The sequence below is a fragment of the Schistocerca serialis genome, chromosome 3, assembly GCF_023864345.2.
Source record: "Schistocerca serialis cubense isolate TAMUIC-IGC-003099 chromosome 3, iqSchSeri2.2, whole genome shotgun sequence".
In the NCBI taxonomy this organism is placed as follows: Eukaryota; Metazoa; Arthropoda; class Insecta; order Orthoptera; family Acrididae; genus Schistocerca; species Schistocerca serialis.
Genome location: NC_064640.1, coordinates 454,915,743 through 455,204,100, shown reverse-complemented (window position 1 = coordinate 455,204,100; position 288,358 = coordinate 454,915,743).

The window sequence follows — 288,358 nt, the reverse complement described above, 5'->3', positions numbered from 1 at the left end:
GTGATTGTTTTGTGTATTTTGCTAGTTTCTGCTCGTTCTATAAAGAATTTTCTTAAATTGTCTACCTGTCCATAATGTATGTTTTTTATGTCGATAAATCCCCTTCCTCCTTCCTTTCTGCTTAATGTGAATCTTTCAGTTGCTGAATGTATGTGATGTATTCTATATTTGTGGCATTGTATCGTGTAAGTGTATTGAGTGCTTCTAGGTCTGTGTTACTCCATTTCACTACTCCAAATGAGTAGGTCAATATTGGTATAGCATAAGTATTTATAGCTTTTGTCTTGTTTCTTGCTGTCAATTCTGTTTTCAGTATTTTTGTTAGTCTTTGTCTATATTTTTCTTTTAGTTCTTTAATATTTGTATTACCTATTCCTATTTTTTGTCTGTATCCTAGATATTTATAGGCATCTGTTTTTTCCATCGCTTCTATGCAGTCGCTGTGGTTATCCAATATGTAATCTTCTTGTTTAGTGTGTTTTCCCTTGACTATGCTATTTTTCTTACATTTGTCTGTTCCAAAAGCCATATTTATATCATTGCTGAATACTTCTGTTATCTTTAGTAATTGGTTGAGTTGTTGATTTGTTGCTGCCAGTAGTTTTAGATCATCCATGCATAGCAGATGTGTGATTTTGTGTTGGTATGTTCCAGTAATATTGTATCCATAATTTGTATTATTTAGCATGTTGGATAGTGGGTTCAGAGCGAGGCAGAACCAGAAAGGACTTAATGGGTCTCCTTGGTATATTCCACGCTTAATCTATATTGGCTGTGATGTGATATTTGAATTTGTTTGGATATTAAGTGTGGTTTTCCATTTTTCATTACTATGTTTAGGAACTGTATCAATTTAGGATCTACTTTGTATATTTCCAATATTTGTAGTAACCATGAGTGGGGTACGCTATCAAAAGCTTTTTGGTAATCAATGTATGCATAGTGTAGCGACCTTTGTTTAGTTTTAGCTTGATATGTCACCTCTGCATCTATTATCAGTTGCTCTTTACATCATCGTGCTCCTTTGCAACAGCCTTTTTGTTCTTCATTTATAATTTTGTTCTGTGTTGTATGTGTCATGAATTTCTGTGTAATGACTGAAGTTAATATTTTGTATATTGTTGGTAGGCATGTTATGGGGCGATATTTAGCTGGGTTTGCTGTGTCTGCTTGATCTTTAGGTTTCAGATAAGTTATTCCATGTGTAAGTGTATCAGGGAATGTGTATGGGTCTGCAATGTAACTGTTAAATAATTTAGTTAGATGTGAATGTGTTTAGGTGAATTTCTTTAGCCAGAAATTTGCTATTTTATCTTTTCCAGGGGCTTTCAATTGTGAGTAGAATTAATTGCTTGGGTGAATTCATGTTGCAAAATTATCACTTCAGACATTTGTGGTATCATCTTGTATATATTTTAATGTGTGTGTTATCTATTGTCTGGTAAAATTTCTTTTGGTTTGTGTTGAATGTTTGGTTTTGTTTCCTTCTATTTTCACTCTTTTTGTATCTCCTAAGTCGTTTGGCCAATGCTTGTAATTTCTGCTTCTTTTCATCTAATTGCTCTATCACTTCTTGTTGTGAGATTTTACCTAACCTTTTTCGTTTTTTTCTGACATTTCATTTCTTATAAATTGTGTTAGCTGTCCGATGTCTTTTCTCAGTTTTTCTATTCTGATCTGTAGCCTGTGTTGCCATGCTGGTTTTGTGGGTTTCTTCTGTGTGTTGGTTGGTTCTGTTCTCTGACTAGCGTGTATATTTAGTGTAGTGCGTGCTCCTATATAAACCAGTAGTTGTAACTCTTCCATAGTTGTGTTTTCATTTATTTTGTTGTGTATGATTGTGTCGATAGTTTTTATTGTTGTTTCGACTTGTGGCTTATTTGGCGGTCTATCCAAGAATGGTCTAATGTCTGTATTTGTGTCTTTGTATTATATATATATATATATATATATATATATATATATATATATATATATATATATACTTTACTGTTATTATTATTATTATATTGTTACTCTGTGTAGACTTTTCCCCCTTAAATAGCAAAATCCTTAGTTATTGCTAAACATTTGAAATTATGATAAAATAGTATGAGATTTATTCATACCAATTCATCTGAAACATTCTGTCTGTTCTTTTATATAGATAAGACTAAAAGAATTTAGCAAATAAATTAATAAACAAAATATTCTGCAAATGGTTTTTTCAACAATCATATCGAACATCTCCTGCGAGAAAGGGTTACATGGGTTACGATGGTGCACTCTGTTCGTGTACGTTTTCCATGATTATTGAGTTGGAGAAAATGGGTTGTAACATGGAAACAAAGCGTTTCCAGAATCATGTTCATACAAAATAATTTCTTCATCTACGTGTGACAAATGTGTCCTGCAATTTGTTCCTTACATTTTAGTTACGTCCTGTATTCCTTTAGTGAGCTTATTATGTGGCAGTAAGCCTGATGAGATGCAGTGGGGTTCTAACTTACAGAGACCATCGTTCACAGCGCTAAGAGTGACGAACAGGTAAGTGGTATGTAACTCAGCACTATTTCCACGCCGGCCGCTGTGGCCGAGCGGTTCTAGGCCCTTCAGTCCGGAACCGGGCTGCTGCTACGGTCGCAGGTTCGAATCCTGCCTCGGGCATGGTTGTGTGTGATGTCCTTAAGTTTAAGTAGTTCTAAGTCTAGGGGACTGATGAGCTCATATGCTAAGTCCCATAGTGCTCAGAGCCATTTGCACTATTTCCACTTGTGGCGAGCGCTGTAGCTCATGACATGCCACTGTATCGACATCAAAGAGTCTTCTAATAATTTCCGGGTATGCAGCCGGATCCCGTCGACATTCTGCCACGATATTTCGGCCCAGAGACGTCCGGCCATCATCAGGTGAGTACACAACTACTGAAGAGCCCAGGTGCAGTCGCGGTATTTATGCCGAATCTCGCGCATGTGAAATGTACTGGCATCCTACAGCGCATGCGTCAGGTGTTGACATGCGCAGCATAGCCCAGTTGTACGTGCTGCCCTCGGTGGTGGAAATAAAGGTTCATCTAGTCATTGAGTATCGAATGACACTGTCGATTCCGCTGTGATTGTATAATTTTAATAACAGGATTCCAATTTTTATCCAGCTGAAAGCCGTTGTCTCGATTTATAAGATTATTGGCAAGACGTATTTCCACTGATTCCTTGATTACGAAATCCCAAAAACCGGAAACCGGGGATAAAATTTTTGTTACATTGTATTCCATTGAATGTCCCAAAGAAATACAGTGCTCTGCTACTGCCGATTTTGACGGTTGCCGCAGACGGGTGTATCTTTCATATTCTATACATCGTTCATGGACAGTCCTTGTCGTCTGGCCAATATATGCAGCGCCACATTCACAGGGAATTTTGTAGACGCCTGCCTTCTTCAGTTGTAAATCGGCTTTAACGGATCCAACCAGGGCCCGGTTCTTTGCTGGTGGACGGAAGATAACCTTGATTTTATTTTTCTTCAGTAATCGGCCTATTTTCGACGACACATTCCCGGCGTATGGAAGGAACGCAGTTGATTTAAAGTCATCATCTGCGTCCTCAGTGCGTTGCTTCTTGTTATGATAGTTGCGCATGGCCTTCCTTATTTGGCGAGAAGTGTAGCCATTCTCTTTGAAAACCTTCTCCAAGTGTTCTAATTCTGCGTGGAGGTTTTCATCATCCGATATTATATGCGCTCGATGTATTAAGGTACTGAGAACACCGGCTGTTTGTGCTGGGTGATGGCAGCTTGACGCCTGGAGATACAGATCTGTGTGAGTCGCTTTCCTGTACACAGAATGTCCTAATGACCCATCATTTTTACGGCGTACTAGCACGTCTAGAAATGGTAAAGTGCCCTCTTTTTCAATCTCCATCGTAAATTTGATGTTCTCATGTAATGAGTTTAAGTGATGAAGGAATTTCTCCAGTTCCTGTCTGCCATGAGGCCATACAGCAAAAGTATCATCTACGTACCGCCAGAAGACCGTGGGCTTTAAAACAGCAAACTCAAGTGCTTTCTCCTCAAAGTCCTCCATAAAGAGATTAGCTACCACAGGCGACAAAGGGCTCCCCATGGCGACGCCGTCTGTTTGTTCAAAGAATTCGTCATTGAATAAAAAGTACGTTGAGGAGAGTATATGTTCAAACAAGGCCGTCATTTCTGCACTGAATAAGTTACCAATAAGATGTAATGATTCCATTAAAGGCACTTTGGTAAAAAGTGAGACCACATCAAAGCTGACTAATAAATCCGAGCTGCTAAGCTTAACTTCCTTCAAGCGACTGACAAAATCCTCGGAATTACGTATATGGTGGCAACACTTACACACATACGGCTCTAGTAATGAGGCCAGATATTTTGCTGTAGAATAGGTCGCAGCACCAATATTACTCACTATTAATCGTAGTGGGGCACCATCCTTGTGTATCTTCGGAAGACCGTAGAGTCTTGGTGGTACTGCATTGTGAGGTCTCAATCTCTTGATAACTTCTTCAGGTAGAGAACAGTCGTTCAAAAGGGTAGTAGTTTTCCTTGATATTCGGCTTGTTGGGTCCTTTTCAATTCTACGGTACGTAGAATCATTTAGCTGACAATATATCTTCTCGTTGTAGGCTTCTCTTGTCAGAAGAACTGTGGCGTTACCCTAATCCGCAGGCAGTACGACTGTGCTAGTATCTTTTCTCAGGCTGCGGAGAGCAACTCTTTCAGCTGGCGAGATGTTACTCCGTTGTGGCGTAGATTTCAACAACGTTCGGCAAGATTCACGTCGAATTTCGTCTGCAGAATCCACTGGGAGACGTCTAATGGATTCCTCAATGGAAATGATGAAATCCGTTAAAGGCAGTGAGGCAGGTGTAGGAGCGAAGTTTAAACCTTGCGCAAGCACTGACATCGTCGCATCGTCAAAAGATTTCTCCGTGAGGTTCACCACGGATCGTCCAGAGATAGCTTCTTGCGGTTTTCGTGTTACGAGTTGGCTAAACTTCGCACTTTGTCTGTTCGTACTGTCCCTGTGAGCCCAGTCTGCCTTGGCCCAGGATACGCCGTCAATCCAGTCCCAACTAAGGGAAGAACATCTTGCTGAAATCTTCAGATGTAAATAATATAAATTCCTGGCGACAGCGTCTAACTCACGACGCGTAAAACGGATTCGTTCTCTTACTAAAGCCAGACTCGCCTTGCGTTTTATATTGTTGGCGGCCACACTATTAATAAAATGAACAACTCTGGCGAAAGTTGGAATCAAGTTATTGTCTCTACATTTCAGTAAAAAATTTAGTGAACACAGCAACCTGGCTCTTTTCTCACGTAATTTATCGAATACATGGATATCCTGAACCATCTCCTCCCCGTAAAGGTATTTGATGTGACTTCTGAAATTTTCCCGTCGTATTTCTTCTTCTAATAATTTCCGGGTATGCAGCCGGATCCCGTCGACATTCTGCCACGATATTTCGGCCCAGAGACGTCCGGCCATCATCAGGTGAGTACACAACTACTGAAGAGCCCAGGTGCAGTCGCGGTATTTATGCCGAATCTCGCGCATGTGAAATGTACTGGCATCCTACAGCGCATGCGTCAGGTGTTGACATGCGCAGCATAGCCCAGTTGTACGTGCTGCCCTCGGTGGTGGAAATAAAGGTTCATCTAGTCATTGAGTATCGAATGACACTGTCGATTCCGCTGTGATTGTATAATTTTAATAACAGGATTCCAATTTTTATCCAGCTGAAAGCCGTTGTCTCGATTTATAAGATTATTGGCAAGACGTATTTCCACTGATTCCTTGATTACGGAATCCCAAAAACCGGAAACCGGGGATAATATTTTTGTTACATTGTATTCCATTGATCCGTGGTGAACCTCACGGAGAAATCTTTTGACGATGCGACGATGTCAGTGCTTGCGAAAGGTTTAAACTTCGCTCCTACACCTGCCTCACTGCCTTTAACGGATTTCATCAGTTCCATTGAGGAAGCCATTAGACGTCTCCCAGTGGATTCTGCAGACGAAATTCGACGTGAATCTTGCCGAACGTTGTTGAAATGTACGCCACAACGGAGTAACATCTCGCCAGCTGAAAGAGCTGCTCTCCGCAGCCTGAGAAAAGATACTAGCACAGTCGTACTGCCTGCGGATTAGGGTAACGCCACAGTTCTTCTGACAAGAGAAGCCTACAACGAGAAGATATATTGTCAGCTAAATGATTCTACGTACCATAGAATTGAAAAGGACCCAACAAGCCGAATATCAAGGAAAACTACTACCCTTTTGAACGACTGTTCTCTACCTGAAGAAGTTATCAAGAGATTGAGACCTCACAATGCAGTACCACCAAGACTCTACGGTCTTCCGAAGATACACAAGGATGGTGCCCCACTACGATTAATAGTGAGTAATATTGGTGCTGCGACCTATTCTACAGCAAAATATCTGGCCTCATTACTAGAGCCGTATGTGTGTAAGTGTTGCCACCATATACGTAATTCCGAGGATTTTGTCAGTCGCTTGAAGGAAGTTAAGCTTAGCAGCTCGGATTTATTAGTCAGCTTTGATGTGGTCTCACTTTTTACCAAAGTGCCTTTAATGGAATCATTACATCTTATTGGTAACTTATTCAGTGCAGAAATGACGGCCTTGTTTGAACATATACTCTCCTCAACGTACTTTTTATTCAATGACGAATTCTTTGAACAAACAGACGGCGTCACCATGGGGAGCCCTTTGTCGCCTGTGGTAGCTAATCTCTTTATGGAGGACTTTGAGGAGAAAGCACTTGAGTTTGCTGTTTTAAAGCCCACGGTCTTCTGGCGGTACGTAGATGATACTTTTGCTGTATGGCCTCATGGCAGACAGGAACTGGAGAAATTCCTTCATCACTTAAACTCATTACATGAGAACATCAAATTTACGATGGAGATTGAAAAAGAGGGCACTTTACCATTTCTAGACGTGCTAGTACGCCGTAAAAATGATGGGTCATTAGGACATTCTGTGTACAGGAAAGCGACTCACACAGATCTGTATCTCCAGGCGTCAAGCTGCCATCACCCAGCACAAACAGCCGGTGTTCTCAGTACCTTAATACATCGAGCGCATATAATATCGGATGATGAAAACCTCCACGCAGAATTAGAACACTTGGAGAAGGTTTTCAAAGAGAATGGCTACACTTCTCGCCAAATAAGGAAGGCCATGCGCAACTATCATAACAAGAAGCAACGCACTGAGGACGCAGATGATGACTTTAAATCAACTGCGTTCCTTCCATACGCCGGGAATGTGTCGTCGAAAATAGGCCGATTACTGAAGAAAAATAAAATCAAGGTTATCTTCCGTCCACCAGCAAAGAACCGGGCCCTGGTTGGATCCGTTAAAGCCGATTTACAACTGAAGAAGGCAGGCGTCTTCAAAATTCCCTGTGAATGTGGCGCTGCATATATTGGCCAGACGACAAGAACTGTCCATGAACGATGTATAGAACATGAAAGATACACCCGTCTGCGGCAACCATCAAAATCGGCAGTAGCAGAGCACTGTATTTCTTTGGGACATTCAATGGAATACAATGTAACAAAAATTTTATCCCCGGTTTCCGGTTTTTGGGATTCCGTAATCAAGGAATCAGTGGAAATACGTCTTGCCAATAATCTTATAAATCGAGACAACGGCTTTCAGCTGGATAAAAATTGGAATCCTGTTATTAAAATTATACAATCACAGCGGAATCGACAGTGTCATTCGATACTCAATGACTAGATGAACCTTTATTTCCACCACCGAGGGCAGCACGTACAACTGGGCTATGCTGCGCATGTCAACACCTGACGCATGCGCTGTAGGATGCCAGTACATTTCACATGCGCGAGATTCGGTATAAATACCGCGACTGCACCTGGGCTCTTCAGTAGTTGTGTACTCACCTGATGATGGCCGGACGTCTCTGGGCCGAAATATCGTGGCAGAATGTCGACGGGATCCGGCTGCATACCCGGAAATTATTAGAAGAAGAAATACGCCGGGAAAATTTCAGAAGTCACATCAAAGAGTCTATTTCCATTTAATTAATCTGAAGAAGGGTACGGTTCTCGACTATATAAGAGTTGCCTGTAGAATCGGTGAACTGAGTTGCTCATCACCTAGTCTGTTCAGACCGGGCAGTTTGGGTGTTGCACCGGTGAAGGCTGGCATACATGACGACCAGACCCCGTATCCCTCGCCAAAATTCTTCTGAATCACAGAGGGCTCCAAACGAATGAGAATGCAGTTTTGTTTTCCATCCAAGCGTAGATGGTAGCTTCTTTACATTCTCCACTATTACCGGTTTTATTTCGAGACACTTGACACACAGAATTTCTTTGTGTGGTTGTCGCTATAAGTCCTGCTACTGACAACCATTCATCACACTGAAACTTCCTTTTCTGTGTACTTTGTGTGACTTAAAAAGCACTGCTGTATGTATTGTATACATGAAATAAATACTGCTTAAACGAGAGTATGAAGACGTTCCACGCAAATATTCCAAAACTAGTCGCATGTAAAGTGATATGCAATTTTCGGGCTGTCACTATAGAGAGAAAACACGAAAGTCGTCCTAATAGTTGAAATTAATTCTATGTTCACTGTCATTTTTCGAAAATGTTAGGAATTCCCACTGGAGATGGCTTTCAAAAGAAGTATAAACGCCTCTGGCTTAAAAACATCAGTACTGAGGATATTGAGTATATTGTTTATAAACGAAAATTTAATTTACACGTTCAAGTTATACCTATGCTGAAACAGATGTATACTATGATGCCCAGTTATTACTTAATAAATGCAGTATAAAATACAGACAAGCGAAGAGATTATGAGACAGTAGCCATATACGTTAATGAAATAAACTGAAGCGCCAGAGAAATTGGTGTAGGCATGCGTATTGAAATACAAAGAAATGTAAACAGATGTAATACGGCGCTGCGGTCGGCAACGCCTATATAAGACAACAAACATATGGCGCAGTTTTAAGATCGGTTAGATCTGCTACAACGACAGGTTATCAAGATATAAGTGAGTCTGAAAGTGGTGTCATAGTCGGACCAGTAGTGACCTATCACAGCATCTCCAAGGCAGTGATGAAGTGAGGACTTTCCCGTACAACCATTTCGCGAGTGTACCGTGAATATCCGGTGAAACATTAAATCTCCGACATCACTGCGGCCGGAAAATGATCCTGCAAGAAGGGGACCAACAACGACTGAAGAGAAACGTTCAACGTGACAGAAGTGCAACACTTCCGTAAATTGCAAATTTAAATGCTACGCCATCAACAAGTGTCAGAGGGCGAACTATTCAACGAAACATCATCGATATGAGCTTTCGGAGCCGAAGGCCCACTCATTTACCCTTGATGGCTGCACGACACGCACGAAGTTCAAATCCTCGCTTGGGCCCGTCAACACCGGCATCGGACTATTGATGACTGGATACATGTTGTCTGGACGGTGTGAGGCGTGTGTAGTTGGAGTGATATGGGACCTCTGATATGTCTAGATACGACTCTGACAGTTGACACGTACGTAAGCATCCTGTTTGATCACCTGCATCCGTTCATGTCCATTGTGTATTCCGACGAACTTTGGGAATTCCAGCAGGACGATGCGACTCCCCACACATCCAGGATTGCTACAGAGTGGCTCAAGGAACACTCCCACGCGTTTATACACTTCGGCTGGCGACCAAACTCCACATACATGAACATTATTGAGCATATCTGTCATGCCTTGGAACGTGCTGTTCAGAAGAGATCACCCCCTCTTACTCTTTGGGATTTATGGACAGCCCTGCAGGATTCGTGGTGTCGGTTCCCTCCAGCACTACTTCAGACAGTAGTCGAGCTCATGCCACGTCATGTTGCGGCACTTCTTTGGTTTTTCAGTTTATTTCTGCCAAAATACACCTTATAAACCTGGAGATATATTTTGTAGAACAATGTGGGGGCGTATGAGTGATAGAAGTTAGGCATAATTTGTAGTAGTAGTAGTATTAGTAGTGGTAGCGCTAGTTTTATTCATCTGTAATTATGTTTTACAGGGATATTGTAAATGACTTGGCATTCAATTTAAGAACAAGAAAATACAGTAATTTATCTGCACAGAAATTGACAGACTTAAGGGTATAGTATGACAAGAATGGAACGCGTAGTCGGCCGTGACCTTTTAGTATCTGCCTGAAGTAATTTAGATAAACCACGAAAACATGATTCAGGACGGCTGGAAGGAGATCTGGGTCTCCTCCCTACAAATACAAGGCAACTCCGTTTAAAATAGTGCTACTTCATTCTGCTTACACGTAATGTAGAGTACCGTTTTAGAAATAAGTTATGTAATACTGAAAACGGCCAGTGTTACATCCTTTATTGATTTCTCATTCCCAGTCACCACACACACACACACACACACACACACACACACACACACGCACATTGTTTCATAACCCTACACACGCTATCAGCTGATGTAAGGATTATTTTGTTCACCGTAATTCCCCACTTGCTAGCGTGAAAAACTGAGTCAGAATCCTTCTATAAAGAGTGACATGTTGAGCTCAGAAAGACTCTGCGGTACCTCATGCAGTGACGGACAAGCTTCTGTCCTAGTAATAGCTCGTAGTTTCCAAGTAACTACAAAAGAACACGTTACACTCGTCTATTAAAAAAGTTTGCAGAACTGATCTACCGAACTAATGTCCAATTTCACTCATCTGCATTTGTACACTGTGCAGTCACTATGTAACTACATGTCAAAAATCTGAACTACCATCTTTTGCAACGCGGACCGATGCGAGACGTGCAGGAAGGGAGTCAACGAGGCTCTGGGAGGTGCCGCCAGGGATGTGGAGCCATGCCGACTCCTGTGCTGTGGCCAGTTGCGCGAGGTTTCTCGGTTTAGTCACAATGGCGCATATAACCTGATCGAGGTGGTCCTACAGATCCTCGATTGGTTTTAAATCAGGGGAATTTGTTGGCCAGAGAAGTACGGTGAACTCGTCCTAGTGCTCTTTGAACCAGACGCGTACAATGCAACCTGTGTGACGTGTTGTGTTGTCCTGCTGGTAGATGCCATCGTTCTGAGGAAAAACAAACTACATGTGTGGCTGGATGTGGTAGAGGATAGATGTGTACGTGTGTTGAGACATTGTGCTTTCCAGAATGACTAAATCATCCAGCGAATTCCACTAAAACATTCCACAGACCACAAAGCTCCGTTCTGATTTGCTTTCAGACGTTTAATACCATACACGCCCACGGCCAAATATGCGATTGAGAGTAGAGAGTGATTTATCTGAAAAGGCTATCTGTCGCCACTGCGTTTGCGTCCGGTTTCAGGTTTGGCGTGCAAATTCCAGGTCGACGATGAACACCAGTCAGCATGGGTGCATAAACCAGGCTTCTGCTGCGGAGGTGCATACGCAAGAACTTTTGCTAAACGGTCGTTGAGGAGACGTTGCTGGTAGCCCCTTTGTTCATCTGGGCGGTCAATTGCTCAACAGTTGCACGTCTATTCGCCCGTACACATATCCGCCGACATTGTTCACCTCTGTCATGTATGGCCCGTGGTAAACCAAAGTTTCCTCGGTGCCAGTTTTGGATAGCGCTATTCTGCAATGGATAGTATTTTCTCACATACGGCGGCACGCGAACAGTTTCGAAACTTAGCCATCTCGGAAATTCTTCCACTCTTTGCCTGAAAGCAAATGATCATGTGTTTTGACGTCAGATTAATCGCTCCGTTTTCGCATTACGACAAGGACGGTACTGTTTTTCGTGGCCCACTCCATCCGACATGCTTTGCATACCCTCTAGTGCTGCCACCAGTCATCTGCGAGTGGTTTTTACACGTTGACGTCGAAAATAGGTGATGGTCATAGTAATGTGACTGGGCCGTGGTACATATTCTGTGTTCAAATGTAATTATCTTCCTGTAACAACATGCCTTTATCCTTGAGAGTCACCATCGATTCCTAAAACATGAACCATATGAAACAGAACTTACTCTCTGCACTCAAGACAGTGATATGCCTGGGCGCTGTTGGATGTCAGCTCAGCACCCACAAACCACTGGTCCGTAATTTACCAGAATTTCTTAACTAATACGTAGACATCTGGCGCCACACACTTCCGGAATCCTACCAAGGATAACACGTAGTATTTCTGCTGTACTGCGTAGGAAGATAGGCCAATACGCGATTAAACAGATGTTTGTATTGTCATAATCGTGTATCATAATACAGTGACCGATGCTCGACATATTTTGACTGATACGTACGGCCACCACGCATCTGAGATAGAAATCATGATTTTGCTCTAATATCATGAGTTAATACATACTTTACTCATATTTATAAATGCGGCCTAAGAATAAAAAACCTTACTACGTATTTGTAAGCAGAACTTCAAACCACCTGATATGCTATAATTGTCAAGGGAACAACATTCATTCCTCAACTTTGCAACTGATTCAAGTAGGTCATTTTATCTATGTAAGTCATAGATTCTCCCAACGATATGCAGAAAGTGTCGTGATTTCAAATAACGCTTGTTAAACTGCTCAGTACGAAATACTAACCTCTAACCTTAAGCGGCTCAAATGCTCGCCAATTTACCACATTACCTATTAAGATAGTGGAGGTGAACTTCTCGCCTCTGATAATAGAGAAAAGAGAAGTTAATTATGTAAGCCAACACCTTATTAAATATAGATGTATCTTCCGAAAATCAGCTAGCGTGATTGTGTAATTTTTTATTTCAATCTGTGTCACATTTTTCTTCTTTTCGCTTTCTTGTAGATACATTTTAAATCAACATATGCTAATGTCTTTTTCACATATTGCGAAACATTTCCTATTAAAACAATTATAGTTTTCTCTAAAATTCTTCTTTGCTCATATTATTGTACTTCTAACCGTCTTCTCCTTTTCGCCCACATTTTGCATTAATTAAGACGAATTGTCCCCCGCCCCCCCCCCCCCCCAAGCCACTCCAGTCTTTTGAAAATAATGTTTCCAGTTTGCCCTAGAATTCGTACTTGTTTTCTGCTGCGGATATTTAAACTAGTCTTCCTTCTTGCTCTTCCATATCGTATCAGTTATGAAGTTGGTGAGACACGAGCAAAAGAATTAGGCAGTTTTCGTTCAGCCTTTAAAAAGCCTTATCAGTGATTCCTTTCCCCGTACATCTCATTAAGTGTCACGTATCTACCAACGGGATTTCGAGTCCTAAAAAAATTGAAGAAGGGAAAAAATCTTTCGATAAATATCTTAAGGAGCAGAGCAGTATTTTAGGCCTAACAAGCGTCGGTTTCTTCACTGAGAGTACCAAAACCTCTAGCACTATTTTAGAAAGAATCCTCAGAATACACAATTACGGGTTCCCATATGCTCTTCAGATGAATTTCTCTGATCCAAGAAAATGTTTTTCTGCTTTTGCAATCCAAGTACTTTCGTCTGTACTTCTTTCATCCAGGTAGTCCAGCTGATGGGTGTAAGTTTCGTCAATTGTTGTTTCACTCGTGCATGAAAATCCCCACAACCTATCGGGCTTCGCTTTACTTAGTGCAGTGCTGCCGGCCGCTGTGGACGAGCGGTTCTCGAGGTTTCAGACCGGAACCGCGCTGCTGCTACGGTCGCAGGTTTAATCATGCCTCGGGCATGGATGTGTGTGATGTCCTTAGGTTAGTTAGGTTTAAGTAGTTCTAAGTTCTAGGGGACTGATGGCCACAGATGTTTAGTCCCATAGTGCTCAGAGCCATTTGAACCATTTGAGAAAGGATCGTTAGAGTCCGGCGGCCCGTCTATGTTTTTCGCTATAAAGGCGTAGCAGTAGCTCGGAGTTGGCTGTAACATTCTTTAGTGAAACCCTGTGTCATCAGCTTGAAGCTCTTTCAGGAAAATCGAAAGGAATATAAACAAAGATGCACCGATATAACCTGGAACCCCATCCCTCCCCATTCAGAGTCCATAATTTCAATGACTGCACCTTCTCGTTTGGTCAGTTTCAATTGACGTTTAAGAAACAAGGGCCTGACTCCGAATCTTACTCTCATTTTCACAAATTACAGGAATCTCATAGCTGAAATTATCTAGTGATTCTTGATTTTCTTGAATTGATGCGGCTTTCTGCTGTAAGTACCGTACTGTTTTTCTTGCAGATCATGTCCCCAAAAGTGATCGTTACAAATGCGATAAGATCCTGGACAGACGGCCGGGGTGGCCGAGCGGTTCTAGGCGCTACAGTCTGGAACCGCGCGACCGCCACGGTCGCTGGTTCGAATCCTGCCTCGCGCATGGATGTGTGTGATGTTCTTAGATTAGGTAGGTTTAAGTAGCTCTAAGTTCTAGGGGACTGATGACCTCAGAAGTTAAGTCCCATAGTGCTCACAGCCATTTGAACCATTTTTGAAGAGTCTGGACAATATCTTTTGAAGCCGTTGTATACATGTAATCTATTAATATTATGTGACCGAGCGAGGTGGCGCAGTGGTTAGCACACTGGACTCGCATTCGGGAGAACGACGGTTCAATCCCGCATCCGGCCATCCTTATTTTGGTTTTAAATGATTTCCTTAAATCGCTCCATTCAAATGCCGGTGTGGTTCCTTTGAAAGAGCACGGCCGATTTCCTTCCCCGTCCTTCCCAATCCGATGAGACTGATGACCTCGCTGTTTGGTCTCCTCCGCCAAACAACACAACCCAATATTTTGTGCCTGAAAGAAATAAACTTGCTCTAGATAAAACACATCAAAATGACCATTGTTCGCTATAGTTGAGGCGGATTCGTGATCCTTGAGTGAAAATAGACAATTATCATAAGTTACATAATTCAAAGAAAAGTTATGTTCAAGAATAGTGGATCTTATTACTCATAATGTAACACGGTGATAACTGACGAAAAAAGATTGTTGTCCCGAAAAATTTTCCGTCTAATGAATGTCTCTTTAAAGATTCTTGCGCGAACAATGGAAGTATGCTAACCTCGTGGTAATTGTGTGTTCAATGTGACCAGATATTCTTAATAAAGAATGTATGCATGTGCAGATACCAAAACTGATAGATAGTATTGTAAATATTCATTCTGAATTACTACCATTGATTTCCCTCATGTTACTATATTTATCTATACATCAGTTTCCTATTATTGTTTCCTATCCGAAATATAAATTTTTGTTAAAAAGTTATTTATCTGTCCAAATTACAACGTTAGATTATTACCATTAGAGGGTAATCATCAGAAGTGTGAACAAATACTTAGATAACAAGAAACTTCAGTAATAACGGTAACAGAATTGCTACAACAATAAAGTTTCATTAGAAAGCGAATATAAACGTACGTTGCGCCATAAAAAACGTTAAAATGTTGCTGGAGGCGTTGTTCCTTTATAATGAACGGATATGCTTTGTCTTCACATCTATAACTCTTCCTGATATCCTTAACATAAATGTTCCAAGTAACAATTATCAAAAATTGCATTTGTCGGTCGAAGATCTCGCTGTCGCCTTTAAAAAGAAAACCACTTCATCATTTTCAATGAATTAGTTTCTTGGATCAGTCGCTAAAAAGGAGAATAATACAGGCCATACAACAAATCACTCAAACCTTTGTGTACCGTCATTTATTCAAAACTCAAATTTGGAGTTTTCAATAGAGAATGGGCGTTCAAGTCACACAGTATAATCGTCTAAGGAAAACTGTTTGCTACCGTTCTATTCAAAATCTAATACAGTAATACAGCATTTTATGATACCATCTGCTTATATCTAACGACAAATGAAACAGTTGAATTGTGTTGTTTTTAGAATTCTAATGCTGAGTTTCAGATGCGCGAGATAGCCAGTCCGTAGCAGTCACTGCAACATCTCATTCAGCCGACGGTCATAATGAATCGTACTGTGCGATCCTGTTCGACTTGTTAGCTGTGAATGAAAGTGAATGTAGCATCTGAGGCAGTACTGGCCTCGAGCCAGGAGGTAATCGTTTGCCCCGTCTAGCGTTAGAAGCCAGCCATCTGTCTGGACTTGGTCTAGCAAGTTGGACTGCGCTGCCGACTTGCGCGCTTGCCCTCAGTTACAAGTTACTGATGTAATTATCTACTGCTAGACTTCCATGTCACCGGGACGAATCGCGTCCATAAGTCGTATTTCAAATCAGTGCGGATAATCACTGGGAAGTTTACTGCTTCTGCCTACTTCATTGTATAAAGATAACATCGTTCGCGAAAATAGTTATTAATAGGAACTTTAATTGCACAAAAAAAGCCTGGGTGGTGAATGGATATTTGATACTCATGTTTCAGTACCAGTATTGTTCTGATTGAGTTTCATCGGACAACGCAGCACTGAACTAATTAGAATGTTTAAAATGTTTCTAAAGGTTCATGTTAAATTTACAAAATTAATGATCCATTTCCGCATTTGTTATATCACTCTCTCAAACGTTTCATTTTTTTTAACTAAAATATAATTTCTTATTCTTGTAGTGTCTGTAGATTAAAAATGACTTACATGTGGAGTTATTTCAAATGGTTCAAATGGCTCTGAGCACTATGGGACTCAACATCTATGGTCATCAGTCCCCTAGAACTTAGAACTACTTAAACCTAACTAACCTAAGGACATCACACAACACCCAGCCATCACGAGGCAGAGAAAATCCCTGACCCCGCCGGGAATCGAACCCGGGAACCCGGGCGCGGGAAGCGAGAACGCTACCGCACGACCACGAGCTGCGGGCAGGAGTTATCTCAAAAAATGTTCAAATGTGTGTGAAATTTTATGGGACTTAACTGCTAAGGTCATCAGTCCCTAAGCTTACACGCTACTTAACCTAAATTATCCTAAGGACAAACACACATATCCATGCCCGAGGGAGGACTCGAACCTCCGCCGGGACCAGCCGCACAGTCCATGGCTGCGGCGCCTAAGACCGCTCCGCTAAGCCCGCACGGCTTCAACGTTACAGTTTATTAAATTTTTCACTTTTCCGTATAGTATCAAGAGTGTGCCGGGAATACCGAATTTCAGGCATTATCTCTCACCCTATACATCAAAATAGCTGACGGCCTTCCCTTAACGACCGACGGCAGCGGCGTTTGTATTGAGTTGTCTGTGCTAGCAGACAAGCAACAATGGTGAAATAACAGCAGAAATCAATGTGGGACGTACTACGAACGTACCATTAGGAATGTGCTGCGAAATTTGGCCTTAATGATCTATAGCAGCAGACGACAGACGCGAGTGCCTTTGCTAACAGCACGACATCGCCTGCGGCGCCTCTCTTGAACTCCTGACCACGTCTGTTGGATCCTAGACGACTGAAAAATCGTGGCGTGGTCAGATAAGTGCCGATTTCAGTTGGTAAGAGCTGATGGTAGGGCTCGAGTGTGGCACAGAAACCATGGACCCAAGTTGTCAACAAGATACTGTGCAAGCTGGTGGTGGTTCCATAATTGTGTGGGCTGTGTTGACATGGAAAGGACTTGGTCTCAGGTCCAAGTGAATTGATCATTGGCTGGAAATGGCTGTGTTCGGCTACTTGTAGACCATTTGCAGCCATTCATGGACTTCATGTTCTCGAACAACGGAATCATGATTTGAAGAACATTCTGGACAATTCGAGTGAATGATGTGGTCTACCCGATTGTCCGACAAGAATCGCATCGAAAATTTTTGGGACATAATCGAGAGGTCAGTTCCTGCACAGAACATTGCACGGTTCAAAAATGGTTCAAATGGCTCTGAGCACTATGCGACTTAACTTCTGAGCTCATCAGTCGCCTAGAACTTAGAACTAATTAAACCTAACCTAAGGACATCACACACATCCATGCCCGAGGCAGAATTCGAGCCTGCGACCGTGGCGGTCGCGCGGTTCCAGAATGTAGCGGCTAGAATCGCACGGCCATTCCGGCCGGCGAACCCTGCAGGGGCAACACATTAACAACTATGGACGGCTGTAGAGGCAGCATGGCTCAGTGTTTCTGCAGGGGACTTCCAACGACTTGTTGAGTCCAAGTCACGTCGTTTTGCTGCACTACGCCGGGTAAAAGGTGATACGACACGTTATTAGAGGGTATCCCATGACTTATGGAAACTTATTGTAAGTGGATCTGAATAACAGTTATCTGTGAAGTTATATGTAATTTTTCGCTACTCATATGTTTCTTTCTGCTGCTTTGTTTTACGTGTAAATGGTTTTCTGTGGTATTGTACTATTACGTAAGCCCTGTCGACAAAAATGACACCGCAGCACAAAGTACTGCAATGGTCAAGTACTGGAATCGCATTCTGGAAGTGAGTGGAGGCGGCCTCTAATTCCCATCCAGCCATCCGCTTTTAGGTTTTCCATTATTTATTACTATCGATTAAGACAAATTCTGGGACAATTCTTCGAAAATGTCAAATCAGAAAACTTCCTGTCATCTAAAAATGGTTTAAATGGCTCTGAGCACTATGGGATTTTTACATCTTAGGTCATCAGTCTGCCATCTAAACTTCAAGTTTTATTTTATTTGTGCAACCAGTTCCAGCAATACGTTACGCCATCTTCAGGCCCCCTGACCGACATTTAGGAAGAATCCCACCTCTTATACAGTCGAAATAGGGGCTAGCATTCAGTTACTGATGGTTTCCGTAGATTTCTTCATGACACAGAGACCCCTTCGAGTGTCACCTGCTGGAGGTGGCAAATGATGGTCTAAAAGATCGCTGTGTTAAAATCACAAAAATCAAATTTTTTGACGGATTGACATTCTTAGCTTTATACTTCATGAAGACATGGAATTGTTGATTACACTTGAGGTACTTCAGGACTGTCTGTTTACACAACCTACAGAATTACGTTGTTTTTCAAAGTAGGAAATTTAAGTTCCCGCACCTGAAGTCGCGATTCCCATCTAAGGTTAACAATTATCTAAAGAATTCTGCAAAGCTAACAACGGGACTAATGTCAAATTTATGTAAATATATCAGCAGTTGAAATAAATTCTTCGTGTTTAAATTTACAACAAAAATGTTCACGAGAATGGGTACTTCGAGTAAGTACTGCATTATTTTCAACTGAAGAAAGTAGAGCTTCTAGTGGGCTTACGACAAAATGTTCCACGTAACCTTGCATGATGTCATCGAGACGTGCGATGAATGCAGTGTTCGGAATTGCATCGGATCGTCGTTTACTTCCGTGTACGATATATCAACTGGACACCTGCTAATTATCTTGTGAGTCAACGAACGATGTTTTAGACGTCCCAAAACGTACATTTCGTCAGCGCCCAGCAAATATGTCACGCATGCGCCACGATCATACACTGTTGTGCGAAACTTAAGGACGAAAGTAACTGAATGATACGAAAGGTGAAAATGATTTTTAACAGAGCATGTGATCACCACGTACAGCGGTGCATGCTCTGCAATGTGCTCCCATGCGGGCCACATGTTTGGAATGGAGTTCTTGTGACGGGGCTTTCCATTCCTGTACTAGTGCGGTTGACAACTGACGGATGGGCGTTGGTGTGTGTGGATATAATACAGTGTGTCTCTCCAACGCATCCCACACGTGATGGATGGGATTTAAGTCAAAGGAACGGAAGCCAGATCATCTGCTGATCATCTCTTTCCAAGAGCTCCTCTACCTGATCTGTTCCATGCGGTCGCTCATTGTCAACCACAGATATAAACTGTCCTGAAAACACGCTCATGTGGAAAGAGTGTAGCCTCACAACAAATCTGGCCAATGAGTGGACCGTGTTCAAAGATTTGTAGGTCAGTACACACGTGCAACATTATGCCTCCGCACACCGTAACACCTGCACCACCAAACCGATCGTGTTTAATAATGATCCTTTGTGCGTTGCTTGTTCCCACCTCTCACCACATGAGGGTGCGTCCAGTATTTTCGAACATGATCATGTTGAGCAGTGTTTCTGGGTATATTACATGTTCCCAGCCGGCCGAGAGGCAGAGCGGTTCTAGGCGCTTCAGTCTGGAACCGCGCGACCGCTGCGGTCGCAGGATCGAATCCTGCCTTGGGCATGGATGTGTGTGATGTCCTTAGGTTCGTTAGGTTTAAGTAGTTCGAAGTTCTAGTGGACTGATGACCTCACCTGTTAAGTCCCATAGTGCTCATAGCCATTTGAACCATTTTTGAACATGTTCCAACCTGTCCCCATATGAGGTTAGTCGAGCACTGTCGCACCAACGAGAAACCAGCGGTTCTCAAGGAATGGAACGCCCTGTCACAAGAACGCCTCACCTACCTTGTGGCCAGCGTGGAAGCACGTTGCACAGCTTGCATGCTGTCCGTAGTGATCAGACGCCCTATTAAGAACAATATACCGCCTTTTGCAACGATTATTAATCGCGGTGACTTCAGTGTAATTTTCGTCTCATATTCAAAGTGTCATTTTTATTGATATCAGTGCATATTTCCTTCGGTTATCTTCCGCACTATACTGTAGCAGTTTTTTCTACTTTTAAATTTTGTGTATGTCTGGACAGCAACCGTGGGATGATTCTTCTTGTAGTAACAGTGAACAGTCAATCGAGGGGGAGGGCTGGCCGGTGCTGCTATGCTGTGGGGGGTGTTGCTCACTGTGCACGACCCCTCTACGCTGGGCCGCTACTGCTCCTCTCCCCCTGCGCAGAGCACAGAACACCAGCTGCTCTGCATGCCGGCGACCTCGTTTTACGGCGTGGGATCTCGGCGCGAGTCGGCAAGGACGCTTCGCCGCGCCCTGTGTAACCGGTGCGTGTTCTGCCAAACCCAGGAAGTGGTGACATCGCCTGGGTCCGGTTCACTGGGTTCTGACCGCTGAACGACTGGGTGACCGGCCCACCACCTGAGTAGGAGTGGGTCCCTGACCGAGAGATGGAAGCTCGGGCTAGTAGGCGGCGAAGGACGAGGATTGCATCCGCTTCTCCAGAGCGCGGGGTGTACTTGCCGAGGAGCGCTGAGTGAAATCATCGATGACGGGGCCATCGAGGGGGACCAGTACGTTGGCGACGGCGTGCTGAACCCGGCAGCTCTGGAGTGCGTTTGGCCTGTGGGCGAGGCCGGTGGACGAGCTGTATCTCCCCCCCCCCCCCCTTCCCCATGTCAGAGGATCCGATTCGGGGTAAGAGACGGGCTGCCACCTTTTTATCACTCGTTGACTCATGATGGCTGCAACAGAAACGAGTGATGTGAGCGTGCCTTCACGGGAATATGTGATGTTTGATCCCTCTCTACAAGACGAGCTGGAACAGGCGACTGATGAGAATGTTACACAGAGGCAAGCTAGATTCACGCTTGGAGCAGAATATTAAAAATGGCAAAATCAGTCAAGCAGCTCTATTAACTATTAAAAACAAGTTGGCTGCATGGGCTATTGCCAATGCGAAACTCGAAGGCCGCGTTGAAGAACTGGAGAAAGTAAACGAGAGATTGAAGAAACAACCGACAAAGACCTGGGCTGGAGTGGTCGCGCAAACGCCACCCAAGCCACAGACCACTAAAGACACGATAGCGAAAGTAACCAAACGGCCAGACACGGCTGTCTTCCTTAGGCCTCTGCCTGGCCAAGACATCAAAAAGCACAGGAACTCTTTACAACAATCGTTAATCCTGTTAAAGATGAAAGGTGAAACTCGGTAAAAATGTTATAATTATAGATGTAGCTACTTAGGAGTACAAAGAAAAACTTCTAAATAACCAAAAGTTAAGCAAGATGGTCAAATTCAAGCCATCCAAGAAAATAAATCTTTTAGTTATCCTGTATGATGTACCTACAGTAATGAAAGACGAGGAATTGTATGAGACAATAAAGGGACAAAATTTTGAAGAGATTGAAGATGAAGAGTTTAAAAGGAATTTCACGTTGTGATTTAAAACGGGGGTTCGGGAGCTTGATGTCGTCCATTACGTTGATGAGGTCACCGGAGAAATGTGGAAAAAGGTAATGACAATGGGCAAACTTTGTATTGGCTTTTGCCGGCCGGAGTGGCCGTGCAATTCTAGGCGCTACAGTCTGGAGCCGAGCGACCGCTCCGGTCGCAGGTTCAAATCCTGCCTCGGGCAAGGATGTGTATGATGTCCTTAGGTTAGTTAGGTTTAATTAGTTCTAAGTTCTAGGCGACTGATGACCTCAGAAGTTAAGTCGCATAGTGCTCAGAACCATTTGAACCATTTGTATTGGTTTTCACGCAGTCAATATCAGGGATTATCTAGTGGTACCTCGTTGCCATAACTGTGGTGACCAGGACCACATTCTCAAGCACTGCACCAGGAGGTCGGCTTGCTCCAAGTGCGGTGAGGAAAGACACACGCAAAGACTGCAAGGCAGCAGGGATATATATCTCGTGCAAGAAACAAGGTAAAAGGTCATGCGGACCCACTAGTCGGAATTGTCCTACTTACAGAATGCTTGAGCAAGCGCATATTTCGAGGACAGATTATGGCTGACAACGGAAATGGGAAAAGGATGCCAAAGCGAAAATCCCCGAGTAAAAGGAGGAGGGACGCTATGAGGGCAAGTAAATTCAGAGAATTCTTGATGTCACTCTCGGGCACCCATAAAATTGAAATGATTGAAATTCGGATACAAACGGAGCTTCCCACGATGCTTGCAGCTCCTTCTTCCCAAAGTCGGGGAATTAGGCTGATAAAAGGGCGGAAAGGGCATCCTGTGGTAGTGGCCCCACCTGTGGTCATGCAGAAAAATAAACTGTGCAGAGTGGAACAACATCCAGTCCAAGAAAATATAGTAACAAGCAGAAGTGTGCTTCCAGGTACACAAAAGACCACTCTGGTCAGAATACCGCCTGCCGATCCTTTTAGAGTGTACCTAAATACAGAAAACGCCATGCAGTTGGTAAGGTTGGAGCAGCCGGCTACCCTGACCACTGCTGTGCGACATGTGATTCGGGTGCGGCATAAATATGGCAGAAAGGTCATCTTCTCGGTGATGGAGGCTGTAGACAGAATACAGCTCAAGTAGATGAATCTCCCCACCGACTTCGGAGCCCCGTGGAATCTGCTTAAGAAAGTTTTTGAAAGACGAGGAGAAAAATTCGAGCTTGATGACATCTATGCACAATAAGTCTAGGCTTTCGATTGGAGAAAGAACTGGCCGGATGATCGAATACATACATATTTCCCGTAATGACTAAAATAGCTATTGGCCAACTAAACACTCACAGCGGCAGACTTGTGATGCAGGAGCTGCGCAAGGTGGTGGAGGAGAAGAGACTAGACGTGCTCTGGCTGCAGGAGCCGTACTACCAAGCTGGTAAATTAGCTTTCCCAGCAGCAAACATGGCAAATTGTCAGCAGTGGGGATGAACCGACAGCGACAGTAATAATTACAAACAAATTATTGCGGGTAACAACTCTCTCGCAGTATACTAACAATCATTGTAACGTCGTGGAAGTGCAATCTCTTGCGTGAGAAATAACTCTCGTAAATATCTACTTCCAGCACGGAGATAATATCGAGCAACACTTGGAATATCTTATAAGAACAATCACGGCGTTGCGAGGACGAAAAGTGATTGTAGCTGCAGATATTAATGCAAAATCCCCCCACGTCACAAGAGACGCAAATGGAGGAGAAGGGGAAGAGTCGATCATTGCCTTGCAACTTGTGGTGGCCAACAAGCCTGGCAACCCTCCCACCTACACAGCGGGAAGGGGACAAGGCACAAATATTGACGTGACGTTAACTGCACCAAACGCTGTTAACTTGATAAAAAATTGGAAGGCTGAAGACACACAATCCCATCACTTTCACTTTAGGCTACAGAGAGTGCCACTGGACCATGGGGTGGGAGGTTCAGATGAACTGCAACACAGCAAATTGGGAGCGATTAGCGAGGGAGTGCGACATTCCTGCGTTACCAGAAGGTGACCTACACCATGACATAGACGTGAACAAGTATGCGGAAGAGCTGGTGAGTGCGATAATCAGGGCGGTGAAGGCAGCCGCACAAACTGGGAGGAAGGGCATGGCGGCGTCTCTGTCACCATATGAGCCAGTCGCTCAGAAGGCTGGGGCGGCACTACCAGCGCAGTACTGTCTGGTGGGAAAGGCAAACATGGCTGCAGCTATACCGGGAGGCAAAGGAGAGTTTCCAAAATGAAGTTCGTGCGGTAAGGATACGGAGCTGGGAAAGCTATGTATTAAATCAATTAGCTGTAGACCCATGGGAGTACCCTACCAGTTAGTAAGGGAAAAGATCCGCTCTCCATTGACGATATCAACAGCCAGGCATGGGGATGACGGAAACCTGGCAGGAAACTGCTGAGGTCCTCCACCAGTCCTTAATGCCTGACGACAATGTGGATGGGGAAACCGAAAGCCAGCGCCAATTGAGAAATAACGATCTTGATAGATATATCAATGACAGGGCAGTTTACCCCTTTTCTGAAGAGGAGGTGGCTGCCCACATAAAATCGCTAAAGAGAGGGAAAGCCCCTGGGCCAGACGAGAAATTATTGCACTTGCGTATATGTATATATCTTATCGTGTTTACCTTGTTAACTTGTTTATGGTGTCAATACTTGCTCCCGAAAAAGACTTTTTTCTAACCGTAGAAAATATGCTAAAGGGTTTTTAATAAACTTTCCGTTTTACAACTAATTAGCCATTTACTATTTCTACAAGACGAATCATCATACGGTTGTTGATCCAGCCACGCACGAAATTTGAATATAGAAGGAACTACTGCAGTATAGTGCAGAAGGTAACTGAAGGATATACGCATTGAGATGAAGAGAAACGACACTTTGAATAACAGACGCAAATTACACTGAAGTCACCGCGATTAATGATTGTATTACGGAAGTTGCAAAAGATGGTATATTGTTGTTAATAGGGCGCTTGATCACCACGGACAGCAATGCACGCTGTGCAACATGCTTCCGAGCTGGCCACAAGGTGGGTGAGGAGTTTTTGTGGCAGGGAGTTCCATTCTTTAACAACTGCTGGATGCTCGCTGGTGCGACCGAGCTATACGTAACCTCATATGGGGACAGGTGGCATCGCGTTATATACCCAGCAACACTGTTGAAAATGATCGTCTTCGAAAATACAGGACGCACTCTCACATGACAAGATATGGGAACACGCAATGCGTCAAGGAACATTATGAAACACGATCGTTTTGGTGGTCCAAGCGTCATGGTGTGCGGAGGCATAATTTGCACGTGTGGACTGACCTACAGATATTTGACGTCAGTACACGCATCGGTTGTATTTGCTGTAACATTGTACTCTTTCCACATGAGCGTCTTTACAGGACTGAGTTTATTTTTATGGCTTACAATGAGCGACCGCATCGAACAGCTCGGGTAGAGGAGCTCTTGGAAAGAGATTATAATCGGCAAATGGTCTGGCTTCCGTTCCCCTGTCTCAGATCCCATTAATCACTAGTGGGATGCAACATGACCACACGCACCAACGGTCATCCATCAGTTGTCAAGCTCACTGGTGCAGGAATGGAACGCCCCATCACAAGGACTTGCGTCCCAACCTTTCGGACAGCATGAGAGCACACTGCATCATTTTCTTCGATTGCTATTGCTAGTGGTAGCTGTATTGTCTTCTTTGTTATGGTGTAAATATGTTTCTAGAGGTTTGATGTTCACAGTTTCTCAAATACCGGGTGATCAAAAAGTCAGCATAAATTTGAAAACTTAATAAATCACGGAATAATGTAGATAGAGAGGTAAAAATTGACGCACATGCTTGGAATGACATGGGGCTTTGTTAGAACCAAAAAAACAAAGTTCACGAAATGTCAGGCAGATGACGCGTCGTTTGGTGATGATCATGTGCTCAGCCGCCACTTTCGTCTTGCTTGGCCTCCCAGGTCCCCAGACCTCAGTCCGTGCGATTATTGGCTTTGGGGTTACCGGAAGTCGCAAGTGTATCGTGATCGACCGACATATCTAGGGATGCTGAAAGACAACATCCGACGCCAATGCCTCACCATAACTCCGGACATGCTTTACAGTGCTGTTCACAACATTATTCCTCGACTACAGCTATTGTTGAGGAATGATGGTGGACATATTGAGCATTTCCTGTAAAGAACATCACCTTCGCTTTGTCTTACATTGTTATGCTAATTATTGCTATTCTGATCAGATGAAGCGCCATCTGTCGGACATTTCTTGAATTTCTGTATTTTTTTGCTTCTAATAAAACCCCATGTCATTCCAAGCGTGTGTGTCAATTTGTACCTCTCTGTCTACATTATTCCGTGATTTATTCAGTTTTCAAATTTGTACTGACTTTTTGATCACCTGTTAAGTTGTATTTGAGAGCTGCGCATGCTTTATCATTCCCTCTCCACCCTCTCCCTCCATCCCAATCACTATCCCCATCTCTCCTTTCCTTGTTTCTCTCTACCCTCATTCCCTCTCCCCCCTCTCCTCCTCTATCAGCACTTCTCCGTCCTGGTTTATTTTGCCTATTGTTTCTATTTGCGCTATTCAGTGTAGTGCATAATATGTTTTACTACAATAACCTTTTCTAGATAGTTACATATAGTTTGTTGCTGATTTATTAATTTTAAATATGTATACAGGTGAGTATGATCTGGTTTTTAATGTCAATTTTAATTTCAACATTTTAAACAAGTTTAGCATGATAATGTCCATACACTATCGCGCACCCGCCTTGCACATATTAGTAGTGCCCTGTCTTGCGAGACGGTTTGCTTAGCACAAGAGTTGCGTACGTGGCGCTAATGCAATAGGGATACGTTAGTGAGGCGATACCAAATGACAACAGACATGTTGTACATGTTTTAACTATCATAGAGGCGAGATTTTATGTCTGACCGACGCCTTTTGGCTGTATTTTAACGTACCTATGCCACAACATGATATCCAGTAAGCCTGAATTTTTTAGATATCTTGACAAGTTTTCACTGTTATGGCGGAGGATAATACGACACAACCCGAAAACGACAACAGAATGGACTTCACGATGGAGGAAAGGAGCGGTCTCGGTCCGACCCACCGAAGGGAACATCACAGCTCCACCTCTAAACCATATTCTGTGGCGCCCGCTAGCTCCTTACAAGAACAGCCGCTGGATGAACCGTTCCCTGATGACGATCTCCAATCACTCACGGCAGAAGAAGTAGAGATGCACCAACAGTTATCTGACGACGATGTTACACACTTCGGGGAAAAATAGGACGACTTTACTACTGTTCAGTATAAGAGGCATCACAGGAAGAGTGCAAAGAACTACACAACCCACGCAAACTACGCGTTGGCTTAATAGAGATGACGAACAGATGCCTAGTGATTGCACCACCAGGAGCACCGCTCAGAGAAGTGCGAGGATCTGAAGGAGCAGAAGCAACTGAAAGATAAGAAACTAACTACCTCAAGCCACCCGCCGTACCACCGGTGATCATTTACCACACACAGGATTACCTTGAACCCAACAAGGCGCTATGCTCACTTCTCGACAGAGGTCTGAAGCCCATTTATTAGCGGGAGAGAATGAAATACCACTTCGACATGTTCGCAGATCAGCAACAAGCCATGTCCTTTTTCGTCAACAACAACATCCATATTTTTGCACACCAATCTCTGGAGGATAATGGACTCAAGGTCGTCATTTAATGCCTACCAGAACAGATTCCACAGGAGGAAGTGCTCAAAGCACTACGAGAAAAATGCCACAACGCCATAGATGTACATCTGTACCACAAGATAGACGAGAAAACAAAGAAACTTGTCCCGCAGTCGGCGTATTGCGTACGCTGACCAAAAGGAAAAGACAAGCATAAGATCTACGATTCGAAATATCTCCTCTACATGAGAGTGCGTACAGAAACCTACAACTGCAAGGACGGCCCAGTCCAGAGCAAACTAGGTAACGGTGGTAACATACAGCCAATTACTGCTGCCTCCCACCGAAATGTGACCGATGTGGCATCCGTCATAAATCAGCGGACTGTCAAGTGCGAAAAATGCAGAAACCCGCATGCACCAATTGGGGAAAGGACTATCTCACGAACTACCGCTGGTGTGGAACATACCATGTGCTTCTGAGGAAGTATAAAGTGAAGCCCGTCAATCAGCCACACGACAAAAGACCTTTGGTCATCGAAAATACCAGGCAGGAAGAACAACACAACGTCCAGCGACAGATGACCGAAACGGTGACGCCGCACCCGGCTACGCAAGTGTCAACAAGAGCTCGGCCTGATACGCGACCACAACGACTGTCACGACTTACGCCAACGTGGCGTCCCCACGTCTTCTACAACCCTCCAGAGAACCAGTGACGTTCGCCAAGGGCCCCATCACACCTGCCATCACGAAATCGCCTCACTACTGACCTCATTACATCAAAAACTGAGCACCAGTATTTCACTGGTAGAGAATCTTATCAAAGTATTTGTTTCAGCCTAGAATGGGTGATGCCCCACAACGCACCTCAAGATCTGTATATGGAACGCAAATTGTGTCAAAACAAAGAAGGCAGAACTAACGGACTTCTTGACATGCCACAGGATTGATTTTGCGCTCATTTCGGAGACTTATTCAAAGTAGTCGACACGATTCTAGATACGGAACATGTACGTGTATCGTACCGATCGGATCGGTAAAATGAAGGGGGACTACTATCCTAGTCAAAAAAGAAATTCTTCATCATCAGGAAAAACTTCCAAGGCTACGATAACTGCAAACTACGGCGGTCACCACCGCCACAGCCATAGGAAACATCACGTGTTTTGCTGCATACCTCAGTCCAAACAGGCACTTATTAGCTGAAGACGTACGTGATCTCTTTGATCGTTTCGACAGGATACTGCTGGGAGGTGACATCAACAGGAAGCACACAGCTTGGAACGCGAGAAAAACGAACCCAAAAGGGTCAACAACTATTCAGTATAAAAGAGGACTTAAACATTACTGTGATCGGTTCGAGGGACCCTACAAGATTGCCACCTTTTGTCCACCAGCAACCAGACGTCTTTGATATAGCGGATCTCAAGAATGTCAACGTCACTGTAACTCCGGGAGATCGATGACTTACCTTTAGATTGTTGTTGTTGTTGTGGTCTTCAGTCCTGAGACTGGTTTGATGCAGCTCTCCATGCTACCCTATCCTGTGCCAGCTTCTTCATCTCCCAGTACTTACTGCAACCCACATCCTTCTGAATCTGCTTAGTGTATTCATCTCTTGGTCTCTCTCTACGATTTTTACCCTCTACGCTGCCCTCCAATGCTAAATTTGTGATCCCTTGATGCCCCAGAACATGTCCTACTAACCGGTCGCTTCTTTTTGTCAAGTTGTGCCACATACTCCTCTTCTCCCCAATTACATTCAATACTTCATCATTAGTTATGTGATCTACCCATCTAATCTTCAGCATTTCGAAAGCTTCTATTCTCTTCTTGTCCAAACTATTTACCGTCCGTATTTCACTTCCATACATGGCTACACTCCATACAAATACTTTCAGAAACGACTTCCTGACACTCAAATCTATACTCGATGTTAACAAATTTCTCTTCTTCAGAAACGCTTTCCTTGCCATTGTCAGTCTACATTTTATGTCTTCTCTACTTCGACCATCATCAGTTATTTTGCTCCCCAAATAGCAAAACTGCTTTACTACTTTAAGTGTCTCATTTCCTAATCTAATTCCCTCAGCATCACCCGACTTAATTCGACTACATTCCATTATCCTCGTTATGCTTTTGTTGATGTTCATCTTATATCCTCCTTTCAAGACACTGTCAATTCCGTTCAACTGCTCTTCCAAGTCCTTCGCTGTCTCTGACAGAATTACAATATCATCGGCGATACTCAACGTTTTTATTTATTCTCCGTGGATTTTAATTCCTACTCCGAATTTTTCTTTTGTTTCCTTTACTGCTTGCTCAATATACAGATTGAATAAAATCGGGAAGAGGCTACAACCCTGTCTCACTCCCTTCCCAACCACTGCTTCTCTTTCATGCCCCTCGACTCTTATAACTGCCACCTGGTTTCTGAACAAATTGTAAATAGCCTTTCGCTCCCTGTATTTACAAGCCGGTAATAAGAATACTGGCCGTTTTACGAACGAGGTATTTAATTTCCGATAGATAGTTGCAGAGCACAAGGCAAACCGACTAGCCACAGTTTGATGATTTTCTGGACACACGAATTTTTCAACCAGACGTCAACTTTGGGTGTTTCCCCACGTCTTCAAGCAATCAAAACACAACGGAATTATTTCCGGAGACGTTGACTCCGCTTTAGGAATTATGAGGATAGAAGGCAGATGCACCGGCTGAACACGGAACTCCACAAATGTGTCACTAAATGGCGTCAGGAGACCTGGGAAACCAAGATGTCAAACTTCTTGCTAAGAATGTAAGACGTGGGGCAAGTGGTGAAGAGCCTGCGTCGCCAAAAACCACCAAAAAAACAGTACGTGGTAGAGATGGCCGGATATACGACCCACTGGCTCAAGCGGAACAATATGCCGACGCATATTAGCAGCAGATGACAACTCCACCTCCACCGGCACAAGATGACAAAAGTCCGACGGTATGAGGAGCGGGTCCGGACAGCCCTTACAATCTTCCGGAATGCAACTACGCATTTCCGGCCACAGTTTGCCACTCCAGTGGAAATTAAACACCTCATGCGTAAAATGGCCATCAAGTCGCCAGGACACGACTTGGTCAGCAATCAGGACTTAAAACATGTTCCAGGAAGCCGCTGGTCCTACTCACAAGATTTTTAACTGTTGTTCACCATGGATACTTACCAGAGGCGTGGAAAACGGCGAGGGTAGTGCCACTGCCGAAACCTGGGAAAGATCTCTCCCTTCCGAACAATTACCACCCGATCAGTCTTCTACAAACGCTGGGGAAGTACCTCGAACCGGTATCACCCAAAAGAGCGCAAGACACTATGATACGGGACAACGTGCTCCGATCGGAACAGTTCGAATTCCAAACTCTCCGCTGAACTTCAACTCCTCCGGCTTACTGAAACCATGAAAGACAAATTTAACAAACGATATTCGACAGTTGGAGTGTTTTTGAGCTCGAGAAAGCTTACGATAAAGCATGGCGTAAAGACATAATTGTCAATCTGAACCAAAACACCGCCATAAACGACTGCCACGTAAAACTACTTGATAACTTCCTTCAAGACAAGAAATTGTATGTACGCATCGACGACAAGAACTCTGCCAAGAAGCCAGTCCATGCCGGTATCCCACAGGGATCTGTCATTTCGCCAGCGCTTTTCAGTGTTACATCGACGACTTGTACCTACCGTTGCACATGTGCCAGTTACTCTCAGTGATGAAGATGTAGCGTTTGCAACACGAGACAGAAAATTAGATCAAGGAGCTGCGAGACTGCTATGGAAGTTGGATCTTATGGATGGATGGGCACAACTACACAATATCACCATCAGTCCGGACAAAACAGTGGCCATTATTTTCACAAGACGCCAACCGGCCATCCGTAGGAGACCACACATCGGAAACGAACCTATTCAGTAGTCACCCGTGGTAAAATACCTGGGCGTTTACCTGGACTCGAAACTCTTTTTGATCCATCACATCACAGAAAAAATGAAACCCGCACTAAGAATGTTGAGACCTCTCATCCCCTTCTTCAGGGGTAGGGATCTGGATGTTGTCACGAAGATGAGACTATACCGAGCCACGGTGGAGTGCACACTGCTCTATCGAGCGATTTAGTGGAGCACAACGTGCGACACCGATTTTCAGCATTGGTTTGACAAGACCGACGCGCTACGTCACACTACTCATCAATTAGTAACAGTAGGCACTATCCTTCCCCAGCGATGCCACAAATATAAAGTGCCAGAGTCCATCCTGACAGACGATGGAGTAGCACCTGCAGAATACTAAATAACCTCAATTCAAGTACGAATCACAATAAAAAATATTAAAAAGAAAATTAAATAAAATGATGTCCACCATCCCTACTGCCAAAAAGACCCTCTGTGTGCCCAAAACCTGTAAATAAAGAGCAATAAGTAAAGTCTGGAACCTCACCTTTATCTACACACAGGCAACAAAATCGCCAAAGGTGATAAGGCTAAAAAAATCACTGTTATCTCGTTTAGGTTATCAGTGTTTCCTTCTCAAGCAGATGCTTGTATAAACCTTCAGTTTTGCAACTCACACGCTGTTTACTGTTTCTACAGGAAGAGTTCTTTCTGTGTAAGATCCATGTTTCATCGAGGTATGGTACCTTCCAGTGACACATCGAGCGTAAGTTACTTTTGTACTTAAGTGTTGTACAGTTGTGTAATAACCAGATTAAATGTATTATTGTGCTCAAAAGTGTCTGAACTATCTGAATGGCGTTTCGCCTGATTCATATGCCACCCATATAACATAACTGTATTGCAGTTCCTCTGCGCTTTTGTCAGTACAGTCGTTTCACTATACAAAATCGTTACTACATGAGGCCACAAAAGATAACTGCTCTATATGGCTACCAATGCAGGCGCAAGCTATTATCACGAAAATCTAAATATCAAAAAACAGATTATTAGAGATAGCACAGCCATTAACCTGATAAACACAAATTTATTACAGTAAATGACATTTGAAAAAGCAAATTTCTACTTGAAATTACATTACGAACATTTCTGTAGAGGACTGGTACCTGTGAGTTCAATTCAGCAGCTACTGTTTCTGTTAACTAACCACGGAATATATTTAATATGGTTTTAATCACACGTAACTGAATGTGCGCCGTTTTAAACTTGAATGACATGGGGTAAAATTTTATGTTGGATGGGGATTCGAACCCAGCACTTAATCGGAGTGTTAACTAAGCACAATCAGATTTTTAGAAATCGTAATTTTTCACCAATAGCAAAATGACTGAAACTTAAATGACGAGATGAAAAAGTTTTGTCTTACCAGTATTTGAACCCAGCGCCTATCGTCGTTTCCTTCTAGTCATGAATATACGTTAAAAATCAATTTATTTTACCAGTATCGAGATGTGTACATGTCTGAAAGTGAAGTAACATGACGTAAAAGTCTGTATCTGACTGCAAGTCGCAACCGGTACCAATCGTTAGTGCAGAAAATGCATGGCAAAGTAGTCAAACATGGCGACAGGAGAGATATGAGTTAGAATCCCAGAAAAGAAACAATATTTGCAACATCTGAAATTCAGATGCAATTAGAAATAAGTGCTCTGTGACCATACATGACTACTGACTTATTAATAAAATAATTTCTCGTGTAAGAAAGTAAATTGGTCACAGAGTTCATAACTCATGTGATATCCGCCTATGTCGTGGGCCAACCTACACCAACTCTCCCAAAGCAAGTAGCGAAGGGCGTCATGTTTAATGTGGATTTGGAACTACTGTGCAGCCACACATTGTTCTACTTGAGTTATCAGAAGTCAAGAGGGTCCGTTTGTGCTTGTTAGTAATGGTTGCCTTAAGTGTAAATCGTACCTAGATCTTATACATTCAACAGATCACCAAGCTACACAGATGTGACGCAAAGAAGGATGCTCCACACTGAAAAAGAATTATGTTTCCCTGGAATTTGATTACAATCTGCTCGAAACATTAATTTCCGTGTTCGTCCACATCGATATTCACTATCTGTCTTGGATACCCAATAAGGGAGTTTGGCTTGGTCTTATAATCACTGAAATTAAATCACATAATAGACAGTTGCACGAACAGTCGACGCGGTAGAATGCGGAAATTTCAGTTGGAAGTGTCGCTTTCCAGTTGTTATTCTGTGTTGATTTATATGTTTATAGCCTACTGATAAAAATAGGATAGTGTAAATCCAAAGGCCCAATATTGAACACAATCTCATCTTCACGTTTTTAAACCGCATTTAGTCTCAGATAATTGCGTAGGTAAGAGCATAGTGACCTTTTCTCTTGCAGAATATTATGTAAAGAGTATTGATGTATCTAATATACCTGGGCAAAATTTACCTAAGAAAACAAGACAAGGGAGAGTAGGGATCGCGCTCTGAGGATTAATAACAATAATAATTTCGTGTGGCTCTATGCACTGGTGAAAGTCTCTCTATTGGACACCACTTGGGTGTCCCTAGCCGGGGAAAGGGGACTTAGTTAGTTTAAAGTGGAATCCGAACCTCGTTTTGTTTCTGGAGACACCTCACATCGTTGAGAAGTGGAGGCTAGGTTCAAACAAACATAGAAAAACCGGTGATCCGATCGACAGTCTATCCCGCGACCTCTGAGTTTCCAGGCACGGGCATTACTTTTTTCTCTGCCCAATCCCCCTGTTAGGGTCTGTCGCCCTGACCACTGCATGATTTACTGTAAGTGAAATAAAAACTTCCGTCGTTTGAAAAAAAAGACGATGTCCTGATAAAATAAAGAAATAATTCTTGAAAACGTAAATATGTATAATTTTCCAACATCACGTTTTTTAAATAATATTACAATCTACAAATCTAACTCTTACAAGAAGGGACTGGGTATAAAATCTATACTCCTTAATAGTTTTTGATACATACCGGGTGATCAAAAAGTCTATATGAATTTGAAAACTTAATAAACCACGGAACAATGTAGATAGAGAGGTAAAAATTGACACACATGCTTGGAATGACATGGGGTTTTATTAGAACAAAAAAAAAAGAACACCCTATATTGCCAGACGCGTGAAAGATCTCTTGCGCGCGTCGTTTGGTGATGATCGTGTGCTCAGCCGCCACTTTCGTCATGCTTTGCCTCCCAGGTCCCCAGTCGCAAGTGTATCGTGATCGACCGACATCTCTAGGGATGCTGAAAGACCACATCCGACACCAATGCCTCCTTATCATAATTCCGGACATGCTTTACAGTGCTGTTCACAACATTATTCCTCGACTACAGCTATTGTTGAGGAATGATGGTGGACATATTAAGTATTTCCTGTAAAGAGCATCATCCTTGCTTTGTCTTACTTTGTTATGCTAATTATTGTTATTCTGATCAGATGAAGCGCCATCTGTCGGACATTTTTTGAAAGTTTGTATTTTTTGGTTGTAATAAAAACCCATGTCATTCTAAGCATGTGTGTCAATTTGTACCTCTCTATCTACATTATTCAGTGATTTATTCAGTTTTCAAATTTTTACTGACTTTTTGATCACCCGGTACACTGCCGGAAAAGATAGTATACCTGGAAAGACATCTGCAGACGAGATACTGGACATCCACTTAGCACAGGCGCCGCATTTAATGGGCAGCAGTGGCAGATCCTACTGCTACCACAGCACAGATAATTGGGCCTGTGAACGCAGACGTGTCGTCACGAACTGTTGCGAACCGGTTCTTAGTAGTGGGACTAGAGGCACGCACACTTCTAGCCCTTCTTCCACTCATGATACAGCACTGACATGTGCGACTCGACTGGTGCCGTCAGAGTATCACATGGAAGATGGAATTGCTTGCCATGGTCCTCAGCGACGAAAGTAGATTCTGCCTGGACCCAAGTAAAGGTCGTTTGCGCATACGACGTAGACCTGGTGAGCGCTATCTCGTAGAGTGCATTTGTTCAACAGACACAGGGCCTAAACCTGGCCTTACGGTCTGGGGTGTGATAAGCTGCAACTCTCGTTCACCTTTTGTGTTCCTGGAGAGGAAGATAACTGGAGCTCGGGACGTACAGAATGTTGTTAGATACGTTATTTTGTCGTTGTTGCAACAGGAAGATGATGTATTGTTCCAACAGGATAATGCTTGCCCACACACTGCCGGTGAAACTCAACCTGCTCTGCATGGTGTGCAGCAAGTATCCTGGCCAGCACGACCCCCCGACTTGTCCCATTCGAGCACGTGTGGGATACGATGGGACGTTATGTGACTCATGCAATTCGGAAATAAACAACTCTTACAGAACTACGTGAACAGGCCCAGTAAGATTTGCATAACATATCCCAGGACAGTATTCACCAACTGTACAATCAAATGAATGCTAGAATCAGCACCTGTATGGCTTCCCAAAGAGGCTACAATATGTACTACAATGTGTGTTTCACCATAAGTCGATACGTGGTTCCTCAGAACCTCTAAATGCAATTATTTCATGTACTCCATATGCACTGTTGCAATAATAAATCTTGAGTGAACTGAAAAGCTCTATGTGGTGTCACCGCCAGACACCACACTTGCTAGGTGGTAGCTTTAAATCGGCCGCAGTCCATTAGTACATGTCGGACCCGCGTGTCGCCACTGTGTGATCGCAGACCGAGCGCCACCACAAGGCAGGTCTCGAGATACGGACTAGCACTCGCCCCAGTTATACGGACGACGTAGCTAGCGACTACACTGACGAAGCATTGCTCATTAGCCGAGCCAATAGTTAGAATAGCCTTCAGCTAAGTCAATGGCTACGACCTAGCAAGGCGCCATTAGTAACATTGCATGTATCTAAAGAGTCTCACTTGTATCGCCACAATCTCCAGATGTACCAAAAAGGATGGATTAAAGTTAAGTACTCCAGAAGCTACGTACTTTTCTTTATAGCATTCATAACGTATCCTGTTTCAGACCTCACGCACCCTGCTTTGGCTTAGCGCTTGCCTTTCGGCTTCCTCTCATTGTGTCTTGGCAGTCTTGTCTAGACACAACAATTTTTGGCGACGAGTCAACGGAAAGGGTCTTGTTCTTTCTAATTGCTTACATTTACTTGTGTCATGGCTTCGCCAGATGTACTGTCTGAATTTTATCGCTTGCAGAATCAGCAGACGCAGGCGTTATTGGATGCCCTTGGACAGCTCGTCCAGGGTCAACGTGCACTGCAACACGATGCGGCAGCCGCAGCTCTACCGCTACCGCAGATACAACTCGCAGTTACACCGCCTTTTAGGCCCTATGACCCAGCTAAGGAAACATGGATGGAGTGGTCACGCCAGTTTGGATTTCATCTCGCCGCCTACAGAATTCAAGGTAACGAGCGGCAGCCTCATTTATTGGCGTCTGTAGGGGTGCAAACGTACCGTGTGATAGTGAAATTATTTCCCCAACGCGACGTAGCAACTCTGTCCTACGAAGAAATTTTGTCGGCATTGGACGCCTATTTCAAAGACACACTCAATGTCGTTGCAAAAAGGTATACGTTCTTTCGCACAAAACGTACGGCCGGTCAAACTAATAGGGAGTGGGTTGCAACATTGCAAGGCCTTACAAGGGATTGTGCTTTTGAGTGTGAATGTGGACTCCTTTATTCAGATACTATGGTACGTGATGCAATAGCACAGAACGTTTCTGATGTTCGCATACGGGAACAGATTTTGAAACTCGTCAATCCCTCCCTTCAACAAGTGATAGACATATTGGATAGACAAGACACGCTTGACTTTGCTCAGGAATCATTTGCAACTTCGCCAGCCGTGTGTAACATTAACCGGCTCGCCGGGCGCGCTGCACGGGCCGGTAAACTGCCCTCGCGCACGTCCACGCAGCTGCCGCCACGCTCTAAACCAGGTGTGCCGCGACAGCATACAACTGCAGTGAAATCATGCCCGCGGTGTGCTACTAGACATTCGAGTGAAAATTGCCCATCACGCCAAGCTATTTGCTTTTTCTGTAATAAGAAAGGACATGTTCAAAGTGTTTGCCAGAAAAAGCTCAGATCAGAGAATCACAACCATTCCAGGCCCTTTGCTTTGCGCCGGAATCGAACCAAGAATACTCAGGCTCGTGCACCTTCGCCCATGGACATTCATGTAGTTAATTCCACCCCGTCCAGTGCCACGTTCTCTAACAGTGACTGTGTTCGTCCCACACAAAGTGTGCGTCGACGTTGCCGGAAATCCCGTCAAGTTGCAAGTGCTTCTGTACCAGTGTCCATTCAAATTGCACAAGACAGTCGCTCTTGTCGTCAACGGGACAATAAACTTTTTGTAGATTTGGACTTTAATGGCAAGGTCATACCATTCCAGCTCGATACCGGAGCTGCAGTTTCATTGCTCAATCACGACACGTACAAACAACTGGGCAAACCTACATTGCGTGCCACAAATGTTAAGTTAAATAGTTATTCAGGTCAGAATATCCCTGTGTTAGGACAGTGCACTCTTCTTGCAACATACAAGGGACAAACAAAACTTGTGTCATTTTACATTCTTCGTTCTTCTACTGCAGTGAACTTGTTTGGTTTAGATTTATTTCAGTTGTTTAACATATCTATAGTAAATCAGGTCCTATCAGTGAACCAGCCTGTACCTCCGCATACAGCGCAGAAATTCATTCGCTGGTCTATTTTCCTCTCGCAGTACCGCTACGATATCTTGTATCGGTCCACTGCTAAGCACGGAAACGCCGATGCGTTGTCCCGTTTGCCTGTTGCTGAGGATAGAGCATTCGATTCTTCCGAACTTTCTTGTATGTTCATTGATTCGGAAACCGATGACGTGGTCAAATCGTTTCCGATTGATTTTCGTTGTGTAGCTACAGCCACAGCTGCTGACCCGGTCCTTGCTACCGTTTTGCGTTTTGTTGCTACGCAATGGCCTTTGTCAAAGTCTCGGATCGAGGATCCGTTGGTTCGCCGATTTTTTGCTCACAAGGAGAGACTTTTTGTTCGACGTGGTGTTTTGTTGTTGCGTTCTGATAATGATCAGTCCAGAGTCGTGGTCCCACGTTCGTTACAGTCCTCTGTTTTACGGCTTCTTCACCAAGGACATTGGGGTATAGTGCGAACGAAACAACTTGCTCGTCAGCACTGTACTTGGTTCAGAATCGATGCTGCGATTACGAATATGTGTTCTTCTTGCATGGCGTGCGCCGAACAACAATCCGCACCGCCGCGGAAAGTCTTTGCATGGCCAAAAGCCACTTCCCCTTGGCAACGCTTGCACATCGATTTTGGTGGTCCATTCTGGAATGCTCGGTGGTTTGTTCTGGTAGATGCCTTCAGTAATTTTCCTTTTGTTGTCCGGATGTCTTCCACAACGTCAACTGCCACCATCCAAGCGTTGTCTGCTATCTTTTGCATTGAAGGTCTTCCGCAGACTATTGTTTCCGACAATGGCCCACAATTCATGTCCGCAGAATTTCAGTCTTTCTGCAAGGCAAATGGTATTCAACATCTGACATCCGCGCCGTTTTCGCCTCAGTCAAACGGTGCCGCTGAACGATTGGTCCGGACTTTCAAGTCACAGATGTTGAAGTTGAAAGAGTCACATTCTCGGGAGGATGCGTTGTTGCTCTTTTTGTCTTCGTATCGCTCTCAGCCCCGAGATGGTCGCTCGCCGGCTGAGTTGCTCCACGGTCGTCCTCATCGAACCTTGATGTCTTTGCTGCACCCGCCGCATCAGATTCCTGTGCAGCGGCAGGCTTCTGTTTTTGCTCCAGGCGACGTTGTATTTTATCGCAACTATCGAGGTTCACGGCGTTGGCTCGCAGGGCGCATTCTTCGCTGCCTCGGCAGCGCGATGTATTTGGTTTTGGGGGCCTCTGGTGAGGTGCGTCGGCATCTCAATCAGCTGCGCCTCTGTCGTCGCACGGGTTTTGCCGCTCCCCGTCTGCTTTCAGCGACGGTGCCGTCCGGTCAGCGCCCTGGGGACCCATCTACTGGCTCGCCTCATTCCCAGGTGTTACCGACGATGCCTTCCATTTTGCCCCATGGCGACGCGCCGCTGCCGCCTCCGCCGCCGCCGCCTGTCCTCCAGCCGGCGCCGCCCGCAGTGGATGCTTCGCTGCAGCCGCCAGGCGCCTCCCTGGGTCACGCGCCGCCGATCGCTTCCCGTGACCAGCTGTCCTCCGCCATGGAACTCTTGCCCGCTCCGGACCACATGACGTCATCGCGCGTCGGATACCCCGACACAATGGAGATCGACCCTTCGGCCCCTCCTGTCTCTTTACGGGCGCATACACCGCATGTTGACGTGCACCCTGGACTAGGTTTTCAGGCGTTTCCTAGATCCCCTCGGACCGAATGGCCGGGTGCGGGTGGCACAGCCTCGCCTGTTGTTAGGTTCCCCACCTCATCGCATACGTCAACATGGGGTCCTCCCCACGGCGGGCGGAAGCATTATAACACGACCGTTCGCCGATTTGCGAGGGAGGAATGTGGTGTCACCGCCAGACACCACACTTGCTAGGTGGTAGCTTTAAATCGGCCGTGGTCCATTAGTACATGTCGGACCCGAGTGTCGCCACTGTGTGATCACAGACCGAGCGCCACCACAAGGCAGGTCTCGAGATACGGACTAGCACTCGCCCCAGTTGTTCGGACGACGTAGCTAGCGACTACACTGACGAAGCATTGCTCATTAGCCGAGCCAATAGTTAGAATAGCCTTCAGCTAAGTCAATGGCTACGACCTAGCAAGGCGCCATTAGTAACATTGCATGTATCTAAAGAGTCTCACTTGTATCGCCACAATCACCAGATGTACCAAACAGGATGGATTAAAGTTAAGTATTCCAGAAGCTACGTACTTTTCTTTATAGCATTCATAACGTATCCTGTTTCAGACCTCACGCACCCTGCTTTGGCTTAGCGCGTGCCTTTCGGCTTCCTCTCATTGGGTCTCGGCAGTCTTGTCTAGACACAACACTCTAAAAGATCGTAAAAACTTTTTTCCGGCAGGAAAAGGAAAGAAAAGTGACAATCCTCGTCAAGGGCAGGTTTCAAAAGAAAGCAATCATCCGCATCACATTCCGAGCAGCACTCCATAATGCATCATAAAACTTGCGTCCAGCCGGATAAACTAAACCATCCTCGCCATTGGTGTGGCATCACATTTTCGATACCCACCGGTTAGTGGAACATTATATGAGTCGCTGTTTACCATCGTTGTAGGAGTCGTAACACTATCCAACACATACGGCACCAACAGGAAAGGACCAGTCGTCTTGTCAATGTGCAAATTCCAACATAGATAAAAAGAGGATATTACCGTCTTTAAACGTTCGGTCGCACGAGTCGCCTCATTTCTGGGACACCCTATCTGTCGGACCAATTGTGAAATGCGCTCCTCAATAGTTGGCAAAGTAAGTTCTGTATTTAGTATGACAACGTATGAGCTCATTTTCTTCTTGTAGCTGTATACAGTAATCCATCAGAGACATTATATAGCGCGAAAACATATATTGCGTCACTTGACCAGTGATCCACTTGACTGCATACATCTTATTTGTGGGAAGAATGGAAAAAAATGCTTGTGATGTGATCTCTATATCGATGGTGCGCCAAACATTCGACGCCTCAGCATCCAAACGTCCCTCGCCACTCCGCACACTAAGCCATGTTTTTCCGTGTCCAAAAATCCACAGGTGATTCATAGGGGAGAATCAACCATATGAATGGCGTACAACCGGTTCCTTGCTACAATTTTACAGTGGGTGAGGATATATCACTTCAACCACGTTGCCGTTGACAGTAGTGGCGTTGGCACTGCAGGCTAGATATGCCGCCAGCCTCTCGTTGGATGTTTGATTTCCATTACGTTGAGGCCATGATGGCTCATCAGGCATGTCTTGAGCCGTAGGTGCTGTCATGGAAGATACTGCCTGAAGAACATAAGTGTAATCAACAGAAAATGAGGCTACGTGTGCAAGAGAAGGCGAGATGTTGCCTAACGCCATAGGAGGTTCGAACGACGGCGGAAGACTTCGTCATGTTAAAAATGGTTCAAATGGCTCTGAGCACTATGGAACATAACATCTCAGGTCATCAGTGCCCTAGAACTTAGAACTACTTAAACCTGTCAGAGCCGATATTATGATGTGTTTCCACTGTTGCCAATTTTGAACCATCGCTCCCAGAAAAGTGCCAAAGCTTTGATGTGTACATTCGTGAGGTTGAGGCCGCCGTTCCTGAACGATAGGGGTAACGTATCATATTGGATCTTTAATAACAGCCCAGTACTGACATTATATCCAAAGGCAGCTACGAGGCGGTCCGCGATACTCTTCGGTATCGGTAGAATATGTGCTAAATGTGGCTTCGTGAAACGAGGTGAAAGTTGGTGAACTCTGCACGTTGGACCATGTCGAGGGCTCTCAATGAATGGACAATCGAACAGTCTGAAGTAGCCGCCGATACCTCGCAACCGCTGACCGCCTCAAGAAACGAGTAAATGTGGTCCCTGGTCACCGCACCGTTTCCACCTTCTGAAACGGTCCTGTCACGTCTTCCAGGCGTCGTTCAATGTGTAATATTTTTGACTTCGTCATGTTAAAAATAGTTTAAATGGCTCTGAGCACTATGGGACTTAACATCTCAGGTCATCAGTCCCCTAGAACTTACAACTACTTAAACCTAAGTACCCTAAGGATATCACACACATCCATGTGCGAGGCAGGATTCGAACCTGCGACCGTAGCGGTCGCGCGGTTCCAGACTGAAGCGCCTAGAACCGCTCGGCCACACCGGCCGGCTCGTCATGTTAACGACACTGCCCGACAACATTACGCACTTCATGTCCTGAGCGGACTAGGGGTTACCAGGTCGTCCACGTAGGCACGACAGGTTAATGAGTTTTCATTTAGCATTATTCCAGTGAGACACAGTCGCATAACACACACCAATGGCTCGATTGCTATCGCAAAAAGCACCACTGAAAGTGGGAATCATTGTCGCGCCGAGCTATTAATGTGAACTGGGCCCGCTTCCCGACCGTTTACCACCACCTTTGATGGAGCCCCTCCGATCACCTAGTAACTATGGAGGCGAGAACCGCTAGTCAGCCATTTGGCTCATAACTGGCTATAAAAAATCTCTGCTTCCCTGCCGAAGGCACGGTCGAAGTCCACCGGTATTACAGCTACTCTCATTCAACGCTTGTCTGCAAGGGCTATGACGTCACGATATTCACTTAAAAGTCAAGTGGATGTTGCTTCACACTCCCCGGCTAGCCTGATCTAGGGAGATAGTCCTCGATATCGTCACTATAAGACGAGGCTCTAGCAATCGTGCAAATATTTTTTGGTCGTTATATAGCATGGTGAGCAGCCGATGCTGATCTGCACCACGACTCACCTCCGACTTTGGAATAAGAAGGATAACACCAGTCACAAAATCCGACAGCACACGCTTGTAAGGGCGCCGCAGCTCATTGTAGATCGATACCCACAGTGGCATCATCAAAGCCACGAATTCCCGATTGAATTATAACGTTATCCTAACCAGCAATCTGGATTTATGTGTCGCTCCTTTCTTCAGTGCCCCCATTACTTCATCTTCTGCGACTGGCTCCAGTAACACAGCCTCATCCATTTCAATCAGCCATCGTTGGGAAATGTTACAATACGTCTTCCCCCACTCAGTAGTCCGTCAGTGTGCTGGCAAATACGTGGCAAAAATGCTCCAAAAATCGAGCTGATGTGTCCTTTTGTGTCATCGGTTGATGATCCTCTGAATCATGGAGCACTGTGTCCAGTGATTGGCGATAACCTTTGTTTTCTCGCGACATATTGTTCATTGAGGTGCGTTCTGCAGCGATGTTTAGACTCGTTGACCCGTCTCGGGATGCCTCCCATAAGGTGGAGACATGCCGTAGCCCATACCTCTTCGACTCGCTGACGACTTTCGGGGTCTGCCAACAGTGACGGATTGAGCTTCCATGTGCTACTGCTTCCCCACATAATTTGTTGAGGAAGGGATATAGTACACAGATATGCTAGATGGCCACTAAAGGCAGTTATCCACCGTTCGGCATCTACCACCTTATCCCGTAGGCCAACAAAAACATACACTCCTGGAAATGGAAAAAAGAACACATTGACACCGGTGTGTCAGACCCACCATACTTGCTCCGGACACTGCGAGAGGGCTGTACAAGCAATGATCACACGCACGGCACAGCGGACACACCAGGAACCGCGGTGTTGGCCGTCGAATGGCGCTAGCTGCGCAGCATTTGTGCACCGCCGCCGTCAATGTCAGCCAGTTTGCCGTGGCATACGGAGCTCCATCGCAGTCTTTAACACTGGTAGCATGCCGCGACAGCGTGGACGTGAACCGTATGTGCAGTTGACGGACTTTGAGCGAGGGCGTATAGTGGGCATGCGGGAGGCCGGGTGGACGTACCGCCGAATTGCTCAACACGTGGGGCGTGAGGTCTCCACAGTACATCGATGTTGTCGCCAGTGGTCGGCGGAAGGTGCACGTGCCCGTCGACCTGGGACCGGACCGCAGCGACGCACGGATGCACGCCAAGACCGTAGGATCCTACGCAGTGCCGTAGGGGACCGCACCGCCACTTCCCAGCAAATTAGGGACACTGTTGCTCCTGGGGTATCGGCGAGGACCATTCGCAACCGTCTCCATGAAGCTGGGCTACGGTCCCGCACACCGTTAGGCCGTCTTCCGCTCACGCCCCAACATCGTGCAGCCCGCCTCCAGTGGTGTCGCGACAGGCGTGAATGGAGGGACGAATGGAGACGTGTCGTCTTCAGCGATGAGCGTCGCTTCTGCCTTGGTGCCAATGATGGTCGTATGCGTGTTTGGCGCCGTGCAGGTGAGCGCCACAATCAGGACTGTATACGACCGAGGCACACAGGGCCAACACCCGGCATCATGGTGTGGGGAGCGATCTCCTACACTGGCCCTACACCACTGGTGATCGTCGAGGGGACACTGAATAGTGCACGGTACATCCAAACCGTCATCAAACCCATCGTTCTACCATTCCTAGACCGGCAAGGGAACTTGCTGTTCCAACAGGACAATGCACGTCCGCATGTATCCCGTGCCACCCAACGTGCTCTAGAAGGTGTACGTCAACTACCCTGATCAGCAAGATCTCCGGATCTGTCCCCCATTGAGCATGTTTGGGACTGGATGAAGCGTCGTCTCACGCGGTCTGCACGTCCAGCACGAACGCTGGTCCAACTGAGGCGCCAGGTGGAAATGGCATGGCAAGCCGTTCCACAGGACTACATCCAGCATCTCTACGATCGTCTCCATAGGAGAATAGCAGCCTGCATTACTGAGAAAGGTGGATATACACTGTACTAGTGCCGACATTGTGCATGCTCTGTTGCCTGTGTCTATGTGCCTGTGGTTCTGTCAGTGTGATCATGTGATGTATCTGACCCCAGGAATGAGTCAATAAAGTTTCCCCTTCCTGGGACAGTGAATTCACGGTGTTCTTATTTCAATTTCCAGGAGTGTATATCCCATCAAGTCGACTCGGCGAGTGATTCGTAAAAAGAATGCATATCCCTCGCAATTGCCTTTCCCATGTGTCTGATAACTCCATTCCCCGGCATATCGCTTGCTGTTCACGACAGGTTTTGTAGTGAGGAGTCTGATCCTTTGGTACTAGTACACAGTTGAAGTCTCCACCCACCAGAAAATGTTGGAGTTCGCTAGTAAATTATGGTACAATCTCTTCTGAATAATATTTCGCACTTGCTCGATTGTTTTCTATACCGAACTGGACGTAATCGTAATTACAGATCCAATAAACTGCTATCGCCAGTTCCCGTGCCGATGTTATACAAGCCTGGTCGCGAACCGAGATTCCCTCTCGACTTATATCGCCGTTCGACTGTCGTCGCCCGAGTTGAGAAAGGTATAGCAGATACTGTCATGTACTTCCTGAAACGTAGTAGTGCAGATTTCCTCCACTATCAGTATATTCCCATATGACGCATATAGCATGTACCGAAAAAACTGTTGTTTCACAAGCGATCTAATAGTATTAACGTAACTGTCCCTTCCTGGGTCTGCGTATACGTTATCGTCGCATGATGGTGAACTGGCGGCAATCTACGTAGTCGAAACTCTGATTACACGTCCTCATAATTATGCCCTTCCGATGTCTTCCCGTGGCATTAGTTATCCGAAGCTGTGGAAGAGCAATTTGAGTCTCCACCACGGGGAGGAGTCACATCTGCAGTACCTTCATCTTGCTTAGCTCAGTCAGTATCAGCGAGGATCTCTACTACCGCAGGGACTGTACTGGTACGTAGTGTTCGTAAACCTTCCGCAGCATCATCCTCCGCTGCTGAAGGGTTGATGGACACCTGAAAGAATGGATCATTCGAACGACGCGTTATCCTTTCATTATCTGAATGCACTTGTTCCGTGACATCCAGAGGCTGTTGGTCCATGTCAGAAGGTCCATATTTCTAGTGACATCGGCCGGCCAGGGTGACCGAGCGGTTCTAGGCGCTGCAGTCTGGAACCGCACGACCGCTACTGTCGCAAGTTCGAATCTTGCCTCGGGCATGGGTGTGTGTGATGTCCTTAGGTTAGTTAGATTTAAGTACTTCTAAGTTCTAGGGGACAGATGACCTCAGAAGTTAAGTCCCATAGTGCTCTGAGCCATTTGAACCATTTTCTAGTGACATCAGGTCTCTCGGGATGATGATAAGGAGGAGGAGGAGGAGGAGGAGGAGGAGGAGGAGGTAATTTTCCAGAGTCGACGCGGCGCTTCGATGAGCGGTGTTTACGCGCGCTGATCTCGACCTACAGTGCTGTCGAATCCAGTGTTCCTGTTACACCGCCGCCGCTACAGCGTCCGTGGGCTCCTCCACTTCTACACTCCTGGAAATGGAAAAAAGATCACATTGACACCGGTGTGTCAGACCCACCATACTTGCTCCGGACACTGCGAGAGGGCTGTACAAGCAATGATCACACGCACGGCACAGCGGACACACCAGGAACCGCGGTGTTGGCCGTCGAATGGCGCTAGCTGCGCAGCATTTGTGCACCGCCGCCGTCAGTGTCAGCCAGTTTGCCGTGGCATACGGAGCTCCATCGCAGTCTTTAACACTGGTAGCATGCCGCGACAGCGTGGACGTGAACCGTATGTGCAGTTGACGGACTTTGAGCGAGGGCGTATAGTGGGCATGCGGGAGGCCGGGTGGACGTACCGCCGAATTGCTCAACACGTGGGGCGTGAGGTCTCCACAGTACATCGATGTTGTCGCCAGTGGTCGGCGGAAGGTGCACGTGACCGTCGACCTGGGACCGGACCGCAGCGACGCACGGATGCACGCCAAGACCGTAGGATCGTACGCAGTGCCGTAGGGGACCGCACCGCCACTTCCCAGCAAATTAGGGGCACTGTTGCTCCTGGGGTATCGGCGAGGACCATTCGCAACCTTCTCCATGAAGCTGGGCTACGGTCCCGCACACCGTTAGGCCGTCTTCCGCTCACGCCCCAACATCCTGCAGCCCGCCTCCAGTGGTGTCGCGACAGGCGTGAATGGAGGGACGAATGGAGACGTGTCGTCTCCAGCGATGAGCGTCGCTTCTGCCTTGGTGCCAATGATGGTCGTATGCGTGTTTGGCGCCGTGCAGGTGAGCGCCACAATCAGGACTGTATACGACCGAGGCACACAGGGCCAACACCCGGCATCATGGTGTGGGGAGCGATCTCCTACACTGGCCGTACACCACTGGTGATCGTCGAGGGGACACTGAATAGTGCATGGTACATCCAAACCGTCATCGAACCCATCGTTCTACCATTCCTAGACCGGCAAGGGAACTTGCTGTTCCAACAGGACAATGCACATCCGCATGTATCCCGTGTCACCCAACGTGCTCTAGAAGGTGTAAGTCAACTATCCTGGCCAGCAAGATCTCCGGATCTGTCCCCCATTGAGCATGTTTGGGACTGGATGAAGCGTCGTCTCACGCGGTTTGCACGTCCAGCACGAACGCTGGTCCAACTGAGGCGCCAGGTGGAAATGGCATGGCAAGCCGTTCCACAGGACTACATCCAGCATCTCTACGATCGTCTCCATGGGAGAATAGCAGCCTGCATTGCTGCGAAAGGTGGATATACACTGTACTAGTGCTGACATTGTGCATGCTCTGTTGCCTGTGTCTATGTGTCTGTGGTTCTGTCAGTGTGATCATGTGATGTATCTGACCCCAGGAATGTGTCAATAAAGTTTCCCCTTCCTGGGACAATGAATTCACGGTGTTCTTATTTCAATTTCCAGGAGTGTATTTCCGTACCTTGCATTGTGTGGTCCTCCTCATGATCGGTCACCTGGAACGTCTGGGGCTTGAGTTGGGTAGGCGCTATCTCATCGTCATTGTAGGCTGGTTATCCCTCCGCCATCTGCGGGGTTGGTTCTAATATACGCTCCTTCCTCGGCGTCCCCTCCCTGCGGAGTGCCGACTCTTATGCCAGCGGTAGTTACATGGGAGTGGCCTGAGTCATTAAGTCTCCGGTGGGTAGTTGCATGAGTTTCCTCTTCATACGCTCAGACCGAAGATGTTCTTCACTACCATATCCTGAGCACGTACAGGGTTGGCTATCATAGACGGCAATGCCTCTACAACCGCCTATGTTTAAATATGAGGGCACATATTTTGTAAGGGCGATTCACACCTGTCGAACGCTCTGAGCACAGGATACGTGCTAAAACTTGCCCAACGTTTGGCTGTGTGAGTAATTACTCTGCTCTGTGGCTGAAGTGATTCAATTACCAGTGATTCATATACTTCGATGTGCGGCTCGAAGATTCGAATAGTGCACATGCCGAGGCCTGTATAAGCTACTAACACGTCGCTAATATGACTATCGGATTGTCGAAACTGGTATCCTTGTTTGGTGGCTTCTGTAATCCTATCACATGCTGCGTTTACCACTACCTTGGCATAAACAGTGCTGCTCGCGATTGATAAATGAATTCCAATGAGTTCCGTGTGATTAATATGCATTTCATCCGTCAAGAAAGGTTTGAATTTGAATGCGTTCGGTCTTGGGTACTTATTACCGAACGTGAACTGTATCGTGGTTTTTCGAAACGTACGTTCCACAGTTATTGGTTCAACAATTAACACATGCGAGTCCCAGAGATGTAAACGCTACCTCTTCCTAGAGAGCTTCACAGCTGAGACATGAGCTGCAGCTCCAAGCTGCTACGCTGCCAAAGGGAGACTGTCCACTAGACCACAAGCACCAACATGTTCATCTATAGGTATTGATGAATGTGTTTAGGAGTATCGAAGAATCGAAACGCCCTGCTAAGCCCACAGGACAGGACAGGTAGTTAAGTTGTGGAAAGGGGCCAAAATAAGCGGCTTTCAGTTAAGTTCGAAGATACAACCTTTTATTTGATCAAAAATTACAACAGCAAATAATTAAAAAAGAAAAACACAGCTTTAGTTTCGGAACTTCATTGGCGGCTGAATGCACCGTACAGTCTCATGCCTTAAGGGCAAGACCACTTTAATTTTAAAACGGCTGAAAACCAATAACTAGCAGGCCGGTGTGGCCGTGCGGTTCTAGGCGCATGGATGTGTGTGATGTCCTTAGGTTAGTTAGGTTTAAGTAGTTGTAAGTTCTAGGGGACTGATGACCACAGATGTTAAGTCCCATAGTGCTCAGAGCCATTTGAACCAAAACCAATAACATAAAGCTCAACCAAAATCATAAATTTAAAAGGCAAAGCCTTATCTTAAAATAGTTCCTTAATTAGGCTGAACGCCCAAAGAATCTGACACCTTAAGAGCAAACAACTTAAATTCAAAATCGGCTGAAGGCCCAACACTTAAGACTCAACAACATTAATTTTTAAAATGCCAAAGGCTTTACGTGAAACAGTTCTTAAATTAGGCTGAAGGCCCAAACCATCTGACGCCTTAAGGGCAAAACAACCTTAATGTAAAACTTGACTAGAAGCCATAGAAGTAAAATCAACAAGAACAAACAAGAAAAGGCAGTACTCTCAAGGGCACTCAGAAGTTCCGAGGGTCGGCCTGGAATTCAAACACTAACGCTCGCTTAGGTGAGACAGACAGTCGGCCCAACCACTGTCGTTCCGATGACAACCCAACCGACTGACAATCAACGGACACACCAACAAAATAACCTCCGCTTCACCTGACCGGCACATAACAGGGAGTTCAATGGAACAACGTAGAAGGTATTGGCGCCCACAACAAATTATACATAGAGCTGTCAAACTACACACCGTGCTGGACAGCGCAACACGATGAGGAAAATACACTGCCTGAATTTACGTCAACGGCCAGGCCAGGTACCCGGAACGTTAACGGCCACAAGCCACAAGATCCCGCTGGTACACTTCAGTTCAAATAACCAAGTACAGTTAAACTCCATCGGAGGGTGGCTAAAATGTGCCAACTTGAAAACACACGTTGTTGTTCGCGGGAATATCCCAACAGCCGACAACGAACTCCAAACGACACAATGTGAACATTTGTGACTTTCTGGTAGATTATGTCTAAACTAAACTTCCATGTCCAGGATCGGTGAGCCACTAACCTCCTAGCGATAACCGCGGGAGACTAAACACAGAATAGCAACCAAGTTTTAATCCAATGCATAGCATGAGCCAGCCATGGCTCAGCCGTATCTTTTGACTGCATTGACTAAGCTTACGTACAGATGAGAAAAAAAATCTTGATATCCAAATCAGTAGCTTTCTACAGTCGTGGAATTCAACTGCCTCGTCATTGCCAGTATGTCTTAGTTCATACAAGGGGGTTGGATACATTGTTGACTAATAATTTCTCTCTTGTTCCGTTTTTCTGTTATATTCAATAAACCGAAGAGAAACGCTGTAAAAATATTCTCTGTTCTAATACAAATGAATTACATCTTCCATGACACCCTTACGACAAAACAAATACTATGTGTAACACGAGCCTGCCCAAAACACAACGCAGTAGTAAGATAACACACACTTCTGAGCCCCATATTGTCAGTGTATACGTAAAGTCACTTGTCCTATGCAAGAAATATTTCGGGATTCAAAAATGCGTGTGAAATCTTATGGGACTTAACTGCTAAGGTCATCAGTCCCTCGAACCTCCGCCGGGACCAGCCGCACAGTCCATGGTTGCGGCGCCTAAGACCGCTCGGCTAAGCCCGCGCGGCTTCAACGTTACAGTTTATTAAATTTTTCACTTTTACGTATAGGCGATACTAAATCGAAACTCCGATGATACTTAAGATGGTGAAGTTAAGATTTCCTTAATGGTTTGTGATCTGGAAGCTTATAACTCGCTAAGAGAAGAAGTAAAAACCAGAAAAAATGTTCAGGCATCCGACGAGATTAGAACCTTGAGCTAACATATCCTTTCCAGCGCAAAGCCGTGACGTAACCAATTAGTTAGTGAACAACTAATGCTAAGTATAGGCTCCCACTGTTGTATTGTTGTTTATCAGAGATAATTAGAAATGTTCAATAGGAGATTAGTTGTAGATTCTGTGTAGAATGAGCATCCTGTAATCGAATAATAAATTTCACATCCCAATGTTACACTTTAAGTGAGAACCATTCGCATTTTTTACCGGAAATGGAATCTAATTAGCAAGCGAATTTAGCAGGACAATTATGAACCACACCAGGAAGTAAATTTTCTGTGACATGGTTACCAAACGTGTTCTATAATGTTACCAATTCTCCATTACACTAGAGACAAGAGGAAGACGTTCCTCAGCCAAAGTACTCAGTTGGCCTTCACTTGGGAAGCTCGTTTTTCGAATACACGGGAACGCCGGTTACTACCGCGTTTATTGTCAGCCGAAACATCTGAAGTAAAGCCCAGTGATAACTAAAGCATAGTTATGAATAATATCCAGACTAACAGAATGTAACTCAAACATCATAAAGAAACAGCAGGAGGAATCATTTTATGGGGCCCTACTTTTCAGTAGCTGTCATAATTATTTATTTCTGGCAAAAGCACGAATCGGATTTGCTCTGTACACACTAGCCAGGTCCATTTCATTACGAGTTTTTGTCTAACTTCGCTTCCTTGATTTGAAACTTCATGTCATAGTTGCTCAATTCACTAATTGAGTAACACTGGGAATAGATTACCACAACTATGGGTGCTTTCTCAGCAACTGCTACGCTTCACGTCCTTCAACCACAGTCTCGTTTTTAGACAATTAGACAATTAGAATCTCAGCGTTTCTTCCAGACAACATTATCAAATGTTTTCTCAAAATTGATAAATGCTAGAAACGTAGGTTTGACATTCTTCAAGCTGCTTTCTAAAATAGGGGCGATATTGCCTCACGTGTTCCTACATTTCTCTGGAATCCATACTTACATTTTTCTCTTTGATACTTCTGTAAATAATTTGTGTCAGTATTTTGCAACCATCACTTACAAGAACCGATAGCTCGGTAATAGTCTTATCTGTCAGCAACCGCCAACTTTTGCATTGGGACTATTACACTTTGTAACACCATACCTCTTCTGCTGTACAGATTTATTTGGCTTTTGTTTTATTTAATGTTATAACATTGAGTACCTGTAAATGTGTTTGATTGAACAGATAACACAAAATTGTATACTCTTTTCTTTGTCAAACCTTTGATGTCGTAATTTGATTCTATGCAAAGTAGTGTATCTGCAATTTATATTCTTTGTCCCATTTGGAGGGAACAAAACTTACTGTATATAATTGTAGAAGTGTCAATATGTGAAAATGTTCTGTTTTATTTAATGTGTTTGTTTGCTCTTATGTAAACTGCTGACCTTCACTTAGGGCCCTTAGTTATTCTGTATGTAAAAGGTGTAGTGGTTCCCCTCGGGAACGGAACTGTGTAGCGCGCGCAAATTGTGGTTGGCCTAGGTGGAAAAGGTGGCACTGATAGTCAGTCGGGGACGAGCCAGCAGTCGGGGACGAGCTACCAAACTGTGCACTGCTATGCAAAGTGTGCATATTGTGCTGATTCCGAGAGAGGCTTTTCTTGTTTCTTTCTAAGGCCTCGGATGGATGGATAATTAGCTGGAACTATTCTGGAATTTGTATCTGTCGTCGCCACCAAGAAATAACAGAGTCCAGCAATTCAGTCTGCGAATCCACCTACCAACATGCAGTTGCCACCACGTTGCGCAATCAATGTAAAGCAATACTATAATGATGTACAGTGAAGGATCAGCTTAATGGATGTGTTATTGTGCTCAAATATAAGGTAATTTATATCTAAATTTATATACCAACCTTGATTTTCTCCTCATCATAACACCTCTCAGGTTCCTCTCCGTTTGAGCTAAAGTGATATCCGAGTGTCCTTACTAAAAGAAGTTAAAGCCTAGAGTTTGCTAATTAATGCCTCTTGAACATAGTGAAGAGAAAGTTAAAGTTAATGTGGCAAGAGAGTGAGTTAAAGTTATTGATGCTTGCTGAAATAATTTTCCTAGTAAAACTGCTTATTTAAAGTGCTGTTTCTAACTTCAATATTAAAAGTTCTTAAGACTGAGGCTTATAAGGCAAACGATCACATTATTGTCTGCAGTAAATTCTTAAAGGTGAGACAGTTCTTGCAATTCGGTCAGTATTGTGTTTCGCTGTAGTAAAAGTGAGAAAGCTGCAGTTGTTGAACATTATATATTCAAGTTTGCTAAGTGTTTGTGTATCTTGTGTATTATAAGTGCATGTTAATAGTAATGTTATAAAGACCACTCACTTTATGTAAGCCTTAAAGTAATAGGGTGTTTCGGTATCTCTTATAATTTTTGCAAATAGTTTGTGCTGCTCCAGTTGTTAGCTTCAATCTTAAAACATATGTGTGTCAGAGTTCATTGCACTCGCGTGTGGCTAAGTCTAGGTTGTGTTTGTCCATTATAGTTACTTATACCTACTTTCATAAACGAGAACATTAATCTTTCTCTTGCCTAATTAGGCTGGCGACCGTTTCCCTTATTCTGTATACAATATAGCTAGGCAAAATTTTGTTTGTTACTATTCCAATATGTACGTAATTTTGACTTTCATTTCCGATAAGCCACTTCCGTTAGGAACAACACGGTCAACATAACAAAATTCCTCTCAGAGGGTAACACTGCTCTGTTGCTTTATACCATAATTGCTATAACAAAATAATTCTGTTTTGCAAACTGCCTCCAGTTTTGAGGTTAAGGTATAGCAGTAGCAGACGAGAGTGTTATAACTTCCTTTCCTTTTGCTAGACCATATATCTTGCAGAGAAATGGTTCAAATGGCTCTGAGCACTATGGGACTTAACTTCTGAGGTCATTAGTCCCCTAGAACTACTTAAACCTAACTAACCTAAGGACATCACACACATCCATGCCCGAGGCAGGATTCGAACCTGCGACCGTAGCGGTCGAGAGATTACAGACTGAAGCGCCTATAACCGCTCGGCCACTCCGGCCAGCTAATTCTGTGTCACTTCAGTACAATATCTCATATGTTAGCGAAGGACTTTCTTTATCTGTCACTAAAGCTGCTGTCAGTATCAAGCCTAGCAGCTATAACTTTTAACCAAAAGTATTTAGTTCCAGCATGAATTTACATTCTGATGAATGAGTAGCAGACAGTGTAAATATTTTATTTACGAATCGTGATGGGGTTCCTGTGTAGTGTGTGAGGTCACATGATATCGTTGCAGTTAACATATAGCTAAGAAACGTTTTCCCTGTCAAAGATTAAGTATCAGTTATAATGACGCAAAAAACAGCTGCTGTTGAACTGGGTGCAGGACATAGCTTTACAGTTTGCAGTTCACATAAGGCATAAAGAAATAAAAACAACAGTTACTGAAGAGTTAGTCCACTCAAATAATTTCCCCAATTTTAATTTATGATGTTTCGGTTGCAGTCGGTGAATCTGAAAACCATTCATAACTACGAGCTACCTTTGACCCCTAGTTACAGAAATGTAAATAAGATTCAATGATCTATTCGTTTGGTTATCTGGGCAGCTGCCTGCGCCATGTCTGTGAAAAGTAAGTAGCAGACGCACGAGTTGCACGTCAGCTGTGGAAACATTTGTTGTGCCACTAGCTAGTGACATGACAAAATTCCAGAATATATTTCGCAAAACTTTGACCTTTGACTTACTTCACGAAGTGGCAGAGAATTTGATATTTTATTGTCATTTTGATTATATATTCTGAAAGATTCTCACTTAAAGAATAAGGTAGAACCAGAAAATTCATGGTTTTGAGATCAGGAAACTCACTGGAAGCCCAAACTACAACCACTCTCGTCTTTTATGTTGAAAACTATCCTTTTGGCCTTCACTAGGTCAGCGGTAAAGTTTTCACCCTGAAAAGGGAAGACTGTGGTAACTATCAGTTGAGATCTCGCTGGAGACAAGATTTTTAATTGTTCTGCGACAACGCTACACCCAGGAAAATCGACACTTAGTAAGCACATCGACACTTAGTAAACGAATCTTCAGAAAACTTCTCAATTTTTTTTCTTTTTTTTTTTTTTTGGTACCTCGATTCTATACCCTGTATGTGTAAGTGAAAAACACACGGATTTGCACAATTTTTATTGCTTCTGCAGAAGTAATTTTTAGCTTTTTGTGAAGAAAAAATTTAGTTACTTATTTGGGGTGTTGAATAATTTGTTCAGTGGATTTCGTCGCATATATATCCACACTGTTACACTCCCAAGATTTCGTGGTAGTCCTGTAACGCTACTTGAGTATGACGTTGAACGGCGCATAGTCAGAGACGGCTTTTTGCCAAAAGTGCATAATATCTTGCTAATTGGTGACTACTTAGTTTCGTTTGTGTTATGAGTACTATATTTTATCATAGAAGACTTACGTTGTAAGACTACCATGGTAAGTTGCTGCCCATTTGTACTAGCACAGTAAATACTGTACACTGTAGCGCTTTTTTGTTACTTTATTGAATACAGCAGATAAACACATGAAATAAGTTACTCATCACCAATGTAGTCTATCACATTATCTACCTTGCGCTGTTCAAATGGCTCTGAGCACTATGGGACTTAACTTCTGAGGTCATCAGTCCCCTAAAACTACTTAAACCTAACTAACCTAAGGACATCACACACATCCATGCCCGAGGCAGAATTCGAACCTGCGACCGTAGCGGTCGCGCGGGTCCAAACTGTAGCGCCTAGAACCGCTCGGTCAAAACGGCCGGCCCTTGCGCTGTACTCATTCGCTTGTTTCATTTGCATCACTGCTGTCTTGTTTTATGGTTAACGCGAGATATTTCCTTGAACTGTCAGCTTTTATGATTTGAAACTCTGTTATTCGCAGCTTTTGAAACAGCTTTAAGGGTCTTCGTGTTTAATAACCAGTGTTCAGTTATCTTTCATTTCTGTTATTGTATGTTACAGGTGGTGTCAATGAAAACATTTATGTGGAAACTGCTTTAAGAGAATAATATTAAAAATAGTGTTACTTACCCATCATTGAAATAGTGTCAGGTGGTGTTAAAAACGACAAACGCTTCTGGTGAATAAGATTCATATTTGCACTACACATAAGACGTAATAAACAAAAATTTCTACAGCAGCTAATGAAGTGCAGGATAGTCCAAATAATTCCCCATGTACTTTATTTACAGTGTTGGAGTTACAGTTGGTGAGTCCGGATATTATTTGTAACAATGGTTTAGTTCAAATCGTAATTACAGAAATATGAATAAAACTCATTGAGCTATGCTTAAGATACACTACTCGCCATTAAAATTGTTACACCACGAGGATGACGTGCTACAGATGCGAAATTTAACCGACAGGAAGAAGATGCTGTGATATGCAAATGATTAGCTTTTCAGAGCATTCACACAAGGTTGGCGCCGGTGGCGACACCTACAACGTGCTGACATGGGGAGAGTTTCAAACCGATTTCCCATACACATACAGTAGTTGACAGGCATTGCCTGGTGAAACGTTGTTGTGATGCCTCGTGTAAGGAGGAGAAATGCGTACCATCACGTTTCCGACTTTGATAAAGGTCGCATTGTAGCCTACCGCGATTGCGGTTTATCGTGTCGCGACACTGCTGCTCGCGTTGGTCGAGATCCAATGACTGTTAGCAGAATATGGAATGGGTGGGTTCGGTAGGATAATACGGAACGCCGTGTTGGATCCCAACGACCTCGTATCACTAGCAAAAAAATGGTTCAAATGGCTCTGAGCACTATGGGACTTAACATCTATGGTCATCAGTCCCCTAGAACTTAGAACTACTTAAACCTAACTAACCTAAGGACAGCACACAACACCCAGCCATCACGAGGCAGAGAAAATCCCTGACCCCGCCGGGAATCGAACCCGGGAACCCGGGTATCACTAGCAGTCGAGATGACAGGCATCTTATCCGCATGGCTGTAACGGATCGTGCAGCCACGTCTCGATCCCTGCGTCAACAGATGGGGACGTTTGCCAGACAACAACCATCTGCACGAACAGTTCGACGACGCTTGCTGCAACATAGACTATCAGCTCGGAGACCATGGCTGCGGTTACACTTGACGCTGCATAACAGACAGGAGCGCCTGCGATGGTGTACCCAACGACGAACCTGGGTGCACGAATGACAAAACGTCAGTTTTTCGGATGAATCCAGGTTCTGTTTACAGCATCATGATGGTCGCATCCGTGTTTGGCGACATCGTGGTGAACGCACATTGGAAGCGTGTATTCGTATCAGCCGGCGTGATTGTATGCGGTGCCATTGGTTACACATCTCGGCCACCTCTTGTTCGCTTTGACGGCACTTTGAACAGTGGACATTACATTTCAGATGTGGCTCTACCCATCATTCGATCCCTGCGAAACCCTACATTTCAGCAGGATAATGCATGACCGCATGTTGCAGGTCCTGTACGGGACTTTCTGGATACAGAAAATGTCCGACTGCTGCCCTGGCCAGCAAATTCTCCAGATGTCTCACCAACTGAAATCGTCTGGTCAATGATGGCCGAGCAACTGGCTCGTCACAATACGCCAGTCACTAGTCTTGATGAACTGTGGTATCGTGTTGAAGCTGCATGGGCAGCTGTACCTGTACACGCCATCCAAGGTCTATTTGACTCAATGCTCAGGCGTATCAAGGCCGTTATTACGGCCAGAGGTGATTGTTCTGGGTACTGATTTCTCAGAATCTATGAACCCAAATTGCGTGGAACTGTAATCACATGTCAGTTCTAGTGTAATATATTTGTCCAATGAATACCCGTTTATCATCTGCATTTCTTCTTGGTGTAGCAATTTTAATGGCCAGTAGTGTATTTCGGCTGCCAGTCAATGCGGCAGCAGTAGGGCGAGGAGAGCGTCACGCCAAAGTACCGTTATCCAAGATGGCAGCCGTGACGCAACTACGTGACGTCACGTGACGTCATCTGATGCTGCTTTTGCGGGAATAGATCAATTGCGCTGCCTCTACTAACCTATGAAAGGGCCACGCCTTCCCCTGGCGGCAAGTTTGAATTTTGGAGGGAAGATAGCTCAACTGGGCTACCTCTACTAACCTAAGAAAATGGCGGGAATGAAAGGGCACTTGGGCCACCTCTACTAAACTAAGAAAATGCCGGGAAAGAAAGGACACGTGGGCTACCTCCTCTGACCTAGATCACCTGATCTTAGGAACTGGACATAAGTCTTAATTTAAGCAACCAGTACCACCATCAAGTGTGTTGGCCATCCTCTTGGAAAATGGGCATGAATTTTGCTCTAAGAACTTAATCCTGCAGATGAGGTGAGTTAGTAACGTGTAGCCCCACATGATATAATTCATCTCGAATATAATTTGTTTAAATTTCTTTAATTTTTTTTAAATTTCCGTACATTTATTACCTACCTACAGCAATAGCGGTTTAGTTCATTGTTAGCACCGCCACAAAAGCTTAGATATCAGTTGTCAGTGTTCAATTAGCGAGATGTTGGTACCAGACAGGTTGGGTTTTAATAGCTGTATTACATGCGTCCATTCAGCTGGGGAATGGAAGCGAAAATTAATGCTTAAACATGTAATGAGGAAGAATGCGGTCCTGCAAATAAAAGCTTTGCATTAAAGATGCATTACACAATGCATTGAAACATTTGTGTCGGCTTGAATTGTCTGTCGTTTCTAAAACCTACGTATCAGCTCCCACCACACAAGAGACAACTACCTCTGATCCACAAGACCAAAGTACTGACTTAGTTCACCGCTAGTGGGTACCTCGATAGGTTACTTGATCGTGCAGTTCAATCCATAGGAGCATGAAGACGTTACTCGTATGTCTCAGCTGCAAATCTCCATCAGCGGTCTGGAGAGGGAATACAGGGCGGAAATTGAATCAGCCTGTTCTGGGCTGCTGGAGAGAGGAACGAGTTTACTTTATATATTTGTTTCACAATATATTTACCCATGGTTTTTAAATAATTTACTAACTACGCTAATGCAAAACACTCACCCTTACGTGCCCTGGGTCACAATATACACTTTACAGACCTGGAAACTACTACTAATTAACGCATTACGCTGATGTGCAGAGACGTAAACAACTCCTAAATTGCCCAAATAATCCGCTACTCACCATACATGTGTTCAGACTACTCTTAGTTCACTGAAATAACGCATGCAAACATCCAAAAAAAATTCAGTGCACAATCACTCAGTGTACGTAAAAAAACGCAACTTATCAGCGAACCGAACCCTGATTTCGCAGCATGGAAAAACTAAGTGCACCCCGCTAATGCAAGGTAACTGTCCAGATGCGGGATACGAAGGTTAGGTTAGTCTACTTCATATATTTTGTTCGGCACACTGTCTCAATTACCCACCCTAATTACTTAATTAATCACCAAGATCGATCAAAGTTTCACAACTATATGCATAGCGCTGCACAAGAACGTATTAAAATCGCAATAATTGACGACTAGTCATATCCTGTTGGGAAAAAAATTATACCACTCGAAAACAGCGACAGAAACGCTCAAACTCTACCCTACACCAACAAGGTAGGGCGGAAAAGCGTTCAGCTGACTAGATCCTGGTGCTGGCCAGATATGAGTTTAAAAATATTGTATTACCTGGAAGAATATAGCATCTATCCCTGTTTGACGTCAGATTTCACTACACACGTCTCCTAAAAGTCACCCTATCCGAAAGAAATACCCGCTATTACAGTTCATGAAAAAATGTTTCACAATCGATCTTCTCTCAACTAAATAAATACGTCAAATGCGAAGAAGCGGACAACAGAGCAATTTACAGTTGAGAGAATAATGGCCCAGCGCAAACACACGGAGATTCTGAACCTTGTCAAATTTAGAATTGATCATGAAAACTGTTCAACCCACATACTAAGTATTAGTTCGCTATTTGGCCGTCTAGAGGACTACACGGTTAGGTCAATTACATTTGGACGGTACGCGCCATTATCGGGAAACGTGATTCATTCCCATCACACGCCGCGCATAGACAGAATCATCCTACAATATGGTCCACATATATATTTGATCGCTCTGCATATAATTAAATGATAAGATTTCCGTTTCAGTTGAAGGACATTCGACAATGAGCTAAAAATCGGAATTACACCCGGGTGATGGCTTTGGTTCTGGAAATAGAAATATCTCTACCATTCTTGTGGCTTGGCATACACCGTCACAGTATTACACGTCAAATCCATACCTTCCTTACGAATGGACATAGTCATTTCCTTTGCGCATGTCGGAACACAAACACATCATGCTCAAGGTCAACCTATCACATATCCCCTACTACCAAGTATAATACTTAGTCAATAACTGATTGCCTACGATAAGAAATAATACTGACTGAAAATCATCCATGAGTTGACATGTCTAATAAGTTTACTTGCGATTCGTACCGCTGTGACCTAGAAAGAGAGGCGTAATCGTCTTACAAACAGCGAGATGTTAAGAAACACAACCATCACTAGTGGTCTTGGCTCTGGAAATAGAAATGTCTCTATAGTTCTTATGACTTGACATACGCCATTGCACGTCAAATCCATATCATCCTTACCACTATACAGATGTATACAGGTACCCATGTTAAATCTACACCCGCCTTACAATTCGAGGTACGGCATTACCGCTGAATGAGGTGGTTTTCTGTCCAGACAAATACCGTAACACTGAATATAGACTGATCGCTGGAGTATCATACTAGCAGTGCGGATACTCGTCGCCGATACCGCAAGCTCCTAATAAAATGACTAAATTTAGGAAGTTATTTGTCTAAGGAACATAGTATGAAACCGCTATTTTCAACCCCCTCAAGCCACCGCCACTAGATATTTCTCCAGTATTTGTAGAGCATTCTGTCTCTATGCCATGTTAGATGTTTCATGATATATAGACTGGACTATAGGCGATGCTTGATTGAGAAAGATCACAAGCAATGGATGATGTGCTGATTGAGGTCGTGAGAAATGTACACTAGCTATTCACATCTCTAGTGCTACTCAATCCGTTGGAAATGCTGTCTGGGATTTCAAATCAAGTCCTCCCATTCAAGCACTTACCTGCGTAGTATCCTATGGAGAAGTCCTTTAGTGATTACAGCCACTAGTGAATCATATTTCTAGCACTCTCATATCTCGAAACGATTCACCTTTCTCGAATCGATCTGCTATAGTATTATTCCAACCTCGTTTTAGTTAGCTCCCATCCACCTTTCAACTGGTGCCATTTCTCCAGCTTTACATATACGATCGTTCCAATTTAAGTCGGAACTGAGTAGGGTGAAAATATATCTACCACCTTATGCAACCCATGTAGAAAGAGGCTAAGCTGCGACAGGAATGTGTTTTAACCATTCCATAAAAACGGGAACTGCGAGGAGGACAAGGTTTTTTGCTACTGCACCATGTGTTCGTCTCCAAACTACGTAAGAGTACTACAGATCTGCGTCCATTCACATCTATCTTCGTTATTCTGCACCATCCAACAGAGAAAAATTAACAAAAGCTCCACTAACTTCATATGACAGAGAACTCGATAAGATTTTTACCCCATCTCTCTCCTTCCATTTATCGAAAACAAATACCACATGCACGCAGACACTGAGAACATGTCACGATCTTATTAACTACACACCCCAGTTTAAAGTTTTATCACCAGTACTGTAGGAGGATGATCTTATCCCCGGAACTATACTGCAAGTTGTAAGAAACGCTCCCTGTGATCCCGTCCAGTTGTTTCAAACATTATTCTTTTTGACATGTGGAATAATCGGGTCTACTGCCGGATGTTTGTGTCGCTCTGCCAGTGCGACGCAAACATCCGGCAATAGACCCGATTATTCAACATGTCAAGATCTCGCCGGGAAAGCCTGAAGAGTTACATTATTCTTTTTGCTGCTCTAACACTCTTTGTATACTGCCTAACATTTTGTTTATCCTCCACGACTTCAAGGTCTGTGTCAGGATCGCTGCTCCACGTCCTCTCACAGAAAACTAGACTCCGCACGGTGACGCGATGGACGTCATTCAAGATAGCTGCCGCGACGTCAGCTGATGACGCGAGTACTGCTGCCCAATATCGCGGGAGAGTCCCACGCCTCCTTGCCAATGCCCCACCACCCTGGCGGGAAGCTTGAATTTTGGAGGGAGGATAGGTCAATTGGGCTACCTCTAGACGTCACATGGTCTAAATCATGTTGTTAATGGTGTTACCATAACACCCCCCACACACTGGATGATTTTACGTAAAAACTTACTTACAACGTAAGGAAATTGGAAGATTTTTCCGCATTGGCATGGGTTTCCAAACTACGGCCCGAATGTGATCCACAAAAAAAAAAAAAAGGTTCAAATGACTCTGAGCACTATGGGACTTAGCCGGCCGAAGTGGCCGTGCGGTTAAAGGCGCTGCAGTCTGGAACCGCAGGACCGCTACGGTCGCAGGTTCGAATCCTGCCTCGGGCATGGATGTTTGTGATGTCCTTAGGTTAGTTAGGTTTAACTAGTTCTAAGTTCTAGGGGACTAATGACCTCAGCAGTTGAGTCCCATAGTGCTCAGAGCCATTTGATCCATTTGAACCACTATGGGACTTAACTTCTGAGGTCATCAGTCCCCTAGAACTTAGAACTACTTAAACCTAACTAACCTACGGACATCACACACACCCATGCCCGAGGCACTATTCGAACCTGCGACCGTAGCGGTCGCGCGGTTCCAGACTGTCTCGCCTAGAACCGCTCGGCCATCCCGGCCGGTGTAAATCACGAGATCTACATTTAAATTCAATAGTCACAGAATATCTGATGGCTCTGCGTGCGATTTTGACTGATTCCTCACACTGCAGTCATGTACGCAATCACTGTTTCAGTACTAGCCATCCTCAGAATGTGTCAGCCCTCCGCAAAACTCTTCCTCCAAGTCAAACAAGCGTTGTCAGGCAATCAATATGTGGTAACCAAAAGCATGCCAGTGAATGGAAGAGACATCGCCGACATCCTGAAATAATAACCATCACAGTTGATAGTTTGAACAATTTTACCAATGTTACAGTAATTTCAACATAGACCAATGTTGTGACAGCATGTTTGACAATTTCAATATCACAGCTAAACCACCCCTTCTCCACTTTCCGAACGTGGATAGATGACTGTGCAGTACGTCCATTCATTGTTAATTCTCGAACATATACATCATCAAAAAATATTAGACAGTGCTCTACATATTTCTAACACCTAGAGCACAGTGCTTAATTTACGATCTATCTCTATGCTGATGGGAGTCACAGAGCATTGTCGCAGTCTTAGGGTAAAATTAGAGACTGAAAAACCAGCCTTCACACTGTCGTTGACCAACCCGCCCTGCAGCACCGTTACCGATTTAATCTGCAACCGGCGAGAAGTAGACCGCTACATTTCGCATCTCGTGAATGGATGGAGCTTGCCGAGACCTAAGCCATCCAAGTGCACAATATTTCTCGATATATGCCAATGTCGATGAGGTTAACACTCCTTATCGATGTATAGTAACAGTTTTGGAAGTGTTGTGATGTAATGGCAGATGGTGAAGAAGAACAAGAAACCAGTGATTTTTATGCACGATGGAGCTCCAGATGGATGGAGTTCAAAGCATCAATTTATAACTATTGTTCCAGATTCTACGATTAGTACCGGGAAGGTATTCGTAACAGAGAACATAAACACACGATCCGCACTTAAAACTGGCTATAATGTTGGATTGGTTAAGTTTAAGACCTATCAGTCGTATGGAATTTAGCGCTGTCAATGTTCCAATGCAAGAAATATATTTCAAGCGTACGACATACATCCTTCTTCCTGGTTTCCCTAAAATGAAATATGTTATCCAAACGTAAAACGGGAAAACTATTTTCTTAAAACATTGGCTCTGTGTGATCCGAACACTATATAGCTTTCCAGAGATGTATAGCGTCCACTGTTCAGGTCTGAACACGGTTCGGAAATTATACTATGCCTGCATCAGCCCTGTATAAAATTACCGTTAGTAACGGGGAATACCTCTTACAAGGAAACAGATTAACGCATAGCAGCAACGCCCTATATGTGAAAATTACAAGTCATTTCGCCACTAACTCTGTAAATGGCACATCTGTCAGGCAAATGTATACATGGGGAGTGTAGTGTCTCACAACTAGCTATCTCTAACTTAGTTATGAAGCTGAAATCTCGATTTTTACACCCAAGATGCGACAGGGGGATGGAGTACATCGCATAAATCTTAGTTCGTTTAGAGGAATGTGTCACGTTTCATCCCATATGAGAGGGAAGCCCTCTGATGAACGACTGGTTTACCGTCAACGATCTCAGTGCCTTAAATCATATACAGAACAAATGGCTGTACATGAGTCGAATGCAGGCTGTGACGCGGGACCACAGATGCATGTAAGTTTAGAGGAGGATGGCTCTCTGTCTTCCTGAAAAGTGTCAAATACAGTGGTCAACTCGCGTTTATCACTGATATCTCAATAGACATACAGTATAATGCTTCATTAACAGACAAAAAATTGATTGCTTCTCTGATTCCCTTCGCTTCCATGTCGATGTTTTCTCTGATTCCTCTTGGTACCGCATACTTGTTCCCATGCACATATTGTTCTGCGCCTGCCAGAAGATGCGCTTGTACTCGCTCAATTTCCCCACATTTCGGTGTCTATTCGGTTAATTTATACCTATTCTGCTATCATTTTTCGCAATTCTATCTACTTTATGTCAGTTCTATCCATGCGATCATGACATAACCTCTCGTTATTTGTTCTAAAATTGCTTTCAAATGTAGCACAGCTGCCAACACCTAGCCCAAATGCACTGATCGGGATGCTTAGTAAAGCACTGTACTCGATTGTATCGAGTCTCCTCGACATTTGGAAGGCACTTGTTCTATTTCCTGTATGTCTGTTTATATGCATGTGTCGCGGATGGATCCCAGGACCCAGACCAAACATCGAACATAGAGCACATGTTCAGACGTAACGTGTGATTGGTCCACCTGCGAGCGCTATCCTGGATGTGACTGGATACAATCGAGTACAGTGATATACTAAGCATCCCGATCAGTGTATTTGGGTTAGGTGTTAGCACTTGTGCTACGTTTAAAAGCAATTTTAGAACAAACAACGAGAGGTGATGTCATGATCGCATGGATAGAACTGACATAAAATAGATAGAAATGCGAAAAATGGTTGTGGAATAGGTATAAATTGACCAAATAGACACCGAAATGAGGGGAAATTGAGCAAGTACTTCTGTACCTTTTGGTTGGCGCAGAACAATTTTTACATGGAAACAAATATGCGGAAGCAGGAGGAATCCGAGAAACGTTGACATGGAAGCGAAGGGAATCAGGGCAGCAGTCAATTTTTGTCCGTTGAGGCAGCATTATACTGTATGTCTATTGAGGTATCAGTGATAAACGCGAGTTGACTACTGTATTTGGCGCTTTTTAGGAAGACATAGAACCATTTGCCTCTAAACTTAATGAACTTACATGCAACTGTGGTCGCGTGTCACAGTCTGCATTCGACTCATATACAGCCATTTTTTCTGTATATGATTTAAAGCACTGAGATCGTTGACGGTAAACCAGTCGTTCCTCAGAGGGCTTCCATCTCATATGTGATGATATGTGACACATTCCTCTAAACGACCTATGATTTATGCAATGTACTACATTCTCCTGTCGAATCTTGGGTTTAAAAATCGAGACTTCAGCTTAATAACTAAGTTAGCGATAGGTGCTTGTGAGACACTTCAATCCCCATGTATTCATTTGCCTGACAGATGTGCTGTTTACAGAGTTAGTGGCGGAATGACTTGTAATTTTCACATGTAGGACGCTACTGCTATGCGTTTATAAGTTTCCTTTTAAGACGTATTCCCCATTACTAATGGTCATTTTGTACAGGGCTGATGCAGGCGTATCATAATTTATGAACCGTGTTCAGATGTGAACAGTGCACACTACACATCTCTGGAAAGCTATTGTGTTCGTATCACACACAACTAATGTTTTAGGAAAATAGTTTTTTCGTTTTACAGTTCGATAACATAGTTGACCGTAGAGAAACCAGGAAGAAGGATGTATGTCATACGCTTGAAATATATTTCTTACATTGGAATATTGACAGCGCTAAATTCCATATGACTGGTAGGTCTTAAACTTAACCGATCTAACATTACAGCCTGTTTTAAGTGCGGAACGTTTTAGCCATAGTAGTGCGTGTATTTATGTTCTCTCTTACCGATACCATCCAGGTATATAATCGCAGAATCTGGAATAATACTTGAAAATCGATAGCTTGGTTGATTTACGTGAAAATGTTTCGAACTCCATCCATCTGGAGCTCCATCGATCATAAAAATCACTCGTTCCTTGTTCTTCTTTGCCATCTGTTATTACATCACAACACTTTCAAAACTGTTACTATACATCGATAAGGAGTGCTAATCTCCTCAACATGGGAGCATCTCGAGAAATCTTGTGCACTTGGATGGCTGACGACTCGGCATGCTCCATCCATTCACCAGATGTGAAATGTAGCGGTCTGCTTCTGGTCGGTTGCAGATTAAATCGGTTATGGTGCTGCAGGGCAGGTTGGTCAATGACATTGTGAGGGCTGGTCTTTCAGTACCTAATTTTACCCTAAGACTACGACAATGCTCTGTGACTCCCATCAGCATAGAGATAGATCGTAAATTAAGCACTGTGCTCTAGGCGTTAGAAATATGTAGAGTGCTGTCTGATTTACATAGATGATGTATGTGTTCGTGAATTAACAATGAATGGATGTACTGCACAATCATCTATTCATATTCACAAAGTGGAGAAGGGGTAGTTTAGCTGTGATACTGAAATTGTCGAACATGCTGTCACATCATTTTTCGGTGTTAAAATTACTGTAAAATTGGTAAAATTGTTCAAACTATCAACTGTGAGGCTTTTGTGGAAGGGTGACACATTCTGGGGATGGCTAGTACTGAAATAGTATTGCGTACATGACTGCGATATGAGGAATCAGTCGAAACGGAATGAAGAGCCATCAGATATTCTGTGACAGTTGAGTTTAAATGAAGATCTCGGGAATCACAATCGTGCTGTAGTTTGGAAACCCATGCCAACGTGGAAACAAATTTCCTTATGTTGTAACTGAGTTTTTAAGTACAAATATCTAGTGTGTCTGGAGTGTTATGGTAAAACCATTAACAACATGATTTAGACTGTGTGACGTCTAGAGATAGCCAAATTGACCTATCCTCCCTCCAAAATTCAAGCTTCTCTCCAGGGGGGTGAGGCCTTGACAGGGAGGCGTGGCACTCTCCCACGATCTTGGGTTGCGGTACTCTCGTCAACAGCCGACGTCACGGCAGGCATCTGGAATGACGTCCTAGCGTCACATTGCGACATCTAGTTTTCTGCGAGGGGACGGGGATCAGAGCGTGTTAATGTCAGTTTAGATCCTGATACAGATCTCGACGTCGTGACGGAAAAGCAAAATATTTGGCAGTGTAGAAAGCGTGTTAGAGCAGAAAAAAAAATTCAAACAACGAGACAGCATCACAGGGAGCGTCTCTTACAACTTGCAGTATAGTTTCTGGGATACGATCATCCTCCTACAGTACTTGTGATAAAACTTTAAACTGGGATGTGCAGTTGATCAATACCTCTATATATTTAATAAGATCGTGACATGTGTTCGATGCCTGCACGTATGTGGTAGTTGTTTTAGATATATGGAAGGAGAGAGATAGGGTAAAAATCTTATCGAGTTCTCTATCAGATAAAGTTAGTGGAGCTTCTATAGTTGTTAATTTAACTTTAGTTGATGGTACAGAATAATGAAGATACATGTGAATGGACGCGAATCTGCATTACTCGTATGTAGTTTGGAGACGAACACACAGTGCAGTAGCAAAAATCCTTGTCCTTTTCGCATTTCCCGTTTTTATGGAATGGTTAACACAGTCCTGTCGCAGCTTAGCCTCTTTCTACATGGGTTGCATAAGGTGGTAGATATATTTTCGCCCAACTCCTACTCAGTTCCGACTTAAATTGGAACGATCGTATGTGTTAAGTTGGAGTAATAACAGCAGTTGAGAGATGGATGGGCGCTAACTAAAAGGAGGTTCGACTATCGATTCTAGAAAGGTGACTCGTTTCGAGATATGAGAGTGCTAGAAATATGAGTCATTAGTGGCTGTAATCACTAAAGGACTTCTCCATAGGATCCTACGCAGGTATGTGCTTGAATGGGAGAACTTGATTCCACATCGCAGACAGCATTTCCAGCGGATAGCGTAGCACTAGGGATCTGAAAGTCCGCAGCTCGTGGTCGTGCGGTAGCGTTCTCGCTTCCCACTCCCGGGTTCCCAGGTTCGATTCCCGGCAGGGTCAGGGATTTTCTCTGCCTCGTGATGACTGGGTGTCGTGTGATGTCCTTAGGTTAGTTAGGTTTAAGTAGTTCTAAGTTCTAGGGGACTAATGACCATAGATGTTAAGTCCCATAGTGCTCAGAGCCATTTGAACCAACCATTTGATCTGAAAATCTAGTGCAAATTTCTTACTACCTCAACAGCACATCATCCACAGTTTGTGATTTTTCTTAATCAAGCATCGTTTACAGCCCATTAGACATATCTAGGAACATTTGACATGGCATAGAGGCAGAATGCTCTACAAATACTGGAGAAATATCTAGCGACAGTGGCTTGAAGGGGTTGAAAATACCAGTTTCATTCCACGTTCCTTAGCCGAATAACTTTTTAAGTTGGGTAATTTTATTACGAGATTGCACCGTCGGTGACGTGTAACCTCACTGCTGGTCTGATACTATATACTCCAGCGATCACCAACTATATTCAGTGTTACGGTATTTGTCTGGACAGAAAACCACCTCATTCAGCGGTAATGCCGTACCTCGAATTGTAAAGAGATTATAGCTTTTAACATGGATACTTGTATGCAACAGTACAACCAAGACCGCTTGTAATTGTTGTGTTTTTTTTATTATATCGCTCTTTGTAAGACTGCAGGCCTCTGTGGCCGAGAGGTTCTGGGCGCTACAGTCTGGAACCGCGCGACCGCTACTGTTGCAGGTTCGAATCCTGCCTTGGGCATGGATGTGTGTGATGTCCTTATGTTAGTTAGGTTTAAGTAGGTCTAGGTACTAGGGGACTGATGACCTCAGATGTTAAGTCCCATAGTGCTCAGAGCCATTTGACCCTTTGGTTTGTAAGACTATTACACCCCTCTTTCTGGGACACACTGGTACGAATTGCAGGAAGATTTATTAGACATGTCCGCCTATGGATGATTTTCGGTCAGTATTATTTCATATATCAGGCAATCAGTTATTGACCAAGTATTATACTTGGTAGTAGGGGATGTGTGACAGGTTCACCTTGAGCACGATGTGTTTGTGTTCCGACATAGGCAAAGGAAATGACTATGTCTAGTCGTAAGGAAGGTATGGATTTGACGTGCAATACTGTGATGGAGTATGTCAAGCCATAAGGATGGTAGAGATATTTTTATTTCCAGAGCCAAAGCCATCACCCAGGTGTATTTCCGATATTTAGTTCATTGTAGAATGTCCTTCAACTTAAACGGAAATCTTAACATTTAAGTTTATGTATAGCGATCAAATATATATGTGGACGATTTTGTAGGATGATTCTGTCTATGCGCAGCGTGTGGTGGGAATGAATCACGTTTCCCGATAATGGCGGGGACCATCCACATGTAATTGACCTATCCGTGTAGTTCTCGAGACGGCCGAATAGCGAACTAATACTTAGTATGCGGGTTGAACAGCTTTCATGCTCATGTGGAAATTTGAGAAGGTTCAGTATGTCCGTGTGCTTGCGCTGGGCATTATTACCTCAAATGTAAATTGTTCTGTCGTCCGCTTCTTCGCATTTGTTGTAGTTATTTAGTTGAGGGAAGATCGATTGTGATGCATTTTCTTTTCCATGAACTGAGACAGCGGGTATTTCTTTCGGTTAGGGTGGTTTTTAGGAGACTTCCGTAGAGAACTCTGACGTCAAACAGGGATAGATGCTATATTCTTCCAGGTAATACAAATTTGTTTAAACTCATCTCTGACCAACTCCTGGATCTAGTCAGCTGAACCTTTTTTCCTCTAGCTTGTAGGTATAGGGTAGAGTCTGAGTGTTTCTATCGCTGGTTTCGAGTGGTATTTTTTTTTCCTAACAGGATATGACTAGTTGTCAATTTTTGCGATTTTAATACGTTCTTGTGCAGCTCTATGCATATAGTTGTGAAACTTTGATCGATCTTGGTGATTAATTAAGTAATTAGGGTGGGTAATTGAGTCAGTGTGCCGAACAAAGTATATGAAGTAGACTAACCTAACCTTCGTATCCCGCATCTGGACAGTTACCTTGCATTAGCAGGGTGCACTTAGTCTTTCCATGCAGCGGAATCAGGGTTCGGTTCGCTGATAAGTTGCGTTTTTTTACGTACACTGAGTGATTGTGCACTGAATTTTTTTTGGATGTTTGCATGCGCTTAAAGTGTAATACTGGCATGTCTTGTAAGTGATGGTTGCAAAATAGTGACACATATTACTTGATTCCAGGAAGGCCATGCCACTTAGAATCGATAACTAATCTCATATTTAAAATTACTAATTCTCTCCGTTAATGAAAAATAGAAAAGTGAGACAATTACTGGTTAGCGAGCTTAGTGGCGACATGGCCGCGTTGTGCAGGGGATGCTGCATTTGCTATAGGTTCTAATCCCGCCAGATGCCGGTACGTTTTGTTTACTTTTACTTCTTCTCTTACTAAGTTATAAGCTTCCTGATAGAAAACCATTAAGGACATTTTAACTTCACTGCAGTTCCGATTTAGTATCCCCCTTGATCAAAAGGTGAAAAATTTAAGACATTGTGACCTTGCATCCTTGTTGAAACTTATATTTTACTGCTTATACTGAAAACTTCTTAGTTTTCTATGTGAATATAGAGTACAGTTGATTATGTGTGGCAGTAAATAATTTGTTAATGGGCCTCCTTTTGGATCTACTCTCACGGCGAGGTTTATATGCGAGGGCTATTCGGAAAGTAAGGAACGATAATTCGCGAAATAGAAACCACAGTGAAAAAAATGGCTCTGAGCACTATGCGACTTAACTTCTGAGGTCATCAGGCGCCTAGAACTTAGAACTAATTAAACCTAACCAACCTAAGGACATCACACACATTCATGCCCGAGGCAGGATTCGAACCTGCGACCGTAGCGGTCGCTGGGCTCCAGACTATAGCGCCTGGAACCGCACGGCCACTCCGGCCGGCACCACAGTGAAGATCAAAACTGTTTTATTTGCAACAATTAGCTACAACTTGCAGCTACTCATCTCCATAGTCGCCGATCCGACCTAGACGTTTGTCGTAGCGTTGTACCAACTTTCCAATACCCTCGTTGTAGAAAGCAGTCGCCAGTGCTTTCCGAAAATTCACTTTGCTGGCCTACAGCTCGTTGTCTGTGCCAAAATGTTGCCATCATAGCCAGCGGTTCATATGATCAGAGATGAAACTCAGAGGGAGACAATGACGGGCTGTATTGTGGGTAATCAAATATTTCCAATTGAAAACGATGCTGGAGCATCTTCATTCCCCCTGCAGAATGTAGCTGAGAAATGTCTTGGAGAAGAAAACGCACGACATTTGTGTAATGTTGGCTGCATAGATCCAGGCGAAATTTCTCACCGTGCTCTCGAACTTGGCGGGAGACACCATTGTTCTAGGCGTCTTTACGTGCTCCCTGTGTGCTCAGAACTAAAACGATAAAACGAACGACGTAATGCGATCGACGGGCATACTAGCGACGTTGCCCATACGCCTGTGCAAAACTTCATCGGATTTTCACTGTGGTTTCCTTATTTTCCGAATAACCCTCGTATTTTCGTGGTGATCCCGGAATACTTATGGGATACAACAAGAGACTTCATGCAGACACAGACATTGTTGGGCTCAAATACCTCTCTCATGCCTGATGTTGTAAGCAGGCTCGTGTTACACATAGCAATTGTTTTGTTAACTTAGAGTTTTGTCGTAAGTGTATCCTGGAAAACAGCAACTCATTGGCATTAGAAGAGAGCAGGTTTTTATAAGATTTTTCGTTGGTTTATTGAAAACAACAGGAAGGTATAGGAGAGAAATTATTTATCAGCAATGGAATCCCCCCATCACCTAAAACATTCTGACTAAGGTCAGGCAGTTCTTGGATTACACGCCTGTAGGAAACCACTGGACTGTAGGCAAAGATGTTGTCAATCCAAGTTTAAAGTGCATTTTCGTCTACAAAGAAATTTTCTCGATATTAGTTGGCTAAGGAACGAGAAAAATAAACATTTGAGGACGCTGGATCAGAAGAAGTGTGATAGGGATCGCTTTCCAGCCAAGCTCCTGGATACTTTCTCTTGTGGAAAAAGTAGAGTATAGACGGGTGTTTTCATACAGTAGAAACACAAGTTGTCGCTTTTCGTATGTTGCGACTGCAAGCGCCACAGATGCCAGCTGCGAGAGTGAGGGCACACCTCTGGGATGCAGCTGTTAACGCAAAATCTTCCTTGTGCCAGCAGACGCATAACGTTACGTTTTGAGGAATCACACTGGCCTATTAGCGCTCTCTCTCTCTCTCTCTCTCTCTCTCTCTCTCTCTCTCTCTCTCTCTCTCTCTCGCTCTCTCTCTTTCTCTCTCTCTTTAGGGCCAACTGTTATTTTCTGTTTATATATTTAATACACGGTGGTCCAAACCTCCATCATAATATAGGTTTTCCGTTATTTCTTTAAATAGATTTTTTGACTTTTTTCCTAATCTGTGTGTATGTCCATATGTTGAGGTTGGTTTTTCTCAGAAACGGGCACAGTTACCGGCTTGAAATTCATGTCAAGCACTAATAATGCCTTATGTCTATGGGAATATAAGACATTTATGCTTCTACCCAGTGAAAAGATAGGGTATATACGAGGGTTGTCCAGAAAGTAAGCTTCGATCGGTCGCGAAATGGAAACCACTGGGAAAATACGGTAAAGCTTTGCACAGATGTGTTGGGCAGGGTCTCTAGTATGCCTGTCGATCGTGTCGCGTAGCTCTTTTCAGTTTTGAGTGAACAGCGAGCACGTAAAGATGCGTAGAGAATAGCGTCTCCCGCCAAGTATGAGGGCCTGGTTAGAGCTTTCGCCTGTGTGATGCAGCCCATATAACACAACTGTCGAGCAGTTCCTTCTTCATGACAATTCTCGGCCGCACACTGCAGGGGCAATGAAGACGCTCCTGCACCGTTTCCGACGAGAATTGTTTGATCACCCACAACACAGTCCGTCATTGGCTCCCCCTGAGTCTCATCTCTGCTCACAAGAACCGCTGGCTATGAAGACAAAATTTTTCCACAGACAACGAGCTGCAGACCAATACAGATAACTGCCCGAAAGCACAGGCGGCTGCTTTCTACGACGAGGATATTGGAAAGTTGATACAACAATACGACAAAACTCAAAGTTGGAGCGCCGACTATGTAGAGATATAGGTGGAAGGTGAACGTAACTGTTGCAAATAAAACGTTTCTGGTTTTCACTGCGGTTTCCATTTCGAGGCCGATGGGAACTTACTTTCTGGACAACCCTCGTATGTCACATAGTTTGGTACTCGCAAATACACTCGTATTACATGGTCAGACTATGTATACATGTCAGATCGTGAGGTCTTGTGGTTTGCTGGCACAGTATCCCAGCATGTTCGACCAGTAATGAAAACAACTGAGTGAAGTAATCAACGATGAACCTAAGGGGTTGTTATATGACGTCCACCCAGAACAAATGCCGAGAACAATGGCAAACAAAATGGAAAGAAAACGAGTAGCAAACCGCGTGCCAAAAGGACTGAGAGCTCGCATGTTCGATTCTCGATCAGATCACTGATTTTTTCAGTCTCTGTTACAACCTATCCTTCATATTTCAACGATGTTAGAAGTCTCTAGGAACAACACATGGTTTAGATTTCACTTTAAACTCTAAGTCCCCTTTTCCCAACTGGATAACTGGGGTAGGTTAGGGGCACGCAAGCCGCCGAAGTGACCTTCAATAGAAAGACTTGCACCAGGGAACTGGGCCAAACGAAATTATTATTGTTATTATTATTGTTGTTTGTAGTAGTAGCAGTAGTAGAATTAAATTTATACGGAAACCTCAGAGCGCGAGTCCTACTCGTACTTGTGCGTAAATTTGTCCAAGCTGGATGTCGTACATCAAATGGCTCTGATCACTGTGGGTCTTAACATCTGTGGTCATCAGTCCCCTAGAACTTAGAACTACTTAAACCTAACTAACCTAAGGACATCACACACATCCATGCCCGAGGCAGGATTCGAACCTGCGACCGTAGCGGTCACGCGGTTCCAGACTGAAGCGTCTAGAACCGCACGGCCTTCCGGCCGGCATCGTACATCAAGTCTCGTCACACAATACGCTACATAAAAAAGGGTCACTATGCCCTTACCTACGTAATTATATGAGACGAAATGCGGTGTAAAACATAAAGATGAGAGAGCGCGCAGTATCTGGCTTTTGCGTGTACTATGCATCATTTTTATGACTGGACAATAAATACATACATCAGCACAGAATGATAAGTGGAAAGCAACATTTGAAGCAGAAATTTACGCACCCCATCTGTTGCCAATTCGCGCAAACGGCTGCTATGTGATTTCACTTCAGTGATTAAAAAATCAAGTCAAAAGCACGCATTGGGTAGCTAAGACACGTTGTAATCAACCTCCAGGGAAACAGAATGCTTTCTCAGTGTGTAGCATCATACCTTGCAATATCAGGAACCATTTTTTTTTTGTCTTTACTGGTGGTCTATTGGAATGATTCTAGCTATGTATGCCTAAGGTCTGGGTTGGATCCATACACCAGCTCGGGAAACTCCTGTTGAAGAATATTAGATTTCATATCAAATTTGGCGTCCATTCGCTATCTGCTGGGAGCGAGTCAGCGTAGTTTGGACCATGATAGAGGCAGAAGTCACCCCAGGGTGAGACAGTCACCAGTAAGCTTCCTTACACGAGAGTTTTTTTTTTTTATTAATGAGTCATGCAACATCACTTGTTTCTTATTGTGTTTGAACATGAGATGTTGAAAGTATTGGTGATGAACTGGGATTCGAAGTCAGATCTCTCCTTTAGCCAGGTTTGACCCCTTCGAGATGATACAGTTCAACCGTTCCATTGTTTCCCCACGATTCCGAAGTCCTCAAATTCTGCAAGAAGAGTGCTTGTATGGGTTCGAATCCTGGTCTGTCACAGAAGTTTCCATCGTGTCATTTCATGTTGCAGCACATACACGCCAAGCCACAGGTGACAAAAGGTTGCCATTTTTGAGCACGTCTCCGTATGTTTCCAATAAAGACGATCGGTACCGGTTTCGTTGGACCCAGAAGGTTTCGTCATATCATTTTAAATTCAAACATGCCACTCTTAGTTAGTAACGGGGAAAAATCGCTAGCAAACGACTCTTCGTGTGCAATCAACAACCATGATATGGGCAGGATTCGACTTCTAGTCAGCACAGAAATTTTCCTCACATCTGCACATCTCGCTACTGGTAAAATAAACCCATTTCTAACGTCTGTTCGTGGCTAGAAAATAACGGCGATAGGTGCCATGTTCAAACACCGGTAAGGCAAAAGTTTTTCGTCTCATCATTTCAGCTTGTCATCCCGATACTGGTGAAAATTTTGTGCTTGGTTAACAGTATGATTAGATGCTGCGTTCGAATCCCAGTCCAGTACAAAACATTATGCCATGTCAAGTTAAAACTAGCTCACACTTCATTACTTCTGACTGAAACCATATTTAAAATTTCATGCAATTAATTAACAGGAACAGTAACTGCTGGATTGGAGTCCCAGTTCCCAGTCCAACACAAAAATGTTCGAAATGTAGTTTCAAGTTGAAACTTGCTTTTTAAAATGCCATTCATTGTAATAAATTTCGGTTTATAAGCGTAACTGCTGTGTCATCTCTAATTACCTGTCATCTGATACATGCTTCATCGTGATATTAATTTCTATCTGAATTGATAGCCATGCGAAGCAATTATCTCTTGTGGCCTCTTGTAGTAAGCATTTTGCATAGTCAGATGTCTGTACCGAAAAGAACGCACAGGATGTACAAGACAGTTACATTATGAGGGTTGCCTACAAATCAGGAGTAACGTCATTCAGGTCGTTCGGATACTTTTGAGCATGATAGCACCATCCGATTAGACGAGCAGTGCCATTGATGGTAGAAGTGCAGAACTCCGCTGCCCGGTGGGTTGCCTGTCAGAGCCGCTTTCAGCCTCAACTGTCACTTACACTGAGAGCGCATAGTGGAAATGATGCCTCTTCATGCACTATCAAACTGGTAACTGCTGACAATGCTAATAAGGTTTTCCGCAACGCGGAGCTCCACCGACTCTCTGATAATGGATTCCAGCAACTGCAGCCAAAATTATTGTATTCCATTGAATTTCAGGCCGAGGTAATGTGCTCTGCAAAATCAGACTTGGAGGGCAGCAAAAACTAATTGCAGTGTTAATGTTTACTACAGCGCTCATCCAAAGTGCGTGTGGTCCGTCCAACATAAGCCATACCACACTGACAGAGTGTTTTAAAAACTTGAAGAAATATCATTCTCAGAAGTAAACGATGGCCTTCTGAAATCCAGAAACTTTATTGCCTATTCAGAGCGCTGGAAGAGCTGCAAGGTCCACAATGTAATCTGTTTCCGGCGACATATACACTGAGGTGACAAAAGTCATGGGATAGTGATATGCACATATGCAGATGGCTGTAGTATTGCCTACACAAGGTACAAAAGTGCAGTGCATTGGCGGAGCTGTGATTCGTACTTACGTTATTCGTGTGAAAACGTTTCCGTCGTGATTTTGACAGCACAACGACAATTACCAGATTTTGAACGTGGAAAGGTAATTGGAACTAGATGTAAGGGACATTCCGTTTCTAAAATCGTCAGGGATTTCAACATCCCGAGATCCATAGTGTCAAGAGTGTGCCGAGAATACCAAATTTCAGACGCTGTCTCTCACCACGGGCCACGCAGTGGCCACGGCCTTCGCTTAACGACCGAGAGCAGTGGCGTTTGTTAAGAGTGATGACAGAAAAGCAACATTGCGTGAAATAACCGAACAAACCAATCTGGAACGTACGAAGAACGAACGTATCCGTTAGTACAGTTCGGCGAAATTTGGCGTTAATGGGCTATGGCAATAGGCGACCGACGCTAGTGCCTTTGTTAACAGCACGATATCGCCTGCAGCACCTCTACTGGGCTCGTGACCATATCGATTGGTTCCTAGACGGCTGGAAAAGCGTGCCCATGTCCGATCAGTCCCGATTTCAATTCCTAAGAGTTGTTGGTAGGGTTCGAGTGTGGCGTAGACCCCACTAAACCATGGAGCTGAGTTGTCAACAAAGCACTGTGGATATTGGTGGTGGCTCCATAATGCTGTGGGCTGTGTTTAGATGAAATGGACTAGGTCCTCTCGTCGAACTGAACAGATCGTTGACTGGAAAAGGTTATTTTCGGCTACTTAGAGACCACTTGCAGCCATTCGTTTACTTAATGTTCCCAGACAACGATTTATTTTCAATGGGCCACAACTGTTCGCGATTGGTTTGAAGAACATTCTGGATAATTCAAGGGAATGATTTGGCCACCCAGATTGCGCGACTAGAATCCCATTGAATATTTATGATATACATCGAGAGGACAGTTCGTGCACAACATCCTGCACCGGCCACACTTTCACAGTTATGGACGGCTATGTAGGCAGCATGACTCAACATTTTAGCAGACTTCCAAGGAATTTTAGAGTCCATTCCACATCGAGCTGATGCACTACGCCGGGGAGAGGAGGTCCGACACGACATTAGAAGGTATCCCACGACTTTTGTCACCCAAGTGTGTATCAAAAAGTATACTATCGTTATATGAGTAGCTTAGATTAGGTCTTTAGTAAACGTATGTTAAAACGAAAAACTGTAAATGAATCGTAGAATACATTTATACGCCACCACAAATTATGCTTGGTTCCTCATTAGCGCACTTTAGATTAAGAACTTAAAACACATCGATGTGATGGTTGTCACTAATTTACTTCTGCTGATATAACAGGTCCATGTATGATATTAACTCATTCTAAATCGTATGTTTACGAGACGTAAAGCGTTTTAATTTACTTGTTTGCCGACGTTATTTGATACCGCTCTCACATAAAACGCGGCAACCTGATGTTTGTACTTGTTCGTAATTAATGTATCATAAAGGACTGCACTCTCTGTGGCAATATTCCTACATTTACTGAGGGAAAGTTATTTTATATTTCAGAATGGTCCGTTACATATCACGTAATTTATTCTGGCTGTAACTGAAAAGTTTTCTGCCGTTTAATACATACACGAATCTTTTAGTGTGATAGTTATGCATGATACGACTTGTGGATGTACTAGTAAGTGCATCAGGCCCCCTGACGTGTAGACAGCGTTTCCTGAACCAAACCCCTCGCAAGTGTTAAAAACTTCCGTCGTATAAGTGTTTTGTTGAAACTAGAGAACTGTATAGATATTTGTTGTAGTGCTATTTATCATATGGTAAGTATCAGGTTATTCTATTGTACGCATAGTGAAGACATTGTCACTAAAGCTCATCAGTCAATTAATGTTCTAAACCTGCCTTTCATAGTACATAGATGTCGTTCAACAACCAGTTACCAGCTGAGAGACGAGCTAAGATGGAAGTGCCCATGATCTGACTGTAAGCACCATTTTTCTCTAACTGGGAAACCCACAAATTTTCTAAAGCCGAGTTGCTGGTTGGGGATCTGAACTCTGCTGATCCGAAATACGAATTAAATATGTTGAGCCCTGCGTGATGTCTGCACAAAAACTGTGTATTGTTCAACAGACTTTTCCAGTCCGTCCAACTCAATCAGTCGATAAAACTGGTACTCCATTATTTGTTACTCCCTCTAAACCTTCAGTTTCTCTCCCTCTCAGATTTCTCTGACATTTAGTATGTTGGTTGCTTATAGCTTGTAAAAGGTTAGACATTACTCACGTGACACGGGATTAGCCGAGCTGTCTAAGGCGCTGCAGTCATGGACTGTGCGGCTGGTCCCGGCGGAGGTTCGAATCCTCCCTCGGGCATGGGTGTGTGTGTTTGTCCTTAAGATAATTCAGGCTAAGTAGTGTGTAAGCTTAGGGACTGATGACCTTAGCAGCTAAGTCCCATAAGATTTCACCCACATTTGAACATTACTCACTAATACGTGACTGTTTAAGGGGAATGCATCAAGTAAGACATAAATTAGTTGCAACTCACCTGAAAGACAGCAGCGCCGAAATGAAGAGGACAGCGTGAAAATAAAGAGAAAAAACGCATTAAATTTTTTTATTTATATGTACTTGCTGATTAGCATCTGATCAACATTAAATCGCCAGAAGATGATATAAGATAGCTTAAATCTAACGTATTCCAATGAGGAACAACAGGCATGATACAGTCATTTGATAGGTAAATGTTACAGTAAGAAGTAAATAAAATGTCGGATGTAATCAATGAGACTATAAACAAGTATTAAAATGGTAAGAAATGAAGCAATGAGACGATATCTGTGATCAGCATTCGCATAACTGGGAAAATTAGAAAAGTAGATCACCCACGTCAGTGATTAAATGAATAAATGACACATATCGCAACAGTTTTCGATTTTCTCAGTGTAGGATAAAATAACCTGTCAGGATATACGCTGTTCTGGGATGGAAAAATCAATATTCTAGTCGGCTACTAAAATGTGCGCCTGATGCAACGACCTTCATATAAACATGTACTCTAGTTCGAAATGTTCCCATGATAGGTTTTTAATGTTTGTCGAGTTAATGAAATACCATTACTTTAACACTTATTCACCATCGAATACAGGAACTGTGTATTTCCCTACTCGAATTTCTGCCTTTAGATCATTCTCAAGGGCTATTGCAAAAGCTAAAAGAATACGAAAATGAAACGCAGAATGTATCTACAGAGCTGCACAAACATGTCATGTGGACAATAGTGATGTTTGCTTCAACACATGGTCTAGCGGTTCTAGGCGCTCAGTCCGGAGCCGCGCGGCTGCTACGGTCGCAGGTTCGAATCCTGCCTCGGGCATGGATGTGTGTGATGTCCATAGGTTAGTTAGGTTTAAGTAGTTCTAAGTTCTAGGGGACTGATGACCACAGATGTTAAGTCCCATAGTGCTCAGAGCCATTTGAACCATTTTTTGCTTCAACACATGACGACTTTAAAATACATGCATATACATCATCGTCAAAACCAAGCCTTTTCACTGTACAGAGTAACATCAAACGAATGCAAAGCTCTGTATATCGTGAAATGATGTAAATTATGTAAACTGTTACCAATGTCAACATTCTTTGCATAAATCGCTACAAATCAATGTTCTAATACACTGCTTCTTGTGAACTAAGACCGTTGGCGCGAAAATACATTCACAAGTCAGACTGTCTGTCCTCTTATCAGAGATAGTACATTCCAGCGATAACAAATGTAAGCTCCATATCGCGACATCTTTTTATATTTTTTGACAACATACAATTTCTGTGTGATGATATAGTCGTAAGGTACAAGTGAAAAGGACTGGATAATTTACTATAAAAGAGTAGCGTAAAAACACGTATGTTATCTGTTCGAAAGGACATGGAAACAATAATCTTCAAAAAATGGTTCAAATGGCTCTGAGCACTATGGGACTTAACATCTATGGTTATCAGTCCCCTAGAACTTAGAACTACTTAAACCTAAGTAACCTAAGGACATCACACAACACCCAGTCATAACAATAATCTTATATGTTATGTTGTTTGTGTATACGTTGCAACTGATGAAAAAACACAGAAGGCACTAAATTCTACCCATGATACAGCCAACAGTGCAGCACTACAAATTAATACAATCGTCACAAGACGCTACCTTTTTGTGGTGTGGTTATTATAAGGGGCAATGAAATGAAACCGAGACAAATGACAAAGAAGTAAGTAAATCGTTTATAATTTAAAAAAAAATTCGTAAAATCATAATACGTTTCTCCTACTGTGAGACAAGACGGTCATTGCTTTCATAGAAAAATGTTAGCGGTCGGTGTGCACCACTTCGTCTGAAGCATAACGGTGACCGTGAACGGCTTTCTTCAGTGCTCCGAAAATATGCGCATGAAGAGAGATCGAGACTGTATCGAGGATGTGCAGCACTTCCCAATGAAACAACTACAGCGTAGTCGAAACAAGCTTCACAGCGTTTACTTCTTTGAACGACACAGTCTAAGAAAGGTTCGAGGACAGAAAGGATAAGCTCAAGAACAAGGACAAATTGCAGGCAGAAATTAAGTAGACGTTTGACGACAACCAATAGCACTTCCGATTTGCTGAAGAACAGGTAACATAGCCAACGGCAGGGGGAGCCAACTGAGAGTGTTCTGACACCATGTGACATAGCGAGCCCGAACGTACAATAAGACGGAATTTGAAAGGGATTTCGCTGAAGTAACCTTAAGAAGACATGGATGAACTTTGACAAATACGTCTATCCCCAAGATATACACGAAAACACTTCCGATATAAGGAGAAAAACTGAGGGACCTGTTAGAATTAGTATGTGATATGTCTTACTTACTTATAGTAAGTATGTAAAATTTCAGTGTTCCTTCGTCAAAGCAATCAGTGCACAGTTTCATCTAAATCTACGTACATATTCCTGAAGCCATCGTACGGTGAGTAGAAGAGTATACCCTCTGACACTACTAATCATTTCCTTTCCTGTTCCACTGGCAAATTGAGCGACGGGAAAACAACTGTCTGATTTCCCTTATCTTCGTTGTCCTTACGCGAAATGTACAATGGCAGCAGTAGAATCGTTCTGCAGTCAGCTTCAGATTCCAGTTCTATAACTTTTCTCAATAGTGTTTCTCGAAAAGAATGTCACCTTCCCTCTGAGGATTTCCATATGAGTTCCATAAGCATCTCCGTAATAGCTGCTTATTGTTCACACCTACCGGCAACAAATCTAGTAGCCCGTCTTTGAACTGTTTCAATGTCTTCCTTTAATACGACCTGTTGGGGATCTCAAACACTCAAGTAGTACTCATGAATGGTTCGCACTAGCATCCTATACCTAGTCTCCTTTACAGATGAACACTTTTCTAAAAGTCTCCCAATGAACTGAAGCCGACCACTCGCGATACCACAATCCTTACGTGAGCGTTCTATTTCATATCGCTTTGCAACATTACTCCTTGATATTTAATCGACTTGACTCTGTGAAGAGTCACACTATTACTGCCGTATTCGAACATTACAGGTTTCTTTCTCCTATTCATCTGCATTAACTTATATTTTTTTCTGCATTTAGAGCTAGTTATTCATCACACCAACCAGAGACTTTGCCTACGTCATCTTGTGTCCTCCTACAGTCACCCAACGACACCTTGCCATACACCACTGCATCGTCGGCAGACAGTCGCAGATTGCTGCTCACCCTGTCCGCAAGATCATTTATATAGATAGGAAATAACAACGGTCCAGCCACACTTCCCTGGAACACACCTACACTCCTCACTTGACCTTTGTTTGAGATGAACACTCGCCGTCGAGAACAAAGTACTGGGTTCTGTTTCGTAAGAAGTCGAACCAACGATCAAACGACGGTATGTACGTACGATTCTCCTAAGTGAACGATTTCTTAAACGCGAAGTTTAAAACTTCGGCTTTCGTTTTGCTATCTTCTACTGCCAAATCGGACCGGTCAACGAATGACTGAATGGAAACCTTAGATCCGATTAACGATTTTACGTTAGGCCAGAATTTTCTCGGGATCTCGGCGGCATCTTTTGCTGAGATATGATTGCGCTTCGATCTTCTGTCTTTTTACACATGAACTAATCTCTACTAACTTTTGACTATCGTCATTTGCTAGTTTTTGAACAGAGACCGTAGACTTTATTTGAAAGGCTCTAAGACAGTCAGTGGAGTCAGGTAGCCGATAAAATCGTCCAACATTAACTGGAATTCACCTAGACATGTTATAGTCGACCAGATAACTTCAATGTCATAGTACGAGTGCAACAGTCTTTGCGTCTTCTGATTCTTCCGTATGTTTGGAATTCCGTCCTCAATCCACTTACACTATGTGATCAAAAGTATCCGGACACCCCCGAAAACATACGTTTTTCATATTAGAAGCATTGTGCAGCCACCTACTGCCAGGTACTCTATATAAGCAATCTCAGTAGTCATTAGACATCGTGAGAGAGCAGAATGTGGCACTCCGCGGAACTCACGGGCTTCCAACGTGGTCAGGTAATTGGGTGTCACTTGTGTCATACGTCAGTACGCGAGATTTCCACACTCCTAAACATCCCTAGGTCCACCATTTCCGATGTGATAGTGAAGTGGAAACGTGAAGCGACACGTAAAGCCAAAAGCGTACAGGCCGACCTCGTCTGTTGACTGACAGAGGCCGCCGACAGTTAAAGAGGATCGTAATGTGTAATAGGACCATCAAACAGGAATTCCAAACTGCATCCGGATCCACTGTAAGTACTATGACAGTTAGGTGAGAGGTGAGATAACTTGGATTTTATGATCTATCGGCTGCTCATAAGCCACACGTCACGCCGGTAAATTACAAATGACACCTCGCTTTGTGTAAAGAGCGTAAAAACTGGACGATTGAACAGTGAAGAAACGTTGTGTAGATTGACGAATCACGGTACACAATATGGCGATCCGATGGAGGGTGTGAGCATGGCGAGTGCCCGGTGAACGACATCTGCCAGCTTGGTTAGTGCCAACAGTAAAATTCGGAGGCTGTAGTGTTATGGTGTCGTCGTGTTTTTCATGGAGAAGGCTTGTACCCGTTGTCGTTTTGCGTGGCACTATCACAGCACAGCACCTTCTTCCTTCCCACTGTTGAAGAGCAGTTCGGGGATGGCGATTGCATCTTTCAACACGATCGAGCATCTGTTCATAATGCATGGCCTGTGGTGGAGTGGTTACACGACAATAACATCCCTGTAATGGGCTGGCCTGCACAGAGTCCTGACCTGAACCCTATAGAACACCTTTGGAATATTTTGGAACGCCGACTTCGTGCCAGACCTCATCGGCCCACATCGATAACTCTCCTCAGTGCAGCACTCCATGAAGAATGGGCTGCCATTCTCCAAGAAACCTTCCAGCACCTGATTGAACGTATGCCTGCGAGAGTGGAAACTGTCATCAAGGCTAAGGGTGGGCCAACACCATATTGAATTCCAGCATTACTGATGGAGGGCGCTACGAACTTGTAAGTAATTTTTAGCGAGGGGTCCGGATACTTTTGATCATATAGTGTATTTGGCACATACTTCTGGAGAGCACAATTTAGAATCTGTTTAAACTTTGCCCCTAATTCCTGTACGATCGTCATACGGAAACTAAATGACGTCAATTCATTATTTATCCGCTCTTTCTAACAGAAACACTCTCCTAGCCTTCCTAATTCACATCAGTAACCATAGTCGCTATGATGACATCTTGGTCATTAATCCCTCTCTCTGTACTGAAATCGTCGATAACGTCAGTTCTTTTTGTACCTACAAGGTCCAAAATATTTCCATTGTGTATGGGTTGTCGAACTAGCTATTCCAGACAGTTTTCGGAAAACATGCTCGAAATTACTTGGAAGTTTGTGGTAAGGTCTTATAGGACCAAACTGCTGAGGTAATCGGTCCCTAAGCTTACGCACTACTTAATCCAAACTAAACTAACTTACGCTAAGAACAACACACACCCCCATGTCCGAGGGAGGACTTGTATCTCCGACGGGGAGAGCCGCCCGGACCGCGACAAAGACGCCCTAGACCGCGCGGCTACCCCGCGCGGTCGAAATTACTTCCCAAGAGTGTTCCCGAACCCCCTGCGATAGATCTACTCGGTAGTTTAAAGTTCATTCCAACTAATATTGCATGATATGGGCGTTTCCACGCTACTGACTGTAGACTTTATTTGAGAGGCTCTGAAACTATCTCAGCTGAGTCGGGTACACGATAAAAAACCTCCAACAATTAACTTGATTTTACGTAGACCTGTTGTAAGTGACCAGATAACTTCAAAGTCACACTAAAATTCGAGCTCAATAGACACAATATTTTTGTCAACAGCAATGAACACTTCCCTGCTATGGCGTCCAAGCCGGCCGCGGTGGCCGAGCGGTTCTAGGCACTTCAGTCCGGAACCACGCGGCTGCTGCGGTCGCAGGTTCGAATCCTGCCTCGGGCATGGATGTGTGTGATGTCCTTAGGTTAGTTAGGTTTAAGTAGTTCTATGTCTAGGGGACTGATGACCCCAGATGTTAAGTCCCATATTGCTTAGAGCCATTTGAACCATTTTTATGGCGTCCAATTTTCCTTATCTATATATTTTCCATGACTCGCGAAATATCTCAGAGCTTCCACCTTGGTGTGAGGGCGGACCCACCGCGTCGTTTAAGCTACGAGGAGCCTCGGCATCAGATACCGTTGGTAAAACAAGCGACACCTGAGGCTTCCCATGGCAGGCATCAGGTTCTCCACCACCACTACTCCCCGTGGCAGCAGCCCGAATATGACAGAGGGCGAGAAAGTTGTATTCCTAATAAAGGAGGTAGCAGATGGTATCATTTTCGAGGTTGTCACCAAATTTATAAAGTGGTACCCGATAATTATGGCAATGCACCAAACAAAGGTATACCGATAGACGTTTGACCGACTTTCGAATTGTGTAGCGATGGCGGTAGTGGTTGCAACACATGAGTACTTTGCATCGCTAATATTGTAAATATTCATAGACGAGATATGATGGTTTGCATGATCGATTAATATAGATCCCAGATGGCAGAAAGCAGCAGTGTAGAATGTCGAGCCCACCCACGAGGACGAATCGTCGCTGTTTCAAGAAGAGATCCTTTCATCAATGGAACAGAACTCTAGAAGACATATGAAGATGGAGGATTGGAACTGGAGACGCAAATATCGAACACCATCCAAGGTTTCCGACAACATGTACAAATACAGCTGCTCCCCCCTCCCCCTCCTCGCCCCCCCACCCCCGGCACCCAAATCTGAGCACAACGCTTAAAAAAAAAAAAAAAAAAAAAAAAAAGAGAGAGAGAGAGAGAGATAACGGAGCTCAAGAAACTGGTGTATTTCCCACGACGGTCTTCCTGGCTATACCGTACCCTCCTGAAAACAAAGAAGAGCATTAGACAACTATTACGCAGCAAGATGTTGAAAAACAACTGATAACAACTGTCGATCTGTGGGACAAAGATCATAATCACAACCCCACTGAAAGTTGCTCTGCAGCGTGCTGCAGTCGTTCAACCCCAGGAAACACAGCTACCAGTTGCTCATCTAAGAAACCAAAATGAGAAGACAAGCTGTGGAGGCCAGGCCACCGCAAATGAAAATCCTGTTTCGAGGCTGTCGCGAAATCACATCGACAACATCGTCAACGAAAAACCTGTCCAAGCATTGGAACGTCATTTTCAATGGTTTAGGATGTTTGTTATTGACTGCAGAAAAATATTATATTTCAAGTTTCAAAGGCTATTGTGCCGAAGGCTGGAAAATACATCCAGTTGACAGCAGCCTGTTTTATAAACGTAGCTGTCAATGACAATATGTTCTCCTTGTATGGTCTCCTTGTATGGGGCTTCTTGCAGGCATCAAAAGCAGTCATACACTGAGAACAATTAGAGCTGCCAACTGACAAAGCTATTCCAAACATTTTCCCCAACAGAGATATTCAGGGCGACTATCTTTGATGATAAATTTATCTTTCCGTTAACAATGATACGAGCTGTAGTAAATATTCATAACGCTCAGTTTCATTTGAAGCTTTAATCGAAGGAAGGAAAGAAGGCTTGGTGAATTCTAGCAGGGCAATGCGACAACCCATACGTCCAGAACAGCTACAGAATGGCTCCAGGAACACTCTTCTGAGTTTAAACGTTTCCGCAAGTCACAAAACTCCCCAGACATGAACATCATTGAGCATAAATGGGATGCCTTGCAACGTGCTGTTGAGAGGAGATCTCCATCCCCTCCTACTCTTCGGGATTTATGGACAGCCCTGCAGGATTCATGATTTCAACTCCCTCCAGCACTACTTTAGACATTAGTCGAGTCAATGCCACGTCGTGTTGCTTGCGTCGTCGATAGGTAAACAGGTACAGAGCTTTGCTAGCTTTCGGAATGAACTTCCTTTTTCAAGCTTATAGGAAAAACAGTAGTCTACTGGGCACAATGTAGGGAGACTGGCTTGTGGATGTGAGTGAGTCTGTGTCTGTTCGAGTGCATGTTTTTCCTTAACCCTCAGAAACGAGGTTCATTCCGAAATGTACCAAATCTCTGTACCCTTTGTTTGTGTACCTATCGACAACGCAGCGATTCTGCCTTTCGGTGTGTCGTCTCCTATATCCCGTGAGTACTCCATTTGTACTTGCGAACTCGTGTATTCGCTCTAATTTCTATGTTTATACCGTCATTCTGTACCTAACAACAGGACTCGAGTGACAAGTTTTCTGTTAAATGAGTAGCGGGCGGATACTGGCGAATTGAGCCTGCGAGCGTTAATGAGACGGGGAGTTCGGAAATGACGTAATAGGTCTCTACAGCCGTGAGCAGTGGAGCACTGGGTTACCTCATGTTATGCGTTTCTGGCCTATGTATGTGTCCAGAAGCGAAGCCTTTTCATACTAGAAACTGGCCGAGCGAGTATGAAGAATACCCGTTGCAACTCGGCAGGATGTGTCTTCGACTGGTGCTTACGTCGAGAGCTACTCCAAGCCAGCTGTCAATCCGTTACAGGTCATCGAGTCTTGTCTGCAACTTGCCGCTACCTCCGCTAGCGGCGCGTACACTAAATGGCGCTGGGGCTCCAACTGCAGCTTACCAGCTGCGGCTTCCTCCAGGATGCCACCGACCGTTCCTGGGCGTCACCGAAGGGTCGTAGGTTCACATTCTGTGTCCGAGTGTGTCTACCGAATCACCTACGAGTTGCAGGCTGACCATCGCATTCGCGCTCTGCTGTGGGGCGCCTGGTTTAGTCACCCCTCTTATAATTTTGAGATCCATGAAAGCACTTGCGTATCCCCGTATGAAGTAGTATGGGGCTGGAAAATACCGTCGCCATTTGAGATAATTAAACACAAAGTGAGGAAGAATGGGCAGCCAGTGTGAAATTTTGCAAGGATGTTATGAGAGGTATGGAAGCACTTTCAGAAAGCCACTACTAAGGCCCTTGGCTGTCAGGAGCGAAAGGGATAGTGCAATGCAAACCTACTGGAGTAACGTGCAGAGCAACTGTTGATGTTAACTAGTCTGTACACTTCAAATGGGAAAACAATGACATATGTCACCTGGCCTCAAAATGTTTAAATGACGTCTCCGGTGAAAGTTAGGCTACAGCTTCCGACACGTACAACGGTTGTACACGTCGAACATGTACGTGCTTTTCAGGGTGCGCCGGATGCACTACCGCCGTTACTGTCCTCAGTCTCAGAGGGAAGTGATAGTAAGAGGAAGGGAAGACACCCCATACCCGTGCATGCTATGTGCGCATTACTATATGTTTTAAGGCTGTGGAAGTGATAGTGTATTGAGAATTATTGAGCGTTTACTAAGTGTATTTCTTTTCGTTTACCTCATGTCGTATATCACAGTAATGAGAGTGTGGGGAGTAGATAGTGTACAAGTAATGATGGGTCTTAAATTATTTAAATTCATTCTTATATGATGAGTTTCATTTTCGCGTCTTTGCTTCAGATGTAGGTGTGCGAATTATAACATGTGGGTGGATTTCATTTTTGTGATAGTTTAATGATAATTTCCGGCGGAAATCATGTTTGCTGTTTACTTGAGTTGGTGTATCATCTTCGTATAGCAATTGGTGCGATCGTTGTGTGCTTTTCCAGGACAATCAGTTGACAGGGTGGAGTTTGATCACTTTATTATGTGCATACCGTGTGCGTAATGTAGCTACATGTATTTTTAGATGGTAGATTAAGGCCGAGGATATGGGAGTGATAAGGGCTTCACTACTCCAGGTGACAGTACCAGCAAGAGCCAGGAACAGAAGAGATGCTAGTGTGTCCAGCAGAACTACTGCGTAGTATTCATCAAAATATTAAAAAAAATATATCAATAAAAGTCCCATATGGTTGTGAAGTAATTAGTACAGACTATACGAATTATGGTATATTTGTGCTAGAATAGCTAAAATTATGTTCCATAAGAGTGAAAAATATTTAATAACGCAGCTGAAATTGCCAGTTGCAGATATTTGAAAGTCAGATACAACGCTTGTTCTGTTTGAATTATACAAATTGTCTATACAGAGTAAAAGCGAGTGAAAAAACGCATGTAGCATTCGGAAATGCCGTCTCAGAAACACATGAGCGCTGTGTTGGATGTGAAAGAGTTAATTTAACACAACATTGGCCAAGAAAAATACAGCCAAAAATTTGATTATGAAAATTAGGAACTAATGAAATTATGTGCTCGGTTTCATAGAAATTATAAAAGCCCAAAGTACCTGCTGTTGCCAATTATATTTTCAGACAAGCAAAAAGATTGAGAAACATTGATAAAACGTAGAATGCAGTGAAAAGATATCAGGACGTCTACTTGTCAGCTCTTTACACTCAGATATTACTTCCGTAATACACTGATGAAAATAAACTGTTTCTCGAAGAAAGAAAACACTGCATTTAAAACACTAATGCGTAAAACGCTCATAATTTAGCGAAGGTATTGACAACGACTGAAATTGACATTATACCGTAGACCGAGTACATGACGCTACGTAACTGATTAAAATTATAGCGCTGGACATGATGTTTAATTCTAATGGAGAATGATGCAAATATTTCACGTGCAAGACGTATATCTACAGGAACTGGACAAAAATATGGAAACACTTCAAGAAATACATGCTTCAACATATACGGAGATGCTAGCCACGCCTGCAGGTTGCGCTATTATATTTGACCACGAACGGCACCTATGCAATGTCATCATTACGTTGCAAATGTCATTCGTGGTCAGTACAGTGATTTGTGTAGTTTTTTGTGCATTGCATTGAAGCTAAGTGAACTAGAACGTGAGCAAACTGTTGCGCGCGTATGGTGAGTGCTTCCGTATCCAAGCACGCCGAAGTATTTGGTATTTTAAGTGGCACAGCATCGAAGATTTGTACCGTGTACAGGAAAAGCGGAAAAACATCCGCTAATTGACAATTTGGACGATGGTGTGTGTTGAGTGATCATGGCAGACGGTCATGCAAGACGATTGTAACTCAAGATAAGGTGGCGAGGGGGAGAGGACAGCCAGAGGGAAGGGGAGAGGGAGTAAAGGTATTACGTGCTGCAGTCAGAGGCTATGATCGTCATCGTGTGGAATCAGCGAGGTTCTGAATATAGTCCTGTACAATCTCCCTACACAACGGTTATGTACGAACCCACAAAGCGTCAAAATAGATAGTTGGAGAGGGGGGGAGGGGGGAGTGGGGGGGGACAGAAAATTGTGAACAACCGTATTCAAGATGTGTTCGATGAGTGACATTTTAAGTTAACTTGCGAGCCACGGAAGTAATTACACCCTGTCGTATTTCGATGAAGACTTGATATTCCGCGCTACAGTGGGAAGATATTGTAGTGCTGAAGCACGTAATGTAGAAGAGGCAGTACCATGACTTTCAAAGCTTCCTTGGAGCAGAAGTGGCTGTTCAAACGGCCCTCAGTAAGTTAGTGTCGTGATCACATTTTGTACCAATGATTTTTAAATCCATGAAACTTGGACATTTTCTGATACGTGGCTTAAAAATGTTGACTGCCCTATTCTGGTCACCCCGCTAATGTTTAATACCCGCATTTCGCCCGCTACAGAGGCGTCTAACCCTCAAGTGAAATAGGTCCACACTAGCTACAATACTCCAGCCTCGAGCCAACACTATGGAGGAAGCTGTACGTTCCGTTGGGAACGTATCAACACCAGATTCAACACTGTATTCCGTGTCGTAAACATCACTAATATTTGAAACAATTTCGTGATAATATCGAAATAAAAGGATCGACATCGACAGCGTCGCTAGGTACTGAGTGCTTTATTTATGTATTTTTAAGTTTCTCTTTAAAACAAAAGTACTTATGTAGAATGCAAGTAAAAATTTTAAACATACTATGTTCGTACTGACCAATGTAGGTGTAAAGCAAGATACAAATACAAGTAATACAGAACAGATATTCCAACTAAAAACGAAAATATAGGCTTTGACGCCAATTGCATGGTATACATACGTGCCATTACTACAAACAAAACTATTTTCAAAGTGTGAAGAGATGGCTACTTGAATATTTCTTTCTGTAATACGTTGCTTGGAGATATGAACTTCTCCAAATGCTTGCCAAAAGTCAGCTTTCGAGAAAGGACGTTCACAAGACTCTGTTGAATCAATTAATACCGGCTCGTTTACATACTCCAGGGGCAACTGTCTTCATGTTCTCCCATTCTGCTACAGGATTTGATTTCAGAAGTTTTACTGAGTCCTGAAACTACGAGAATATCATTTATGAGTCATAACGCCTCCTGTTTTCCAGGCCATCGTGCAGTCCATAGTATATTCCTAAAATCAGACGTTATTAAATCAAGTTCCTCAAATTCGCTAGCAGATATTCTCTAACGGTAAAACTGTTTAATTTACTAGTTGCTCCGGCACATGTAACAAGATTCTCAAAACATACTCTCTTCAGTCATGACTGAAGAATTGTATTCATCGTAATTCTTGATTTTTCTACTATAAATCATAATTGCTTCGACTTTTCGGCTACCAACAGTTGTTTATATCTTAACTAGTAGCAGTCAGATGCACATTCGGTCAGTTCATCGTTCAAAACATTTTCGATAAGGTCACTACCGAGACTTCGACAGCAACGTACTCAAGTGACTCAAGAAATACAACAGGTCGTCAAAGCATTAGATGACAGGAGGAAACGACATTTTCAGGAGAAAGATCAGGCTGTCAGTTCTCATCATAGTTAGGATTATTTCGATTTTATAACAGATTGAATTACAGCTTCTCTTCAGAGGTAAGATTATTTTCTGAATATAACTCTCGATTCGACCTTTACTCGGCTTATTCTGATATGCTGACACTGTTTTATGCACTTGCCACTTGTTGCTGGCTTTTGACACTTCTGTAGCAACAACAGCATGAGCCATGGCAGCAGTTGTGATTAAAATTTAAAGTGCTGGCGGAGCAGTTTATGTGTGGGTTTGCAAATTTTTTTCGCACCTGCACCCGTGCTACCCTCATGGTCTGTTTTGATACCAATAATTTTGTCTTCCTCCCCCCCACGAACCATGGACCTTGCCGTTGGTGGGGACGCTTGCGTGCCTCAACGATACAGGTAGCCGTACCGTAGGTGCAACCACAACGGAGGGGTATCGGTTGAGAGGCCAGACAACCGTGTGGTCCCTGAAGAGGGGCAGCAGCCTTTTCAGTAGTTGCAGGGGCAACAGTCTGGATGAGTGACTGATCTGGCCCTGTAACACTAACCAAAACGGCCCTGCTGTTGTGGTACTGCGAACAGTTGAAAGCAAGGGGAAACTACAGCCGTAATTTTTCCCGAGGGCATGCAGCTTTACTGTATGATTAAATGATGATGGCGTCCTCTTGGGTAAAATATTCCGGAGGAAAAATAGTCCCCCATTTGGATCTCCGGGCGGGGACTACTCAAGAGGACGTCGTTATCAGGAGAAAGAAAACTGGCGTTCTACAGATCGGAGCGTGGAATGTCAGATCCCTTAATCGGGCAGGTAGGTTAGAAAATTTAAAAAGGGAAATGGATAGGTTAAAGTTAGATATGGTGGGAATTAGTGAAGTTCGGTGGCAGGAGGAAGAAGACTTTTGGTCAGGTGAATACAGGGCTATAAATACAAAATCAAATAGGGGTAATGCAGGAGTGGGTTTAATAATGAATAAAAAAATAGGAGTGCAGGTAAGTTACTACAAACAGCATAGTGAACGCATTATTGTGGCCAAGATAGACACGAAGCCCACGCCTACTACGGTAGTACAAGTTTATATGCCAACAAGCTCTGCAGGTGATGAAGAAATTGATGAAATGTATGATGAGATAAAAGAAATTATTCATGTAGTGAAGGGAGACGAAAATTTAATAGTCATGGGTGACTGGAATTCGACAGTAGGAAAAGGAAGAGGAGGAAACGTAGTAGGTGAATATGGATTGGGGCTAAGACAAGAATCATGAAAGAAGGTTGTATACATGGAAGAACCCTGGAGATACTAAAAGGTTTCAGATTGATTATATAATGGTAAGACAGAGATTTAGGAACCAGATTTTAAATTGTAAGACATTTCCAGGGGCAGATGTGGATTCTGACCACAATCTATTGGTTATGAACTGTAGATTAAAACTGAAGAAACTGCAAAAGGTGGGAATTTAAGGAGATGGGACCTGGATAAACTGAAAGAACCAGAGGTTGTACAGAGTTTCAGGGAGAGCATAAGGGAACAATTGACAGGAATGGGGGAAAGAAATACAGTAGAAGAAGAATGGGTAGCTTTGAGGAACGAAATAGTGAAGGCAGCAGAGGATCAAGTAGGTAAAAAGATGAGGGCTAGTAGAAATCCTTGGGTAACAGAAGAGATACTGAATTTAAATGATGAAAGGAGAAAATACAAAAATGCAGCAAGCGAAGCAGGCAAAAAGGAATACAAACGTCTCAAAAATGAGATCGAGAGGAAGTGCAAAATGTCTAAGCAGGGATGGCTAGAGGACAAATGTAAGCATGTAGAGGCTTATCTCACGAGGGGTAAGATAGATACTGCCTACAGGAAAATTAAAGAGACCTTTGGAGAAAAAAGAACCACTTGTATGAATATCAAGAGCTCAGATGGAAACACAGTTCTAAGCAAAGAAGGGAAAGCAGAAAGGTGGAAGGAGTATATAGAGAATCTATACAGGGGCGATGTTCTTGAGGACAGTATTATGGAAATGGAAGAGGAGGTGGATGAAGATGAAATGGGAGATATGATACTGCGTGAAGAGTTTGACAGAGCACTGAAAGACCTAAGTCGAAACAAGCCCCAGGGAGTAGACAACATTCCGTTAGAACTACTGACAGCCTTGGGAGAGTCAGGCCTAACAAGTCTCTACCATTTGGTGAGCAAGATGTATGAGACAGGCGAAATTGCCTCAGACTTCAATAAGAATATAGTAATTCCAACCCCAAAGAAAGCAGGTGTTGACAGATGTGAAAATTACCGAACTATCAGTTTAATACGTCACAGCTGCAAAATACTACCGCGAATTCTTTACAGACGAATGGAAAAACTGGTAGAAACTGACCTCGGGGAAGATCAGTTTGGATTCCGTAGAAATGTTGGAACACATGAAGCAATACTGACCCTATGACTTAACTTAGAAGAAAGATTAAGGAAAGGCAAACCTACGTTTCTAGCATTTGTAGACTTAGAGTAAGCTTTTGACAATGTTGACTGGAATACTCTCTTTCAAATTCTGAAGGTGGCAGGGGTAAAATACGGGGAGCGAGAGGCTATTTACAATTTGTACAGAAACCAGATGCAGGTAAAAGAGTCAAGGGACATGAAAGGGAAGCAGCGGTTGGGAAGGGAGTGAGACAGGGTTGTAGCCTATGCCCGATGTTATTCAATCTGTATATTGAGCAAGCAATAAAGGAAACAAAAGAAAAGTTCGGAGCAGGTATTAAAATCCATGGAGAAGAAATAATAACTTCGAGGTTCGCGGATGACATTGTAATTCTGTCAGAGACAGCAAAGGACTTGGATGAGCAGTTTAACGGAATGGACAGTGTCTTGAAAGGAGGGTATAAGATGAACATCAACAAAAGCAAAACGAGGATAATGGAATGTAGTCGAATTAAATCGGGTGATGCTGAGGGATTTAGATTAGGAAATGAGACACTTCAAGTAGTAAAGGAGTTTTGCTATTTGGGGAGCAAAATAACTGATGATTGTCGAAGTAGAGAGGATCTAAAATGTAGACTGGCAATGGCAAGGAAAGCGTTTCTGAAGAAAAGAAATTTTTAACATCGAGTATTGATTTAAGTGTCAGGAAGTCGTTTCTGAAAGTATTTGTACGGAGTGTAGCCATGTATGGAAGTGAAACATGGACGGTAAATAGTTTAGACAAGAAGAGAATAGAAGCTTTTGAAATGTGGTGCTACAGAAGAATGCTGAAGATTAGGTGGGTAGATCACATAACTAATGAGGAGGTATTGAATAGAATTGGGGAAAAGAAGAGTTTGTGGCACAACTTGACTAGAAGAAGGGATCGGCTGGTAGGACATATTCTGAGTCATCAAGGGATCACCAATTTGGTACTGGAGGGCAGCGTGGAGGGTAAAAATCGTAGAGGGAGACCAAGAGATGAATACACAAAGCAGATTCAAAAGGATGTAGGCTGCAGTAGGTACTGAGAGATGAAGAAGCTTGCAGAGGGTAGAGTAGCATGGAGAGCTGCATCAAACCAGTCTCAGGACTGAAGACCACAACAACAACAACAATTTTGTCTTGTTGAGTATCTCAGTAATTCAAAGTCCCTATCACTATGCTTTGAAACAAATGTGCAGTGTCATTTGGGAACGTTTTTGATGCCGTGTTAATATACATTATGTTGGCGTCTTCAATCAAATGTGCAACAATTCCCAAGAGGTGAAGAGATGAATGCAATAAGCAGTTTAAAGTGGATGTTAGGTTGCAGCAACTATTCGGAGAAGAGGAGAAGCGCATAGGATAGACTGGCATGGACAGTTGCATCATACTATTCTTTGGACGGAAGACCAAAACAATAAGAGAACAATGAGTAACACCAAATACGACATGTTACTTTCCTCAACCCTTAAATCAACATGGCGACTGTACTACGACGACTCTCAGGAATAATAATGTTTTCGGACAACATACTACGTAGAGTGAAGATCAGGTTCCAATCGTAGACGCAAATTTGTATCTTTGCACCAAAGTAAACACTACATTAAGAAACAAAAATAGTTATCGGTGTTATTTTTCTATAACAGTACAAAACACAAGAGTATCGTTTATTGTGTTTGATATTCGTACGGGAGACAACACGTTAAAGAAATCAAAAATTATCTGTATTAAGTATTAAAAATATATGAAAATTTGTTCATTGACGAAACACGACTGTGCTACGGTCTTTGCGCCCACTTTGGTTCAAGAGAAAATGTACCCTCAAATTAAGTGTCACAATGTTATTTATACGCCTAAGCTGTATAAATTATTTGTCAAAACCTCGTTTTGTTCTGTTATACCTGAAACTACACCAGCCAGAGTCCGATGATGAGAGTAAGCATATGCAGTGATTGGAGCTTTCCTCTCCGTTACTGGAATCCGCACAACGGCGGACACTGCACTTGCCCTGCAGCACATAGCTTTCTGAGAAAGGACCTAGCTGTGCGGAGGCAAGTAAAGAATATGCATTGCACACAATCAAGTGCAGACGTTACGAAAATGCCACCAGTACATAACGAGCATGATATCATGCCGCCCCGTGACCTTATCGACCACTGACTTAGCTCTAGTCGTATTTGCGCGCCAAGTGGGAGCTATAGAGAACCAAATAGTTGACTCTGGGGTACAGTGCACATTTATTGGCTAATTCGTTTTACGGGCTGTGACTGGAAGAATAAAATATCTGTGTGTTGGCTTGGAATTTCGTTTCTATTTCCAAGAAAGGGCTGGAGCAGTTCTTACATCAGAGAAGCTGCCTGTGGATAGCACTCAGTTTCTTGCTCTAGTGGGGAGAAACTTACTGAAGTGAACTCAATCGTTTCTTTATTTTCGTTTGTACCGTTGTATAGAGAGAAATTAAAATATTTTAGAATAATGTCACTGAAAATCTAATAATTTTTACATAAATATCGGCCCATACAGTGTCTGTGAACTAATTTCATTCAACTTTTATCCATTCTGGATTTGGAACACTGCGATTGTCTTGTTAAAGGTTTGAGGAATTACTGCAACCATCGCCGTTTCCACATACAGTGCTCACTTTTTCGTGTCTGTATTTGCCTCAGATGCACGACCGCCACAATACTCCAAATTATATTGTACCATTTGATGATGAATTACCAGGCGATTCGAAACCGTTCATGAATAAATAACAATTAAAAAACGGCGATTGGTTGCAGTAATTCATGAAACCTTTAATTTCATTTAGTTGCGTAATCAAAAACCAAATATATGATGGAAACAAAATATCCTTATTCGCATTATATTGGCCATAATATTTGTTTTCAATATTTGTAAAGATGCTGTGAACGAACAGAAAGTTTCTCTTTCGGAATCAATTGTGGTATCATCCCATATGCCTTCGGAGTACATCGAACCGTCTCGTAGACAGCTTTGCACTAGAACATTGACAGCTGCCCTCTTTTACCCACATCTGACCGATTGCATCGGGTTTCGTTCCCTGTGATGATGGTTTGTAGAAACAATGAATAGTGGTGGTCCATTCAGTGAACATTTTAAAAGTTACTTCTCTAGTTCCTGCTCATAAGTGTGTTTGCACATCACAAATCGTCAATAGTCTTCTAACCAATAATATGGTAAGAACCCGAAGTCGATATCGTCCATGCTAATCTTCAGATTTTCCGATGTCAGTATCGGAGACGTCCGCTCATATTTTCATACCATCTGTTACTCTTTCACGATGCGGTCTGTCGTCATGTTCGTTGATAGTCGAACTGGTCGTGCACCATGATCAACAGTTCCCCTTTGTTTCTAGAGGCGTCTGAACTGATCTTAAACGCATATACTGCTTACGGCCGCTATTTTGTACATTAGCACTGAAATATGTTTATGTGTCGTCAGTCCCCGAAATATGTAATAAAGCTTTACCATTATGCTTTTTTCGATTACTCTGCTGCACAAGTCGACACCCATCACATTCGACTGACCGCAAGAGATAAATGTATTTCAGTTTAGTGTCTCTGACGTAATTTCGTGCTTCTTGATACAACAATCCAGACGAATATACATGTAACATTTTAATATACTTTACCGTTTAGAATCATTTTGTATTTATTTTGATCTCCACAGCTTGCTTCGCAATTCATACTACAGACTTTCAGGGTTCGTAGAGGTGACTTAGCAGGTAAGCTGCTACCCGTGGCGCCCCTACTGTTTGTTGCTGAAGGTGTATCATAGACGCATGCTTTCACGGTCCACAAACACTGAGACGTGTCCGTGAAGACCACTGTCAATCCACCTTTTTCCCGATTGAATTGTCTACATCTACATCTACATGATCACTTCGCAATTCATAATTGTCTGGCAGAGGGTTCATCGAAACACTACCTTTCCACTCGCAAAGAGTGCACGGGAAAAACGAACACTTAAATCTTTCCGTGCGAGCTCCGGTTTCTCTTATTTTGTTATGATGATCATTTCTCCCTATGTAGAGGGGCGCCAACAAAATATTTTAATACTCTGAGAAGAAGGTTGGCGATTGAAATTTTATGAGAAGATGGTACCGCAGCGAAAAACACCTTTGTTTTAATGACTGCAAACCCAATTCGTGTATCATATCTCTCCCTTACTTCGCAATAATACAAAACGAGGTCTCTTTCTTTCAACTTTTTCGATATCCTCAGTCAGTTCTATCTTATGCGGAGCCCACAACGCATAGCAAAACTCCAGAAGAGGGCGGACAAGCGTAGTGCAAGCAGTCTCTTTAGTAGACCTGTTACATTTTCTAAGTGTTCTGCCAATAAATCGCAGTCTTCGGTCTCTTTTTCCCACAATATTATCTACGTGGTCATTCCAACACAGATTATTCGTAATTATAGTTCCTAAGTATTTAGTTGAGTTGACAGTCCTTAGAATTGTTGGATTTATGGTGTAACCGAAATTTAACTGATTCTTTTTAGTGCTCATGTGGATGACTTCATACAGATATCTTGTCTAAATCATTTTGAAATGCGTTTTGGTCATCTGACGATTTTACATGCCAGTAAATGACTGCATCATCTGCAAACAATCTAAATGGACTCCTCAGATCGTTTTGTAGATCAGGAATAACAAAGCGCCTATCCCTCCATTGTGGAACGCCACATATTACTTCTGCTTTACGAACTGTGACCTTTCTGACGAGATATCACGAATCCAGTCACAAAACTGAGACGACAATCCATAGACACGTAATTCGCTGTATCGGTAAAGGGGGAAAAGGGGGGACTCGAATAACCCCCCACATTCTCAGTTATTTCTTTGAACCGGAATGAAGATAAGCGAAAGTATGTGCTATTGATTAGCAAAACGCTGTAAAAAAAACACAAAAAAACTAGTTCAAAAGCTGAGCAAGATATTCTCTCCTCAGTCGTTTTAAAGAGTTAGCATTTTTTCATAGAAATGACGCAAATATCTTTCTGCATCGAGGTCTTGCATGATTACTTTTATCTATTTGTCTAACGTAAACAAGTATCGCACATGTTCAACGAACACTTAAGACTGTATATTCGCTATCAAATGAATAAATATTATTAAAGGAATTGTTCAGAGGTCTGTTGCCGCGGATTTACTTTCTAAGAAGAAAACTTCTGCTGTTATTGTACTCTTGGCTCTTGCAACAATTATTATCTTTTAATTTCTCCTCAGAAGCAAAGGAAAATTTCCTTAAGTTCTGTAACGATATGGAAGAAGCACGTTCTAAGAAAATATTTTCGAGTTTTTTCTCCATAGGCTCTCGTTCTACCTACAGTTACTGACTTTCATTTGCTAGCAGGTTATAGATTTATTTTGTCTTCAATACGGCAATGATATTAGTTACCGAGCTGTTAATCGTTGTGTTCTCATAATCACAAATTTTTTGTGTAAGTAAAACCATAGCAGACGAGACGGAACCGTCTGACCTACTGCCGACGAGTGTAATCCAGTGGAGCCGGGAAATTGGATTGAGCAGGACCAGATGTAAAATTGCAGGGATGTCTTCCCAAATGAGAATCGAGTGCCGCAACGCTGCTCTACTTCGCTTCTTATCGAAGTAGGGATCTTAATGAGAGGGTACGTTCTACGAAAAAGACGACTGGCTGACATAAATATACGGAAGAAACTTCTTATCATCCATTAATCGTAGCTGTCATGATTTCTCTTTAAAAGTAAAGTCGTTTGTCTCTGTAAATTACTGTCCTCCAGCTTTCTTTCTCAGAGCACCACATCTCCGCGTGGTACTGCTAAAGTATTAGTTCCTCGATGTGACGTGAAGTTTCCCCGCACAGCTTTTTAATGCACGAAGTTGACTGTTGTAGTTCGTTACTTCTGTTGATGTCGTTTTAAAACAGACCCGAAGTAAGCAACATTTTAGAGTTCACGTTCTTTACGTATGTTTTTCTCGTAAACTTACCAACAACTCTAGAAATTATTGACTAAATTATATTTTATCTCATAAATAATCAAATTCCTCGTTGTGAAGTAGAACGCGTATTGACATACAATTTAACTTGATCGTTGAGTATGAGATAGTTGCGTCATCCTCTAGCTATTCAGGGCGCTCGGCCTAAATTGTTTTGTTCATGTACACGTCAATCACGATTATAGTTTTTAGTATCAATATGTCATGTTATAAATTGTGACATTCATTTCAACATCTCATTTATGTTCAAGTTTTGACCATGCCTTAATACGAATATGTAGGACTTTTCAAGTTACATGACGTTACCTGACATCAGAAGCGATGGTACCATATGGACGGATTTTATCCATGACTTATTTTCTGCCAATTACACAACTACACTACACGTGAAGACTTGTGGGGTACTGTAGTAGATGACGTTACGGTGCGAGACAAATAAGCTTTTGAGTGCTGCACACAAGACCATATTCGTAACGTATACATACTGCTAGAAGTAGCGCTTAGGAGGAAGCCTGTCCTGACGTGATTTGGGGCAAGAACCGGTAAACAAGAAGTGTGCAGATATCTCAGGTTGCAGCTTATAAAAAGGCGTTACTTCTTCGAACACATAGCCATTGCCTTTGACGAAACAGTGGCGATCAGGAAAAAGTTGAAAATATTACGACAGTAGGTTACAGAATTATTACGTCCGTTGGGAAGGTAAACCACATTGCCATCTTCCCTCTCCGTAGATAGTCTTGCGGTATTGAGTGGGTACACCGGCTGTAGTTTTGTCAGTATACAAGAGTACAGCAAGGGGTGAGCTCGTGAGATTAAAATGGGCGTTCCGGACTATCCCAGTGGTGTCACCTTTCAGTTTCTTATCATAAAGCCGACTGACGCCTTCGTAAGATATCTGGCACCACTTACAGGATTACAGAAGGGAAGTTATGGATGAAGAAGATGTTAGTCGGGCCGATTATGAATAAGGAAGTTCTGCAGAAACGCTATAGGGCCTTTACTAACCAGAATAAATCAGATAACACGAACAAGGATGTGAAGGTGTATTTTTTTCCATACGTCGAGAAAAAATTAAGGATGTGTTATGTCAACCACACTAGGGAAAATATACTTCTTAAGAGGACATGACCCTTACTCGATGCATGTTTGAAGATAAAAACTCGGCCAGTGAGGATTCTGCTGTTGTGGAGAAAATGAAAATCCAAGACATGTGCTTCTAGAATGTAACATCAGTAGCTCTGAAAGTGTTGCACTCTCACCTATCGCAGACCTGTACTTAGCAGTACGGAGCTCTGTTACTTGGACCAAAGTAACAGAATCCCTGACGGGACTTCAGTAATTCTACAACGTAAGTATAAAGACAACGTCGCAAATGGCATGATAGTGTTTAGAGTATTGTACTTAGCGAGGTAGTATCGCGTGACGGATATGGTGAGTACAGTGTTGAGTGTGTGTCTATGATTTCTCCGATATCAGTCACATTACGCAAGAATGTCGACGCTACTGCAGCTCGATATAAACAGGGAACTCTGCGGTCGTACGCTATGTAGACAATACAATTTCAGTCAGGTTAAGCTAACAAAACCACTTCATTTCTGAAATTGTGGCTAGTCCACAAATACGTTACTAAGTTTGTTATATTCAGTTTGAAGCTAAATCCGTAGACTAAATTCAGGTAGACAGCATTAAACGAAATTCTATTGACAGAAGCTTTCAGTGGGTAACGCACCAACAAAGAGAAATGAAAGTCAATTGCCGGCCGGTGTGGCCAAGCGGATAAAGGCGCTACAGTCTGGAACCGCGTGGCCGCTACGATCGCAGGTTCGAATCCTGCCTCGTGCATGGATGTGTGTGATGTCCTTAGGTTAGTTAGGTTTAAGTAGTTCTAAGTGCTAGGGGACTGATGACCTTAGAAGTTAAGTCCCATAGCGCTCAGAGCCATTTGAGCCATTTGAAAGTCAATTTGCTTCATTTCGGAATATTAGCGTCTGATAGATAGCGTAAATGGCTTGTTAGTTTATTTGTGAGAATTCAGACGGATATAGTTTATCTGTCTGAACATCAGTGAACTGTAGGGGTAAAAAATCGTGTAGTAAGAGGCTAAAATTCGCTGCATATTCATGTATGCTTAATATGAATTAAGGAGGAGTTGTAACAATAATAAAAATGTATAGAAATGCAATAATATAGACAGCAAGAAAGGAGATAGTCCTCAACACAATTTTAAATTACAATTAATACAACTTAAGGATCGAAATAAATTATGCATGTTACTCAAGTTTTGAATTTACGTGTAAATGGAAGAGTAGGGACCCTGGCTTCCTCACGTTCACCGTTGGTGTATGTAGAACTTGACAGACACGAAAATATTCCAATTATAACTGCAGAGCACTACGTCTTCCAGAAGGCGCTGGAACAGATAAGACTTGATTTGAGTAACAGATCTGTCTTACAAAGACGTTTCAGCCCGTTGAACACCTCAACTATCTACGAAAAACGGTCCAAAACCGTCATCAAACAATTCTTTTCCAACACAGGTAAGAGACAGTGCCTTTATCCTGTGGGGCACCAGTGTAAGCGAAAGTTCTGAACTGTCTGATACCACATCAAAAACAGGCGCATTAGGTTTAAGACTATTGCGTCACAATATCCGCATTAGTCAAGGAAGTTTTTGGAGAAAATTTATAGAAATTTTGGAGAATGTTTGGCCGACAGACATCTTTGCTTAGCTTACTTATTGTGTACAGCGAAACGAATTCCAGTTACTGTTGAGAGGAGATGCCGCACTGGAAGTCCGGAATAACGGCATTTGGAGGTGTCATAACTACGCTTTTCAGTGATACCACCTGTTAGTGAGTGTTGATCTTGAATCATTTTCATCAGTGAGCCACATCTTAAATTGGGTGGGTTGGTGAGAATACGTTTAGGTGACAATAAAATGACGTTTTTCGGGTACGAAGGTTTAATGTAAGTTTTGAATTCCTTCTGGAACTAAAATGTGGGTTCTCTGTCTCTCCACTGTCTAATTAATGCAATTTTTAACGTAAACGTACTAAGTAAACATTATTAATGATCATTTATGTGACTTAATACCGAATAATGATAGCCCATTCTTCTTCAATAGCCGAAATCAGAGAACCTGGTAATGTTGGACGCACGAATCTGGAGTGCAGTCGAAGTTCTAATTCATCCCGAAGGTGTTCCTTTGGATGTAGGTAAGGATACTAGGTTGGACAGTCCATTTCAGGGGTATTATTGGCCACAAACGATTGCCTCACACATGCTGCTTTACGACGGGGTGCATTGTCACGCTGCTGTAAACAACCGTCGCCTTCGAACTGTCCCTCTAATGTAAGCAGAACACAATGATGTAGAAAGTGTTCATCTCTCTCCGCGTTTAGGATTTTCTTAACGCTACAAGGAGACCACACGGTAACAACGAAAAGAGTCCCGATACCGTAATACCACTTTCTCCGTGCTATGCGGACGCTGATGACCTCGCTGTTTAACGCCCTAACCCACAAATTTTCATCACCATTATCATCATCCGTACTTGACTGTTGGCGCTAAACATAATGGCAGGTAACTTTCGCCAGGCGTTCGCTACACCCAAACCCTTACGCTGGATGCCAGAGAGTACAACGTGATTTCTCACTCAAAATCATCCGTTCCCAGTCAACCACTGTCCAGTGGAGTCGTTCTTACACCCCTCGAGCATCGCTTTGCACTGATATATAAATGTGTGACTTATGAGGAGCTGCTTAACCATTTGTACCTCGTTCTTTTTAACTCACGGCGCACAGTCATTGTCCTAGTAGGACTACTGGTAGCATTTTGGAATGCACACCGATTTCTTCCACTCCTTTCATGCGATTTTTTGCAGCCATCCCCCGCAATACTCGACAGTTCCTGTCCACATGTTTATAAGGTCTACCTGGTCCTAGTTTATCTATGGTTGCTGCTCCGCGTTTACCCTTAACCATCACGTCACCAAAAGTCAACTTGGGCAGCTTTAGAAAGACTGGATGTCCCTGATGGACATATTACTCAGGTAACATCAAATGATTAGTCCAGGTTCGAAGTCACTGAGCTCCGCTGACAGATCGATTCTACTGTTACTACTTCTGTATTGACAAAACCTAACTCCCACCTCCTTGTATACTGTCGGTCCCACCTTTCGTGTCATTAAATTGTTGCATACTGATGCTGTTGATCAAATAGCGCCAGTCCAGAAATAAAGAGCATCTGTAGCAGTGCGTGTTCGCATACACGTACATTTTCCGTAATTATTTCAGACGTTTTAACTACACTGAATTGATATATTGATACAATGTAGTTATAAGTAGGTGAAAAAAGAGCAAATTATGTTGTACTACCTTTTTCTCACTTTCACGCTGGTGTACTAACTATTTATATGAAAATGGAAGATGGATCTGCTTGGTTACACGATAGCGAGCACTACATCCCCAAAATTTGTCGGAAAGCTTTGGAAAAAATACAGAACGAATTCCTAAAAGCCAATTACTTCCTACGCGTTTATTGTTATACAGATATATTTTGTGGTAAACCATGACAGTAGTTTTACGTTACTAAGGCAAAATATTTATCTTTAAGATAACCTTTAACTTTATCTAACTGTTAACAGATATTTACTTCTCAGGTTAGGTCGGTTAACATTTTTACGATAGGAATAAAATACGCCTCGAAGGAAAACAATATATATGGAACAGTCGCAGGAGCTCCTTTGTATGCACGTTCCTGATAAAATTAACAAGCGATAATAATCTCTTTTATCGAATTAATGAGTTGTTTGGTGCAAACGATCATGTACACATTGTTTCAAAGTTTTCATTTCCGACATCACATATTCGTAACATGCATATCTGTTACTTCATAACGAAGTTTTGTAACTCCTGCCAACTGCTGCACTGGCAGAAAACTTTGTTACATCAGAAGAATACTATTCATAAAATGATCTTTAGGTAGTTAATGTTATGTTATATTCATTTCCGTCAAATATTATGGTGGAAGTGAATTCATCTACGAATTTTCACAATTATATGTCTCTTCATTCTTGTGGATGTTTTTGCGGAAGCAATCTCACAGATACGTTGTCGAGAAAGTGGATCCCAGATGGCTGGATGGAGGTCTTGTTGTGTATACGATGTCTCGTCGCTCGGCAAAGTGCCGGGAACTGAAACACGACAAGTCACTCTCGAACTGTTTGTATAGCTCCGCAGCCAAAGGATCTTTGACTCGCACTGGAAACGACCATCTACGTAACAATTAATTGAAGCTGTAAGGCAAGTAAATTTTAATGATAGAGGAAGTTATGAACTTGAAAGCAGTCAATATCTATTGCTCCGTCCAATCATTATCTTTGTGTTACCTTTGAAGACCATTCTAGAATTTTTCTTCGACGTTTAGAAAGGAAGGAAGATTGGGTTTAACGTCCCTTCGACATCGAGGTCATTAGAGACAGAGCACAAGCTCGGACTGCGTCAAGGATATGGAAGGAAATCGGTGGTACCCTTTCCACATTTGCATAATAAGCAAAATTCGTATCAGCGAATCAGTTTTGTAGAAGAAATGATTTCCCTTACAGTACCTTTAGGTTGAACGGCCATAAAGTAGCTCTCTCGAGACGACCGAATTCATTCACTACGACAGTGTCAGCTCGATATGAGGAACGTTTTGCATGTCTACTTTTTAGTAAAAACGAAGTCTGGAGCAGATCAGGGCTCAGAGAACCAGTTTCACATTTTCTTAAATGTGAATAACCGCATACTAGGAAGCTCCCTGGAAGTTCAGAGCGGAACTTTTCATTTTTCTGGTATGAGGTGTTTCTGACAGCTAATAAACTCTTTACTCCTAGGAATCGTCTATATTGACATCATTATAGCGATTTATAACGAAAATGTCTGTTTCTGTCTTTGCAACATTTTTCTAACCAACTAGTATTTAATTTTTTCATCTCTTACAGCATCTTGGGCAACACCTTACACTTGCCAGTTTTTTGATAACAGGACGTATAGATTCCTTACATGTTTTGACAATCACTGTAAATAAGATTGCGTCATTAACATTGTTTTTATCCTCTCCAATACTGAATAAACTTGTGATCAGGAAATGAATCAAACTAACGTAGATAATTCCTAATGCATATTGTACTTAGAATAAAACTAAAATAATGTTCATTGGTTGGTTTGGGTAAGGCACTAAACAGTGAGGTCATTGGTCCTATTGGATTAGGGAAGGATGGGGAAGGAAATCGGCAGTGCCCATTCAAAGGAACCACCCAGGCACTTGCCTGAAGTGATATAGAGAAATCAATAAAACAGTGGATAAGCTAATGAAGGATCCGATATTTAGTATAGACGTCCACTCATGTACACTGACAAATCACGAATCACTTGCCACTCTTGGTGTGTGTGTTTTTTGCTTCTGTCCACAGATGTTTTCTTTCTATCTCATAGTGATATAATCTCAAGCAGAGCACTTATAATACAGCATCTATTCAGAATTAATAAAATATTTACTTATTGATATACAGCGAATTGTAACGTCATTACAGATCTCAGTCTTGCATCGCCAAGAATAGGCGGAACTACGTCATGTACTTGAATGGAAAATGAGAATTATTAAAACGTGGCGACAATATAAATCATATGTGATCTGAGGCTTTCCCGGCGAATGTGCTGCATCCAAGGTTCTCGTGTGTCCAGCCGGTACCGATCGTCGAAGTTCTGGCTGGACACCCGAGAACCTTGGATACAATATAAATCATGCTATCTTCTGTTAAATAGTCTTTGCGTGTTAGTCATGTACGGCAGCATTCGTGAATGTTGAGACAGAAAACAATAATAAGATTTAGAAATTTTATATCTAGATGTTGAATAAAATAAGGGAAAAATATTACAACCTTAGGTTTTTTTCCTTAGGGTAACAATCATACCTTCTAGTTAGGGTCCTCTGATGGTATACCGAATTCTGTTGTAATGTATTTCACGACGAAAATATTCAGTAGCAAATGCAAAGTTAGCAAACAAAAATTGGTTTTTGTCTGCGATGTATCTATATAAATGCGTTATATTTACTTACACACTAGTTTTTCTACGAATGGATATTTTTGTTTGAATGTTCACTATTCTAATTAAGCAGGGAAAAACTTAAAACGATGTTCTTTTTATATGACTTGAAGCTCATTAATTCTTCAACTGCTAACTAACGGCTATTCCCATGTGTACGTGGAAATGACTGTTGCATGTTAAGGGTGTATAACCATATAAAGCTGTTAACACCACAACTTGTGAACTCTGCGATGGGACCCTTGACGCTCGTAACACGCAAGTAAAATCAGTTCTCCGCTCTCAGCGAACCGCTGAGACAGTAAACAGGAGGAGCACAGGAGCGGTACGCTACCTGATGTTAAACACGTGCACGCAGTGCGCTAGTTGGAGTCCACTCCAAACATAAGTTCGGAAGCTAACTGTACTTCTTTATTGCTTAGTAGTGCAAATGGCGTTCGCTATAAAACTGGTTTAGTTTTAGGTTTATGCTCGTTCCAAATGGCAACTGTAAATTATTTATTCATACGGGTTTATAATACTGAATTAATATTGATGCTAACGTCTTCGCCAGCTTACAGCTCGACAAAACCACACATATCGTCAATAAATCTATACTAGAACGAAATTGAGGTATTTATCGGCGTTGTGATAAAAACTAGTGGTAGTATAAAATAAGATCAAATACCGCAGTAGTACAATTTTATTAAACATAAGTCGATATAAAATGAAGTTCCAGATGAAATTTATGATTATTCACTGGCTGATAGAACAGCAAGCAGTACACTGTCGTTGCAAGTACTGTAATTAATAATAGTGCTTCGCAGTGTGACACAGATGATCGCCTGGTGTATTTATCCGTGCGAATAGCCAGGTCGTAGTCTTCCCTTGTTTCAGTACCAGAGAGGAGCTATCCAATTAATCAAGTGCGGCCAATGGGCGTGATTGCGAATTTCAAGTGGCTTTTGGCCGGCTTCCAGGTGCTTGTCGCCAGCTCCCGCCTGTCGTCCGGCTTATATTTTCATCATCGTTTAATTACTCCCCCAATCCCTATTCGTAGCTTTAAAGGAGATCAATACTAATTTCGTCATCGTGTTTAATGCGAATTGCTGCTCTGTACTCAGATTCGACCAGCAGCTCCACAGATTTTTATTTTTTTGCATTTGAGTGAGGTGTTAACGATGAAAGATTTCAATGCGAACACAATTGAAGTTATTTGTCTTGTTATAATTTCTGTGAATGTAGTAATTAAAGAGGAGTAGTGTTGTCCGAATTAATTAGGCTCACGAAAGTCATATCTCTCGCATCTTGAAGTAGCCACAACTCTAATCTATCATTGTCTTTTTTCCGGAATATTTTAAGGTCTAGAATATTTCTTAATACTATTTTCAACAGTGTAAAACACACAGACGGGGAGAGAGACAGAGACAGAGAGAGAGAGAGAGAGAGAGAGAGAGAGAATGTTTAATTGTTACATAACAGCGGTTTAGATTTGTTGTTAAAATAGTAGTTCTTCTATGATTCTATATGTTGAATGGCATTCGTCAGAAATACATCCCTTCCACCGGTATGACGAATGAATTTCGGCACCTTGTAGCTCCAAGTGATAAAATTTAGTTCGACGATGCAATTTACCTACATCTACGTCTACACTCCACAAACTCTCTTGCGGTGTGTAGCGGTGGTTACTTTGTGTACCAGTATCACCTTCCCCTTTTTTCTGTTCAAGTCGCGAATGGTTTGCCGGATGATCGATTCTAGTGAGCCGGCCACGGTGGCTGAGCGGTTCTAGGCGCTTCAGTCCGGAATCACGCGACTGCTACGGTCGCAGGCTCGAATCCTGTCTCGGGCATGGATGTGTGTGATGTCCTTGGGTTACTTAAGTTTAAGTAGGTCTACATTCTAGGGGACTGATGACCTCAGATGTTAAGTCCCATAGTGCTCAGACCCATTGAACCATTTGATTCTAGTGAGCCTCTGCGTGGATCTGAATCCCTCTAATTTTATCTGCATGGTCTTTTCGTGAGATATACATAGGAAGAAGGAATATATTCGTTTACTCTTCCAGGATCGTACGCTCTCGGAACTTCAACGGTAAACCTCACAGTGGTGCAGAAAGCCTCTCTTGCAGCGCCTACCACAGGAGTAGGCTGGCCATCTTCGTGAAGCTTTCTCGCTTGCTAAATGAACCTGTAACGAAACGAGCTGCTTTGCTTTGTGTCTTCTCTATTCCTTTTGTCAATCGCCTCCTGTACGGATCCTAGACTGACGAGCAATATCCGAGTACTGGTCGAACGACAGTTTCGAAAGCTACTCCCTTTGCTGAAGTACTACATTTCCTGAGAATTCTTCCAATGAATCCAAGTCCTGCGTCTGCCTTACGCGCGATTAATTTTATGTGGTCTTTCCACTTCGAATCACTCCGTACGCTTACTCCTAGATGTTTTGTGGAAGTAAGCGTTCTCTGTATACAACAGCATCATCCGCGAAAAGCCTCGTCGAACTTCATACATTACGTACCATATCATTTATATATAGTATGAAAGATAACAGTGCTATAGCACTCCATAGGGGCACGTCGGAGGTTACTTTTACGTTAGAAGACTTCTCTCCATTGAGAATGATGTACCGTGTTCAATTTGCCAGAAACTCTTCAATCAGTGACACACTTCGTATGAAATTCGTGCGCCCGTATTTTGTTCATTATGTGACAGTGCGGAACTGTATTGAACGCCATCGGGATGTTGAGGAACTCGGCATCTACTTCGGCGCCTGTATCTACTGCTTTCTGAATCTTGTGGACGAAAAGAGCGAGCTGGCTTTCATTCGGTCGTTGCTTCCGGAATCCATGTTGAGTCCTACAGAGAATATTTTCAGTATCCGAAAATGTCGTAATACGGGAGCATAAAACATGTTCCAGAACTCTACAGCACACAGACGTCACAGAAATAGGCCTAAATTTGAGCGTTTGCTCTACGACCCTTCTTGAAAACGGGAACGACGAACACTTTTTTTTTCTAATCATTTGTGTGCTTTATTGTCGCAAGAATCATACAAGCGATCCAGGTCTTGCTTTTGAGAGAAAAGTGAGTGAGTTCTCTACTACGTAATTAAATTCCTGCTGCTTCAAGTAGCTCACTTCATCCCAGCGACTTACTATCTGGTTAACTCATCCTACCACTATGAGACATAGAGACTAACATCCACGAGTATATCTTCGTTAAAAGTTTCACCAAACTCAGATATTCGCACTGACAAGGCTGTAACGACATTTGATAATGAAGACATGGAAAAAACTAGCGTGTGTTTGCTCTACGCTGTTGAGCAATAGAATTACAAACAGTTATTTGTTGTAATATTATTTCTCCTGTTGCTACATGGTATGGGATATTTCAAAGCTGCATAGTGTGATGTCATAAGTGATCACCAGAGTGATCATTACGCACATAATATGCAAGAAATGACTTATCAGGTCATTTGTTCGCCGTGAGATCATTTCGTCCAAAAGCGAAAACCATGTAATTTCCGATATTGTACAGGCAGCAGTCTTCTCACGACCCGTTGAACCAAGGCTCTGTAATGACTGCCTCGACTCTGTTAAAATCCGCTGTAACTAAGAATCAGTTGAACTAGTGAACAACGAGCAGAAGATATCATCAGGTTTACAACCTTATAAAAACAAAGGAAACGGTCATTCTTAAATTCAGTGCTGAGATACATCTGATTTGACCTATCATACAAAACTAGCTCATTATTGGATTATTGGGCACAGAGACTACTATCCACAAGAATAACTCAATTGAAAGTTTCACACAGCACAGAGATTCGCATATATATATATATATATATATATATATATATATATATATATATATATATATATATACTCCTGGAAATTGAAATAAGAACACCGTGAATTCATTGTCCCAGGAAGGGGAAACTTTATTGACACATTCCTGGGGTCAGATACATCACATGATCACACTGACAGACCCACAGGCACATAAACACAGGCAACAGAGCATGCACAATGTCGGCACTAGTACAGTGTATATCCACCTTTCGCAGCAATTCAGGCTGCTATTCTCCCATGGAGACGATCGTAGAGATGCTGGATGTAGTCCTGTGGAACGGCTTGCTATGCCATTTCCACCTGGCGCCTCAGTTGGACCAGCGTTCGTGCTGGACGTGCAGACCGCGTGAGACGACGCTTCATCCAGTCCCAAACATGCTCAATGGGGGACAGATCCGGAGATCTTGCTGGCCAGGGTAGTTGACTTACACCTTCTAGACCACGTTGGGTGGCACAGGATACATGCGGACGTGCATTGTCCTGTTGGAACAGCAAGTTCCCTTGCTGGTCTAGGAATGGTAGAACGATGGGTTCGATGACGGTTTGGATGTACCGTGCACTATTCAGTGTCCCCTCGACGATCACCAGTGGTGTACGGCCAGTGTAGGAGATCGCTCCCCACACCATGATGCCGGGTGTTGGCCCTGTGTGCCTCGGTCGTATGCAGTCCTGATTGTGGCGCTCACCTGCACGGCGCCAAACACGCATACGACCATCATTGGCACAAAGGCAGAAGCGACTCTCATCGCTGAAGACGACACGTCTCCATTCGTCCCTCCATTCATGCCTGTCGCGACACCACTGGAGGCGGGCTGCACGATGTTGGGGCGTGAGCGGAAGACGGCCTAACGGTGTGCGGGACCGTAGCCCAGCTTCATGGAGACGGTTGCGAATGGTCCTCGCCGATACCCCAGGAGCAACAGTGTCCCTAATTTGCTGGGAAGTGGCGGTGCGGTCCCCTACGGCACTGCGTAGGATCCTACGGTCTTGGTGTGCATCCGTGCGTCACTGCGGTCCGGTCCCAGGTCGACGGGCACGTGTACCTTCCGCCGACCACTGGTGACAACATCGATGTACTGTGGAGACCTCACGCCCCACGTGTTGAGCAATTCGGCGGTACGTCCACCTGGCCTCCCGCATGGCCACTATACGCCCTCGCTCAAAGTCCGTCAACTGCACATACGGTTCACGTCCACGCTGTCGCGGCATGCTACCAGTGTTAAAGACTGCGATGGAGCTCCGTATGCCACGGCAAACTGGCTGACACTGATGGCGGCGGTGCACAAATGATGCGCAGCTAGCGCCATTCGACGGCCAACACCGTGGTTCCTGGTGTGTCCGCTGTGCCGTGCGTGTGATCATTGCTTGTACAGCCCTCTCGCAGTGTCCGGAGCAAGTATGGTGGGTCTGACACACCGGTGTCAATGTGTTCTTTTTTCCATTTCCAGGAGTGTATATATATATATATATATATATATATATATATATATATATATATATATATATGTCGCTAAATTTGAAACTAAAAACAACGAGAATCCTAGTGGATTTGCCTCACGTAGTTGTATATGATTATGGATAGGCACTTATGGCGATGGCCCCTCTTTTAAGCGAAATACAGAGTATCTGAGGCCATAGAACAGCACTGGTAAACTGAATGGTTGCGATGTGACAACTTGTACTACCACCACCTTCCCTTACAATCGACCGAGACGGCAAATACACTGCCTGACATAAAAAGTGAAGCACCTGTAAGACATGACCCGGTGTGTGTGTAACTTCATACACGTAGACACCATAGGCAGGTATATAAATGGATAGACTTGAAATTCTCTGTGAGAGATATAACGGCCTCCAGATTGCATTACCGTTATTCATGTTTAGTGTTTCGTGAACATCAGATGTCGAGTGATCGCTCTGAAGGACACGCGACTGGTTCCTATATGTGTCAGACAGCTTTATCAGCGCTTGACAGAGTTCGAAGGGGGCCTGTTTGTGGGGTAGCTATTTGGCCAGCCGGCCGAATTGTGCAATATCTAGATTTACAGAGCATTAGAATGTGACAAGGGTCCGATATTGCAATGCATGGGAACATGGGAGCAGGCATACTTGTAGTTACTGCCATGCCCGACCACCACAAGGGAGGATTGCCGTATTGTACATCAATCACACAGCAGCTCCTTCGCGTCTGCGTCTGCAATCCGTGAGCACATAAATGACACCCTGCAACATTCTGTCTGATTACGTACAAATGGTCAGAGATCAGCAGCAGACGAAGTAAGGAATTACCGTCCCAAGCGGAGGACGCTGTTAACACAACACAGTCGGTGCATTTAGATTCGTACTGTGACCAGGATGCATGAACTGCTGATGACTGGCATCGCACTGTGTTCACCGAAAAGTCGCGATTCTGCACTACCCAGAATGACCATCGTCTTCGAGTGTGGTGACGATCTGTGCAAAGGTCCCAATCTTCAAATTTTTTTGACGGGAACAGTGTTATTGTCCTAGCGTTACTGTGTGGGTACCCATCGGGTTTGGCTTCAGGTCACGTGTAGTAGTGACTGAGGGACTTCTAACGGCACAGTGGTACATCACGGACATGTTGCGTTCTCATGTGTTACTTCTCATACGACAGTATAATGGTACCATTTTTCAGCGGAACAATGCTCTTCCGTATATGTGTCACGTGTTTCTATGAACTGTCTGCGTGATGTTTAGGTACTCTTGTGGGAAGCAAGATCTCCAGATCTGTCCCTGTTAGAACATGTACGTGACCAGCTCGGATGTGAACTCTGTCCCAGCGCCAGTATCCAGGATATCGCGGACAAACTGAAACAGATGTGGGCCAGGTTGCTTAAGGAGAGAATTTAATGGCTTTGTGACACTCCTCCTAACCGAATCAATGCTTGCATACAGGCAAGGAAGGCTCAACGTCGTGCTGATTAATGCGCTTATATTGCCATGTTCTAGGTACATTTCACTCGATATTTTAATCACTGAAGTAATATCACACATCCTCTCAATCGCTACGGTCTCAGGTTCGAATTCTGCCTCGGGCATGGATGTGTGTGCCGTCTTTAGGTTAGTTAGGTTTAAGTAGTTCTCAGTTCTAGGGGACTAATGACCTCATAAGTTAAGTCCCATAGTGCTCAGAGCCATTTTTGAACCATCCTCTCAATCCGTGAGGTTTCATTTCGTTTCCTCTTCAGCTTCCGGATGCTTCACAATTTTTGTCGGGCAGTGTACACGGCAGATCATGTACGCTCACTCTGTCGTCTACATATGGCTATTAACAACCGGGAACATCATGATTCTCGCCTAATTCAATCTGACTCATTTGATAAATGCTCTAAGGAGTGCATGGCCATAGTCTGTAAGCACAAGTCGTCTGGATTGGCTCTGTCGAACATACAGTTGGGAGTAGTATTTGGATCTTGAGCTTTGTCCAGCGACTCTTCACGAGTAGTAGGTGGTTGCCGAATGGTCAGAAATTAGTTCTACAGCGGTTCTGAAGTCTTTTTGGAATCCTTATTAACATCGCTCTTAATTGTCATCAGGATTAAGCAGTTTACTACTTGCTTGTCTACACTACGTGATCAAACGTTTCAGACACAAATAGCTACACGTATGTCTCTTGTGTTTGCTACAATCACACCATTTATTCTTTTCAGCTGTGATACAGAGACACGAAATTTGATACTTACTGAAGTACGGTGACAGCTCTCAGTTGATTTTGGCCGAATTAATGAGCAGTGCAACCAGTGGTGAATCAGGATGGATAGGCGAGTAGAAAACACAGTTTTCTAGTTCTCGAATTGTTCAGAGGAACATTTCGGGATAATACAGAAATTATCAAATCCCTAAGTGTTGTCACAGTTGCCCAGTTACCTAAAAGATTTCCATAAACAAGTTCCTTCTTCATCAGCAGACACAAATGTTTCGTTCCAAAAACAGGAAATACAACCCCAAACCATTACAGAGCCTCCACCGACTTCATATGCCACTGCAACATGCACAGGCCGTTACTCTTCAACAGTCATCCACAATTATTTATTGGGTAACCCATTTCCTCTCGTAAAGACCTGTTGAATAACTTATCAATTATTCACATAAACACTACATTCAATTTAACAAGGAACAGAAACGTGGATCTTTTATGCCATTTTGATGTACTGCAATCTACCGTGGCCATGAAAAGGGGTAGAACTTTCAAAGATGCTCGAGCTGGTGAACATTGGTCCAAGCGTCAGTATTGCTTCCAGTATTGCCTGTTTACGTGAAGTAGAGGCAAGCTCTATACTTTCCTGCATCTTCTCTGGAGTTAATGGAATGTTGCGATGGACAATCCATCTGGCAGGATACCTTGGTCTTAGACCACTAAGTGCACACAAGGCATATGAGATGGACATCCATCGCTGTCGTACCAAAGAAGCATTTTGGGTCTTAGCGGCACTTCATCCAAAGGGCAAGGAAGAAATCGCGTGATAAATTTGGTAAACGCCCTGCCGATCAGGTTACCATATATGAGATAAAAGCCTATAATTGTTGTACCAAGTATCCCACACCATACGTCAACTCTCCATTGACATTGATGTTTCATTTGTCTAACGCAACTTGGGTTTGTTCTATATCAGTAATGTATGTCCTTTGTATTCATAGGTCCTTTTATTCAGAAGGAAAATTCATCGGGAGAATAATATCGGAAAATTCTTATTGGTGAATATTTTCTGTTGTACCCACTGACAGAAACGAACACGATACTGGAAATCGTTTCCATGGAATTTGTGGTATAAAGATGGAAGTACTGACGTGTTACAATGATATGTACACATCTTTTTTAGGAATGGCAGTCTCCTGGTCAAGTTGTCACGTGCTCCAGTGCGGATTCTGTGTAACAAATCCGACAACAGTAACTTCGCCGACTTCGTCTGTGCGAGCTCTACGATGGTTGTGTTGCCTTACATTGAAACTTACCGTTTCCTGATGCGTCACAAAAAGACCAGAAAACAGTCGTCAGAACGGTGGTTCCTTGTCTCGACGGAGCCCTTTGTAGGGTTCCTCTGTCTGAGTAGCTCGACGCCTACCTTCAACTACAATAAAAGAAAAGTAACGATGATACAGTTCTTAATCAAGGACGAACTTTACTGTACAGAACGTATCGTTTAATATTAATACAGTTCAGTACTACATGAACCATTATTGTAAATAAAAAAACTTTATTGGAACTACTGTTCTGCTAACTTACGTTCTCCTTTCTTTACGTTGGTTTACAAACCCTCAAATGAGGGCGGTTGACTGATTGATCGGTGTGCTCTTTCCTTGTGTTTCCATTTGCTTACTGTCATTTCCAGCTAGTGTACGAATTATATTACCCCAGGTACGTGCACTCTGTGCAACACAGGAAAGTCGAAATAAATTTTGTGTTATGTTTTTAATAACGTCATGTTGAAGTGAAAAATACACTGTGAAACGTATGGGCCTACCGAAGAGTGCGACGCACAAAATGTTTGCCGGCCGTTGTGGACGAGCGGTTCTAGCCGCTTCAGTCTGGAACCGCGTGACCGCTACGGTCGCAGGTTCGAATCCTCCCTCGGGCATGGATGTGTGTGATGTCCTTAGGTTAGTTAGGTTTAAGTAGTTCTAAGTTGTAGGGGCTCATGACCTCAGATATTAAGTCTCATAGTGCTCATAACCATTTGAACCATTTTACAAAATGTTTTTTTTTCTCAGTTTTGTTTCAGCTTTCCTATGTGATCATATTATATCCATTCTCTCAGAATGGGCTATTCGCCCGTTGTCAGACAAAATTGTTCCATTCTTCTTGGGTTTTTCTGTTAAGCCAAATCTCCAGTTGTGAAATTTCTGCCTAAGTGCTCTCCTGTCTTGTACATCAAGTTGTGTTATTTCTGATAGTTTCACGTCTTGCTTTACTGCACCAATCCATTTTATAACTTCGATTTTTGTTTTACTGTGAGTTTCATAGAATTCCACAACTTGTCTAGTTAATCTGGTTGGTTTCAAACTTTTAATATGCCCACAGTATTTCAGCCTCCAATTTTTCATATGCAAATACATTTAGTTACGCAAGGTTCGCAGCAGAGCTTCTGTAAAGTTTGGAAGGTAGGAGACGAGATACTGGCAGAAGTGAAGCTGTGAGACCGGGCGTGAGTCGTGCTTCGGTAGCTCAGATGGTAGAGCACTTGCCCGCGAAAGGCAAATGCCCCGAGTTCGAGTCTCGGTCGGGCACACAGTTTTAATCTGCCAGGAAGTTTCATATCAGCGCACACTCCGCTGCAGAGTGAAAATCTCATTCTGGAAACATCCCCCAGGCTGTGGCTAAGCCATGTCTCCGAAATATCCTTTCTTTCAGGAGTGCTAGTTTTGCAAGGTTCGCAGGAGAGCTTCTGTACAGTTTGGAAGGTAGGAGACGAGATACTGGCAGAAGTGAAGCTGTGAGACCGGGCGTGACTCGTGCTTCGGTAGCTCAGATGGTAGAGCACTTGCCCGCGAAAGGCAAATGCCCCGAGTTCGAGTCTCGGTCGGGCACACAGTTTTAATCTGCCAGGAAGTTTCATATCAGCACACACTCCGCTGCAGAGTGAAAATCTCATTCTGGAAACATCCCCCAGGCTGTGGCTAAGCCATGTCTCCGCAATATCCTTTCTTTCAGGAGTGCTAGTTTTGCAAGGTTCGCAGGAGAGCTTCTGTAAAGTTTGGAAGGTAGGGGACGAGATACAGGCAGAAGTGAAGCTGTGAGACCGGGCGTGAGTCGTGCTTCGGTAGCTCAGATGGTAGAGCACTTGCCCACGATAGGCAAAGGTCCCGAGTTCGAGTCTCGGTCGGACACACAGTTTTAATCTGCCAGGAAGTTTCATATCAGCGCACACTCCGCTGCAGAGTGAAAATCTCATTCTGGAAACATCCCCCAGGCTGTGGCTAAGCCATGTCTCCGCAATATCCTTTCTTTCAGGAGTGCTAGTTCTGCAAGGTTCGCAGGAGAGCTTCTGTAAAGTTTGGAAGGTAGGAGACGAGATACTGGCAGAAGTGAAGCTGTGAGACCGGGCGTGAGTCGTGCTTTGGTAGCTCAGATGGTAGAGCACCTGCCCGCGATAGGCAAAGGTCCCGAGTTCGAGTCTCGGTCGGGCACACAGTTTTAATCTGCCAGGAAATTTCATATCATCGCACACTCCGCTGCAGAGTGAAAATCTCATTCTGGAAACATCCCCCAGGCTGTGGCTAAGCCATGTCTCCGCAATATCCTTACTTTGAGGAGTGCTAGTTCTGCAAGGTTCGCAGGAGAGCTTCTGTACAGTTTGGAAGGTAGGAGACGAGATACTGGCAGAAGTGAAGCTGTGAGACCGGGCGTGAGTCGTGCTTCGGTAGCTCAGATGGTAGAGCACTTGCCCGCGAAAGGCAAATGCCCCGAGTTTGAGTCTCGGTCGGGCACACAGTTTTAATCTGCCAGGAAATTTCATATCAGCGCACACTCCGCTGCAGAGTGAAAATCTCATTCTGGAAACATCCCCCAGGCTGTGGCTAAGCCATGTCTCCGCAATATCCTTTCTTTCAGGAGTGCTAGTTTTGCAAGGTTCGCAGGAGAGCTTCTGTAAAGTTTGGAAGGTAGGGGACGAGATACAGGCAGAAGTGAAGCTGTGAGACCGGGCGTGAGTCGTGCTTCGGTAGCTCAGATGGTAGAGCACTTGCCCACGATAGGCAAAGGTCCCGAGTTCGAGTCTCGGTCGGGCACACAGTTTTAATCTGCCAGGAAGTTTCATATCAGCGCACACTCCGCTGCAGAGTGAAAATCTAATTCTGGCATTTTGGTATACTTTACAATTTCATTATTTGCTCTTAGTCTGTACGCTCTGCTGTATGGTGGGCTTACCCCTACTCTGCGAGCATCCCACATTACACCGAAGTTACGCGCCCAGCCGGCCTCCTAGCAGACGACATTTGAGGGTCGACACGCTACACATGAGCACCAGACGGCGACGAAAGCACCAGCAGAGGTCACTGGTCACACGTGACAGTAAGCAAGACTAACTGTATCAGTCGAGGGCTGTACTTTGCCCAGCGGGCCGCTGAATGCGTATGCATTTCTTCAATCGGGAGCTCAGTAAGGAACCAGCGCAACGCCGTCACCGCCGTCCGAACAAGCCTTCACGCCTCAGCACCTGCTACGTGGTCTTCCAGAAAAAGACGCGGCCCCGTGGCCCCGGCGTTGGGGCCGACTAGCAGACTTGTAATATGTCAGGGTTTGTCTTAAAAAACTAGGCTTCGCCAGACCTAGAATATTTCTTCGTCTGATCTTAGACGCCAACTAGTCTCCTGAAGATTATGTTTCTGCACTAACTGTGCCAAGAACCTTAATTCAGAACGTTGTTTTCTTCATTACTAGACCTTCAGCCTGAAGCAATGTTTCTGTTGAAACCAGAAGAGTTTATTCTATTCATGGATATTTTAAGACTTGTTTCCAAGAAAGAAGGTTGTGCTTTCTTAATTATAATAAACTTGGTGTTCGTTGTATACCTGGGCCTCTGCCTTTGAGGCCTGAGTAAGTATAATTTAGACCTAAAATTTGTCTGATTGCTTTACATTCTCTCTTTTGCATTTTCTAAAGGTCTCTCTTTCTGGTTTTAAAGGAATATCTCAGTCCAATAAAGTCACTCTGGTTTGGTGACTGCTTTATAGTGCCTATGGGTGAAGTATTTTGAGATGCAGTTTTTATTGTAGATGTCTTTTGTAATCCTGAAAGCTGTTTGCGTTTCGTGACGCCGCATTTCCTAACCAATCCCTTCCAGCCCGGTTTCCAGAATGGTTTCTCCTAAATATGTAAAATGAGGAACTCTCTCAGTTTCCTCAGATTTATTTTTTAGAATTTTGGGTGCCAGGTTTTCGCTTGACACTTTTTCTTTCAAATGACATTTCGAGTTCTAGTCTTTCTGCTGTTCCTTTAAGAATGTTTGTTTTTATACTGTTTTAATGTGATGACATAAATTCTCTAGGTCATCTGCTAAAGCTAAGAACATTATCCTTGTAATTAGTCATGTTATTTTACTGGTTCGTCAGTTTGAAGCTGAAAAGTAATGGAGAGAGTCCATGGTCTTGTTTTGCTCCTGTTTTGATTTCAAAATGTTACAAAATTTCTCACCTTAATTTTATATTCGGTTTCGTACCATTTAGTATTTTACCAATAATTGCAGTGGTTTTCGGGCTCAGACCTTGTAAAGTCTACGAAGGTACAAACTACTTTCTTATTGTAAGTTTCAGGATGCCTGAGAATTATTTGCAGAACTAAAAGTTGTCCCGAACAAGATCTGTTTGGTCTGAAACCTGATTGAAAATTGCCAGTTTTACAAAGTCGTTGTGTTTGGGCAATAATTTAAGATTTTTTTATGGGACAGGACGAAGGGAAATCCTTCTGTACTTGCTAACATCCTTTCAGTCTCCCATTTGGTGTAGTAGATACACCAGTGCAGTTTTCCAGCTAACCGTAGTTTCCTCTGTTTGACAAATGTTTTGCGTGGTCAGAACAGCTAATGTCTTGTAACGTATCTGGGCCACATTTCTCCTTCCCCAAATAGATTGCTATTTCCTTTAATCTTTTAATGTGTTTAGCAGTTTATGAAGCTGTCTTCTCGCTACAGTCAGAGTTACGTAGGTGCGGTGCAAGCCGCTACGCCTCATCAGGGCAATTCAGAATTTTTTTTAAATGTTGGCAAAGTTTTCCGCAGTTTTCTTGAGTAGAAGGTGCCAACTGTCCATTTTTCTTCTAGAAACAGAGATTTTAGATCTGGTATCCTTCTACCTTTATTTTAAAGGTTTTATAAGGGTCTTGGTGTGTTACCTGGAAGTCGTCTTCAATTTCGCCGACTTGAATGTTCACATATTGTGTGTTTGTTTGTCTAATATTTTTGAAGCTCCTTTTATAGTTCCAAGGAATATGGCATATGCATTTTCCGATTTGTTTCTATTACAATTTTTGAGTGCCTTGTGTCGAGATCTTACTGCTTGTTCACAATCTTTATTCTGCCAATGATTTATCTTTCGTCTATATAAAGTAATTTGGCTGTAGTCCGTGTTGAAGGAATCGTGTTTGAGCTGTTTCCTACTTTATACTTTCGTTCCATAGAGCTCATTTGCTAACAGCAGTGGTTGCACTTTTCTAGTATCAAATTTAGGTGTCACTAATACTCTTTTGCTGAATTTTTGTGGCTTTAAATTATGTTTCATTCTTGTTAGGTAGTGGTCTGTGTTAATCTTTGCTTTTATGCGTACTTGAAAATTTAAAATCTTCTTGTGGTGTGGGTACGAGGTTGTGATACGGTCAGTATGGAATTAGTCTACATTTTTTTTGGGTGATCGATACGTTTTTTTTATTTGGGGCTTTTATCTTAAAATTGGTTGAGAAAGAAATTTATGCACAGTTCTACTAGCCAGTTTCCATTTTTATGGTCCATTTGTGTGCAGGAAAATCACCGGTCATTACTTGGATTTTCTCCCTTTCCCTAACTGTGCATTAAAATAGCTCAGTAGAATTTCCAGATGATTTTATGAAATTTTTAAGGCTATTTTCTACCACCTACCATGAGCAATTTACTTTTTCAGGGTTACTTGGTTGTTCGGCGTATTTACATTAATTACTGTGTACATTTCATTTGCAAATTTCAAGGAGTTTGTCATTTATCTCTTGTTCACAGGCTTTAAATCGATTATAGAACTGATAATGGCTTGTAAAATTGCGAATGTAACCCCCATATCAGATGTATTTTTGAAGATTCTTTTGACTGTTTTACTTTTGAACAGACTGCAATTTCCAAAATCCAAATTGCTTTCATTTGGCAATCTTGTTCCTTGCATTCCTAAAATTTTGATTTACTGTTCTTTACGAGTTTATCCCTATTTGAAGAATTTTCCCGGCTTTATGAGTGAATTAGTGTTGATCGGGCCGAAGAAAATTTTGCTTTTAGGCATGAGTTCCCTGGAGGACTGCGATTTCCTCTGATTTGGGATATAACGTCTTAGCATAGTCTCCCAAGAACCTGATAAAGTTGCGCCACTGAAGATTTGTTACCTCCTGGGGTAATATTGTCAATACTACAACTCTCATTTGTTGTTGAAGGAATTATGGGGTTGTGTTTGTTAAGACTGAGGAGGTTCAAATGGTTCAAATGGCTCCGAGCACAATGGGACTCAACTTCTGAGGTCATTAGTCCCCTAGAACTTAGAACTACTTAAACCTAACTAACCTAAGGACATCACATACATCCATGCCCGAGGCAGGATTCGAACCTGTGACCGTAGCGGTCTCGCGGTTCCAGACTGCAGCGCCTAGAACCGCACGGTCACTTCGGCCGGCACTGAAGAGGTCAGTTTCAGAATTTTAGTTACGGCCATCTCTCGTGAACAGATGCTGACGACATGCCGCATGATTCAAGACAAACGTTAAGTGGGTATTGTTAAATGAGATGGTTCATCTGCTAATTCCATCGCACCGCAATCTATTTTTCTCCGACTTCACTACCGCTGAGGTGTTCGCTGGGACCCTAGCAAGGGGCCCTCACGGGCTTCTGTCACCTTGGTCAGGTGAACCCTCCTCGTCATCTGCACACCTGCAGACCGACTATACATACAATATATATAGTGTGTGTGTGTGGGGGGGGGGGGGGGGGAAGCTCAGGACTGGAAATTCTGGAACAATTTCAGCGAAAAATCGTACACATGTGACTTACTAAATGGGAAAAAGTACCGCGGGCGACGGACACGTCTGCGGCACTCCAAAGTATGGAGGTAGCTATAAAGAAGGAAGGGAGTGACGTATAAGCACACCTCTGGCATGCTGGGAGAAATTTCAGTCAATCATAGTACATCTATGACTGAATACTTAGGAAAAACTACTTTGGGGATACGATACTCCTAGCAACACTATTCGTGGGAGTGAGTGTGATAGTAGGGTCGCGGGAGGAGGGGGAGAGGGAGAGTGCGTGGGTAGTGACATGTAAATATAGCGCTGAAACGACTGGATCAGTTGCAACTAAATCTAGTATGTGTATGTTCTATCACTTGAAAAATGTATATATTGTGGTAAGACATCCCCAGTAGCCTAACGGGTGGGGTATAGCTGTGAAGAGTCTGACGTAAAACAATAAAAAACGAAGTGTGTTAGCGTTGAATCAATAGTTTTCCTCTTGGGTTGGATGATTCGTGAGGACATGTATACCCTAGCGGTGGGAGTGGAGGACGGAAGGAGAGATGTATAAATTACAGCTCTGGAACGCTTGGAAAAACGAAGGATTGAGGGAAGATTAGTGTTTAACGGAGCGTCGACGATGAGCCCATTGGCGACAGAGTACAAGCCCAAAATGGTAGGGAATCAAATCCACCAAGTTCGTTCAGTGGAACCATCTCGATTTAAGGGAAACCTAAATCTGGAGGCCTGGACGTGGATTTGAACTGACGTCCTCCCGTAAAACAGAACTTTTGGAACCATTTCAACAGACTTGGGACAATGTGACTTATTGCGACGGAATAAAGTACGGTGGGAATTGAAAAATCGTAGCTATGGGAGAAGAGAGAGAGGAAAAAGTAACTGGGCAGCACCAGGTAATTGGCTAGTCGAGTTGCAATAATAATATTCATCTAACCACAATTTCTCACATACAACGGTATTCTGCTCTGTTCCGTTCTGCACTGTACGTTTCTTTCTCGTTCACTAGTGCACTCATTTTACTAGCTTAAGGTACTGCAAATAATTTCAAAGCAGCGGGGCTTGTATCCATATCCGTCTCTCATAATTGAGTTCTTCGGTTGTTATATGTCTAACCCGGAGAGTGCTGGTACGCTTCCTTCAAAATGGCCGTGGCCATTTTCTTCTTGCATCCTCTCCCAATAGGAAATAACGCCAATGTTTGATGATTCCAACGTCAACGAAATCTTCCTTTCGTACCTGATTTTTACGAAATTCTAATTCATCAAAATCATAGTGATGTGATTACCAATAATCCTAACTGTTCAGTGCTGTCGAAATCTCTCATATTTGTAAATTCTGTCTGGACTGAAACTATAACACTAAAAGGCTAGCATTGTAGTATTTTATTAATGTTTACACGAAACGATACTCACCGGGAAACACGTAAAAACCTCATGTTTTGTTTTTAATTACTTACCAAGTAAGCCGATAAACATTTATACTATAAAATATAAATTTAAAGTAACCCTTACATGAGTGGAAGAGCAGATAATACTAGAATTTTGTGTTAATTCCATTTCGACATCTTTACGGATTAGTCACTGACTGAGTGACATGTCAGTAGGTAAAGAATCGGTCATGATGAAAGAATGGTTTCGGTGCATGTATGGAATTATTTAGCTACGCAACAAGGAACTTGAATCACCACAGTAACGCAGGATTTGAATTCAGTGTCTTCATACAACTCGCCTAGTGATGACGCACAGATATTGTTGTGAAAGACTGTAATAACTGGTGGGAAAATATGCGAGGTTCTTTTCAATTCAATTTGACGCACATCTTTGCTACCTGCGACATCAAACTGTAACCATACTGCGATAAAGCTGTGGAAGATAATATTCATTTTCATCGTCACACCGGATAGGACTGAAGTTACACAATCCCTTAAAAACACTTCACCACTTAAGCCACGTAATTTTGTGATTTATCACGAGAGGGTGATAACGTAGATGGAAAAAGTGGAATTGTACGTCGAGCGGCTTAACGCGAAACACCCGTAAGCCATGTGAAGCGTGTAGAGGCACGTTCCTGCGCTCCGGCCCCGCCCGACCTAAGTTCCCATTTACAAACATGGAACGAAACTGCCTTCAGGCGTTCCTACGGATCCTTCCATTCCGCATGTCGCCTCCCACCCTTTGAATAATAGCCGCTAGACTCTCCTGCTTCCTCACTATGCGTTAAGCGCCGTGTTCGCCCGACACGTGAACACGTCTCTCAAGCACTGTTCGAAACTTTAACTGTACTTTTTCCTGTAGCTGATTGATTAGTTTCTCAGACACATTGAACAGTATCATACAAGGCCAGTACCATGCTAGGTTTTGCAACAAGTACTCTTTACAAATTAAAGTCATCATTCAGGTGAACGCCTTGTTAAATAACAATTTCTACTATTTTTCTGAACTTGAATGTATCAAAATACACGCCTCAACAAAAGTTAGGAATATCATAGTGTTTACTACAATGACTTCTTATAGTACACCCACTGATATTTGTGCAATACCTTATTAACCAAATAATTCCTTCTGGAAACAAGAACTATTTTTGGTAGTTAAAAAATCATTAAAAAAACAAAGCAGGCTCTCTCCTAAGTGTACAGCTGGAAAAAAAAACCAGTCAAAAGTTTTATGTCTTGATGATGACTATCAGTCTTTAGTAGTGAGTATGTCCTCCTCGCACACGGATGAGTTCTTCCACTCCGCGAAGCATGTTCTGGATGAGACCGTCAAGTTTATCTTGCGGTATGAGGTCCCACTTCTCAATGGCAGCTTTAGAGAGGTCCGGAAGATTATCAGGTGGATTCGGACGCTGTGCAATGGCCACGTAAAACGGGTGCCATGCATGCTCACATGCGTTCATGTCTGGGGACGGTGCTGACCAATGCATTCGGTTGATGTTGCACGGTGCGGCCTTGTACTGTTAACGATTAGGATTACGTTGTCGCCTATTTCACGTCTGTAGGGCTTTAAAATCGTTTACAGGATCTCTTAGAGGTATCAGAGACCAGTAAAATTGCCGTAGATGAGAATTAGAAGGGTTCGCCTTTTCGTCATTATTGCCATCCAGAACATTATACTTCCACCTGTAAACGGATGGACTTCCTGAACGTATCGGCGTTCCTGGTGTCGTCTAGCTCTTCTCCAACCTCTAACGCGTCTAGTGTCCGGTTGCAAACCAATCCTGGTCTCGTCAGCAGACATGACATTACTCCATTCTGCAATGGTCCGCCGGTGGCGGTGGCCAAGCGGTTCTAGGCGCTTGAGTCCGGAACCGCGCTTCTGCTACGGTCGCAGGTTCGAATCCTCCCCGGGCATGGTTGTATGTGATGTCCTTAGGTTAGTTAGGGTTCAAATGGCTCTGAGCACTATGGGACTTAACATCTATGGTCATCAGTCCCCTAGAACTTAGAACTACTTAAACCTAACTAACCTAAGGACAGCACACAACACCCAGTCATCACGAGGCAGAGAAAATCCAAGACCCCGCCGGGAATCGAACCCGGAAACCCGGGCGTTGAAGCGAGAACGCTACCGCACGACCACGAGCTGCGGACGGTTAGTTAGGTTTAAGTAGTTCTAAGTTTAGGGGACTGATGACCTCAGATGTTAAGTCCCATAGTCCTTAGAGCCATTTGAACCATTTTTTTCAATGGTCCAATGTTGATGTGCAAGACCGCAGGTCCTTCGATTACGTCAGTTCCGTTAGTTCAATGCAATACTTCTCATTTGTCTTCTGGAATGAAGAACACCCCATGCAATCTTCTAAGCAATGTTCGGTCTGAGATACGATTATCTATAGCCTGGCAGAGGTTATTTCCAATATTTCTGGCAGTCGGTGTTGGGCGCCTACGAGCCGACAGTTGGAGAAAACGATCCCGCATAGGAGTTGTCATACGAGGACGACCACTGAGAGGTCTATCATTCACATTCCTCGTCTCTCTGTACTTTCTCCACACCTTAGATTCACCATTTTGACAGACGCGTAACCGATCGGCAACATCTGGCTGTGTATGACCTGCTGAAAGTAAAGCCTATATCCTGACTTTATCAAAGTGTTGTATATCTCTACGTGGCATTTTACTGCAGTGCTGAACACAAACTGGGTGAAGCTGTTGTTGACACACCACTGCTCGCGTTGTGTCGCTGCGGCAGCCGTATTCTTACATGACTGGGAAACGACCACAAATCATCCCAGTAGTAAACTCCGTCCAGTATATGGGCTCTAACAGAATAATGGGTTGGGTTGTTTGGGGGAAGAGACCAAACTGCGAGGTCATCGGTCTCATAGGATTAGGGAAGGACGGGGAAGGAAGTCGGCAGTGCACTTTCAAAGGAACCATCCCGGCATTTGCCTGGAACGATTTAGGGAAATAACGGGAAACCTAAATCAGGATGGCCGGACGCGGGATTTAACCGTCGCCCTCCCGAGTCCAGTGTGCTAACCACTGCGCCACCTCGATCGGTAAACAGGATAATGCATGAAGTGCCTAGATCAATGAGACTAGAATTTATGATAGTATTCCAAACTTTCGTTGAGAGTGTATTAGGATACTTGTTTCCTGTCGTGCACCTTAAATCTTAATGTACCAGGTTTTGAATCTACCTTGGACAATGTATTTGTCGTTATGGTTGTTCTGTTGACATAAGCTGTAATGAAAGCTAAACTACGTACAGGTAACGCAGCTGTAAGAGAAGAATGTGTATGCTGGTATCTCCATAATTACAATAAAATGGAAATATCCTTCCTATGCACAACGATGTAACGCTATTTTATTGATTTTGTCCTTAGATATAGGTAACAGATTTAGCATTATCAGTCACCATCAGTCATTATCCAAGTCACTGTTCTCATTCAGCTTAGCACCATCTTACAGAAGAATGAAAGCTCACCACCACAGCATGTAGATAACAGTCTTCTGTATGAGCAAAGGAAAGCTGAATAAATATGAACGTCCGTACCGGTGGGCCTTCCAAGGCCTGTTCGGAATGAATTTTATGTGCCTGCAGAAAAGTCGTGTACATCTGTTTAGCATTGATAGACACTTCATATGACTATGTGGCTGGGATTTACTTTCTGCACTATAAATTTCGTGGAGATACGACGGGTGAAGAGCCAAAAGAATTTGCGCTACGTACGTATCGAAACTTGAGTATGCAATGTGAGAAGCAAATATTTATCGAGTAACGAATGAAGTAATAATTTGATGACAGTATTCATGGAAGGTAAAGAACGTACATATGAAAAGTGACTCTACAGTTTTTTTCCGAAATTAGTCGTTCAAATTAATACAAGAGGTAGAGAGCATCAAAACGAATATATTTCGAGATATAAAGAAATGACTGACATTTGCTGCTGCTGAGCATTGATTTAAATCAAGGGGAAAAGTTGAAAATTTGAGCTGGACCGGGATTCAAACCCGAGTCTCCTGTTTACTAGACAGATGCTCTGACGACTGCACCATCCGGACACAGTGGTCACCGCAACTGCACGGACTATCCTAGCAAGCCTCACGTCAGCCATAAATTCTCAACTTATCCACACACTACCATCCTCATTACTCGCGGCATTTCGCCGATTTCTGTAAGAGTTCAAGAGTGGTGTGCATCTGCTCTAAAGTAATCAATTAGTCGTCCTCACCTTAATTATATATGTGGTGTCTGTTCTTTCTGATATGTGAACAGACACATGTAAAATATATTTAGATAAGAAACGTATGGTCTCTGATGTTAACATGTAATGTTAGGGAACATTTTGATAGTGGTGCTGACGTAAGCAGTTGTCTCGGAATCGCTAACTGGGAATGTGTATTGACATTCAAATATTAGCAATTTACATGATAGGGCTCATGTGGATCATCGAGGTACTTGACCTCGTGCTCATCAACAGCGATTCGGTGTTAATGTGTGGGCCGACATTCTCGGTAATACGATATTGCAATACCTGTGTTATTCTGATTACGATGGGAAGTTCTTTTGGACATCCAAGTCCAAAGGAAATTTGCATCTTAACAGTTTCTTTGGACATGCATGCATGCATGCATACATCAAGGACCTTTGCATCGTTATCAGAAAAACATAGGCACTGCAATATCGTATTTCTCTGCCGATACCGGGCCAGCGACTTTCATGTACAACGTCTGATCTGTACGGGAATATACGTAGTGGATGTACGTGTCCAGGTTGTAAACGCATGGTCAACGATACATGAAAGTTTGGGTCTGGCCGTGAGTCGTGCACGGATAGCCGAATGGTAAGGCGACCGCTCGTGATAAGTGGGAAATCCGGTTTCGAGTCCCGGTCCGTCATCCCATTGTACAACTGATGGTTGTCATTATTCGCTATTGCGAATACTTTTGATGTATTCTTGGTAATAGGTTTATCCCAGGAATCTTCGAACAAACGCGGCAATAAATGGTCAGACGATGTGCTGCGTGCATACAGCCTAACAGTAGCGCATTCGAGCGGTTCCCGTGATGCCACTGCTCTAATTATCATATTCAAATACCCTGTGTGTAAATCATCCCTAGTGTCAGGAACTGCCGTCGATGACCATATATATCATAACTAAATATATTTGTTTTGATGTTCTTTACCAAATATATTAAGTTGAACGAAGAGTTTCGGAAGACCCTACCTTTACATGCAGAGATGGATGGTGTGAAAAATAATTTTCTCATTACAAAGGAATTACGAGTACCTTCATAACGTGATGTTTTATCTTGAGGTACAAAGTTTCTGAGCTTATAAAGAGAGATATAATGACTTGTTGATTGATGTCTCACGAACACTGGTATCTGCATCTAGATCAGTATAATGGATTTCGCTCTAACCCGCTGGACTCAAAAAAACGTTACAAAAATTGCTGCATAATAAATTAGCGGCTGGGGGTCCTATTTATGATCAGATCGCTTGTCCGATGTAAGTACTTTAGATTATTTCTATATTAAACCTACTCCTAAACATAACACAGTTACACCACGAAGATGTTGATGGAAATGTTCCAAACTTGGTAATTAGGTTCCAGAATGACGCAGACTTTAATGTGTCTTCCAACATCCCTGTTCACACAGAGTTCCCCAACAGAGTGCGTGTTCTGCGTCAAGTATGCCTGGCTGCAGTTAGAAATGTTGTAGCACGTATGGTCTGTGCAGGTAACGGATGGACCAGATAAGGAAATCAAAACACACAAAAAATGAAACTTCCTGGCAGATTAAAACAGTGTGCCCTACCGAGACTCGAACTCGGGACCTTTGCTTTCACGGGAAAGTGCTCTTGCCCGCGAAAGGCAAAGGTCCCGAGTTCGAATCTCGGTCGGGCACACAGTTTTAATCTGCCAGGAAGTTTAATATCAGCGCACACTCCGCTACAGAGTGAAAATCTCATTCTGGAAACATCTCCCCGGCCGTGGCTAAGCCATGTCTCCGCAATATCCTTTCTTTCAGGAGTGCTAGTTCTGCAAGGTTCGCAGGAGAGCTTCTGTAAAGTTTGGAAGGTAGGAGACGAGGTACTGGCAGAAGTAAAGCTGTGAGTACCGGGCGTGAGTCGTGCTTCGGTAGCTCAGATGGTAGAGCACTTGCCCGCGAAAGGTAAAGGTCCCGAGTTCGAGTCTCGGTCGGGCACACAGTTTTAATCTGCCAGGAAGTTTAATATCAGCGCACACTCCGCTGCAGAGTGAAAATCTCATTCTGCACACAAAAAATGGTTCAAATGGCTCCGAGCACTATGGGACTTAACAGCTCAGGTCACCAGTCCCCTAGAACTTAGAACTACTTAAACCTAACCAACCTAAGGACATTACACACATCCATGCCCGAGGCAGGATTCGAACCTGCGATCGTAGTGGTCTCGCGGTTCCAGACTGAAGCGCCTAGAACCGCTCGGCCACACTGGTCGGCAAACACACGAAAGAAACGTGTTAATTACATCCGAATTCAATAGGTCAATAAAAATGAAACGACATGTAGATAATGGCATTTATGGCTGGGAGTCCTCTTGTGTGGAGTTCGGCCGCGCAAGTCTTTTTCGTTCGCGCAATTTCACCGACTTGAGCCTCGGTGACGATGAACCGATGATGAGCACAACACACACCTACAGCCCCGAGTGGATAAAAACCCTGTCGCGGCCGGGAATCGAAACCGGGACCACGTTAGAGACATTTAGCAACGCTAACAACAATACCACGAGCTACTGACAATTCATGAACAGAAGCCACTACATATCTAGAGCAGAAGGAATAAATATCATGTTTTAACTTACATCCAACTAGTAGTAAGGAGGTAGTGGCAGCAGCAGCAGTAGCGAATGTCACTGATGTTCATTAAAGTGCCTTTTGGCAATAAAGAATATGCATCGTAATATAAGAGCGATACAAACATGGGTCTTACGTAATTCTACATAAATCTGTTTCCTTACAGGTCGCAACGGCTGCGCCATTCACATGTGACAATGTTAGACGCATTGCCTAAGAAAAGGCATGCACCATCGATTGGAAAGGTTTGGAAAACTTGGCAGCCCACACAAAAGCCATTAGACAGATTGCCTGAAGGACTACAATTGAACAGTCCTTCTTGTTTTCAAACACTGAAATAACTGAATCTGTTTCATATGATCCATCGTTAGTATTCCCCGTGACGTGGAGTCGGTGCACAACGTCTTTTGCGACGACTTCCCTTGACCATTAGACAAGGACAGCAATCGTTGGGATACTGTGACTTCAGGTAGTGAGGACAGAAAATTTCTGTGTGCAGGCCTTATGAACGTCAAGTAACAACTTTTTTTTGTCAAGAGCAAAATAGTGCGAAAACTAGCTGTCACTCTACTGAAGATATATTAAAAACTCGAGTATGTCGAAAGTATCTGTACTTTACCTATCACATATCATCAGCATCCATGTCGCTCAGACGTTTATCGATATCTTGAAACAACTTCGCCACTTTTTACACTCAGGGTGATAATTATTGAATTATATGAAATAAAATCGTCATAACTTCTGAACGGTTTGCGTTAGAACGTTTAAACAGCACGGTTGGCCGTGGGGCATGATGGGAAATAGTATGCGCATGAATGGTTTGGTTTAGCGTCGAAGCCTACTCTCATTTGGATGGGTTCGTCAATAAGCGAAATTGGAGCATTTCGCGATCAACAAGTCTCTCTACCCTCAACGAGTGACTGTGTGATGTGCAATGTCCAGTCATGGAATATTCGGTGCGATATTCCTTAATGGTACCGTGACTACCGAACGGTACGTGAAGGTTTTGGAAGATGATTTCATCCCCATTATCCAAAGTGACCCTGCTTTCGACATGATATGGTTCATGCGAGACGGAACTTGACACCGCCGAAGCAGGAGAGTGTTTCATGCCCTGGAGGAGCACTTTAGGGACCCCATTCTGTTTTCGGGGTACCCAGAAGGCACTGGCATGGGCCTCGATTGGCCGCCATATTCTCCGTATCTGAACACATCTGACTCCTTTTTGTGCGGCTATATTAAAGACAAGGTATTCATCAATAGCCCCAAAACCATTGCTGAGCTAAAAACGGTCATTCAGGAGCTCATCGACAGCATCGATGGTCCGACACTTCAGTGGGGCATGCAGAATTCCGCTATTCTTCTGCGTCAAATCATCGCCATTGATGGCAGGCATATCGAACATATCGTAAGCTAAATCCGAATATCTGTAGTGACGTTTACATTGTGAATAAAGTGTGTGCACACCGTACTTTGCAACTAATTTACGTTTCTTTTCTTATAGTTCAATAACTCTCGTCCTCTATTTCACTTATTCAGTTTTCATTACTTACACTATCGTTACTTAGTGCCATCTCGACTATCGTTACTTAGTGCCCTCCGGCCGCCAACTAAGTTCCTCAAGGAAGGATGATTTATAGCTCTCTTTCGTTCACTCTAAATTAATTCTGACATTAAAAACCCCTTGCTTCTTCCAGTACCGCAGTGGTAACGTGAGACTGTGTTGACACAACCAGTTTTATTCTACAGGACGGCTGTTTGTTCTCAGTTCATCTCGTATGTTTCCCTTCTGAAATCATGACTACTTGGATATTGATTATTTTGCCACCGACACAGATTTCGTTCCAAAATAAAAAATGTCGCGCCATACAGTCTGCTACATTCGATTCCGAAGTACAGTAAAAGTAGTTTGACTCCATTAAAATCTAATGATCTGATTTTTCGCATACATCAGAACAGTTCTAGGACTAAAGCTGGTCGCAAGTTGCTAATATTCTGTCAGTAATCATGTTTTAATCCTATATTTACACAATGTGTACCAATACGTCAGTATATGTAACTACATATCTAATAGGTAACAGCCAAAAACGTCCGAATATTTTAGTTTGTACGTTCATTGCAGTCACATATACATATAATTTATCTGTAAAATGATGAAAGAAAGCTCAATACAGTAGTTATTAAACGGCCTACTACTCAACTTGGTGCTTAATCAAACATATCCGATATCCACTTAGCCATAACGACAAAAAGAATAAATACTCTATAATTTTGAAATGAAGTTAAAGAGGATGAGCTATGACGTTACCAAGTAGTTACGACCATCCAATGTAAAGTACGTTATTGATTAGATACTGGTGGGCAAAATCCAAAACTAAAGGATGAAAAGAAATTACGCATAATGTGGAACAATCAAGTATTGCAGCTCGATGAAAATTTGACCACACAGGGAAAGAACTGCTACTGTACAGAGAATGTAACTAAAAGAAATACACTATGAGACGAGCAGAAATGACACATTTGCTCAATGACAGCAATTGCGCTGGAGTCTACGTGATTAATTATGGTCCCTTAGACGTTAAAAACGACCATATGGCTGTTAGTAGGTTGTATGATCACCATGGAAGGCACTGCAAACGTGCCCCCATGCTGATCATGAAGTTCGTTAGGAGTTCTTGTGTGCCGGCCGCGGTGACCGAGCGGTTCTAGGCGCTTCAGTCCGGAACCGCGCGACTGCTACGGTCGCAGGTTCGAAACCTGCCTCGGGCATGGATGTGTGTGATGTCCTTAGGTTAGTTAGGTTTAAGTAGTTCTAAGTTCTATGGGACTGATGACCTCCGATGTTAAGTCCCATAGTGCTCAGAGCCATTTGAACCATTTTTGAGTTCTTGTGGTAGGCTGTTACTTTCCTCCACCAACGATGTTGACAACTGCTGGACGGTTGTTGGGTACATGTGCACGTGCTGCTGTAGTCTCCCGAACACCCCCACGTGTGCTCGATAGAATTTAAGTCGAGGGACGGGCAGGGCAATCTATTCGCCGAATATTCTCTCGTTCCTAGAGATCCTCTAAATGTGCTGTTCGATGCGATCCCCCGTTGCCGTACAAAAAACTGAAATCTTGGTCGATTGCACCCCTGAAAAAACGGACATGGGGAAGGAGTGCAGTGTTACAATAACGCTGACCGGTGAATGTCTTGTGTTCAGATGCCCGTGCAACATTATGCCCAAAGTACATCAAAGCCTCAGACTACTAAAACGACTATGTAGAAGAATGCTGATATGGCGAAATGTGGGATCACGTAATGCATCCAGGTGCATATTTTTAGGTCATAGACCAGGTTCATAATCTTGTATACACCATCAGGTATAGTTTTTCCGTGTCATACAGAGTCAACAGCAGTTGAGAATTTTCCTGCCTGAATATTAGAGATGAGCGCGAGATATGAAATCGTATCAACAAACGAAATTGTACATATAACAAAGCTGCAAAATTAGTGCGTGGCAATGGAAGGAACGAAGGAACACTGAGGTCTAACGTCCCGTCAACAACAAGGTCATTAGGGAGAGAGCACACACTCTCATAGTTTGAAGGATGGGGAAGGGAATCAGCTGTGCCCTTTCTAAGAAACTATCCCGGCCTCTGCCAGCAGTGATTTAGGGAAGTCATGCGAAACCTGAATCAAGATGCCCGGACGCCGATTTGAACCATCGGCCTGTCAAATGCGAATCGAGTATGGTAACCATTGTCCCACCTCGCTCGGTGCATCGTGATGCAGAAGAGGGTGAGGTTCTTTGCAGAACCAACAAGGAAACTGTTTTGCAAGCACCTTCGCTAGACGGTCTCAGAACCTGTAGCCAGGTGAGCCAGTATACTGTCTGGGATATTCTGCTGACGCACCGGACAACTGCTGATCGCAAGCCATCACTCTGGCAGCAGATGTCAAGTCCTGACACAGTGCTGCCTCTTTATGTGATTAGAAGCAGTCTGTTTTCATAATGAAACCATGACGAGCAAGTACAATTACTAGTCACCCAGACCTTTCAGTATCTGCCATCGACTGTTTCATGCTAGGACACGGACCAATGTGGGTCATCCAGTCTTGTTTTCAACTGGCTGCTGACGTACAGTCGACGCGTAGACCTGATACTGCAGAGGCCTTAAGTGGCGCCATCCGCCAGGGGCCTCCCACACATCTCCAAGGGGTCCTCTGTCCGCAGTCCGCTCCTAGGTGCCTCCTGCACCTCTCCTATTGTCAAGTCGCCGCATCCATGCGTAAACGCACTCTACTGCCACAATATCGCGTCGCGGGCCACTGACGTTGATTCTCCACCGCAATCCAGGGTTCGGGGAAACACCCGTATCGCCTCTACGCTGCCGCTTGGTCAACGCCCATCAGCTCCTGTCACTGCCGGCCAGCGCGTCCGGTGCTGGCCCGGCTGTGCTGCGTCAGCATCTGACGCAGCGCCACTGGGGAATAGTTAGCGCACCAGGCTGCCACGGTGCTGTGCTTCGCTGAGCGGAACAAGTATAGCTCCGCCACATGCTAACGTGTGTTTTGCCGTGGCGGGCTCTGCAATCCAGGATCAACGTATCGCATCACGATGGCGACGCCTGCATCTTAAAGTTCTTCCTATATAAAATATGTTGACGATATTGCTCCAGTTCTGATTCCACGATGGACGAGGAGCTGGTTCCTCGCACCTATCATCCAGCTTACCAGCCTTGGACGTCGTCTTGACATTTTACGGTGTCAATAACGATCGGACCGTCTTGGCACCGTCATGAAAGGAATATGTGAAGAACGTTGGAAGAAGTCTCAGGATATGTGTTACGGCAACAAGGAAAAACTTGCGTAGTGCTATAGGGAGTCTTAGAAAGCAGGAATTGTGCAGAAACAAGAATATTGAAATATATCTGACAAATAATACAGGACGTTGGTACAAGTACTTTTCCGACACTCTGAGACGAAGATAATGTCCCAAGAGAGGAAGAAATAGTGGGCCATATCAAACCAGTCCGAAAACTGATGATCTAAAACAAAGAACAGGGAGATGACTTACCACGAATCTAAAAAAACTTATAACTTACTAGTCACCTGCTATAGAAACTAATAGTTAAACTGATTGTTTTTATGGAGGGGGCAGTAATTGTTATCTGGAAGTCTACTAATTTGTTAATTTATTCTGCATAATTCGAAGTTATCGCTTATGTTGTTTTCTGCTAATGGAGTTCTTCTGCATATAATTAAATACAACTTAAGTTTCTATAAGATGACGATTTCACGACAGACTGCTAATAATCATCCATGTGAAACTGGAAATCTAATGCAGCGCTCTTTCCGCAGAAGAGTAACATACGAGTAGTACCGTGTACTGTTATTTTAAACAGTATGAAATAGTAAAAATGTTCTTCTTTCTCTTTGACAGTTTAACGATTAAATATCGATGTCCAGGGAATAAAGTTGATCAATATTATCAATGTTTTTTTGTCAATACTAAGAAATGTATTTCATGAGTTATCATTACAGATCCATAATCCTAAGCAACAGTGAGGCACAGCTACAAACAGTTCACGTGAAATTATCCTTGTTTTTTACAAAATAGTTTTTTTTAATCCACACAGTAGCTGCAGGATAAGCGCGTTGGAGCTGCTCACCACGGCCACCTTCCTACCTGGTCGCGGCCCAGCGACACACATAAATCATACACAGCCACCGTTATCGCGTGCGCCGGGGCATGATTGGCAGTAATTGGTTCAAAGGTTGCATCGAACAATAGTATCTGGATGCGTGCAGGTGATTAATTGTGCCTCTGCGCTCTTCTGATCTTCTGTATGGTAGAAATATGGGCGATCCAGTAACAATATCTACCGCACTGCAGTAACCCGTTACCATTGCATCCACAACGATTATCATCTTTTCGTTCTGTGTAAACCGCATAAATACCGTAGGCCCATGATTAAGGGCACTCACCTAAGTTTTTACACACAAAAAAATGTATAAATAAATAAATAAATAAATACATGTTACGTCTTTTGATACTATTAGACATTGATGTTGTTATGGTTTTTGCTCCGAGGAGTGGTGTGAAACATATCTCCATACTAGCCCGTCCTGCGCAATTTCCTACGTTAATTACTGCAGCCTACTTTCACTTTTGCCTATAGTCGAAACTTGGTCTCCCTTTACGATTTATATCCACCGCACTTCCACTATCAAATTCATTCCTAGTGTACTATCGAACTATCGTTGCTTTTAGTCAACTTGTGCGATAAATATCTCTTCTCCCTTAAGTGAACATTCACTGGTTATACTATCTACCCACCAGAATTCTTCTGTAACCACACATTTCTACAGCTTCGGTACTCTTCTTGTTTCTACTGTTTATCGTCCAGGTTACACTTCAGACAAATATCTTCAGTAAAGACTTCCTAACACTTAAATTTGCATGCTGGAATCACTCAATAGAGGAAAGTACACTCGACCTGACGGGATACCAATTCGATTCTACACAGAGTACCCGAAATAACTTGCCCCCATCCTAACAACCGTGTACCGCAAGTCTCTAGAGGAACGGAAGATTCCAAATGATTGGAAAAGAGCACAGGTAGTCCCAGTCTTCAATAAGGATCGCCGAGCAGATGCGCAAAACTATAGACCTATATCTCCGACGTCGATCTGTTGTAGAATTTTAGAACATGTCTTTTGCTCGAGTATCATGTCGTTTTTGGAAACCCAGAATTTACTCTGTAGGAATCAACATAGATTCCGGAAACAGCGATAGTGTGAGACCCAACTCGCTTTATTTGTTCATGAGACCCAGAAAATATTAGATACAGGCTCCCAGGTAGATGCCATTTTCCTTGACTTCCGGAAGGCGTTCGATACAGTTCCGCACTGTCGCCTGATAAACAAAGTAAGAGCCTGCGGAATATCAGACCAGCTGTGTAGCTGGATTGAAGAGTTTTTAGCAAACAGAATACAGCATGTTGTTATCAATGGAGAGACGTCTACAGACGTTAAGGTAACCTCTGGCGTGCCACAGGGGAGTGTTATGGGACCATTACTTTTCACAATATATATAAATGACCTAGTAGATAGTGTCGGAAGTTCCATGCGGCTTTTCGCGGATGATGCTGTAGTATACAGAGAAGTTGCAGCATCAGAAAATTGTAGTGAAATGCAGGAAGATCTGCAGCGGCTAGGCACTTGATACAGGGAGGGGCAACTGACCCTTAACATAGATAAATGTAATATATTGCGAATACATAGAAAAAAAGGATCCTTTATTGTATGATTATATGAGAGCGGAACAAACACTGGTAGCAGTTACTACTGTAAAATATTTGGGAGTATGCGTGCGGAGCGATTTGAAGTGGAATGATCATATAAAATTAATTGTTGGTAAGGCGGGTATCAGGTTGAGATTCATTGGGAGAGTTCTTAGAAAATGTAGTCCATCAACAAAGGAGGTGGCTTACAAAACACTCGTTCGACCTATACTTGAGTATTGCTCATCAGTGTGGGATCCGTACCAGATCGGGTTGACGGAGGAGATAGAGAAGATCCAAAGAAGAGCGGCGCGTTTCGTCACAGGGTTATTTGGTAACCGTGATAGCGTTACGGAGATGTTTAGCAAACGCAAGTGGCAGACTCTGCAAGAGAGGCGCTCTGCATCGCGGTGTAGCTTGCTGTCTAGATTTCGAGAGGGTACGTTTCTGGATGAGGTATCGAATATATTGCGCCCCCCTACTTATACCTCCCGAGGAGATCACGAATGTAAAATTAGAGAGATTCGAGCGCGCACTGAGGCTTTCAGACAGTCGTTCTTCCCGCGAACCATACGCGACTGGAACAGAAAAGGGAGGTAATGACAGTGGCACGTAAAGTGCCCTTCGCCACACACCATTGAGTGGCTTGCGGAGTATAAATGTAGATGTAAATGTAGACATGTTCCTGTTTTTCAGGAAAGTTTTCCTTGCTATCTGATGTCTGCTTTTTGTATCCTTCTTATTTCTGCCATCATCAGGCACTGTTTTTCCCAAGCAGCCAAACTCACTTTCTAATTTTAGTGTCTCATTTTCTAATATAATTATTTCAGCACTGCCTGAGTTAATTCGATTACATTTTGTTATCCTCGTCCCACTTTTATTCATGTGGATCTTATAATTTCTGTTCGACACTACCCATTTCACTCAACTGCTTTTTCATGTTCTTTGCTGTCTCTGACAGAATTATGCGAGCGTACTGCAAATTAATTCCTCCGGTTTTTTATGTGAAAACTCTTCAGGCTTTTTAAATAAAACTTCCATTATCAGCATTCTGCAGCTTCATTCTTCGTATTTATATATCTGCAGCTCTCTGTAGCTAGAGGTGAATTCTAGCGTTAACACTGATGTGTGTAACGTAACGATGTTGGTGCTTGAGAAACAGCGTGTTGTAATTAAGTTACGAATCCGAAGAGCTCGTCCATTTGTGGAGTACCCTCTGCTTCAGTATGACATTGCCAGACCACACCAGAGCACTGCCACGTTTGCAAAACTCCGACTTCCTGGGTTCACTGTCATCCTTCATCCTCCATACTGTTCCCATTCGATTTTCATCTGTTGTCAAAACTTAAAAAACACGTTCGTGGACTTCACTTTGATAGTGATGAAGCGGTGGAAACAGCGGTGAGATTGTGGCTCCATCAACAAAACCATAGTGACGGTGTCAACAAACTGGACTCTCGTTGGGAAAATCGTGTTCGTCGCCAGGATAAATATGTAGAGAAGTAAGTGTGTAGTCATGAAGGATAAAGGTACAGATTGCTAAGAACGTTTGTTTTATTTAAAAATCTGTAAGAATTTTCACATAAAAAGTTTGGAGGCATTAATATTCAGCTAGCCCCCGACAGTGCCATCGGTAAATTGCATTTTTAAAGTTGTGTCTGCACTTAAGTTCCCTTTTCCAAACTTCCCTTTGAGTTTCTTTACTGTTTGTTCAATACACAAATTGTTTAACAGCGGTATAACTTACAACAGTGTTTCACTCTCTTCTCAAGTGCTGCTTCTTGTTCATGCCCTTCAGTTATTAAACTGCAGTCTGGTTCCATTCGAGTTATAGATAACACTCGCTAGTCGTATTTTATCCCTGATAACTTCGCCATTCCAAAGATTGTATTAGAGTCAACTCTGTCAAGCTCCATCCGTAAATCTACCAATGCTATGAATTTAGGTTTGGTTTCCTTCAATTTATCTTCCAGTGTAAGTCGTACGGCCAATACAGCCTCGCCTATGACTAAATATATCCGGTACCCCAAGTGATTCTCTTCTAGCTCGGCTTTTACTAGTCGTTCCGCACTTCTGTAAGTTATTCGTTTAAGTAGTTTGCAGTAGTAACTTATTCAACAAACTGTTCTGTAATATTCACACTTCTCAGTGCGTGTTTTCTTTCGTACTGTCGTACTGGGACTATTTTTTTTTTTTTTTGTTGAAGTCTCGGGGGTATTTTCCGTGTCTCTCAAAACTAGCATCGCAGGTGGAACAGTTTTATCACGATTGGTTCTCCCCCTCACAGTAATAATTTTGAGGGAATATCATCTAATCCAGGTGCTTTATTTAGATTTAGATCTTTTAGAGCTCAGTCAAAATTTTTGCGCAATATAACATCGTCGTCCACCTATTTCCTTTCCATACCACTGTTAATACATTTCGGTGAGTAGTTGAGTCGCTTATTCAACGAATGACAATACACTGTATAACAGAAACCTATCCCGAAGTCCACAAGAAATACGATGACCATAATTCCTTAGAATATAATTTAGTCTACATTTTCCTCGTCGGTAACTGCGAATAAAATATTGTCATGTGTGAATTAAAAAGTAAGAGATCGGTCATTCATAATCTTAGCCCGAGAACAGAAAGAATTTCGACAAACATTAGTTACCGTAGACTTGTCTTTCTTGCATATCGTACATGAGCATGTCCTGGTCCAAAAGCGTGTTATACGACCTCTTCTACGAAGAAAGCTAAGCTGGCTACCTCAGTGCATCCATTTACAAAGGCAAGCCGCTGACCATCTAGCGTCTCCTGTATTATGAAGACTTACATAGAATGTAAGCTCTTAATAGGACAGTAGATGAAGGGGGAGTCTTGATTTTGATCCTGGTGTATTCCATGAACGAAAATCACCGTACGACGTGAAGAATCGAGAAACACCTATGGAATAATAATTTATGGAACAAGAATTTACAACTGCAATAAATATATGAATAGTTGTCCTGGGATACGTTGCATTTGTTGATTAATTTCCCCGTGTTTCCTTCACCCTTAAGTAATTCAGGGAACAAATATGTTTAGAGACGAATTCTTTGTCATATCTTTTTGCTTGAGGTATCGCATATTTGACTTTCCCCTACTACAGACGGAAATTTACTGACTTCATTAAACGCCCATTTCACCACATAAAATTATGCACGATAAGGATATCAACAGAATTTCTGTCGGACTTCAGTACAAAATACAAAAAAATAAGTTCTTCTTATACATTGTAAGTAAAATCGCGCAGAGAAGGCATTGATTGTTTCTTGCCGCTAACACACTTCACATACGACTAGAATCTCTTTGAATTTTCTGCCAGGTTTCGAGACAACGTTTCGTTGTGGAAACTGTTATAAGTATGTCGCATGAAGTCCACTCTAAATTTCGATATTCTGTAAAAGATCGCCAATCTTGAGGATTTTGCGTCTGTTTAAATTTGGCATGCTTGTTTCATTGCTTCTGCAACGGTGTCCTAACCAGTTTTGTGTACCAAGGAGGATCAGCTCCGTCGTTTGTTAATTTATTTGGTATAAATCTGTCAATTGCTGCCGATACTATTTCTCTGAATTCAAGCCAGATCTGGTCTACACTTATATTATTAATTTGGAAGGAGTGGAGATTGTGTCTCATTAAGGCATCAAGTAAATTTTATCTTCTTTTTTGAATAGGTATATTTTTCGTTTATGATTGGAGGATTTGGGGGTTACAAGATTTAATCTCGCTACGACAACCCTGTGTTCACTAATCCCTGTATCCGTTTTGATGCTAGTTATTAACTCAGAATTATTTGTTGCTAAGAGGTCAAGTGTGTTTTCCCAACCGTTTACTATTCGCGTGGGCTCATGAACTAACTGCTCGAAATTATTTTCAGAGAATGCGTTTAACACAATTTTGGATGATGTTTTATGCGTACCTCCTGAATTAAACATGTGTTTACGCCAACTATAATAGTATGAGTCGGGTACATGTTTGAAATCAAACTCAAGTTTTCTGTGAACCTTTCAGCAACTGTATTACCTGAATTGGGAGATCGGTAAAAGGATCCAGTTATTTTATCCAGGTTGCCAACAATGACCTCTGCCAATACTTACTCACAGGAACTATCTACTTCAATTTCGTGACAAGATAAACTACTTCTAACTTGGAGTTCTGGTACTTTCCCAACACAGCTACGACAATTTACATCTGTTATACCTAGGGTTCCTGTATCTACATTTTTCCTGTTTTGGGTCTGCACGCTTTGTCACTGAAGTCCTTCTTCTGTTTTCCCAAGACCATCTTACCTAAAAAACCGCCCAGTCCACGCCACACAGCCCCCTAAACCTGTGTAGCCGCCGCCTGCGTATAGTGGACACCCGACGTATTCAGCGGAACCTGAAACCCGGCCACCCTTTGGCGCAAGTCGAGGAACCTGCAGCCCACACCGCTAGACAACCGTCTGAGTCTCTGATTCAGACCCTGCACTCGGCTCTGTACCAGAGGTCCGCAATGGGTCCTGTCACCGATGCTGCAAATGACCTGCTATGCTTTCATCTTGCAAGCAAGCCTGGCAGCCTTTACCACTTCTGTTAGCCGCTCGAAACCAGAGAGAATCTCTTCTGATCCAAAGTGACACACATAATTGGTACCGACGTGAGCAACCACCTACAGTTGGCTGCACCCTGTGCTCTTCATAGCATCCGGAGAACCCGTTCCATATCTGGAATGATTCCACCCGGTATACACACGGAGTGCACATTCGTTTTCTTTCCCTTTTTGGCAGCCATGTCCCTAAAGGGCCCCATAACGCGCCTATTGTTGGTGCTCACTGTAGCACCAGTTGCACTCGCATCGTTAATAATCATGAATCCGCAGCGCTGAGATTCTCCCTGACGACTCCTCGGTCCTCTTGTTCTGTCGTCTCTCTAGGTTGACCACTTCCTTCTTCACGCGTTGTTCGGCCATGGTTTACTCATTCCCTGCCAACATCGTCGAATAGTGGCATCGCTGCTATTCAAATGTCGAGGGATTCGCCGATTACTCCAACGGGCTTCTTTGAGTCCAGCTACACGTCCTCTCTCAGATGCTGATATCTGTGTATATTGTCCACGTCCCTGTCTGCGAGTCGTATTTACTGTCCAACTGAGTACACAGAACGGAATTCCCGAAGCCCTTATGCCCTGGTATCGACATTTCCCCTATTTATTATCGCTGCTAACTGCGCGGTGAAGCCGGCCGCTGTGGCTGAGCGGTTCTAGGCTATTCAGTCCGGAACCGTGCTGCTGCTACCGCCGCAGGTTCGAATCCTGTCTCGGGCATGGATGTGTGTGTTGTCCTTAGATTAGTTAGGTTTAAGTAGTTCTAAGTCGACGGGACTGATGACATCAGATGTTAAGTCCCACAGTGCTTAGAGCCAACTGTGCGATGAAATTGCGATGCAGCCCACAAAAGGTGGGATGATATCCCATATGAACATCTTGTGGTTGGGTTGTTTGGGTGGAAGAGACCAAACAGTGAGATCATCGGTCTCATCGGATTAGGAAAGGAAGACAATTTTGCCTTTCAAAGGAACCATCCCGGCATTTGCCTGGAGGGGTTTAGGGAAATCACAGAAAACCTAAATCAGGATGGCGGGACGCGGGACTGAACCGTCGTCCTTCCGAATGCGAGTCCAGTGTGCTTACTATGAAAATCTTGCTTATGGTCTATGAGCAGCAATGCAGGACACGTGGAATATTAAACTATACTTACCCATCTGCGTGTGGGACCGGACATTTACGGATGTAATTCTCTCACTCCCAATACGATTATTATACTGTGGCAGCGTCTTCCTGTATTTTTATCACTGTTCAAATCTGGCTGGAAAACCACAGAATTATTTTAATTTTTAAAATCTGAATCCTAGTTATTGAATAGTGTGAATACGATTCAGATAACTTACTTCTGGGTTTACGAATATTCACATGATCACCTATTCAGACAATATACTGTGTTATTTTGTACACATAAGTATAGGGAACAAAGACTTCGAACTCAAACTTCGCCATAATTAATTTGAACATCTATTCTATCTCCACGGGCACAAAATTTCCTTTGATATGCTGTAGCAATACGTTCCCCTACAGTTGTCTAAGTTAGACCTATTTCAATGAATGTATTTTTTCTTAAGGTCGATAAAGTTCGAGAATGCAATATCGAAAAAATGTCATTAATACGTATTTATTAATTTTAATTGTGTATCGTTGCCTACCATTGTGACTCATGTTCGATCTATCTTTCTCCAGTGTCATTCGGCTGCACCGAAGCCGATAAAAGGTACGAGGTAGATTCAAAAATTAAGATACACATGTCGTCCTACGCTAAAACCAGTCCCCAATGCAAATGAACGTCGCTTCCGTACGTAATGAAATGGTACCAATAATTTGACCTAGGCTACACAGACATGGGTAATATTGACCTGGAAGGAAGGCTATCGATATCGGCCGCGGACGACAATATCCCGGAGCCGGCGAACTGATTTGCAGCAATCACAGAATTTTCGGCGATGAAGACGTTCACACGGCGGTTCTCAAATGGCTCCGTGATCAAAGACCGAATTTCTGTCGTCGAGGAATTGAATGTTAGGTAGATCGTTCGGACCGTTTTTTGCAGTGACTACTTGACAGTGCTGAAAAATAATCATGTATCTCTCTCACTTAGGTGTATAACATAGCATTCAATAAAGTTACTTAGTTTGTCATAATAACGTCAATTTATGTTTTGAAGGCCCCTCGTACATTACATAGGCTTAAAGGTCCTATCGCTTCGAGCTTTATGATGGACTGTGCTTTAAAATTAAAATTTTGAAGGTGATGTGAATGTAATGCTGTGGCAGGACTGCAGGCAGATTTACGGGGGTCTGTTTTTCATATTATTGACTCTAAACCAATGAGAAACCAGAACTAAATGAATCAAAAATCTAATTCAGCGTTGATATGGTGGATGTGCGTAGTATTGCTGTTGTCTTCATATTCAAATGCAATCTGCTTACTACAGTGTGACAGTCCCGCTGTAATTTTTGCCAATGGAAAGCTCTGATAACGGCTTAACAACACTGTGTCGTAACTGCCCGCAAATGAAACTGACAGTAGTGTGCATGCGGACAATGTTTACTCCCAATTACCAGAGCAGTATTATACAGGTCTGCGGTCCATTTTATCAGTTCGAACCTCACTGCTGACGCAAGAGCGCTTTTTGCGTGAAGCCTTTCTATTCACTTCTCTGCATTATTTTTCGGAAACAGTACTGTTTGGCCGGTTACCAGAATCTGCTCAAACACAAATTTATGCGGGCCCAGATCTCGCCTGTTAAGTTTGCCATAGATTTCGTGGAAGCAATCTCGTCACGTAATTCTGGTTTCTATATCTATGTCTTCGTATGAAACACATATGTTAGAAACTCCTAGGAGACGAAAATATAGTCACATAACGGTTCTACCGATAATAACTTCCTTTTTGCAACAGAAGCAAACCTAAATGCTTATGGACTACAAGTGAACAGTCTTTGCACCTTCCAAGTTTAATGAGAAGAAATCTTGGCAGTCGTTTCATACGCGTGCTCTCACCCACACTGTAAACCTGATCAATCACTAATAATTAACACAAATCTTTTCATATATATATTACTAAACTACATGTCGTGGCTGGTAACTAAATGTTAGTGTCACCAATGTAATGCAGTGGTCTTCTTTCACACGGTTGACGAAAAATGGCATCCACAACAGCCTAAACCCTCCCGTGCATCGATGCTTAAAAATGAATAACGCTTGCCAGTTGAATTCGTATCACTCATTCCTAGCAAAGAAACCGTCGCAATTCTATGAGAAATATTTGGGTAGGGTAACCGAAACAATATTGTTTTCCGTACGGTCCGTAATTGCTCGCTAACATTCAAACTTAGTAACTTTAAGGACCAAGGAGGACACCATGATCATCAAATAAGCATTATCATACCGGAAGGTGCCATTTCTTACTGGGAAAAATATTTGTGCCACGAAATGAAAATAGTCATCTGGAATTTATCCGTGGGCTATATATTTCGTTTTGTTTCGACAACAAAACCCACCGAAAACCACAATATATCTGACAGTTACCGAACTTCCTAGGTCACGTGTACAAAAGAAGGTAAGATTATGGCTCCTTGGAACACATCATAAGATTTCATTAGCCGGTATACCAGCTCCTGGGTTTCTTGCACCACTAAAGACGGTTATTTGCATTATCACGGTTTGCAAAAGGTTCGCTGGTACTAGTAGATCTATTATTAATGTTGTGTTCCGACGCACGGTTTACGCAGACGCGTACTGACATAATTTGTCATTTTCTTGTCAGAGACCTTCTTCAGGGAGCTAACAATCATGTTTGAGATCTTCGCGTCAATCACAGTGTTTAGTTTTTCTTGCATTATCGCGTTGAATAAATGAATACTGCCGTTAATGGAAAATTCTGTCATGATTCTAGATGCGAAATTGTAGAGAAAACCAAAACGTTTTCCACTGATTTCACGGCTACACCAACTACGAAGGCACCGGCATTTTGTCAAACCTGTACTGGTGATACGTCGAACCGCTACCACAACGATAACAGACCGACTAGTGGCTCACAACACCTGTAGATATTTTGCATTAAAAGCAGAAAACAACTTCATCAGGTTGTTCCATTAAGTTTCGGGTGTGCAGCCGCAAGATATCTCCTTCTTCTTCTAATATTTCTTGCGGCTGCACACCCGAAACTTAATGGAACAATCTTTGCACCGCCAAAACCTGAAGATTCACAAGTTCACCTGGTTTTTGTTACGAATACATTGAAAGATTCTCTCTGTAAATTTGTTGTTTCCACAAGGATATTATTATTTTTATATACTACAAAATATAGAATGGTGCTTTAATAACTATAAGTACAGTCGCAATAATAATATTTATTATGTAAATTGAACGTGGAGGGGAGAATAAGGAAGAGGAAGGGAAGGAATTATTGATGTCAGGTGCATCGGGACTTTATCCAGTATCAGCGGCGACGAGTGAAAATGTGTGCTGGACCAAGATTCGAACCCGAAATCCTCTGCTTATATGTAGTTACGTTAACCACTATGCGACCCGGACACGGTGTTTACCGCACTTGCACTGACGACATCGGCACGCCTCTCGGGTGGCCCACATTGCCACCTAGCGCTGCCTACCCGCAGTCCGTGTCCATGTCCTCCATGCTCTCTCCTTTGAGATTCCCACAGCAGGGCGGACGTAATTCAGCATCCGCACTCAAGGTGATGGATTCATTGCCCGTCGAGGCGAATCAGTTATATGCCATCAGTAGTTCCTTCCATTTCCTTTCTTTTCTCCCCCCTCCACCTTCAATTTACGTAATTTGTATGACAGCAGTGGATTCTGTGTGGTGTCTATTCTTTTGGAGATGTCCGAAAGAACAGAAACCACGCCTTCATACAATAAAATTTATTTCCAACGTATCGAAAGTAAAAGTGTGCAGATTATTAGTGAAGTCAAAGAAATAGTGGATGAGATTTTACATTCAGGACAGTTCAGTTCAATAACCGGACGGAGAGGAAAGGATACAAACAGAAGAGTAAAAATAACCTGGAATGATTTTGGTATCCTAAGTGGGATTTCAAAAAGTTAGGTTCAGGTGTTTGTGATTCAGAGACCACTTTTGACTTACGGCACAAATAGTTAACGCAAAAAATTCCACTTTTTTCAGCGAGCAGTACAGAGATGCAAGGTTGGAAATTACTACAGGAAAACAAATAAACTGATCAAGAAACAGTTTGGATAGGAAGACGTAATTTTGATTGTAATCAAACGGTATGAAAGTAGGCGGGACTGCAGCCGGGTGACAGGATAACAGATGTAGCAAGAAAGTCATCTGCTGGATTCCAAGAGTTGAAAAAAGATCGAGATGACGACTTAATGGAAGGTACGTAGATGAACGACCTGGGTGTGTAGATGAAGACTGTAATTGAAAATTGTAGAAGCAGTGGATGTCGAATAGCTCATAATGATGATAATGATGAGGACAATAACGACACATAAACAGGGATTCGTATGAGATAGTTCTTCATTTTTCAGTTAAATGTCTAGAAGTGGCAGGAAAATGAAGAACTAGTTGAAAAATTTATTGAAAATACAAACTTTATCAAAATTTTGGGATTTTGGGGGTGTTAGGTATACGTTTGATGCACCAAAATGGCGGAAGGCTATGAATATACGTTTGAAATTAATTATCTATTACTTATCACTCTTGGAAACAGCTTGAAAGGCCTATTGTAGCTATATAAAAACCGGGGAAAATAATAACTAGAGGAAAACCTATTTCTGAAACAGAAAATGCTGTGATGAAAGGTAATAGAAAGAAACACTAGAATGAGAATACACGAGAAATAGTACGTAGACCCTCCCCCTCACAAAAATCTCCCAGATTAAAAACAGACCCTACTTGATTAATTATGTCGGTCTCTAGTCAGATTCATTTATCAACGGGAATGATGTATAGTGACGCGCTTCTCCCTCCTCCCTAAATGTCTGAGACCGCAAAAACAAAAATAATCTGCTGAATAATGGTCATTAATCAGCTGTTTCATAAATCCTCATCCTGAAGTGATGCGGGAAACGGGACATACTGCTACATTTGAAACCACAGACGCATATATTGAGAACTTATTACTGGTTGGAGCTGTGATGTACCGCACTGAATATAGAAGTATGCGCATAGTATAGTAAATACGAAAAATATGAATAAATAAGATCGTGACAACTCGAAATCCTCGACTTCTTTTTAACTTATCGTGACTGGCGAGAAGATAACTTTCGCAGCGGACTTCACTCTTCGTTCACGATTGTGGTAATGTTACATTGGACACAGAAAACAGTCTTAATGAGACTAGCCATGTGGGTTAAAACGTTAACACTACGGTAAAATACGTTGTTGCGCAAATAGCTGAAGAATGAGGTTGCCCAGTGTCTTGAAATGAACACTCTCTAATTCCCAAGCACCTTCCTGAACGTAACAGAACTGAGTTACTGTGTTGACAAAATTGGCCACATATGATATGGTACGCAATGGAAGACGTTCTACTTGCGATGAACATCAGAAAAAAACTGCGTATGTCTGCCATCGATTAAGTTAGGGCTTTTAGGAAATATTCGGAAGCTATGAAGGAGGACAGGTTATTACAAAAAATAAATAAACTGCTGTTTTATCAACGGTAAACACTGATAGAACTTTTTCTCCAGGGCTGTTTCCGTACTCTTACAGACACTATAAAGATCTAACAGTGCGTGACAGTAATCTAATTCGGTAATCAAAATAACAACTTACGGAGGTATAATTTCATTTTAGCTGTTTATTGGAGCTTTAATTGTGATGTTAATGCTAAGGAGTTTTAGCATAAAAAACTCGACTTCAGCGAAGTTCTACTGCCTTTAAAATGTGCAAGGCATTTCAAATCCATTCTGTGGAAAAATAAAACTAGTTTGTAAACTAAAGGTACAATCTGACAAGACGTTAGAGACAAAATTTGATTAGATTCCACGAAATAGTATTAAATGAGTAATATAGGAATATAATGCAACCTTCCTCGAATCGATCATGTGGGGACTGCGGAGACAAGATTAAATTAATTACACTGAACTCAGAGGATGTCAATAGCATTTATCCCGAGCTCCATGCTCCAATGAAACAGATTGTAACCCCAGTACGGAGCAGTCGGATGTAAGTCTACCATGCTGTAAACCAGTGGTAGTGAATTTGGGCCCTACCGCCAACTAGTGAACATTCCAGTTTTCATGGGGGGACATAGGCGGTACGTGTTTTTAATTATCTTGCCATAAAATCTTGACAAAGTATTTGGCGAGGGCCCGAGTTCGAGTCTCGGTCCGGCACACAGTTTTAATATGCCAGGAAGTTTTATGATAATTTTTTATCGTTTCGTTGAGAACGAAGTTATTATAGACGAAGCATACGCTCCGATTAGGAAGGGTTCAGGCAGGAAACTGGCCTGAAGCGATTTAAGGAAACCATGGTAAACCTAAATTGAATGGGGGGACGATATTTCAATCCTCGTGCTCCCAAACGCTATTACGGTCTCTTACCACTATAACTCATAATCATGTCTACTTACAGGTATCGTGTTGTGGTGAACAAAAACTCATGTAGTAGCTGGTGGTAACTGAACGAAATTATGAATTTGTACCGATAGTATGATTGTTGGAACAGAAGCTCTGAAATATTTATGGGAGATCGCTTATAATCCATAAAATTGTGATTCCTCTTTTAGTATTTAATGATGACGCAATTTTTGTTTGTACAATAGTGCATTTATTTTGTCTTAAAAATAGAGTAGCTCTGCAAATCACGGAAACGTCCTCCGCTTTTAACCAGTCCACAATTAAATCGTTTCTCGTTTCAGCTGCACTTCGTATACTTGCACAGAACTAGATTGTGTCAAGTTTTTTAAGTGTTTATTGCACTACAGCAATTCAGTTTCCTTCTTTTAGAATCCATAAAGATATTTTTAAGTTATTCGTGCCGCTGGACTACAAAGCCGTGCGAAGAGAAACAATAAAATACGACGATTTTCCGCTTTGGTGGGAGCAGTGTTGCCACAGGTGCATGAAATTGCTCTAATATGCGATCTCTCGCTCGTTCCACATCAAATATACAGTGGCATGTGTAGATCAAAGGAGAGGATCGACAATAAAAAAACAGCATCACAAGACGACGGGAAATGAACTTTTCCCTTTGTTGAGGATAAAGGCTTCACGCGTTACAGTGGAATGTTATTTTTTCACCACCACAAAGAATCAGTGAGCAATTTCAAAATTTCTTTGATGGAATTACTAGTACTTTTTCAGCGGCGACACTTCTCTCCTCTGACGGCAAATAATGTTTTCAGTCTCTCTCTCTCTCTCTCTCTCTCTCACACACACACACACACACACACACACACACATACACACACACACAAATACTCTTATTATTACCATATATCACCACTCTTGACAATATCTGCACCATAGTGTGTCACGTAGTTGTGATGATGCAAGTAACGAAGTAAATTTTTGTAAGGATGAGTTCACCTGATGGCTGTCACAGTGCGTCACTTCCCGCATGTGTCGAACAGTTGTTGACCCATGTAATGCGGCTCTCGCTCTCTCACCTCGCATCTGCTAGCCTTAACATTCAGTGTGGACGGGAATACTTATTGCATCGTGTGTGAAGTTTATTACAAGTATTTAACCTCCGTCGTTCATTAGAGTGCGTGATACCTATCAAGAAACTAAATACGTTAGTTTGAGAACCAGCTTTCTTGACTACAGTGCGACAGATCACTTCCTATTTCTATTCATATTGCTATCACACTTCGCAGAGTTACAGTTATTACAACTGCCATTAAATATGTTGTAACGGTAGAATCTATTTAAATAGACCCACTTCGTATTCGCTTAGTACTGCAGTGTTTGTACTTTTTCAGTTTTATAGCTTCATTTCCATATTGTGGAAACTCGTAAATCTTCGTGTTATTAAATCAGACAGGACAGGTTCCGAAGCAAAAGCATATGGTTTTAACAACTTCAGGATGAAGGGATCACAAACAATACTCGTCAAGGTGCCTGCCGAGAAATGCTGACTTCAAAATGGTTCAAATGGCTCTGAGCACTATGGGACTTAACATCTGTGGTCATCAGTGCCCTAGAACTTAGAACTACTTAAACCTAACTAACCAAAGGACGTTACACACATCCATGCCCGAGGCAAGATTCGAACCTGCGACCGTAGCGGTCACGCGGTTCCAGATTGAAGCGCCTAGAACGGCACGGCCACAACGGCCGGCAAACGCTGACTTCCCGAAGGCACGTCGATGATAGTGGTTCTATTACTGATCATCAATAAATTAGTTGCGAACTTGCCATTGTTGCACGTGATATGGTAGATCCTGATATTCGACGCAAAATGTATTATCCGAACATAGTTCCACAAAATCTATGTGTTCAAACGGCGTTAAACATGTCTGCTGGTATATCTCACTGTAAGAATTTCAATATTTCCTGGAATTTACCAGCTGACAAAACGACTAAACACTATCAAGTCCATGTTACAACGTCTTAAACAGTCAGAACAAGTCTCTGAACGAAATCGTTTTCAATTTGTTGCGTTCACCAAGGGTAGGTGCACTTGCCGGCGTAAGGCAAAGGTCCCGAATTCGAGTCTCGGTCCGGCACATAGTTTTAATCTGCCAGGAAGTTTCATATCAGCGCTCACTCCGCTGCAGAGTGAAGATGTCTTTCAGGAGTATGATTACTGTGAAAACTATGGGAACTTTATACAGAACTTTCGAAATAGTTCGTAAAGCTGCTGACAGATGACACAATGATAGCAATACGTAGTGCCTATAAACAGTGCGCCGCAGCTCAGACCTAACAGTTTCACCGTTGAAACGCCAAAGGAGGTCAGCGTACCGAAGGAAGAGATTGAAATATGTACCTCACTGAATAACGTGTATTTCTTGTCCTAGACTGTCACAGGTTAGAAGAAAGTCCTACAGTAACAAGATGCACTTTTCAGACATGATTTAATATACATAAACAATCCGATGTGAAAACCATTCGCAAGCTCTTCGCCAAATTCCATCGGACAGGCAGCGCTGATGATCTAGCGGGAAATGTTGGCCGCAGGCAAACTGTACTTAGTCCTGAAAATGCCGCCATGATTCCTGGAATTATTTAGAAAATCTAAGGATATCCGTCAGACGAACTGCTGCAGAGATTGGTTTGAAACATTCCAGCACGCGCAAAATACCGAGACGGAGCCTACACATATTGCCATCCAACATCGAACGCCACCAGGTCCTACCTGTACGAACTGTAAGAAAGACTTTGCAAACCAGGTTCTCGTAGTGATTGATTATGAAGGATTTGATGTTGGCTGCATCTGGTTCACAGACGAAGCACTCTTCCACATGAAGGGAGTCTTCAGTAAACAAAAGTGGCGATTTTCGGGTTCCAAAAATCCCCATTTGTTTGAAGTGAAACCACTGTACTCTTCCAGAGTTACCGTTAGGAGTCTGGTATGCAGTAGACACATTATTGCCCCTTTTTTTCATGCGAAAAACGATCGTTAGCGAACTTAACGTTGTAGTTCATGGGGATGGAACCACACCACATCGCACTGAACAGCTGTTTCGCTTTCTTGGTGAATACGTATTCTTCGGTAAGTTTACTTCGGGAGTAGAGTCACTGTAGAGGATTATTGGAAGTTTATTGGCGCAGGGATGAAGTGACCTCCGTATTCACCCGATCTGACTCCTTGTGACTACTTTTTGTGGAGCTCATTGGGAGACACTGTTTACCGGAAACCTTCCCCCTCGCTGGACGAGATTGAATCGGCAGTCTGTGTGGCATCCGAATTCATTTCCGTTGAGTCACGCCACGATGTGATGGCAGCTGTCGTAGTTCGTTTGTGCCGTTTCCGTAATGCGAATGGGAGGCGTTTCGAAAGATTGTCATGTGATTTAAAAGACTACTTGCGGAAGACGGGTTTAATTATTGCACAATGATATGCATGTGCTGCATCTACTATAAAGCCATGTGTTAGCAGCTTTTCGAACTATTTCGATACATTTGTGTAACTTCTGTGTAGCATTCTTACAGCTTTCACAATAAATATATTTTTTGTTGCATTGTCACGTGTAGTGGCAGCGCGGTTTGAGGTGTCACGTCAAAAAGCTGGCGGCCATTCCAGCCGGAGATTCGAGTCCTCCCTCGGGCATGGGATGTTATTGTCCTTAGCGTATGTTATTTTAAGTTAGTTTAAGTAGTGTGTAATTCTAGGGACCGATGACCTCAGCACTTTGGTCCCATAGGAATTCACACACATTTGAACTTTTTTTTTGTTGCATTCGTCAATCGATAATAGTTTACTAGATATTTAATTATGAAATCAGAAACTCGTTCGCTGGACACCCGTGTTAAGATTATATACGTGAAGCTTTTCCTTTGTGAGCCTAATCCAACCTAACTCAGTAGATGATTACAAAGCTGACTGAAGTGCATCATGGACTGCAGTTTAAAGAGTTAAAGTTCACACTTTCAGTAAATAAGCAGTATGACTATCATTTTGATTTATGTTCAATACTCAGAGTAAACTGTTCTCAGACTAGAACTGATGGGTACTGCAGATAACTTGTAGGAATCTGTACAACTGAAGAAACGGAAATATTGAAATGGAGCTGCATGAACTGACCAGAACTGCCAGGAATTGGCTGGGTGTCGCCGTGCGCTCGCTGAACACGTTGATTACCACTAGGCCGCCGTGGCCCGATCTGGAGTGGTGGTGAAACATCCAACACTATGTGTGCGGCAGTCAACGTGTTATATTATGCATTGGGTGTATTAACATCACCCTGCGAACTGTTTGGAGGATGCAATAAGTAGTTCCAAGTTTCAACGCTTTCTGTGGTCGCAAAGGAAATATTTGCTGATTAATGACATATGCGAATGTGTTGTGCGGAAGCATAAAGTAGATGCTGCTATAAGAATCGTTTAGGAGGTGACTCAGCATAGCCGGCCGGGGTGGCCGAACGGTTCTAGGCGCTACAGTCTGGAACCGCGCGACCGCTACGGTCGCAGGTTCGAATCCTGCCTCGGGCATGGATGTGTGTGATCTCCTTAGGTTAGTTAGGTTTAAGTAGTTCTAAGTTCTGAGGGACTGATGACATCAGGAGTTAAGTCCCATAGTGCTCAGAGCTATTTGAACCGTTGACTCAGCATACTACATCTGAGGGCCGACGCTGTTAGCGCCTGGTGTGAGGCGCCTGGCGGAGACTAGAGTTGCGCTCTACCAAACCTACGGTTCAGTAATTTTGGCAGACTACATAAATAATGACGTAGTGGACCGTAGGATCACCGGTGGTATTAGTAGAATAGGCGGGGAAAGGAACATTAGTGAATGAGTAAGAGAGAAATTGGGAAGGGCTTGTCTTTGTATTTTGTTTGTTTTGTCTTTTTGTTTTGCTTATAATTAGAACGGCACAACATTCAGTGTCCATAGTGTATTTCATATCGTTCCAGAACATAAATTGCATTTTAAAAGTGATAAAAATTAGTCGATAGCGTAACTGCTGCGCTTTTGTGTAAGCAAAACAATTACTTTTGATACAAGTATATTATACAGGTACAATTAAAAGTGCATATGTAATTACTGTTGTTATTTCGTACTCAACAGATTGTTCTTCGTCATGATCAACGTCACGAGTTCCTGTTATTACTGATAAATACGAAAGTCGCTTATGAATGACAGGAAAGTGCTTTATATAAATTTGATGAAGTATTGAAGTGAAGTTTCATATATTTTTGTTTTGTGGGTTTTCTTATCTTTTTGCTGGGAAAATTGTATTTTATAACCCTATATGATTAATCTGTGTCGTTTTCTTTATTTATACTACAACATTCCCCTGTTTCACGTTACAAATGAGCGATTTTCGAATAAAACCTGAATCAAACATTTCCAATTTCAGTTTTGCTATAAATACTGTTCATTCTTAATTAACAGACAGTAGGATAGCTATGTAGAACGAAAATGTTGTGAGGGCTGCCCGGCCACTTGTATTTCCACACTCAGTTTGTAGGTGGTTTTTATGGGAATCTAGTAAGACACTGATCTCATACATAAAGGAAGCGATCGTTGTGAGGTAAAACCTGATAGATACCCAACACACCCAATATTCAGGTAAAGCGGATACGACCTTAACTGACCAAAGCTACTTATTGGTAGCTTACTGTGGTAGCCTCCGGTAGTTTTACAGCTCTGTCCATTCCTAGAGCCTGAACCCTCAGAAGACTGATTTGTTCTGAATTTCTGGCGATTGTTCAAACAGTACTTTCAGTTTGCGTGGAAGTCAGAGGTAGTTTTAACGTTTAGTGGTCTTTGTTTTTCTTGGGTATAGTGTGGATGCATTTTGAGAGGACGTTGCAGGAAGAAAAATTTGACCTCCTTGATAAATCAATTTCAACTAAGACAGAGATACTTTATTACAAAATCGTTCAGATTCCACCTAGACCCTACACCATCTAATAAATTTCTTGCTTTCATCTATTTTGTCTGTGATTACGTCAAAGACGAATTATTTATCGCTTAAAAGATGAGGTAGCAACATCTGAAAGCAGTTTTTCTGTAGAAGGTGCTTGTAAAACATTTCTCTGAGATGCTCAAAATTTGAGAAGTAAATAGACAAAAATTATGTCCCTTGCACAAACTGAATAGGCAGTAGGACTTTAGTATTAGTTGCTTAATTGAAGCTAAAATCATGCACATTTATATGAAGGCGATCCCAAATATCTTCGCCGAAGTCAGTTTTGAAGGTTTAGCAGAGAGCTAAGGCATTGAAAAATCCACAAATACGTCTCGAAACAGAAAACATGGGACTTAAGTGAGGTTCTGAGTAGATAATTAGGTCTAGATCCATACTGGTATCCGAGTGTTAACCATTTACAAGTTCACTGGCCTGAGTGTAGATTCCACGTGAGCGGTAGTCAACAAATGTCCAGTGCTGAAACGATGAATGACCGCACACTTTGTGGAGAAGGAGACGGAGATGGAGACAACTGCATTCTATTTGCCGGAAAGGCGAAGTATACTGTGATTAATGCAAGAAAGTACACTACTGGCCATTAAAATTGCTACACCACGAATATGACGTGCTACAGACGTGAAATTTAACTGGCAGGAAGAAGCTGCTGTGATATGCAACTGATTAGCTTTTCAGAGCATTCACACAAGGGTGGCACCGGTGGCGACACCTACAACCTGCTGACACGAGGAAAGTTTCTAACCGATTTCTCATACACAAACAGCAGTTGACCGGCGTTGCCTGGTGAAACGTTGTTGTGATGCCTCGTGTACGGAGGAGAAATGCGTACCATCACGTTTCCGACTTTGATAAAGGTCGGATTGTAGCCTATCGCGATTGCGGTTTATCGTATCGTGACATTGCTGCTCGCGTTGGTCGAGATCCAATGACTGTTAGCAGAATATGGAATCGGTAGGTTCCGGAGAGTAATACGGAACGCCGTGCGGGATCCCAACGGCCTCGTATCACTAGCAGTCGAGATGACAGGCATCTTATCCGCATGGCTGTAACGGATAGTGCAGCCACGTCTCGATCCCTGAGTCAACGCATGGGGACATTTGCCAGACAACAACCATCTGCACGAACAGTTCGACGACGTTTGCAGCAGCATGGGCTATCAGCTCGGAGACCATGGCTGCGGCTACCCTTGACACTGCATCACAGACAGAAGCGCCTGCGATGGTGTACTCAATGACGAACCTGGGTGCTCGAATGGCAAAACGTCATTTTTCGGATGAATGCAGGTTCTGTTTACAGCATTATGATGGTGGCATCCGTGTTTGGCGACATCGCGGTGAACGTACATTGGAAGCGTGTATTTGTCAGCGCCATACTGGCGTATCACCCGGAGTGATAGTATGGGGAGCCATTGGTTACACATCTCTGTCACCTCTTGTTCGCATTGACGGTACTTTTAACAGTGGACGCTACATTTCAGATGTGTTACGACCCGTGGCTCTACCCTGCATTCGATCCCTGCGAAACCCTACATTTCAGCAGGATAATGCACGACCGCATGTTGCAGGCCCCGTACGGGCCTTTGTGGATAGAGAAAATGTTCGACTGCTGCCCTGACCAGCACATTCTTCATATGTCTCACCAATTGAAAACGTCTGGTCAATGGTGGCGAGCAACTGGCTCGTCACAAAACACCAGTCACTACTCTTGATGAACTGTGGTATCTTGTTGAAGCTGCATGGGCAGCTGTACCTGTACACGCCATCCAAGCTCTGTTTGACGCAATGCCCAGGCGTATCAAGGCCGTTGTTAGGGCCGGAGGTGGTTGTCCTGGGTACTGATTTCTCAGGATCTATGCACCCACATTGCGTGAAAATGTAATCACATGTAGTTCTAGTATACTATATTTGTCCAACGAATACCCGTTTATCATCTGCATTTCTTCTTGGTGTAGCAATTTTAATGGCCAGTAGTGTATTTAATTTGTGGACAGTTAAGACTGCAATACTCTTTCTTTTTGATCTCTCAACGGTAATAATGAGTGACCTTCTAGGTAGAACTGTGGCTTCGAAACTCATCTTGACGTCGTAGCTGGGAGAACATGATCAGCCTGATTTTGTGGGGTTTCTGTCATTGTACTGGGCGTTATTTTCAGTGAGAATTTCTTTGTATGCTGAAATGTGATATAGTAACGGACACAGCTATACCATGTTCGGAATACTTGATCAGAAAAAAATTTCATTTATTTTATAACATGTTTCACTCTATAGGCCGACTGTGACGCTGAACTACGGAGTTTTTTGCCTGTTAACCCCGAAGTTTTATTATGTTGCGTATCTTTTGAAAGTATCTATCTAGGATATACGTTTTTATATTTAACATTCTATTTTACCAAGAAAGACTTACAGGGGACGGATTAACTATGGAAACAAAGAAACGCAACACATTACCATGCCTAATGCTGTGTAGGAAAGCGATTTGCTTCCAAAACAGCTTTCACTCGTCTCGGAATGGGTAAATGCAGTTCCTGCATGACTTTCGGTTGACTCTTATACCATTCTTCCTGCAAAACAGTAGCAAGTTCATGCAACAATGGAAGAGGTATACAGCTATGACGCACTCTTCTCTCCAAAGCACATCACAAAGGCTCAGTGCCACTGAGATCTGGTGACTGCGTGACGAGGGGAGATGCAGCAATTAATCCTAGTGCTCACAAACCCAGCGCTGGATAATGCGAGCTATGTGAACACAGGCGTTGTCATCTTAGAGTACAGCGACGCCACTGGGGAACAAACGTTGTATCAGGGGACACACTTGATCAGCCAAAATTGTCATATAATCCTTGGTAGCAATGTGGCCTCGCACCGTTACCACGGGTATATTCAATTCCACGATATGGGTACCCAAAACATCAACGAACCCTCGCCATGTTTCACTTTTCGGATCTAAACTAGGCCAACAGTTGGAATCAATATGCGACAAGCATCATCCTATCAAATTATTTTCTTCCATTACCCCATATGGCAGGTTTCATTACTTCGGCACCACGTTTTTCTGCTACGAGTGTTTGCATCACATGTGTGGTTTTGGAATTTCAGTTCGCCCTGAAATTTTCTGCTTATGAAATTCCCTTTGGTGCTGACAGGATTCGTGAGTGCGACATTCAGTTCTACAGTGACTTTCGCACCGTAAGTCCTGTTACTGTTCGTCACAGCCATCTTCAATGACTATCTTTGGTTGACATTGTGTCTTAGTGAATGTTTTTCTGCTTTGCCTGCATTTGTTATAGGTGTTAGGTGTGGTGCCTCTTGAAGCACCAAGCACTTTGGCTCCCTAGGTTACGGAAGCAGCCACCACAGGAGCACCAACAATGTGTCCACGTTCGAATTCACTTAGCTCCGACATTATGTACTCAGCACTACACACAACACTGTTCTGACCAAGACTAATACTTGCAACGTATTGACGACATTGCACAGGTGCCGTTAGTGGTCATATACAACAGGCTTTCTGGCATCCGCATTTATGTCCAAGCATGCATTTCTCGTTTTTCCATATTTTGTCCAACCCTGTATCTAATAACTATCGTGTGAAACTAAATCTGTTATAAAATAAAATGAAATATGTAGGATCAAAGACTGTTTTAAATTCTACAAATTCTAGGTATCAGTTTTGATAAATTGTGTCTACAAATGTCAAAGATCAATGTTATAAAAATAGGAAACACACGTATTTGCAATGAAACACTGCAAAAGTAATCACAGTGAAAGGTACTATCTAGCAGAAGGAAGCAGGGAAAGAAGACGTCGACTGCGTGATTTTTGAAGAATGGTTGAGGAGAGGGAACCTAGTGGAAGATGCTTATCGGCAGATTTGAACGAAAACAATCAGCAGCACAACTGATTCGGTAATCTTGACTGGTAAGAAGTAGAAATAACTGTGAAAACAAAAACGATAATCGATAAAGTCGATGGCATTCACTGCATCATGAAGTAGGCCAGCAAAAGTTATAGAAAACAGAAACAGTGTAGATTGAATATCTGTTCTGCCAACTCTTAACAGGTCCCACTTGTCTGTGAGCTATGGAGCCAGCGGAATGAAAAAGGACGTGAAGAGAAAGAAAGCGGAGATTAAACGAGTCGGTGACAGTATCGCGGTAAATGAAGAGCAAAAGATACAGGCTAGAGCAAAGCGCGGAATGAATAATCAAATAGGCGGTCTACGGTGATAAGAGCGGTATGGTATGGGTGCTTGAATGCGTAATGTGTGCGAGCGCGCCCGCCTGGGATAATAAGCTGCGCGCTACAGCGCTCTTCAATTTGCATGCAAATGTTGGCGGCTCGCCGCCACCAGCCGCGTCGCACGCGCTCAGTCGCTACATAAGAACTCTCGTAATTGGTCTGATTGTTGAGAGCCGGGACATAACAGCGACGCCTTTACTAATTACGCAATACCGACAAACGGATCGCTGCCGGTCACGTTATCTCGTCCAGGCTGTTTCTACGACGGCGGCCGGAATCTACCTTGTCACGCAGATGGCCGTGACTGGTTAGAAAATCCTACTTAATGAAAATTCAGAAATCGTCCTCAAGTTCAGTCTTGCACAAACATCAAAATCAACGTGTCTAACCTCTTTCTACGCAAATGATGAGGCGACGTAGCGCTGAAATGTTTGGCGGTGAGAATAATGATTTATACACTTACGGAAAAATATTGCAAAACCAAGGAGGACTTGTGCAACGTGAACGAAAGTTGGTAGGAAGGTTACTGCATCTGAAAGAGGATTTCTGTTCAAATTTTGCTCTACTCGCATAAGAGTGGCACTAGTAGCGCCGCTATGGGGATGTCAATCAGGTTTGCTTTAAATACTCGCTGTAGCGGTCGTGAGCGTTAAGTACCTTTGAGATTGGGTGTGGTGTGTTGTTAGTCAAAAACGACTGTAAGGCGACAGAGAAGCTGTTATCGAGGTTGTGTAATATGGCTAGGAGAACCTGCGTGTTCCGTCTGCGATGCTGCAAAAGCACTTGGCAGGAATGTAGCCACTGTAAATGGCTGATGGTACCTACAGTCGCAAGAAGACTGAGCTGCGGACGGCCACGTGGCACTGCCGAGAGGCAAGACCATAGTGTTCGGCTTATGGCTCTGTCGCATGGTGATGCATCTACAGCAGCAGTTTGAGCTGCAGTTGCTACTACAGTGACACAACTAATTGTTAAAAACCTGTTACTCCAAGGAGAGCTTCGAAACAGGAGAGCTGTAGCGTGAATTCCACTGACCCAAAACCAACTCCATTTGCGACTCCTGTCGTGTTAAGCGACAGCTTATTGAAGGGCAGGATGGAGATCTGATTTGTTTTCCAACGAAACTTAGTTCTGTCTCGGTGTCAGCGATAGCTGTGAGTTGGTTAGGGCCTGCAAGCAATCTCTTTACGTGCTAGACACACCGACATTACATCTAGAGTTGTGGTTTGTGATGCGATTTCGTATGACAGTAGGAGCACTCTCATAGTTATCCCACACTCTGTAACTGAAAACTGATAAGTGAGTCTGATGATTCGATCTGTTGTGCTATCATTTATGAACAGCATTCCAGGGGGTGTTTTCCAACAGAATAACGCTCGCCTGCGTACTGCTGTTGTAAGCCAACACGCTCCACGGCGTGTCGACATGTTACCCTGGCCTGCTCAAACACCAGATCTGCCTCCATAGTAATACATATGGGCCGTGATCGGAAGACATCTCCAGCATCATCCACAAACAGCATTATCCGACCTTGTATTGACCGACCAAGTGCAGCAGACATGGAACTCCATCCCACAAACTAACATCCGGCACCTGTACAAGACAATGCATGCATGCACGTTTGCGTGCTTGCATTCAACATTCTGGTAGTTACATCGGTTATTAATGTACTAGCATTTCACATTTGCGATGGCTTACCTCACGCTTACATTAACCTGTGATCTTACAATCTTAATCAATTAAATCTGCTATCGAGAAAAATGTATTCGCGAAATTTCATTGCTCTACATTAATTACTTTTTGGTGTTGCGTTGTTTTCGTCAGTTATTTACCCTCACTTGCCAATACTAATCTACCTCCCACCCTGCCTGAAGGATGTTTTATAAGTCAGTTAATTTGGTTATTATGTTTAGATCTTGGCAATACAAGAACGTTCGTTAATGCTTGTAAGCTCTTGCCTTTGCGACTGCGTCAGGTGATGCATTGGTAAATATACTGAATACACATAGGACATGGTGAATCTCTGTTTTACTTGTATTCATCTGCATATTTCTAACATATATAAACGATTTATCAGGTGAGTTCAGACGAAAATTGTTCAAAGATGTCGATGTCTTGTACAGGAAAGTATAGTTGCTGGACCTCTATGAGAGTTGGCGGCCGGATACCATTCCTGACGCCACCACTCCCACCCGAACTGAATTTGTGTACCCTATCTGTATGCATCTAGAGTAAATATCATGTTCAAGTGTGAGAATATGTTTGCGTAGCGTGTATCTGATGTGGGACATGGGTACCAACCCAGTATTTACCTGGCTGGATGTGGAAAGCCACCTAAAACCGACATACCGGCTGGACAGATATGTTAAAACTACAGTCTATGATCGCAAGTATTTGTTTTATTCAGTGGCATGTTTTAATCGTAATGATAATCTCCAGATTTATCGGTGTCATTGACGTTAAGAAAAGAGGCATATGAAATACACTGATGTCCAAAATTAAAGCATCAAACTGCTAGTTCCCCGTCCTGCGATACAATCATACAAACTCTCAACATATGTCAGTACGATCGTGTTCTGCATGGAAGATGGCATTCCAGTCAACGGACAACCACGTTAACGATCACGTCAGGGCACATATCAAAGACGGTAGTATTTTTCCGGATAGTCTCACTTCGACAACCACTATGCATATATTCACAGACTGTGCAGTATGACCCAGACGGCGCCAACTAGACACTCTGTAGAGGAGGCCCATAAGAGAAATGGAAGGAGGACAAATTGATGTGGCCTGATGGATGTATGTGAATCGTTCTGTTGTTTCTCGGATGTGGCGACGGTTTAGAGAGACCGAAACTGTATCGTGAAGACCAGGGTAGGGTCGAACACGTATATCAGAAAGAGAGGACCGTTATTTGCTGTGCCCGCAGCTCGTGGTCGTGCGGTAGCGTTCTCGCTTCCCACTCCCGGATTCCCGGGTTCGATTCCCCGCGGGGTCAGGGATTTTCTCTGCCTCGTGATGGCTGGGTGTTGTGTGATGTCCTTAGGTTAGTTAGGTTTAAGTAGTTCTAAGTTCTAGGGGACGGATGACCATAGATGTTAAGTCCCACAGTGCTCAGAGCCATTTGCATCGTTATTTGCTGTAAGGGCACGACGGTACCGCCTTAGCACCGCACGGCAACTAGCATCTGACCTCCAAATATTCACTGGACGTCTTTTATCGAGGCAAACGGTCCACAGAAGGCTTCGGAAAAGTGACCCTTATTGTCGGAGACCTGCTGTATGTGTACCTCTGACGCGTCTTCACAGAAGAGAACGGCTAGAATGGAATAGCCAAAATGCCACCTGAATGGTTGCACAGTAGGCCAATGTTCTTTTCACACATGAGTTCTGATCCGGTCTGGAGAGTGATTCTCTACGGCTTCGCATCTGGGGGGAACGTGGAACACGATTTTGGGACAAAAACAATGTGAAAACAGACCGATATCGTGGAGGATCTCTAATGGTATGGGCAGGGATTATGCTGACCACTCTAACATCTCTTCATGAAATTGTACGGGTGAATCAACTAAGTTTTACTGCTGTCAAGTATCGTGACGAGACGTTGTGACCTCATGTGTGGTTGTTGAGAGTTTCTGTCGGCCGTGAATTCTTATTGATATATTTTAATGCCGGATCTCATAGAGCACGGATGGTTGATGCTTTCTTTTAAACAGAAGATACTGCACGCATTGCTTGGCCTGATTGTTCTTTCGATTTGAATCCCATAGAGCATGTCTGAGATGCACTAGGGAGACGGGTTGCATCGCATCAGCATCCATCAACCAGTCTCCAAGGCTTGCGAGCAGCTCTGCGGGAAGAATGGGCATTAGTGCCTCAACATGAGATTCATGAATGACTCACAGCATGCTCCGTCGTTGTCACAACTGTATTGCTGCCAGAGGTGGTTACAGCCCATACTGAGCACATTAACCAGTTGTCAGAATGCGTGTGCAAATCCGTTAAGTTGAAAAAGACGTAGAACATTTTTATCTGGCGTTATGCATTTTGCAGATGTTTACGTTCTGTATTCCTTACAACGTTTCCACTATTCTATCACCTGTTTATGCTGTTTTGTGACAAAATAAACACCACCTTGCAAAATTTCCGTTTGTTGCTATAGTTTTGGACACCAGTGTATATAGTCATTTTTGGCATTATCGTCACAGTACTGCATCTGGAGCACAGTGTGCTACCGACGGCCCTGTATTAAGGGCAGTGAGTGTTTACCAAATTTTATCATGTTTTTATACCATGTGCTAATGCCAGTCATGACAATATGTTTTCCTCTTTTGTTAACTTTAAGGACACAGATGTATCTGACGATGAACATTACGACGAAATAGGTCGCTGAATAAAACAAATACTTACGATCATAGATTGTAGTGGCTTTTACACAGAGAGAATATAGATTACCGTCTTAACCAGGAGCTAGCAACACTCAAATTCACGAGCAAGAGATTACCATGTCTTCGCAATTACGAACATCATTTGCTATCAATAGAACTAAAAACCAGATTCCTAGTTACCCGTATGCAGTGTGAATGTACATTACACATTTTGCTGACACCGTCGGAATTGCTATTTTTGACTTTGTTATGTTGATTTGAAAATGGGTCTCGGTTCTAAACTAATCATCGAATGAAAAATAAAGTATTTTCAACTTAGACTGATCTTTTGTTCTATTGATTAACAGAAGTTTCTGGGCCAAGTTACTCCAGTATGCTGGAAGTTCGTAAATCATTTGCTATGTTTACGCTGTAGCAACATGCTTATGACCTTTTGGACTTCTGAATAAATACTGGCTGTCTTTTTTGGAACTTATCCTTTATTATCTTTAAGTTACTTTCAAAACGTGAATGCTCCCTCAGTTAGTTAACTGTTCCAAGAACTCTTCTTGAATTTCTTCAAGTTATCGGATCTTTCGTAAAGTAGTGAGTAACATAATATAATAGAAATCAGCTGTTTTCATGGCAGTGAATAGAAGTTATTGTGAAGGTCAAAGAGACCTTCTCCCAGTGATAATGAACGTGGAACAGATACTTTATGGAACAGTACCGAACAAGAAACTTTGCCCTCATGAAATCCGCAAGGTGGTATGTACTGGCATAGAGAAGCTCCTGAGAATGCTGAAAGAAACAAAAAAAGTGATGTGATAGTCTCATTTAACATGTGAAATAATATATTTCGCCAATCATCAGTGCTAATTATGTTAAATTATTAATAATGGAAGGAAATGCAGCGCCCACTTCAACTATTACAACGAAACTTAAGCTTCTAAGAAATGTGAGAAAAGGAATAAGATCAATGGAAGCAGTGAGAGCGAACGTGGCCCTTCTAGGTTACAGTCAAGGTACGAATAAACCTCTGGATAAAGGCAAATGCCCGTTTAGGAGTAAAGAGTCACAAAGTTTTTAAAATCATTGCTCAAGGGATTTCCTGAAGAGAACTACGTAGCAATGGACGAAACGTATAAATAAACTTTAATGGGGGTACACATGTATGGGAGACTGGTCCAGAAGGTTTCACTTCGTCAGTCAGTTCCAATGGCAATACCAAATACGAATTAGAGGTGATGCGACCATCCCTACTGGAAATGGCGATGAAGGCGATTGACGATGTATATGGTAGATATACATATGTGTGATGGATGCTGGTAAGTACACAACTGCCTATGACTAAGCCCTCGTGCTTTAGTAAACGATGATGGACAATATACACTGAAGCGCCAAAGAAACTGGCATAGGCATGCGTATTCAAATACAGAGAAATGTAAACAGGCAGAATACGGCGCTGCGGTCGTTAACACCTAATAAGACAACTAGTGCCTGGCGCAATTGTTAGATAGGTTACTGCTACTAAAATGGTAGGTTATCAAGAATTAAGTGAGTTTGAACGTGATGTTACAGTCGGCACACGAGCAATGGGACACAGCATCTCCGAGGTAGCGATGAAATGGGGATTTTCTCGTACGACCATTTCACGAGTGTACCATGAATATCAGGAATACGATAAAACATCAAATCTGGGACATCGCTGGGGCCGGAAAAAGATCCTGCAAGAACGGGACCAACGACGACTGAAGAGAATCGTTCCGCAAATTGCTGTAGATTTCAATTCTGGGCCATCAACAAGTGTCAGCGTGCGAACCATTCAACGAAACATCATCGATATGGGCTTTCGGATCCGAAGGCCCACTCGTGTACTCTTGATGACTGCATGACACAAAGCTTTACGCATCGCCTCGGCTGGTCAACAGCGACATTGGACTGTTGATGACTGGAAACATGTTGCCTGGTCGGACGAGTCTCGTTTCAAATTGTATCGAGCGGATGGAGGTGTACGGGTATGAAGACAATCTCATGAGTCCATAGAACCTGCATGTCAGCAGGGAAATGTTCAAGATGATGGAGGCTCTGTAATGGTGTGGGGTGAGTGCAGTTGTAGTGATATTGGGCCCCTGATACCTCTAGATACGACTCTGGTAGGTGACAAGTACGTAAGCGTCCTGTCTGATGACCTGGATGGATTCATATTCATTGTGCATTCCGACGGACTTGGGCAATTCCAGCAGGACAGTGCGACACCCCACACGTCCAGAAATGCTACAGAGTGGCTCCAGAAGCACTCTTCTGAGTTCACACTCTTCCTCTGGTCACCAAACTCCCCAGGCATGAACATTATTGAGCATATCTGGGATGTCTTGCTGCGTACTGTTGAGAAGAGATCTCCACCCTCTCGCATTCTTATGAATTTATGGACAGCCCTGCGGGACTCATGGTGTCAGTTCCCTCCAGCACTACTTCGGACATTAGTCGAGCCCATGCCACGTCGTGTTGCGGCACTTCTGCGTGTTCGCGGGGGCTCTACACGGTATTACGCAGTTGTACCAGTTCCTTTGGCTCTTCAGTGTAGTATTGATTAGCGACCATTTAAAGCATGAGTTCCGCATGTAATGCATTAATGATGGCTGTGCTTATATTGTGATAATTAAGAAAGACTAAAGCAGCTGACAAAAGTTCCCTCCCACTTGATTACTTCGCCGATTCAGCAAGTCATTAAACAAATGATTACGTTTTATCGAAACATAATGTTCCGTTGAATAATTGACAAATCAACTATACTTGCATTAGAGCTATGTTAAACGTCACCCCATAACATAACGGTGACCGTCGCTAAACTCTCTAACAGAATTCATGCGAGTTTAAGGAGCTACAACATCTGTTTGTTGATTACGCAAATAGATGTCCCTTCTCCATCTTAGACGTAAATGTTTGAAAATATACGTATCTTGTGTTCGTTAGTAAAATCGAAAAGCAACTCATCAGTAAAATTCGACGCAAAATTAATGTAGACTGGGTTAGTCAGCGACTCTACCAATACTCCAGCTTAAAGATTACGTAGGTGCCCTCTCCGATTACTATGATACACGCGACACTGTTCCTTTAGCTCAATTGCAGCATGTCCTCAACCAAGCTTAAGATTACCATCTTCTCAGAAGATAATCTCCAAGACATGTATCGATAACGTAGAAAAGGTTCCGAATGACGTTTATGCGAATAACTTCAATCTAGCGCGAGATTTCGCTATTTGAAAATGTAGGAACATTAAAAGTGATTAAAGTATGTAGCGCATATCTGTTCTAGTCTTTCAGCTGTCACAAAAATCCAGTAGTATCCTATTAAAAGCTTAATAAGATCCTTTGGGAGCGCGGAGCAGGGTGGAGTTTAATCGACGTACCTCATCACGCCACGAAGAAACTTCCATTAATATTTCGATATTGGCGATGATAACATCTCCCCGCAGTCGCTGAATGGCAAATAAAGTAGAGACGGAGGACATCGAGAAGTGACATTCTGTTGCTCATTTCAGACAGGGACAATTCCAAACTTTTATTGAGACACACAGTATGGAATCATTTGCTCCCACGTTTGTCCTTAGATAAGATGGCTAAAAAACAAATTAAATAAGAAATATATGTAACATTAACAATTGTACCAAAAAGAGTCTCACATTTGTCGCAATTCGGGCCATAACGAATCCTAATATTACTACTGTTCTGTTTGTGCTATGGCTTTATAATATTTTCAACCCACTGTCACAGTATGTATTTCTTTTTTAATTCTGATTTATTTTTATATTATCAGACCTCTACCATTTGTGTTGAAGCTAAGGGAGTCAACGATACGTCGGTGCTTTAGACTTCCAGTTGGTACTGATTCTTAGAATCGGTACCGTCAAGCAATTATTTGAGGAGAAATGATAGTCACCAATTAGGTCGGTTGTGTTTAAAATAACTATACAATCAACAACCATCAATTATTGGACTCTCTAGGATTTTCAGGCAAACAAAAGCTTCCTCCAGTTGGAACGAGTTAACTTCATTTTTCAGCTGTTTGGATATACGTTAGTAGTAAACCAATGTATCATCATTTGTAACAATCCTATTATTTTGTAACTCGCTATGTAGCTGCGGTCGCTAATGCAAACATGTGACTCGCAGGTAAGCCAGCTGATATCCTGGTGGTGGATGAAACTTTCATTCAATGACTAGTCAGTGTTCGAATTAACTGAGGTCTCCTGACCCACCCGTTCAGTTATTACTGCTTCTCCTCTAACAGCACAATACTCCCACACCTCCTTTTATGCTGGCGTGTCCACCTCTAGTGACATCTAATGGTCAGTTCCGCATTACATTGACGTGTAGGGACCCTTTCGATCAAATGTAAATCAAACATGATTCTATAAATGAAAGGATCATCTCAAAATAATAACAATTGATAAAGTGATGCCGGCCTATGTGGCCGAGCGGTTCTAGGCAATTTATTCTGGAACCGCGCGACAGCTACGGTCGCAGGTTCGAATCCTGCCTGGGGCATTAATGTGTGTGATGTCCTTAGGTTAGTTAGGCTTAAGTAGTTCTAAGTTCTAGGGGACTGATGACCTCAGATGTTAAGTCCCATAGTGATCAGAGCCATTTGAACCATTTTTGAGAAAGTGACGAATCGAATACGAAGAAATTTCACAATATATATGAATGACCTAGTAGGTAGTGTCGAAAGTCCATGCGGCTTTTCGCGGATGATGCTGTAGTATACAGAGAAGTTGCAGCATTAGAAAATCGCAGCGAAATGCAGGAAGATCTGCAGCGGATAGGCACTTGGTGCAGGGACTGGCAACTGACCCTTAACATAGATAAATGTAATGTATTGCGAATACATAGTAAGAAGGATCCTTTATTGTATGATTATATGATAGCGGAACAAGCGCTGGTAGCAGTTACTTCTGTAAAATATCTGGGATTAGGCGTACGGAACGATTTGAAGTGGAATGATCATATAAAATTAATTTTTGGTGAGGCAGGAGCCAGGTTTAGATTCATTGGGAGAGTCCTTAGAAAATGTAGTCCATCAACAAAGGAGGTGGTTTACAAAACACTCGTTCGACCTATACTTGAGTATTGCCGGCCGCGGTGGCCGTGCGGTTCTGGCGCTGCAGTCCGGAACCGCGGGACTGCTACGGTCGCAGGTTCGAATCCTGCCTCGGGCATGGGTGTGTGATGTCCTTAGGTTTAAGTCATTCTAAGTTCTAGGGGACTTATGACCTAAGATGTTGAGTCCCATAGTGCTCAGAGCCATTTTTTTATATACTTGAGTATTGCTCATCAGTGTGGGATCCGTATCAGGTCGGGTTGACAGAGGAGATAGAGAAGATCCGAAGAAGAGCGGCGTGTTTCGTCACAGGGTTATTTGGTATGCGTGGTAGCGTTACGGAGATGTTTAGCAAACTCAAGTGGCAGACTCTGCAAGACAGGCGCTCTGCATCGCGGTGTAGCTTGCTGTCCAGGTTTCGAGAGGGTGCGTTTCTGGATGAGGTATCGAATATATTGCTTCCCCCTACTTATACCTCGCGAGGAGATCACGAATGTAAAATTAGGGAGATTCGAGCGCGCACGGAGGCTTTCCGGCAGTCGTTTTTGCCGCGAACCATACGCGACTGGAACAGGAAAGGGAGGTAATGACAGTGGCACGTAAAGTGCCCTTCACCACACACCGTTGGATGATTTGCGGAGTATAGATGTAGATGTAGAACAAATGTCACGTTGTGAGTAAAACATAACAAATATCCCATATTTATGGTGATATTAAGGAAATATTTGACGGGGTCAGAAGCAAAGTGATGTAAGTGCAATTCAGGTATTTTTGAGATAAATGGCTTTGAAGTTCACCTGGTTATAAGAAAATCAAATTCGGTGGCACAACATTGTAACTTTACAGAGATATACTATATAATTTAGGTGTTCTGCAGACAAAAGATGAAACAATTCAGTGGTGTCGGTGGAGTCTATCAGTAGGACGGGTTTCACTAGACATAGCCTGCACCTCAACAGATATGGGAAGGGGAGGTTGGCAAAACTTATAGGTGACAGCATAGGTGGGGGTGGTGGGATCACTCATGGAAAAATTCCGGTAGTTGTGGGTGTTAGAGCTGTACCTTTTTAGATTGAAGTCAGCTGATAGGTATTCCTGCTTAAGGGAAGTCTCTCTAACAAAGAAACCTCTTTCTACAAAGCTTGGGTATCCGATTAATGAGGAAATTAGTATATTTCATCAAAATATACAAGGTATTAGAGATAAAGTTAGTGAACTGCTTATAGATGTTGACTCTGAAATTATTGGTATATCTGAACACTTCTTAAATAAGGACATAATTCAGAGGCTTCCTTTACCAGGATACAGGTTGGCTGGCAGCTTTTCTAGGAGCTCTTTGCGGTGTGGGGGAGTAGCCATGTATGTGAAAAACGGTATCCCATTTGAGTCAATTGATGTTTCAAAGTACTGCACTGAAAAGGTGTTTGAATGTTGTGCAGGTGTGGTTAAATTTAGTGGAGCTAAACTTCTTACTGTTGTTATTTATAGATCCCCAGACTCCGATTTCACAACATTTTTGCTAAAGCTAGAGGAGGTTCTTGGTTCACTTTATAGGAAATACAAAAAGTTAGTTATATGTGGTGACTTCAATATTAATTGTATAAGTCATTGTGCAAGGAAAAGGATGCTGGTAGACCTCCTTAATTCATATAATCTTATGCAAACCGTATTCTTTCCAACGAGAGTGCAAGGGAACAGTAGAACTACCATAGACAATATTTTTGTTCATTCGTCATTATTAGAAGGGCATTCTGTTAGCAAAAAGGTGAATGGCCTTTCAGATCATGATGCACAAATTTTAAGTCTAAAAGATTTTTGTGCTGCAACACATGTTAAATATAGTTACCAACTTTTTAGGAAAGCTGATCCAGTTGCTGTACAGACTTTTGTAAACCTTATCAAGGAACAAGAGTGGCAAGATGTTTATAGTGCTGATACAGTAGACGATAAATATAATGCTTTCCTCAAGACTTTTCTCGTGCTCTTTGAAAGTTGCTTTCCGTTAGAACGTTCAAAACAGGGTACTAGCACAAACAGGCAGCCTGGGTGGCTGACTAAAGGGATAAGAATATCTTGTAGAACAAAGTGGCAATTATATCAAAACGTTAGAAACAGTCAAAATCTAAATGCAGCAGCCCATTACAAACAGTATTGTAAGGTGCATAAAAAAGTTATTAGGAAGGCAAAAAGTATGTGGTATGCAGATAGAATAGCTAAGTCTCAGGATAAAATTAAAACCATATGGTCAGTCGTAAAGGAAGTGGCTGGTCTGCAGAGACAGGTCGAGAATATAGAATCAGTGCGTAGTGGGGATGTCCGTGTTACTGATAAGTCGCATATATGTACAGTACTTAATAATCACTTTCTGAATATAGCAGGTGAACTAAATAGAAACCTAGTCCCAACAGGGAATCATATAGCGCTCTTAGAAAAAAGTGTTCCGAGACTGTTATCTGAAATGCTCCTCCATGATACTGACTAGAGGGAGATTGAGTTAATAATTAAATCACTAAAGACCAAGAACTCTCATGGATATGACGGGGTATCTAGCAGAATACTGAAGTATTGTTCCACGTATGTTAGCTCAGTACTTAGCCATATCTGTAACTTTTCCTTTAGGAGTGGTCGGTTTCCTGACCGATTAAAGTACTCGGTAGTGAAGCCACTTTATAAAAAGGGAGACAGGGATAATGTTGACAATTATAGATCTATTTCTATGCCATCGGTGTTTGCTAAAGTTATCGAGAGGGTTGTATATACAAGGTTACTGCAGCATTTAAATTCACATAATTTGCTGTCAAATGTACAGTTTGGTTTTAGAAATGGCTTATCAACTGAAAATGCTATAGTCTCTTTTCTCTGTGAGGTTTTGGACGGATTAAATATAAGGTTGCGAACGTTAGGTGTTTTCTTTGATTTAACGAAGGCTTTTGACTGTGTTGAGCACAAAATATTACTGCAGAAGTTGGAACATTATGGAGTAAGGGGAGTAGCTTACAATTGGTTCGCCTCCTACTTTAAGAACAGAAAGCAGAAGGTAATCCTCCGCAATATTGAGAGTGGTAATGATGTTCAGTCCCAATGGGGCACTGTTAAATGGGGCGTTCCCCAAGGGTCGGTGCTGGGGCCACTGCTGTTCCTTATTTATGTAAATGATATGCCTTCTAGTATTACAGGTGATTCAAAAATATTTCTGTTTGCTGATGACACCACCTTGGTAGTGAAGGATCTTGTGTGTAATATTGAAACATTATCAAATAATGTAGTTCATGATATAAGTTCGTGGCTTGTGGAAAATAATTTGATGCTAAATCACAGTAAGACTCAGTTTTTACAGTTTCTAACCCACAATTCAACAAGAACTGACATTTTAATCAGACAGAATGGGCATGTTATAAGCGAGACGGAACAGTTCAAGTTCCTAGGCGTACGGATAGATAGTAAGCTGTTGTGGAAAGCCCATGTTCAGGATCTTGTTCAGAAACTAAATGCCGCTTTATTTACCATTAGAACAGTATCTGAAATAAGTGACATTTCAACACGAAAAGTAGTATACTTCGCATATTTTCATACGCTTATGTCATATGGTATTATTTTTTGGGGTAATTCTTCTGATTCAAAAATGGTATTTTTGGCTCAAAAACGGGCTGTTCGAGCTATGTATGGTGTAAGTTCGAAAACCTCTTGTCGACCCCTATTCAATAGTCTGGGAATTTTGACATTGACCTCACAGTATGTATTTTCTTTAATGTCGTTTGTTGTTAGCAATATTAGCTTATTCCCAAGAGTTAGCAGCTTTCACTCAGTTAATACTAGGCAGAAATCAAATCTGCATGTGGAATGCACTTCCTTGACTCTTCTGCAGAAAGGAGTGCAGTATTCTGCTGCATCCATTTTCAATAAGCTACCACAAGAACTCAAAAATCTTAGCAGTAGCCCAAACACTTTTAAGTCTAAACTGAAGAGTTTCCTCATGGCTCACTCCTTCTATTCTGTCGAGGAGCTCCTGGAAGAGATAAAAAATTAAGCAAATTCCAGTGTTACATTCTTGATTTTCTTTATTTAAACTAACGACTTGTCGCCTGAATAGGTTTCTTATATTTCATTTTATCTGTTTCTACAATCGTGTTATAATTTCATGTATTGACTCGTTCCATGACCATGGAGACTTCTCCTAAATGTGGTCCCACGGAACAATAAATAAATAAATAAATAAAATAAGCAAGTTCATACCACCGTTCTGGGTAAACATAGGGCCTAAAGTCACTTATATTATTTCGATATGGAAAAAGGTTTAGCGGAAAAGTAATACTGGTGCATGTGAACACATTAATAATTATTTTATTCAGTTACTATTAAACTTTTGAACATTTAAATAACATAGGGTAACATTTTAGAGGCTGTCACTGTCCAGAATGTCACTAGTAACAATATTAAATCTTTCGTGCCTGTTATTACTTCCCTAGGCCTATCAACACATTCTTCTTCATTATGTCGACGTTCTGCCTCTACATGTCGTCCTGCCCCTCCTCGTCGTCTTCAACATCCTGCGCTAATTTTACTTGAAGAGTGTTCCTCATGCTTCAGATTATCAAAGAAAGCGTGGTGAATAGCGGGAATGAAGCATTTCAGCTCTTGCAGGTTCTTCCACTTTGCGAACGTTATGGGTAACTGAGCACTGTACATTGTATTCAGTGTAATCTGTGTGGTCTCCCACGAAGTGGTTTGGAGAAGTCACCTGCATAAAATTCAGCATCGTTATTCAAAGAAATCTTAAAATACATTATGAATGGACATTCCTTTTTTACGTGAATCCATCTAATTGACCGCCAGGCAAATGGATTCCCTTCGGTATCTCCTGGAACGGATGACTTGGTAAAGAGTTTCATGTTAGCGATAGCTACGAAATCTGCCCCATTCATTTTGGTAACTGTGAATTGTTTGCTGGACCTTTTAAGGTCGTCCACGCAATCCTGAGGCACATACAAATGAGTTTCATTCCTCTTGCATTTCTCAATAAGACCAAAATCTTAATCACACTCGTTGAGCCGGCCTGTGTGGCCGTGCGGTTCTAGGCGCTTCAGTCTGGAACCGCGTGAACGCTACGGTCGCAGGTTCGAATCCTGCCTGGGGCATGGATGTAGGTGATGTCCTTAGGTTAGTTAGGTTTAAGTAGTTCTAAGTTCTAGGGGACTGATGACCTCAGATGTTAAGTCCCATAGTGGTCAGAGCCATTTGAAACATCTGAACACTCGTTGAATGTGTGCCCAAGTTCTATGAGTTTATGATGGACTGTTTCAATATGTGTGTGAGAAACGATATGCATCCAGTATTTGACAATATTTACATTGAGATTTTGTCCAGAACAACAATCTGAATAAGCTATGATGTGCTTAATCTCACAATCCAAAGATTTTACAAATTTAAACAAACAAAAACCGATTTCCTGTGAACCTCTACGAGCAGTGCTTTCATCCAACATATACATATTGGCCTTTCCAGACACTATGTTGTGAATGGCAAGATTGTAAGTCCACAATTGACGAAGATAGTACACTTTGATAGTAGAAAGGCGTGGACATGGAAAAGCTTTCTGTAAATCAAAACACGTCACCACAACATTATTCTGGTTTGATGCTCTTTGTCAGATTTCTTTTCTCGTCGTGCACGTTCGGCCTTGCGGTGATGGGCATGTGTTCTCGCTGCACTTCTTTTGCTTCACCACTATCAGCGTCACAGCTGGGTAACAAATTGTTATACTTGTTACATTTATTGCATTTATCAGTGCTAGGACAGTGAAAACCCAAATTAAAATGGGTGTTGAAAACATGCCGGTATGTTCACTCCTTCACAGGGTCTTCATTTCTTTCCACACACATATGCCTGTAAAGTTGGTACATCATAGAAATGTTGAGGCTTTCAGGGAGGTATTTTTTGTTAGGGTTCTGAATACTGCTGTAATGTGAGATGTAAGTGGGAAGTGAGTGAATATGTTCTTTAACAACCTGTAGTTTAGCAGCAGGTATTTTGTTTGATGGTGCTCTTTGCCCCTTCTGGTTCTGGATTTATTGGATACGAGTCTACTGAAGCGAACATTTGATGTATCAAATGTCTTTAGAAGATACTCTTTGCAAACGTGTACATCATTAACCTTTATAAGAATACTAAGTTCCCTTTCTGTGACATTTCCCGTCCTTCGCTTTGCTTCTTTCAGTTCAACGCAGCCTCCACGAAAAGCAGTTTGTAAATTCCATGATCCAAGTGCCGAATATGCAGTAAATAGCTCTTTACGATTTCTCTTGAAAAATTGCTGTTACATTGATATCGAATGGTCTTACACATTTCGCTTGTTCTATTCCTCTGTGTCCCAGCATTTCGCAGCCGTTATGCGACTTACGCCTATGGTTAGCTGCATTTCGTAAGCGTTTTCTTCCCCTTCTATTAAAATTCTCATCAGTTGGTGAAGTACTATTAACAGAAGATGAAGTTTCTTCTGACACGGAAGGTTCTTCTGACAAAATACTTCTAGAATGCACAACATCTGAAGATTGAGACGATGCTGTTTTTAGTAGTATCACTGCGATCACAATACGATGGCCTGAAGTCGCTATCATCCGCAGATAGATGCGAAGAAACGGAAGTGGACGCATCTACAATAAAAGAAACACCATTGCGTCATTTTCATCTGGTATTTAATTACAAAAGTCATGTACTATGACAATTTAGCGTACATCACAAGCTGATAAAACTATCACTACTTCCCAGGAAAAGCAGGTTTTTTCCTTGTAACCGCACTCTGCTTTGGGAGAAGTACTCATTTCCAGCACTAGATACGCAGATGTACACAGTACATCACGAAACATTGTCCAAAATCGAATCATAACGTCACACATTACCACACAAAACAAACTTGCATCATTATACCGATTTTCCTCCATATTCGCAATCTATTTACCAAATAAGTTCACTCTATAAGACACTAACTTCGTGTAATTAAATTAACAATAACTCACCTTGCTTCATTATGGCAAATAAATGCACAAACAGGAACAAGTAGCAACACAAGGAACGTAAACAATGCACCTGTATTACGTTCCTTGGAGCCAAAACCCCAGAGCCGAAGTAGTACATGTATTCGGACACCAGAGTGCAGCTCTGAATGGAGCGTCACGTATGTAACTTTTCCTCGCAACAGAATTAGTGTTCTAGAACATATATGTGCACTTATCTCATTTTCTTTAAAAATGTCACTTATATCACTTTGCTTCTGACCCCCACATTCGATACTCAGAAAATTGCCGTGACTGGTTTAGCTCACCGACCAGCGTCAGGGTGCCTTCAACAACGTGTGTTGTGATGTTAAGAAAGGAAAATTAAATTCAGTAGGAATGCCATTACGTTAGTTCAAATGGTTCAAATGGCTCTGAGCACTATGGGACTCAACAGCTTTGGTCATAAGTCCCCTAGAACTTAGAACTACTTAAACCTAACTAACCTAAGGACATCACACACATCCATGCCCGCGGCAGGATTCGAACCTGCGACCGTAGCGGTCGTGCGGTTCCAGACTGTAGCGCCTTTAACCGCTCGGCCACTCCGGCCGGCATATTACGCTAGTCTTACATTGTTGTTGTGAGGGAGGCAGGGTGTACTTAGCGCTAGTGCTGTCTTCAGCTGTTGGTTTATGCTCTGAAAGTGTTGTATTAGGTTATTAACTTGACTGAGTCTCTTTATTGTATTATTAATGTTGTGAACAGAGCGAATCAACAAACGAATGATGTACGTATGACTCCCCACAAATATCTGGTACAATTTCGCAATCTGCCGTCAGGAGGTGCAACATACCTGACGTAGAGTTTCGTAATTCTGTCTCCATACACGTATACCAAGACAGAGCAAAGCTCCATTTTGAATATGAAGCTGTTATTAACTGAAACACTTTATGTTTAATTGATTGTATCTATAGTCACAGCTACATTTGTTGCATTTCTTCACGTTGACAGGGCACGGTATGTACGCCTCTGAGAAAAATTTCGGCCTACTTAGCTTCACTGAAAAGGAAAGCTATCTTGTCTGTTGGCAACTAATTTACGTTCTGCAGGACGTTTTCTGACAGTGATATCGAACATTATTTTACAAATTTTAACTACTTACTGTTCTCAGAAAACTTAATAATGTTGGGAGAAAACACCGTATACACGGAAATAGTGCATTTCCCAAATTGACACCCCACATTAATATCACAGCTTTTTGACATGCTTGTACGACTTTTAAGGCGGGTTCATTTTCCTATTACTAGTCTTACTGCATGGATAGTATTTGAACGTCTGTTTCCTTTAGTGAACCCTAAATGGTTTACTGCTATTGAGATACGTTGAGTTTCTGAAATCACGTACATCTCATTTGTACGCCGTAATTACGTACTGGTTTGTTAATATTCAGAAACATATAATTTTTAATACACTCCCTTCGATAAAAAACTGGACAACGTCGCAATATTCGTACTGTGAAAAGCGTTAATGTCCCTTCTTTCTAAATACTATATTCAACTTAGAAGAATTAATTTCATCTGTTTACTCTCTCATTCTAAATTAATATTGATTTATCCTAGTTGACTGGTTCTATAAATGTTCTTTAATTCAAAAGCAATGTATATAATAGAATATGTTTTTTTATACATTAAAGAAATTTCTAGACAAACGTTGTATGAAAACAATTGTAGACCGCTCACGCAAGAAATTTAAATTAAAAATAATTCCCCGTTTTTTATCTAATAATAATTTTAAAATAATAATCCCCAATTTTCCATGTATCGGTAGTTCAGCATATTCATATTTTGCCTCAGACCTATTGTCACCGTCGATAACGCTCAGACAATGTTTCTACGAGTCCATATATCGATAACTGAGATAATTTTGCAATCTCTGTCCTACGCTGATATTGAACGAAGTGGCCCACTGCCAGTATTGCGAGCAGTCAAGAAAGCGTCGGAGCCATGGTAGCTACGGATAACATGGATACGCTACAATAAATCAAAGTGTGTAGTTTGTATCAATGAGAATAATTATTGGAATACTTTCATCATTGATTTTAGTAGGCTTTCAGGTATTTGGCCTTACAATCTGCTCAATCTGCTTTTCATTAACTATATTTATGTTACATGTATATACATCATCTTCTACATTTAATGTTTTATAACTAGTAACAGTATACGCAATAACGACACGTTTGAAGCCCACACCCAACTCTGAGATGGGATCCGAACTAGCGATCTCCAGTTATCGAGGCAGCAGTCACGCAACTCAGAAAGCATGCAGACAGTCTTTTTTTAAATCAAGGGACACTAACATAGTTCCAAATACAGCTATTGTTACAGGATTGGTATGTCCACGGTGTAAAGTAATACGGTTAGTTACAGTAATGATTACATGAGCTTTTTGTTGCTTTTACTATCGGAGCTTGGGAACGGTCTATCAGGGCGACTGAAATCTAGTTTTAGAAATTGCATCATAGTCCACTTTCAACTGAGCAGAGCTATACAGCAGCTAGTAGGCAGTAACGAGGAGACAGGAGGGTAGGATCAATGCATACAGAAGGGGGTGAATTCAGTTCTGCACAGAACTGAATATTTGAATGCAGATATGAAACTGAGAGTACTATCATTCAAATACAAGTGAGACTCTGACGATGCATTAACTGTGAAAAAATCGAGCAACTTATCCAGATGTGAAAGTTACGATAAAATCACAATGGGCGCACTTCAAGAAAGAGCTTCGGTAAATGGCTAAAGCAATAATAATAAATAGAGCCAGATAATGAAATGGAAACTAAAACTGACGGTTCTTAGGTCACGGTCGTGTTTGATATATTTCAGGCAGGCTACAAGCTTTATTACCATCATCTTGTGCTTATGCTGTCGTGTTGGTAACACAAAGATGACACCGAATTGTGGTACATTCGAAAATACATATGGCCTTAGCCGTAATTGTATATGTCCATACGGGCACCTCCGTAACATACAAGTGAAAAGCGACTTAGGGCGAAGATAACAACATAGGTTAGGTAAACGTTTGTGAAGCACTGGACTTTACACTTTTCAAGTTCAAACTCCAGCAAGAGGTAGCTATAATGAATACAACGTAAATTTTGAAATACAGCTGTAATCATAATATTTTTTAATCACAAGTATATTTTTATTTGGAGCTATTCAAATATTTAGTTTCTTTTAGTTATTAATTTTCGGAAGATACTGAATGTGGCAGCAAGCTTTGGAATAGATCTAAAAATTACGGGCTTAAAGTGCGACAAGGCACATATCCGAATAATGCAGTATATTATAATTTCTTAATGCTATTTGTGTTCAGGCAAGAAAATCGGCCTAGAACTTTTTATAAGGATCCATCAAGCAGTTTCCTTAAACGAATTAGGGAAACCACAGAAACATATAGAAGGCCGAATGGGGCTCTGAACCAACGTGCTGGCGAATCCGAATCAAGTGTCTTACTACTTCATTACTTTACTCGGTTTGTATTTGTACAGTGTGTGCCATTAGGATATTACAGTAATAAATATAAAATGAAGTAATTGAGGAGCAGCATTAAACTAAATTTTTTGTTCTACATACAAGTCAAGAATGTTATTCAAGAGAAAATGTTCTCATCATCAGGTTATAAAACTTATCTCATGCGGTTGAAAAGCTCAGAAGTCTACGAACACAACTGTGCGTCCGCAAAATAAAATGGAATAAACACACAATGGTCTATGGGTCCTCGTCTTACATTGAAATCGAAGACCTCCGTCAGTGGCCATCCCATCTCACACCGCACAACACAACAGGCGGCGTTCTGCTGATATTCTGATCTGCTGTGAGCTCCAATTGCGTCAAGTTGAGGGTTATGCAGAGCTCCGGGGATGGTTGTGAACTGGTATGTCCATGGTATTACTGCTTGAGCATAGCTACTGGCCCTACCGTAATGAAGTTCTATTGGTCACTTACATTTTCCTCATTTCCTAAGTCTACGGTCGTCAGATTCTAGCTACTTTATCTGATGGGCATAATTAATTATATGTCCTAGAGTAATTCTACGAAGACCGCCAGAGTCCAGAGCACATCGGCAGCCGCCAGGAGGCATAGGGCATGCCGCTGGATGTCGCGACGTATGCGGACTCGTTTACTGCGCACAAACACGTAATTTAAAACAGTGCCTAGAGTATTCAGCCTATTTAATCCCAATATCTAACTCCAGAAAACAGTATTGACATATTTGTTTCGTTTCTGAAGTACGCTGACAGCCTAATTCAAAGTACCTTTGAATACCAGCCTTTCACCAGACAAGTTAGTGGGGATATCAACTGTAGTTCTGTTAGAAATTGCCTTCTGCAAAGAGTTATTTTGTTGTGTGGGAATGGAGGTTGCGAGGCAGACTACTGGAACAGTATGCGCCGAACGTTAAGCGATATTTTATAGTGTTTAATTAACTCCCTGATTCTCTTTGAAAATAATGAGCTTTTAATGTTGAAGGATACTGAACTCATGTGCAATTAGCCTCAATCCATACGTACCGACGTGAATACATTCTATTTCCAAAGTGAAGCCTTTTTAGCACTACCACCTGTCGGTTAACATAATCGTGTAATCCTGTATTCATCTGAAAATAGCTGCGAGAAAGAAAGCGTAGAGGGTAACGGGTAAGCAGACTCTTTCAGAACCGTGAGTTCCGCCACATCGATGATAATGGAGCTGCTCAGAGCGCGAGCAAAATTTTAATGAAAGGATTATTTAATACGGTTCTAAAGGAAGTTGGCGCATTAACACACAGCGGTCGCGTCCCACTCTTGCGAAGTTCCTCGCACAGCTGATACGGCGGCTGAAGACAGCCCTTTGTTGGCAACTACACACGCCGGTGAGCCCGCCACCAACAATAGGATTTTCAAAAATCCCACTAAGTTGTTTAACCTCAGGGTATAAAGCAGCCGACAGAAGACAACCCACAAATTTCCTCAATGCGCGCCGTGCCTTTGCGTTTGTATCACGACGACAAAGAAGTTCATTTCCACTCGCGCTACAGATTACCTCGCCTTTCTACTGGCAGACCTTCCACGGTCGATCCCAACAGCAGTTTATAGCACCATAGTCTGATTTATGCAGTCGCTCAGAATAGCACCTCTAATCAAATGTTCAGATGTGTGTGAAATCTTGCGGGACTTAACTGCTAAGGTCATCAGTCCCTAAGCTTACACACTACTTAACCTAAATTATCCTAAGGACAAACACACACACCCATGCCCAAGGGAGGACTCGAACCTCCACCTCTAATCGCACTTGGTACGCTGCATTAGTATAATATATAACTGCGTCCGTAATTATTCGACATTGTGGTCGTAGAATCATTGAAATATACTCGAATTTCATAGATCAACTCTGTGAGGAACAGGGGCACTAAAACTACCCGAAACGCATATATATCATATGCGGTTATTCTTCGTAAAATTTATTCTTCACATCAATGGTAGTTCTGTACTAAAACTACGAAAAATGTAACAAGTGCTGTTTGTTGCATTAAAACAGGAAAACGTATAAACCCGTGACATCGCTTACAGGTAATTTGCTTAAATTAGGTCATAACATACTGACAACTGGTAGACTTTCCTTTAAGTATAGTGACTTAAAGAATATACATCACGCAAAACCGTGCTTCATTACCTCCGATTCGTGATCTACTTACTGATTTTCCAACTAGACTGTGCAATGCTATCTGTCAAACGGCAGTAAGCAAAGTGGTTTATAGTTTGTGGTGGCTTCAGTGTAGATTTTCTAAGTATTCTGATACGAAAAATGAACTGGAAACCTTATTTAGATCTCACGATTTGATCACAGTAATTAATGTTTCAACACGGGTGAATACATACGGTAGGAACCTAATTGGTATTGTTTTCTTCGTTGAAGCTCAGAGCAAGAAAATAACTGTTTAGCCAGCAACAAACGCTCTCTTTGATCGTGTTACACAGATAGATAGGATAAAAAACAATAGTGCCTTACAGTATGGCTACTCCTCAGTGGAAATCAGTTAGAATAACTAACGACCACAGGTCAAATGTTTTTCAAAGCAATCAACAAGGGATAACATGACACGAAATTTATAATGAACCAAATGCTAAAATAAAATTTAATCTGTTCCATGATAAACTAATATAATTATCTGAAAATGGTTCTCCGCATAAACTAACCAAAGAGGACATTGAAGAGCCATGTAAAAAGTCATGGATCGCTAGAGGGATTAAAGTATCTTCTGAAAGGAAAAGGGAAATGTATCTTTTGGCAAGAACAAGTGGAGATTTTGCAGTAGTTTCATACTACAAAAAGTTCTAAAAACTAATAACAAAGATTATTTTTTAAAATCAAGAAACATCCTCATGACGTCAGAAATCAGTAATTCCGACAACAGACTTAGCATATTCGGAAGGTAGTGAAACAAGAGACAGGACAACCAGCCACAAAATGAAATAACTATCGAGCTGAGTGGAAGGGTTATAAATGATGAGTCACAGGTAGGAAATATATTTAATAGTCCTTCTTTAAATACAGTAGAAATTAGAGGGACAAACAGTTCAAGAGAAAAATCACAGCAATATTTTGAAAAAATAGCTCTCATAAAATTCAGTCATATGAATGTATTACCAACTTCTCCTCATTTTAAAAAAAGATATTGAGGTGAAGGACAGAAAGGAAGTAAAACACTGTAGACCTATTTCACGCGACAAGTTAACACGTTATTTGTAGCAGGAGACATTTACTTTGCCACACAGTTCCTACATTTATTTATTTTACTTACTGCTTATTTAGCCTGACCAGTTTAGGAACGAAAGTCTCTTTCTTACATCTGACCAGGAGAAACACATAACAAAAATATTAGAAACAATAATAATAATAATAATAATAATAATTTTCATCATAAATAAAAATAATACTTGGCTATAATAATAATAGTGAGCATTAAGAATGGTATTCATTAGTTTAGCAGATTTAAACTCGTGTTTAGTATAACGAGAAGAGGAAGCGGTAATGACAGAGGAGAAGATTGAAATTAAGGCCACAGTGGTTATAAAGAGAGAACAGAATTTCAGTAGAGAGCTTTGTAGACAAGGGGTAGAGAAAAGAGGGGGGGGGGGGCATGGAGGTGTGACGGGAATGTGCTGCAGATAAGTATAAGGAAGAGACTGATATTGTGATACAAGGGTTTTCCTCCCCGTTGTCTACAGATTTTTCTATAGAAATTCTGCTCTTTCCTAAAAGCCATTGTGACTGTGTTTTGCAGTTCGAAAGTATTTTATTACTCTAATATTTTGAGAAAGACTGTTTCAGAAGCGGGACCCTGATACCAAAAATTATTTAGACAACACGATAGTGTTATGTAGTAGTACAGAGAGAATTTTACTCTGTTGAGAACGAGTAATTCTATTGTGCCGTTCAGATAGTAGTGTAAGGGCTAAATATAAAGAAGAGCGATTGCAGTACAACTGAAAACATGGCGATCCTTAACACGTTGTAAAACTGAAGCTTATGAAGTAGTGATAGTTTTATACGTCACTCTGGCTTAATCTGTTGCAACTGAGCGAACTGCTAAACTGGAATAACGTACAATAGAAAACGACTGCAATCCAAACTAATAACACAAAATTCTTTGAAAATAAATAGTTGACAGACTCTACGATTGGAAAAACTGTCAGCGAGCTATGACTTAAACATGAAGCTTTTACGCCAGGCCTTTACAGTGATTACGAACTGGTTTTCACCTTTTTTTTTTCTTTTTCGGAAGTGGAGAGACTGAGTAGAGATGAGCAGGCAAAGAGCGTTCCGGTTAGGCAGCGGCGTAAGTAAATTACCGTCCCATGTGGATGCTCTGATGAGACCCGGTCTGTTGCCCACAAAAATGCAGTAATAGATCCGAAGGCAGAAGAATGTGCTGCTGAAGCTAATAATACAGGTATGTTACTACTTCTGAGTATGTCAGAAATCTATAAAAACAGAAGTTAAGAAATTAACGACTTTTCAATTATTGGTCGATAACTTACCATTACTTTACGCGATTTTTTGCTATATACACAACAATGTTATGAAGTCATTGATGAAATAAAAAACGTTAGACTTCAGTAGCATCTTTGACGTATTCTCGCTTTCTGCAACTTACTCGGAAGCATGGTTTAACACAGTAAAAATGTAACTCTGTTTACGCCTTGTCTGTGATACACCGTTCGTTATACAAGTGCGAACAAACTGAAATCCGGGTACATAAAAAAAATTAAAAAGTATTTTAGGATACGTAAGTCACTCCAACCACAATATACGCTACTATTGCACAATGTGTTGAAGGAAATAAAATATACTGCTGTTAGGAGTAAAATATACTGCTATTAGGAAGACTGGACCTCCAAATAATACTTAATAAAGAAAATATTAATTCTGAAAAATCTATGCATCTATGCCAGCATCACAAATAATCAAAAGTACTCAGTAAGCATGTGATCCAGTAGTATCTTCATGTGTGTCCATTGTCTGTGGACAATCGCTTGTTTTTCATATATATATATATATATATACCCGGGTTCGATTCCCGGCAGGGTCAGGGGTTTTATCTGCCTCGTGATGACTGGGTCTTGTGTGCTGTCCTTAGGTTAGTTAGGTTTAAGTAGTTCTAGGGGACTGATGACCATAGATGTTAAATCCCATAGTGCTCAGAGCCATTTGAACCATATATATATATATATATATATATATATATATATATATATATATATAGTGCTCCTGAATGCAGGTCAAGTTAAGCAAGAGGTCTACCAAAATCACGTCCCTGTTCTTAGCACGATTAAGATCTGGAACTCCGCAGGCCATTCAGACTTACGGCTATTTTCATTCCCTGGAAATTTGATGAACAGAAGTGCCTTGTGTACATGGTTGCTTTAGGTCTCGTGAAAACATTTCTCAACATTACACTTGCATGAATTGTCTAAGAGCGTAAAGCACGACGTCATCCTCATGACTCTGATCAGCTAAGAACCTATAATGGAGTATACATAATTGTGTGCGTCCTCCAAGGCACATTTAGATATTGGTCCATATCACCCAAACTAGATGGATGATCAAGTATTATTGCTTCTCTTCAAAACAGTGTCAACCAGAGTTACCATCAGGGAAAATTTTTTTACGCACCTGTTTCGCCGTTCACCAGTGCTCTAGACAATTTTATGCTCCCTTGGAAGCGATACATAATAAATTGTTCTCTTATCAGTGGATTGGTTGGTTGGTTGGTTTGGGGAAGGAGACCAGACAGCGTGGTCATCGGTCTCATCAGATTAGGGAAGGATGGGGAAGGAAGTCGGCCGTGCCCTTTCAGAGGAACCATCCCGGCATTTGCCTGGAGTGATTTAGGGAAATCACGGAAAACCTAAATCAGGATGGCCGGACGCGGGATTCTTATCAGTGGAGACTTCCAGCATGTAGAATAGTTCATGAAGGATACTACAGAGCGTGCTTGCGGAAACAAGACGGCAAATTACAGACAATGTCTGAAATACGTTATTTTAATCTTGACTGCCTCTTGAATCGTTGTCTCACACTTCACTGAGCAGACGTTCACTACAAATCATATAGAGAGTTTGGTTCTCCAGTGACCTAAACGTAAGTTCTAACACAATTCTATAGCAACTGAGTGAATATTCAGCGAAGCTTTAATATGTATAGTGCGGCAACTTCGCTGCGTCGCTTAGCTGTGCTATAAGAAACCACTTGAAGTAAAAGAAAATATTATCACCGTTTTTTCTGCTGTCCACTCAATTCTAGTGCAATTTCAAGCGTAAATGATGATTTCTATGGTACATATGATGTGTTCCCCCTTGTGCGACAACGCTGATGACTGAATGTTCTTGTCCGCAGCTCATGGTCGTGCGGTAGCGTTCACGCTTCCCACGCCCGGGTTACCGGGTTCGATTCCCGGCGGGGTCTGGGATTTTCTCTGCCTCGTGATGACTGGGTGTTGCGTGATGTCCTTACGTTAGTTAGGGTTAAGTAGTTCTAACTTCTAGGGGACTGATGACCATAGATGTTAAGTCCCATAGTGCTCACAGCCATTTGAACCATTTGACTGAATGTTCAATATCGTAATCTTTAGCATTCAGATATCTGTCAGACTGTGTGCTTGGAAGGATGTCTGCATTTCCCAGCAGTGTAATCTGCTATGTGGCTCACAAGGAACCCATTGAGTGTGAGATCGCAAGTTTAGTCTTTAGTAACGCTCATTTGGAAGTGTTTTGTTAACAGCTATGCGGGAAAAGTATTAGATGATAATGACTCACCAAGTGCATCAGAAGAACGACAGAAATGATTGTCTAGGAGGTGTTGAGATACACCTTCTATGTTATGCTTCACAAAATAGATTTCGTCGACATTCAAGAGATGTTCAAAACTAACTGTTAACTTGCACCATGAAAACCGAATGAAAAATGGCACCACACAGTGATCACAAAGGTTCATACCATCAAGATCGAAAGCGAACTCGTTGAGACTTACAAACCGCGCAGGATGTTCAGATAACTATCCACTCTTAAGCAATGTATATGCACTGAAGAGCCAAAGAGACTGTTACACTTGCCTCATATCGTGTAGGGTCCCCGCGAACACGCAGAAGTGCCGCAACACGACATGGCATGAACTCGACTGATGTCTGAAGTAGTGCTGAAGGGACTGACACCATGAATCCTGCACGGTTGTACATAAATCCCACGAGGGGTGGAGAGCTCTTCTAAACAGCACGTTGCAAAGCATTCTGATATACTCAATAATGTTCATGTCTCGGAAGTTTGGTGGCCAATGGTAGTGTTTAAACTCAGAAGAGTGTACCCGAAACCACTCAGTAGTAATTCTGGACGTGTGGGGTGTCGCATTGTTCTACTGGAATTGCCCAAGTCCGTCGGAATGCACAATGAACATGAGTGCATCCAGGTGATCATACAGGATGCTTACGTACGTGTCACCTGCCAGAGTTGTATCTAGAGGTTTCAGAGGTCCTACATAACTCCAACTCACACGCCCCCACCATTACAGAGCTTCGACCAGCTTGGTCATTCCCCTGCTGACATGCAGGGTCCATGGAGTTATGAGATTGTCTCCATAACCGTACACGTCCATCGGCTCGATACTATTTGAAACGAGACTCGTCCGGCTAGGCAACTGTCATTAACAGTCCAATGTCGGTGTTGCTGGGCCCAGGCGAGGCGTAAAGCCTTGTGCAGTGCAGTCGTCAAGGTTATACGAGTGGGCCTTCCGCTCCGAAAGCCCATATCGATTATGTTTCGTTGAATGGCTCGCACACTGACACTTGTTGATGACTCAGCACTGAAATCTGTAGCAAGTTGTTTAAGGGTTGCACTCCTGTTGCGTTGAACGATTCTCTTCAGTCGTCGTTGGTCCCGTTCTAGCACGATCTTCTTCCGGCCCCAGCAAGTTTAGTCTTTAGTAACGCTCATTTGGAAGTGTTTTGTTAACAGCTATGCGGGAAAAGTATTAGATGATAATGACTCACCAAGTGCATCAGAAGAACGACAGAAATGATTGTCTAGGAGGTGCTGAGATACACCTTCTATGTTTGATGTTTTACCGGATTTCTGATATTCATGTTAACCTCGTGAAATGGTCGTACGGGAAAATACCCACTTCATCGCTACCTTCGAGGCTCTGTGTCCCTCGCTTGTGACTATAACACCACGTTTCAAACTCACTTAAATGTTGATAACCTGCCATTGTAGCAGCAGTAGCAGATGAGCAATTGCCCCCGTCACTTGATGTCTTATATGGGCGTTGCCGACCGCAGCGCCGTATTCTATCTGTTTACATATCTCGGTATTTGAATACCCATGCCTATACCAGTATCTTTGGCGCTTCAGTGTAGAATCATATTGGTGTAAAGAAATGATAACTGATGGAATGTGATGACACCCCGCAACCGAATGCGAAACAATCTATAGTGGGGCTTATCGTGAAACTGGCTGTTCTTTAAGGTGTAGCTGCAGATAGTGCGGCATTAGGTTTTATAGGGACGGAAAAAGACATCCAGGGGCTGATTTTTTCCTGTGGTTCCAGATGGTATGAACTGCAATGTCACACACTTTTCATGTGGGATAGTTTGCTCTGAATGAGTGTCGTTTTTATAGGCAGACAGGGAATAATGTGAGCGAGGTGGCGCAGTGGTTAGCACACTGGATCGCATTCGGGGCCGGCCTGGGTGGCCGAGCGGTTCTAGGCGCTACAGTCCGGAACCGCGCGACCGATACGGTCGCAGGTTCGAATCCTGCCTCGGGCATGGATATGTGTGATGTCCTTAGGTTAGTTAGGTTTAAGTAGTTCTAAGTTCTAGGGGACGATGACCTCAGCAGTTAAGTCTCATAGTGCTCAGAACCATTTTAACCATTTTTTTCGCATTCGGGAGGTCAACGTTTCAAACCCTCTTCCGGCCATCCTGATTTAGGCTTTCCGTGATTTCACTAAATCGCTTTAAGCAAATGCCGGAATGGTTCCTTTGAAAGGGCACGGCCGACTTCCTTCCCCATCCTTCCCTAATCCAATGGGACTGATGACCTCCCTGTTTGGTCCCCTCCCCCCGAATCAACCAACAAACGAGCAGCTCCACTTTCTAGCACACTAATGAATAACAATCCAGCCAGTTTACCATCGAGATTAACAGTCGGCATAATTGTATACAAAACTGTTAAGGCGTTGACGTTAGTTGATCTTGATACAACTTTCTTGGTATCTCTAATTTCCAGTGTTCTTTGCACATACATTCTCTCTTCAAATGCTGATTGCTCGGAGTCGAAAACTAATTTCATACTGAACGATAGGATTAGTTTCTTTATCTCATCTACAAATTTTGGGGCCGACTCCTAAGTTTGCTGTGCATCGTGAAGTTGACACTTTGTTTGAAATTTTGTTTTCTTGCGTTTCCAATTCTGCAGCATTGTTCGAATTTATGCACTGTCTACTGCTTCCGTTGAAATCACTGTAATCTATGTCGCGAGTAATTAGATGTGCCTAACGTAGTAGGACACTACCTTGCACATTCCGTAAAATAAATTGAGCATCCTTGTAACGCGCAAACACGAGTCTCTGCAAAGACTGCGCCTTGTCCTCCCTTAAATATTAGTACTTTTTTTAATGCACTACACGGGCATATTGCTTCGGGCTCATTCGAAATCTGTTCATAAATGTGTTCTTATCATGCTGCGAATTATCTTCAATGTACGTAATTATATTTTGTACCCGTTCGTTGGACAAAGATTTCCCTTTATTACCTTTCACTTGTTCAAAATGGTTCAAATGGCTCTGAGCACTATGGGTCTTAACATCGGAGGTCATCAGTCCCTTAGAACTTAGAACTACTTTAACCTAACTAACCTAAGGACATCACACACATCCATGCCCGAGGCAGGATTCGAACCTGCGACCGTAGCGGTCGCGCGGGCCCAGACTGAAGCGCCTAGAACCGCATTTTTCACTGGAGACGGCATTTGTGGCTCCCTGACCGACAATGATCATGAACTACATGACTCGTCACCTGTTTCAGTATTATTTCCCCTCGTTATGCACGTACGATCATCACTGTATTCCTCATGTATAATGTGCACACTTTCGAGCGTGTAAAACACCGCATATTCCACTGACTCATCTTAAAGAAGCGGTAATATTTCATCTGCTACTTTTTTCTCATTCTGCGAAGTTCCTTTGGTTCCTTTCTGCCGAAATGTCAAATTCAGCAACTCTGCTGTAGATATAATGCAGTGTTTGCTTTGTTTGTCGTTTCCATTGCTATGCTTTGTGTCAACATCACTACCACTGTAGCACTGTTGTGAGTTGTTCGTCGACTAAGCACTCGAACTGCGATCCGTAGCCTCCTTCTGTCCTCATCATTGGATACCTCTATTCCCGCCTCCTGTTGCCATTAGCAGCCGATATTGTGGTTGTATCGTAGACATTAGGTGGGGTGTCGAATGCCGTAAATATCATTGGTCTTTTTCGTCCTAGCACTCAAGGAGTTCCTCGTCAGGTGTCTTCTTTCCAACGGTAGTGAGAAATTCTAAACATTCAGACTGATTAATGTACTTACAGAGCGAGGGACGTAATATCACAGCAGATCGTCAGTTACTTAATAATTTCGTAGAAATATTATTTGAACGGTGCCTTGCCAGCATCAGTGTGTGTAAATGATGGGGTACGGAGATGCGGCGTTTGCTGCTAAATCACTATCGGAATATGTGCGAGTATCTGATAGATTTGTGTGCAGAATACTTAATTCATTTTTCTGTGAATCTGATCAGTTTATAACAGACATAGTTAAACGTAGGCACTTCTGTTTGATAATTACAGCCACAAAAAGTAATACGTCATTTGTCATTCAAACTACTAGAGATAGTGGTAAGACGTAGTAAATTCTACCCCTTACGTATCACAGATTATCATGAACTTTCTAAACAGCTCGTCTTTCGACCGGCAAGGATATTGTCTTGCTGTTTTATCTTAACATGCCCTAACCGCTAGTGATTACGCGCCAGTGTGCCAGAAGAAGGCCGTTGAACCTGCTTCGCTCATAAAGTTCGCGTTAGTTACGCCACAGCAAAACTATTTGAACAGTTCTCTGAAGAGATGAATTGTGTGTTTTAAATTATTTTGTAAATTGCCAGGGTAATCTGAGAAATATTGGGTTTATTTCCAGCAGCTGCAGTAATTACCTACAAAATCGATGAGCGAATCAGTATCGTTGTTTCCAGTCAGTTGCTTCTGTTGACAGAATATGTTATTTGAACAGTTACAAAAAAGGTCTCACTGATATTTGTAAAGTGGAAAATTAATTCGGAGAAGTAGTACAGAAATCGGAAACTTCAGTGTGAAAGTGGAATACATTTAACTGTTAATACCAGCATTGTTGGGTCTAGGCGTTGCTTGGAAGTGAATTACATGCAAAAAGGCATTCCACTAAATAATGATCTGTACACTTATCCGTCCAAATTAACTTTTTTCCACCTAAATTTTTAAGGAACAGTAACATTCATAAAGGGTCCCATTTTCGTATTAGGGAACACAGTCAAAATTTATCTTGCAACGAAACGTATTCTGTCTGTTAACCAGCCATCATCCACTTACTTTCGGCACAGATCAATACTAAAGGAAGTATGGGGTAGTTACACACTAATTAAATTAATTTTTATGTAACGTTTATAAGACTATATGCAATATGTACAGCTATAGTCCAAGGTACCATCCGACAGATATGACGCGATGTTGGACCAAATCGATGACAACATGGTATCTTGACAGAGGGTCTAAAAATGAAGAAAGCGTTTAGGCGATGGCTAGAACAACAGTAAATCAAGGGTTATTAGATTATATGTTAATGTTGTATAAGCACTGTACACTCCAGTCAGAGAAACCAATAGCGTCTGAATTTTGAGTCCAGAATAAGGTATGCAAAGTCGTTTACAGTAATGATTAGTGTCAGTTATAAACATTATCGCGTTTGAGCAAAGGTTTGCAGAGTTGTCCGTTTACACTATAGGTGGGGACTGCAGAGTTAATTTCACGTTTATAAAAGTGTTTTAGATTGTCAAGGATGATGACACGTTAACATCCCTCCAAGACGAGAACAGCATTACTGCACCTTATTGATACAGTACGCTGTGAAACTGGTGGGATTATAGCACAAATGACATGGCACCTACCATTTAGATCTAACGCCCAGTGTTCTACGATAAACCTCTACAAATTCAGAGGTTGAAGTATATATAGGATCATTTGTTTTCAGCAATTGCTTCATTGAGATGATTGTTAAAACTCCTCAGTAGGTTTACATTACTCTGTGTCACTTTAGTTCTAAGTGTAACTGTAAACATTTATAGAATTGCCTTTCACGAGCCACAGTTATCTGAGTATGGGACTGTAACTATGGCCAGAAGGGCTAAGTATTAACTGCAGTGTCGTTAACATGGGACATACTCGGGTAGCTCACTGAAGTTTTCAGAAACGTTGAAGATTATTTAGAAGTATACGTGGCAAGAAAATGGATCTGGATAAATTAAAGAACGTATCCGAAACTTTCAGTTGGTATGTACTTCCGTTGGACAGAAATTTTAAAAAATGCAAATTTTTTGTAGCATTACACAAAACGAAAATGAAACTTCGAGATGTAGTAAATGAATTTGTAATTTTTACTATCGTCAACAGCATTAAAATTTCTACACAGTATCTAACTACATTTCACAAGAATTGGAGAGACAACATGCAATTATAAAGACAGGACAAGGTTATTAATGAAATGAGTATACGGAAACGCGAGGTAAAATTGAAAAATAGGAAGAGTTTGAATAAAATCTGTTTACAGACGAACAATAAGACAAAAACCAAATAATAAATAATAACTTGTTCTGAAGCCTAATAGGATTTTATTCAAATTAGCACTAACTATGGAAGCCTTCTATTTTGTGTCACGTAGGCAGAGACTTAGATAGATACCAATGAAGTACGATGTTAATTATAATACGGGTAGAACAGATGAGACAGAGAAATGAGAACATGAAAGAAAAGTGACAAAAAATTTACTCATAGCAGTATTGTGGCAGTATGTTAGGAAATAAGAAGAAAATTTACCAACCCCATTGCTAACGATGGTTAAAAACCCATGTCAGTGAAGAGCATAATTTTAAAAACTCTAATCGCTGTATCGTGAAAAGCTGTCTCATTTATTTCGTAATTGATCAGATTTGAAGACAGTTATGGATAGATAGCAACGGTGGAGAAGTTGAAGTTTTAGTCACTGAAAAGGCAAAAAATAGTTGTCATATTTAATGACCTATAACTGATGCGGAAATTAGAAACGAAAGAAGATCTCAAGAAGCGGTGGCAATTTAAACACTTTTTTCTGCAAAAATTCTAAGTTTATGCAGTAAATTATAAAATTAGAGTCCGATTGTGATTATTGATCTAGAAGAAGTTACGCATAATACTTGATAGGAGGAGAAAAGTGTTCATGTTGACAGAAACACACGCCATTTGCAAAATTTGGCACAAGTCGGCATAGCAAAAATGCAAAATCAAAATCAATTTTTAAATAAATCGCTGAGAAGCAAACTCTGTGCCCATGTTGCTTTAGAAGGAACGCTAAAATGTGAAAGAAAAGTTCAAACTAGAGATAATAATTAAAACTTATTGAAGTGAAAAGAAAGTTAACTTATGCATTATCATTCAGTATCCGAGAAGAAATAAATTTCAGATTTAGTAATTAATTAAACTTGTTACTGAGAGAATAATTGCGTTTTACGACAAAGCACAGCCAAATTAACGACAAAAAGCGCTTTTATTTCAAAATCTACTAATACGGTAGATAAAGATGGCAGAGTAAGCCCTGACCTAAATTAGAAAGAAATAAAGCATCTTCTAATCCATCATTAAGTTCCCAACATTATATTAACATGACAATAATTCTAGAGTCATTGTAAAGTTTGTTTTATTTGAAGTTTTCATTGAGCGATTTGATATTGTTAGAGAAACTATACCCGCATCTTTTACTTCTCGTCTGCTGCCAGCAACAGGCACAGTATATGGTTAGTAATAACCATTTACAGATTTTTAGAGGTAGCTTTCGCCATATGAAAACACATAACTGAAGTAAAGAAGAATATTTATTTCAGAGCGCAGGTGATGCTCCACCAATTTTACTGTCAATGTTCCAGACCTTTCCTAACAGTATTATAGCACATATGAATATTTAAATTTTTCTCAAGATTACTAACAGTTCCATAAGAATTTGCATGATCAATTTATTATTAGTGAGCACTTGCCAAATTCGTGAGTTTAACGGTGGGTGCAGAAGGACATTTCCTCGTATGGTCATTGCAAAATATTTTATCGTTTCTTTCAGAGAAGATGACTCTGTGAAACGAGTCGTCAATTTACACCTGTTAATTGTCGTTGCTGCTTTCTGATTCATTGTTTCAAACATTCGTCACACCCGTTCTTTATATATAAAAGAGATCTCGTTAGATTCGTAAAGGGCCTTGTTCTTCAACAGTGACGATGAAAATGCCAAAAACGTCCTAAATGTATCCCCAGTATTCAGTACTTGATCGAAAGTATCAGTATTCTACAACATTGCGTAAAAGAACTACCAACTTCTGCTGGAGCGGCTCCAGTTTTAGCAATAATCATTTCAAAAAAATGACTGTACATCTTAGACATTTAACGAGGGTGTACGGAAAAGTAATGCCTCCGAATTTTTATGTGTTAAAATTCTTAAAGCTTTCTAAACAAAACAAATTTTATTAACATACTACATCTTTATTCTCCATGTATACCTATTTATTTCTCAACATAGTCACCCTGGCGAAGAACACACTTTCCCCACGACAGACCAGTTTGTTGATACCACCAACTGTAGGGTGTTTAACTTTGTTGATGGAATCACAACCTCGCCTCTGCTTGCACCGCTTTATCACTATCAAAGTGATGTCCTCGAAGGTATTCATTAAGTTTTGGAAACAGATGAAAATCGTTTGTGGCCAAGTCACGATTGTATCGAGGATGCTCGATGACAGTGAACCCAAGGCCTCGGATTGTTGTAGATGTTGCAGCGCTAGTGTGAGGTCTGGCATTGTCATACTGAAGTAGAGTGTGTCCAATATGAGGCCGTACTCTTCAATTTCATGCTTTCAGTTTTCTGAGGGTCTCCTACGCACCTACATAGTTACGTTATACACCGCTACGTTACACACTACAGTTCGGAGCCCTCTAGCGGCAGAGGAGTTTAACTTTGGTCATCGAAGTGGGAAATTCGACGCATGACGTTTAATACTTCAACTATCACTGAGAACACAATAAAAAATTCAGAGGTATTACTTTATAGGTTAGTATGGTGACTTATACTATCGCAAAGGAATTTCTTTCCCTGCTGGACCGAAATGTGACGACAATTTCTGTGCTGTGAGGCAGTACTGCATAACAGATAATTACTGAGCAAGCGTCTTCTTCGCATCTGCTTTCAATGAGCTAATTCGAACAACAGAAATGTCGAGTCTGGTAAGGCGTTTCAGCTGGCTAGCTAAAATAAACGCAGAGAGAGCCATTGTCAGTAAAGCGGAGCGAAAAGAAAACTTTTGAAAGGAGCTACTCGGAATGGTGAGATATAACAAGCCCAGATTTTATTTATTTTCGTGACCCCTTTTTATGCAGAGGGTCATAACTTGATATAGTTGGTGCCAACCAGAACTTCCTTTCTGCCGAGATGCCGATAGACTCATGCGCTTTAATTATAGAAGTGGTAGAATCGAAAGAAGTGCTGAAGAGCTCTTCGTATTTCTGAAGAGAAGGCAAAAAGGAAATTAAAAAGCAATGCATTTCCATTCCTCAGAGTTATCTGCTTACAAGCAGCAACGCTGCGAATTTATTAGCTAATTTAACACGTCCTTTAAATATGTAACCTAGCATACTTCCACAGTTCAATATGGAGAGTGGTATTAAGTGTCATTTATTTTAATCTGCGTGTTGGTAAGAAACAACAACACCTAATCGTTGGAATCTGTTATTGCTGAAAGGCGAGTGCTGATATAAGTTAATGGTCCTGCAATTTCATTGGAGGAGAGCAGTAACAGAGTAATATCCATGGAAATCAAATGCTTTAAAGACGTAGCAACAACTAAGATCTTGAGGGATCAGGACACGTCGCAGTCTTGTAAATGTAGCAAGAACAATTCCAGTCTTCGAATGAAAGGATTTCGAGAAATCACAGAAATAAAATCAGAATGCCTGAGCATAAATATGAATATCTCTCTTTCCGAATAAGAAGTCAACGTTATAACTTACACTGAGTAGCTGTAGTCTATTGAAACTCTCAATTCCAGGACATTAAACAGCCTCTGGCAGTTGTCTTCACGATAGTAAGTGGACTTGCGCTACGGCTCGGTAATTTCGGTACAGTACATAAAAGACCTTGGTAGTGGTAAGATTACTGGTAGTATTGGTAGCTCTGGTAGAGAAAGGAACATAAATGAATGTGTGGGAGGAGAAATGAGTGCTGACGACTTCTCCCTGTTTTTTGTTTGTTTGTTTTGCGTATAATTAGAACCGCTTATAATTGTTAATCCCTTGTGTATTTTATATCATTACAAAATATAAATTATATTTTATAAGTAACAAAAATTAGCTGCTCGCGTACCTTCTGCGCTATTATGTAACCAAAGCAATTACTTTTGATGCAAGTACAGTTTACAGGTACAAACAAAAAATCTACATTATTATTGTTGTTATTTTGTACTCAGTAGAACGTCCTTCATCATGATCAAAGACAAGAGTTTTCTGTTATTACTGATAAGCGCGGAAGTTGTTTAGCAATAACAAAAACATGTTTTATATATTCTAGACGAAGTACTACCGCGATTTTTGATGTCTTTGTTTTGTTTTTATTTTATTTCTCAACTTTTTTGAGGAAATTGTGTTTTCTAGAGCTATACAATAAATCTGTAGGTTTTTTGTTTTTATACAATATTCCCCCTGTTTCTCATTGTAAATTAACAGTTTTCGAATAAAACCTGTTTAAACATTGACATCTTTACTTTTGCTATAAATACTGTTTATTTTTATGCAACAGACGGCAAGATAGCTATGTAGAACAAAAGTGTTCCATAGGTTAAGTGGCCCTTCATATACCATTATTCAGTTTGTAGACGGTTCATCGCTTCCGGTTTCTAGGGGAATCTAGTAAGACACTGACCGCTTACGCGTACAATGTGATCGAAATGTGATAACGCCCGATAGGTATGCAACACACCTAAAGTACAGTTAACACGGTTGCGATCTCAACTGACCAAAGCTGCTAGGAAACCTACTGTTGTCTACGCTTACTTACAATAGACTACCTTAGCATTCGGTAGTTTTACAACTCTAGTTTCAAGTCGTCTAATATGTAGACTGCAAAAAGGAAGAATGTCAGCGTTAATGACGAAGACGTCATTCGAGAATGAGTACTAGCTCGGACTGGGGAAAGGATGGGAACGGAAATCGGCAGCGTCATTTTTAAACATATCAGTCCGCCATTTGTCATCACTAGTTCAGGGAAACTACGGTGAACCTAAATATGAACGAAAAGATAGGGACTTGAAAGCAAGCCTAGTGTCTCACCACTACACCAAGTTGAAGGTGGTTCAAACAATAAGCCTGTTGATTCTCCTGCAAGAAGTCAACGAAATTTGAATTGCAATACTTCTAATGTGTGCATAGTCAACAGAAATCACTGGTTTTAAGTGGATATCAAAATTCACTCACATGTTTAGTGTGCTGATAATCACGTATCAGCTGCCAATCAGTTTCTTTGATTTTTTTAATGCCTTTTGAGATTATTTTCCGTACATGTTGTCATTTAAATGATCTCACAGGAGGGTAACATTTTAATTTAAAGCTATTAAACAACTGAAGACGAAATGAGATGGAAATTATTCCGGCGAGTAGCAATAAGATGACAATCGGACCAGCGCTCTAGGAAATCAGTACACAGTGATATCACACCATCCAATGTTCCTTCTGTCGGAGACAAACTCTGCCCGCACAGACCATAAAGGCCCAACGGTACCCATCGGCCGCCCTGTCATCCACGGCCCTCAGGCGTCACCGGATGCGGTTACGGAGGGGAATGCGGTCAGCACACCACTCTGTCGCCCATTGTCAGTTTTCGTAACGAGTGTCGCTTCTTCTCATCAAGTAGCTCCTCAACTGGCCTCACAAGGGAAGAGTGCTAACCCAGCCCGACAGTGCTTAACTTCGGTGACCTGATCTGGTGTTACCAATGCGCCAAGGCCGTAGGCCTTCTGTCGGAGACAGCAGTCCATATTTTTCCTCTGCTTTCCAAAATCAGATAAAAATTAGGTTTTTAATGGGAAAGATACCTAACTGATGGCAGTAACGTCAGCATCGACTAACGATGTCGCTGCTGAACCTCTTCTTAAGGAAGGTGACGAGACAGACTTAAAAAATTATCGTCCAGTTTCCGTATTGACATATTTTTCCATAATATTCCAAAAAGCAATATATTCAAGAACAGTCACACATTTACAGAGAAACAATTTCCTTAACATGCCACCATTTGCATTTCAGAAAGTTTGCTCAACGGAGACTGCTGTTTATACTTTCACTCTTCAAATTGTACAAGCCTTAGATTATTAAATATCACCAGTTTATATTTCCCGTGATCTCTCCAAGGCGTTTGATTATGTACATCATGTGGCTCTCTTAGGAAACCTCAAGTTCTCTGAAACTGATCGTTTTATCCACATATGATTTAAATCATACTTGACAAACAGAATGCAAAACGTTGTGCTCAATATTTCAGACAGTATTGGAAGGGTAGACAATTTTGTTCACTGGGTAGAAATAACAAAGGACGTACCACAGGTTTCTATTACGGGTCCACTCATATTCGTTATATGTGTGAATAATATTCCATTTAACATTAAACAAGCAGAACTGGTACTTTCTGCAGACGAAACTACGGTTATAATAAATGTCATTAGAGAGAAAGCAACTGAAGAGATTGTAAATGATGTTTTCCGAACGATTATAAAGTAGTTCTCAGAAAGTGAGCTCACCCTAAATTTTGAAAAAATATACTATATTCATTTCTGTACGACAAATAGAGTCAGACGAATAATTGATGTAGCACCTGAGCAGGACTCAGTTCCCCTATTTCTGAGGGTACGTTGATCAAAACTTGAACTAGGAGGAGCATATTACTGAGCTTTTCAAACAATTAAGTTCAGCTACTTTTGCTCTTTGTATAATTGCTAATCTTGGAAACAACCGGATTACCCTCCTGAGATATTTTGCATATTTCTTCTCAGTAATGTCTTGCGAGATTGTTTTTGGGTAACTCACAACTTAGAAAGGGAGTATTGATTGCACAGAAGCGAGGAGTTAGAATAATATACCTTGTTCACACACGGACGCCATGTAGTTACCTCTTCAAGGAGCTGGGCATTTTATCGCATCGTCATAATAAATATATTGTATACAACGAAACTCGTCATAAATAATAGATCATAATTTGAATAGAACAGTGACGTCCATACCTAAAACACTAATAGAAAAATGACTTATTACCGATTATTAAAGCTGTCAGTGGCCCAGAAAGGAGTTAAGTATGCAGCAACAGAAGTGTTTGATCATTTGCCCAATACCATGAAATGATAGGTAGCAGAGCAAGTTTTAAATCTAACTTAAAATCCTTTCTCCTGAACAACTCCTTCTAGTCCACTGCCAAATTTGTGTTTAATAAGAACTGGTACCCGAAAGAAGGTTTATTTGCCTGAGCAGAGCTTAAAAAAATATATCTTCCATAATGTTAACGCTAATCGTGCGTAGCATCAGGTTTGTCGGCGTGTCCACCACGTACATGAATTTAACTTTGAAGTTGCATTTTAACCTTATTTCATGCGTAGTAAATTCCAGAATCGTAGGCAACAATATTGCTGCTGTAGTCTTATGTGACTGGGTTTCGCGGGGCTTGTGTCTCTTCAGTCTGTCAGTTATTCGTCGTTAGATCTCAACATTTAGTTGCGTAATATGTGAGCGCTATCGTCGCACTTGACCGTCGACATCATATACAGGTTACCCATACATTTACATTCCAAGAATAGCTTAACTGTTTTTCGGGGCACTTCTTTGACCAAATTAAGTCGAAAGCCATGCCCTCTGTTTGTTAATTTGCCTTTATTGAGCTAATCCCCTTACAATGCAAATCTGCTGTTCCGGGGTATACTTGATTTGTTCCCCTGCTTCTGCTAATTAGCGCTGAAAGTTTCCCTCGAATTGCCTAAATGTATCCGTTAATAGAACTTCAGGGGATCAGATACAGATCAATTCCGGCTAAGCTTTTTTAGCGCCATCTATTGGTTATATGTGTTACCTATCGCATACATGCTTCCGAGAATAATTTCACTCCGTTGCCATCAAATGTGCAGTACGGACAGTTTTAATACACCATGGCTTTCCAGTAATGTTGTTAGCAGACGTCGGTACTATAATCCACATACTTATTTTTCATTATTTGTTTGTCTCTTTTCTTCTTTATTACTTTCAGCCACTGGTCAACTGATTATGTTGCTATGGAGAGACGGTTCAATCACATACGAAATTTAATGACGTAGTTCAAGGTAAGACATAGGACATTTAATCTGCAGTTGACCACCGTGGGTAAATCTAAATAGATTTAAGTCTTTGGCAAGATAACAAGAAACAAGGCGACCGGTATCGAAGCACCACTCATTTTATGAGTGTTACAAGGTTAAATTCCTCAGTTACAGAAGCAAAGGAAGCCTATGAGATTCTACATAACTAAGACCACTGACAAAGTTCACTGTTCCGGTATGAAAGTCATTCTAAGTAAGCGTGGGCATCATTTCAATGATTCAGACCATGTTTCTCATATTCATTGGACTGCACCCGTAGATGTTTAATCTGTATGTAAAGTAATAATATAATTTCCAAATTACATCATGTTGATCACGAACCGTAAATGAAGCAAAAGAAACGAATTATCCGCATTAACTGTAAGACAGTTGAAATACTATGTACAAGTCTTTACAAAACGATATGAGTAGTCATTCACGTAACTTCAGAAAGAACGGCCTGGTTTTCTCGTTTCTGTCGGGTGTCTTTGTGCCACACTGTTAATGTCTGTATGACGTGATGAACGTCGCGAATCATATCTTATACACCAACTTATCGGCATAAAAAAGGGACGCTGAGATACATGAGTTTCCGTAATCTACTTCCAAAGCCCTGTTTTCGGTATACTCATACGAACCTCATAATTACGTCAAATAATCTAAAGTAAAGTTGGCAAAGACGTCACACGGGGAATAAATAGAAAAATATAAGTTATTTCCTCGATTAGTCCCGAATATTTTATGTAAGCGGCACATAACAATAACAGGATTTTTTTCACCTGACATCATTGTCCAACAGGACCAAAGAAGGACTCAACAGTAGTCTTTACACCAGAGCCAAGTCATAATTGCATGAAAATATTTTCGGAAGATTAAACGGAATAGTGGCTACTTTTTCAGTGATTCTGACTCTGATGTATAGTTTTCTAGAAGCTTATTATCTTTCAAAGAGACACTGAAGAGGAATTCCGACTTATACAGGAGACCGTTTTGTTATTACTCAAACATGCTTCAACAATTTATGTGCTCTCTTTAGTGGGAATTTTTGTTTCGTTTGCTTATTTACATGACGTTATAAGTTTTTACTGCCGGTAACTTTACATCTATCATACATTCTAAAGCTTAACACGGTTTGTTTGATACTGCAATCTTGGTTCCCTTGTTTGTGACGTGCGAAAGATAACATTAAAAAAATCATGGCGAACTGCTGAATGTATGGTAGATACGAGGGGCGTTCAGAAAGTAAGCTCCGATCGGTCGCGAAATGGAAACGACTATGAAAATCGGATAAAGCTTTGCACAGATGTGTTGGGTAGTGTCTCTAGTATAACCCCAGTTAGCATCACGTCGCTCTTCTCATTTCTGAGCTCGCAGTGAGTGCGTAAAGATGTCTAGAAAATAGTGTCTGCCGCCAAGTACGAGGGCCTAGTGAGAAATTTCGCCTGAAGCTATGCAGCTAACATTACATAACTGTCGTGCTGTTTCGTCTTCACGACAATTCTCAGCCGCATTCTGCAGGGGCAATGAAGATGCTCCTGCATCGTTTTCAAATGGAAATGTTAGATTACCCACAATACAGTCCGCAGTTGTCTCCCCCTGAGTTTCATCTCTGGTCACATGAACCGCTGTCTTTGAAGACAACATTTTGACACAGACAACGAGGTGTAGGCCAGCGTGGAGAATTGGCGGAAAGCACTGGCGGCTGCCTTCTATGATGAGGCTATTGAAAAGTTGGTACAACGCTATGACAAAAGTCTAAGTCAGAACGGCGACAACGTAGAGAAGTAGCTGAAAGGTGTAGCTAATTGTTACAAGTAAAACATTTCTGATGTTCACTGTGGTTTCAATTTGGCAATCAATCGGAGCTTACTTTCTGAACAGGCCTCGTATAAAGCAACCAGCATAGACAAATAACAGCGCCATGTAAGAAAAAAATCCAGCTGAAGACAGTAGATGAAGTACTGAAACGTTTTTGAGTATTAACAAAATTACTAAACAGTGTCTTGCAGAAAGCGGAATTTCTATCTAGTTTTCTTCAGGAAGCAGAGAAAATAAGGAAGATATAGTATATCTATTGACGAGTGACTAAGGACGCAAAGTGAAAGTATTTCTGGAACTGACATTGCCTTTGCTGTGGCCTTCGGCTTGAAAACTGGTCTGATGCAGCTATCCACACTAGTTTGACCTGTGCAACATTTTTCGCCTCTCAATAACTGCTGCACCGCACATGTCTGAACTGCAATCCAACCGTTGTCTCTCTCTACAATTTTTAACATTCACATTTCTTTCGATTAATACTATGAAGATATCTGTATGCCTCAGTATGTCTTCGAAAAACCTTCCTTTAGTCGAGTTGTGGCAAATTTTTTTCGCTGTAAATTCGATCCAATATCACCCCATTAGTTATTTGATTTACCAAGCTTCTTCATTCCTCTCTAGCATCAAATTTCAAAAATTTCTGTTCTCTTAATGTTTTACGATTAATTGTCCACGTTTCACTTCCGTACAGGGCTAAACCACAGTGAAATACCTTCAGAGGGGCTTCCTAAACTGAAGTTTACATGATTACTCTAGTCCATTGTTCGCTTTATCGATATGTATTAACGGGAACGGTAAAAGTCAAAGAATAACCAGTACTCCAGTAGGGACTGAGCAGCGCTCCCGCGTGGAGGTAACATTAGCGCGGACCAGTGCGGTGCTGTCACTACTAGACCATTGGTTATTCTTCGTGTTTTACTGTCCTTGTTAAAACACATCGATAGAAACAGTTTCATACTATACTAACCTGGGACCGCTCTGTCGAATAGGTGCGTAAAATTCCGCTTTAACGGCAAACAAACCGACACATTCTGTTGATACTCTCGTTCGTAAGAAAGACGTGACGAGCACTAAGCACTGTTTGTTTGGGCTGTCTCTAGCTAAACAATTCAAAATCGAAATTACACACACACACACACACACACACACACACACACACACACACACACACACACATACACTCGCTCTTACTCACGGTGGTCAGAAAATGTGTGAAATGCTTGTAGGGATGTTACAGGGCAGTTTGTACTTAGACATAAATGTTAAGAAAGAAATTCGATACGTTGCTCCGTTTCCGAGTTATTTAGCTTAGAATTTAGCCAATCGGGGCGTCGCGTGCTCACATTCAAGCGGCCTGCCAGGGGCGGTGTTGCCCAACGAGAGCTTTGTCTCGTTAGCTGAAACTAGAATTTACGCGCGCGACGATCTGATTGGCTAACTTCAATGCTAAATAACTCGGAAAAGGGCGCAACGTATCGAATTTCTTTCTTAACATTTATGTCTCAGTACAACCTGCCCTGTAACATCCCTACAAGCATTTCATATATTTTCTGACCACCCTGTATATATAAAGTCTTATAATTCCTTTTTGCGCAAGTTAATATCATTTAAATGCACCACAAATGGTCAAAACTTTTATACTGACTGAAGAAAGCTATTGGTCTGCGTCGTCGTCCGGTGCGCGCGAAATCGGACACTGCAGTTGTCGCTAAGTGTAGTTGTAATAAGTGGAATGTTGTTAAATAATTGTGGCGATCGATGACTGATTCTGAAATAACTGGTGGATGCAGGGCTCTATCGTAAAATTCACTCTCTATTAACAGAACACTCCTTAATAATAGCGTTGCCCACCTTCAGTGTCGTTTTGATACTGTGAATACGTCACTCGTTAATAATAGCACTGCCCACCTTCAATGTCGTTTTGATACTGTGAATACATCCATTTATTGAACAGCTTAAGTTGCAGGTGCAGGAAATGAGATGGACGTGTCTTACCTTATAAAATCCTCTGGAAGATATATTATATCTAGGTTCTTACGGTCGCCAGTCTCTGAAGGAGCTAATTTTATTTTAATTAATTATGAAATCTACTGTGCATTTAAAAGGAAAAAAGAGAATTGTACTTCGTACTCAAAATTCTAAGATGAAAGCAAATCAAATTGCCATCTTTAAACTGTTTTACGTGATTAATTATTGAAAACTATTAACTGGATTTTGAACATTCGATTAGTGGAATGTACTTCAGCAAATGGAAAAGCAAAGGTCACCAATGCATAGATACTTAAAATTGTTGTTTAAACAAACTTCATTATTAGCTCTGTATACTGAAATATTATATTCTGGAAATATTAGCATTTGAAGGATCGTAATTTTTATTCAAGTTATTATTTTAAATAAAATGGCGAAGGACTAAGGAAAATATAGCAAAGAATTGATGAAATAAAAGTCTAATCACTGTTGGTAATATAAATTGCGTATTCAAATTAATTCATGTTTCACTTTGACTTTGCGTGGCTGATACTCCTTGCATTACGTTACTGAACAAAATGAAAGACTTGCTTTGACGTAGTTTACGCCAATTGAAGCGTGACTGTGGCTGCGTCATCGAAGCTGTGGCGGACGACTATCTCACACAGCTTCTTCACATCTCTGGTAGCTTATTACACTCCACATAATACACCTCAGATACCGTTCGAGGGGCAGCCTTCGTTCACGAATCTTCACAGCGTTGTGAGTCCGGAAAGTCTTGCATCCGCGACTTGATGATTACAGACACTACTTAATGTAGTATAAGTGAAAATCCACATCACTTTTATAAAGAGTAGACGTACTTTTAGCACCACAATTTGTATTAATTTTTCTCATAATTAAAGCATCATTTAAAACCTTGCGATAGAGCAGTGATTGCAGTTTTATAAATCAGATATTACATCATTTTATAAGTTTTAAATGATGCACATGTAAGTAGTTATACATTTTACAACTTTACAGACATATCACTATTGCCGATCTCTGTATATCGTTTCAAGACTAGTCGATCGATATTTGTATCGGAAGCAACTTTTTTTAAAGTTGTTGTTTAGGTATATGGTATAGTTGCTCTGTTACACTCTTCTTGGCGACAAGGGACGTCGTTTAAGACTGTTTATGCCTCAGAGAGACAGTGCGTAATATCTCTGAGGAATTCGTAAGCATTGTGTGTCGTCTATCGTCTACCCATCTACTCTGTGTGAAAGGCGGTAGGTCGACCCACTTGATGTTCCCGATTTGCTTCTAAAATACCTTTCTCCGCTTAGAGGCACTCATTCTTATGGCTTTCTTGTTGAAAATCTCGCTATCGATTTATCGAGGTAGGTAGCATGCTCCACATATTGTTGGCATACCCGTGTCCCAGTGCTGCAAATAGATGATAATCGGACGGAGCCAAGTCTGGAACACAAGCCGCGTGCCAAAATATTTCCCAACTGAACGCCTCGATCGTTTCCCTGGCCCGTTTTGCTGTGTATGATGGGACGTTATCATGGAGCAGTATGACTTTGTGTTGCCTTTTTCCATATTACGGTCGTTTTTCACGCAATGTTAGATTTAAATTGATCATTTGTTGTTGGTAGCTATCAGTGTTAACAGTTTCACCAGGTTTTAGCTGCTCATAATAGATGACATCCTTCTGATCCCACCAAACATAGAGCATTGTTTTCTTTCCAAAGCGAATTGGTCTTCCAGTGGATGTCAATGGTTTGCCTGGATTCACCCATGACGACGCTTAGAATTCTCAAAATATTTCCATTTTTCATCACCTGTTACTATTCGATGCAGAAACGACTTTCTTTTGTATCTAACGAGCAGCATTTACAAGTGGTCTTTCGGTTTTCTTGTTGCCTTTCATTCAGTTCATGCGGAATCTAATTTCACACTTTCAGCATCTTTCCCATAGCTTTCAATCGAAGAGAAACGGCTTTCAGCGACACATTCAATTGTTCCGTGTGTTCCTGTTGAGTCCTAGCATCATTTTCATCCAATAATGCTTGAAATTCGTTGTCTTCGAACTTTTTCGGTAGTTTCCCGCGCTCACTGTTTCTCACGTCAACATCACCACTTCAGAATTTTTTGAACCATTCGAAACACTGTGTTTTCCCAAGAGCATGTTCACCGAAAAGCTTCGACAAGCATTCGATGCGATTCTGAAGCTTTTTTTTTTTTTTCAAATTATAACAGAAGACCAGTGCCGTCCTCTAATCGTTGTTTGTAGACACAAAACTCGACGTGTTTACGGGTTTGAAACAGGTATCGATGTATGGGACTTGGGTTACTTTGCGTTGACATTCGTCGTCAGCCGTTGCAGGAAGCAGATGACGCTGTAGACGCGGTCTCACGGGCCCTACCCTGACGGCTAGCAGCATCAATAGGGAGATTCCCGTTTCATACTTCCACACCAGGTATATCGGTCCTTCGTCAGCACCTCACAAATATTCTAACGTCGTTTATTTTAAAATTCGTAATGTGTTTTTTCTTCGGAATGGCCTCTACTATACCTCTTCCTGTGCTACAGTTTTCTCTTGAAATACTTTGACGATTAGACAGCTTTTGCTAACTCTTGACTATAATGATAATGAAGTGATCGAAAGCTAGTAATTTAGTCCGAATTGATTAGGTCTATTAATCAACAAAATTTTATCGAAATATACGCGGTACACGAATCCTGTTAATACAACTGGGGTTCACTAGCTGAACAACAAGTAACTTTCAAATGGTTCAGATGGCTCTAAGAACTATGAGACTTAACATCTGAGGTCATCAGTCCCCTAGATGGTTCAAATGGCTCTGAGCACCATGGGACTTAACTTCTAAGGTCATCAGTCCCCTAGAACTTAGCACTACTTAAACCTAACTAACCTAAGGACATCACCCACGTCCATGCCCGAGGCAGGATTCGAACGTGCGGCCGCAGCTGCCGCGTGGTTCCGGACTGAAGCGCCTAGAAACGCTCGGCCACCACGGCTGGCAACAAATAACTATCTTAAACCATAGCAGTGACTATCATTTCTACTTGACAGAAAAAACCCTCGAAATTGTGGTGGATGGAACAAAAGAGGAACAGAGTTCCACATTCCGTCGACGACGAGGCCATTAAGGACAAAGCACAATCTCAGATTGAGAAAGGATGGGAAAAGATATCGACCAAGTCCTTTTCAATGGATCCATATAGACTTTGCCTTGAATAATCTAGGGATAACACGGGTAACGTGAATCCGAATGGCTAGTTAGGAATTTCAAACTCCGTCCTTACGGTTATGAGTCCAACGACTTAAGTACTGTGTCACCCCGCTCCTCATTACTACGAAGGGAAATGCTAAATGGGGGATCAATGTAGCGAAAGAATTTAGTTCCGTTAATACCTATACTGAAACGACGAGCCGACTAATTAAACAGAGCAACACAACAGTCTAACGCACTCAACACCAGTTTTTATAGTATCGAATCGAACAAGTTCTTAGTCTGCATATTTTATTTATATGTGGTGCTAACGAACATAAGATCGACTTGACAAAGACAGGTCATCATTCCATTGTACTGAATAGTTAAATGTTATATTTCGTAACTGATGCCGGAAGTATTAATTTCTTGTCTAGCTCTATAAAAAATCAACAGAAGGTACAGATGAAACTTTTAAACATAAATTAACGCTAACAAGAAAGTAAGTTGTATTTCATAAAATAGACATAATCTTACTGAGCGAGGTAGTGCAGGGGTTAGCACACGGGACTCGCATTCGGGAGGACGCAGTTCAGACCTGCGTCCGGCCATCCAGATTTAGGTGTTCCGTAATGTCCCTAAATCGGATCAGGCATATGCCGGGACGGTTCCTTTAAAAGCGCACGGCCGAATTCCTTTCCCATCAGTGACAGAATCCGAGCTTTTACTCCGTCTCTAATGACCTCGATGTCGACGGAACGTTAAACCAAATCTCCCTTTCCTTTTAGATATAATCTTCGAAATAATGATATGACGAATTGAAGAAACAAAGTTGGAGAGGAAAAAAAACTTTCGTTGCTCACTCTAACTGGTGTCAGTGTTGGAAATGCATATAGACTTGCATTTGGCCAGTGATATTTTCCACTAACACAAAATAATTTTAACTCAGTGCCAATCGTAATTACCTGTTTTTGTGAATATGCTATATCCGACAAAAAACCAAAAAGATCATCCTAACATTCTTTTTTCGTGCCTTTGTCCAACATCGTCACAGTGTCAGCTTGGCTATGACGGATTTGGCATGTTTCATGTAAGAAAGTCCCCCCATGAACCATGGGCCCTGCCGTTGCTCGGGAGGCTTGCGTGCCTCAGCAGTACAGATTGCTGTACCGTAGGTACAACCACAATGGAGGCATATCTGTTGAGAGGACAGACAAACGCGTGGTTCCTGGAGAGGGCAGCTTTTTAAGTAGTTGCAGGGGCAGCAATCTGGAGGATTGACTGTTCTTGCCTTGTAACATCAACCAAAACGGCCTTGCTGTGCTAGTACTGTGACCAGCCGAAAGCAAGGGGAAAGCACAGCTGTAATTTTTCACGAGGGCATACAGCTCTAATGTACGTTTAAATGATGATGGCATCTTCTTAGGTAAAATATTCCGGAGGTAAAATAGTCCATCACTCGGATCTCTCAGTGGGGACTACTCAGAAGGACGTCTTTATCAGAAAAAACAAAACTGGCATTTTACGAATCGGAGCGTGGAATGTCAGATTCCTCAATCGGACATTTAGGTTAGAAAATTTGAAAATGGAAATGGAGAGGTTAAAGTTAGATATAGTGGCAGTAGCAGAAGGAACAGGACTTCTGGTTAGGTGAATACGGGGTTATAAATACAAAGACAAATAGGGGTAATTGTTGTGTACATAGTTCCGCGTAGTCAGCGCGTACACAACTTTCGTACTAGAGCGCGCCTCGCTAAGCACAACAGCGCATGCGCAGCGCTCGTCCGTCTCCGCACTACGAGATGGCGCTGCCTTAGAGATGGACCAAATTCTGCTTCCGCCGATCCGTGTATTAATATGTAACGCAGCCAATGAGATTGCTGCTAATGTAGAACCTTTTCTCCTCGTGGATCACACTCGTGAAGTGATACCTGAACGCGCGAGGTATTATAACGAGTGTACAGACCTCCGATTCGTTAGTCTGCATTAGTCTGTATGAGTCTGCATTTGTCTGCAGCAGTCTGTACCTGTCTGCGTTAGTCTGTACGAGCCTATAGTCAAGTTTCAGTCTTCACCTAAGAAGATTATCATATTCCTCTATGTAGCCATGAAGATAAATGTATAGACACTTTGTCAAGTATCACAGATATGTGAAAATAAGATTAACGTACCAAGACCAATGGAACTTTAGATTGTCAATTGTAAACATCATCCAGAATCAAGTTACGTAATGTCTATTCTTTTTATTATTTTAAGAAATGTGTGTGAAAATTAATCAAGTTCTGTTTAAAGTTGGTCACTGTCAATCTGCTACTCTAAGCGTGCAAGTGGCATTTCTATCGTCTGACCTAATGGCAGAAGATAAACACGCCAAGATAAGACCACGAGGCATATTTCTGGCACTCGCCTACTTTGTTAGAGCGACAAGTCAAATAATCTGATGGTGTGTGTACCAAAGGTCTTACAGTACACACACCACAGTAATGCAAGAGTAATTTTAATATTGAGCAAAAAAATAGGAACCTGGATAAGCTACTATGAACAGCATAATGAACGCATTATTGTAGCCAAGACAGACACGAAGCACACACCCACCACATCAGTATAAGTTTATATGCCAACCAGCTTCGCAGATGAAGAGGAGAGTGAGGAAAAGTATGCTGAGATAAAAGAAATTATTCGAATGGTTAAGGGAACCGAAACTTTAATAGTCATAGTTGACTGGAATTCGATAGCAGTAAACGGAAGAGAAGGAAAAGTAGTAGATGAATATGGACTAGGACAAAGAAATGTAGAGGAAAGCACCTGGTAGAATTCTGCACACAGCATAACTTAATCATAACTAATACTTGATTTAAGAATCATGAGAGAATGTTGTAAACGTGGAAGAGACCTGGAGACACCGGAAGGTTTCAGATTGATCATATAATGGTTAGACAGAGATTTAGGAACTAGATTTTAATTGTAAGACATTTCCAGGGGCAGATGTGTACTCTAACCATAATTTATTGTTTATGAACTGCAGATTAAAACTGAAGAAACTGCAAAAAGGCAGGAATTTAAGAAGATCGGACCTGGATAAACTCAAAGAAACAGAGGTTGTAGAGGGTTTCAGAGGGAGTATTACGGAAAGTTTGTCAAGACCAGGGGAATGGAATACAGTAGAAGTAGAATGGGTAGCTTTAAGAAATGAAATAGTGAAGGCAGCACGTGAGCAAGTAGGTAAGAAGACGAGGGCTAGTAGAAATCCTTGGGTAACACAAGAGATATTTTATTTAATCGATGAAAGAAAGAAGGAAATATAAAAATTTAATAAATGAGTCAGGCGAAAGGGAACACAAACGTCTAAAACATGAGATTGACAGGAAGTGCAAAATGGTTAAGCAGGAATGGTTTGAGGACAAAATTAACTATGCAGAAGCATATATCACAAGGGGTAAGATAGACACTGCCTACAGGAAAATTAAAGGGACCTTTGCATAAAAGAGGATCACCTGTATGAGTATCAAGAGCTCAGGTGGAAAACCAGTCCTAAGCAAAGGAGGGAAAGCAGAAAAGTGGAAGGAGTATGTAGAGTGTCTATATAAGAGAGATGTACTTGGGGGCAATATTATGGAAATGGAAGAGGACGTAGAGGAAGATAAGAAGGAAGTTATGATACTACGTGAAGAATTTGACAATACACTGAAAGACTTTCATCGAAAAAAGGTCCCAGAAGTAGACAACATTCGATTAGAGCTACTGATAAGCCTTCGAAGAGCCAGCCAGTACAAAACTCTTCCATCTGGTGAGCAACATCTGTGATACAGGTGGAATATCCTCAGACTTCAAGAAGAATATAATAATTCCAATCCCAGAGAAAGCAGGTGCTGGCAAGTGTAAAAATTACCGGACTGTCAGTTTAATAAGTCACGTTTGCAAAATACTATCACGAATACTTTACAGAAGAATGGACAAGCTGGTAGAAGCCGACCTCGGGGAAGATCATTTTGGATTCCGTGGAAATGTAGGAACACCCGAGGCAGTACTGATCCTACGATTTCTCTTAGAATATAGGTTAAGGAAAGGCATACCTACGTTTCTAGCATTTGTAGACGTAGAGAAAGCTCTTGGAAGAGTTTACTGGAATACTCTGTTTCAAATTCTGAAGATGACAAGGACAAAATACAGAGAGCAAAAGGATATTTACAATTTGTACCGAAACCATATGACAGTTATAGACCGTGCGATTCTAGGCGCTACAATCTGGAGCCGAGAGGCCGCTAGGGTCGCAGGCTCGAATCCTGCCTCGGACATGGATGACTGTGATGTCCTTAGGTTAGTTAGGTTTAATTAGTTCTAAGTTCTAGGCGACTTATGACCTGAGAAGTTAGGTCACATAGTACTCAGAGCCATTTGAACCATTTGAGCAGTTATAGACGTCGAGCGGCACAAAAGGAAAGCAGTGGTTGAGAGGGGAGTGAGACAGAGTTGTAGGCTATCCCAGAAGTTATTCAATCTGTACATTGAGCAAGTAGTAAAGGAAACAAAAGAAAAATTTGGAGTAGGAAATAAAATCCAGGGAGAAGAAATACACAACTTGAGGTTTGCCGATTACATTGTAATTCTGTCAGAGACAGCAAAAGACTTAGAAGAGCAGTTCAATGGAATGGACAGTGACTTGAAAGGAAGAGATAAGGTGAACACCAACAAAAGCAAAACGAGGATAATGGAATATAATCTGAGGAAATTAGATTAGGAAATGAGACACTTAAAGTAGTAGATGAGTTTTGCTATTTGGGCAGCAAAATGACTAACTATTGTCGAAGTAGAGAGGATATTAAATGTAGACGCGATGGCAAGGAATGTGTTTCTGAAAAAGAGAAATTTTTTAAAATCAAGTATAGATTGTAGTTGCAGGAAGTCCTTTTTGGAGTGTAGCCATGAATGAAAGTGAAACATGGCGATAAACAAGAAGAGAACAGAAGCTTTTGAAATGTGGTACTACAAAAAATTGCTGAAGATTAGATAGGTAGTCCACGTAATTAATGAGGAGGTAATGAACAGAATTGGGAGAAGAGGATTTGTGGCACATCTTGACTAGAAGAAGAGATCAGTTGGTAGGACACATTCTGAGGCATCAAGAGATCACCAATTTAGTACTGGAGGGAATCGTGGGCGATAAAAACCGTAAAGTGAACCAAGAAATGAATGCAGTATGCAGATTCAGAGGGATGTAGGATGCAGTAGTTACTCAGAGTTGAAGAAGCTTGCACAGGATGCAATAGCGTGGAGAACTGCATCAAACCAGTCTTTGGACTGAAGATCACAACGACAACAACAATGTGAGAAGTGGCTGGATACTCATCTTGGTGACCACCTGTTACCTCCTGGGACGGAATATGTGTACCCAAACTATCTGTGTGAAGTGGTACTCATTGGAAAGGGAGCGAAAGTTTTCTAAATGTTTGCGAATCGTGTAAGTAAAGTTGGACCAACCCAGTATTCGTCGAGTGAGACGTGGAAAACCGCTTGAAAACCACACTAATGCTGGCCGCCACACTGGCCCTCGTCACTAATCGGCCAGGTTGACTTAATCCCAGGGGGTGGGTGGGGGTTGTGGAGGGGGAGGGGGGGGGGAGAAGGAAGGAGACGTATGTTCCCCTCCTCGACCCGAAAACAGCGTTTTTTAACATGCACAGCTACCTTCGTACAAACAGACCTGGGAAGGCCCAACGATGCCGACCGGCCGCCGTGTCATCCTAAGCCGATAGGCGTCACTGGATGCGGATGAGGATATGGAGGGGCATTTGGTCAGCACACACGTCTTTCCCGGCCGTTGTAAGTTTTCGTGACCAGAGTCAGAAGATAATATATACATTATAGCAGAAATTACTGCTTTGTATGAATCTCAGTTCAAACCTAACCACGATTTATAGTGTAAGTTTTTCCTACAAAGCGAATTCGAAATAATTGTGATCGTAACTTACTAGGACATTCTTTTCTACGTTGTACCTTACTAAATGAGTTGTTCATTATACAAAATGAGATTTTCACTCAGCAGCGTAGTGTGCGCTGATATGAAATTTCCTGGCAGATTAACACCGTGTGCCTGACCGAGACTCGAACTCGGGACCTTTGCCTTTCGCGGGCAAGTGCTCTACCACTGAGCTACCCAAGCACGACTCACACCCCGCCCTCACAGCTTTACTTCTACCAGTACCTCGTCTCCTACCTTCCAAGCCTTACAGAAGCTCTCCTTGTTCATTATACTTTAGCAATATAAGTAGGTTACAGATTCAGTAGCATTTCAGAAAGCGATGAGCTAGACATCGCAATAATTCTAGCTCTTAATTGACAGGAGCGGCGTTCAAATTCACCTTCAGACTTCCTGTCTGAAGCTTTCCCTGTTTTCCTCAAACCACTTCAGGTGAACGTTTGGACGTTTCCTTCAAAATAGGCCGAAGCGAATATCTCGTCCATCATTGTCATTACAAACGTAATGACTTCCAATTTGACGATATAACTCTAACTTCCTTTCTTTCTACAGCAGTCCTAGACTGAAGTACTGGGAGAATCAGTTATCAGCAGATTGATGATGAAGTCAATGTCAGCTATGTTACGAAAAGGCGAGTTTGGTATGACGTCGTTTGTCGGATATTCAGTAGTGACAACGACCTCATTGAAATTAACTATACGAGTTTCAAGTGGCTCTGAGCACTATGGGACTTAACATCTGAGGTCATCAGTGCCCTAGAACTTAGAACTACTTAAACCTAACTAACATAAAGACATCACACACATCCATTCCCGAGGCAGGATGCGAACCTGCGACCGTAGCGGTCGCGCGGTTCCAGACTGAAGCGCCGAGAACCGCTCGGCCACAACGGCCGGCTGTACGAGTTTCAGTAGAGACGCAGTTCTCCCTAACATTTTTAGCTTTACCCTTAGCTCCATTAGCAACAATAACTTTGTATTAGTCAAAGGCGAGGGCGTTATGACTTAAGTAATGCTGTGGAAATTATAACTAAAGGAAAGTGATTACCTTATGGTTTCCGCTATTCAACTTACACCAAACGGGTCACCTATTGCGCTCAAATTTTTCACTGTTCGAGTACATGCTTAGTGTTTTAGTTCTGTTTTTCTAGATATGCATTTCTTGGCAGAGATATTTTTATCAAACCATATGCTCTCTTTGTTTTATTAATTCTGGCATCTATAGTAAATATTTCTAGACCACTCCGTTTTATAATTTCTTTAAGATACAGAAGTTTACTAAATTGCTATATATTATCTACTTGTCTTCCTACGTATTTTGGCGTATTTTTTACGTTTATTATAAATTTTGTTTTTCCACTGAAATTCTGAGACCAGCTCTCTTCTCTGTTTTATTTGAGTAACTGTTTCTGTCAGGTTTTGTGAAAGTAGTGCAAATTCATCTGAAAAATCGACACAGTTTACCTTAATTACATTTGTTTTCATTCCCAGAATTATTGGTTTAAATTTGTGATTTTTTAAGCTACAAATTCTAGATCATTACAATTTTTTCCGAAATGTAGTTAAAAAAGAATGATGGTAAGTCGCCCCATTGTCTAAAGTCATTTTTTATTTCAAATAGCTGAAATACTTTTCATCAAAAGTTAACTTTAGGTACTCTATTTGTTAGAGTTTCGAGAATGATGTTGGTTTAACACAAAATTCTCTGTGTTTGTTGTTATTATTATTATCATTTATTTATAAATTCAATCTATTCGTGGTAGCGACCCAAGTGTTTGGTGGGAGATTAGAAAATAGAAAAGGAACTGACATGACCCAAACACTGCATGGGCCACCTAAAAGACTGCCATCTTAGCCGGATGGTCTCATGCCTCTACTCAACGGCTGACGTTCTCGTATGGCTATTAAAAACCTTAACAGCTGTTTGGCGATAACACTTACCAGACGCCTCCTATTAGGGCAACATTAGTTACATCTAAATATGAACTACAACCGTACAAATATATTGCAGGCTATTTCGCTCCTGTGAAGGTATTCTTAGAGAAACAAAGGTAATTTCACCAAACCGAATAAACCATAATTACATTACAAGCCACCGGAGGCCACGGGCCCCTGACATCGAAATACTCAGAAAACATTCCGGATCAACTTCTATAATTTTGTTGGTGAAGTTCGTATTCACCACGTATACTCTGAGCGACAAGCTAAGTAAATTAAAAAAGTTTAATCAGAGTAGCAGAAATGAAATCTTGAATGTGACCATTATGGACGATCTTTGTTGAACTGGAATTGAGCTCCAGGAATATACTGAAGGAATTATATCAGTCGGATTTTAAAACATTAAGAGTGCAGTGAAGAAGGCATATTAGAAGGGAAAAAACAAGACAAGAAAACTGAGTTTAACGACATGTCTATGTTGTAGTTAACAGGCACAGAGAAATATCCTAAATTGGCTTGGATAATAAAATAAATCGACTAGGCGTAATTGAATACACTGTAAATGGAAACGGCGTAAAATCTGAATAAGGATAATCAGGAGAAGATATGAATTTCGCTCATCTCAAATTGTTGTGTTCCACAACGTACACAACGGTAAGAAGTGGGCGACAGACTGGAGCAGTAGCTGTCGCTGTAGGGCGGCTTGACAGTAGCAGAAATGATTAGCGAACGAGTAAATATAGTAAACAGAAGTTTTACTTAACTTTTAGCAATAAAGCAGTAAAGTCTAGCTATTACAAGAAGCAACTGAAGAGCATCGTGCCGTGTGAGTCCCCCGCTACTAATGCAGGTACGAACTGTCGACGGCTGAGTAGGGCAGAAGACTGGAGAAGACCGCGCCTGGTAATGGGTCGTGTAGCTGCCTACGGCCGTCCTTCACCGCAGCGGCAGAGCGTGCTCAGACGAAGCTGCTGAAGGAGCGGCTCAACGGCCGCATATAACTGACATCATTAGGTCCCCTGCGTACCCGCGCGACCCCTATCGGCGTCTATCGCAAACGTGCGTATTTGTTGCCAACTGTGAGACGCCAGTGGTATCGATCTGTGATACCACACAAATAATTCCATAATAATCTATGCTATGACTCACGATCTGATGTAACCGTAATTTTTCATGTAATTTCCAATTATGCTCCACTCTATTCCGCAATACTTTTGCGCTCTCTGCTGGATAATATACATTTGGAGAGGTATTCCTTCATATTACCTCCAATTACGTAGCTGTCATTACAGTCCAATCTGAACTGATAGCTATCGAAGATGACGATACGACGTCTATCGCCAATATATGCTTTTGTGTTGGCAGAAGAGCCAACACAGTGTTACGAGTGGAGGCCGAAATGCACGCGTTTTAGCTCACGCAGGCTGGCGTGAAGAGGGAAGAACTATACTGACGTGAGGTCTGGAACATGACAAGGCTGGCCGTTGTGGCCGTGCGGTTCTAGGCGCTTCACTCTGGAACTGCGTGATCGCTACGGTCGCAGGTTCGAATCCTCCCTCGGGCATGGATGTGTGTGATGTCCTTAGGTTAGTTAGGTTTAAGTAGTTCTAAGTTCTAGGGGACTGATGACCACAGATGTTAAGACCCATAGTGCTCAGAGCCATTTGAACATGACAAGGAATGAGAATTCAGAAAGCGGACGTAATTAGTTTGATTCTTAACTTTAATCGATTGATGATGAACGTCGCTCTTGACGGTAAATGAGTCACAATCTTATCTGTTCAGAATACATTCTTGAAGTAGTAACTGAATATGGCGCCTTGCTAGGTCGTAGCAAATGACGTAGCTGAAGGCTATGATAAACTGTCCTCTCTGCAAATGAGAACGTATGTAGACAGTGAACCATCGCTAGCAAAGTCGGCTGTACAACTGGGGCGAGTACTAGGCAGTCTCTCTAGACTAGGCCTGCCGTGTGGCGGCGCTCGGTCTGCAATCACTGATAGTGGCGACACGCGGGTCCGACGTATACTAACTGACCGCGGCCGATTTAAAGGCTACCACCTAGCAAGTGTGGTGTCTGGCGGTGACACCGTATATGCTATGCGTGTGAGCTAACGAGTCAGTTTCTTGGAAGCAGATCAATTAGAAAACTTCAAAACCAGATCTGTTACATAAAAACTGCGAGAAATAAAGGAATTATTACACCTGGAAAGATGTCGACCATTTTATTCCGATGACGGCATATGCCATCTGGCGGATAGTAGATGTACTTATAATGGTTTCAACATCGTTCGCCATGATGTCTTTTGTGTACTGTATCAAGCTGACAGGCATGTATTGACAGACAGCGTAGCGGCATAGCTACCAGAGTGTCATCTGTGTCAATCCTTTAATAGGGAATGCTCACAGCCAGAAGGCTCAGCGTGCTGCAGAAGCGTGAAGAGAACATGCCGCAGAGATGCACTTGCGCTTCATACAGACAACTGAGGGAGTTTGAAAGGGGTCAAAATGTGGCCCTCCTAGTGGCCGGATGCTCCTTTCGGAGACTTGCCACACATGTTGGACGTGCTGCAGCTGTTCAACGATGCTCGTATCAGTGGACACGTAAACATTCTCACACATGTAGACGAGGTTCTGGACGTGCACGTAGCTCAGACACCAGCCAGGATCGTCGTATGGGACGGGCAGCAGTTGCAGATCGTACAGCTACCGCAGCACGGATAAGACGGCTTGTGAGCTCAGGCGTGTCAACACTCTTACGAGCCAGTTGTTAGCAGTGAGACTGTTGGCAAGCACACTTCTAGCACGTCTTCCATTCACATCACAGCATAGACATGCACGACTCGACTGGTACCAACTGAGGTTCAAATGTTTCAAATGGCTCTGAGCACTATGGGACTTAACATCTGAGGTCATCAGTCCCCTAGAACTTAGAACTACTTAAACCTAACTAACCTAAGGACATCACACACATCCATGCCCGAGGCAGGATTCGAACCTGCGACCGTAGTGGTCGTGCGGTTCCAGACTGAAGCGCCTAGAACCGCTCGGCCACACTGGCCGGCGCCAACAGAGGATCAGACCTTATAGTCAGAGGTGCGATAAGTTACAGTAATCGTTCACCTTGAAGTTTCTGGAGGGGACGCTAGCCAGCTCTCGGTAACTGTAGAATGTTGTTAGACCCGTTGTTTTGCCGTTCTTGCAAAAGGAAGGTGATGTGTTGTTCCAACAGAATAATGCTCGCTCACACACTGCCCGTGAAAATTAAGTGCTCTGAAATATGTGAAGCAGCTTCCCTACCAGCACAATCTCTGGACTCGTCTCCACTCGAGGATGTATGGGGTATGATGGGACGAGAATCTACTCATGCAGCTCATCTGTGTACAGCTCATACAGAACTGCGTGAAGAGGCCGAACAGTTGTGGCATGACGTATCAAAGAACAATATTCGCCATCTATATAATCGACTGAATGCCAGAGTCAGCGCCTGAACTGCCACCCTTGGGCTACACCACGTATTGATATGGGTGTTTCAGTGTGGGTCGTCACCTCATACCTTAGAACTGCTAGTGCTATTGATCTGTAGATGTAATCATTTCATGTACTCCATATGCACTGTTGCACCAATAAATACTGAGTGAACTGGAAACCTCTAAAAGGATGTCCACTTTTTTTCTAGCAGTGTATTTAGCTCTCCCAATGACAACTCAATATTTTACTAGCATAACCATAAAGCAGCCAATAAAACAACTATCTATGACAAGATTTCGCGAGGTGACACGACACCATTTCATCGCCTAATGATGGCAGTTACCATATTGTCCACCTTGGAGTTAGGAACGGACGTATTTGTTGCTTTTCTGTCCAATGTAGGGATTCAAAGCGTAGATCAGAAGAAAATTATGTCATATGAAGCTCACAATATATAAGAGAAGTGTTTGATTACATAACACATCACGTCTTTCGTACATCTACAATATATAGATCACAATCATATTTTCATGATACATCCACAGCTATTGTGTTACGTTTTCATTATCGCAATACATCTACTACATTATGAGTTACTTCTATCATCACATCTTTCGTATATACACAACATTAGGAACACAATTACAATAAACTGTATTAAAATCTCATGATTCTTATAATTTTAGTTTCTGCATTTTCTGCATGTACAGTCGGTGACAGAATTCCTGAGAGCCATTGCCTTATCATTATACTCAGCTGTACAGATTTAATGTCTGTTACACAGCATGACATGTAAGAAGACGTAGTGCTACCAACATGCTGTCTGCAGGAGTGAAGTCTAAAAACTTTCTGAGAATTGTCAGACTGTTTCACTATGTCTCCCCCAGTGATTCAAATCCCGATTGATGTATTTAACTGTTAACAACTGTGGTGTTAAATAAGACAGCGTAAGGATATACATGCAGTAACCATTTGCTTTTGAAGGGCAGCACAGCGAAAAACCATTGGCTCTTATGATCGCTAACGTAACCTGGTTGGCTTTCAGTGATAATAAACCAGCAGTGCGCCAAATAGCGAAAGAAACATATTATATGTTGTTTCATAGCTTGCAGCTCACGATGTGTGCATAAAATGAATGTGAAGTTTCTATCATTGACAACAGTACTCTAACTATTTGATCATATTCACTAGTGGCTATAAGACTTTACACTTCGCCAAATTAGAAATGAACACAAATAGGTGAAGTTTATTATGTGTCATGGTATGCTGTAAATATCCATTTGTCGCGTATAGTTATCAAATAATGTAAATGTTGCTGAAGTTTTGTCAGAAAGGTGTGCTTGTCATACTCCAATATTTCAGAGTAATTTTACGAATGGTGTCGAAGTGTCATAATTTCCCGGTGTTAGTGTTGTCCCCTCAACGATAGTAATGCTGTTCTGTCTGTAATTTTGACAGCGCTTCGTTCCAAAGTTCGCACAATTCTCTTCATGGCTAGCCTCTTTCCAAGTCACAACTCATTCCACTCTCTATCTTTATAATTTAACGAGGCCTGCATTTCGTGAACATGGAAATACACTCCAGCTCCAACGTATCGCATTACTGAAAAAAAATTCACTCCGGTCTGAAATCGACTGCAAGAGGATATTACTCGATAAATACATCTCCTACTTCACTAACACACAAACGGAATGTTCATATCATTTTAGCTCCTTGTTCAGTTGTGCACTGAATGCCATAGTAACTACACACAGAAGCAATACATGCCTGTCAGCTTGATACAGTACACAAAAGACATCATGTAAGATAACTTGGAGGTAGAACAATCAGTGTCGGTTCACTATAGTCATAACTGAATTGACTTCTTTAGAGCAGACCGCGCAAAAACGAAATCAAAGGAGCGATGAAATATTAGGCAGACCTTGTGAAGAGACGACCTACCAAACGTGTTCTGCTAGAACATCTCGTGAGATCATGGTATCACAACCAGACTTCCTTAGGATTGTACAGAGAACATATGCAATGACTGCTTGCACGAAAACTCTTCAACATCAAAGTTATGATTATGACAGAGATGTTGCAAAAATTAAATTATTCTGTATTCTAATCTCAGTGTGTTCTCACAGCAACTGCCATTTATTTCCTCGTTGTAATACGTACTGTTTCGATTACATAGCGTACGACGACGTAGAGGCAACAATAATTTCATCACATCGGTAGTGGGTGAGAAGAAAATTAGGTACTATGTAGTTTGCAATCTGTTGCAAAATACAAATTTAGATGCATCGGAACACAGGTAAATGAACTGTTTGCCCATTTTTAGGTTGCGGTCATGTGCGCTTTTGAATTCGTTTCAAAAACAGATAGCACAGTTCAAATTTTGATAAGATTTAAATCAATAACTTGATTACTGTAGCGTCAGATTGCGTTCCTTATTGACAGAACGATAAGTTGTTGTTCTCAAAGTATTTTCCCCAAATGGGTATCACAAAAACTGACCAAATAAACACAAAGCACGTAGTAACCGAAAAACGGAGAAGAGCAGCTAAGAAGTTTATCTGACCATCGTGAACTAGACCACTGCTTCCCACTAAGGTCACACATCGATAATCAAAATGAGTTAAATTACTGCATTGTCATCATAATCTGAAACTGTTCCAGGTTCGCAGGAGAGCTTCTGTTAAGTTTGGAAGGTAGGAGGCGAGGTACTGGCAGAAATAAAGCTGTGAGGACGGGGCGTGAGTCGTGCTTGGGTGGCTCAGTTGGTGGAGCAGTTGCCCGCGAAAGGCAAGGGTCCCGAGTTCGAGTCTCGGTCGGGCACACAGTTTTAATCTGCCAGGAAGTTTCGTCTGAAACTTATTTGTGTGAATCTTTCTCTCTCAGTCGGCCGGTGTGGCCCAGCTGTTCTAGGCGATTCAGTCTGGAACCGCGCGACCGCTACGGTCGCAGATTCGAATCCTGCCTGGGGTATGGATGTGTGTGATGTCCTTAGGTTAGTTAGGTTTAAATAGTTCTAAGTTCTAGGGTACTGATGACCTCAGATGTTAAGTCCCATAGTGCTCAGAGCCATTTGAACCATTTCTCTCTCTCTCTCTCTCTCCCTCCCACTACTCACTAAATGCCCTTTGCCTATGGCTCAAACATGGAAATACTACTTTTTTTCACTAAAATTTTTCTAAATTACAATGTATTAGCATTAACATTATCAAAACAGACGTTAAATGTCAAATCTGTAATCGTCACAGACTACTGAACTCTGAAACACAGAGCTATGATATGTGTCGACTTTAAAAAAGTTGTTTACTCTGATGATAGGTAAACTGAAGACAAAAGTAATTCAAGAATTATACACTGAAATTAAATTGCCAAATCTAATCGTTGAAACACTTAGAGATATTTCCAAAAGAAAATTCATTACGGAAGTTTCCATGTCCCTTAAAATAAATACAGAGATATGACAAGGTGACGGGTTACCTAGAGCGCTACTAGAAAAGCGATAGTAAGAATTTTGAGTGAAAATTATCAAGCAACACAAAAAAACTGGGATGAAAGAAATAGTGGATGAATTGTTATTGTTATATGTGGAAAACACGTTGTGCAAGGGAAGAAACCGAGATATTTTGTCATAGATGCTGCCATGTACTAGATACGTCTAGTTCTCAATTCTGCGTTATATTGAAATGTCCGGATATTTATGATCATCTTGGCAGTGTGAGGACATCGCAGCAGTACTGAGGTCCTACGTTTTGTATTGTACTACAGGCTAAATCTGAACAGAGGAAGTGCCCAAAGCCCTTGTTATTTGGGCTGGAGAAAAACATGCAAACACTGCGAGAAATGCATGGTTGAATACAAATACAGGTGATGGCCAAGCCCTCAGGTTGCGATGTTGTATTTGACAACGAACGTCACCTCTGAAATGTTGTCAATACCTTGCTAGTGTCAAATGGCTCTCAGCACCATGGGACTCAACTTCGGAGGTCATCAGTCCCCTGGAACTTAGAACTACTTAAACCTAACTAACCTAAGGACATCACACACATCCATGCCCGAGGCAGGATTCGAACCTGCGACCGTAGAGGTGGCGTAGTTCCAGATTGTAGCGCCTAGAACAGCTCGGCCACCCCGGCCGGCTTGCTAGTGTCAGCCGTCATGAGAACAGTGTTCTGTGTAGTTGCGAGTGCATTATGTCCGAGATAAGTGAATTCGAACGTGGGCAAATTGTTGGAGTTCCAAGAGGCACTGTATTCAAAATTTGTATCACATACGGGCAAAGAGGAAAAATACCATACGTTAGGTCACAACGCGGACGAAAGTGTGTGTTGCGTGATCGTGGTGGATGGTCATTGTAGATGGTTTTGTCGAAAAATAAGAGGACGGCAGCTGCAAAAGCCACTGCAGAATTGAATGTCGCATCAGCGAATCCTGTTGCCATACCGAGACGACTGGAAGCTGTTTCGAATGTCGACGCGTTTGCTGCGCCGTGTTAAATATTGTAATGAGTTGTGTTTTTGGCATTTTCATATTTTTGTCTACCCTGTACAAAGGCGTGTGTGTACCAGAAGCCACTACCCAGTGGATGGCAAAGAGTACTTCGAACCACTACGCCGACAATCAGTTGCCGATACTAACCTGTACCTTTCCAAACACTTCTTTTGCTGAAATTCCCTTTTACTTTTGTCTACGCAGTTATTATGATGATGATATTCGCTGATGAGCTAGTAGGTAGCTATTAATAAAGAAAACGTACAGAGCTAAGTACATTTTACGGTGTTTTCACTCTTAAGTACGGCAGTCATCCGTCCGAAGATTGTTTTGAACTCCACAGTCCTTTACTAGGAAGGGCCCTGTTGGAGTTGGTATGCCCTTGCCTTTCTCTGTTCTATGAACTGCCTTTCACAGCCAATTATTGGTGGGCCTACAGATTAACATGGATTACTAACTACGATGTAACTCGGCATATTTTCACATCTATAATCATTGCCAGAGGTGACACAAGTGATAGCTGAAAGATAAAACCTGTGTTTCTTACAGAAGTATGTATCATGTAAATAGGTAAATGCTCTTTTTTTCTCATTACTGCATTCCCCTGAATAAGAAACACGGCAATATCTGGTATGCGTAAAATGTTGCAACAGAATATAAACCCCTCACGGAAATTGTATTATTAATTTCCTTTTTTTAATCTTGTGAGAACTGCGAAAGTAATCTTAAACTTTTGAATCTTGGCGCTCCAACTCAATATTCCTTGAAGGTTCACATCTGCCATCAGCTTATTTAGATCCACAGAATGGCAAAAGGCGAGTACAGAGCACTGTGCCAATCTTATTCTTGTCTTGTTTCCCCCACTGCGCGAACGGAACACATTAACAAACTCTTTTTCAGTCTCGCACTGTTACTAACGGAATCACATTATTACGAGTCGGCTGATGCCGTATGATCTCCACTATCACAACACGTTACAATATATCATCCGAATATTACATTACTCACCTCACCTCAGCTCTATATTACAGCCTAAATCCCTTTTACATAAAGTTCACTAGGTCAGTTAGTTTGTATGCAGTTAAATTGATTCATCGAGTTTTGTAGAGAGAGAGAGAGAGAGAGAGAGTGAGAGAGAGAGAGAGAGAGCGGAGAGGGGGGGGGGAGGGGACGCTGGGGCCTAGTGAGAGAGACCAAGTGAGCACGAGACCAGTGAAAGCTTCACCTTTAACAATATTATAGTTTTCAGGCTGTTAATGATACTAAATACATCCGGCAAAACTCAAATTGGAAACCATATTTAGGTTCGGGAAGTAATAATCAACCGGTGAAAAAACGAACAAAAGCATAATTAGTATGATTGTTAAACACGAGGCTATAGATAAGCAGTCACATAACACGTAAGAGCCTGAAAATAAAGTAAAAGTAACCAAAGTCAGTGTGTAAAAGTAATGAGGACTGAACAGTTTAGAAAACTGGAAACTGCTCCGCTAACAGCAGGTAAATACACTACATTCTATCAGTTCAGTATTTAGGGGCAATAATAAGTGAGTACATTAGAGGTTAACATTCGTTGACATGGAGATCAAAAGAAATGGAGCATTATCCAAGTTAGAAAAGGACAGAGGGCAGGAGAGGCTGGTATTTGCCTCTTTCAGGAATGATAAAGATATTCACTGGGAATGTGATAGGGAAGCCGGCCGGAGTGGCCGAGCGGTTCTAGGCGCTACAGTCTGGAACCGCGCGACCGCTACGGTCGCAGGTTCGAATCTTGCCTCGGGCATGGATGTGTGTGATGTCCTTAGGTTAGTTAGGTTTAAGTAGTTCAAAGTTCTAGGGGACTGATGACCTCAGAAGTTAAGTCCCATAGTGCTCAGAGCCATTTGAACCATTTTTTTTGTGATAGGGAAGTAAGAGAAAACCGATATTACTATTGCTAGACCGGAAGTTGAAAACCACTCTTCCCGTTAGACCAGTGACTCAACTACTGCGGCACTTTGCTCAACGGCAAAATATGAAATACTAATATTCACAGCGTCATAGTGCAGCGTAAGCGTCGCTGTTTCGTAGAGCAATGGTCACCTCTGAACGGATGCAACTTTTAAAAGAGGCATTACTACGTGAGTACTCTATAGTTACAAGATTCATGAGAAGTGATACAGATACTACACTGAAACTAGTAAACTTATTGTTGCAGTCTTCAGTCCGAGTACTGGTCTGATAAAGCTTATCAGGCTAGTTTATCTTGTGCAAGCCTTTTAATCTCGAAATAACGACTTCAGCCTACAACCATTCGAACCTGCTTATTGCACACATCAAAAAAGTTTTGCATCACCCCGGTTCTCAGATCTCCTGAAGATAGATGCTGACTGTGGATATTGTATCACAGACACAGTCCTTTTGACTGTTCTGAGATGTCGCTAAACCCGCCCAAAGATGTAAACAACCATGCATGAGCAGCGCCTATTAAACGGAGAGGGTCCGGCAGCCGATCATTTACAGTCATTCCACCAGGAATGAGGTACACGGCTAGTGTTCAACCATGCCTAGACGGTCAATACCGCGGTTCGATCGCGTCCGCATTGTTACTTTGTGCCTGGAAGGCCTCTCAACAAGAAAAGTGTCCCGGCGTCTCGGAGTGAACAAAAGTGATGTTGTTCGTACATGGAGGAGATACAGAGAGACAGGAACTGTCGATGACATGCTCCGCTCAGTCCGCCCAAGGGCTACTACTGCAGTGGATGTCCGCTACCTACGGATTATGACTCGGAAGATCCCTGACGGCAATGCCACCATGTTGAATAACGCTTTTCGTGAAGCTACAGGACGTCGTGTTACGACTCAAACTGTGCGCAATAGGCTGCATGATGCGCAACTTCACTCCCGACGTCCATGGCGAGGTCCATCTTTACAACCACGACACCATGCAGGGCGGTACAGATGGGTCCAACAACATGCCGAATGGACCGCTCAGGATCAGCATTACGTTCTCTTCACCGATGAGTGTCGCATATGCCTTCAGCCAGACAATCGTCGGAGACGTGTTTGGAGGCAACCCGATCAGGCTGAACGCCTTAGACTCACTGTCCAGAGAGTGCAGCAAGGTGGCGGTTCCCTGATGTTTTGAGGTGACATTATGTGGGGCCGACGTGCGCCGCTGGTAGTCATGGAAGGTACCGTAACGGCTGTACGATACGTGAATGCCATCCTACAACCGATAGTGCAACCATATCGGCAGCATATTGGCGATGTATTCATCTTCATGGAAGACAACTCGCCCCCACATCGTGCACATCTTGTGAATGACTTCCTTCAGGATAACGATATCACTCGATTATAGTGGCCAGCATGTTCTCCAGACATGAATCCTTTCTAACATGCCTGTGATAGACTGAAAAAGGCTGTTAATGGACGACGTGACCCACCAGCCACTCTGAGAAATCCACGCGGAATCGCCGTTGACGAGTGGGATAATCTGGACCAACAGTGCCTTGCTGAACTTGTAGATAGCATGCCACGATGAATACATGCATGCATAAATGCAAGAGGACGTGCTACTGGGTATTAGAGATACCGGTGTGTAAAGAAATCTGGACCACTACCTCTGAAGGCCTCGCTGTATGGTGGTACAACATGCAATGTGTGATTTTAATGAGCAATAAAAATGGCGGAAATGATGTTTATGTTGATCACGATTCCAATTTCCTGTACAGGTTCCGGAACTCTCGGAACCAAGGTGATGCAAAACTTTTTTTGATGTGTGTATATTGGTCTCTTGATCTCTCTCTTCAGTTTTTGCCACACCAACTTCCGTCCAAAAATAAAAGATGAATCCCTGATGTCTCACAATGTAAACGAATTTTACCAAGTAGTTCCTCACAACTTACGCAATCTACCCATCTAATTTCAGCATTCTTCTCTAGCACCACGTTTCAAAAACTTCTGTTCTCTTCTAGTATGAACAGCTTACCGTCCACTAAAAACTAAATTTATGTTAGATGTCAGAAAATTCGTTTTTTTTTTTTTTTTTTTTTTTTTTTGAGGCACGCGTTTCTTGTTACAGCCAGTCTACATTTTACATCCACCCTACTTCGACCATCATCAGCTATTTCGCTGCACTAAATACCACTACTAATTTACTACTTAAAGTCTCATTTTCTAATCAGATTCTCTCAGGATCGCCATTATTCTTGTTTTTCGTTTGTTGATATTCATATTTTATTCTCCTTTCAAGACACTGTCCAACCCGTAGACTTGTTCTTCCAAGCCTTTTGCACCCTCTGACAGAAGTACAATGTCATTCCCTTCCTAAATTTCTACTTGCTTTCCTACACAGCTGTCTCATTTCACAGACTGAACAACAGTGGGGAAAGGCTATAACCCTGTCTCACTCCCTTCTTAAGCACTGCCTTCCTTTAATGCCCATCGATTCTTATAAATGACGTCTGGTTTCCGTAAAAGTTGTAAATAGCCTCTCGTTCTCTATATTTTACCCGTGATACCTTCAGAATTTCAAAGAGTGTGCTACAGTAGACAATGTCAAAAGCTTTCTCCAAATCCACAAAAGCTATAAACGTGGCTTTCCCTATCCTTAACATATCTTCTAAGAGAATTCCTAGGGTCAGTAAGGCCCAGCGTGTTCCTGACCGGCGGAGGTTCGAGTCCTCCCTCGGGTATAGGTGTGTGTGTTTGTCCTTAGGATAATTTAATTTAAGTAGTGTGAAAGCTTAGGGAATGATGACCTTAGCAGTTAAGTCCCATAAGATATCACACATATAGAGACGACGTGTTCCTGATATCTCCGAAACGCAAGATGATCTTCCCCAAGCTCAGCTTCTTCCAGTTGTTCCATTTTCTGTAAATAATTCGTGCCAGTATTTTGCATCCATGACTTATTAAACCGGGAGTTCGGTACCATTTGGGAAATTTGTAGTAAGTTTCTATGGGACCAAACTGCTGAGATCATCGGTCTCTCGGCTTACACACTACTTAATCTAACTTACGGTAAGGACAACACACACACCCATGCCCGAGGGAGGACTCGAACCGCCGACGGGTGGAGCCGCGCGAACCGTGGTAAAGCGCCCTAGACAGCGCGGTTACAACGCGCGACGTCGGTGCTATTCACACCTGCTTTCTGTATAACTGGAATTATTTCGTTCTTCCTGAAGTCTAAGGGTACTTCACCTGTCTCATACATCTTTGCGTAGCAAGTGAAATAATCAAGTGATGGCTGACTTTCCAGTGAATACCAATAGTTCTGAGGGAATGTCGACTACTCCTGAGGCCTTGTTTCAAGTTATGTCTTTCACTGTTCTGTCGAATTTTTCAGCAGTACCATATCTTCAATTTCGTCTTTATCTACTTCCTCTTCCGTTTCTATAAATTTGAAATTCATCTCTCGTGATAGCTGCACTATACATCCGTTTGTATTTTGTGTTAAATCAAAGCTATGTGGAATTTCAATACTATGAAGTGGATATATGACCAAAACCTAGATTTATTAACATATCCTTTGTTTTCTTTCATCTCACAAAATGGACAGATATGGAGTAGTAAGCACGAGCGAAGTCTGTGATTTGCGTGTCTGTATTAACATTTCGTATAATTATCAACCCTTCATGTTTTATTGAAAATAAGTCCTCAGATATATAATTACTGACATATCAATAAATCCCACTCTTGAAAATTAGCTCCAACTTTAAATCAACCTGCGCATATTTGTGCTTAAGCAATGGAGACAGGGTTACGAAAATTATTAATTTGTTTACTTTTGTTACACGTAAATACTGTGACTCGACGGCCGCATGGGTAAATGCCGGACAACCAATCCAAAGGTCAGGAGTTCAATCCTGCATGCGATTTCAGTAATGATGCAGTTTCATAATGTCAGGTTCGCCGATTTCAGTGTCTGTGATTTGTTTTTGCAGAAATATCTTAAACAAAATAAGATGTCACACTCCTGGTCACCATCTAGTTACTAAAACAGTTGACTGAAATAAAAAAAACTGGCTCTGAATGAAACCTGATAAGCAAAAAAAAAAAAAAAAAAAAAAAAAAAACCGTTGTTTGTGTCATAGTTCATGTTCAATATAAAGTGACAAAAAGTGCTATTAACATTAGTACAGTTTATATTCTGATAAAAACGGGGTCTCAAACAACCGGGAACTCGTAGGTACAGTCCTGACCACACTCGGATTTTGTTATGTACATGACACACCCGCTTCTGTAGCATGTATATGTTTTCGATGGGTGTGGAATACACCACTGCTTTTAAATAGACAGATATTTAAGGTATTAAGGCAACATAAGCAGGAAGGCCTTGCCACTGGACCTCCTTTACCAACACATCTCTCATGAAACCTCCAATAGTAAGGGTAATTTGTAGCATAAAAACTAGCATTAATAGCATCTGTATATTTGTCCGGTAAAATGTACTGTCTTGTTTATCTGTCATCCACTATTCCAACGCAAAGAATGATACTAAATAGGGTCTGAAACTTTGCTTCCATGGAGGACTTCCATTTACCACACGTTGTTATTAGGTTATTTGGTATCCATCTTTTATGAATCTCCCTTCATTCGTAAATAAAATGCTTTCTATTGTTTCAGTGTTCCGACTTACATCAAATTGGCAGAGCTTCACGCTGACATGATGGACTTGGGAACTGTAAGCTCGCATACGCAATAAGTGATACAGGTAAATAGCTGCTCACTCAGAATTGACCACACAACACATCTAATCCTCCGCAATCTCGGGCATGGATGTGTGTGATGTCCTTAGGTTAGTTAGGTTTAAGTAGTTCTAAGTTCTAGGGGACTGATGACCTCCCATAGTGCGCATTTTACCATCATCTTCTACTCTTCTCAACACCCGCTCCACATCTGGCGTGCGAAATTTGCAGAAACTACGGCGAACCAATATCGTTTTTGCAAATGTCCTGGTGTCTACAGATAACTGGAACAATCAGCGTTTTGTCCGGAACCGCGTGACTACTATGGTCGCAGGTTCGAATCCTGCCTCGGGCATGGATGTGTGTGATGTCCTTAGGTTAGTTAGGTTTAAGTAGTTCTAAGTTCTAGGGGACTGATGACCTCCCATAGTGCTCAGAGTCATTTGAACCTATCTGCGTTTTGTTTTTCTTCTTCTTCCAGTGGAGTGGATGTCTATTTCAGCTTTTACACTGTTCACATTTCAAGAAATCACTGGTCTTCTTCCTACACCCAGAACGATATGTACGAAATGTCTGATGTACGACACAGCTGCAAGTATCAGGGGGGCGTGCTGAAATGTAGCTCCGCATTTTTTCTGTAAAACTCTATGACTTTTTAAAAATCAAACGTTATTACCATTCTATATCTTTGTTCTTTATGTCTGCGTATTTATTTCTCTCCCAACGAGAGACCAGTTTGTTGATACCGTCACTGTAGAATATATGACTTTCTCGACGGAGCCACAATCTCTCCTATGCTTTCAACGGTTCATAACTATCAAAATGAAGCCCTGGAAGGTGTCATTTAAATTTTTATAAGAGATGAAAATCGTATGGGGCCAAATCGGGGCTATAAGGAGTGTTATTGATGACAATGATCTAAGATGTCGGAATGCTGTAGATGACGCAGCGCTCGTGTGTGGTGTAGCATTGCTGAAGAAGAGAGTGCTCCATGTGTGGACGAACTATTCGAATTCGAATCTCGCTACAGTAAGTTGTATCCCGCGTACCGACATAGTTCCGTTACACACCGCGATGTTGCACGCTGCAATTAGGAGCCCCCTAGCAACAGAAGACTGCAAATATGTAAACATGAAGAATGAAGATGTAGAATGTTAATAACGATTGTTCTATTTAGGAAGCTTTTAGTTAAGATTTTACATATAAAAAAATTCAGCGTCATTACTTTTCAGCACCTTGTCGTATATATGACAACAACATCACTGTCACGGGATTGTCTGTAGAGGCAAACACCACCAGTACGAAATGACCAATAAACGTCAACAGGAAGACAATTATTTATTTCCGGTCACAAGTTTATAAGATATGTTTTTCTGATTTTAACACATACTATTTCCTGTTAAAATGTGGAACACATTTTTAAATGTACGTTACATAATACACGCAATTTCGGACCACTATCCTTTCCCTTTATTTTATTTTAATTACTCCAAGCTGACTGAAGTTTTCCTGTTCCCCTGAGTCATCCTGTTCTACTGTGTGTGAATAACATAATCAGAGATATTATCCGTACCCCATTCAATAGTCTCGCCATTTAATAACGTGTACTCCTCCCCAACATCTGAGATCTTTCCATCACTACCTAAATATAGCAGGAAGTTAAATGTTAACACAACAAGTAGTCTACTCATTCGCTGTTACATTTTCCTATCTATTTTAATGCCAAGTTAGATTTATATGATTATAATATATAGCATATGTAAGTACATGCCGATGACCAAACGACAGTGCCGAAACATTGTGACAGCAACTTCCCGACGTCTGATAGACCTGCCGGAATTTCATGGAACATGACTACTATAAATTTCTTACAAAGAAGAATGCAGCAACCAGACACTATCAATAATGCTAATTATTTAAGTAAATAGTGCCGTAACGGGCTTCGAACTTATTTTGTCTAAAACTGGCATGGTGAAACCGTGGCTTGGTACAATTAATGTAGGTTGATTCTTATAAAGAAGAAGAGAGCAACCAACCACTATTAGTAATGCTATTTATAATATTTAGTTCTAAACCGGCTACGGCGTTATTTACTTAAATAAATAGCATTATTAATAGTGGCTGGTTGCTGTCTTCTTCTTTGTAAGAATCAACCTACATTAATTGTACACAGCAACGGTCTCACCATGTCAGTTTTAGACAAAATAGCAATGACCTTCACTTGCCTTGTTCTTACCTTCAGAGGAGATTTTTCTTCATACTCAGTTTTGAGCATGTTCTCTTATATGCTAGTAATATGTGGCTTCCTTGTGTAAAAGCTTATGCTCTTGTAAGGCAGAACGTTTATTTAGTTCTGTACTTGATGAGATAATTTTACTTCTCGTTCAAAAAATGTCAGAAAATAGTAGTATTTATATTTTAAGTCGTTGCGCTTTAACAATTATAATTGTCTTGGTACTGCTTTCTTCAATATGGATTTATCTGTGAAAGGGAGTATAAGAAAAAATTATATAACAACAGCCGAGAAACAAATCTGAACTGTTTCTATGTATCTTATAAGTAATTTTGGACGTTATTTAGTTGGATATAACTTGACTTGTACCTACATTTTCTTCAGATTACAATTTTAAAGACTGTTATATTGTTCGTGATGAAAAACGTGCTTTGTTGGTGAAGGTTTGGCCTTGGTTAGGATGATAGAAGTAAGGACTGATAACGAAGTGACCATTCATGGCAGTTTGTGCAGACAATGAATGTACAAAGACGAAGGAAATATTGCAACCAAAGGTGGGGTAGTACACGGGAAAAGTTATAAAAAGATTTATTACCACCTACTTTTCGTAGACCAGGTAATATTTCGCGTATGCCTGAGTATACAGTTAATTAAATAACGCGGACGGTGCGTGAGTCCTTTGTGTGCTCTGTTGCTATTATTACTGCAGCGTCAGGAATTCCTTTCACACCAGGGTCTTGTTCGATCAAATTCCGATCGACACACAGTTCGGCTTCTGTACAGCTAGCTCCATTCCACGGCCACCCGGGGTAGCCAGCATCTAATTACTCTGTCACGATTACGACATGATGGGACACTACCTATGCTCACCCTCGGCGCTGCCGAACCAGCATACCAATCAGGCAAGCTAGGCGGGTGCCATTGTACGCCACAATGCTGCACACTGAGTCAAGGTGACGCTAAGTTCTATATTTTATCCCAAAGAGTTTGGGTAGTGCAGTTACAGCGGAAAAAAGCTTCTATTGGAGCACAAAAAGAGGCTAATGTAGTCTTGTTAAAAAAAAAAACTTACTGAAAAATGGGGTACAGTTGCCTCATTCTCCCTTCCGCGGCATCATTAAAAATTTTCCCAGAAAATTTAACAAGAGAATACATTCGCACGCTGTTTTTAACACGGAACTCGCCTCTCACTCACACAAGCTTCTCTAACTGTAACTCGCTCCCACTCACTAGTCCATCGCCCATATCCGTCCACTCCCACTTGGCCATTCTCACTCACTCACTCACTCCATCACTCATTCAGCCCAACTCATTGTCATTATCTCTTTGTGTCTTCCTCCCTGTCACAGTCTCTAGCCTCAAAGCCACAGTCTCCTTCGTTCTGTCCTACTACTACTGCTTCCACTGACTTTCACTGTATGCCTATTGCTCTCTCTCACTGCTAATATCTCATTCATTCCTTCCAACTGCTACTGTCCCTTCTCACTGTCACTGTCTCTCTCTTCTTCTTTCTCATTGTCATTGACTCTGGCTCTCGTTATCACTGTCTCTTACACATTTCTCTAATTCTCTTTATTCCTCTCCCACTGGCATTGTCTCCTTCACTCTTTTCCTAGCACTGTCCTGTCACTGTCAACTATAATTCACCACCACTACGTACCTCTCTTTCCCTCATACTACCATTGTGTCCTTCGCTCTTTCTATACCACAACCACAGTCTACTATATTCCTGGTATGTATTAATTACTCGTCTCTTTCTCACTGCCACTGTCCACTCTTCTCTCAGCATAAAAAGGGCGAATATGTTCACATGCCAAAAGTTTTGGGAAAATTTTTAAAGTCGCTGAGGAATGGAGAATGATGCAGCTTGTGCTCTACTTTTCATCAGGTCTTTGAAAATAGGATCATATACTGAAGCGCCAAAGAAACTAATATAAGCATGCGTATTCAAATACGGAGATATGTAACTAGGTAGAATACGGCACTGCGATCGGCAACACCTATGTAAGACAAGTGTCCGACGCAGATTTTACGTCGGTTACGGCTGCAACAATGGCAGGTTGTCAAGCTTAAAGTGAGTTTGAACATTGTGTTTTAGTCGGCCCACGAGCGATGGGGCACAAAATCTCCGAGGTAGCGATGAAGTAGGGATTTTCCAGTACGACCATTTCACAAGTGTACCGTGAATATCAGGAATCCTGTAAAACATCAATTCTTTGACATCGCTGCGGTCTGAAAAAGAACGGGACCAAAGACGACTGAGTAGATTCGTTCAACGTGACAGAAGTGCAACCCTTCCACAAATTACAGCAGATTTCTGTGCTGGGCCATCAACAAGTGTCAGCGTGCGAACCATGCAACGAAACATCATCGATATGGCCTTTCGGAGCCGAAGACTTACTCGTGTACCATTCATTTCTGCACGACTCAATGATCTGCGACCCGCCACCGCCCGTCATCATCGACATTGGACTGTTGATGACTGGAAACATGTTACCTGGTCGAACGAGTCTCGTTTCAAATTGTATCGAGATGATGGAAGTGTACGGATATGGAGACAACCTCATGAATCCACGGACCGCGCATGTCAGCAGGGGAATGTGCCAGCTGGTGGGGGCTCTGCAATGTTGTGGGGCGTGTGACGGTTCAAATGGCTCTAAGCCCCATGGAACTTAACATCTGAGGTCATCAGTCCCCTAGAATTAGAACTACTTAAACCTAACTAATCTAAGGACATCACACACATCCATGCCCGAGGCAGGATTCGAACAAGAGGCCGTAGCAGCAGCGCGGTTCCGGACTGAAGCGCCTAGAGCCGCTCGGTCACAGAGGCCGGCTGGGCGTGTGAGTTATGTAGGACCCCTGATAACTCTAGAGACGACTCTGGCAGGTGACACGTATGTAAGCATTCTGTGTGATCACCTACATATATTCATGTCCATTGTGCATTCCGACGGACTTCGGCAATTCCAGTAGGACAATGCGACACCCTACACATCCAGAATTGCTATAGAGTCACTTCGGGTACACTCTTCCGAGTTTAAGCATTTTCTCTGGCTACCAAACTCCCCAGACATGAAGATTATTGAGCATATCGGGATCCCTTGCAACGTGCTGTTCAGAAGAGATCTGCACCTCCTCGTACTCTTACGAGTCCATGCCACGTCGTGTTACGGCAGTTCTGCGTGCTCGAGGGTGCCCTACACAATATTAGGCAGGTACACCAGCTTCCTGGGCTCTTCAGTGTATTAGCCTTTGTGCTGCGATAGGAGACTTTTTCCACTGGTTCCCTTCTTATCCTACAACAGCAGGCATTATAACAACTACAGATACGAACAACAGAAACGCAGTCCGTAAGCCGTTCTATTGTCTCAGAGAATTGTAGCTCTTATTGTGTACAAGCCCACCGTAGGTGCGTACGTGCACGGAGTTACGTTGTCATCCGAACGTGTCTTCTGGGTACCTCAATTTTTTCAAGCTTTGTACATTCATAACGCCGCAGAAAGAGTAACGTTAGTTTCGTCTACCTGCATATATAAATAAATCCTTTCACACTTTGTTTCGATAGAGAAAAAAGAAGACCTTTCCCCAAACCCTGTGTATAAAGGGTGATTCAGAAGTAACTGTACTCACTTTGTGTACAGTCACTTTATGTATCCAAAGAAGAGTAAAACATTAAATAAAGGCCGGCCTTTGTGGCTGAAAGGTTCTAGGCGCTTCAGTCTGGAACCACGCGACCGCTACGGACATAAGTTCGAATCCTGCCTCGGGCATGGATGTGTGTGATGTCCTTAGGTTAGTTCGGTTTAAGTAGTTCTAAGTTCTAGGGGACTGATGACCTCAGATGTTAAGTCCCATAGTGCTCAGAGGCATTTGAACCATTAAATAAAGCTCTGTCTGAAACTGCTTTATTTCAGAGTTATGTAGCAGAGTAGGAATCACAAGTGCAACACAAACAACACAAAAATAATTCTGCTCAGTAATCAACGACGACGCAAAGAGACCCGAAATTCAAATCAAATACGTACTGTACGTTTACCCCAGGACACGTTCAAAATGATGTCCATGTAGACGAGGCTGAGACGTGATCGATTTCTTCCCGCTCTCAGAATGTCGCAGGCTCCGTTTAGCTCATTCTGCACAGTTGCACAGCTATTTTCAGTTCGCTGCTGCGGTTGTGCTACATTCTCAATTGCAGCACCATTCACAAGCTCCTTCAGACGGCCCCAAAGGTAGAAGTACAGGGGTTAAGATAAGCAGATCTGGCGGGCCAAGCAATCTGTCCAGTCATCGGGATAAGCAACTTTGAGATGCTCCCTTGCCTCCCGACTGAAATGTGTAGGGGCACTGTCGGCAAAGCAACATCCGTCGGTGCGCAGGCGAAGCTTGTGCTGGCCCATGCATCATAACCCGGAAATAAATCAGTTTCAAATAAGTCTTTATTTAACATTTTACTCTTATTTTGGTGCATACATTACATCCACCAAGTGCACGGAGTTATATGAACCACCCTGTATGCAGTGTTCAGTTATATAGCGTGATAGAACACTCAAGTAGCCAAATGAGACTCAGCGAGTGAGGTGGCTAAGACAGTAGTAAGACACATTTTTGAGGACGGCACTTCCACCCCAGTTTCATGCATGCACTTTTAGGTTTCGTGTGATTTCCCTAAACCACCTAAAACAAACGCCGGGATCGTTCCTATGAAAGGGACACGGTAGGCTCTTCCCCATCTTCCCCAATCCATTTGTGCTGTGGTGATCTCATTCGATGGGACGCTAAACAGCTCGTCTTCCTACTTCTTTCAGCGGATAATCACTTTTTAAAATTAATACAGTATTTTCTTCAGGAGAAGTCTATTACTTGTTAACTCAACAATTTGCCAGCACTTATTGGTATTCATACTGTCTACGAAGCAAATTCGCCCCCAGTATGCTGACAGTTATCATCACACTGGTACCTCTTCGCAAAATGGAAATACCAACGTTGTGCGTCACACTCTGACAAGTATAAACAAAACAAATTTCTCATACAATGATCCTCACTGCAATGTTTCTATGTCATTAAGACGATGCGTTTCTTGCTTGATATTTAGAAACATTTTCAGTAACAGATATTGAAAGATCTAGTAATATCAGCTGTTACGGTTTTGGACAGTTGTTGTTTCTGTTTTGGTTTTTGTTTCTGTTGCCTTCAGAGTAGCTGTCGCTGCTGCCGTCATCGTCATCGTTGTCGTCGTTTCTGTCGTCCACACCAACAAAAGACGGATGGAAGGTCAAGAGTTAGTGTCTAGCCGACATGGACATCATCACTGATGGACCATAAGTTTGAATACCAGTAGTGTGGGACAATAAATAAGTCGTGGCGACGGCGAAAAAGTCTTCGTACTGTTAACTGCTAAAATCTCGTTTGTTAATTTAGGCATGTTAACACTGAGTGCAGCTGATACATTTCACATACTACGGGTACGAGTTCTCAAGAATGTATGATTACTATCACTATGAGCATATTAACAGTCGAAAAATTGATGAAGTCCCGATTTCGACATGTCAAGCCTTTCTAAAACGATAATGTAATTGGCATCATAAAAAGTAGATTGTTTCCGTCTATGGTTACAGTATTGAGCCTTTCTACGGCCGAAACTTTCCCCAGCTGCCCCACCCATCTTTCTACTGAAACACAATGCAGTGCGTTTCTTCACATTCATCTATTTCTATTTTCCATGAGTACTATCTGCGGTATATTCACTTTTTCTGTAGTATCTAGTGGTTAAGAATGTCCGCAAACACGCAACTTTTTTGCGCAATACATTTATTCATTTACATCATTTCTTACTTTTATTTCAAGGGACATGGCTATTTAATTTTAGTGAACTTACACGTCTAATTTCTTAATGCAGCCATATTTGTGCAACTGCTACTAATCTGCGGAATGGCGTACCTCCAATGCCACTACAGTGTCCGTGATAGTCGACCGAGACTTGAATTCAAGTTATTTGCATGCCTGTTAACGTATTTACCAACTATATGTTATCGAGGAGGTAAATGTGGATTTTTAGGCCATCGCCCTGCTTGCTGGAAATATTGTGGTAACTATCCGAGTATTTTTGTTTACGCCCACATTTTGACCATACAGTTTCACAGCTACATTTTCCAACTGAGTCCTCTCTCGGGTATAGGAATGCTTTTACAGACACTAGTGATACCTGATCTCATGTAGCAAGTTCATTCTTGCTTTCACATTGACATTGTCAGCCTTATAATTAAAGGACTTACTAACGAAAACAACTTTATTAGTAAATTCACTGTCAGCCAGAATTTATCTTTTATTTCACTATACAGTAGAAAAGACGTAAAAGGTACTATTAAGTTATAAGCCGTTTCCTATTGGAGACTGCTGATACAGGTCAATCTTCTTTGCGAGTCATTTCATGATGAAGCAAGGTATACCTTCCCGGATGCTGCAGCTGCAGTTTTCACAGACAAAGATAAAAGAGAGCGTGCCCGGGGTAGAAAACTATATCGTGCGGCACAAAATGAAGGGAATGAGGTCAAGTAACCCGTCAAATTATCTTCGTACCCAAGGCCGACTTTAGAGGGAGACTGGATCGCAAGTACCTAACCTAAGACACTAGTGGTGAAACGGGAGATTCTCCATTATGCTGTCGATTTGCTTTCGAATTCAAGAGGTTTCTAAGCCTAATGAGGAAAAGAAACTGGATGCGAGAACTCTGTCCATTGAGATTAGTTAAAATTACTTACAAACTTTCCTGAGATTTGTCGCCTCTTCTACATATTTTGGTAGTAATGAAATCTCTTTTTCATTAACACATTCTTCCTTTTTTCACCTTTCCTCTCTGTGTTTCACTTTCTTACTATTATTAGTTATTATTATTGGATTGTTTCTATTTTCCCTAATATTTGTTGGTGTGTTTTTCAGGAGCAAATCAGTAGTACATAATTACGTGTCAGACATGTTTTATACGAAACAACCACATATACATCCACACTGCCGTCAGAGAAAGAGATCACACAACATACTGGGTACTTTATGAAATGACAACAAAACGTTTGTAAATTCTTCAAAATTCTTTAAAATAATCTTATGTGCCAGTATGCAGTGTCACATTAGTTACCTCGATGAAGTAAAAAGCGCTATAACGCTGACATCCTCAACGGCATGTTCGCCTTTTTCTTTCTCGTAGTGCATACAGACCTGGGTTCCATCTGACGGATGATACTGTCCGACAACAGACGGATGAACAGGTTATCACTACGGACCATTTCTGACCTCCAACCGCATTTGTGGGAGGAATTGCCACACATGCTACGTATAACAGCCTGGTCCATACTATGTGAAGCATTTGTATGTCGTATTTTGCAAGGCAAGCATTTACGTTCATTATGTCAACGGTGGAGGGACGTCATACACATGGCAAGTGCCACATACGGCCCATGACCAGCTTTCCAGTATGTCTCGTAGCTGTATAAAGTAGGGTTACAAAAAGATTCATTCACTTTCCCTACACTATATCTTCTACGCGAATGAAGATAGCAGTCTGGGCTGAATTTTAACTTGTACATCATTTCTAGAAGTTTTCCGTAGTACCAGTTGTACGTGGCTGGTCCATGTACGAGCTAGCGGGAGTCTCCCTGGTGCCACTAGTTAGTTAGTCAGCTCGCTCGCTCGATCATCATCCAATGTGTATTGAAGTGGGCTAACACAATAACGAAACGAATTCCTCGTCTTCCATTTCAACATGTGCAAATTAGTTACAACTGCACTGTGTGATTTTCATCAAGATTATGGCACTGCACCTTCTCCAGCTTACAGCATTCGACGATAGCAACTGCAGTTTTTGTAAAATGCTTATTTATGTAAGGGGAAATGCACTGGTCGCCCAGTACGCTCGTTTGATAAGTAGTCTGCATTCAACAGAGTTTTGGACGCAGTCCACAGAAGTGATATGCTATGCTAGCCAAGAGCCACCCATTCATCGTGTGTTTGTCGGGCATATTTTACGGCAACGTCTGTGTTCCAAACTATACAGGACTGAGGTGTGACAAGTCCTTCATGGAGGTTATGACCAACAATGTGTAGGGTTTTGTGGATTCATTCTGGGCGTAAACATAGAGGATAAAAATTTTCTTTGATGTTTAGTGTTCACGGATAACGCTTAATTCTGTTCATGCAGACGACTGAACCGCCACAACGTAAGAATGTAAGGAACGCACCACCCACATACCATGAAAGATCACAAGATACGTTCTCGAAAGCTGCACGTGTATTACGCCGTTGCTGTAGAAACGTTTACAGTACGTTCTTTTTGAGGAAAATATGATTATAGCGACAATGTATGTTTACTTGTAGCAAATATGGCCTCTTCCAGAATCTGGAGAAGATAAAGAAAGGTTCATTTTTCGATAGGACCAAGCATCCATGCACAGTGTGTAAGAGTATTTCTTAACAATGAGCTTCGTCAGCTATGGATCGACTGTAAGAGGCGTGCACATCTCGCATTGCAAAATTGGTCTCCAAGATCACCTGATCCAAGGATACGTGATTTTTTTGTTGGAATTTGTGAAAGACTATGTTCCTTCCCTTCTAACAACTTTGACTGACCTGTGTTGCTATATAGCAACAGCATTAACTTCAGATATGTTCACAAAACTATGAGACGAGCTTGAAAAATGTCTGTATCAACGTTATACATACGGGGGGTGGCATACACGATAAACATTTGTGAAAGGTAAAGAAAAACTTTGATCTAAAGCGCATTTTTAAAAATTTTGCCTAGATTTGATATTCACGGTTGTACAAAATACACCCAGGTAAAATCAAATGGTTCATCTGAGAATACATTGCGGGAAAAAATTAGTACACCTGTTAAGACGAAATCGATTTTGATCCTATGACGGCATATGACACCTGGGGAACAGTAGATGTACTTCAAATGGCTTTAACGTCGTCTGTCAACAGATAGCGCAGTCGCATAGCTGCTAGAGCGCCGTCTGTGTCTAACCTTTAACAGGGAATGCTCACTGCCAGGAGGCTCAGTGCGGTGCCAACGTGTGAAGCAGCAGGCAGCAGCCAGCTCGTGCTCCATACAGCCAACTGGCCTAGTCTGATAGCGGTCAACTTCAGGCCTTCGGAGTGGCAGGATAGTCCTTTCGGAGAATTGCCACCTAAGTTGGACGTGCTGCTTCAGTTGTGCAACGATGTTACGATGCTGGTATCAGTGGTCACGTGAACATTTTCACGCCCGTAGACGAATTTCGGACGTCCACGCAGCACAGACGACCACTAGGATCGTCGTATTGGAAGAGCAGCAGTGGCAGATCGTGGTCGTGCAGCTACCACAGTACAGATAAATGGCTTGTGAGCCCAGACGCGTATCACGAACTGTTGCGGACCGGTTATTAATAGAAGAACTATGAGCACACACACCTCTAGCCCGTCTTCCACTGATGCCACAGAACAGAAGTGCACAGCTCGACTGGTGCCATCAGAAGATCACTTGGAAGAACGAATAGCGCCCATGGTCTCCACCGATGAAAGCAAATTGTATAAGCACGCAAGCGGCGGTCGTTAGTGTGTACGGTGTAGTTGTGGTAAGCGCTATCTCGTAGAGTGCATTTGCCCAAGACACACTGGCTTCTACCCCCCCCCCCATCCCCCCCCACCCCCACCCCCAGGCCTTATGGTCTGGGGTGTGATAAACTAAAACTCTCGTTCGTCTTTGGTGTTTCTGGAGAGGACGCTAACCAACGTTCGGTACCTGCAGAATGTTGTTGTACCCGTTCTTTTGCCATTCTTGCAACAGGATGGGGGTGTGTTGTTCCAACAGGATAATGCTTCCCGCACTCTGCCCCTGAAACTCAACGTGCTCTGCAAGAGGTGCAACAACTTCCCTGCCCAGCACTATCTCCGAACTTTAACATGTTGGATATGATGGGACGAGAAGCAACTCGTGTGACTCGTCAACTCTTACAGATCTGCGTGAACAGGTCGAGCTAGTGTGTCATAATATATGTCAGGACGGTAGTCGCCATCTGTACGATCGACTGAATGTCAGAATCAGCGCCTGTACTGCCGCCTGTGGTGCTACACTACTTACTAATATGGGTGTTTCAACATGGGTCGATATCTCGTACCACAGAACTGCTTGTGCCACTGATCTGTAAAGGTACTCATTTCACATACACCATATGCACTGTAGCAACAATAAATATTGAGTGAACTGGAAAACTCTAACAGTGTTCAGAATTAGTAGCTTTTATGTAATTTAAAATCCACCCCAAGTTCCTGTCCTAATTAACACAGAAGGTATAGTTCTTTTTTGAAACTGGATGAATCGTTACGTGCGCAATTTTTGCCAGGACACCTTTTAATCTTTTAGTGTTTACATTACTATCATGCATCACGTTTCTTTTTTACGTTTCTAAATTTCCTCAAATTACTACCATGAATCTATGATACAAATGTTAATGGGTATATCACACTCACCTAACGTCCGTTACATATTGCTTCTGTGTACATGGATAACTCTCCACCCCAAATGAACTGTTGTGTCCTGTCTATCAGAAAACCCTCATCTTATTTGGAACCGTGGCTAAATATCCCATATTAATATGATTTGGTTTAGAAATCGAATGCAAATTGTTTAGAAGGTCGATAATACAGACTATACCTTATAAGGTGATAGTTCCGTGGCTCGATTTCGCTATCGCTGTTGTAGATGATTATGGTTCTTGCCCCTTAACAACTGCAGTCAACACTTATGCTCTAAAGATTTACGGTAAATTTTTATTCAGAATGGAACAAATTGGCTGTCAAATTCTACATAAAACCAGATACGGAAATGGATTTCGTAGAGAAAACCCTTGTTAAGTTTTATTAATTTCACCTGCCTTTGATCATGGTAGTGTCATCCGTTTTTGCCGTGTTACGAGAAATGAATGGTGGAACAATCAAATTTCCTTTGTGATGAAACAGAAATCAACATTTCATTTTGCCTTTCTCTGTTGTGCTCCGTAACTCATCAAGATGTATGGAGACGTAATTCTGTGCCACTGGCAGCCCACGCGAGTGATCAATATTTCTTTGTGTTTGCCTACTGTAGTTTGCCCTTTAGTTAGCCACACGAATTTTAATTAAATGAACCCATCTGTGGTAATATTCCTTCCTTTGTATCCATTATTCAGTAGCCACTGTTTATCAGATAGTGTCTGTTGCTTATATTTCTAAGGGGTTCTCTAACAACTTCAATTATTCTGCTAGGTACGTGTTTCTCTACGGTTTGGTCAACGACTCTCTTGGACGTGAATCGCAGTTCGTCCACGTGTTCCTTAATACTTTAATTCATTAATGATTCCAGCTCCTTCCTGAGAAACAAGGCAATCTCTTCCCCATCTAATTTAGTGAACATGTAGACTTCCCTGCTGTTTTCCCAAGTCGTCTGTACCTTGGTGATCGCTGCTGCTACAATTTACATCGACAGATGGTGTGTACTTCTGTCACATTACAAGCCTGAATTACATGATTCAAACTACTTTTCCTATGTGACTTTCAAAGAGATTTTTAGAAAGGTTTCGTAGGAAGTTGTGTGGCGTCTGCAACTTACGAAACTCTAACTCTCTCAGCAGAGCTGCTAAAAACTATAATACGACAAATACAGGAGGATATGAGTACTAATGAACTGAGGTGTACTCTGAAATTTTCAGATAATTTTTTAGATTGGAGGATGGCAGAGAGCAGAATTAAAATATAAATTTCATCGTACTATTCACATTTAATCTTGTGAAAATCATTTCACACTCATTCCCAATTTATACCACATTTGATTTAATTTTACTGTCCATCAATTTGAATACATCTCACATTATATGCAGTCTGTATTGCAAATAAAGACCATACTACTTCCAATCTTAGGTTTTTGTCGACTGCTTATCGCGTATTTTGTGATTTCACTATTTTTTTTCAGAAGTTCTTCTGTCTCTGGAAGTTCTTTTCAAATATTTTGTGGTTTACAGATAATGACTTAACATTTACATTTATCGAGAGCATTGCCTCAGGTCGTATTCTCCTCGAGGTAATTATGTGTAAAGGATTTACCTGACCATAATAAAGCAATAAATAAGTATGGTGTCTTCATATAATTTTATTTCACAAAGTACCCTAAGTGAATCACAACGAATTCAACAGAAAGTACAAGATATGCTGGAACCAGTGATACGCAATAAGATCGTGAGACTTCACAGAATTATTATTATTTATCTCTCGTAAGAATGGAAATTCTCTTTAGAAAGAAACCTCCGACACATTCTCTTCCATGATTGCAAGTTACTGTTTCTTCAGTGTATGCTGTACCCGTTAAACAACAAGGCGCAATTAATACTTAGTCGTTCTAAAGCTAAAGATATGACAATATTCGTGAGAAGCGATCAACTGTATCAAAGGGTGGAAAATTGGTTTCATACGGAAACAGCCTTTTGGCACACAAATACGTTTCTCACAGCAACATCATGTATATTGTAATAATACACATAATTAGCGTATCCATCATTCGGTTAAATATATATCCATTAAGTTTTTACTTCGTTCCTCGAAAAAAATTTGATACACAGGTGATCGTAAGCAACATACAGACGTATAGAAGAATGACATAGGTAAAATCGAATGAAATCTTTCTCATTTTCTGAAAATACGCAAAAAAACTTGGAAGTTTAAGCTGTCGGTACAAGCATATACTTACGAATTACGTAAGAGCGTCTCTTATTCTCTGTCGAAATCTTACCGAACGACGCCAATCCGAGCATACGTGCTTTCAAGAAATCAAACAGCTCTGAAGGTTTGTCGGTCTGTGTGCATTAATTCTGTTAAACTAAATTATTTTCCTATTTGGCCGAAATACTAACGTTTAACACTTGACAGAAAATACCTTTCTTTGAATTCTGTATTAATTTGTTTCCAAGCGTTTATTGCTCGAACCAGATCTTTATCTGTACAGCAAGTTTAATAAAGTATCTTGGTTCTCTAAATTACATATCGTTGCAGAAATTACTTTTAGACTATAGTGAAATTTTTATCTTTTTTTGATCTGAATCACAGTGAACATGAACATGAAGCCTCTGCGCTCACCACTGCACCGCCTCTGGATAAAGCGAGTATATTAGTCACTGCATTACCTCTCTCGTTATAGCGTATATGATTCCCAAGTTTTCTCGTTCTCTTAAGTTTTTAATATAATTTTATGCTGCTACCAAAACAGACACTCAGTCTTGAATGCAAACTCTTTGCGAGGAATAAAAGCGTTAAACTTAGATAAAAAAACTTTGGTAGTACCAGTACTAATACAATAATATCTTAACGTATTGTGGTAAATTTCACAGTAAAATGTAATTTTTCGTTCTATTTCCTTCATTAAATAAATTTCAGTACTCAGTTATCAAATCCTATAGATCCCATAGTTCAGAGGGCAATAGAACTACCAGGCATTCTATAGCTAGGTGAAGTAGCTGGTAACAAGTAAAGCTCGTCCCAGAATAAAACAGTACAAAATGCACAAATCAACGGTGTGGAAATAACGTTTTTCTGCATACACTACCATGACTGAAGCTCTAGTCTCTCTCCATCCTCCCACTACCTACAGTGTACTATCAACTTACGGTGGTTATGAGCATACATGGGTATTTAATTAAAAAAGTAATTAAGACAAAAGTAAAACACTTTTTAATTAATAATCAAGAAAAACACCTAACCACAAGTGAGGAAACCTAAGTATTATTTGGACCCTTGTTAACTGAGAACGGAAGGAAACCAATGATAAGGCGATGTATTATGTTTCGGCAGTGACTCATACATTGTAGAGTGGGTTACACGACCACTGAAAACTTTCATGGACTGAACAAAAGTAACAGAAGCATGTGCGCGGCATCCGACAGCAGTGAATTCCAGTCGGGCAGACCCTGCGGAAGCCACAATTTTCCAGCACTCGGACAGAAAAACATGGACGATGAAGAAGGAGAGAGCTACCTTTTCGTCAATAAAGAGCACGAAATTCAGTAAACAGAAAATTTCATCGTCGTACATATTTTAGAATAGCACAATAAAAAGGAAAAGCGATCTCGTGGGGGCGTTCAGTCAATATCCGGTAGAAAAGAATGATGAACGTACAACTTATTTACAAATATCCTGCTCCACGATTACTACGGAATTATAATCTTGAAATACCGAATCGTCAACTTTTTCTGAGTGGTGCGACTGATTAGAATTCATCCATCTTTAGTAAAGTATTTTTATTTTTGTGACCGAATGCTCTCCTGTCACCACAAAACCATCTCAGCATTCGAGGGAAAGTCATGTAAGTCACTTGTGAACAAATGTTAAGAATTTCGTCCTTTGAGCTACATCTTTGGGTGTTACATTTCAGAACTTGATAAGGAAACTGCGTGTCATTTGCTTAGACACGTTTGGGGAACCCCCAAACAACAACAGTAGAGTTTGTCTAGTATCTATGTCGACGGCTGTTAATGTGGCAAGCTAATACCATTTGAGTCTGGCTCACAGTATTATGTCGCATGCTAGGGCCCTTCACGTTACGCTGTAAGAACTGTGAAATTACTGATGCGTAAACACGTAAAATATAAGAAAATAAGATCGGTCCTAGTTTTAGGTACTTTCTGGTGCTGAATATTGGCAGAGACAAGCACTGCAGAACACAAAATAAAGCTAAAATTGCTTACGTAATATTTGGTTCCGAGCGTCAGTCCAGATTTAAATCTGGTGCTAAAAATGGGTCGCCGGTTTACCACAAATTTTAAAAAGTTTGGAGCTGTTAATATGATGTTAATACAAGAGTCGCAATTATTTTGATTTTATGTCCCTGTAGTTGAGATCCATGTCCACATAGCCCGTGCCACCTGTTGCTCTTCCTGACGTTGCAGAATATTTTGCTAGTATTCACAATATTACACGCAATAAATAATCAGCAAATGAATTCAAATGTAACACCGTACACACCTTTCAATTGTGTAACGATGAAAACACTTCAGATCTCTTAGAGATTGAAGGTACAGTTCAAAATATTTTACCTGGTTCATGTGATCCTCTGTTCCTCATTCATCTCTCTTTATTTTTACGGTAACCTGCTTCATAAACCATAGAAACTGTTGGCCGTCTTTCAGGAAGAGTCGGAGGTATATTTTCCATTCAGTGTCTTGAAGAATTCATTACAGAAGGGTTGCAGTTTTAATGGTCCTCAAGAGAGTCTTGAGTTCTTCTTTATTTACTGCTAGCTTAGTACGGGGCATTGCCAGGGTAAATATTTATTCTAATCTTCTGCTGGACCACCTCCTCCTTCGTCCCTTCTCTGCCTGTCTCCTCCACCACCTCTTGACTTTATCCACCTCATCCTCCCCCTTCTCTCTACCCATATCTTCCCTCTCTCTCTGACCATCCCTCAACTTGCTCATCTCCTCCTCTTCCTTTCTCTGTCCAACTCCTCCTCACACCTCTCTCTATTTCCTCCTCCCCATCCACCTATCTCCGTCCATCTCCTCCTCCCCACTTCTATACCCACGTTATCAGTCTCACCCCAACAATATTTCTTTCCAGATCATAATTAACATGTGTACCAAATTTGATTGAAGTCATTTCATTTGTTTAGAATGAGCTTTTTACCATTTGCATTGCCCATGTACGCATATCTCAAATGCATTTCACGCATATTTCAGATATTTATCACGTAATTGAACTAATATTTCACCTGTATCTCCAGCGAATTTCACCCTACAGTTTCATTTTCAAGTAGCTCAATGTTTATGACGTGTTATCTCCTGAAATATGTGATGTACAATGACAGAATTTGGATAGTATATTCAATGGTGTATGTGAACACAGTCTGCAAAGTGTGCCGCGAATACAATTCGTAGTAAATAAGTAATAAATTAAAACATCATGCTTCACGCAGCAGTCTTACTACATGAAGAGTGAAAATGTAGTAAGTGATAAAATATTTTACTTTCATCATTTTGTGGAGGTACACAGCGATAAAAAGTTTCATAAAGGTTTGAAATTGCGTGTAAAGTTTATTGAAAGTTTCTAATTGCTTTCATTCTCAAATACTGGATGAATAAAATCCGTGTATTCATAGGTCATTGGCTACACTGACTTTTCATCCCGGCCCCTTTGACAGGTAGGTGTTTTTTAGGGCCACAGCGATTTTTAGCAGAAGGGAATTCTTACGTGTACCGCGTCTGATTGAAATGTGTTCATGGTTTAGGAGGAGATATGGAACATACATACATACATACATACGTATATCCATTTTTATAATATGTGTTAGGAATTCACCATCATTTCAGCTAACATTGGTTCCCGTATTCTGTAAAGAGGTGAGCAGATGTTGTCATGTGTGGGCAATGGCGTTTTAAAACGACAACCAGTTCTTATAGCAGCTTGTATGAATACGTAGTTAATTCTCTACAGCTACATCTGTATGACAGCTGTGCAATTTACACTTAAGTACCTGGCAGACTATTTCTCTACAGCTCCGCTCTCGAACAGCAGGCGAGGGACACCAACGCTAAAAATCGTTTCGTGCGAGCTCTCATTTCTGTTATTTTATGACAATTATCATTTCTCGTTATACCGGTGGTCATCAACAAAATATTTTCGCATTCGAAGGAGAAAGTTGGTGACATTCGAAGGAGAAAGATGGTGACTGAAATTTCATTAAATGATCTCGCCTCAACGAAAATCGCCTTTGTTTTAATGACTGACATCTCAACTCGAGTATCATACCCGCGACACTTTCTCCCCCGTTTACCGATAATACAAAAAGGGGTTGCCATTCTTTGGACTTTTTCGATATCCTCGGTCAGTCCTACCTGGTAAGGGTCCCATATTGCGCAGCAATATTCCGGAAGATAACAAGCATGCATGTTGTAGGCAGTCCCTTGAGTAGATCTGTTGCGTCTTCTAAGTCTTCAATGTTCGGTACAATCTTTTCAGAACGTTAAAAGTGTCAGTCGAATTCAGAAAGAGTTCTACGTCGTTGTGAGTGCACTATGTCGAAACCAAGTGAGTTCGAAGGTGGGCAAATTGTTGCTGTTCGTATGGTGGGATCTTCTATAACCAAGGTAGTCGTGATGCTTGGTGCTTCAAGAGGTACCGTTATGAAGATTTATACCACATACAGGGGAAGATGAGAAACATCATCCGCTAAGTCATCACGTGAACGAAATTGTGTGATGGATGATAGTGACAGACAATGGTTGTATAGGACTATGACGAAAAATAAGACGCCGACAGTTGCAAATGCCAGTGCAGTACTGAATATCGCACTCGTGAACCCTAACAGCACCAAAATAACAAGAGATAAGCCCCATAGGCGGAGATTTACAGGGCGAGCTGGAATTGCAAACCACTTACTAGCGATGCAAATCCCAATAGCATTAAAACGTGCAAGAAAGTGATCTTGTCGGATTAGTCTTGTTTCACACTGTTTCCAACTTCTGGCTGATTTTACGTCCAATTCCAAGGGTTCCATGGTTACAATTCACGTTCGCATTACTGCCAAATGTGACCATTTTGGCTGATCGCATCCGTGCCATGGTACAGTCTTTGTTCTCCAACGGTGAATCTGTATTCGAAGAAGATAGGGTCCCTGCTCACGTAGCTCACATCGTCCACAACTGATTCTGTGAGCACGAAAATGAATTGTCACATCTGCCCTGGCCACTATAGTAACCATATCGCAATATTATTGAGAATTTGTAGTTTACTTTGGAGAGTACTGTGCGTCGTCCACCTACCTCATCCTTACGTGAATATGCCACAGTTTTGCCGGAAGAACGCTATAAGGTGCCTTTGAAAACCATAAACGGTACGTATTTATTAATCCCGACACGACTGGAAGCTGTTTTGAATGACTACTGTTTCATAATATTTGAGTTCAGTGTATGTTCCAAAATCCTACTGCAAATCGACGATAGTGATATGGGTATGTAATTCAGCGGATTAGCCATATTTCCTTTCTTGAGTATTGACGTGACCTGTGCAACTTTCCAGTCTTTAAGTGCGGGTCTTTCTTCGAGCGAGTAGCCGTATGTGATTCTTAGGTTTTGAGCTATTGTGTCAGCATACTCTGAAGGGAAGCTAATTAGTTCAGGAAAGTACCCAAAAGTGGACCCCCTTTTCGTTTTTATTTTTTTTTTTAAATATAATATCTGAAATTTACGCTTTATGAGCATTCTATATATACTTCATTTAGTTATCAACTCGTTTAAGTAAAATTTCTAATAGTTTGAAATAATTTTCTTACTCAAAAAAAAATTACAGAAAAGCTTACGTTTTTTTTCTTTTTGGAAAATTGGTGCCTAATTCGGACCCCCTTTTAAAATATTTCAAATAGCAATGAAAATGAGTTACAGAGACGTCACAGTGAAATAAAACACAATTAAAGTTAGAAGTATTGCTTTAATGAAACCAAGTACGTATTTTGAAGTAGCGAAAAGTATAAAATCAAACAAAAATCGAACAATTTATAAATACATTGCCTTTAGCAGCAGAAGTCACAAACGCGATTGTCTTTTTCAGCTCCTCCACACTCTGTATGTGCCCACATGCTACACATCAGGCACATGATCCATAACTCTCCTTTTGTGTCCTCTGAAAACTTCCCGGAACAGAAGATGCACTCAGCGTCTTCACCACCTTCGGAAGGAGTAACTCCTAGAATGACTGCTAATTCAGACATTCCACCAGAGATGCTGGCATGTTCATCTTCATTGCTGTATTTATCGTCTTCATTCCTGAAATGAAGTCGCTTTTTTACTGGTGCTTTTCCTTTTCCGAAAGACCTGACTGATACGGAACCGTGACCGCGACCACGTCTGCCCTTTTGTCCTTGACCACGTCTCTGTTGCTTTGTAGCTTCTTTTCTTCTTTAGCTTTCTGAGTTTCAACCAATTGTGTTTTGTAGGGCGAGGAAGCGATCACAGTAGAACTACAACCTTTTCATCCCCTAGTAGAAGTCCGCTTTTTGATATGCGGGACCGGAAATATGTCGAATAGACTTTTTTTGATAGACGAGCTACATTCTGGAGATGCACCACATGGTGGTCGAGTCAACCCCTGATCTGCCAAAGATGTTGATGGCTTCTTTGGATTGAATGGCTCTGGCTGAGCTGCTGAAAATATCGATGGCTTGTTTAGATTGAATGGCTCTGCCTGGTTTGCCAAACAATTTGATGGATTATCTGATATCAACGGTTGTCTCTTAGCGGTTTCATAAAAAAAAGGTTGTTTGCTTTTTGTTTGCTTCATCAATGTATTCTGCATCTGAGAAAAACGCCTTGTTCAAGCGTTATATCCCTGTAACTATAAAACCATTGATAGCAAATTGGGCTGTTTGACATTTGACATAAGCTCTGCCAAATAGCTCCATGATGTAGTAAGCACAGAGATCCCATTGATTTTGTCTCAGCCACTGCCTGACTTCTTCGCTGTAGCAGACTTTCAAAGGAATCACAAAAGTCCTATCCAACGGCTGCAATTTATGCAAGCTATGAGGAGGCAATGACACTATGGTGACATGGTTTGCTCTCACCAGATCAATTAAGTCAATGTTCAGTGTATAGCTAAAGTGCCCATCCAATATCGGTAGCACAGGCTTTTGCTTTGTAGGATTGGTGTTTACAATAAAGTGTTGGAACCACTGAGTAATCACATTGGTCTGGATCCAACCAGGAGGATGCACTGCAAATATTGTGCCTGGCGGTGTCACTTTCTTCAATTTGTCACTTATATTTTTGCGCGGAAAAATTACCAGAGGAGGTGCAAATGAACCAGCAGCATTGATACAGCGGACTATGGTTATAAGAACTCCTTTTTCTGCTGATGTTAAAGCAGCTGTTGGTTTTTTTCCCATTCACACCGATTACTTTAGCAACTTTGTATTGTACGACACTTACGTCCACATTATAGATTTAGCCGGCCGTGCTGGTCTAGCGGTTCTAGGCGCTCAGTCCGGAACCGCGCGACTGCTACGGTCGCAGGTTCGAATCCTGCCTCGGGCATGGATGTGTGTGGTGTCCTTAGGTTAGTTAGGTTTAAGTAGTTCTAAGTTCTTGGGGACTGATGACCTCAGATGTTAAGTCCCATAGTGCTCAGAGCCATTTGAACCACATTATGGATTTAGTCTGGGGTGAACTGTCCTTTATCGTAAACTTCCTCTAGAAGGTGATAGAACTTCCATGTATTTTCTTTGGTGAAACCAAGGGTCCTGCTGTAAGATGTACCAGTAGGTTTCCACTCTGGTAATATAGCATGATGACGTTTTAAAGAAAGTCTAACCCACTTTCTTCCAGCGATGTCATTATCGAAAGGATGTTCAAAGCCATTGTTTTCTGCCAACTGAACAGCCATTCTCCTCAGGTCACTACGAGTAAGCCCGAAAAACGAAGCCTCCATTGCAAGACAATAACTGACAACTTCATCTTCAAAGTTACTGCCTAAAACTTTACATCTGCCTCTTTTAACATTTGCTGCTTCCTCTGGAGCGCCGTATTTCATGATAGGTAATCTCATTAGCGTGGTTTTATGGACATTATACTACTTACTTTCTTTTTTCTAGCCCACATTTTTACTTTTAATAGCATCTATAGCTTCTTTCATTTTGGACACCACCCCTTCTGCTTCGTTTTCACTATTTTATTCCCTTGGATTCTGGAACAGAAATCCAAAAGAATACATTAAAAAATAAATATTCCAATTTGGAAACCAGAAGAGGGTAAGATTTGAGGCACCCATACCATAAGATTTAAAATTAAAATAACTTGTTAGATAAACGTCAAAATAACGTAATTTAGATATAAACATGATACCCAATCTTTCCCATTAAAGAATGTGTATAGATATTATTACTCACCTTCCAGTATCCAAACGCAAAGTAGCAATAAGTAGCAGTGTCTCAAAACTTTGATTTCACGAAAAACATGTGTTGTCATCCGAGCAAGCTGCAGCTTGAGCAGATGACGTGAGCGCTCCACTACATAGTGGCACAATCCTAAACTAATGTTTAGACAGATTACCACCAGAGTTCAGCACAGTCTGGAGCCTGAGGGGTCCGCTTTTGATTTGGGGTCCGGATTTAGATACTTACCTTTATATGTTCTGGACCGGCAGAAGTTGCTTTTATTAAGTGACTAGCCGAGCATCCGGCGCTAGCTGGGTATGTACACATGTCAAAAAAAAGTTTTGCATTACCTCGGTTCCGAGAGTTCCGGAACCTGTATAGAAAATTGGAACAGAGACCAACATGAACATCATTTACGCCCTTTTTATTGCTCACGAAAACCACACATTGCATGTTGTACCACCATACAGGCCGGACTGTAGATATGGTGGTCCAGATTGCTGTACACACCGGTACCTATAATATCCGGTAGCACGTCCTCTTCCATTGACACATGCCTGTATTCGTCGTGGCATACTATCCACAAGTTAATCAAGCCAGTGTTGGTGCAGATTGTCCCACTCGTCAACGGAGATTCGGCGTAGATACCTCAGAGTAGTTGGTGGGTACGTCGTCCACAAACAGCCCTTTTCAATCTATTCCAAGAATGTTCGATAGGGTTCATGTCTGGAGAACATGCTGGTCACTGTAGTCGAGCGATGTCGTTATCCTGAAGGAAGATGAAATGGTTCAAATGGCTCTGAGCATTATGGTACTTAACATCTCAGGTCATCAGTCCCCTAGAACTTAGAACTACTTAAACCTAACTAACCTAAAGATAGCACACACATCCATGCCCGAGGTAGGATTCGAACCTGCGACCGTAGCAGTCGCGCGGTTCCAGACTGAAGCGCCTAGAACCGCTCGGCCACCGCGGCCAGCCTGAAAGAAGTCATTCACAAGATGTGCACGATGGGGTCGCCAATATGCTGCCGATATGGTTGCACTATCGAACGGGGGATAACATTCACGTATCTTACTGCCGTTACGGCGCCTTCCATGACCACTAGAAGCGTACGTCTGGCCAGTATAATGTCACCCCAAAACAGCAGGGAAGCTCCACCCCGCTGCACTCGCTGGACAGTATGTCTAAGGCGTTCAGCCTGACTAGGTTGCCTCCAAACACGTCTCCAACGATTGTCTGGTTGAACGCATATGCGACACCCATCGGTGAAGAGAACGTGATGCCAGTCCTGAGTGGTTCATTCGGCATGTTGTTGGAACCGTCTGTACCACGCAGCATGGTAAATGGAAATGCCGTGTGGCTAGGGCCTGCCGGCGGGTAGACTATTCACCTGGTGCAATCGAGTTGACGTTACTTCGGCGACTTGCGTGTCGATGGGGATGAAATGATGAAGATGAGGACAACACAACACCCAGTCCCTGAACGGATAAAATCTCCGACCCAGCCGGAAATCGAACCTGGGCCGTTAGGTATGACATTCTTTCACGCTGACCACTCAGCTACCAGGGGTGGACATGCAGCATGGTGTCCTGGTTGCAAAGATGGACCTCGCCTAAGACATGAAGTTGCGCATCATGCAGCCTGTTGCGCACAGTTGGAGTCGTAACTCAACTTCCTGTGGCTAAACGAAAAGCATTATTCAACGTGGTGGCGTTGCTGTCAGGATTCCTCCGAGCCATAATCCGTAGGTAGCGGCCATCCTCAGCAGTAGTAGCCCTTGGGCGGCCTGAGCGAGGAATGTCATCAACTGTCCCTTTCTATCTGTATCTCCTTCATGTGCGACCAACATCGGTTTGGTTCACTCCGAGACGCCTGGACACTTTTCTTGTTGAGAGCCCTTCCTGGCACAAAGTAACAATTCGGACGCGATCGAACCGCGGTATTGATCGTCTAGGCATGGTTTAACTACAGACAACACTAGCCGTGTACCTCCTTCCTGGTAGAATGAATGGAACTGATCGGCTATCGGACCCCCTCTGTCTATTAGGCGCTGCTCATGCATGGTTGTTTACATCTTTGTGTGTGTTTAGTGACATCTCTGAACAGTTAAAGGGAATGTGTCTGTGATACAATATCCACAGTCAACGTCTATCTTCAGGAGTTCTGGGAACTGGGGTGATGCAAAACTTTTTTTATGTGTATATTTATTCCAGTTCTGTTAATCGATCACTACCTGCCCCTCTCTCCGCCCATTTGCTACTTCCTCTCGCTCTCTTTCCATCTGCTCCTCCCTCGTCTGTCCGTCTGCTCCTTCGTCCTGTGTTCTTCTCCTCGTCCCCTCTCTAAGCCCATCTCCTCCTACCCCTCTGCCTCCTCCAAAATTCCTACATCTCCTCTTTGCACCCTCTGTCTCCTCCTCTCCCATCTCTCTTTCCATCTCCTCCTCCCCCCTCTATTTGTCCCTCACCCTCACAATATTTCTTTTCAGTTAGTAAGTAAGACAGGGTGTGCAGAAATACAAACTTCTTGGACTTGTGTAGAAAGGAGAGAGAATATAATATTTTGAACAGGAACCCATGTCCGGAAACGGAAAGCATGTTTACTAGGTAGATGTACAACAGGATAGTCATGGTAGAGGCTAGTCATTTAGGACCGGGAGATGTTATTTGACTTCCATCCTACCTCTATGACCTGGTTCAAGCATCATTCACGTGAACGTGAGTGTTACAGCAATGTGGTTCAGTACGCGTATGCAGAATACACCGACGCGATCCTTCTGAATGGTGAAGCTCACCGTAATGAAAGAGCTGCTCATTGCCTTTACCAAGATCGTTCTGCACAACGTCTGACTCAATCACATACCTTTTTCGACACAATTAGGCAACGGCTTCGAGAAAGGGTACCTTCACCGTCAAAGGGTGTGACTGTGGCGCTCCAAGGAGACACCGCACACCCTAACTCGAAGAGACCGAACTGTGTCACGTTGAAGAGCACCCGTTAATGGGTACACGAGCAATTTCTTTGGCTGTCAATGAGTGAACTTTTAAAACAAGTCAAATACTGGGTCACACCTAATCAATTACATGTAAAAGTGGTCGTGTTATCAACATGATTTCAAATGATTGTAGCACGAAAAAGATACGTTCCGGGACATACGTTCAAATTGAAAATATTAACAACTCACTCCCCTCTACAAGTCCCATATTTTTGTAACGGTAATTTTCGAATACCCTATACATGTGCCGTGTTTTGCTGAAATTGATCCATGGTTTTAGGTGGAGTTTAGCACCCACGGCTTGGCCCGTATTCTCACATGTCACATATATTTTACATAATTTTAACATATTTTACACATATTTGTACGCGTATTTCATCGGTAAATCTAGCTAATTACGCTTTACAGTTTCGTCTTCACTCAACTCATTGTTTATGACGTCATATCTCTTCGACTATGTGTCATACAACGATATAGTTTGTCAGGTAACAGTACACTCAGAGTTGCGAATGCAGATACTTGTAAAGAAGTAATAAATTAAAACGTCATACATGATGCGGCAGTTTTACGCCCTTCTCGATGATTATGACGTAAGTACGTCGAGTGGTATATGTGGATGCTGTCTGAAAAATGTGTTGCGAATGGAATTAGAAGTAAAGAAGTAATAAATTTAAACATCGTTCATGATACGGCAATTTCTCAGGCGTCTCAGTGTTCACGACGTCATGTCTTCGGATCTTTGTGTTGTACAGTGATATAATTTTGCTAGTACATTCATTTGTATATGCGAATACTGTCTGCAAAATGTGTCACCAGTACGCTTAGTAGTAAAGAAGTAATAAAAAAAAACTTCATGTTCCATGCGGCAGTTTTACTGCAACAACATGGCCGACCGGAGTGGCCGAGCGGTTGTAGGCGAGCGGTTGTAGGCGCTACAGTCGGGAACCCAGCGACCGCTACGGTCGCAGGTTCGAATCCTGCCTCGGGCATGGATGTGTGTGATGTCCTTAGGTTAGCTAGGTTTAAGTAGTTCTAAGTTCTATGGGACTGGTGACCTCAGAAGTTAAGTCCCATAGTGCTCAGAGCCATTTGAACCGTTTTGCAACAACATGGAAAATGTATGAAAGTTGAAACTTTTTTTTCCTTTTATCGTTTTGTGCGGGAGAGAGAACAAGTTTCTTAACGGTTTAAATACTGGGTGAATACAGTACGCGTATTCGCGAGTCGTTTTTCCCTCCCGCGATCCGCGAGTGGAACAGAGAGAGGGTGGAAGGGGGGGAATATGACTTTGGCACGAGTTGTGCCCTCCGCCACACACCGCTTGAGGTCTAGGGGAGTATATATGTAGATGTAGACACTGTTCCCTGTGCCCCCGCCCCCTACCCCCACCCCACCCTACTACCCTTCCCAGGTGATAGGTAGGTAGTTGGTACCGCAACCACCGCCACCCAGAGATTCTTTCCTGACGGTGAACGATGTATTTACCAAGTTCAATTGAAACTGATCCAGAGGTTTAGGAGGAGATGTGGAACATAAATACATACATTTTCGTAATATGTATGCAGCATCGATTTAAGTTGCTTCACTGCATCAAGGTTACTAAATTTTAAATTACTCATATTGGCAGCTATTCTTGATTCGACTTCTAGAATATTCATTTCGTCTTCTTTGGTAAAGGAATTTCGGAAAGCCGTGTTTAGTAACTTCGTTTTAGTGGCACACTGGAGATTTCGCTTGTGTCTTGCCGCTGATGCACTTTACATACGACCAGAATCTCTTTGGATTTGATGCCAGATATCGAGGCAGGGTTTAGCTGTAGAAACTATTAAAAGCATCTCGCACTGAAGTCCGCGCTAAATTTAAAACTTACGTAAAACATCGAAAGCCATGGAGTTTGGCGTTATTTTAACTTGAAAGACTGTTCAAGGTTTTTTTAGTATGGATATTATCGTACCACAAAAGATTAAGAGTACTTTCTATGCTATTCCACATACATTAAAATTAGGAAATTATAATGTATGATGTTATTTCCCATGCTTTCCGCCTTGCCACCTTGGAGACAAACTGTTGAACCATACTTATTGAAATTTCCTGCGATATAATCGGCATTGAATACATTTGTTTCGTTATTTTTCTGTGGTTTGCGAGTGCAGAAATGATACATTCATTAATATGTGTCCATGATTAGTTAAGACGATATTCACACTGCTTTATAATTGTATGTGCATCTAAATTGGTTAAAGATGAGATCCTAAAATATCCACCTAATAGTTCCTGAGTACTGCAGGGGAACTAATTGATAACTGTCATTTACGTTATTTGTGTTCATTATAGCCACTTGAAACAAAAAACTTCAGTACTGTTGTTCGGAAAACGTAAAACTTCTGAAGACGATGAATTACTGTCTTATCTCTTCACCTCTCTTTGTGTCCTATTTATCTCAAAGATTGCTGCCTTACCCACAATGTACGAAGAAAATGATGCATCAACGTTATATAATGAAAAAAATCCTTTTCAGCAAATTGTGTTGTAAACCAATTTCTAGTTAGACTGGTAAAATTTAATGCCTCGAATAGTTTACTCTATCAAAAGTGATTAAACAGTAAGAAGGACCCCGTTATGATTCAGAATCATGTGAGAAATCTCTTAACTGTTAACATTTTATTTTAATTTGCAGCAAGAAAAGATTTTCATAACAATATTTCATTCAAATCTTCACTGACTTTCAGAAAGCTCCGCAGAGTAAATATGACTACATCGTCGTACAAACTGGCCATAATGAACTTACTTGTTACATTGAAATTATCCTCCACCTTTACTTGTCTTGTGTTACTCTTGTGTTTACCCAACAACTACTATACTTAATATCCTCTGTGACCTGCTTTCTGTATTCTAACCTTTTCCCACCATTTCTATTTTTACCACCTACTGCTCCTCCAAGAGAGTGTTAACAATTCCTGGTGCTGTAAAGACGTCGCACAAACCTTTTACTTATTCTGGTATGGGTCTATCCTCGCCTGTACTACTTAGTATTCTCCATTTTGTACATCATTTGTCCAAAAAAATGTTAGCGTCCTTCGGTAGCGCCACATTTCAAGCGCTTCTAGGTTATTCTTCCACGGATATTCGATAGTGCACTTCCTCACAAAAAAACTTATTTCCAGAGGGGCCTGTAGATTTTATGCTTGAGAATCCGTATGTTGTGGACGGAATTCCTATATGATGGAAGCGGTGTTGACGCTCTATTAGACCATTTACAAGGTACCTTGGTGTAATTTATGGATTCCTATTCGTAGACGGTACTTACGCCTCCATGCTAATTACAGGTAGCTAGGCGAAGGAAACGAACGCGTTGCACAAATACCTCTAACTCAGCCTCATTACTTTCTTGGAGAATAATTTATCTAATTTTTTCACGGCCAGTATAGCAATAATTGCTTATAATGTTATAAATGTGGGCATTAGAAAATGTGGTAATGATGGGCAAAAGTTTCCAAGAAAATAATTTTATTTAGCTGACGAAGCCATCTTCTAATTACACTGACATTTATGTACGCTTCTTCAAAATTAAGAGCATTTACTGTTTAGCTCGCAGTTCGCAGCCCATGAAGAAAGAGTTCCGCTGCAACGGAGAAGCGTCTCCACTATTAAACTATTGTTGATTGCACCACATTATTTCTCTTCTAAATCATGCAGCGATGCAGCGTATTAATACAGGGAAATACTCTATTTACTTTCGACGAATGTAATCATACATTCTCGACTACATTTCTCGACTTCATTCGGTAGACATGAGATTACATGTTTACTCTTGGGTTCGGCTGATTCAGTAACATAAATTACGAAGGAGTTAACAGATTGCGGCTTTAGTTTCCACAGGTTCTCTCTTATACTACCATTAATGCCTATTCCTAACGTAATTGAATAGACAAGGTCCTAATGAAATGTTTCATCCCATTCGCAGTCGCTTAGCAGAATAACATACACTATATTTGATTGATATGTCACAGCTTCATCCATTACCTGAATTATTTTTATTTTTTAGGAGATAACAATCTTCATACAGCTCACCTGGCAGTTGCTGTAGACTTTAGAAACCAAAGCTTATGCTGCATATACTGTATGGGCATGATAATATTGATCCAAAAAATATTTAATGCACTTTGAAACGGGCAACCATACTTACTTCACCCGGCCAAATTACGGATGATTTAAGTCATGTTGCCAATGTTAATGCGCATGAAATATTGTCCAGGTAAGTTTTATTTTGCTCATCCTCTATCTCCTCAGTTAGCTTCACAGAGCTGAGTGCAACCAGTATGACTCCTCCCACCAAGAATCCTTGAGGAAACAGGTACTGAACCCGGCTTGTTTGTCAGTCAGTCCTACACAATGAAAATTCAGCCACGAAGACGGACAAAGACAAGTGTTAATCAGTGAGAAATGCTTTTTACTCTTGAAAGTATAGGCTGCTATGATCATTTTTGAGAGACCGCTACGGTCGCTGGTTCGAATCCTGCCTCGGGCATGGATGTGTGTGTTGTCCTTAGGTAAGTTAGGTTTAAGTAGTTCTAAGTTGTAGGGGACTGATGACCTCGAATGTTAGGTCCCATAGTGCTCAGAGCCATTTGAACCATCATTTGTGCTATGTTAAATCTGTGTGTCTGGTGGGGAATCCAAAACAAAAACCTTCCTTTAGCAGATAGTGATCGTGAAGAAACATAGACTTTACGTTTGGCGTGTCAGTGGTTCCTCACTAAGTGTCCCAAATTCATCGGAGTTTCTCCCACCAGTCTGCGGGAAAGGAACTTAAGATTCCATAGAGTTCTCTTTGTTTCAATCTTTCTTTGACGAGTCTCCTTGATGTCTGAGCAATTTTAATAAAACCTGAAGAACCTCGATTTAGGGTCTAGTTTTAGGGTTTCATGCTATTATTCAGCACTGATTGTTGCTTACCAGATACAAATTTCACACTTTAGTCCTCCTTATGAGTTCAACATTTCTAGTCTCCTTTATAAGAAAAACAAATCGTTTCTGCTAGTGTTTCTGTTGTGATTGTACCACCGCTCTCTCGTAAAGAACCACCATCGATTTTAAAAACCAGTTATTGTGTGCGCACTTGTGTGACGTGAACATTTACGGTATAGTCACATTAATGTGATAACCGGTCAAAAGCCTGAATAACCGCCTTGTGCAGCGTGGACGCGCAGCAAGTGTGTCAACGACGTTCTGGACGGTACCGTCAGGAATGTGGAGCCATGCCGTCCCCAGTGCCGTGGACAGCTGCGCTAGGTTGCACGGCTGAAGATCCTTGGCTCCAGCAGTCCGATCGACGTGGTCCAACAGGTTCTCGACTCAGTTTGAATCCGTTGGTTTGGTGGCCAAGGAAGTGCCATAAACACATCTGGTGCTCTTCGAACCACTAACGTACATTACGAGCTGTGTGACATGTTGCATTGTCATGCTGGTAGATGCCATCTTGCAGAGGAAAAGCGAACTGAATGTATGGATCGACATGGTCCCCGTGGATAGATGCCTTCTTGTGTTAATCCATTGTGACTTCCATAATGACGGGATAACCAAGGGAGTGCCACTAAAACATTCCCTAGACCATAACGCTCCATCATCCGGACTGACCCTTCTGTCGGTTGTTGCAGTGCCATACACGCCAACGGCCATCTATCCGATGGATCATGGAGCGCGATTCATCTGGAAAGGCGACCTGTCTCCACCCAGTGGACGTCCAGTGGCGGTATTGGCCTGAAAATCCCAACCTTCGTCCCTCGTCGCCGAATGCATGAGTGCATCAACCAGGCGCCTGCTGTGAACGCCCATACGCAGCAACATTCGCTGAACGGTCGCTGGTTCATCTGGGTGGTCAGCTGCTCAACAACTGGATGTCTGTTCATCAGTAGCCATCTCCGCAGCTGTCATTCACCCCTGTCACCCATGGCTCGTCGTGCACCACACATTTGCCTTGGCACCAGTTTCGGATAGTGTGATTTTGAGATGCACTGTATATTTTAACCACGGCGGCACTCGAACAGTTTACAAACTTAGTCCTTGGTCCGAAAATCAATGATCATGCCCTTATGGACGTCGTATAAATCGCTCTGTTTCCGCATTACGACGACTGCACTGTTCTACTGCCTCCACCGACACGCTTTATACACCCTTCACTGCCAGTGCCGGCACCTGCCGACTGTGACTGGATATCTACATCTACATCCATACTCCGCAAGCCACCTGACTGTGTGTAGCGTAGGGTACCTTGAGTACCTCTATCGGTTCTCCCTTCTAATCCAGCCTCGTATTGTTCATGGAAAGAAATATTGTCGGTATGGCTCTGTGCGGTCTCTGATCTCTCTGATTTTATCCTCATGGTCTCTTCGCGAGATATACGTAGGAGGGAGCAATATACTGCGTGACTCCTCGGTGAAGGTATGTTCTCGAAATTTCAACAGAAGCCCGTACCGAGCTACTGAGCGTCTCTCTTGCAGAGTCTTCCAATGGAGTTTATCTATCATCTCCGTAACGCTTTCGCGATTACTAAATGATCCTGTAGCGCAGCGCGCTGCTCTCCGTTGGATCTTCTCTATCTCTTCTATCAACCCCATCCGATACGGATCCCACACCGGTGAGCAGTATTCAAGCAGTGGGCGAGCAAGTGTACTGTAACCTACCTCCTTTGTTTTCGGGCTGCATTTTCATAGGATTCTTCCAATGAATCTCAGTCTGGCATCCGCTTTATCGACGATCAACTTCATACGGTCATTTCATTTTAAATCACTCCTAATACCTATTCCCAGATAATTTGTGGAATTAACTGCTTCCAGTTGCTGACCTGCTATATTGTAGCTAAATAATAAAGGATCTTTCTTTCCATGAATTTGCAGCACATTACATTTGCCTACATGGAGATTCAATTGCCATTCCCTGCACCATGCGTCAATTCGTTGCAGATCCTCCTGCATTTCAGTACAATTTTCCATTGTTACAACCTCTTTCTATACTACAGCATCATCTGAAAAATGCCTCAGTGAACTTCCGATGTTATCCACAAGGTCATTTATATATATTGTGAATAACAACGGTCCTATGACACTCCCCTGCGGCACACCTGAAATCACTCTTACTTCGGAAGACTTCTCTCCATTGAGAATGGCATGCTGCGTTCTGTTATCTAGGAACTCTTCAATCAAATCACACAATTGGTCTGATAGTCCATATGCTCTTGCTTTGTTCATTAAACGACTGTGGGGAACTGTATCAAACGCCCTGCGGAAGTCAAGAAACACGGCATCTACCTGGGGACCCGTGTCTATGGCCCTCTGAGTGTCGTAGACGAATAGCGCGAGCTGGATTTCACACGATCGTCTTTTTCGAAACCCATGCTGATTCCTAGAGAGTAGATTTCTAGTCTCCAGAAAAGGCTATATACTCGAACATAACACGTTTTCCAAAATTCTACAACTGATCGACGTTAGAGAAATAGGTCTATAGTTCTGCACATCTGTTCGACGTCCCTTCTTGAAAACGGCGATGACCTGTGCTCTTTTCCAATCTTTTGGAACGCTACGCTTTTCTAGAGACCCACGGTACACCGCTGCAAGAAGGGGAGCAAGTTCCTTCGCGTACTCTGTGTAAAATCGAATTGGTATCCCATCAGGTCCAGCGGCCTTTCCTCTTTTGAGCGATTTTAATTGTTTCTCTCTCCCTCTGTCATCTATTTCGATATCTACCATTTTGTCATCTGTGCGACAATCATGTCTACTTTAGTCTTTCATCCTCTGTTTCAGTACCATTTTGGTCACAGAGTGTCTGGACATTTTGTTTTGATCCACCTACCGCTTTGACATACGGCCAAAATTTCTTAGGATTTTCTGCCAAGTCAGTACATAGAACTTTACTTGCGAATTCGTTGAACGCCTCTCGCATAGCGTTCCTCACACTACATTACGCTTCGTGTAATTTTTGTTTGTCTGCAAGGCTTTGGCTATGTTTATGTTCGCTGTGAACTCCCCCTTGCTTCTGCAGCTGTTTTCTAACTCGGTTGTTGTACCACGGTGGTTCTTTTCCATCTCTTGCGATCTTGCTTCACTCGTACTCATGTAATGCATGTTGTACGATGGTTCTGAACTTTGTCCACTGATCCTCAACACTATCTATACTTGAGATAAAACTTTTGTGTTGAGCCGTCAAGTACTGCGCGTTTACGTCGAACATTGGTAGTAGTCATATTAATGGCACTGCACCCATCACAACAAATTGAATAAAAAATAAATAAATCAACTGAAAGTAAATTTATAATTTGGGTGTATAATATGTAAATACAAATACTTCCTAGCTTTATGTTCTCGTATCTAAAAGCTGTTAAAAACAGTTCTTCTGTTGTAAGGCTTACGAGTGTATGACAGTGTTTTCAGGAATATTCCATCCATCCTTGCTGTCTGAATTACTTGCAGTAAATCTCAGTTGCGAAGATATTTATATTCAGAGGGCAAACGTCTTAACGTGAAATAATTTACGAACCTGTTGAATAGTTACAGGTAATCCATTATAAATCTTGAAGTAATATCCAAAAGATTTATTTGTTTACAGGCTACCTAAATATTCTTGCTGTAAACATAATTCTGTTGTCAACCAAGTGTATTAGTACATGATTGTGTATTATGTGGGTCGGGTGGACGTTAACACGGAGCCTAGCATTATTTTTCCCGTGAAAACCAATTCATATCAACACCGTGTCAAAGGGAGGACTGTGCATAGAAAGTAGCGATGAGAAATTAAATAATATAGAGGCCAATCATCTTTTCTTCATCTATGTGGTTAGAGACGAAGCGACTGGAGTAGTTATGCAAATATGATGAAGCTCAGTACAGGCACCATGGGAATCACAGCCTGCTGCAATACTGACACTACACGGGATTACAGCGCACTTTATTGTACCAGGACATGGATGTAAAACGCATTCACCTTGTCTTTTCACGGGCTATCGTTCGTCAATTGTATCATAGGTTTCTCGATCAATAACCTGCTGTTGGCTCGTTCAGATTATAACGATGATGAACTGGACATGATTCACTAGTCACTCAAGTTCGTTGCTAGACAACAACAACAACACGTGAGCACTAATAGTAGCTCCATGTTTATGGGGAACAAATGCCTATGTTAACTTCACGTTACTGGGCACAAAAAATACCGTTAATGTCGGAACATCGCCACCGGACCTTCACAGCACTGATAAAAAGGATGTCTGCACCGACGGATCTTTGTGCACGTTGATATATGCCGACAAAGTTGCCACGGACACAGGGATTCATACCTGTGAACAGGCGTTACTTGATCTCAGCGCTATGGAAACATGTGGATGCCATTGAGAGTGACTGGCGATCTTAAATGCGACTCCAGTCAAACCTTGTGAGCTATGGGCGGCTGTTCAAATGGTTCAAATGTGTCTGAGCACTATGGGACTTAACATTTGTGGTCATCAGTCCCCTAGAACTTAGAACTACTTAAACCTAACTAACCTAAGGACATCACACACATCCATGCCCGAGGCAGGATTCGGACCTGCGATCGTAGCAGTCGCGCGGTTCCGGACTGAGCGCCTGAACCGCTAGACCACCACGGCCGGCCGGGCGGCTGTTGACTAGCCGTGGAGCAACACAGGTTTCTTTAAGTTTCTGTTTCGTTGTGGAGCCCAAATAGTCTCTGCTTTCGTCAGGCTGGAAAAAAATATCACGTGATAATATGAAATGTCTCTCATCAACTCCTCACTAGAATAATGCAGGATCCATCCTTGTGAATTCACTACACAAACTAAATATCGCATTTGTGTATTAACGTTTCGCATACGAAAATCACAGGAATTTACTCAAAAGTGCTTACCGTCCATTATTGTACTCCATTGACGTCGAAGTGTAAAAGGAGTCTAAGTAACTAACTTGCCGTTTGCAGATATTGGTTGAAATCATTTAGCAGAAGGAAATATCATCCACGCTGCCAGTCTAAAATGTGGACTGACTTACTACGTTTTAAATACAGAAGTGTTCAGCAATTAACCACAATAAGAATTAAAAACTGCAAACACAAAAGGTGAGATAAATGACCGTTATATTTTCCCCGAAATGAGGAACGGAATTTCCCTGGTTAATCTAGGCAAGCAATAAAAAGATGAAAGACAGCGGATTAGCCCTCTAATGTCTCAGTAATGTTCACAATGTCGTTGTGAGAAGAGAAGACTGTCTGATTACTACGTAATCCCACGAAGACGCCATTCAGATAGAGTTTTTCAGGGTACAATCACTAGGCATCCTTGAAGCGGGTCAGATACAGACCAAAGTGTCAGCAGTTTACAGTGCGCCACAAAGATTCAGTTCTGAAAAAAAATCTCTTGCACTTACCTTGCAGACATTCGTACGAAGGCGTGCCGAAAAGAAAGGCCTCCGAATATTTTATGTGAAAATTCTTAAACGTTTTTAAATAAGTCAAACGTTATTAACATCTACATACGTCATGTTTACATGTCTATTTATCAACATAATCACCCTCGTGACTAGAACATTTCTCCCAACGACAGACCAATTTGTTGATACCGTCACTGTACAAAGTTAACTTTGTTGACGATATCCGCAACCTCACTTCTGCTTGCACCGCTTCATCACTATCAAAGTGAAGTCGTCGAAAGTGTTCTTTAGGTTTTTCAAACAGATGAAAATCGGATGGAGCGAAGTCGAGACTGTGCGATGGATGATCGGTGACAGGAAACCCAATGTGTCACATTGCTGCACATGTTACAGCGCTTGTGCGTGGTCTGGCGTTGCTACGCTGAAACAAAGGTTGCTCCATATGTGGACGAACTCTTCGAATTCGCGCTTTCAGTTTTCTGAAGGTCTCTCACACACGGACCTAGTTATGTTACTCACCGCTACGTTACACGCTGCAATTTGGACCCTACTACCGGCAGATGGTTGCAACTTGCTTCTGCGAAGCCGGAGAGACGACCTTATCATAAGAATGACATGTAATACTTCAACAAACATTGAGAACAGAATCGTCTTCGTGGACTGTAACTCCCACCTATACTGAGTTACTCTCGAAGATGAATTTCTCGGTGGTTACTTCATAGACGCATCACGATATTTCCGTATAAAAGGCAGTCAAATGGAAACGAGACTGACGGAAAAAAGTAAGAGAACTGTTTATTATTTCAAAATTAATCGCAATTACTGTAAATACAATTATTCCACTGACACAACACAGTCAATGCCTTCACGAAAACAATTTTTTTCTGTTGCCTACGGAACGATGATTGCACCCAGGCGTGCTCCTCTTCGTACGAAGCAAATCGACGACAATCTCTCTCCAGGGCTGCAAAGGTATGGAAATCGAATGGGGAGAGATGAGGACTGTATGGAAGATGTGTAATGGCTTCTCAACGAAACTTCTGTAGCGTACTCGAAATAACCTCGGCAATATGTGGACCACGGCCACAACCTCATTGTTGATTTTGTGATTAACTAACATGCCGACAGCACAGTGATATCAACATTTAGCAGACATTGCGAAGTGCCATAGTGGCTCACTGTTAAGTATGTAGTGAATTTTTGTGTTAGCAGTGTTACTATATTTTCCATTGGATACTTAATCCCTACTGGATGGCATAATTTTCAAATCTACATATGTTACTCACCGTAAATTTGTTAGTGGTGACTACTCCAGGCACTAATCTCTGTATAAGGTGCCTTCATGTGTGATCCTATTTAACTGTAGGCCCACTTCATTTTCTCAGTTCAGTTCATGGCCTCAGTTTAGCTTGATGGTATCTGTTCTTTCCGAAAGAACAGATACCATCTTAGTATATATACGTTGGTTCTTGTTGATTACCTTGCATACTAAAAAACAGTCGCTGGTTAATACCACAAAAATTGTCTTGACTAGTTGGATTTTAAAAAATAGCGGAAAGAAATCTGCGCTTATCAACCAAAAATCGTTTTCAATCGCGGCAGTTTAAGGGGCTTTGGGAATGGTCGGCCAGAGAGATTTCTAATACTGATTGCTCAAATATTCGCCTTATTCAGAGTACTGTGTGCCTGACTGCATGTTCCCAATTCTATAGAAATTTTCGGATGATTAACTGACCATAGAGAGCCGCGCTTCAAAGATGGAACAGGGTCACTGCAAAAATGTACAAAGTTTGTTGTTCTAAAGGTGGTTATATCGATCAATTTTTATCTAACATACAGTTCTTAACTATCAGACCGAAATGTTTACCCTACTCTTGCGAAGACTGTGCGTCACTTTCGATAGGGGGCACTAACCCTTTATTTTCTGTAATTGCAAAATCATAATATCAGGGTTCAAAATTTTTGCTTTAATAATTGATGAAGAGTTATGGAATTAATAGTAAATTATTTTATGTAAAAAATGATACAACGTAAATAAAATGCATAAAATGTTCAGCGGGCTCTTAAGTCCTGAAAGCATTATACAGGCAAAGTACACTGAGGGACTGGGAAGTCTCAAATGAATCAAACACCTAGTATTATTACTTCTTGTAGTACTTACAAAAACAGTTCTTTTCATTAACATTGAAAAAAATATTATGCTCTGAACACTTTGAATGGGGTCTACATTCGAGGTTTATACACCTACGTCTACATGATTACTCTGTAATTCACAATTAAGTGCCTGGCAGAGGGTTCATCGAACTACCTTCAAGCTCCTTCTCTACCGTTCCACTCTGGAACAGCGTGTGGGAAAAACGAACGCTTAAATCTTTCTGTGAGAACTCTGATTTCTCTTATTTCATTAAGACGATCATTCCTCCATATGCAGGTGAGGGCCAACAAAATATTTTCACACTGAGGACAAAGTTGGTGATTGAATTTTCATGAGAAGAACCTGCTGCAACGGGAAACGCCTTTGTCTTAAAGATTGCTACCCCAATTCACGTATTATATCCGTGGCACTCTTTCCCCAATTTCACGATAGTGTAAAACGAGCTGTTCTTCTATGTCCTTCATCGATCCCATCTGATTCCGATACCACACCGCACAGCAGTACTCAAGAAGAGGACGTACAAGCGTAGTGCAGGCAGTCTCTTCAGTATACCTGCTGAATTTTCTCACTGTTCTGCAAATAAATCGTAGTCTTTGGTTTGTTTTACCCACAACATTATCTGTGTGATCTTTCCAACTTAAATTATTCGTAATTGTAATCTATAAGTATTCCAGATGAGCAAAGTCCACATCTGTCTCTTGAAATGACAAATGTTGACCAATAAGAACATGTACTCTGAAAACGTATACCGTGTGGTAGCGAAAATGCTGTCTTTCTTCTCCTTGGATTTGAGAGAGGGGTATTTAGATCATTTTGGAGCCTTCCCCATTTTGTAGACATTTTCTTTCCGAATGTGAATAGATCATGTGTAGTTCCACGCAGAAGGTCAATCAATGGAAATGTCCCTTTTAAGTCACAGTATGAACTATAGGAATTCATAAAGTTCATTTCCACCATTGTATAAAACAGTCTGTATCAATATTTATTTAACTTTCTCTCTATCTCATAAAGAGGCCTCACCATGTCAGCTTCCTCTGCGCCACCCATGTGTTCATTAAACCTTTTACGTATGTCGGTGCCACAGTTGCAATCTTTGTCCCACCTTCCTGGTTTCTGGATACACTGCATACTTCATTTCCATGATAATTTGGACATGAACTGCACGACTGTCCATCAATATTCTGTGTAGTACCAGTACATACCTGTAGAGATATAGATGAACATTTTCTTCATTGTGTGCCACTTCCTCATCAGCACTTAGTTCAGGTTTTGTAACATTTTGTAAACATCTAGCAGAGGCCTGAAGACTTTTTGCATTATTATTCCGCGGAGTACTACGCGTAGTTTCATGTTCACCGATATCACTAGGTTCAGATTTTATACCAATATTATATAGAAAATTTTATAGTTGAGTACGAATGTCCTCCGTAATCGTTAGCCATAGCTTGAAACAAAACAAAATCATACTAAGTTCACCAATGTTTTACAAGTTACGCATTATTTATATTGCTTTCTACAATACTAAATGCCATATTGTCCTCAGCAAGGGTACGTTCTTTTGTATAAGAGTCCTGAAAGCAGAAAAAGCAGTAAACATCAAAGCAACGACACCAGAAGTCAATGTAACTGCAACGTATGAAGTCACTGCCGTGGACCTGTCGGGACAGCTAAGTTCCAATCGTACTTTACTTTATCACTGAATGTTACAAGGGTATGTATTGATATTTTATTCAAATTAACATAAGCATGTACAAAGGTAACTACAAAGAAGTTACTACTCACCTCAGTTCACATATAACTCTTACTTTTATTTAAGTAAACTCGTAAGCGTTGTTTCACACACCAAGCAGCCATCTGCAATACAGGTGTTCACATTTAAGGCTGATGTAGAGACTTCGGAATGGCGTTCAGGCTGTACTGACATCCATCGTAGAAAACACAACCGTATGGAATTGAACCTTTCGGTCTCTACGGGTCTAACGGGCGGTTGAGTTACAGAATTTCACACAGAATCTGCCAGGACTCTTAAGTTGCACCAGTTAATAAAGTGTTAAACGAATAATAATGAGACTGAGATAATAGAAATGAAGCCTATGACTGACGACGTATCAGTGTAGGTTTCATTGTTGCACTTATGTTTTCCTACTCTCAGCGAAAAGTATTATGGACTTAGAACGAAACTTACAGCATGGTGGTAATCAATCATGGTCCAGTACAAAGACGACAACTAGAACGCCGACTTAAACACAACGGCTTAAACAAAATATTTAATTGCACAAGTCAGGCAGTTCGTAATTCTAGAAGTCGATGTCTGCGCACCAGTAGAAATTTAAGTCCTATTTTCTCTAATTATGCGGTAGAAACAGAATCTAAGTATTTAGGCAAATAAATATCTAGCCTCAGGACAATAACTATCCAAATAGAGGAAATGAAAGCGATAATTGATGCTGATTACCACATTGTCATACCTGAAACACACAACTAGCGGTTTTCATTCACTCTGACTTTTGAACTATATTACCGTCAGCTGAGAGTGCCAGTCATCAGCTGCTTTGGTTTGTGTTGTAGAGTTTATTTTCGAAATAATACTCAGATTAATTGTCTTGCTGTTCCGAAATGAATTTGCTTGCTGAGTTCGTCAACAATTTATTACAAAAGAGGAAATTTTGTTTTGCTCTTTTGATCAGAAAATTGAAATCCACTGTTTTTCGACATCCTTTTACAGTAAGACCATTCTCGAAATCCTTCCAAGTCGCTACACTGTAGTTCCCGAAATATCGTAAGATTTGAGGAAAAGAATGATTTATTTTCCTTAAGCAACTACAGTTGACACAAAAAGCACCTGCTAGAAGTTTGTAATGAGGTAAACGTTACTCTGAAGTATGTTAACTGTTAGTTTTGCTCTCGTTTGAACTGCGGTAGCGCTCTTCCCGTATACTCTAATTTTTGCTGTTGCAAACAATCATTGATACTATAGACTAAGTTACAGTTTGGAGACGGTATATTGACTCGTTAAAATAAACTTACGAAAACAGTGTAACAACGCAGTCAAAAAGTGACTAATTGTGTACAGAAATTTTAATACGGCCGTGGTGCTCTCACCGTGCTAATTACTAAAAACGTCTCAAGAACTACATTTAATATTTCTAACGGTCATATTACTTTAGCAAACATTTACGATTTGCTGGAGAGAGAGAGAGAGAGAGAGAGAGAGAGAGGGTCGGGGGTCGGATTGAAGGAAGATATCGAAGCAATTCAGAGGCGGGCTACTTAATTTGTTACCGGTAAATGGTTCAAATGGCTCTGAGCACTACGGGACTTAACATCTGAGGTCATCAGTCCCCTAGAACTTAGAACTACTTAAACCTAACTAACTTAAGGACATCACACACATCCATGCCCGAGGCAGGATTCGAACCTGCGACCGTAGCAGCAGCTCGGTTCCAGACTGAAGCGCCTAGAACCGCTGGACCACATCGGCCGGCTGTTACCGGTAAGTTCGAACAATATGTAAGTGTTACGGAGATGCTTCTGAAACTTAAATGGGAATTCCTGGAGGGAAGGCGACTTTCATTTCGTGAAACACTGTTGACAAAATTTCGAGAACCGGCATTTGAAGCTGACTGCCAAATGATTCTACTGCCCCCAAAATGCATTGCGCGTAATGACCACGAAGATAAGATACGAGAAATGGGGACTCATACCGTGGCGTATAGATAGTCGGTTTCGCTCGCTCTGTTTGTGAATGAAACAGGAAAGGAAATGACTTGTAGTGGTACTGAATACCCTACTCCACGCACCACACGGGGGCTTGCGGAAATTCTATATAGATGTAAATGGATTAGTCATAATTATGAAAAAATCCTTGTAATTCTGATCACACTGCGGTTTTTGGTGCAAGCTAGCAATATCTAAAACATCTCGAGCTGAAAGTTAATTCTCTGTCTTAAAAGAAATTTTCAACGGAGTTAAAAAAATAATGGCAGTAGGAAGTGTTGGTCACATCCGAAACAAAACAAGAAAATGGGACAGTGGTTAAGACAATGGACTCGCACTCGGGAGGCGGCGATTTTCATCTGCACGTCCTGATTTAGGTTTTACGAGATTTCCCTAAATTTTCTAAGGAAAATGACGGAATGGTTCCTTGTAAAAGAACTCGGCCGATTTCCTGCCTAATTCTCCTCCAAACCAAACATGTGCTCCGTCTCTAAGAATATGCTCGTTTAGAGGACTTTATCCCACGCCCGGGTTCCCGGGTTCGATTCCCGACGGGGTCAGGAATTTTCTCTGCCTCGTGATGACTGGGTGTTGTGTGATGTCCTTAGGTTAGTTAGGTTTAAGTAGTTCTAAGTTCTAGGGGACTGATGACCATAGATGTTAAGTCCCATAGTTCTCAGAGCCATTTGAAGCCATTAGAGGACTTTAAAGCGTAATGCTTCATCCATACTTACGACAGTAAATGGTTGCAGCCTCCGTGCAGGGTCAATGATGGGAGTCACAAAATCGATGGTGAAATCGTTGTGTTCCAAATAGTGTCTTGCGGACAACATATTTCAGTTACGAAAAAAGGAGAAAAACATAAAGTGTTCTTGAGATGATCAGATCCTTTGCGAATATTCTGTAAATATCCTGAATTTCTGAAGTGCTAACCAGCACTAGAAGAGTAATCCGAAACTACTCATATGGTCAGTTGACAGGCTTGTTATGGGTACCTGGAAGAGAAACATCACTACTTAAGACACTGTGATGGAAAATGGAGGGAGAGATCAGAAGAAAGATTTACACCTAGGAATCAGATTTTTCCTGGTTTTTCCATACATATAATAGTACTCAAGTTAAAAATACAAATCTATCATCTGAATTTAAAGTTATTAATTTTGTCTTAGTCTAACATTCAGTCATATCATTCAACCATTTTCAGACATTCACATTATAAAGGCCAAAACGTGAAAACACAGTATCGAAAATCATATACACGTTTCAGCTGCTTTTATTTATATTGACACTGCTGTGACGTTTACACAAGTGTGCTACTTTGCTTACAATATTTTAATCATGTGTTTGAAATTGTGCTGCATTTTGAATGGAAATAAATTGCTGTACCAGATGAAATAACCTTTGTTGGTACAGTTGTTGGTTGTTGACCTTACTCCTGGAGGGGCCGAGATGATATTACAGCATATAAAGTATGAGATCACTTTATTACGTTTTAAACAAGAACAATTTCTTAACTATGTAACAATCTACGCCCACAGCAATGTGATGAGTGTTTATTACTGTCAGTAAACATTAATTATAGCTTTATACAGAACAAGGAACAAGTCTTCTCCCACAAAGTACCACTGAGGATAAACTTTTATTCAGAGTAGCAAGACTATGCTCTCGTCTTCAGCGATGAGAGATGGCTGCGGGGTGAGCGGCACTGTTCTCAGATGTAATAAAGCGAGCTGATGCTGTGGTGTATGTATTCTTCTAGGTGTCTGCATGCCATCGTCTCTCATTCGTTGTTGGTTACGGTCTTGACTATGTTCACTTGTGGTTCCGTCGCTTTGGCACCTCACTATTCGGAAGACGAAACAATAATTTCCTTCGACAAACGTTTACACATCTATGCGTCTTCCGTTCTGTTCTGAAAACTCAAGCTAATGCTAATTTAAAAATAGTCATCTTAAAACAGTTATCGAAGTTTTCTGAAGCGTTACGTATGTTGTCTAAAAGTCGACAGTAGTGTCGATATGAGGATTCCAGCCCACTTTGTTTACATTATATGTTCTGACTCACTATGTCTGCATCACGTCACCCATGGTGAAGGCAAACTTCTTACTCCATATCGAGAAGGTGTTTGACTCTCCGTCCCCTCCACTCTTCGCAAGAACGCAGAAAAACAATCTGGCGGACGACAGTCTGGATGTCCCGGACTGTGACTGGTTGGCGACAGGAAAGGAGGGGACATGGGGTAAAAAGCGCAACTGAGCTGGTATTGTCGATTTTTTAAATTTATTTTATTTGTGTATATAGTTATGGAAATTGCATTCTGACAGGCTGCATCATTTTAGTACTGCGCTGAGACTGTCCGGAGAGCGGTTGAGGAGATGGGAAGTGGGAAAGACGAGGGAGTGGGGAAGTGGGAAGGGTTTGATGACGTCAAAGATTAGGTGGTGTTGCTCGTGTCATCCTGGAGACGGCAATGATCTGAGTCTCGTGATGTAAAAACTGTGGATTAAAATATACAATTTAAACAAAGTGGGCTGCACTCCTCATAGCAATAGGGAGATCGTGTTGCACCTTGCTACATTTTTCAGACTTCCGTTCTCTAATAGAATTTCAATATATTTTCTCATTCCACTTTTAAATGATAACATTCATTTTTTATGTGCTCCAGGCCCTTTCAGAAATCGCAAAAATTACTTCAGAGAAAAAAGGTGTTTTATAAATGTGAAAACATGTACCTATGAACAAATACTCTATTAAAATTTAAAAGCGTGCCAACTGAGAAAATGCTGTCAGTACTGTTTTCAATACACTGTCTGTAAGGCTGTTAATCTACTACTCACCACAAATCAATCAGTGAATTAAAATTAAGGTGACGTGTGATGAAAACTCAGTTACGCATTAAATATGTTGTAAATAGAAATTATCGTAAGCTAACACAAGATTCCATTTCCAGGACCGGTAAAATTGTTAAGATTTTAAAGAAACTCGGTTCATTTGCAAGGATCACATATTCATGGTGGAATATTTTCTGTTTCTAAGTACAGTATATTTCATGACTTACGAAGAGTGGCTGAACTATCCACATGTTATATAAATAGTCCTATGTATAACATGAGATGGAAAGCGAAAAACGGACCTTTTGTCGAAAATTTTGGATTTTGAGTTATCGTAAGTTTTAAGCTCGGCATTAAATTGGGAACAGTTTGGGGAAAAAAAACAGATTTATATCTCTAACACTGATGGCGTTTTAAAGCTTCACTTAGTTACCATTGTTTAACTTGACATACCTAAGAAAACATTCTTCATATATATAAATAACACTCAAAATATCCTTTGTCAAATGATACATAGATTTTGAAGTGAACGTTACATACTAAGTGGTTACACCCCTCCCCCCCTACCTCCCCTAGAAATGTAGCACATTACAGTGTACATAAATTCAAAACCAATTAAATTGGCCCAAATTGAAAAAAATAGGGAAAAATGACCTGCTTTTTTTCGGAAAAACGTTTGTATGTTTAGTCTACGTTTTATGACATCTTTGGACGAGATTTTTATTTCAGAACTAGAAGAAAGAAAAGTTTTGAATACACAAAAGCCCCAAAAATTGATTACTGAGATTCCATAATTTATAGTGACAAAGAATTTGATTTTCTACTTCTGAAATAACTCTGAAGGCATTCAAGATAGCTTACAAACAGCGTTTTCGTCTCATCTTCTTTGATTCCGGAATATTTGTTTGGTCAGGTTCTTTCTCAGGATCTTCATTGTTGCTGACAGGAAGTTCTGGTGGAGCTTCTGGTTCTACTTCTGAACGCAGAATGTCGTGTTCCGTTGCAATAGGTCCTAATATATTTAAAAATATGATATCTTCGTCGTCGTGACATTTCTGTTGGGATTACTGCACCAGGAATCCCAACGGGTCCCTTGTCTCTGGGAAAGGGGTGGTGCAGAAATTCATTCCCATCAGTATCTATTTTGGAATGTACACTACCTTTCTAGCTTAAGCCGAATTCAAAGTGGTTGTATTTAGTTATGTGAGGTACTTTGTCAGCATTACCATTCTTAAATAAATTTAGCGATGCATATGTATTCACATAAACTTCAACTTTTCTTCATTTTTAACAGCAACAGTAGAGTTAAGATCTGTTGTAGGTGTAGATTTCACAATGTAGTCAGAGAATTCTCATGTGGAAGAGACATGAGTGACCCTAAATCTTCTCTATAGAAGTCGAAGTGCCAAGTCGCATGCAAATTTTGTTTCTCCTACTGACATTCATGACGAAACAATTCTCTTGTTATTTCCGATTGCAGCATGTCCAAGCGATATAATATAATAGGATATTTTTCTTTTTTGTCCTTTGCAGTTTTCACAAAAATTACCATTGTGTCTTCTCCACGAATACAGTTTTCCAAATAATTGTGGAAAAGACTAACAACTACTTTGGATTCTTCGTAGTTCCTACTCTTCCAGGAAGTACATAGTTTGTGTGTTTGTGCAGTCTCACACACAACCCAGAATATTCCAATTATGAATGGGACCAAGAAATAAACCAAGTTGTAACAGGTTAATGGATATTTAAACCTGCAGGGCTATGGCGAAACTGTGGTGCACACATGTTTTATTACAACCTTCAAAATTTTTCTTAGTCGTTTTGATAGTTGTCTTATTAAACCAGATCTCTTTTGCAATAAGTTGTAGACGGGATCTCATTTTTTCAATAGTATCCATTTTAGTTTCTTCAGGCACTAAAGCCATGTCGATTTCAGATGTGAAATGCCTCGATATAAATGCAAAAGATCTGATTTGGGCTTCATGATAAATATTTCTGGGCGGATACCCTTCCAAATATTAGAAAACACCCTACTTGATAGAACTTTTAGGGGCATATCATTTGTTAAGGAAGCCATACTTTTTTTTACTTTATCTTTACTATCACCTGAAGATAGCAGTTCCAGATTTGCATTAGACCCAGCGCGGTTTCTATCTGGTAAAATTATGACATGTTGTTCTGCGACACTACGTAAAAGTCTTCCGATAAATTTTGAATCGGAGGGATTCAGATTCTTCAGAAGTTTGCTTTCATTACTGCGTAGTTGCGCAGTCAGTCCTGTTTCATTACACATTTTTCTTCGGAGCTTTAATCCTTTGATTTTAATACTGTGGGGAGACATGTATGTGTTGCTACAAACTTGACGGCCTTTTACTAAGAATTTAGTTCGTAGTAGTTTCCTCTCAATCTGTACTTAATGTTTACCAACTGAGGTTACACACTGTAGTTGGCCAAAATTTACTTGCTGTAATATTTTAACATTGTTCTCATAATAACGAATCTCAGCATATTCACTGCGAATTTTTAAATATTCACCATCCGAAGAGTTATTGCAACGTTCGTCCTTGCATGGAAAACACGCTTTTAAGAATTCTGAAACGAAATTATGGTGTCTGTCAGCGTCAGAAAAATTCATTAAGTCTGTGTAGTCACCAGTTATGACCACACCAAAGTTTTTCACACCACATTTACTACTTGCTCGTTATCACCACCTCGTTCTGCTTCAACAATAACATTATCAATGAGATTTTCGTTTTTGCCTTGCGATAAATAAATATCAGAGACGTTAACCGATTCGTCTCCCTGAGGTTCTAGTTCGAAATCGTTTGATTCGTGACTACTCGGTGCTCTTTCAGCAAAACACTCTTGAAGTACTATATCGTCTTCATCACATAAATTACAGGTAACACCGAAATTATTTAGTGCCTTCACAATTCTATCTTAGCTTTTTTTATACTTTAAACTGAGCAAGGTCTAAAGACTTTTTTGTAGCTATGGTAATGTCAGCTGTCGTTCAGGGCTGATATTTGTAAATTAACTACACCTGTAATCATTTGTAACGCTCGTGTGTAAAGGGAACACTTGTCTTGTTTGGGATTATTGTAATCACAAGACCTTCTTATACCAACCACTCTAAGCTCCTTAAGGATGCCTCTAAAATCTAGAAAATGCTATTTTGTGATGCATTGCCATTCGCAACAGTGAAACCTAGAAAAGGGGCGCTTGTGGGGTCAATGTTATTTCCCCATAACAACAAACGGCTCGTTTTCAAAAGACTGACATCGACTGCTTTTAGCAATATTGCATTCAGACAACTTTCAAGTCGACACGTGCGTCTACAGAATGAAGTAAATTATTGTAATACAAAATAAGAAAATAGATATTTTATATACTATAAAACGTTTTTGTTTGTATTGGAACTTTTATTTAACCGCAATGAGGTCCCATCTCCCTTTCCGTCTCACATAAAAAGCGCTTCAACAAAAGAAAATTCGTTTGCCTATTTCACCTACAGTATGCTATAGGTTCGCAAATACAGCATTTTACTCGCCATAAAATTCTGTACCTGAAGAATTAACAATATATTCCAAATAGATGTGTGATTCGTATAACGCAGCCAGCAGATTGTGACAAGATTTTGCGTTAAACTGGTCTCGACACCGACTATGGGTGTCTTCATGAGAAGATCCTAACAGTTACCTAACAAGATTACACGACTACAGACATAGAGAAAAACCAGGAATAGATCGTTATTGTGCGTAACAGATTTATGAAGCGACTGTAACATCGGATAAACAAATTTAAGAGCAAGATGCTCTCGTCATAAAAAATACCTCATAACGAGATAATATTTAAACCATAGAAAACTGTAGACATTGGAACTGACATAAAACTGATAACTGTCGATAAAATTATGGGTACCTGGTGTAGCACTCAATATGCCGCTAACGACTGTAAGAGGAAACAGGCACTGGGCATGGTATCAGTCTAAGAGGCTTACAGGCCGAAGTTACCACAAGATGGACGCGGAACAAGTGGCGCACTCTATTAAAAATAGCAGAAATCAGATGCTTACACTAGAATAATATTTTAAATAGCGTATAAGCGTTCTTCTCACAAGACAGCTGCACATATTATGCAAACAGAAATTTACGCAGGACAATCCACTAGCAACTATTCTATATATTGTATATCGAAACGATTACAAATTAATAAACGAAAATGACAGCAAAACACGATATTTTAGAGTGTACCCTAAGGAAACAGTGAAGTCAGTTTTAGACGTTTACAAGTAAGGGCTTTATGCAATTGAAGAAGCTGTTCATTCAGAAACAGTCATTAAGAGAAAAGGTGTTGGAAAATTTCGAATTTTTCAAGGATATTAAGTCAAGGCTTTCTTCTCTGCTTGCAGGATAATGCTGTCATGAATGCATGTATGCCTATGACATGTAATTAACAAATGATGAGCAAAGGACGAGTTACATATATTTGTACCTTTTTTCTTATGGTATGTTCTTTATACGATACAGAATTGCTCGTTCTGTTTGTGCTGTATAATAGGCTGAACATGCGTCACAGCTAATTTCATAGACACTTGAGTACTGTAAGGAAGAATGCACTGGTTTGAAATTATGAACAAGATTACTTTTGTGGCTATTATTAGTAGAAAATAATATTTTGGGTCGTATTTGTTTTGGAGCAGACGGTGAGTCTGGTAAGATACAGGTCTTAAAAGCGGTATAGAATTTTTTTCTTTCATTACGTTCGTTATGAGGAGTAGTACCAAGAGTGGTGACACTATTCTTGCTTTTATTTTTGAAAATATTATCCACTACGGTTGATTCGTATCTATTATTGACAGCAATAGTTTTAATGAAATTAAACTTAGCATCGAAATATTCATCGTGTAAAGGAGTAGAAGCGGTTCTATGGATGGAAGGATGAAAAACGCCTTTCTGTGAGAATGATTGTGTGTTGAACAAGACGGAACTATCTGATAAATGCAGGTTTCTTAGCGAAAAATAATGAATGAATGTTTTATATCAGTTATCATTAATGTTAGATCCAAATAATTTAACCGGCGAAATACGTTTAGCTAGGTCGTGGTAACCAATATTCAAAGTTTCTTCATGAAAAGTGAAAAAAATTCTTACGTCTTTCAAAATAATGATTTAATGTCCAATAGTCAAAATCTTAGAATAAAATGACACACTTACATTGTGATCAAAATACAAACTACTATCGTTCGGTATTAAAAACTTTTACACGAATGTACCTGTACAAACAACGTTAGACAGCGTAGAAAAAAATTTACACCTTTATAAAAAAACTGATTTCTCGTGAATTCAAACTGTAGTCAAACACAACTGTTTCTATTTCAATGGGCAGTTGTATGAGCAGTCCAAGGAGCTTGCAATGGGTATTCCATAGCTGGTATTCTTGCTGACGTATTCACTAATTCCCAGGAAGAAGAAAATTTTCAACCGTCACTCTAAGTGTTGTTTCAGACCATAGGTATGTAGGCGACATTTTGATTATTTACAGAGGACCTAATAACAGCACTGATCACCCCTTCAAAATTCATAAACGAACTTCACCAAAGAAATTTCTTTTATATCTGAGCTCAAAACCGAATTCCGTCAGTTAAATAATTTTGATCTAATATTAATAACAACTGATAACAAAATATCTTTCATTATTTTTCGCTAAGAAACCTGCACTTATCAGATAGTTCCATCTTGTTCAACACATAATCATTCTCACAAAAAGGCGTTTTTCATTCTTCCATCCATAGAACCAATTCTACTTCATTGCACGATGAATATTTCGATGCTGAGATTAATTTCATTAAAACTTATTGCAGTCAACAACGGATACGAATGAACCATACTGGGTAATATTTTCAAAAATAAAACCAAAAATAGTAGCACCACACTTGGCACTACTCCTAATAACGAACGTAATGGAAGAAAAAAATTCTATACCACTTTTAGGACCTGTATCTTACCAGACTCGCCGTCTGCTCCAATATAAATAGTAATTTCTACTAATAACAGCCACAAAAATGATCTTATTCATAATTTCAAACCAGTGCGTTTTCCCTTACAAAACTCATGTGTCTATAAAATTAGTTGTGACATATGTCCAGCCTTTTACATAGCACAAACAGGACGACAAATATCTGTTTCATATAAAGAACATATCATACGAAAAAATGTAGAAATACATACAACTCGTCCTTTCCTGATCACTTATTAATTACAGGTCATAAGCCTAGATAATTTCAGAATAACATTATCCTGCGCACAGAGAAGAAAGCCTTCAGACTTAATATCCTTGAAAAATTCGTAATTTTAGGACACCTTTCTCTCAATAACTGTTTCTGAATGAACAGCTGCGGCTACACAATAAAATTTTCTTCAATTGTATTAAGTCCTCACTTACAAACGTCTAAAACTGACTCCTCTCTTTCCTTAAAGCATACTCTAAAATATCGTGTTTTGCTGTCATTTCCATTTATTACTTTGTAATCGTTTTCATACAAAATTTGGAGAATAGTTGCTAATGCATTGTCCTGCATAAATTTCAGTTTGCATGATATCTGTTACTGACTTGTGAGATGAACTCTTATATGCTATTTAAAATACTTTTGTAATGTAAGTAGATGATTTCTTCTATTGTTAATAGGTGTCGCGACTTGTTTCGTACCAATTTGTGGAAACTTCGGCGTGTGAGCCTGTAAGTCCAGTGCCTGTTTCCTCTTACAGCCCCTAGCAACGTATTGTGTGCTACACCACGTACTTCTAATTTCATTGAAAATTTCCAATTCTACGCCAGTTCCAATGTTTGTAATTTTATAACGTATCAGTATTATCTTCATGTTACATATTTTATATGACGAGAACATTTTGCGCTTAAATCTGTTAATCTGTTAGTAAATGTGAGTATAATGGCCTCATAAATGTTTTCGGTATAATAAGCATCTATTCTTGGTTTTTCTATGTGTTCGTGGTTTCGTAATCCTGTTAGATAATATTTCTGATGTTCTGATGAAGACACTCATAGCCGGTGTCGAAATCAAGTTAAAGTAAAATCTTTGCTGCAAGCGATTGATTGTATAATGCAAATCATATTTTTATTCAACCATGTTTAAAATTGACAAATAGTTGTAATAATTTGATATTATACAGCACTTAGATGTGTAGAACATGAAATAATTGAAAGGGATGCGTAAAACACAACCTCATCTCTAACAGTAAAAACTGTGGAATTGGTGGTAGTTGTTTACGGCGGTGTCTAGTAGGCAATCCCTCATTTGACTAATACCAGTCACTAGACTGAAGTACCTACCATACACTTGGAAGAACCCTTTCCTCTACTACTGACGACGTTATTATTTCATGAAGCTAAATTTATAACTATTTATTATTGCTAAATGTAGATAGTAAATTGATGTAACTTCTCTCTACTAGACTGACAGTACATCCTGCGTCATAATCGTCAACAGCTGCTGTGTTATACAAATAGTCTGATGAAGCTATAATCAATTGGTGCTAGATTTTCTAATGTGTGTATTACCTGTGCAATCTTTTCCCACAATCGCCCCCAGTGAGAAGTAAATGCGGTACTCCTAACACTCCTTATATTTTACGAAGGTTTCTCCGAAGGTATATTTGACGAGTCTTTTATCGAAAGCGATTTTTAATCGTTTTAACATTTATGGAAACTAGTGCACTTACAATTCTTACAGCTGTAGCTTTCTAGTAATTTTGATGATTATTTTTCACCCAATAGTGATATGCATCAAATGTGTAACTCATGTGTTACAAGCCTTCAGTCCTATATAACATATGGCAACATTTAAAACCCTTCTAATTTTACATTTTAGCTTGAAAACTTCCTATAGTTCCTCTCCTCAAGCAAATTCAATCTTAACATAATCAAGTTTTCGATTGTCCCATGTTTTAGTTAAATTTCTTCTACAAAATACGTCTGTTCCCTGTAGCAGTTCTGCAATTTTCCATTTCCACGAGCACTGTGGGACGATGACGTCATCCTCCTATATCGTTGAGGCACAGTTAATTGTTTCCTCTCTCTGTGGCTTTAGCAAATATCTTAAGTTCCTTATTAGCTTAAGGTACGACTCTGACTCGATATTTAAACAACCTTATTCAGATTTAAATTTTGCATTGCCCCCTATATCTTCAGATCTGTTAGAGACAGCGCAGACTTTCTTTCTTTTACAATTGAACTCGATATGGAAATTTTTATATTTGTTCCTGTGTTTTATTCCATTCAGTTGTCCATATGTTCGATATTTCAGCCTCTACTTAGAGCCAACAGTTGGTGAACACGTTATATGACCATTACTGAATTTTGATCTGTGGAAGAAACAAACAAAAATTCACATTAATAATTTTACAAGTAAACATAATGTAGAGAAACACAAGAATAAATTTCAAATACTGGCTAATATTATTAGTTATGTGCATAGAACATAAGACGATTCCATCGCAACGTCCCTATGTCGTAAGTATTTACAAACACTAGGAAAACTGCAGTTGTAGTCACTGTACTTACCTGATTAAAACACTGTTCAAACCCATTAAAGAGCCGATCTGACACGGATCGGAACGAAATTCGTCCGTAGCCACGTTCAGAAACCATCCAGCATTCACATCTAATCTTTCAGGGAAACGATGAAACCTTATATCACGACAGATGGCTTCGGTTCTGAACCCCTGGAGGACATGTGAAGGTAGCTTCGTCTTTCTACACATCCTTCCCAAACAACAAGAAAAAATCTAACTTTCCATTGGAAGAAGAAGGCTAAAGACCATCTTTGTGTCAAATAATAGCTTTTCACTGGACAAATTTTTGTTGCTTACCTGTGCATCAAGGTTAATACCTTTTATGACTTTTTCAGCAGCTAGTAATTCCACATAATACAGCAAAAAGGTGCCGTTCATATAGGACTGATCAACAGAGTAATTTTGCTTCAGTCGGGAACACGAGAGTAGAGCGGTTCACAGCCATTACACAGAGATTAACTTTCCGAAAGTGTGTGTGTTTCCAACCTGTACTGAGTGTATTAAGGAATAATAATTACAGTAAGTCTGAAGAACTGGAAGAACGAAGCATAGTAACTGCGAGTACTGTATATAGTCACATGCACACGAATATATAAATTCGATGTGTCTCCCGCTGATATCACTATCTGGACATCGGTTCGTCGGCACTTAGTAATTCACGTATAACAAAAAAAGCACATGACGATAAAAAATATATAACCATGGAAATGAGACATAGGCTAGGGAACCGAGGCGAGAAAAAGATTTTTCCAGATACCTACCGGTGAAGAGGCTGGTCTGCTAATGACACCACGCTCAGCTGTAACTCGTCATCTTCTCCATTACGCCTTCCATCGTGTTTTCTCATTTTCCCATTATACGCATGTCACAGGCTACTGCATGCATGCCAGACGAAAAGTAAAAATTGCTGCGGGGACAAGGACATTGGACTGCACAGCCGCCCAGTCAATAGGCAGCTGATCAGCGTCAGCAGATAACAAAAGCCCTGCTTGCGCCAGCTGCAAGTTACCTTCACTGTTCGAAAGATATCAGTTCATTATAACACCTGTATACGTCATTCCAATCCAAAAATGCCCTGAATGTCTGCGTATTATGGAGAGCGGCAGAAGGAAATGACGAAAAAAGAGAAAGATAGACAGGAAGTGGTCGGAAACAAGATGAAAAAGAAATAACATTTTTTACCGACTAAAAACTGTAAAGGTTGTTGTATCACACAGAAAAGGAGCAATTTCTAAAAAAAATTGTGATTATAATTCTTGATAACTGTATAATAAATAATGCATAGTCATTAAAACAGTAAGTTAATTTCAGGAAGTGAAGATAGCTGTAGAAAAGACTGTCTTGATCGAATACTTTGTGTAATAACTTGTTAAAGTAGCTCTGTTCGTTTCTTCGTGTGAGTTGTACATTAACCAAACCAAATAGGTCTTCAGCTAGGTCAGGCATCAATGCGATCAGTTGCTGATAAGAAATTTACATTGGTTTAGTGCTGGCGACCACTTCTACCAACTGCTGCCCCACACCATAAGAATTGCCTACAGTAAGAATTTCATGTAACTAAAATATTGCTGTCAGCTTCAGTCAACTAGTGTTCCCGTGTCTCCCACAGGTGCATAATGCACTCTTTCGCAACCTCGAGTATAACACAAATAGAGGAGTTCTGGGTTAGTCGGTTGTGCCACAATAAATCATTAGTATACAACATAGACTACTCCCATCAATGCCGTCACATTAATATATTTCAATATTATTTAGTCATTAATAATTGACGAGTAATTATGTATATTACTTTATCAGAAAGAACTGCAGTTGATATCGCAATAACTTGTATGAGAGGCAACTGCAGTCATAAGAAGGCGTCCTGAGTAATAACCGCTTGGCTGCTCTTCCAAATAATTTATTTAACCACCGGTTTCTTAATGTGAGTAATGAGAAACAGAGTAAATTACTTACGTGGTGAATCATGACAGTAAAGTTGCAACAAGGTTGACACCGAACATTCCTAGTCTGTGAATAAATGACGCAATTAACGGGTCGTCAGGTAAGCGAACAGTATTGATCCACTGGTTTTCAAGCGTGTTTAAAAAAAATTTAAAAACTTTAAAAACCATCAGAAAGTATCCTCCCAGCCTAACGCGATAAAAGACCAACAATGGGCTACAGCAACCAATTAAAAATTAAATACACCTGACATGAATCCGGAACGGACGACAGCAGACCGAACACAACCGGTTATACATCAGATAAGTATGGTACAATCCATCCAGAGTTTATGAAAATTAATGATAATGTGTGAAGTACCAACAAGAACCCACTTAGTGATGAAAACAGCATAAAGACGATAAACAATACGGAAATTTGGGTGGAAATCCCATACAATAAACACAGCAGACTATTAGATATGAGAGCACAATCCATCGGGTGTGCCTAAAAATTGCTGAGAATGTGGGAAGTATCAACAAGAGCTCATGTAATAATAAAAACAGTAAAAAGACGATAAATAATAGAGCAATTTGTGTAGAAACAACTGTATTTGCTGTATGTCATTTCCAGACAAATTTCGCCATCAGTTATCGTCTTTGTGCTGTTTTTGTTGCTAAGTGCGTTCATGTAGATACTTCCCAGATTTTCATTAATTTTTAGGCACTCTGGAATGATTATGCCCCTGTATCTAATGGTTCACGGGTTATGTTCGGCCCATTGTCGTCCGTTTACGATTCATGGTAGGTGCTTTAATTTTTAATTTTTGACGGCGTGTCAAGCCCATTCTTGGTATCTTGTCACTTTAGATTGTGAGTATATTTCTTGACGGTATATACAGTTTAAAAGAAAGTTTAGGGACGCTTGAGGAACC